The sequence below is a fragment of the Girardinichthys multiradiatus genome, chromosome 5, assembly GCF_021462225.1.
Source record: "Girardinichthys multiradiatus isolate DD_20200921_A chromosome 5, DD_fGirMul_XY1, whole genome shotgun sequence".
Lineage (NCBI taxonomy): Eukaryota > Metazoa > Chordata > Actinopteri > Cyprinodontiformes > Goodeidae > Girardinichthys > Girardinichthys multiradiatus.
In genome coordinates, this window is record NC_061798.1 from 14,250,656 (window position 1) to 14,481,690 (window position 231,035).

At 39.7% G+C, this 231,035-nt stretch overlaps 6 protein-coding genes across 9 annotated transcripts; 4 read left to right on the top strand and 2 right to left on the bottom strand.

Moving 5' to 3' along the window:
* Positions 1 to 31,290: 31,290 nt before the first annotated feature.
* On the bottom strand, positions 31,291 to 48,145 carry crmp1 (collapsin response mediator protein 1). 2 transcript variants are annotated; one of them, XM_047366820.1, is made up of 14 exons: positions 47,589 to 48,145; positions 44,234 to 44,322; positions 43,230 to 43,414; positions 42,984 to 43,148; positions 41,329 to 41,390; positions 41,098 to 41,178; positions 40,475 to 40,543; positions 40,268 to 40,388; positions 39,829 to 39,985; positions 36,198 to 36,339; positions 35,929 to 36,099; positions 34,634 to 34,813; positions 33,322 to 33,487; positions 31,291 to 32,385 (listed from the first exon to the last, which is right to left on the bottom strand). In XM_047366820.1, exons 1-14 carry the CDS (start codon positions 47,937 to 47,939, stop codon positions 32,294 to 32,296), a joined length of 2,031 nt encoding a protein of 676 aa, XP_047222776.1. In that variant the 5' UTR covers positions 47,940 to 48,145; the 3' UTR covers positions 31,291 to 32,293. The 2 variants fall into 2 exon arrangements, with proteins under 2 accessions (XP_047222776.1, XP_047222777.1); XM_047366821.1 differs by lacking the exon at positions 47,589 to 48,145 and adding an exon at positions 45,354 to 45,607.
* Positions 48,146 to 53,205: 5,060 nt separating this feature from the next.
* On the top strand, positions 53,206 to 69,437 carry wfs1a (Wolfram syndrome 1a (wolframin)). 2 transcript variants are annotated; one of them, XM_047365782.1, is made up of 12 exons: positions 53,206 to 53,299; positions 55,281 to 55,798; positions 57,472 to 57,551; positions 64,969 to 65,113; positions 65,197 to 65,370; positions 65,555 to 65,632; positions 65,715 to 65,854; positions 65,938 to 66,057; positions 66,171 to 66,416; positions 66,502 to 66,780; positions 67,870 to 68,033; positions 68,132 to 69,437. In XM_047365782.1, exons 2-12 carry the CDS (start codon positions 55,285 to 55,287, stop codon positions 69,321 to 69,323), a joined length of 3,132 nt encoding a protein of 1,043 aa, XP_047221738.1. In that variant the 5' UTR covers positions 53,206 to 53,299; positions 55,281 to 55,284; the 3' UTR covers positions 69,324 to 69,437. The 2 variants fall into 2 exon arrangements, with proteins under 2 accessions (XP_047221738.1, XP_047221739.1); XM_047365783.1 differs by having other exon boundaries at positions 57,478 to 57,551.
* Positions 69,438 to 70,352: 915 nt separating this feature from the next.
* Positions 70,353 to 82,385, bottom strand: ppp2r2ca (protein phosphatase 2, regulatory subunit B, gamma a). The gene is made up of 10 exons (XM_047365784.1): positions 82,154 to 82,385; positions 81,424 to 81,710; positions 79,730 to 79,827; positions 79,432 to 79,615; positions 78,952 to 79,064; positions 78,533 to 78,710; positions 76,589 to 76,753; positions 76,273 to 76,442; positions 73,794 to 73,885; positions 70,353 to 73,572 (listed from the first exon to the last, which is right to left on the bottom strand). The coding sequence occupies exons 2-10, from the start codon at positions 81,485 to 81,487 to the stop codon at positions 73,275 to 73,277; spliced, it is 1,362 nt and encodes a 453-aa protein (XP_047221740.1). The 5' UTR covers positions 81,488 to 81,710; positions 82,154 to 82,385; the 3' UTR covers positions 70,353 to 73,274.
* A 9,533-nt stretch (positions 82,386 to 91,918) lies between these two features.
* LOC124869224 (histone PARylation factor 1) lies at positions 91,919 to 104,316 on the top strand. The gene is made up of 8 exons (XM_047367001.1): positions 91,919 to 92,069; positions 98,896 to 99,079; positions 99,737 to 99,923; positions 100,030 to 100,128; positions 100,252 to 100,405; positions 103,427 to 103,514; positions 103,614 to 103,786; positions 103,987 to 104,316. The coding sequence occupies exons 1-8, from the start codon at positions 92,031 to 92,033 to the stop codon at positions 104,119 to 104,121; spliced, it is 1,059 nt and encodes a 352-aa protein (XP_047222957.1). The 5' UTR covers positions 91,919 to 92,030; the 3' UTR covers positions 104,122 to 104,316.
* Positions 104,317 to 108,148: 3,832 nt separating this feature from the next.
* Positions 108,149 to 230,586, top strand: ank2a (ankyrin 2a, neuronal). The gene is made up of 49 exons (XM_047366369.1): positions 108,149 to 108,733; positions 132,515 to 132,616; positions 141,775 to 141,873; positions 146,992 to 147,090; positions 147,209 to 147,307; positions 147,425 to 147,610; positions 147,888 to 147,911; positions 148,409 to 148,417; positions 148,823 to 148,921; positions 149,700 to 149,798; positions 149,910 to 150,008; positions 150,137 to 150,334; positions 150,429 to 150,527; positions 150,638 to 150,736; positions 150,825 to 150,923; positions 151,901 to 152,098; positions 152,198 to 152,296; positions 155,529 to 155,627; positions 155,814 to 156,011; positions 156,135 to 156,233; positions 157,311 to 157,409; positions 157,533 to 157,631; positions 157,738 to 157,836; positions 157,962 to 158,034; positions 159,922 to 160,048; positions 160,239 to 160,317; positions 160,406 to 160,509; positions 161,801 to 161,836; positions 163,937 to 164,161; positions 165,452 to 165,550; positions 166,031 to 166,185; positions 166,412 to 166,623; positions 167,410 to 167,614; positions 167,958 to 168,054; positions 168,171 to 168,399; positions 168,666 to 168,791; positions 168,882 to 169,004; positions 169,121 to 169,153; positions 169,244 to 169,422; positions 176,146 to 182,906; positions 183,512 to 183,589; positions 185,156 to 185,287; positions 185,955 to 186,095; positions 186,182 to 186,392; positions 190,791 to 190,869; positions 224,879 to 224,962; positions 225,081 to 225,200; positions 228,178 to 228,333; positions 228,853 to 230,586. The coding sequence occupies exons 1-49, from the start codon at positions 108,596 to 108,598 to the stop codon at positions 228,865 to 228,867; spliced, it is 12,417 nt and encodes a 4,138-aa protein (XP_047222325.1). The 5' UTR covers positions 108,149 to 108,595; the 3' UTR covers positions 228,868 to 230,586.
* LOC124868440 lies at positions 216,547 to 224,763 on the top strand. 2 transcript variants are annotated; one of them, XM_047365710.1, is made up of 4 exons: positions 216,547 to 221,305; positions 222,406 to 224,031; positions 224,416 to 224,502; positions 224,634 to 224,763. In XM_047365710.1, the coding sequence occupies exon 1, from the start codon at positions 216,631 to 216,633 to the stop codon at positions 219,757 to 219,759; it is 3,129 nt and encodes a 1,042-aa protein (XP_047221666.1). In that variant the 5' UTR covers positions 216,547 to 216,630; the 3' UTR covers positions 219,760 to 221,305; positions 222,406 to 224,031; positions 224,416 to 224,502; positions 224,634 to 224,763. The 2 variants fall into 2 exon arrangements, with proteins under 2 accessions (XP_047221666.1, XP_047221667.1); XM_047365711.1 differs by lacking the exon at positions 224,416 to 224,502 and having other exon boundaries at positions 224,634 to 224,750.
* Positions 230,587 to 231,035: the final 449 nt, after the last annotated feature.

Below are 231,035 nucleotides of genomic sequence, written 5' to 3' on the forward strand. Positions count from 1 at the left end.
TCAAGAATGCTCTAAAACTTAAATCAAAAACAAGACAAGACTTTTTTATACAGCAATCAAATGTAACTACTCACAATACAAGGTTTTCATTGCGTGTTTCTAGTGGCAGAGTATTCTGCCACTTGTGAAAACATATGTTTATGATTTCCCCTTCACACCCAGTCTGTATGTATATATCGTATGTGTGCATTCGATCTAACAGCAGCGTTCTCCTTCTGCTGCTCTCCGTAGTTTCAAAGTAGACAGAGGTGCCGACTTCATTGTGCATCTACACATACACACACATATTTATATATCTATATATATATACACATGCAAGCATGCAATTGCAAACACATAGTGTACACACATTAGCATGAACCCTCCAGCTCGTGCAGAGGATTTGCAGAGCTCACATAAGGCGAGTTTTAAGGTAAAGTCTATAATAACCTGCATTCACTTTCATGCATTAAAATCATGCGGAAGACACAAACGTAAACAGGTCTGGCATATCCGGAAGAAAAACAAAACTGAGATTTTACAAAACGCTCAGTTCGTATGTGTGTTTGTGCTTTTCTCCATGTATTTTTTTCTTATGCATTGCCTCATCGAACTAGCTGTATCGTTTTGCCTGCTCCTCTCCAGCCAGTATTTAAACATGAAACGTATTTAAATAATTACCCATCTCTCTCTCTGACAGATGCGCGAGGCAACATTAAAGAGAATTTCAACAGCATCTACTCTTAAAGTAATGATAGAAATCGTCGGAGTTAGAGATTTTCTGCATAGTGTAAGTAAGAGTCATGTAAAAGAACCACTTCTCTGTAATTTCTGTAAGGTATATTAAGGAAAGAAAAAGAAACTCTGCATGACAGAAGATGCAAATGTCAAATTTTTTTCTCTTTTTTTTTAAAAAAAAGCTTGTGCTTTTTTTGGACAGCACGACTGTTTTAATCCATCAGTACTGAATGATTATGCCTACAAGGAGGAATGGAGATAATGATGGCAGGCGGTGGGATTTAGCTGCATTTAGCTGGGGTAAATGCTTTTGGGCCTTTTCTCTCAGAGTTGACAGGAGGAGGCTGGAGCGAGCTCTTTGTGCGTCTGGAGATCAGAGTTCTGACCTAGACACGCCCATTCTGCTGTGCCGATAACAGTCTCCTTCATGTTCCGTCCTACCCATCAGCTACTGTGGCAGCCTCTCCGACACACTCGGCAGCGTAATGCAGAGGAGTGGGTGTGGATCGAGGCCAATGCGTCTTAATTCCCATCATCGGAGCGAGCGTGTGTGTGGCTCCATGTCGTGATAGGGATAATAGGGTTAGGTCGTCCCTGTGGTCTTAATGAGTTTCCTTTCTCCTCTCCTCTCCTCCCTCTATCTGCACTGATCTCATTAATGTCTGGATAGGCGAATGTAACTGTGGTGGAAACTGCCAGTAAGTTTGTCTTCTATGTTTTGTTTTATTTTAATTTTTTTAATATCTGGTTGTTTTGGACCAGAGTACACAAAGAGACAAGAAGAAAAATTAACAGCAGCAAACTCAGGTGTGCAAAGACATCTTAACTTTTTAGGAGAGTAATTGGGACTTTTCAACTACTTGTAAACCTGTACATAGTTCAAACTTTGCTGCTCTGTGCACAGCCTTGAGCTTTGAGCCCTCCAACAACCCCCCCCACTCCCGTATGGCTGTTTTACAGAGCTCTGTTCTTGACGGACTGCACTGAAGATGTACCAAAAAAATGTGAAAGCTTTGAAGACTGTAGACTTTACATTGCAAAGTTGACTCATGAAAAGGGTTGTGGTAGGAGTGGCACCACTGGAGAGGAAAACACTTGGAATACCTTTTGGAAAAAAACAAGAGACTCGTCTTATTTCTTCAGGCTGCTGTTTTATGGCAGTTACATGAGGGCACCTTTCGAATCCCATCTAATCTGGATTGCAGAGAACTTGCTGTACATGAAACTGTATGGGTGTGATCATTTTCTTTTTATACTGCACGTTTAAACATGAATATGTTTTAGACTACTGGAAAACAAAGAGGAAAAACAGGGCAGTCTTGGATCTGTCATCCACAAACAGACGTTTTTAAAAACTCTTACCCGTTCTTCTCCTCTTGCTGTTTTATCCTCGCCTTGTACATAGAAAACCTACACTGTAGAAAGACTACTGGATACCCCTAAGAGAAGATGGCATGCTTATGGTTCAAATCTGCACTGGAGAAAAAAAAAAAAAAATGAAAAAAACAGAAGAACAGTTTTTATTTTCTTTCTCTTTGTTTTCTCATCTTAAGGGACTGTCTCATTTTTTTTTAACAGCTCCCTTCCTGTAATTACATAATGAACTAATTGCATTTGCTATGTTGATTAAGAAGAGGAGGAGGAGGAGCAAATGAAGGGTTTGGTAATGAAGATGAATCATGTACAAGTTTGACTTTCGCATTAAAAACTTCAAACACTCATTTGGCTTTCAGCTCTCTTACTCTTTTTTTTTTAGATTCCACAAGTCAATCAGTTCCCTGTTTTAATTTTTCCGATGAGAGTCTCCTCAAAACAGAAATGAGGTCTTGAATCAATGACTTAGACTCGAATCTCATATAAGATGCAAAAAATAAGACCTCAGATTTGACTTATAACCCCAGTCAGGCATATCTGCCTCTTGTTTCAGTGGTGTAAGAAGACACAAAGCCATAGGAAAACAAGGCTTCGGCATCACCTTATCTCTTGACGCTGTAGTGTACACAAAGTGATCACAATGTGTTAAAGAATTGATGTAATTGTGACTGAAACATCACAAAAATAACTTAATGATAACATTACAAAATCTTAATATTCAGGTTCGTCACTCACTTTGGTATGCAAGATCCTAGAAATTGAAAGTAAAACTCATAACATGACGTACTTTCTAAATTCAGCTACTTATTTGACCTCTGGGGGAGCATTGAAAATTAATTCTTAGATAATCAGTTTACCACTGAAGTTTATTTAGTTTTTTTTATAAAGACAATCATTTTTTGCACTTAAACATGTTCTAAGATTAGTAGAGATGGTTCATTTGATCATAGAGGGTACAAGATATATAAATGTAGGCAAATTAGCCACAGTCTATGTTTTCAGACATAACCCAGACCACTACATGGAAGCAAAGTTCTTCTAGTGTGATCTGTGGTATGTGCTGAATATGCATCAACAAACATTAGCGTTGTGTGGGTGTTTGAGGTGAATTCACCATAATAGTCTACAAGGGGTTAAATATAGGGAAAAAAAATAATACAAAAGTAACATGTATTCTGATGGCAAAGCAGAATGTTCCTTAGATTTATTTTGTGTTTTTTATGCTACTATCGAGAAACAATTTACTTAGCCATGCTGCAGCTCTGACAGAGATCTGCATCTTTTCCTCTCAAAAGGTTGGTTTGATTTATTAACCAGAGGCTTTCAGGAACTGGCTGTTAATTGCTGCCCCTTTAACTGAACCTTTTATTAAATGACTTTGGGTCATTTCCAGAAGCTTAATTTTATCAGCTGCTGTTAAGCTAGCACCAATATAAAGACAGGTCTGGTTCTTCTTTGAATTAATTACATTTGGCAGTTCTGTGTTTTAGGCAGACTAGACTGCATGCATCTGATTTGAAAATGTAAAGTTCTGTCATCTGAGACTAATAACTTGGAAACATCTCTGCATCAAGAAATATATTTGAAAAATGTTTATGATTTCCCCTTATAGTTGGAAATGCCAAATACTTCAACAATATTAATGTTTATGATACAAGTAAAACAATCAGTGTGATTGTGTACTCAAGTGTTGGCAAAACCATCTTCATTCAAAGCACAAATTCATATTTTACCTGCAGCCAATTTGTGTCTGCAGATGAAGGTCATTTGAAGACTTGAGGCAGTCCTAGTGATCTCTTCCAAGGTCGTCAAGAGGCCAAGTTAAACTTCTGATCAGTTAAGAACTGATAAATTCTGCAGTGCGACTCTATTTTAATGTAGATCTGTGATGTCATTCTGCAGCAGACTGACATATCTGGGATAGAGCACTGAGATGCTGTGCTGTCCATCATCTTTAATCTTTCAAAGGTGAATATTCCTGAACCCGATCCTGCTCTGTGAAAAGTTTTCAAATGTAAAAGTAATTTGGACTTAAGACTTATCTTACAAAATGATTCACAGGTGTTAACGGCTGCAAAGATTACTGTGAAGGACTCTAAAATGTCAAAAAAAAATGGAAGGAAAATAAAATCCCGCAATGTGTATTCTGTTTTTTGGGATATGCAACACTGACACCATGTGGTCTTAACTAATATGTTTGTATTCTCCTCTTTATGTGTGTTTCACACTCCTATAGAAATCAAGACTGGTAAAGTAAGACAACTAGATTACCTGAAATGTTTTTTGGTTTTTTTAAATATGTAGTAGGATAATTGCATCTTGTTGTAAAAAAGGCAGAATATTTTGTTTTTAAAAGATATGACACAAAATATACTGAATGTGACCATAACGGTTATTTGTGAACTGTGGGGAACTTATATTTGACATTCATGGGCAAATTACAAGTTGATCTGTAAGAGCCAGAAAGTTTTATTTACTTCTTAGAACCTTGATGGGGTGGCGATCCATCAAGGTTCGTACCTGGCCTCTTATGGAGTTAAATTTGTCTCAATATTATTCAATCAAACAAAAAACTAATCTCAATCAAAAAATATTAAGTTGTGATCAAAACTTTCAAAAAAAAATTGTTTGATAAAACTTTTTTTGATTAAAATGACTAATTTTTTCTCACAAAGAGAAAAAAGTTATTTGCAAAACATAAACTTTTATTTGCGCATGTCAAAAATCTTTGGTTTGCTCAACCATTACAGGTCCTTCTCAAAATATTAGCGTATTGTGATAAAGTTCATTATTTTCCATAATGTCATGATGAAAATTTAACATTCATATATTTTAGATTCATTGCACACTAACTGAAATATATTTCAGGTATTTTATTGTCTTAATACGGATGATTGTGGCATACAGCTCATGAAAACCCAAAATTCCTATCTCACAAAATTAGCATATTTCATCCGACCAATAAAAGAAAAGTGTTTTTAATACAAAAAACGTCAACCTTCAAATAATCATGTACAGTTATGCACTCAATACTTGGTTGGGAATCCTTTTGCAGAAATGACTGCTTCAATGCAGCGTGGCATGGAGGCAATCAACCTGTGGCACTGCTGAGGTCTTATGGAGGCCCAGGATGCTTCGATAGCAGCCTTTAGCTCATCCAGAGTGTTGGGTCTTGAGTCTCTCAACGTTCTCTTCACAATATCCCACAGATTCTCTATGGGGTTCAGGTCAGGAGAGTTGGCAGGCCAATTGAGCACAGTGATACCATGGTCAGTAAACCATTTACCAGTGGTTTTGGCACTGTGAGCAGGTGCCAGGTTGTGCTGAAAAATGAAATCTTCATCTCCATAAAGCTTTTCAGCAGATGGAAGCATGAAATGCTCCAAAATCTCCTGATAGCTAGCTGCATTGACCCTGCCCTTGATAAAACACAGTGGACCAACACCAGCAGCTGACACGGCACCCCAGACCATCACTGACTGTGGGTACTTGACACTGGACTTCTGGCATTTTGGCATTTCCTTCTCCCCAGTCTTCCTCCAGATTCTGGCACCTTGATTTCCGAATGACATGCAGAATTTGCTTTCATCCGAAAAAAGTACTTTGGACCACTGAGCAACAGTCCAGTGCTGCTTCTCTGTAGCCCAGGTCAAGCGCTTCTGCCGCTGTTTCTGGTTCAAAAGTGGCTTGACCTGGGGAATGCGGCACCTGTAGCCTATTTCCTGCACACGCCTGTGCACGGTGGCTCTGGATGTTTCTACTCCAGACTAAGTCCACTGCTTCCGCAGGTCCCCCAAGGTCTGGAATCGGCCCTTCTCCACAATCTTCCTCAGGGTCCGGTCACCTCTTCTCGTTGTGCAGCGTTTTCTGCCACACTTTTTCCTTCCCACAGACTTCCCACTGAGGTGCCTTGATACAGCACTCTGGGAACAGCCTATTCGTTCAGAAATGTCTTTCTGTGTCTTACCCTCTTGCTTGAGGGTGTCAATAGTGGCCTTCTGGACAGCAGTCAGGTCGGCAGTCTTACCCATGATTGGGGTTTTGAGTGATGAACCAGGCTGGGAGTTTTAAAGGCCTCAAGAATCTTTTGCAGGTGTTTAGAGTTAACTTGTTGATTCAGATGATTAGGTTCATAGCTCGTTTAGAAACCCTTTTAATGATATGCTAATTTTGTGAGATAGGAATTTGGGGTTTTCATGAGCTGTATGCCAAAATCATCCGTATTAAGACAATAAAAGACCTGAAATATTTCAGTTAGTGTGCAATGAATTTAAAATATATGAATGTTAAATTTTCATCATGACATTATGGAAAATAATGAACTTTATCACAATATGCTAATATTTTGAGAAGGACCTGTATATGCATTTGTCCCACTTTCAGGCATTTATTTCTCCAAAACCATGAGAGGTGACAACACAATCTCTTCAGATTATATTAGAGGGTCATCTATATTATAACCAGAATTAGTATTTCATAATTTCACTGTAGGTTTCTGGAGAAATACACAACTACCCCAACAAAGTACCACAAACGATTCTTTTTGGTGAGGTCGATGAGATCTTGGGAAGTGGTCTGGACAGCTTAAAGTGCAAGAGCATCCAGATCTCCTCTGACCTCTCCTGGACCGGAAACGCCCTTCGCCTGTTGAAGAAGGTACAACAACAGCTCTTCTTCATCTCCTCAGCTGCTTACAGATGTCTACAGGGCCACGGTGGAAAGCACTCTGTGTCTCATCATGACAGTGTGGTGAGGGAACTGCACAGGAGAGGAAGTATCACGGGTTGTGAGGACAACACACAGGATTATGGGATGCCATCTGCCCGACATGGACTCTGTTTTATACTACACTTGGGGTAGTTGTGTATTTCTCCAAACCTTTACAGTAAAATTATGAAATACTAATTCTGGTTATAGCATAGATGACCCTCTGATAAAATCTGAATGATTGTGTTGTCACCTCTCATGGTTTTGGAGAAATAAATGCCTGAAAGTGGGACAAATGCATATAATGGTTGAGCATTTTGAGGTATTTTGACAAGATATTTCTCCAAAACTGTACAGTAAAATATTAAATATTTATCCTTTTACATAAAACATGAATGTGAAAGTTGTAAAAATGTAATTAATATAAATGTTCTGTAGGTTACTTTTCTGTTTTCCTCTTATTTTCTCAACCATTGCCAGGATCGGGGTCCTTTCTGCTCCATTACCGTAATGCGCCTTGTATGCGCAAAGCTAATCTTTAAGAGAGAGCTAGTGTCAGCTGGCGTCACCGCATATTTCTGACTGTCGGCTCACTTAACCGCAGTTTTCTTCTGTACAGTTGATGTCTCCTCACTGAAGCGACGCTGCAAGCACTGCAGTTCGAGCAGAAGTTCAGAGATGCGGGGGATCAGAGTCTGCTGCTTTAGTCAGCGCTAACCAATAGGGAAACGTCTTACAGCGTTCGTCTTTAGGCCCCGCCCAGGATGTTCATGTTCCCAGAACTCAAAATTCTTTGAGTTCAACCAAAAACAGAGAGCCTCAAAACCAAAAAAGCGAGACTCGTAACCAAAGATTTTTGACATGCGCAAATAAAAGTTTATGTTTTGCAAATAACTTTTTTCTCTTCGTGAGAAAAAATTTGTCATTTTAATCAAAAAAAGTTTTATCAAGCAAATGTTTTTTCTCCCCAAAATAAAATATTACATAAAAAAAAAAAAAATCGTTACAACTCTGAAAGTTTTGATCACAACTTAATATTTTTTGATTGAGATTAGTTTTTTTTTTATTGAATATTATTTTTTTTTATTGAGATTAGTTTTTTTTTTATTGAATATTATTTTTTTTTATTGAGATTAGGTTTTTTTTTATTGAGATTAGTTTTTTGTTTGATTGAATAATATTGAGACAAATTTAACTCCATAGCCTCTCACCAGATGACGGCTGAAACAGTTTCTCTTCATCTTCTCAATTCAGTACAGAACAAAAAGGTTTGAGGAATGAGTGAATGACTAATACATCTATATTAATGTTGAAATGTGATATTTCTATATGCTGTATAAATAGAACCCTTTTTTAACTGACAGACTTTAAATCAGACTAAACCTTTGCTGCTTTCGTTTTATTTGGTCAGCGCCAGTTTTATAAGAGATATTTTTTATTGGCTTCTTCAAATTCAGAAGATCACAAACACTAAGGTTGCCTTGCCTAAACCATTTGAGATGATGATGTCATGGTTTGTAAGGTTTTGAATAATTTATTAATTTACAGTGTTAGGACCCAGCCATGGATTTCAACATTAAACTCCGGTACAAACTCTTCAGGAACTTTTCAAAATAAACTGCATTAACCTTCTTCTGGCACAGCCAGGAAACGGTATAACTGCGGACTTCTTGTGACGCCACTACCCAAATAAAAGCACAGCTGTTGCTACATCCGCTCTCTTTTCACAGTGGGACCGGTCATTAGAGGCCCAGCACGCTAATGTCTTTTGCTGGCAAAAAGACATAAACTCTTCAAACTGGATCCAAGAGTGTCATAAGATCACGCGATCATATGCACAAGTTAAGTATGAGTGAAGCACTGTTTGTGTACCCGGTAATTTCATTCATAAAGAGGGGAAATTAAGGTATAAGCATTGCTTACTTTCTCTCCGAGGCCTGCCGAAACTGTGTCGCAGAGAAATCCCCAGTAGAGAAGCTGTTTCTACAAGCCGAGTCTGAAGGAAGGACAACTGCCCGCATCACCATGGTTACGGTAATGAACAGCTGGTTGACGGACAGAACGAGCTGTCTTTCAAGCCGCTATTCGGAGGTCAGGTTAGCTGAAAGCTAACCGCTTGTTGACTGTGGACGTTTCTTCAAACGTCGCCCCTTGGATAACGTTCCCTCAGCATGGTCAGAAGTTAGGTTTGGGCAGAAAAATAATAGAAAGATTTAGATTGAAATTATCTGAACGTTTTCATTTATGAAGTTTGGTTTTGTTTGTGTGAAACTCGGCTATCTTAGTGCTAGCAGGCTATCTGCAGCACACCCCTGTTTGTGTTCTTTGTATGTTTTTAAAGTTAAGACTAACTTTATTTTAAGGGTGACTTTAAACAGAACATTGCTCATAAGGCGCTGTCCGCGCTTATGCATTTTAACCCTTTTATTAACCCTGGTATTTTAAAGGTATGTGTTTGATTCTGGTGCTAAGCTATCAGTTTCTTTGTTAGCTCATTGCTAACCGGTAAGAACACGTGCTTGCTACTAAAGAGTATTTAACACAAAGGTTGTTAGTTTTAGAGCTAGTGAATAATAGTCCCTAAACATCATTTACTAGATTTGATAACTAAGTAAACATCATTAAGCCCCATTTCTCCAGAAAGATTTGGCTCTTCTCCAAAATATTCCCTTAATTATATTTTTTCAAATATTATTTCAATAAATAAAGGCAGCTAATTAGACACCGTTGAGAACTGGTCATCCAGAAGGTTGGTTTTATTCAGTAGATCATTATTTAAAACATTATTTTATTAAAATAATATTTTATCTGATCTTGCATTGTGAATGGTTGTCTAAAGGTGTACTGATTATTGCCTAAGTTGGTTCCAAGACTAACTTAACTTAATTTCCAGATTCTTCAAGATAATCCTTGGTTCTCAAACATAAATAACATTGCATGGTAATGTTTCATCACTCTTTTGGTCATGATTTCCAATCATCTTTAATCAACTTGTTTATATTGTACATAGCCCATTAGTCTTCGTTATTCTTTAATTCTGCTTGGTAGTTAGTTGGATTGTTTTAGCATTGCAAAGAGTTTGTTGATTGACATATGTTTGACTTTGAGTTGACTTATTTTTGTTAATAAATTCTTGTATTTTAAGAAATTTTGTGAATTAATTCCATGTGTGTGCAGAGTTTATGCTGTTCAATAATGTCAGAGCTCGTCTCACACCTTTCTATTTTGTCCTAATTCCATCGCCTTACTGGGCTGGTATTCACAGGACAACCCTTAACAGACCGAAATATTATTTGATAAAATATTAAATAATATTCTCAGCTTAATAATCACAACAACAGCATTTAATATAATTGGAGACACACCTATGGGTGGATTTTAAGGCAACAGTTCAAACGCACTGCTTCATTGTGAGTGTTTCCAAATAGTCAAAACATTTATTTCAACCTGGAAAGACTCACATAATGGAGAAACAACAAGAAGATGGTTAAAGAGCTGTAGAAATCCGATCCTGGTGGTGGTGTAGGCCTTGGTATGGAAGGAGTTGGGAGCCTATGGTGGAGAAGGGGTGGAGGAGGGTCGAAGCTGAGCAGAAGAGCGGTGTCTTCCATGCAAATTATCTTTAAAAGTGATGCCATGGGAGATGATTGGCCGAGGAGGAGTGCGGACCTGCCGTTGATTGGAACAGCCAGTGAGGAGTGATTGGACAAGACGGGGTGGTGAGTCTTCCATGTTGAATTTTTGTTTAAACTCCATTAGATGAATTATTTTTTTTAAATGATTTGGACTGCTGTCAGCTAAAGCTACTTTCAGCATTTGACAAACCTAAAATAAAGCACACTGCTTCCTTGTGTTACATTACACAAGATAAGTGAATTCATGATAAGTGAGGATCACCCTTTGGTTTCTAGATCCCTAAAGATCCCCCATCAATGTGTTCAAACAAATCTATGCAAGTGTAAAAATATAGTTATGTTTGTGATGGAGACTGGCTTGGTGTCCTATAAAGATTAATCTTTTTTAGTCTGAAGTGTTCGATCAACTCCAGACCTAAAGAGCTTGTGAAAATGCTGGCTGAAGCTGGTAAAATAATGTCATTATTCACAGTGTGGTCATGTACCAATTTGGGAGGCCATTCAACAACGCAGAAGCTATTCCAAAAACAATATCGAAAAGCCAGACGACAGTTTGCAAATGCATTCAGGTGCTAACTTAATGTTAGACAGTGAGGAAAAAAGGCGTTGTGTCTTTTCATGCGGTGCATGTAAATATTTTTATTTGTATTTACATGCTAATTGTCAAGCCCAAAAAATTGGGCAGAAGATTCACATTTACTCCAGCAGAATCCTAAAATGTCCATGTCTTACCTCATTTGTTACATCTGCAATTGTTTTAAATGATTTTATCGTTGACTGTAGTTATGAACATGTTTAAGTAATAAGAACTTTTCTGATAGCTATTTCCTGACCAATGTTGATTGGTGAAGACATGCCTTTAGGTCAGATTAGCCTTAGGTGAATAGCATGTTCTCTCAGCCTTTACAGTCTAAAGAGTGGCTAAAAGAAATAGGACTTAGGGACATATTGATACACAAGGAAAATAGAAAGTCATGAATTATTAATGAGAAGCTCCTTCACATTCAAACTAAAACAGCAAAGTGTACATCATAATGTTTTAGTTACATTGATTTTATAGGAATTCTTCTCTTTCGACTAAGACTGCATTTTAGTTATTTCCATCCACTAACTGATTCTGGTATCGGTAGAAAAAGATTTCTCATGACCCGATCTCACATAGGCGGAAGTCAATATTGATTGATGGATCCCGGATCATTATATTTTTTGTTGTTGTTGGTTAAGCCACCTAATTGTGACCTATAGATCATATAGACTGCTAATCACAAAACTCCTAAATTTAAGAGATACAACTGCATTGGATCCTCACATAACAGACAAAATGAAATAAAGTTGGACCTTCAGATACTTTACCGGCTGCCTCTCTTAAAAATTATGTTCCATTCGAAATTCTTTTGCTAAATCTGTAAAATAAAATGCAAAATACACAGTGTAAGATAAAATATGTATTCATCCATCCATCCATCATAGAGGACTATTGTTTTTGGTGGTAAAAAAAAAAAAAAGACGGTAAAATAAAAAACTAAACTATTACATTTTAAAAAAATACATAGGAACACCATAATTTCAATCAATGGGCAATCAGTATTCACATAATAGGTGGAACACTGTAAAGTTTTTATTATTGTTAATCTCATTAGGGTTGTCTTATAAGGTTGATGCCCTACAACAATCAACAATTTGTTTAAGGGTTTATGTGTAATGCCAGTGCCTGGATTCTAACCAAACATGTCATGTTGAATTGTGATATGAAAATGACTATTTTGCAAATGTGTTTAGATGTTTCCCATCCAAAAAATATGTTTTTAAAACAAATTTTGAATTGCTAAAAGCAGTCCAGTTATTTATGTATCTAAGACAAATTTGTTATCTGAGGCCAACAATGAAGTCATAAAAATACAAGAGAAAGAAAAAGTAATGAATTCACTCAGTAAAAAGATATTATGGGCGGTGTTGGAAATGCCAAAGCAGCAGGAAAAATCTGTCAACTTCCATTTAATAAAATGCTATAAGATAAATCACAGTGTTGCATTATGACGACACAAGGTTTTTTTTTGCACTGAGAAAAAAAGATGTCAGCTATTTTGAACCCTGAATTAAATTGAAGGGGTGTTTTCAGCAGATGGGCATTTTATTGATTTTATAATTGTGATGTTACCAAGGTTCCTGGTAAAATAAATCCAGAGCATTCATCTACACATACACTGTATATCAAATGCTCTCTGGAACTGTCAAAAGCAGTTTTGGGCATCTTTAGCAGACTTTTTTTTTTTTCTAAATGACAACAAGCACAAGTGGATTGCCTTTGAACATGAAACTGTCAGTGTTGTGGGTTTGAAGGCAGGACCGGGATGCAGAATATGGCGAGGAGGCCGCATGGTGAGTAGATGAAGTTTAATAATGAAACTGAAGCTGGACTTACAGACGGCAGGCAGGCAGAGTATAGACAGGTTATCCAAAAGCACAAGTTCAGGAGGCAAAACAGAAAACAAACCACAAGGAGAACCTTGGGAAGATAGCAAGGGTTGAAAACGTAAGGAACCAGTGGGGAACAATGAAAACTAGAGAGCGTATAAGCTGAGGGAAGTGAAGTATGGACCAATGAGACAGGGAGGCAAGTAATCAAAGGAAACATGAAACAGGTGTGGACCAGGCTGCTGGGAAGTGAGGTAATATGTTATTATGAAAATGGGTGATAGAGAACGCAGAGAAGGTAAACTAAACTAAAGACAGCTCTAGGGAAAGGAAACCTAAACACAAGGCTAAATCTGGAAGGAACACCAACTAGACAAAGCAGGGACAAGAGGAACTATACTAAAGAGCAAGGCAGGGAAAGAACAACTCACCTTAAGGGAAACAAGCAACTAGGTAAATAATAACAAAAGGGGGTCTAAGGCCAGAGGGGAAAAAGGGACTAATAAGCTAGAAGAATGCAGCAAGAATAAATAACCTAACTGTAAACAAGCACAGAAACACTAAGAACTCAAAAACAAAAAACCCATTAAGGGAAGTCCCAGAAAACACACACAAGCCACAAGGGCAGATAAAAGTCCAAACAAAAACAAAGTCCAGAAGGCCGGCGACGAAGGAGCTGATGGTCTGGAGGCCGACGGCAGAGGAGCTGGCAATGTAGGGGCAGACACTTCGGAGGTTGGCCGCGCCGAGTAGAGGACCCTCGGAGCAGGAGGTCTGGGGGTCGGCCGCGGACCATAGAGGACCCTCCAGGCGAAGGTTGGGGTGCCTGGCGGCAGCTGAGCAGAAGTCTGGGAGGCTGGCGCCTAGACCAGAAGTACCCACAAAGATGCTTATTAGGAGACCGGCATCTGGTAGGTCGGCCGAGCCGAGTAGGGGACCCTCGGTCAGGAGGCCTGGAACCTGGAGACTTGAAGTCAGGTTGAGAATCTGGAGACTTGAAGTCAGGCTGAGAGTCTGGAGACTTGAAGTCGGGCTGAGAGTCTGGAGACTTGAAGTCAGTCTTTAAATCAGAAGACATAAAGTCTGGGCCAAAGTCAAGTCTTAAGTCAGTTTTGGCTGCGGCTCAGGAAGCTTAGCTGCGGGCTGCAGCTCAGGAAGCTTGGCTAGAGGCGGTTCTTCCTTGAATCCCTCTCGGAACTCAGGAACTCGGGATGGAGGCTTAGCAGCCGGCTGAGACACTGAAGACGTGGCTGCCGGCTGAGACACTGAAGACTTAAACTCAAAGTCACTCTGGGAAGCAGTGCAGAAACCGCTAGAGTCCTGAAAAGCTGCAGGTGAGCCCAGAGAGGTTGCAGGTGGGCCCGGAGAAGCTGCTGAGGAGCCAAGAACTGGCACTGAAGCTGGAACACAGGAAATCTCTGAGAGGATGCCCCATAGAAATCCAAGGAGGTGTGCTGGTTGAGTTGATGTGAAAGGTTCCTGATCAGGAGGTAATGTAGCTGGCTCTGAGATGTCTGGTTGACCTCCAGCGCGTGACTGATGCTGGGGCGTCTTACTGAACCCCAGTGGAGACAGAAGCTGGAGTGTTTGCAGTACCCTCAGAGATTGCTGAAGCAGGGGGTGAAGTTGGTGGCAGAACGGGTAACAGAGGTGGCACTGAAGTGGGTACTGAGGTTTCTGGTTGACCTCCAGCGGAGACTGGTGCTAGGGCTTCCGACTGACCTCTCGTGGAGACCAATGCTGGAGCATCTCGCGGAACCCTCAGTGGAGTTAGGAACAGGGAGTAAGTTCAGTTTGAACAGCAGCTAAACCAGATAGAACCCAAGTAGGAGTGGATGGACGGCTCAGAGATCGGGAGGTAATGTTTTCTACAGCTTTAGATTGTAGAAGTGAGTCGGCATGAGCCATGTTCTTCCGCCGGGAACCATTAAGGGGCACTAGGTGATCGCTGGAGCAAGGCTGGGAACCAGGCAGCAAAGTCGAAGACGCCAGGCAAGAGGAAGTATTGGCCAGACCCTCCGGGAAGGATGTGGAGGCGCCTGTCCAAATCTCCACAACAGGAGGAACAGTGTCCTGACGGTGGCGGCGTCTTCGGCGGGAGGAAGAGCTGGAAGACTGCGGTGGAGGCGTGGAGCTCTCCCGTACTGGGCAGAGGAAGTGTGCGGCGCCAAAATACAGGTTCCGAAGACAAGGAGGGAGCTGTATGCCGGACTGTGGATTTATGCTGGGAGGGCGGAGATGAAGTGTAGTGTCGCGGGCCGGTGCCAGGCAGAGGGATCGCCAACCTCGAGCCCCAGAAAGGCGATCGCTGCTCCTCCTTTTTCCTGGCCTGACCGGAGCTTTTCTCCGTGGCACGCCGGATGTACTCCCAGAGGGTGATAATCTCCTCGCCCGCTGCTTGGTCCTTCTTTTGGCTGGTTCCTACTGTCACTGTTGTGGGTTTGGAGGCAGGACCGGGATGGTGAGGAGGCCGCATAGTGAGTAGATGAAGTTTAATAATGAAACTGAAGGTGGACTTACAGACGGCAGGCAGGCAGAGAACAGGCAGGTTATCCAAAAGCACAAGTTCAGGAGGCAAAACAGAAAACAAACCACAAGGAGAAACTCGGAAAGATAGCAAGGGTTGAAAATGTAAGGAACCAGCGGGAACAATGAAAACTAGAGAGCGTATAAGCTGAGGGAAGTGAAGTATGGACCAATGAGACAGGGAGGCAAGTAATCAGAGGAAACATGAAACAGGTGTGGACCAGGCTGCTGGGAACTGATGGAATATGTTATTATGGGAACGGGAGCCAGAGAACGCAGAGACGGGAGGGAAAAATTAAACTAAACTAAAGACAACTCTAGTGAAAGGAAACCTAAACACAAGGCTAAATCTGGAAGGAACACCAACTAGACAAAGTAGGGACATGAAGAACTATACTAAAGAGCAAGGCTGGGAAAGAACAACTGATCTTAAGGGAAACAAGCAACTAAGTAAATAATAACCAAAGGGGGTCTAAGGCCAGAGGGGAAAAAGGAACTAATAAACTACAAGAATGCAGCAAGAATAAATAACCTAACTGTAAACAGGCACAGAAACACAAAGCAAGAAACTAAACTAGAAAACCCAGAGAAGCAAGGACAACTTTACTAATAATAACCAGAAAAGAAAACCATTCTAAATAATAAATAAATGAGAAAGCAACCACCAAGAGAACTATAGGCGGGGGGAGAAAGAACTACTAAACTAAGGGGCAGGAGAGAGAACAAAACAATCAGGATGACAGAAGGAATAAACAAACATAACTACTAACCCCAAAGGAATAGAAACACCTAACTGAGAAAGTAAACAAACACAAAACCCAAAATGGCAGATCCTGACAGAAACCTTGCCCTGCTGACTAAAAAATAAAAAGATGTGCTCTTGTATTATATTGAAATTTCCTCATCCAGTTGTTTTTTGCTTTCTGAATAGAGAAAAATTATTGCACATCTCTGTTCAGTTAACATCTGTAGTGGCAATCCTGAAAGACCAAAGAGGGATTTGGCAGCACTGCAGCCAAGCATAAAGCCTGACGAATAAAGGATTCTGCCAGTGCTGTGTTCCTCTGTTCAGGAAAGACTCGTAGCAGAGCTGTAAACACTCTCCCTCAGAAACACGGCATGACAGATGATATGAGAGTTGATTCTTCCTGTGTTCCTCCACAGCTCTTCATTTATGTCTTTTCATCTTTTCCTGGTTATATCAGTTGGGGCTCATCAAAGCTGTGCCATCAGCACTCATGATGCAGTAGCAGAAAATAAAACATATACAACATGATGTTGCATAAAAGTACATCTAGTTGATGGGAAAGGTTTGATGTAGTTAAGAAAAGACGATCAAACTGGTCTGAATCACACTACCTGTAAATATTTGGAGTCTGTCATGTTTGTGTATGCTTTTAATTTCTCAAGACTTGATAGTCCTTGTTAAGGCTTATTTACAATTGCATTGTTGTTTACTATATTTGCAATAGCAATGATGCTCGAGTAGATCTGTGCGGATCATATTAGAAACTGCTGTCAAGATCACTGAAGAAATCTCTATAGTTCCTTGCAAAAGTATTCAATGCAAAATTTATTTCCCTTCATTTTACAGCTGTTCGAAAGAATCCGAAATTTCAAATCTGAAAAATGTGGGGTGCATTTGCTTTTGGGGCCCTTTACATTTATACCGCTAAGATCCAAAGCAGGTCACCTTACTCAAAGAGGTCAAATGATCAGTAAACTGTCCAAAACTGTATATAATGTAATCTCAGTTGCTAGAGGAAGTTGTTTTAAATCATTGTATGCACTGATTTGGCCATTTCAACACATGAATAAGCTTTTAATCCTTAACTTTGTTGCTCTGGCTGTAGGTTAAGAGTTGATGTCCTGTGAAAAGGAGAACATCTGCCTAGTATTTACCTACATCTATCTTCCCATGGTCAGTGCAGTGTTACATCACTGAAACATACTTTTGTTTTGTGTTGTTTAGCGGGATAAGTGAAATGCAGGAATTTTCCTTATTTCAGTACACTGGCTTCATTTATTGATTTATTCATATACTTTGTCTTTAAAGCATGTGCACAGCCCTAAATTGTCAGAGTTAGCACTTAGAAAACCGAAGCTAGGATTTGCTGCAGTCCATTTGTTAACTGAGACAATAATTTGCAAATTGGCATTTTAAGTTCAATCAGATATGCTGAACATGACTGCACTGAACCTAAATGGATTCTGATTTCATTGTATTTGACGAAAAGGATTTGGAGTAAATTGGAATGCATTAGACTCGATAGGATTTAATTTGACTGATGATTGTGTTTGAGTTTGGACCTGTTTACTTTTTTTGCAGAATCCTTTAGGATGACTTTTGTGTTGAATTAATTTAAACCGAAGGCTAATGAAAATAAAACAAATGAATAAACAACATTAAGTTGAAATTAAATGTGCTTTCTTCTGTAGGCGTAATTGTCCCAATAAATAGTATAAGGTCGATCCCTGAAGGAGACTTTTGTTTTTTGACAAAGCTTAATGGGGACACCAACTGGATGAGAAGTGGTGTTACAATTTGAAAGACCTGCAAAGTGTTTGTCTCCTTAGCTGTTTGCTAATTTATTTTATTTTAAATTCTCTTTGCATTAATTAACATGTCCTCAAACTAAATTTAGCAACAGACACAGACATAGTTATAACCATATTGCTCATTTTTGTGTTGGATGTCACTCAGTTTTTTAAAATCCAGAGGATAAATTATTCTGCTTATAGCATAGAATTAGAAGCTGCTCAGATGCGCACAGGATGACATTACTAAAATGAAAACAACACAGCAAGCTCTGTAAATTAGTTGTAGGCATTCATAAACCTGCTTTTTCTCAACACAGCATTTTTTTAATATTTGAAAGGATGGAAACAAATGAATTAGGGGATCTTTTCATTCTTCTCCAGGAACAATTTTTGTTCTACATAATGCTGTTTCATGACCTGCTGCAAAAGAAAACATGCAGAATTTCACCTGAAAAGCTCCATGTTGCCAATTCTGTTGGTTTGCTCTCAGAGCAGATGGCAGTGGCAGGATGCAGATCTCTGCTGGTCCCTGTGGAGGTGATGTTGATACAGTCGGTTCATCTGCACCAGAATCCAGGAAAGAGCTCTTTCTCATCTACAACGTGAAGGTCGGGAAGAAGAAAAAAACACACAGTCCTCTAAAAGGAAAATACATCTTATGCCGCACTGTAGAGTTTTAATAAAACAATTGCAAACCTGAAGAAATGTGCATGCTCACCATATCTATAAATGTGGTTTATATATGTTCAGTTTTTTAGTTTTATTTATATACCGCCAATTCACAACACATGTCCTCTCTAGGCACTTCACAAAGTCAATTCAATCGAATCATACAGATTTCAAGTCAGAATTAATTGGAATGTATGTACCTAACTATCGAACAGTGCAGTTAGATTCAGTTATTTATTCAAATTGGTTTAAAGTTTTTCTATCTAAGGAAAGGAAACCCAGCAGATTGCATCGAGTCAGTGACTTGAAGCATTCACTCCTCCTGGATGAGCATGTAGAGACAGTGGACAGTCGCTGGCGTTGACTTTGCAGCAATCCCTCATACTGAGCATGCATGTAGCGACAGTGGAGATGAAAAACTCCCTTTTAAAAGGAAGAAACCTCCAGCAGAACCAGGCTCAGTGTGAGCGGCCATCTACCACGACCGACTGGGGGTTTGAGAGAACAGCGCAGAGACAGAAAAAGAACACAGAAGCACTGATCCAGGAGTACTTTCTATGGGAAGGAAAAGTACATGTTAATGGATGTAGCTCCTTTGGTCGTTTCATCTAGGAAGAACAAATAGATAAACTCTGAGCCAGTTTTCAAGTTTAGAGTATGTAGGAGAGCACATACAGTTAGTTACAGTAAGCTCAGTCAGTAGCTATTTCTAGGAGAAATAGGGTTAAACACTGAAAGGCAGGGCCAAGTGTATCATTGGTAGAAGGTGAGCATTAAGTTGTTGGAAGCAGAAGCTCTGACAATTCCCCTTTCCAGAAAGGTGTCACAGGTAGACAGAGTCAGGCCAGGTGTAGCTTCTAGGAAGAGAAAAGAGAGAACATAAAGTTAAAAGCTGAAATAACAGCAAATAATGCAGAATTGGAGAGTAGTATGAGAATGTAGCAGAGAGAGTGAAAGTGGTCAGCAGCCTAGGCCTATGGCAGCAAAACTACAGAGATAGCTCAGGATAACCTAAGCCACTCTAACTATAAGCTTTATCAAAAAGGAAAGTTTTAAGCCTAGCTTTAAGCCTGCCTCACGGACTAAAACTGGGAGCTGGTTCCACAGGAGAGGACCTGATAACTAAAGGATCTGCCTCCCATTCTACTTCTAGAGACTCTAGGAACCACCAGTATACCTGCAGTCTGAGAACGAAGTGCTCTTTTAGGAATATATTGAATAATCAGATCTCTGATGTATGATGGAGCTAAATCATTAAGGGCTTTATATGTGAGGAGGAGAATTTTAAATTCTATTCTGGATTTAACAGGGAGCCAATGAAGAGAAGCTAAAATAGGAGAAATATGATCTATCTTTTTAATTTTCATCAGAATTCCTGCTGCAGCATTTTGAATCAGCTGAAGGCTTTTAACTGCATTTTGTGGACATCCTGATAGTAAATAATTACAATAGTCCAGCCTTGAAGTAACAAATGCATGGACTAGTTTATCAGCGTCATTCCTGGATAGGATATTTCTAATTTTGGCAATATTCCAGAGGTGAAAGAAGGAAATGCAAGAAACCTGTTTAATATGGGATTTAAATGACATGTCCTGGTCAAAAACAACTCCAAGATGTTTTACTTTATTACCAGAGGTCAATTTAATGCCATCCAGGTTAAGTGATTGACTAAGCAGCTGCTTTTTCAAAGACTCCGGACCAAAGACGACAAATTCTGTCTTGTTTGAATTTAGAAGCAGAAAATTTAAAGTCATCCAAGTTTTTATATCTTCAAGACATGCTTGTAGTCTGTCTAACTGGTTGAGCTCATCACGATTTATGGATAAGTAAAGCTGAGTATCATCAGCGTAACAGGGAAAATTTATCCTATGCTGCCTGACAATTTTACCTACTGGAAGCATAAATATAGTGAAGAGAATTGGACCAAGTACTGAACCCTGTGGTACTCCACAATTAGCCCTGGAGTTTGAAGATGATTTATCATTTACATGAACAAACTGGAGTCTGTCTGACAAATAAGATTTAAACCAGCCTAGCGCTGTTCCCCTGATCCCTACAGCATATTCCAGCCTTTCCAAGAGAATATTGTGATCAACTGTATCAAATGCAGCACTGAGATCTAAGAGGACAAGTACAGACACAAGTCCATTATCTGAGGCCATAAGAATATCATTAGTGACTTTCAGCAGAGCTCTTTCAGTGCTATGATGAGCTCTGAAACCTGACAGAAACTCCTCAAACAGGTCATTGCTGTGTAAATGCTCACACATTTGATTAGCAACTAATTTCTCAAGAATTTTATAAAAAGAAGGAAAGATTGGATTTAGGTCAGTAATTTATTAAATCATCTTGATCGAGCGAAGGTTTCTCATGTAAAGGTTTCATTACACCTACCTTAAAAGCCTGTGGTACAGTGCCTTGCAAAAGTACTCGACCCCCTTGAACTGGTCAACCTCTTGCCACATTTCAGGCTTCAAACATAAAGATATAAAAATACTAATCTTTTGTGAAAAATCAACAAGTGAGACACAATCGTGAAGTGGAATGAAATGTATTGGACGTGTCAAACTTTTTTAACAAATAAAAAACTGAAAAGTGGGGCGTGCAATATTATTCGGCCCCATTGCATTAATACTTTGTAGCGCCACCCTTTGCTGCAATTACAGCTGCAAGTCGCTTGGGGTATGTCTCTTTCAGTTTTGCACATCGAGAGACTGAAATTCTTGCCCATTCTTCCTTGCAAAACAGCTCGAGCTCAGTGAGGTTGGATGGAGAGCATTCATGAACAGCAGTCTTCAGCTCTTTCCACAGATTCTCGATTGGATTCAGGTCTGGACTTTGACTTGGCCATTCCAACATCTGGATAAATTTATTTGTCAACCATTCCATTGTAGATTTGGCTTTATGTTTTGGATCATTGTCTTGTTGGAAGATAAATCTCCGTCCCAGTCTCAGGTCTCTTGCAGACTCCAACAGGTTTTCTTCCAGAATGGTCGTGTATTTGGCCCCATCCATCTTCCCATCAATTTTGACCATCTTCCCTGTCCCTGCTGATGAAAAGAAGGCCCAAACCATGATGCTGCCACCACCATGTTTGACAGTGGGGATGGTGTGTTCAGAGTGATGAGCTGTGTTGCTTTTACGCCAAACACATCGTTTTGCATTGTGGCCACACAGTTGGATTTTGGTTTCATCTGACCAGAGCACCTTCTTCCACATGTTTGGTGTGTCTCCCAGGTGGCTTGTGGCAAACTTTAAACGAGACTTTTTATGGATATCTTTGAGAAATGGCTTTCTTCTTGCCACTTGTCCATAATGGCCAGATTTGTGCAGTGTACGACTGATTGTTGTCCTATGGACAGACTCTCCTACCTCAGCTGTAGATCTCTGCAGTTCATCCAGAGTGATCATGGGCCTCTTGGCTGTATCTCTGATCAGTCTTCTCCTTGTTCAAGATAAAAGTTTAGAGGGACGGCCGGGTCTTGGTAGATTTGCAGTGGTCTGATACTCCTTCCATTTCAATATGATTGCTTGCACAGTGATCCTTGGGATGTTTAAAGCTTGGGAAATCTTTTTGTATCCAAATCCCGCTTTAAACTTCTCCACAACAGTATCTCGGACCTGCCTGTTGTGTTCCTTGGTCTTCATGATGCTCTCTGCGCTTTGAACAGAACCCTGAGACTATCACAGAGCAGGTGCATTTATATGGAGACTTGATTACACACAGGTGGATTCTATTTATCATCATCAGTCATTTGGGACAACATTGGATCATTCAGAGATCCTCACTGAACCTCTGGAGTGAGTTTGCTGCACTGAAAGTAAAGGGGCCAAATAATATTGCACGCTCCACTTTTCAGTTTTTTATTTGTTAAAAACGTTTGACACGTCCAATAAATTTCATTCCACTTCACGATTGTGTCCCCCTTGTTGTTGATTCTTCACAAAAAAAATTTATTTTATATCTTTATGTTTTAAGCCTGAAATGTGGCAAGAGGTTGAAGAGTTTAAGGGGGCCGAGTACTTTCGCAAGGCACTGTACATATCCATTTACTAAGGATAGGTTAATCATATCTAAAATGGGGCTGGTAATCAGAGGGAACACTTCCTTAAATAATTTGGTTGGGATTGGGTCTAACATACAAGTCGAAGGTTTAGATGAAGCTAATATTTCTAATAACTCAGGAAGCTTCACAGGGACAAAACAGTCCAAACACAGATCAGGTTCTACAGTTATTTCCAATGTTGTCTCACTTGCTGAGAATGAAGTAATCATCTTTGGGAGAATGCCAATGGTTTTAATTTTAATAGAATAAATTTTATTTAAGAAGAATCCCATAAAGTCGTGGCTGCTAAGAGCCAAGGGAATGGATGGCTCAACAGAGCTGTGACTCTGTGTAAGTTTAGCAACTGTACTAAAGAGAAACCTAGGATTATTCTTGTTCTCTTCTATTAATGATGAGAAATAAGCTGTTCTAGCTTGGCGAAGTGTCTTTTTATACAACAGTAGGCTATTTTTCCAGATTAAGTAGGAATCCTCTAGGTGTGTAGAGCGCCATTTTCTCTACAATTTTCTAACATTGTGCTTTAAAGTACGCAGCTTTGAATTAAACGAGGGAGCTAGCCTCTTATGAATAATTACCTTCTTTTTCACGGGGGCTGCATTGTCTAATGCATCACGCAATGATGAAGAAACACTATGAACAAGAGAATCAATTTGTGAAGGGGAAGAAACAAAATCATTGCCCTCCACTGTGTTTTTCTTTGATAATGACGAAATTGAAAGTGGAACAGATTCTTTAAAGGTTGTTACAGCATCGCCTGATAATGATCTACTATAATGAAATTTTCTTTCAGGTGTGGAGTACTCGGTTAAATTAAACTCAAAGGTTATTAAAAAATGGTCAGACAGGACAGGGTTATGAGAAAATATTGTTATTTCTTTACACTCAATGCCATATGTCAGCACAAGGTCCAGAGAATGAAGACAAAGGTGGGTAGGTTTGCTAATGTTTTGAGCAAAGCTAATTGAGTCCAAGATAGCATTAAACGCTATATTTAGGCTTTCACTTTCAGTGTCAACATGAATGTTAAAATCCCCCACTATAATAACTTTATCTGTATTTAACACTAAATCAGATAAAAGGTCTGAAAACTGATCTAAAAATTGAGAGTAAGGGCCTGGTGGACGGTACAAAACAACAAACAGAAGTGGTTTTAGTGCTTTGCAATTTGGATGAGGAAAACTAAGGATTAAATATTCAAAAGAGTTGTAGCTATTGATTGGTCTGGGACTAATCAATAAATCGGACTGAAAGATGGTTGCTACTCCTCCTCACCCAGTATTTCAAGGTATGTGAACATTTAAATAATTAGGAGTTGACTCATTTGTAGTAACATAATCCTCTTGCTGCAGCAAGATAATTTTTTTTAAATAATTTTTTAAGCTATTCAATTTTGGTCGTGGGCAAGACACTGCCTTAAAAGGGTAATGGGTGGGTAGCAGTACATCAGCTGCAGAGAGGAGTGTTTAAACTAGTGTTTAGTGCAATAAAAACTATCTCAGGTTTATTGCACTAAAAGGTGTAAATAAACCAAACACTATCACTACCAGCATTTTCTTTTTGACATGCATAACGTTGTCTTGTCTGTCTGTTGTTAATTCTGTATACACTTTTCAACATGAATTTAAACAGCCATCATAGGAAACTTTATCAAATAAACTCTTGTTACACTGTTTATATCTATTCATGCAATTTCCTTAATTCTTTAACATAGAGTGTACTGCAAAAAGTATTCACTCCCCTTCCCCTTGCAAAATTGTTCACACTACTTTTTTTCATTTGTCACTAGACATGTATTTTATTGCCATTTATGTGACTGTTCTTACACATAAGTAGGGTATTGTTGTACCGTGGAGGCATTTGTATTCAGCCTGTTTTAATCAGATACCCTGAAAAAAGATCTGTCCAACCAGTTGCCTTCAGATGTTACCTAAATTGTAAATAGAATACAGTATTATTTACAGTATAAATGCAGTTTTTTTGTGAAGGCCTCAGAGATTTGATGTAGAACACTAATGAACAAACAGCTTTATGAGAACAAAAAAAAAAAAACAACTATTGAAGTTCTTCATGTTTTCTTTGCAGGGATATCTTTGTGTCCACTGTGACTAATATAGTACTGTCTCATTCAGACTGGGCAAAGAGTATCTGTGATCAACTACAAACTACAAAAATACAGACATGTCAACATCTAGCCTGCGTGAAGTTACAGGAGGAAGTAATAGTGAGCCAAGAACATCTAAATTCTATCAATGCTAATTATCGAAATGCTAACATGTAAAACATCCCTAAGCATCCAAATGCCGTCCAATTATTACCCTCAGGTAAAAGCAAATGTAGATTCAGCACACACAAAAATAGCAAAGCTCTTCAAGCCTTATTACTATTTTAGTGAAGGAATGATCACTGATAAAGATGCTTTATTTACACTTATTTTAAAAGGATTTCAAGGGATGCCAACAATTGTGTCACCAGTAATTTTATAAGAAGTTATTTATTAAAAGGGATTCTTTTTCACTGAGTGAAAGTAAACGTTATAAGAACATCATGCTACTGCAATAAAAGATTAATTTCCTTTACAGATTTTTTACTACAGTTGTCAATAAATGTGACCTGCTGTGAATCCTGAGGTGGTGCAGCCTCCCAGAACCTTCAGAGCCTGGAAAGTCTGGAAGACAGTTTGGCTGACAGCTGGATGAACCGTAATGCCTCAAGAATGATGTGCATTTACATAACCTCATATGATGGATGTAGACTTCTGACTTACTGAATGGGAATTCTGTAAATAGCTGAAGTAAAAGTGGCATCAAGGTCAGAAAAAAATGTAATAAAAAATGGCTAACAATAGCTGATCACAAATAAATCTTTTACTATAATCATATTAAAAATGGTTTTCACATTCTATTATTTTAGAGTAGATCCAGTTTCCTCATCAGTCTAAACATGATACAGCCAAAGCAAAAACATGTTTTAGGAGAATTTTGTTAATTTATTCAGAATTCTAATATTATTTTTTTGCAGATTTGCTCTGTTGCATTTTATTTCTGAGTTATGAAACTCATAAAACATGATTTGTCAGCCTGAACCTGACTTAATTATGTGTGTAATTATGACACACTCATGAGGCTGAGGAAAGATCATCTGAATGTTCAGAAAGCTACAAAAACCTTTAATAGTGATGAAAGATATTAAAGAGTGCAGCCACCCTCTCATGGGGAAATAAGTTGAAACCTCCAACAGAGTTCTTAGATCTGGCAGCTCAGCCAGCTTGAACAGGAGGAAATAAGTGGCTTTGGTGAGCCTATAATGGCCATCATAAATGAGGTCCAGAGGTACCTTGTTGAGATGAGAGTGCTCACACCCATCAGGCCTTCATGGTGGCCAGACAAAAGCCATTCTGCACTAAAAGGCACAAGGAAGTGGTTCAATCTAGCATTCTCCTTTACAGCCTAAATTCACCAGGCACTGAAGCATAGAAAACTCCAAATTAAAACATGTTTCCCCCCCCAGTATAACACAGTAAGCCCTATTTCCTTCCAAAAAATAGATAATTCATGTTTTGTTCTTTTGGTGGAAATATCAAACATGCATACATCTCACCAAGTTAGAATATTATTGAAAAGTTACATTTTGAATACTATGACTTAACTAATGAAACCTCAAAATGTGGTATCTCAAAAATGGTTACATACGAACAAAGAAAAAGCATTGAGAGATGCTACATTGTGGACTTTGTTATTCCTTACACAGTCATAATAAAGAGTGCTGACTTTACAGTTGTGCAACAGACAGTCACTGATAGCCTCAGCAATGAGGGTAAGTCAAGGAGGTGGTAAGAGAACTTGCTGTTAACTGAGTGCTGCATCAAAGTATATTAATGGAAAGTTGAGAGGAAGGAAAACATTAAAAAGGTACAAATGCAACAGGAATAACCACATTTTTAAAAGATTGCAAAGCAAAGCCCAGTCAAGTGTTTTTTCTAATGAAAATAACTTTTGTGTTTCATTTAGAAAATCAAGTTCCCATAGTCTGGAGGAAGAGTTAAGTGGTGCAGAGTACAATATGTAGAATAAATGCAGTGAAGTTTGGAAGAAATAGGAAGAAAAGGGTGGAATATTTGATACGCTGAACTGCAGAAATGTGTACTTTTCCTTTACTTATATGCAACGTACATTAATGCAGTAATGTTGAACCTACAGTGTCTTAAAATAACAAGTGTGGTAGTTGTCCTGAACAAAACATCTATATCTGAAGCCAAAATGTCAGGGATGTGTTCTCCTGAATATTGTAATCTGTCAGCAAGTACCAGAATAAAATGTGTGTTTATTTAATTAATTAAAATAAACTGTTTGGAATTGTTCAACAAACTCAGTCATTTCATTAAATCCAGGCCCCATCATTTGGGACTATTTGTGTAGTGTTTGGTGTTATTTCCTGGGACACCAATCTATAATTGGCTTCACAGAAAGAAGGGGACCCATTTATAGTATGAATGTTTTGCTGCTTTTGATATTTTCATACACATATTTATGCATCACTAACTGTATAATGTTCTCGCATTTCTTTGTGACCATTCCTGGTTGAGCTACAGCCTCTCTCTGTCAAGATATTATTGTAATGTGGGATTTAAATCAAAAGGATTATATAAAATGGTTTTAAAATAGCTCTGCGCAGATGTTTCCCAGCCCGCCTGCTGGAGCTTAAACGATTTTGGCAAACAGAGTCAGACAAACTTCCAAAGGAAAGGTGTGCCAAGCTTGTAGAGGAATCCCAAAAAGACTTTATACTCCCACCTGCTGCCTGGAAAAAAAATGTAGAGCTGGACCACTTAGGTTAAGGCAAATCTAACTGAGAGCGCATTAAAAATGTGTATTATACTTTTATTCTGACGTTGTGCAATAAGGAAAATACATATCTATTTTTTTTTTTTAAATTCCAAAAGCTCTGAATTGTGTAATGTCAGTCTATAGGCCCCAGGTATACAGTTTATTACTTTACTTTGAACACAAACTTGTCAGAGAACATAAAAATTGATCTCAAACACAATCTCCCTGGTTATTTCTTCAGACTGAAGGGTTGAACTGAAGCTTAGACTGACTGACTGCTGCCTTCCTCCTGGAATATGTTATGAGCTTATGTTGTGAATATCTCTGTCAGGGATATCAAACAAGAAAAAAAGCAGTGTGTCATAAAATATGAAAGTGAATCTTTAGAGAAGAATTTGATAAATGTCAAATCATTTCTAACAACTGCATGGACTGAATAAATAATAATTTGCCCTGCTACAGATTCGCATTGAGATGAGAATGTTATTAAGAATCTTTTTGAATTGATGCTAAATGTATTTCTGCCCCTGTTTATAATATTAATATGGACTACAGGACTTAATATTCTAACTGTGACATCTTTAACTGAATTTCTTACCAGCGGTTTAAGGATTCATGCAGGATTTATATAATTTCTTGTTGCAGATTTTTCTTTGTCTTTTGTGTGTTTTTCAATTCAAGTAACTTTATTTTATTTAGCACCACATGAAAACAACCCTTGTTGTCTCAAAGTCGTTTTCACAGTTGCAATATTATATCACCAAAGCACATAAAATAAATAAAAGAAAATTGCAGCAACATGTCATTGGTCATCATACTGAACAAAATAAAAAATGTCATTAATTCTGTGGTTTGAGGCTTTATATTTTTCATTTAATGATTGCTCTTTTGATTTTTTCCCCCAAGATTTAAATGACATTTTTAAATCAGTATGGCACAATCTGAAAACTACCCAATCTGATTACTCAACGAAAGGTAAGTTAGAACAAAGTGAATAATGTCTTAGGTTAAGGCTACTAAAGGGATGGGTGGGATGAAAAGAATAACCTTCAGCCTGGATTACTAAAAGCTGTGTAATATTTGGGTTAAAATGAAAAAGACCTACCTGGAGAGAAACCACTTATGCACATGTGAAAACATAGAACTAGGACACAGAAAAGGTCCAGCTAAGTTACAAACCTGTGATTAGACTGCTTTGAGGCAGAAAAAGCTAAGAACAGCTTCATTGTGCAACACAACAAATAAGGAAAACAATAGAACAACCTTGCAATGTCTATTAAGAACTATTGTCTAACTACTGAATCTAGTTAACTAACTTCATACCAATTATATAATTCATATATATGTATATATATATATATATATATACATATATATATTAAATACTTCCTGTCTGTTGGCTTTATCAGTTCGCTTAAGTAAACAAATTTGTTCTTTGTGTGAACTAAAGTCATAACTGTAACACAACCCAATGACATCACTATTATTATACAGCATCATTTTACCATCTTACCATTTCTTATTCCATCATATGTAAGATGTACAACGAAGGTTCTGATGAGGTAATTGTGTTATTCAAATGTCAGCCTGTGAAGAATAATAAGAGCTCGATTCTGAAGAAGAAAGAGTTTTGAAAATGTTGGGTGACATGGAGTAGTGAAGAGGTGCACAACTACATTTGGACACCAAAGTCGCAACAGAAACAGAAATGGGCCAACTTTGGCAAACCGGGTCCAGTGAAGCTGTGAATTTTCTCACTTTTACCGATCCCTGGACCGGACCAGTTGTGTGAATGGGCCCCTTGGTCTTATCTCTACCCTACAAACAAGCTCAGTTTTAAACAGTTTGAGACAAGCAATAGTACAGCAGGGGGTTTTAATGTTTCCAGTAACAATGATTCTCAGTTGCTCTCGAATATTCAGTTAATTTTTCATTTATGTGAAAGTTCACAGTATAAGAAGAAAGATGCGTAGATCCATTGCCTGTCAAAAAGTAGCGCTTCATAGGATTTCTGGAACAAAAGCTTCAATATTTCTAAGCTAAAGAACTGATATTAGATCAGTCTCTATGAGTTTAGAAGCAGATTTAGTGACCAGACTGGGTACACTGTGAAGATAATCAAACAAGTAAGCATACGGGATCAGAAACAGATTAATTAACTGTTGGTAGGAAATTTCACACATAAGAATTTCTATTTTGCATTCAATTTTAAGCTACTACTTTCATTTTATTTTGAGTCCTTTGTTGCTTGTTTAAAAGGTTTTAATTTAATTCATGGGAATCTTATCTTAGAATTAACTAAATGCACAGCTTTGCTGTTAATTAATGTTGGAAGATTTGTACATAAATTATCATTGCTTGGTTTAAGAAGGGTCTTTATCCTTATGATTTATCATTAAAAGACATTTTCATTTATTTAGTTTGGTGAACTTTGATAGAATACTTTTCAAATTTATCTTTGAAGTACTTTTATGAACTATGAACAGAATTATTCATCTTGTCTTAGAGTTGCATTCGGGTGGTTGCTATGCAGAGAAATAGTTGTTGTAGGAGTGGGAAAGTTGCTGAACAGGAACTTGTGTGCGTGCAAAAATGCTCTGGGAGAGGATTGTTTGCAGCCCAGCCGATCTTCGTTTCCTTGTGTGATAAGCAACTGCCAGACGTGGATGTATGTGCTGGATCAGTATCTGGATAGAACCAGATTTAATCAGTAGAACTTGTATTTGTGAAATTGTGTGTGGTCACCCCCACGATATTGTAACATAAGTGTTTTTTTTTTTTTTCAATAAAAGGCTGTGTACAGAGAGCAGTCTTTTGAGAGAAGGAAGTCACTGTTTAGCAACGGACTGTCTCTCCCTGACCAGCCAAAGATAACTTTGACTCACTTGTGTCTTCATTTCATACCTTTCTGAATTTATCAGTGTGTCTAATTCTGACAATTAATTTCCATACTTTGTTCCTTTTTGCATAGAAATAGGTTCATGTCCAGCGTCACCATGATCATCTTTGAAACTGTCAACTATGAAAAGTGCAGTGGCACTGATGAACATTATGGGACCAGAGATGTGGAACAGTTTCAGTCTCACTATTAAGTGACACAAAGAGGCTTGATTGCATGCGTGCATTTTAAAGCTGACTAACAAAAAACTAACTGTCTTGCTTTTCAGTTTCTCTTTTTTCAGAAGCTGCTTATCTTTCGCATTCTACGCACCTTGTTCCAGTGGAAGACACCCAAATGTTATCATATGCTCTGTTACATAGGAGAAGGTAAAATCCAGAAAGTCAGTTTTTCCATAATCCTGGACGATTTTGTAATAATCTCATCAAAATTTGAATTCAGAACTAGACTACTCTATATAGTGGCCTTTCATGTCTGTATCAATCACAAGAAGCCCAAGTGCAAAATAGAGCATTGAAAATGCTCTGGTTTCAGTTTTTAAAAACAGATTGAAAGCTTTTAAAATCCCACTGTGTTTTGAAAAACTTTGGATCAAATGCAGTCCAGACTGCTAAAAAAAACAAACTACGAAATAGTTATTTACCTTGGCACCAAAGTGTAAGCTTTAAATCATGTACCAGCTATAGCACCATTAGTCAGCCATGATGTAAAACCATGTTTTCTTACAGTTGTAATACTCATGCCAACATGGACATGCAGGAGTCTATGAAGTTGTTTAATCCAGTTATAAACCAGCAAAGTCTATATTCTTTGATCAATAAAATCATTGGTCATTAAACTTTTTGTTCTGGGTTGCCATATTTGATTCCAAAAGTAGTTTTTTTTATTTCCGTGAACGTATAGAATGCCCATGACAGTTTTGACAACAGTTGAGTCTTTATTATTAATAGGTGGTTCCAACGATCACATCGCAACACAACAAGAAAAATGGAGCAGTTCAGAAACTCTAAATGTAGCAAAATGAAGAAAACACCTAGAATTAATCAAATATAAATATTAACAGTTTAAAAAGATTGATTAAAAGAGCAGGGAAGGTTTCTGAAGCTCTGAGCTCAGGGTTTTATTACAACAATGATCCATTTCTGGCAAGTGATTGGCAGAAAACTCACAAACATCACAACGTCTTTTCTGTAGAAGATGTCATGTTGGTACATCAGTCTAAAGCTTAACGCAACAGCTTTCACATTTTTTAGTAAAACATGAACACATTTGCATAAAGTGTTTGGTGGAATTTCTATTTATTGCAGTTTTGGCGCTGGAAGCAGCTGAATATGTCCACAGTGAATTACATTATTAAAGCATCTACATTTGCCAGTTAAAATATGTTTGTGCTATTGGATACAAATGTGCTTCTAGTGCAGTTTTATGTGGAATGTGTTGCCACAATTAACAACAAGTAGTGCAATATTTAAAGATTTGTCCATGCAATAGCCTATGTAAATGGATCTATTTCACTTAAATTGAAAATAATAATGTAAAGGTGTTTAAACTAAGGATAAAAAGACAAAAAAAAGTTACTTCTTTCTTCTGCAGTCCACCAGGTGGTGGAAAAGTAGCACCATGTCTGAGCAGACTCGTTATTTAGAAGTGTACAGTGAGGAAGAATAAAGAGAAAGTCGTGCTCAAAAGGAAGAACATAAACAACATCATGACTACACTGGGGTTAAGTTTGTTCTGAATGAGTTTAACATGGTTCTGATTGTAAATAACACTTTGTTTTACAAGTAGCATGAATGCCCTTAATTTAAGTGCAAAGCTTTAAAAACGCTCATTATGTAGTGCACACAAAGGTATTATTATGTGGCAGTCATACTTTTACACCCAGGCACACTCAAAAGGTGAAACTCCAAAGCAAAGCCTTTAGCCGAGGCTGGTGATGTTGGAGCGACCACCAGGAGGCGCTACGATGCGGTGGCCAGACCTACGGGGGATGTTGTCATCAATCTGAGCACCTAAGGAGCAGCAGACAAATTCAAGAAATATTAGTTACAAACAGAACCTCAGAAGGTCAGTCGGGTTTCTTGAAGTGAACTTCTGTGCAGTTTTCAGTAATAGTTCATTTACCTGTAGTTGACTCGACATCACAGTGAGTTTGTCGAAAAGAGCAAACAAACAAAGCCTCAAAGGTTGGATTTTAGCACTCTAAAAAAGCTCAAACTGCAACTTACCGCTGTCGATCACAAAATTATATCTCCATTTTTATGCAATTTTGTTTTTTGTGTGTAAATACCAACTCTATTAATTACCTTTCACTCCTGTATGTGATTTCATTGATAAATATCTATTGAAAGGTATCAAAAACAGCACATGACTTTGACCAAACTGTATGAATTTCCCTTTAGAACAAATTGAAAAGGTTCCATTTTTCAGGGTTTGAGGTGTTTGTCTGACAGTGACAAAATGTTTATTCTTGCTGAAACAAAATGTTTAAATTATTTTTTCCTAAAACTAAAATAAAAAACATATGGGATACACTGATATCAATGGATATTAAACATCTACAATTTTGCCCATTTATTAAACTGAACACCCTCTGTGCTACTGACTATGGCTGTTGGCTGTGTCAGTCTGCCTCATCAACTGTGTCTCATCTATCCACAAGTCCGCCATTGGTGCAATAAACTTCAGTTTTATGTTGCACTGTCATTAGTGCAACAGCATTGAGGATGGCATATTTCTGTGCTTCCCCAAGTCACTAAGTTGTTTAGAAACCATCTAATCATTTATTAGGATTTTTCTTTACTTGCAAATCCACTGGTAGATGATATCATTGTACTGCAGGTGAAGGAACCAGTATTATTGATTATAACTTCAAAGAACCTCAATTCAAAAGAAAAATGAACTGTACCTTTAAAAATGTCAGATATAAAAAGTGCCATTTACTGAACCTGAAAGGCTGAAGTTGGACTGGTGAAGGTTGCGTATCGGGGGTGGTTGATGAGAGGTGGGTGAGGTCTTGGCTGACGGAGCAGGGGTGATGTATTTGGGTGTAGGAGCAACATCATACACAGGGCCATCATATAGCCCTCGAGTGACACCCTGCTTGTTCTTCACCTGTTGCAGAAAGATTAAAAAAGAAAACTATTGTTCAAAAACACCTACTCTATATTCGACAATTCATCAAAACACTGCAGTTATATATGCTTCTTTGTATTTCCCTTAGGGCATTTTTTTATGATATACCAAATATTCTGGTATAGTTGTTGTAAGACAATCAAAGAAAGTACGATTTCGAATTGTACTACCCACGTTATTGTTTTATTTTATGTAATATTGGTAAGGCAAAGACATTTTCAGTCTACAGTAAGCGAATAAATCCTCACATTTGATCTATTTTATCTAACACTTTATATTGCCCTGAACACACACAGCTAATGCAAAGCAGAGAGAGATCCTGGGAGAAAACCAAGGACTGCATGCGGCAAGCTGCAAAAATGAGAGCAACAACGGATTGGTTAAGTTTAAAGTTTGTGTTAGGATGGCCCAGGCTAATTCCAGACCTAAATCTAATTGAAAATCTGTGGTAAGACATGAAAATTGATGTTCACAGATGCTCTCCATCCAACTAAATTAAGCTTGAGTTACTTTGCAAAGAAGAAGGGGCAAGAATGTCCGTCAGTAGATGCGCAAAGCTGGTAGAGTCATATCTTAAAAGGCTTGCAGCTGTAATTGCAGCAAAAGATGCTTCTACAAACCACTGCCTCGGGGCTCAATAAAATGCATGTCTCATTTTTGTTGGTTTATGGCATACAATCTTGATTAAATGCATTCAAGTTCTAACCAGAGAAATGTGGGGAGGTTTAAGGGTTATAACACTGCAAAATCAACCCTTTTTTCAACCATTAAAAACCATAATGATTTGGCTCAACAGCCTGAAAGCTTTAACCTAGTCTAACCAAATCCAGTACAAAGAAATACAAATAATATTTCAGTCATGAGTTTTTCCGTACTTTTTAGCCAGTTTTGACAATGAAGTTGTTGTATTTCAGCAGATCTTTGATGATGTTAGCCGTGTCAGTGTATTGTTGCGTCTTCATTATTAACAAAAGACATCAGTAAATATTTTTGAAATATATTAGATTAAAACTAGGCTTTCTTGTTTGATATTTTGTTAAATATCAAACAATTTCCAATTGACCCTTTTTAAACACAACATTTTTAATGTTGCTGCTGAAATATTTTCAGAAATCTAGACTCTACCTGATTTCTACACTTGACCCGCTGGTAGGCATAATCAGGGAAGGGCTTGCGTGGTAGAAACCGGCCAGTGCCCTGCTGAGCCTGCAGTTTGCCGCCTTCATAAACTATCCGACCTTGACTCAACACCAGCGCCGGCCCACCACGGCACTCCTCGCCCTCAAAGATGTTGTATTCCGCAGCCTGTGTTGGAGAAACAAAAAAAAAGACAATATAAAGGAGCGATAATGTGAGGTCTCCCATTTTGCTTTAGAGCAAGCATTTTGTCAGTTGCCACAGAAGCAGAATACTGCAGCAATTAAAACAATGAGGTGGGAGGGAGTATGAAGAAGAATTTGGCTAATAAAGGGAATGCTGAGGGGTGAAGGGGGATTATAACCTCAGGCTGGCATCAGGATAGGGAGTCTTTGTGAGATCCAGCATACAGTCTGAATACATTAAAAATGCATTGTATTGCTTTGTTCAAATCAGATTTGCACATTTAAAGGTGCATAATGAAATATTTTTAGGCAGCTTGTCCAAAGTGCATTTTTCACATAACATCCTTGCTTTACATTTGCAGTGTATTGTTTGGATCAAGCTTTTATATAGTTATTGATTAAATATATATTGCTTCTCAATCTAACTAGAAACAAAATGAGCATCCATTCCTGAATCTATTACAATCACTTACCCTGTAAACTTACTATCCATCAAGTTTAAAAGTTTCTATTGCTCTTTTGTAAACAATAAAAAGGTAGAAATAGCACTAGTTACTTTGATTATTTAGATTTTTTTTTCTTAATTGTTTCAAAACTGTTCGAAAGTATTAGCGGTGCTGGGAATAAGAATGTTTTTAAGACCTGAAAAAATCTACACTCTACTCAAAACTACTGGATCTGACTTTGTTCGATTAGGAACACACACACAGACACACACACACATCCGTGTTTTACTATCTTTATGAGGACTTTTCGGTTACTTCCATTGACTTCCATTCATTTTCCATGAATTTTTTAGTGCTTAACCATGACCCTAACACTAACCCTAACCTTAACCAGTTAATACCTAACCCTGACCCTAATAATAACTCAATTCATACCCTAGTCCTAAACCTAACCTCTGTCCCAAGAACGGAATTTGAAAAAGTGAGGACCAGGAAAATGTCCTCACTTTGTCAAAATGTCCTCACTTTGCGATAAAAATACGAAAAATGGTTCTCACTCAGCAACACGTGCAAGAACACAGAACCTTGCATTGACTGTCATTGACTTCCATTCGTTTCCAACCCTGTGTGTAGTGTTCAGTTTTATTCTTACAGATTGCTGCATTTTGGCAGTGATGGTTTTAACACTGTCAGGGTCCCAGATGACGATATCAGCATCAGAGCCTGCAGCTATGCGTCCCTTACGTGGGTACAGATTGAAGGCTTTAGCAGCATTGGTTGACGTGACTGCAACAAACTGGTTCTCATCCATCTTTCCCATGGCCTTAGTAGGAAAAGAAGGGAATTTAACGATGGTTACACACAAAATAAAAACCTTACAGGTACAAAGAAAATACAAACACATAGACCGTCATTGCTCACCACAGCCTTGTCCCAGACAAAACCCATTCTCTCCTCGACTCCGTTGGTCCCCTCTGGGATCAGGGTGAAGTCATCTTTGCCGATTGCCTTCTGTGAAGTGCTGTATGTGCAGTGAGCGCTGCCCACCACCTGTAGGTCCCCACTATAATAGGGAATTAAAGGGACACTGAGTCAATATTCTAACAAAGGATAAAATCTTCACTCCAGAACGATTGCATAAAATGAGATCACTTGGTAAAATCAGAAATGTGCTATACCTTGCAAAAATATTAAACATTTGCACATTTTGTCACAGTACAGTCACAATTTTTAATGTCTTTTATTGGTATTTTGCTGTAGACAAACTACTACATAGTTATGTGGAGGGTAAATGATACATGCTTATAAACAAAAGTTTACAACTCCCCTGAGTCCTGTCATCTACAGAAGTTCTCAGCTGTGGTTGGTTGTATCAGAGACGACAATCAGGTTGAGTACAGGGCTGCTGTAGGCAAATTTGTCACATGTTGTGGGCTGAACCACCTGTAGCTCAATGTGACAAAGACTAAGGAACTGGTCATGGATCTGAGGAGGGATGCCAGTGACCCCTGTTTCCATCCAGGGGGTCAGTGTGGACATTGTGGAGGAATATAAATATCTGGGACTCCACAGTGATTAGAAACTGAACTGGGTCAAGAACACCAATGCTCTTTACAGGCAGGGCCAAATTCACCTCTATTTTCTGAGGCGGTTGAGGTCCTTCAACATCTGCCGGACCTTGCTCAGAATGTTCTATGAGTCTGTGGTTGCCAGTGCTATCCTGTATGCTGTGGTATGCTGGGGCAGTAGGCTGAGGGTGGAGGACACCATAAGACTGTACCGCAAGGCCAGCAAAGTCGTTGGAGTGGAGCTGGACTCTCTGACAGTGGTGTCAGAGAGAAGGATCCTGTCCAAGGTGAAGGTCATCTTCGACAAGTCTCATCAACTTCATGACATGCTGGCCGGCTACAGGAGCACCTTCAGCCAGAGACTCATCACACCAAAATGCACCACAGAGAGCCACAGGAAATCCTTTCTGCCTGTAGCTCTCAGACTTTACAATGCCCAACTCTGAGTGACTTAAATCAAATTTTCTCTGGACTCATTTCTAGATTTATTTACAGAGTAACATATTTCCATGTACATGCTTATTTCATTTATTTTCAGTCATATTTAAATTACTTAATTATAAATTTCTATCACTTACGATTATATTTGTATTTTTAATATTTAACACCTTGGATGGAGTAGCTTGTTAACGAATAAGCAATTTCCCTTTGGGATCAATAAAGTATATTCTATTCTATTCTATTCTATTCTATTCTAGTTAAACAATGTGTAGGGCTACCATTTTCTGCAATTACAGCTGCCAGTTTTTGTTGTTTTTCTCAATCTGGTTTGCATAGCTCCAGAGTGATAGTTTTGCCTATTTAATTTTGAAAAAAGTGCTCAATCTCAGGTAGATTGGATGGATAGTGTCTTGACAGGGTTATTCTAACACATGAATATGCTTTAAACTAAACCTTACCATTGTAGCTCTGGCTGTATGTTTATTGTTGCCCTGCTGGAAGATAAATCTGTGCCCCAGTCAGCAATCTTTTCCAGCCTCCAACAAGATATTTTTTTTAGGATTGGTCTTTATTTAGCTCTATCCATTCATCTATTAACTCTGAAAGCTGCCCTGTCCCTATTGAAGAACAATATCCCTACAGCATAATGCTGCCATGGATAGGATGTTCAGGGTGCAGTGATAGATTTCCCCCACACATAAGAGTTGTGTATGTAGGCCAAAGAGTACAATTCCGGTCTCATCTGACCACAGCACCTTCTTCCCTACATGGCTTCTAGCAAGCTGCAAACAGGACTTCTTATGGTTTTCTTTTTACAACTGCTTTGTTCTTGGGCCTCTTCCATAAAGGCCAGATTTGTGAAGTGCACTAATAGTGGTCTGTTAAGACTCTGCAGCTCCTTCAGAGTCACCAGAGCCTGTTATTTGTGTATATGACAAAGTTTTAAGTTGTTTGTATGTTTATTCTTCATTTTGATGATGAACTGAACAGGGCTCGGAGAGTGTTTTAAAGTGTGGAATATATGCTTATAACTTGCTGCTTAAACCTGCTTCAAATTTATCCACAACTTTACTCTGACCTGTCTGCTGGGTTGTTTGGTTTTCATGATGCTGTTTGTTCTTTAATGATCTCTGGGGCCCTTACAGATTTATACTGAGATTAAATTCCCCCCAGGTGGACAGGCAGTTGCTTTTGTTTAGGGGTATCAGAGTAAAGAGGCTGAATATAAAAAATGACCCGCTTTGAGATTTGCATCTTTAAAGGTTTAGAAAACCTTGTATCATTTCTTTCCATTTCACAATTATGCACTACTTTGTGCCAATGTGTGATATTACATTTCAATAAGATAACATTGAAGTCTGTGGTTGTGATAGGACAACATGTAAGAAACTTTGAGCAGTATAAATACTTTTGTAAGTTTGTATATTCAAGGGAATGCTGATTCATTACAGACTGAAGCAGTTGTTTTGTTAATTGGCCACCAGGTGTCCTCATTGAGCCTGTGATTTAAAGTCCATGTCAGGAAGAGATTTGGAACATAAAATCAGCCAACTGAACAAGTCTGAATGGTGCAACACAGCAGCAGTGAAAACACAGAGTTTTAGTTAATGCATACGTATATATTATATCAGAAGCACCAGAATATAAACACTGACTTAACCTCTTCTTTTGTACAAGATAGTAAACCCAACTGAGAAATGGCTTAGTTTAAAGCATATCTCTGATGAGAGTCATGATCATCACCCCTATGCCAAGAGAGTGATCATTACTACAATAACGAGTCTCACTGAGGAATGACAAAACGTACTTTCATTTCTAAGGAAGAAGCTAAGAATATACTCATTTAACACCAGAGTGACAGCATGGTACCACCTCTAGAAGTTGGAGACACACATGAAGGGCACAGCAGCAGTGAGGAAGAAAGAAGAAGGGGAGACAGAGGAGGAGGAGGGAGGCACTTTGTATCCAAGGCAACAATTGATGAGAGCTTCAAGGCTCTGTGCTATTTATGGTATCGAGGACAGACAAAAGTGTGCAGCTGGAAGTTGCTGGTGGGTCTGTGTGTGTCTAGGGTGACAGCAAAAGTGGATTTGGTCTCATGCACTTTTCCCCTCCGTATGGTAGGATTTTAACTTTATATCTTAACTATTGTCATATTCAGTGGTTTACTTCAGTTTAACCTATTTCTAAATTAAATGACTTTCATAACTAAGTCTTACTCACCTTGGTCTTCCCTGCCCTTTCCCTTCTCACGCATATATTTTCACCTTTCCTCCATCTGTTTAGTTTTTTCTCTGACGTTCATTTTGCTGTCAATAGTATATGTAAGAATATGCGACAATAACTGGAAATTCCTGTCACGTAGATGACGTTCAGTTGTCATCATGCAAAGGTTACAGGCAAAAAGCAATATAAAACAGCCCTATAAAATGTTTTACTAGTTTACAGAGTTGGAACATCTTTCCTGAAACATTGGAATCAGACAAACAATGAACAGCTTTTAATGAACAGCTTCGTTCATTAAAAGGCACAGAACTGCTTACCAGGCTAGCAGTGTGTGGAGATGGTCTGGAGTCGTGGGGTCAGGGCTCAATGGCGGGGAGGTCACATAAGCAGCCGCCTTGGCCCAATTCTTGCTCCAATAATGAGACCCGTCAGTTGCTAGGCTCGCTGTGATCGGCTCCCCAAAAACGACAGAACCTTCAAGAAATGTTAGAAGCAGAAATGTTAGGAAGCAAAGAAAGGTTTGCTTTATGATTACAGTGCCCTAAAAAATGTTTACATCATTTCAACTATTCCCATTAAGTCTACATTAAGTAAAACAAAATAACACAAAGAACTGTACAATTGTGTGTTACTCTATCACATCAAATTCTGAAGAAATACAATTACGGTAAGTTGGCTGTAATGTGAGAAAATGTGAAGTTTATTATTCAAAAAGGCACTGTAGGAACTTGAAAATTGATTAAGAGAAAGGTCTACCTTTCCTCCGGGCCTGAGTGATGGTGTCGGCTGCACTCTTGCTCATCACTTTGGTGATGTAGATGGGACAGTTCACACGGTTTCCAAGAGTGATGGCACGGTACACTGCTTCAGCTTCCACCTGTATGAAAAAAGAAAAGACTTTAGTTTTTGTCAGAAAGAGATGAACCACTGAACAGAAAGGGTGTAATACAAGAGGAAAATTACCTCTTCAGGGCGACTCAGTGGATGCCCTTCAGGGCCAGTAATTCCCATTCCGAGGATTTTTCTTTGTTCCTGAAGCACAAAATACTGAATTATTTAGATACTCTTCAGTCACTGTCAGCATTATACAGTGAAAATCAAGTTATTTTTAAGTGCCAGTGATGGTTTTGATTTTATTACATAAGAATGGAGTTAAAGTTGGAGAAAAAATTTTTGCTCCTGACAACAGTGTCTTCAAATTAATTGTTTGGTTTTTACTCCACATAAATTCTTATAATTTGTTATAGTATCTCTATAGGGTGATGTTGTTAAATATGCAAATAATATTCATAAATGCTATTGTATTATTATATATTACATTATTTTAAAAACGTATTTAAATTACAACGTTATCCACTGTCTTCTCTGCCACTTGCGACATCCACATCGTCACCATTACCATCTTAATCACCATTAGATCATGATCATTAGTACATTAAAAGTCAGTACTAATACCAGTCAAACATGCCATCCTCTGGAGTTATAGCAGCAGCAAAAATCCTCTAACTATCCTTTTGGAAGATGGTGACTTACATAACATGCATGTTTCTCAGCTGTGGCTGGAGCCTGGAAACTGTGGCAGTTACCTGCGCTATCAGGTCTCCATTCTCAGCATGAACCAACACCATGGCGCCAAGCTGCTTCAGGAAGGAGAAAGCCTCATACAACTGCAGATATTGGAGGATAATAATACAAAGAGGTTATTAATGTGAGAAACGTTATAGACTCAGAGACTTACACAGTAAAAATACAGTATATGTTAGTGTGCTGTGAGGAATTAGTTTGGGTTACAGTAAACCACTAATATTTAACCCTACCTGAGTGTCTGTCATCTGGTATACATCTTTGTAAGCCATGTATAACTGGAAGGAGTTGATGCCTGACAACAGAGGTCATGGTTTCATAGTGAGCAGGTGAGAATGACAGGAAGATATTTTTAAATCAAAAGTGTCAGGTCTAGGCATGGGTTGTTTACTGGTGTCACAGTACTTACAGGTATAAAAAAATCATTTCTTCTAATATTATCTATTATATAGTTCCTATGGTTTAAAGCCTTTTAGATGAGATGCCAGAGATACAGTCACAATAACTGGAGTTTTCTTCAACCAGTTGGAGCATACAGGTAGATCAATAAATCAGAATAAAAAGCTAATTTATATCAGTAATTCACTTTGAAAAGTAAAATCATATATAGTATATATAGCTATGTTACAAAAATATATTTTGAGGTTTTTCTTCCTGTTAAATTTGACGATTATGGCTCACAACTGACGAAAAGTCAAAGTTTGTCAGAATATTTGAATATTGCATATTGCTATTAAAGCTTCCCTTACATTTAAGCAAAGCCACATGCTGATCACCTACTTTTGCATTTACAACATATACTGTGCAGTACATGAACAGTAGGCCATTTTTCTATTTAGTCTTATCCATTTATCAAATTTAGCCATAATCCTAAAACAATTACAGAAATTAAATTCAGCCTGCATGTAAACAAAATCTGTATCATACAGTATATGAGTAGCATTTTTAGAATTAAATTCTAAAAATAGTTGTAGCTGTATTAGCCCCATTTGTTGCTGCATGCTGCCAGTCAGCTGACTGAAAGAAGTTACTACTATCGTTTTCTCACTAACAAGAAAGACAGTTTGGACCATTTGGAAAAATCTTAAGTCAAGAAAAACACAGACAGTTATTCTGCAGGAATTTAAAAAGCGCCACCCATCAATCCTATAAAGGTAACACTGTAAAACTCTGTAAAACTAAATTCTGCAAGCTGTCAAGCAGCTGACTACAGGTTATTTAGTTAATAATTAACCTGCTTGTATCAGCTTTATGTATACTTGTGCTGTTCTATAAAGACAGAGATGGTTAAAAAAAGTATAATGTTCTGCACTACTAATGCTAACTTTTGAGTATTTATTCTTTATTTTGCATAAGCTTATGTATCAGAATCAAAATAGCAATATAAATAAGTATAATAGATAATACTAATATTACTGTAATAATCAACATGTTACATTATTTTGGCAGTTGTCTCAGTGGTTATTTCATGTTATAAATTTTTGTTTGACATTTTTGTGTAAACACTGTGATTTCTTTTGCAATCAAGTGGTATTTTTAATCAGAGTTATCACACTAGTCCATCCTTTTCAGATTTGTGAAACATCTTTTGTGACTAACATCTGAGTCAAGAAATATACAGCATAATTTCACTAAAAAGAAACAGGACACACAAGACGCTACACTGGATGAGCTGGTTAATATACTTAGCAGCTTTACCCAAAGAAAAATGTCTGTCTTTGCAGAATAAGAAGGATTACATCTTGACTGTAAAAGGATTGACCACTGGGCTGAATAATGTCTAAATCTGTCTCTGATGTTCATGAGAAATTTGTTCAAACATGATTGTGTGAAAAATTACATCAATAAATCTTGAACAATTCACAGAACCATCTGAAAACTGTTGCACCTTTGTCCTGCACCAGCAGTTCCAGCTCATCCTTAACGCTCTCATTCCACTGGGGAATGTCAACGTGCAGAGAGTAGTCACAGCACGCCTTTTTATCTGCTGCCTCCTGCCAGCGTTCAAACGCCTCCAGCAGACTGTCGCCAGGCTGAGGGGTCACATGATCGACTGAAAGGGTGGGAAATGGTAATGGTTATGATGGGAATTAACTTGGTTGTGATATTCTGAGCTGAATATGTCCATGCTCACTGATCATGGTGGTGCCTCCAGCAAGTGCTGCCTTAGTGCCCTGGAAAAAATCATCGACAGGCTGCATGCCGAGGTGAGGCTTCATCAGGCACGTGTTGACGTCTATTCCTCCTGGTATTATCATGCGGCCTTTGGCGTCTATCACCTTGACGCCCCCTGGAACAGCCAGGTTCTCCCCCACCTGCCTGCAAAGGGTACATGTAGAAAATAAAAAGATGAGAGAGAAAGCAGACATAGGAAGGCAGATCATGAAGTAATGGGCTTTCATGAACATACACTGCCTTGCAGGAACTCATGCTTCTTGATTGTCTTCACATTTTTGAGGGTTCTTGGCTGAGATACGGCAAAAATAAATACTTTTTTTGCCTAGATGTTAAATGCTATGTGTGGTGGACCACTAATATTGCACATCTCCCTGAACACACCATTGACACAGTGACATATGGTAGTTGCAGCCTCATGATGTGGAGATCAATGGACGTGGAGCCATGGCAGAGTTAATGGGTGAGTCCCGGAGTACTGTTCAATCCATCAAGAAAGAACTAAAGGGTATAGCGGAACTGCCCAAACATGATCGTCCAACTTTCTCCAATCAGAGAAGTACCAAGAGGCCCATGGTAACTCTGCAGGATTTACAAAGATGGGGTGGGATAATCTATTGACATGACAACTATAAGTGCACATCACAAATCTCTCCTTTATGGAAGACTAACAAGAAGAAAGTAATGTTTGCAGTTTGGTTATATCCAGTAAACATGTGAAGGAAGGTCTTCTTGTCAGATGAGACCAAAGTTGGCAGCAGCATCATGCTGTGGTAAATGCCCTTTTTCAGCAGGTACAGGTAAACTAGTCCGAGTAGATGGGAAGATGAAGTCGAAGTTTGTGGTTGTAATGTGACAAAATGTGGAAAAATTAAAGAGGCATGAATACTCTTGCAAGGCACTCTAAAAGGCAGCCCAAAGCATTAGTAGTGATAACTGACACTTATGTCCCTTCATACGTACTTAATGAGCCCATCCTCAATGTAGACATCTGCGTAGAAAGACAGGTCGTCATTAACGACCCTCCCCCCTTTTATCAGCAACTTTTCATCCTGCAGGAGGAGCAGATCAGAAAGAAATGGGGGAGGGAGAGATGAGAGGGTCAAACGAGTGTTGAGATTTAAATATACTGTATTGCACAATCAGTTATGTAATACACAGCTATGTAAGAGAATTGATACAGAGCAGTGAATGACTAAACAGATATCAAGCCCTAAAAAAGGGCTGTGCATGGATGCAATTTTCAGTTTCAACCATTTAAAGCATGACATAATAGTTGTAAAATTTTATTTTGGATGCTTCAAACAAAACAAATGTTTTGTTTTTAAAATATAACCTTTTTTATTTGGTTTTTGTATCACAATTGGTATATTGTTCATGTATGATCATGTATTTATGATATTTCCTTAAAAAAAAAAGACAAGTTTCATAAGACATATGACATAATTGAACAGTTTTAGTTGTGGTGCAACCAGTACCTCAGGTATTTGAGAAAGGACTAATATGAATGTTTAAAATCATATTCAGAATATGCAACACCACATTTTTTTTCTTCTGTTAAGCTAGTGTCCACACCCTGTACCACTATGGAGGTGCCTGGCAACAGCGTATGGTAAGATGCTGGGTCTCCATGGTAACCAGTGACTGCCCTTGGTTACACATGATCACAGCCTCCTTGAATATCAGCACCTTTATCTTTATAAATGCTTTATAACAGGACCAATATATGCATTTTATCTGCATCTGTAATACCATCCAACATCTTGCTCAAATGTGCGACTGTCACAGTTAAAGGACAATGTCTCACACCAGTACTGCTTTGCTTTATTCAAACGTTTCGGCTCCCGATCCAACCGTCACGTCAAATGTTTTAATCCCACAGTGACAGGCGACAGGATTATACAACACTATCCAACCAAGAAAGAGAATACGAAGTGTACTTTATTAGGCAGGGGAAAAAAGACTGTCAGCTATCTTGGATTTGCAATGAGCCAACATACACAAAAGGGCCTGATGTACTTTGCCATTCACTAAGAATTTAATCCCCTTTCTGCCTTGCAGCAGGGATTTGCAGGTCCTTTACCGTCTGATGGGGGATACAGTTATTCCCTTGATAGCTGCTCTCAGACATGCTCCCTCCGTCTCCCTCTGCCCCCGTCAGGCGGTCCAACTCAGATGTGGATCGGGCTGAGTCTAGCAGCTCTGAGATGCGCTGGATCAGTGCCGCCTTTGTCTTTCCCTGACTCTGACTTGGTTCAGGCTTTGTAGTTGCGATTGAGGCAGAGTCGGACAGCGATGAAGCCGCCGCCGTGCGGCTGCGTCGGCTTGCGTGGCGCACGTGAGTGACAGATCGAGTGTGGCTTTGCGCGTGCGTGGAACGGAGCTGCACGCGTCACGCTGCACGGGTTCACAGCACCTCACCTGACAACAGAACCGGGCTAAGGCTGAATGAGGCCCTGAGCTGCGTTTCATTTGGGGGGTTCACTTGTAGTTCTTTCCACCATCCACCACAACGCCTGTGATGCCACGTTTCATTTAGCGATGCTTCATCTCTTTGCATTCTGCATTGTACAGTTACCTTGTAAGCCAATGGCGAGTTAATTGACAGAATTTGTTTAGCATGACAATCACTTTAATCAACGATTTATTAAATACATAGCAATTCAAATAAAGTGTTTAAGTTTAATTTCCACGACAGGGGAAGTTTATTTGAATTCAGAAGATAATAAATTAAAATGGAAAAACAATCAGCAGTTACCGACACAGTTTTTAAGTCTCCCTCTTTTAATTTAGTGGGGTTCTTTCAGGGGGGCAGGTGCCTGTCTCCAGAAGGCATTTGGGCATACACCCTAGACAGGTTGCCAGTCCATCACAAGCTTACACAGAAACACACAGGACAGACCACCCTGCACCAGGGCAATTTAGACTAACCAATTAACCTAACCTTTTTGGGCTGTAAGAGGAAGCCAGAGTATCGGGAGAAAATGGGTAGAACATGCTATCTCCATGCGGAGAGACCCTAACTTGTGACTCCAACAGGGAACCTTCTTGTTGTAAGGCAAAGTGCTACCAACTGCGCCACCATGCAGCCCTGACAGTTTTAAGTACTTAATCCTAACTACTGCAGTGAAGTGGGAGATAGAAAAGCCCAAAGATGTGAAAATTGATAACATGTGAAACTTTACCTGAACTATCTCCAGAGCCCATTTAGTAATAAATAACTGAACTGAATTAATTTACAATACTACACCATACTTCAAAAATTCAATAATTTCTGAAATCAGATTCAAGAATTAAAACCAAATATGCTTAGGCTGTTAACTAGCAGTTAAAGAGACATGGTAAGGAAAAAAGGCTACTGCTCACTCATTTATTTACAAACAGGGCAAATCCTAATGTGTGGTTTATTGTAACCCTGACCTTTCACATTGCTACTAATAACCAGGCAGTGTGTACTTCCTTTCACTTTGAGACAATAAATCCAGAAAATCTCCTGCAAATTTCCAGACTGTTCCCACTTAGAAAGTGTGTTTCAGCACAACAAAAGAAAAGCTGTATGTTTGAGCCACTAAATCCAGTCTTACATTGCATTAATAACTGTTATTGTCTAAAAAATTATGAAAAAACGTAACCATGTTATATGGCATGCTACGTAAACTAGATTTCATCGCTGCCATTTTCAGCGATGTAATTTATTTTAAAAAATAATTTAAAATTAGGTCACCGAAGTGGGAGTGTTGATTTGTAGCGAACATGTTGACGATGTTGGGGCAAAAAATAATGACGACACTGTATATTTTCTTCATTTGTGTTTTGTAATAAAGAAAACACTTCATAAACACATTTCAGAGTTCAGAGACAAGCAGGTCCGGATAAAATAACTTTAAATTGGGACTCTGTCAGCATAACTTTCAAGATATGAATGTTTTCCTTAGTACATGACGGCATATATATTTCAAGGTGGTGTGTCGCTGTCCACTTCAGCACCACATACGTTGCGCTTCGAACGGCAGCTTGCATCTTTTTGCATCTTTTAGCATCTTGGGGGGGGGGGGTTCTTGTATTCACGCAGGCGTAGACTGAAATAAACTGCAATGCAGAAAATAGCCTATTATTTATGCTGACTGAACCATGGCCTCACATTAACCGATAAAGATCGGTGTTTTTCGAAGAAAAAAAAAATTTAAGAAAATAGCGGCTCTAAATTGGTTAGACAGCAAGCGGGTCTCCGGTCGCTATAAGAGGCAGTAACTGCTGTAGGCCTATTTAGCGTTGGACATTTATATTTAATTAAAAGCAACAAAAATTATCGCCATACCTTTCCATTGTGGCTTTCCTTCTCCGATGTAAATCTTACTTCAACACCGCTCCGAGCATCATCTGGTTCCCCACTTGGACTGCTCCGCGACCCTTCTCGGGCCTCCCTGGGCGTCTTCCCCACAGGGTCACCGGTGTCCAAGACCCTCTCCTGGCTCCCGCTTCTCGGGGTGCGGCTCCCCTTCCTGCCCACCGCGTAGTTATCGAAGTCAATGGTCTTGCTGTCAAACGCCCCCTCCACGGAGCTGAACATCCCATAGGATTTCCGTTGGTTCGGCCCGGTGCTGATCGGACCCGCCAGGTAGACCGGCAGCTCATCTTCTCGGTTCCACTGCCTCCTGCAGTCAGACATGATGGTGGCTTCTACGGTCTAAAACGACGGAGACAGTTCTGCTGGCTTTACGTCTATAAGCGGGTCACAGTCCCGCCTCTTCAGGCAGGCGCACTCATTCAGGGCTGTGAGGTGTGAAATGAACTCGAATATTTTCTTTTTTTACGCACACCAGTGATTATGTAGCGCTCCAGTTTAAAAACGACTAGTGGTTTCAGAGCATGAATTGCTATGTCCACCAGAAAGGCAAATAACAGTAGTCAGGGTCTCCTGTTGTCTTTTATTTATGGGGGTTGTGCGGATTAAAGAAGCATGTGTCATCTTTAACCTACATCTGGGGGCAAAAAGGGGGATGCTAGTGGTCCACGTGTTTTCTGGATGAGTACGCAGGATGAAACCAGACTGCAAAAAACACTGGGCTTTTCTGAGTAAAGAACAGATCGGGTTCATTCAAGAGGCGATTCTATAATAACCTACAAGCTGCTCTTTGCTGATTGTTAACTCCATCTAAATATGTTTAAAAGCCCATTAGAATTTATGAAGGTTACATAATACATTTACCACATAAACAAATGTTTTAGTCTTTTTAATGTGATATATACACTCCTCAGCCAGTTTTGTAGGGTATAACTTGCTAATATCGGTTTGACACCTTTTGATTTCACAACTGCCTTAATTCATCATGTCACTGATTCAAAATGGTGTCAGAAACCTCCCTCAGAGATCATACAGGTTCTGCAGAGTTGTCAGTGACACAACCAGGATGCAAATCTCCACTTCCACTGCATCCCAAAGGTGCTCTATTGGACTCATGATTTGAACTTTGTGATGTGGTACATTATCCTGCTGATAGCTTTCAGAAAAATGGTTCATAGAGGGATATCAAAATGTCCCAAGAGAATATCCCCCATACCATGACATCAACACCACCAGCCTGAAGCACTGATAGAAGACAAGATGGGACCTTGCTTCCGTGTTGTTTACAATAAACTACAATCCTACCATTTGAATGTTTGCAGAATGAAGTGGAAATCGATGCTCATTGAATCTGAGTGTTATTCTGCAATCTTGTTGAGCTTTTATGAGTTGTATCCTCAATTTCCTTTTCTAGTGACACCCAGACTGATCTCCTGCTGCTGCCATCTGCTACTGTTGTGCATTTAATAATGGTGTTCTGAATACCTTTGGTTTAACAAGTGGTTCTTTGAGTTCTGTTGCCTTATATTATCTTGAACCCAGCCTACACATTAACAAGGCATTGTTCTGCACACAACTGCTGCTAACTGGGTATCTTCTCTGCTTTGGGTCATTCTCTGTAAACCTAAAATATGATTATGCATGAAAATCCCAGTAAATCAGTGTTTTCCTAAGTACTTAGGGTTGGACCAACTGTCCAATACCAAACAGCCACTCCACATTTAAAGTCACTTAAACCCATATTCTTCCAATTCTGATGCTTTTATTGAATTCAGAAAATATTCTTCACTATATGTAGATGCCTAACTACACTGAGTTGCTGCTATGTAATCATTTCATCTCTAAATAAAATAATCTAATGATATGAAACAACTGGGCTTTGCAAGAAAATGCTTGTAAACAAGGATTAAACAACAAAGCTGTAACGGGTAGTTCAGAAGACCCCAAATGTCAGCCAGACACAAATGATAAGATTCAAAAGATTTATTGATCCTTCTGGAAGGTGTTCGGCAGGAAACCACCAGCGGTAGGCACATGAACCTCTTTTCAGAATCCGTGAGAGGATCAGGAAACTGAATTTTGGCTCCTCAGTGTGGTCGTCAGGAGGCAGCAGGGCTATGTCACACTGACTGTCAGGTTTGCAAACCCAGTGACTGAGCAGAAGGCAGTGGTCAGAGGACAGAAACAGAGTCAGAGCCGGGGGCAGATTCAGGTATACAGATCCAAAGGTTAGGCAGAGAGGGTTGGTCAGGAGGCTGAAGCAATGTCGTTTGTCCAGAAAGCAGAAGCCATTGAACTATCCAGGCAAGGCAGAGCAGGGAAATTCGTGAATCAAAACGAGGTCAGATAAGGCAGACAGGCAAGGAAGAACTTCTGGATTTTACTCACACAAAGGTTAGCGAAAATCTGGCACTGGTTGTCTGTCAGAGAGCTGCTTATAAAGGAAGGAGGACAGGTAGAGCAGATGAGGTGAAATTAGGGAGTTGGCAGGGAAGGAGCAGGTGAAAACAATCCTCCTAAAAGTGGCAGCACAGAACAAGCAAACAGAGATTATGCAGATAACCAATACAGAATCATAACAAAAGCAAGTTAATTTAAACAGGGAACTAAATTCAACAAAATCAAGAGCCTTGGAAATCATGAAGTTGTTAATCAAGTCATCACTGTTCATCAAAATATCTTCAAACCCATCTATGCTTCACAGAGAACACAGAAGCAGAGCCAATCTGATCTTTAAACCTAGTACTGTAGGTTCATGATCCTACTGGATTACATACTACATAAAGCAGATCTCTCCTAAACTTGTATGCTTTACTTGTACTTTTTTTCTAAGGCCCCCATAAAACCTAATCCCACTTTTTCCTGCAACTATTGAGTATGTTATTTCTGCCTTGAAATAATATTAATATATTCATTTTATATTTTATACAAGATTTGCACCCTTAAAGTGGTAAAATGCATGTGACAAACCAAGTTGAAAAGCAGGAAAATATTTATTAAGATGAATGTTGACCTCCGAAAAAGTCAAATGATGAAAGCTGGACCCAAACCAATTATCGGCTCGTACCAAATGTAATTGAATAATTGTAATGAAACATGACAATTGAACTCATGAAAGTTAAAGAAACCTTAGCACCAACAGTAAGAATAATTAGTAACAAAACAAGCCAAAGTTGAGAAATGAGCTTAACTAATTCTACAAGCTCACAAATAAAACTAATACATTTAAAAAAATGTAATAAACAAATTGTAAATTAGCCCATGAATGTGCTGACATGAATAAAAAAAAATAAGTATAAATCAGCAAACTATACCAAACAAGAATGCATGAAGGTTGCCAACTTTAATGTAGTGTGGCCATGAATGTGGCCCTGACAAATGATCTGTCATGACATGACTTTATGTACAATTTTAATTAATTTATATAGGACCATTATGCTCTATTGTGCATTTGAACTACCAGTAAAAGTCCTGAAATGATTTTATTGCCTAGTAACTATTGACTGTTTCTGCCTTGACATGACTTAATTTATTAAAAATTTATATTGCATTTTTCAAAATACCATAAAAAACTGTCACATCTGTGTGTTTCATTTAACCTCCTAAAATGCATTAAATTATTTAACAACAATTATTCATGTGTGAGCATCACATCTTCCAACATCTCCGGGTCAGTTTTGCTGCCCACATGGTCCATGTGGAGCGGAGCCACACTTGATTAAATTCACTGTTTGACTTGAAACCCTGAAATCCCCTTAAATACAGGTCCTTCTCAAAATATTAGCATATTGTGATAAAGTTCATTATTTTCCATAATGTCATGATGAAAATTTAACATTCATATATTTTAGATTCATTGCACACTAACTGAAATATTTCAGGTCTTTTATTGTCTTAATACGGATGATTTTGGCATACAGCTCATGAAAACCCAAAATTCCTATCTCACAAAATTAGCATATTTCATCCGACCAATAAAAGAAAAGTGTTTTTAATACAAAAAACGTCAACCTTCAAATAATCATGTACAGTTATGCACTCAATACTTGGTCAGGAATCCTTTTGCAGAAATGACTGCTTCAATGCGGCGTGGCATGGAGGCAATCAGCCTGTGGCACTGCTGAGGTCTTATGGAGGCCCAGGATGCTTCGATAGCGGCCTTTAGCTCATCCAGAGTGTTGGGTCTTGAGTCTCTCAACGTTCTCTTCACAATATCCCACAGATTCTCTATGGGGTTCAGGTCAGGAGAGTTGGCAGGCCAATTGAGCACAGTGATACCATGATCAGTAAACCATTTACCAGTGGTTTTGGCACTGTGAGCAGGTGCCAGGTCGTGCTGAAAAATGAAATCTTCATCTCCATAAAGCTTTTCAGCAGATGGAAGCATGAAGTGCTCCAAAATCTCCTGATAGCTAGCTGCATTGACCCTGCCCTTGATAAAACACAGTGGACCAACACCAGCAGCTGACACGGCACCCCAGACCATCACTGACTGTGGGTACTTGACACTGGACTTCTGGCATTTTGGCATTTCCTTCTCCCCAGTCTTCCTCCAGACTCTGGCACCTTGATTTCCGAATGACATGCAGAATTTGCTTTCATCCGAAAAAAGTACTTTGGACCACTGAGCAACAGTCCAGTGCTGCTTCTTTGTAGCCCAGGTCAGGCGCTTCTGCCGCTGTTTCTGGTTCAAAAGTGGCTTGACCTGGGGAATGCGGCACCTGTAGCCCATTTCCTGCACACGCCTGTGCACGGTGGCTCTGGATGTTTCTACTCCAGACTCAGTCCACTGCTTTCGCAGGTCCCCCAAGGTCTGGAATCGGCCCTTCTCCACAATCTTCCTCAGGGTCCGGTCACCTCTTCTTGTTGTGCAGCGTTTTCTGCCACACTTTTTCCTTCCCACAGACTTCCCACTGAGGTGCCTTGATACAGCACTCTGGGAACAGCCTATTCGTTCAGAAATTTCTTTCTGTATCTTACCCTCTTGCTTGAGGGTGTCAATAGTTGCCTTCTGGACAGCAGTCAGGTCGGCAGTCTTACCCATGATTGGGGTTTTGATGATTAGGTTCATAGCTCGTTTAGAGACCCTTTTAATGATATGCTAATTTTGTGAGATAGGAATTTTGGGTTTTCATGAGCTGTATGCCAAAATCATCCGTATTAAGACAATAAAAGACCTGAAATATTTCAGTTAGTGTGCGATGAATCTAAAATATATGAATGTTAAATTTTCATCATGACATTATGGAAAATAATGAACTTTATCACAATATGCTAATATTTTGAGAAGGACCTGTAGTAACTATTGCAAAGCTTTAAAGCACACAGCTCTATCAGGCCTTAGCTACCAAAACTTACAAGGATTAATATGTGCTGGTCTATTTCTGCTTTGTTTCTTCCAAATAGAGGGAATTTAATGCAACTGTGGGAATCATAAGTGAAGGAAGATATTATATATTCACAAAACCTGTTACTAATCAAATAATTTACCGTTTTAATTGCACTTCATTGCACTTTCTCATGTGGGAGAGCCTATTTCAGTCGTGGGTGGGTCATACAGTTGTTGTTTATAGACCAGTCTGACAGCAGCCTGTGAGTGTCTTATTACTGGGATCCTTCTTGTGCGTACTGGGCATGGAATGAAATATATGAATCCCGGAGGGCTGATTGTGCTGATTTAGTTGGTAAGTAAGGGTTCTGTTTGATATTGTGAGTCGGTTTTGGTGCCATGGTCAGCCTTTTACATTGAGTTGTGTTTATATGTGAAGTATTGTGTAAATATTGTTAATTTATGTCATTCAGTTCACTAAGTGAAACACATTATATATATTAATTACACACAAACTGATGTTTTCAAGCCTTCATTTCTTTTAATTATGAGGATTTTCTGCTTACAGCTAATGAAAACACGACCATTATAAACCATTATCACACCATTATAAAAAAGAAAATTAAATACAGTAATGTGGGCTTAATGAAATGTATATTTTAAACCTGCTTAAAGGTTAATATTTTCAAAAGATAAGCCTAATAGGAACACATATTTTAATCTAATGGATATGACTGTATATAGTACTGTTTTCAATATAGCCCTCAAAATGTTAAATATGTACAGGGGTTGGACAATGAAACCGAAACACCTGGTTTTAGACCACAATAATTTATTAGTATGATGTAGGGCCTCCTTTTGCGGCCAATACAGCATCAATTCATCTTGGGAATGACATATACAAGTCCTGTACAGTGGTCAGAGGGATTTTAAGTCATTCTTCTGGCAGGATAGTGGCCAGGTCACTACGTGATACTGGTGGAGGAAAACGTTTCCTGACTCGCTCCTCCAAAACACCCCAAAGTAGCTCAATAATATTTAGATCTGGTGACTGTGCAGGCCATGGGAGATGTTCAACTTCACTTTCATGTTCATCAAACCAATCTTTCACCAGTCTTGCTGTGTGTATTGGTGCATTGTCATCCTGATACACGGCACCACCTTCAGGATACAATGTTTGAACCATTGGATGCACATGGTCCTCAAGAATGGTTCGGTAGTCCTTGGCAGTGACGCGCCCATCTAGCACAAGTACTGGGCCAAGGGAATGCCATGATATGGCAGCCCAAACCATCACTGATCCACCCCCAGGCTTCACTCTGGGCATGCAACAGTCTGGGTGGTACGCTTCTTTGGGGCTTCTCCACACCGTAACTCTCCCGGATGTGGGGAAAACAGTAAAGGTGGACTCATCAGAGAACAATACATGTTTCACATTATCCACAGCCCAAGATTTGCGCTCCTTGCACCATTGAAACCGACGTTTGGCATTGGCATGAGTGACCAAAAGTTTGGCTATAGCAGCCCGGCCATGTATATTATCCCTGTGGATCTCCCGACGAACAGTTCTGGTGGAAACAGGAGAGTTGAGGTGCACATTTAATTCTGCCATGATTTGGGCAGCTGTGGTTTTATGTTTTTTGGATACAATCCGGGTTAGCACTCGAATATCCCTTTCAGACAGCTTCCTCTTGCATCCACAGTTAATCCTGTTGGATGTGGTTCATCCTTTATAGTGGTATGCTGACATTACCCTGGATACCGTGGCTCTTGATACATCACAAAGACTTGCTGTCTTGGTCACAAATGCGACAGCAAGACATGCATCAACAATTTGTCCTCTTTTGAACTCTGGTATGTCACCCATAATGTTGTGTGTATTTCAATATTTTGAGTAAAACTGTGCTCTTACCCTGCTAATTGAACCTTCACACTTTGCTCTTACTGGTGCAATGTGCAATCAATGAAGACTGGCTACCAGGCTGGTCCAATTTAGCCATGAAACCTCCCACACTAAAATGACAGGTGTTTCAGTTTCATTGTCCAATCCCTGTAGTACATTTGCTTTAAGTGCATACTTTTGCAATGAGTTGATATTAAATATAGCCACAAAAAACAACTTAATGTTTCTTACCAAGCCAAAAACATCTCCATTTTCAGTCAGAAGATACTAGATTTTAAAAGAGAATTTGATTAAAAAAGCCTTCGGACTAAGAATTCCCCTATTGCATATTCTAGCTATTCTAGCTATTTTGTGACACAGACCATCTATTTGAAACAAAACTAAAAATATTACACCATTATATCATAAAACATTCTCACACTGTTTTGTGTAGGAAAATGGATAAGGATTCACCATCTCCACCCTCCTCTGTCAGCACCACTGCTTCATGCCCTGTCCTGAAGGGACCTTCTCTACTCACACAGATTCATTCTGCCCCCATGTCTAATAACCCTGCTGCATCTTCTCAGCCTGATCATTCAACATCTTCCTCAAATCACAGACAATCATCTGATTCTTCTTCATTACCGACACAACGTGTTCATCTGGATAAATCAAAGCCAGTCTCTTTAGCTGCATCTGTGTCCTTAGAACCCTCCTCTGGTGAAATAGCCGAAAAACCTCAACCTGCTTCTTTTAGCATTTCTGCCTCTGTAATGTCCAACATGTCATCTCCGAAGTTCGGTTCTGCCTCTCCATCTAGCTCTGGCTCCAATACTTTGACTGATTCCATCAATTCCCCCTCTGGAGCTGTCTCAACTAAATGCAGCTTTGCCTCTGTTGCCAAGCGGGTGATAATGCAGGAGAGACTCAGGAAAGCAGAGCAAGAGGATGCAGACGATGAAGAGGATGGTGAGAATCCATTCAAGTTAAGTTAGAGATGTATTAACTAACAAAGCTGTGCAGATTAATTCTTCAGTTTATGAAACAGAGGGATGGATAAAAAAATCCCCCCATTATAGAGAAACAATCTACCAAGTTGTTTATTTCGATCAACATGAAACAGTTTGGGCTATACTTTTTTTTATTTGTTGTTAATATTTACACATTAGAATGCTGGTATTAATCATTCCTCAACATTTGGCCAATACTTGCACACATCTAAATCAATTTCACACTGTTTTTCCTAAAGACAAAACTCACTGATGATTATATTTGTGACCCAGTAAAAATATTGAATTAAGACAGCCCTGCAGCTCACTTTCTTTGCCCATTTCCATGCATACAGACTTACCAGACTAAAATACCTGATTCATTAGGAGATGAACCATCATATGTCTACATGTTTAGGCTGGTGCGCCTATTAATTTGATTCACAAAACAACATTCTTTGAGGATGATTTAAAAACACCCTGATTGTTTCCATTAAGAGCTTTCCAATGCACACAATGTAAGTCTAAATCTGTGAAGTATATTTATGTATCATGAAATATCTGTAGAACTAGTTATCAGTGACTCAATTAGTCAATACATTTTGATTTACAGAGTGCCTTTCATATAATCAAATGTAGCACAAAGCTCTTTCCTGGAGAGCATGAAGAACAAACCACAATCTAATGAATATAATCCAGCATAGTAGTAAAAACTAGATACAAAGATAAGACATTAGGATTAAAATTAAAATGACGTGGAATAAAATGTATATGAATCATAAACAGATTACAATAAATGAAACATTAAACCACAGAAATGAAATAAAATAAAATATTAAGGCTTAAGGAAATACCAGTCTAAAGGCATTTTTTGCTTTTCGTTTGAATCCATCAATGTAAAAATGCAGACTTCTTTGCTTCCCTGTGGCTCACAGATCTGTTCTTATCCATCCATTGATGTTCTACCCATTTGATCCTTGCAGGGCGTTTCCTTCTCTTTCGATCAATGGGCGATAAACAAGTTATTCCCTAGACAGTCCTTCACAAGGCAACACAAAATCTAACACGCATGTTTTTGGATGGTGGGAGGAAGCTGGAATACCTGGAGAGAACCCATACATGCTCAGGGAGAACATGCAAACTCTGCACAAGAAGGCCTTGTCCATGATTCTAACCCAGGACAATTTTTTTATTTAGAGGTTGCGATACTTAACCTATATTATAGTTGAAGACTTCTGGAAGTGAAACCTAACTGCAGACCCTTCTAGTTGATTATGCGCTTTATACATAAGAATCTTTGACATTTGACATGAAGAGAAGAAATGTTTGTGATGGAGCTTGCTGCAGACATAGGACCAATTTATATAAATAACAAGTACAGTTATGACATTGGAGCTCTCTGGTCAATAAATTGCTCATGCCCTTAAACTTTGTCACAATATAGTTTTTAAGGCAGGCAGATGTGTTTAAAGTTTCACAGTTTCAGATCAAATCCACCTTTCAGCTTTTTTGATCTTGAGTCACAAATGTGACTTCAGAATAATCAATAGTAAGTATCTGTTAGGAGATCCTATCAACTGACTCATAAAGAAAATGTTTTGATTGAACTGAACAGATTTTTATGATTATTAACTTTGTCTGTTGTCATTTGAGATGAAGAATCAGAAGAAGACCTGAGTGTGGAGCAGATGGAGGCGAAGGCCAACACTGGTGATGCTAGAGCTCAGAGCCGGGTGAACACACACATGCACATGGACACACACACACACACACACATTGTGGCATTATTGTCAGTCCTGCTGGAGGACTCAGTCTTGGTGTGTTTCTATTTTCTGCTGCTCGCAAGATGATCCCCGGGTTCCACTCCACTACGCAACACTTTGTCCTGCAAATAAATCATTAGGAAAACAAAATCTGTGTTGCAGAATATGATGAAGTTGCATAAATGGTCAAAATCTAAAATCATAAGTCACAAACAAAATGAACAGCAGATGGTGTGTGTGTGTGTGTGTGTGTGTGTGTGTGTGTGTGTGTGTGTGTGTGTGTGTGTGTGTGTGTGTGTGTGTGTTCGTGTGTGGGTGTGTGTTCGTGTGTGTGTGTGTGTGTGTCCGTGTGTGTGTCCGTGTGTGTGTTAAGAAGCCTTTTAGACACACCAGTACATGCAGCTGCAGATTGACACCTGAGTTCCACCAAAGTCTCATGTATCACAAGGCATAACGTCCATTATAAAGCATATGCACCAATGTTTATTGTTACTTTGTAAAATTTGACCTGTTTTTTGTACATTTATGTGCAAGATTTGATAACACTCTGTGTGGAATAGTTTTTTTATCTGCTTCAGAACTCCTTTACAGGGAGCGGACACATTTGATAATAACTGTGTGTGAAGAAAGTTATGTGTAGATGGTTAAGATTAGAAAAGTGTCACTTGATATATCTTGTCTTCCGTCTTCAGCTCTCAGCTGCCCCTGTTAGTTAACCAAGACAGAGACACACACAGCAATAGGACTGCCGCATTCTGGATTTGGTTGTCATTTCTTTTCATGGTACTGACATAGGTAACAGAAACAATGCTGAGAACCAACAAAGTTCTCTTTCTATATCACCCTTTGCACTTATGGACATCCCTGAAAAGGATGTGATAAAATGTTTGAAATAAACTCATATTTTATTGCAGTAGCACAAGGTCACACTAAAAAATCACTGGAACATCCAGTTAACACCTCCACAAAATGTTACTGAAATGTTTTTGTGTAATTAGTAATCCAAGACTTCCTGTTTCTTTGAGGTATAAATATATAAAATATGACATGACAAACAGGCCACTTTTCAAAATGGAAGACTGCCATTTTTTAAAATGTTTAACGTAAAATTTGGTTCCTGCAGTAAAAAAATCACTTTGTTTTAACAAGTGATTTTTAACACATCTTCAGCAGGGGTACTAATCATTGTGCAGGGTGTAATAAATGCAGCTGACCTCAGGAGTTCTACTGGAGAATCTACTGGAGTTTCAGGAAATTGTCTATTTTCCTTTTAGAATGCTGTAAACACAACTTTTTTTGGTTCTTGATCTTGAGCTATTTATTTATCAATTTATATATTTTATTTATTTATTTACTTACTTATTTAGTTATTTATTTGTCTATTTATAACTCTCCAAATTTGCTTATACCAACCTGTGAATCCTTAAAATCATTAAAGTCAATCAAAAATGAAGTTTCTTTCACTGTTACCTTGCCATTATAAAGTTTTGTCAAACTAAATGAGTAAACCCTTTTTTAAAAAAAAGCTAGTTTTAATGAATTGTATTAACAGATTGTCTTGATTTTATAAATGCTCTAAATGTGATTAAAAACTGCACCAAATCTCAAGTTTAATAAAGCATTTTTAGTTATAGTTGCGTTTTTTTCAAAGCAGAATGCATGTGTGTGAATGGGAGGGAGCTGAAATGATTAGTTAATTGAAGTGGATACATTTAAATACCTGTGTTAAACTATTCAAAGCAGCCAGCTTTGCACAGGGGAGAGAAAGAAAAGAGTGTGGGCAAAGTGCAATAGCTCAAGATGAGCATCAGGGGTGATTTGTGATGAAAGGACGAGATCTATTATTATATATGGTTTGAGCCTTAACTAAAAGACAGCATATAGAGTTGGAGGTTGTATAATTCAGGGTATTAAAATTTTTATTTTGAGGGACCAAAATAGAGGGTTAATGTGACGGATGAGGCAACAGAAAAGAAGCAGCAGACAGGGTGAGACAGCAATCCCTTAAAAAAGTGGCTGACAGATGAGGTTTTAATTTTATTCCAAATACAAAAGTTTTTATTATTTCTGTCAGATAATTTTCTGCTGCATTGTATCCAATTTCCCTTTTATTTTTCTAAAATGAAAAATGGCTGTATGTTTCAAACTGCTTTTCGTCTGTGATCAGTCATGTTCTTTGATGTTTCATGTTCACTATCAACTTGAATCATCACTTAGCTTAACGCAGTTTAACAAAATTACAGATGTAGCCTCTTCATACTCGTACTCGTACTCATCGTCTTCCACTTTATCTGGGACCGGGTCGCAGGGGCAGCAGACTCAGCAGAGACACCCAGACGTCCCTCTCCCCAGAAACCTTCTCCAGCTCCTCCAGGTGGAGCCCAAGGTGTTCCCAGACCAGGCGAAAGACATAGTCCCTCCAGCGTGTTCTGGGCCGTCCCCTGGGCCTCCTCCTGGTGGGACGTGCCTGGAACACCTCCCAAGCAGGCATCCGGTATAGATACCAGAGCCACTTCAACTGGCTCCTCTCAATGTAGTGGAGCAGCAGCTCTACTCCTAGCCCCTCCCGGATGCTGAGCTCCTCACCCTATCTCTAAGGGAGTGCCCGGCCACCCTACGGAAGAAGCTCATTTCAGCCGCTTCTTTTCGGGATCTCATTCTTTCGGTCATGACCCAAAGTTCATGGCCATAGGTGAGGGTAGGAACATAGACCGACCGGTAAATCGAGAGCTTTCTCTCTCTTCACCACAACGGACCGGCACAGCGCCCCCATTACTGTGGCAGCCGCACCGATCCGTCTGTCGATCTCCTGCTCCATTCTTCCCTCACTCGTGAACAAGACCCCGAGATACTTAAACTCCTCCACTTGAGGCAGGAACTCCCCTCCAACCTGGAGAGGACAAGCCACCCTTTTCCGGTCGAGAATCATGGTGTCGGACTTGGAGGAGCTGATCGTCAACCCAGCCGCTTCACACTTGGCTGCAAATTGCCCCAGTGCATGCTGTAGGTCTTGGCTAGAGGGGGCCAGCAGGACCATGTCATCTGCAAAAAGAAGAGATGAAATCCACTGGTCCCCAAACCAGACCCCTTCCGGCCCTTGGCTGCGCCTAGAAATCCTGTCCATAAAAGTTATGAACAGGACCGGAGACAAAGGGCAGCCCTGCCGGAGTCTAACATGCACCGGGAACAGGTCCGACTTAGTGCCGACAATGCGGACCAAACTCCTGCTCCGCTCGTACAGGGACCGGATGGCCCCTATTAAAGGGCCCTCAATTCCATACTCCTGGAGCACCCCACACAGGGCACCACGAGGGACACAGTCGATTGCCTTCTCCAGGTCCACAAAACCCATGTGGACCGGTTGGGCAAACTCCCATGAACCCTCGTGTACCCTGAAGAGGGTATAGAGTTGGTCCAGTGTTCCACGGCTGGGACGAAAGCCACACTGCTCCTCCTAAGGCTGAGGTTCGACTATTGGCTGGACTCTCCTCTCAAATATCTTGGCGTGGGCCTTACCAGGGAGGCTGAGGAGTGTGATCCCCCTGTAGTTGGAACACACCCTCTGGTCACCCTTCTTATGACGGGGGACCACCACCCCAGTCTGCCAATCCAGAGTCACTGTCCCCAACCGCCACACAATGTTGAAGAGGCGTGTCAGCCATAACAGTCCCACCACATCCAGAGACTTGAGATACTCAGGGCGGATCTCATCCACCCCCGAAGCCCTGCTACCGCGGAGCTTTTTAATAACCTCGCTTTATTAACCTCGCTGACTTCAGCCTGGGTGATGAAAGAGTCCAACCCCGAGTCCCCAGCCTCTGCTTCCACCAGGGAATGCGTGATGGCAGGATTGAGGAGATCCTCGAAGTCCTCCTTCCACTGCCTGATAATGTCCCCAGTCAAGGTCAGCAGCTTCCCACCCCCACTGTAAACAGTGTTGGCGAAGCACTGCTTCCCCCTCATGAGGCCAACTGGTACTCCTTCTCCACGACCTCACCGAACTCCTCCCAGGCCCGAGTTTTTGCCTCTGCCACAGCCCGGGCTGCGGCACGCTTGGCCCCACGGTACCCGTCAGCCGCCTCAGCAGTCCCACAAACCAACCACAGCTGATAGGACTCCGTCTTCAGTTTGACAGCGTCCCTTACTGCCGGTGTCCACCACCGGGTTCAGGGATTGCCGCCGCGACAGGCACCGCGGACCTTACGGCCGCAGCTACAGGCAGCAGCATTGACAATAGATGTGGAGAACATGGTCCACTTGGACTCTGTTGGGATTATGAATCAGAGAATATTATTTAATATTTAAATATTTTATCAAATAATATTTAGGTCTGTTAAGGGTTGCCCTGTGAATACCAGCCCAGTAAGGCGATGGTATTAGGACAAAATAGAAAGGTGTGAGACGAGCTCTGACATTATTGAACAGCATAAACTCTGCACACACACATGGAATGAATTCACACAATTTCTTAAAATACAAGAATTTATTAACAAAAAAAGTCAAACATATTTCAATCAACAAACTCTTTACTATGCTAAAACAATCCAACTAAAGTACCAAGCAGAATTAAGGAATAACGAAGACTAATGGGCTATGTATAATATAAACAAGTTGATTAAAGATGATTGAAAATCATGACCAAAACACTGATGCAACATTACCATGAAATGTTTATGTTTGAGAACCAAGGATTATCTTGAAGAATCTGGGAATGAAGTTAAGTTAGTCTTGGAACCAACTTAGGCAACCATTCACAATGCAAGATCAGATAAAATATTATTTTAATAAAATAATGTTTTAAATAATGATCTGCTGAATAAAACCAACCTTCTGGATGATCATTTCTCAACGGTGTCTCATTAGCTGCCTTTATTTATTAAAATAATATTTGAAGAAATATAATTATGGGTATATTTTGGAAACAGCCAAATCTTTCTGGAGAAATTTAGTAAAGTGATGTTAGGGACACATTATTTACTAGCTTGAAACCTAACAACCTTTCTGGGTAAATATTATTTGGCAGCAAGCACATGTCCTTAGCTGTTAGCAGTTGAAGCTAGCAAAGAAGCTGCTAGCTTAGCACCAGATTCAAACACACACCTTTAAAAATACCGTTAATAAAAGGGTTAAAATGCATGAGCGCGGACGGCGCCTTATGATCAATCTTCTGTTTAAAATCTCCCTTTAATAAAGTTTGTCTTAACTTTAAAAACACACAAAGAACACAACTTGAGCACGTGTGCTGCAGAGAGTCTGCAAGCACTAAGATAGCTGAGTTCAACACAAACAAAACCAAACTTCATAAAATGAAAAACTTTTAGATCATTTCAATCTAAATCACTTCTATATTATTCTGCTCTGCCCAAACCTAACCTCATGAACTGTGGTGAGGAACGTTGTCCAAGCGGTGATGAAGTTTGAAGAGAGCTCTGTGAACAAAGCGTTAGCTTCCAGCTAACCTCCGTAGCTCTGGCTGGAAGACAGATAATTCTGTCTGCTGACAACACTGCACGTTAACTGCCGTAATGCGGCAAAAACCGCTTCACTTGGCTTGTAGAGACAGCGTCTCTGCAGGGATTTCTCTGGGGCATCGTTTCCTTCTGCAGGCCTCAGAGAGAAAGTCAAGCCAGGCGCGTACCTTAATTCCGGTTTTTATGAACGAATACACAAACAGTTATTCACTCATACTTAACTTGTGCATATGATCGTGTGATCTTATGACACTCTTGGATCCTGTTGAAGAGTTATGTCTTTTTGCCAGCAAAGAGACATCAGCGCGCTTGTCTCCCCTATCCGGTCCCTTTCGAAGGCTGTGTGAAAGAGGGCAACAGCTGTGCTTTTATTTGGGCAGTGGTGTCACAGGAAGTCCGCGGTTTCCAGTTTCCTGGCTGTGCCTGAAGAAGGTTAATGCACTTTATTTTGAAAAGTTCCAGAAGAGTTTGTACCGGAGTTTTAATGTTGAAATCCATGGCTGGGTCCCAACAACTCTATATCTCCAACATCCCCTGGAATCTGGTCAAAGCTCTCCCGGAGGTGGGAGTTGAATACAGCCCTGGCTGAGGGCTCTGCCAGACATTCCCAGAAGACCCTCACTATGTGCTTGGGCCTCCCAAGTCTGTCCGACTTTCTTCTCTTCCAGCGGATCCAACTTACTACCAGGTGGTGATCAGTGGACAGCTCAGCCCCTCTTGTCACCCCAGTGTCCAAAACATGCGGCCAAAGGTCTGTAGACACGACAGCAAAGTCGTTCATCGACCTCCTGCCTAGGGTGTCCTGGTGCCAAGTGCACTGATGAACAACCTTATGCTTGAACGTGGTGTTCATTATGGACAATCCGTGACTAGCACAGAAGTCCAATAACGAAACACCACTCGGATTCAGATCGGGGAGGCCATTCCTCCCAATCACGCCTCTCCAGGTGTCACTGTCATTTTCCCGCGTGGTCCCCCAGCAGAATAATGTAGCACCCCCGATAGGGACGGCAAGAAGGCTAGGTACTCTGCACTACCGCTTGGCCCGTGGGCCGAAACGACAGTCGGAGACCTGTCCCCAACCTGAATGTGCAGGGATGACCCTCTCATCCACTGGGGTAAACCCCATCTCGTTCAGGCTTGGCCCGGCCGGGTCCCGCGAGGAGCAACTAAGAGCCTCTTTATGTTTTGCATAAAAAAATCAAGAAGTTGTTCCTTAAGGATAATCAAGGTGGAAATTTGTTGTTTCACTGAGGTTTGAATGTAACATTTTCTGTTAGTCCAGTCCAGTCCAGTTGGAGGAGAATTTTATTGCCTTTGTAACCGCAGCGTCATAAGTTAATTTGTAGATATATGCTGTCACTGATCATCCTGCAAGATTGATGTATATTTGCTGGTAGTCAAAATCCTCTGAATATCTGCAAATCAGACATCTTTCCTGACAACTATGGCTAATCACAAAGCATCTAGGAAGGAAAACCGTTATAAGTTCAAACCACACAGAACAGTTGTATTTATACTGAAAAAAGTCCACAAAGATAGATTACTAATTAGGTGACCTCTGAAGGATTAAAATTGATTTTACTTTGGGTAATCAAAGTAAATGTAGCTAAACAGTAATTATTTTCCTTTTACCTCACTACACTATGTTATGTTGGGCTATTAAATAAAATCCCATTAAAATACATTAAGTCTCAGAATAGCAATGTGACAAAGGGTGGAAAAGTTTAAGGGATTAGAATACTTGTATAGCACAAGGCATTATAATGAAGTTATGGTAAGACAAGCTTTCATAGACCTGTAAAGCCATCCTTGTCTGTACATCTTAACAATTGAGTTCCTGTTGTGAAGGAAGGACCTGTAAACTTTCTCCAAAAACTGCAACCAAAGTAACCCCCGCCCCGCTTACCTTTCAGTTGGGTCAGCACTTCTTAATCCTTGCTGAAGAGAAAGACACAGATCTTAACAACCGCCTGGCAGTAAACTGGCTGATCAAAGCAGCTAAACAGGGTAAACAGTCTGCAACAAGACTTCTTCAGCGCTGTTGGATCCAGAAAAAAGGTTAACCATACTAAATTAATCATATTTGGTTTGGCGTCTTTGTGTAGGCAATTTAACTACAACTCTTCTCTATGTTCTGCCAGGAATAACTCCAGAAAATGAGGCTGATGTGCGCAAGTTGTCAAAAGAGGGCAGGTTTGAGATGGCAGTACGCAAAGCAGCCATGATGATGTACTGGAGGCTCAACCCAGACAGGAAGAAGAAGGTGGCTTTCTCTGAGCTTCTGCAAAATGTCAGCCAGGTCAATGCAGTGCCAGGTAGGTGACAGACACAGTTAGAGCCTGTTTTACATTGTGGCAGCAGTTGTGTCGGGTGTGCTTCTCAGAGTGCTCCATCATGCAATAACAAATGTTAGCTATTTCAATATTTGTTGCTGTCTGCAAGTATCCCATTGCATGTTGGCATCTATTCACTGGTATTGTGCGTATTTCTCACCATCAGGGGGCACAGCAAGCAAAATCCCTGTCCCAACCTCGGGCCAGACCCAGAAAGTATTAGAGAACATGGTCAGCAATGACAGTAGGTATACAAATAAAAAAAACTGAGAAAAACTACAAAGTGCTGTATTCGTTTGTTTAATTGTCTGTTATGGACTTTACAGCTAAACAGCTGGTGGACCTGGATGACTTTGTTGAGATGACAAAAAAGTATGCACAAGGTATTGTCCCTACTGTCTCTCAAAATGGCAGCCAAGCAACATCAAAAACTGAAAGTCCTGCACTGCCAGACAGTGGAATGAAGGTAAAGCTGCCCTTTTCCTAATAACTCCATTTATTAGTATTTGTGCGATGATGACACTGTGCTTGTCTGATTATGTATCAAAGGACAAGTCAGAGGTAGTCCCGAAAGAGCATAAGAAAACCCGGAAACATTCTTGGAGCTTCGGGTATGGTGGGATGATGCCAGATGCCAAGCAGACCAATGTCATGAAGTCACACTTGATGGTATTATGACTGAGAGAATGTGTAAAGAGTTTATTTGTTCTAGTCAATTTTACTTTCAGACTATTGTTTTGTACATGAAACTTCACGTCCTTCTGTCTGCCTGTCGGCCTCAGATGCTGCAGTACCCACTCCATGCAGTTATTGAGATGAAGGAGCACCTCTTCGACTGGGCATCGAAGGCAGGCGTCCAGTGGTTGAGCACGCTCATCCCCACACAGCATGTCAATGCCCTCATTTTCTTCTTCATCATCAGCAACCTGACTGTTGACCTCTTTGCTTTTGTCATACCCCTGCTCGTCTTTTACCTCTCCTTCATCGCCATGATTATCTGCACTCTAAGGATTTTCCAGAGCAGCAAGGTTAATTTAAGAATTTCCTCTTTCTCAAAGGTGTATGTATTTATTTCAATCAAATGACTGAACAACCTTTACTCCTTCATTCCAGACTTGGGAGAACTTTAGAGCCCTGACATCTTTGCTGACTCGTTTTGAACCCGGTCTTGACGTGGAGCAGGCAGAGACCAACTTTGGTTGGAACAACTTGGAACAATACCTTTATTTTATCTTTTCCGTCTTCTTTGTCATTTTCTCCTTCCCTGTTGCTGACAAGAAATGGATCCCCTGTTCTGAGCTCTCCACTGTGGCCATCTTCTTCACAGCTCTCGGCTACCACAGCCTCAGCCCAGCCGCAGCAGCATATGCACGCCAGGCTATATTCATAGAGGTATCTGACATCAGGATAAAAGAATTGAAATCACACTTTTCATATTAACTGCAAGTGTGTTTTATGTCTACTGGTGACCTTCAAAGTAACAATCTCAAATTCAGATTGATCTGCCATTGTTTCATCTATATCTTGAGTCAGACATTTTATTTTTACTAATTGAGAAGTTATTTGGTTAATTGGCCACTAGCTCAATATACCACTGCACTCTATCAATCCCACCTTGAACTTTTCCAAATTTGGTCGCTTTAAATTGTAATAGATGCAAGGTTCTAAGAGAAGATTAGAGAATAAAAAGCATCATAAAGCATCATTACAGATAATTGGACATCCCAAAAACGTTTTATCCATCATCAGGAAATGCAAAGCATATGAAACTGCAAACCTACTAAGACATTGCTGCCTAAACAGGCATTTCAAAGAAGCAGCCAAAAGGCCCATGTCCGCTTTGGAGGAGCTACGGAGATCCAAAGTTCAAGTGGGAGAATCTGTAAATAGGGCAATTATTATTCAAGCATTTCACAAATATGATCTTTGTAGAAGAGTGGCATGAAGAAAACCTTTGCTGAAAGCCAGATGAAGTCCAGTTTATATTTTGCCGCCAGCCATACAGAGGATGTGGCAAACTGGCGGAGGAAGGTGCTCCAGTCAGATGAGACCAAATTTAAACCAACATAGAAAACTCTATTGGTGGTAGGCTGATGCACTGAACACACCATCCTGGTGCATGTTGGAACATGGTGGTAGCAGCATCATGGTATGGAGATGCTTTTCTTCAACAGGGACAGGGAAGCTTGTCAGAGTTAATGGTAATATGGATTGAGATAAATAGTGGAAAATCCATGATGAAAACCTGTTTGAGACTGCAAACCCAGTAGATGTTTACCTTTCAGCAGAACAACAACCCTTTAACATATATCTAGATCTACAATGTAAAGGTTTAGATCAAAGCATGTTTATATGTTAGAATGGCTGAGTCATGTCCAGACCTAAATCCTGAGGCAAATCCTAAAAATCTTTGGCAAAAATTGAAATTGAGATATGTAGTGCTTTTTATTTTAGTAAGAAAATGTTCTGTATCCATTTCAGGTTGCCTCAAATCTGTGTTGCCTGACACAATTACTGCCAAAGAACATGACGGGATTTCGTTTTCTTGGACACACGTTTATGACAGTACCACTTGGGGAATCTGTGGTGCTGAAGCTCAGCATCCCTTGTCTTCTGTATGTCTACTTGTTCTACTTGTTTTTCAGGTGAGTGTAGACAAACTGAACATTTGTGCCACGGGGCTGCCCTGCCTGGTTTGCAATTACTAATTATATGCATTTATCTTTCTTTGTACTCCCCTTAGCATGGCAAGAACCCGTGGATTTCGGGGGACCTACTGCTTTTTTATTCCATACCTTGTGTGCTTCATGTGGTGTGAGTTTTCAGTGATCCTCCTTCAAAACTCCTCTGCTGTTGGATTAATCCGCACATGCGTGGCATACTTCCTCTTCCTGTTTGCACTCCCTGTTTTGGTGTTTGGCCTTGCCATCATGATGTTCATCCAGCTCTTCAAGTGGTTCATCGAGCTAGAGTTGACAAAGATGATTGTGACCCTGGTGATATGCGCGATCCCTGTCACTTTGCGGCTCTGGACACGGTTCAGCACATCTATTTTGGATGTTTTCCGCTCATTCATGCAGTGGGGTCCAGTCAAATTCATCTTACTTTGCATTTCCATGGTGATCCTGTTGTTCTCGGTTTATGTTTATCACACAGAGGGACAGAAGGTGTACAACTCCACCATGACATGGAACCAGTACAGTCAGGTCTGTGGGCCTCCAGCATGGGAAAGCAAAGGCATGGCCCAAACACAGATCTTCTGCAGCCACCTGCAAGGGCACAGAGTCACCTGGACTGGGCGCTATAGGCATGTCCGCATTGCTGAGACAGAGAATGGAGCGCAGTCTGTCATTAATATGCTGCCAGTGTTTATTGGGGACTGGATGCGCTGCTTGTATGGTGAGACATATCCCAGATGTGAGCCAAAGAATATAACACTGGCAAACCCAACAGCAGCAGAAATGGCAAACATTTCTTCACCTGCTCCAGTTTCTCTGGCCACCCTGCTTCGAATGCAAGAAGAGGAGGAGTTGTGTCAAATTAAAGCTTTGGCCAAACACTCCTGCCATGTCAAGCGTTTTGACAGCTACCGATTTGAGGTGACAGTGGGAATAATCCAGGATGGAAGTTCAGGAGCAGAGGACACAGCCAGAGATATAATCCTAATGGCCAGCAATGAGTTTAGACAAGTTCTGCTTAATCTGAGACCTGGTAACATAGTGGAGTTCAGTACTAAGTTGGATGGCCGTTTAGGAGCAAAGGCTCCAGCATTTGAGCTCAAGGCAATCCACTGCCTTGACTGTGCTTCTTCATGGCTCACTGGAGGCAGGCAGGTGAAGATTGAGAGAGACTTCAGGCGAACCACAATTAGAGCCTTGAAGTTTGCATTTGACTTTTTCTTCTCACCGTTCCTGTCAGCAAACATCCGTACCTGAGAGAAAATAGGAAACAGGAAATCTTAACTTATAATGGCTTAACTGAATCTCTTTAACCATCTTCTCTTCTAATGGGATTTTCAAATCTAATTAAAGAAATGGCTTGCAGATTGATGGAATGTGGATTAACAGACCATGCACATGTACTGTCACTTGATAACCGCACATGTGGAGCACTGCTACAGAATCACCGTAACTGAAATATCGCAGCAATGATCCAGTAATAACGTTACGTGATCTCTTGCAACACTAGACACTTCTGACACTGAAACGGCCTGACCTTATTTCTGATTAATCCAACTAATCTTTAACTGACCAATGGGGGTAACTCATAGAACAATAAAATGTAATTCCAAGATGATTAGTTGCTGCAATTAAATGAAAAAAATATATAAAACTTTAAACCTTATATTTTACACTTATTAATAACAAATAAATCAATGGATACAGTTTCACAGCTGAGGTCATTTGTACATTCAAACAAATTTAAAAGATGCAGATGATTCGCTGTATCACGGGAATCTCTGCTGGGTCCTCATTGACAGTAGAATCATGGCTAGCAAACACTGTGTTTGTTAGCCTCCGAGTATTTTTTTATAAATTGATGGTGATGAGGAATTGTATTGAGGGAGTTTCTTATGTCACAGTTTAGAGACATTTATTTTTTTGACAAATTCTGTTTTTAAGGTAAAAAAAAAAAAAACTATGTATCTAAATTTTTTACCTTTCCTGCCCTGCAATCCAGGATGATGTTAAACTAACTTCTCTGTGAACAGTGACACTAGTGTTCCAGTTGTTTCTAGCACACAATATATAAAGCAGGCTAGCATTAACTTCTCAAATAGCCTTCCCAAACACAAGGGACAGCTATAGGAGATGTAATCAAATAGTGGCGTTGGTATATAGATAAAAAGCAATTAATAGATATATGTAAGCCTTTATCTACAACTTTAACCTTTTGTCAATCTCTCTTATTCAGAGGCATATAAAATATAGCCTAATTCAGATAAACAGACAAAAATGTTGTCATAATTTCAGATAATTTTATTAATGCACATTCCTTTCATTCATCGCACATGAATAAGGTTTTGTACATTTACATCTTTTTTTAGCATGATAGTTATACAGATAAGAAGCACTGAGTAATGGTAACATGCTGCTGCTGATGCTGCTGCTGTGATCCTGAACACAAATCCTCTCCCTGCTGTATGTGGGTCGATATGATGCGTTTACAAGTCACTCAATGACACTCAAAGTTATTTTACTTGTAGTTCCTCACATTTGTGTTGAGCTGCGATAGAAACTATTGAGTGCATGTTTGTGTCCTCACTTGCAGAAACAGAACGAAGGTGTACAGACAGCAAACAAGCAAAACAAACTGAACAAAGATTCTTTTTTTAGTTTTTGTCCCAAGTTCACAGCTTTCCACAGTTAGAGATGTTTGCCCAATCAAACCCCATGTTTAAAAAGATCCAAAAATATGCCCCAGTACTGCAATAAATTTGTTTCACCTCCATTTATGGTTAACATGCGCGCCACTTAATAATCCTATCAGGACAAAGGTCACTTGAGAACAAAGTACTGAACCCTAAGCAAGAAAACAAGCCATCACTTAAACGTTGTGCACCTTTAGCTTTCATTTGTCGCAACCCAGAGCAGCACACGGCACTGTGAGGTATCAGCCATGACAACTAGATTGTGTGATATACTATGAGAAATTTACTATATAGTAATTGTTTGGACATTAAAGATCTTTTAATGATGCATATAATGAGCTATTGCACTAATGACCACCTCTGACCCCGAGCACACCATAGACAAGAACATAGTTGTTTCAGCTTGGATTTAGCTGAGTCAGTGTTTCTCTGTTATAAACAATGTGCACTATTTTGATTGTGAGATCCCTTTTCAAATGTGCTTCTGTGTTATAAAACGAACAAGGCTCATTTTGATGTCACACAATTCTAACAGTTACACCTTGTCTTATTCACAGTGGTTTGCAAAAGTATTCATACACCTTGAACTTGTTCACCAATTTGTCTTCTTACATCTACAAACGTCTATGTATTGTTTTGGGATTTTATGTGAAGAACCAACACAATGTACTACATAGTTGTAAAATGAAAATGATGCGTGGTTTTCAAAAATATTTACAGTTAAAAATAATTAAAAGTGTGCTTTGGAATTTGTATCATTCACATTTTCTCTTAAATAATAATAATAAAACCCAGACCAGCAAACTGCCTTTAGAATTTACCTAATTAGTAATTGTAGTCCACCAGCTTGAAATGTAATCTCAGTAAAAATCCATTGTTCTGTGAAGACCTCAGAGGTTTGTTAGAGAACATTTGTGAATAAACAGCATCAAAAAGACCAAGGTCAGCTGTGAAGAAGCTTAAAGCAGAGTTAGGTAATAAAACAATAACTCAAGCTTTAGATAACTGACTGAGATGAGAAGAGTGTGGTAAGACTTCAAACCCCAACAAGACATGGCCTACCAAACCATAAGAAGTCCTGCCAAAAGCAAAATGCAAACAGAGCAAATATCTGGAAAAACTTGGTCTTGTCACATGAGACCAAAAGCGAAATTTTGGCATTCATGCAAAACGCTGCTGGCATGAAGCCCATAAGAGTGATGGAAAAACAGATGGAACTAGATGCAGGGCAATCCTGGAAGAAAACCTGCTTGAGGTTGTGAAAGACTTGATACTGGAACAGGGGTCCACCTTCCACTCTTTTTACAACCTGAATAAGTTGAAGCAAAGAAGAATGGGCAAAGGTGCGTTCCTTGATGTGGAAGGGTGGTAAAGACATGCACACTTGTGCTGTAATTGAAGCAAAAATGGTTCTACAAAGTATGGACTCAGAAGGGCTGAATACAAATTTTGCAAAAACATTTTTCACACCTTCCACTTTATAGGTATCCATTTCTTTGTGCTGACTTTTCACAATAACATTGGAGTTAGTGATTGGAACATGACAAAATGTAGAAATGTTAAGGGACCTGAATGCTTTTGCAGGGCACTGTTTGAAGAGCAAGTAATAAACAGAACAAAAGACTAAGTGTTGCATTATATTCAATTCACCCAGCCCTCCATCATTAACTCTATATATATTGCTACACTATAGTAACTGTGTTAAAGAGATCATATAACTTTTCTGCAAGAGATCTAATGTTCATTTACAGTGTACACAACAAAATCTGTTTGAAGCAAAGAGTTATTTTCTCTTAAAAAAATTAACACAGATATATACAGACAACTGTAAAATGTGTATACTATGCATGTAGAAGGAAAATAATCATGTTTTATAGCAGGAATACTGCTAAATTATTGGTAATATAATCTCAACGTGAATAGATTATGCGTGAATTATGCGTACAATCTCCAAGAGCACTGCTCTAAAGGAGAGCGTCAGTAACTGTTGTCAGTAGAGAAAATAAAAATGTTGTAAGGAGACATTCGCTTACACCATTCCTAACATTCCACATTTAAAACAAAAAGCTTTGAATGCAATGTCTCATAAAGTCATCCAGTTGTCTTAGGAGCATCAGACACTTCTTCAATGAAGCACACTCTGTTCTGTGTGAAAAGAGTAGATTAGTGAGCGGTGCAACACTGAGTGATTAACAGCATTGAGTTGTTGCAGATGGAGAGGTGTCCCTGCACCTCCTTCACTGCTCCTGCAGAGGGATATTTCACAAACATCTTGGAAAAGTGGGAGTAGAGTGCAGCAAAAAAACCATCAAGTCCCATTTGCCACTAGAGATATGAGCACATCTCAAGGTTGGCAAAAGTATTACACACCATTTTTTCGTTGATTAAATTATTTTAGTTCAATGATCAGTCTGCAATTTAGCAATTAATCATTAATCCTGTCCTCGGAGGCTGCATCTCTTTCACGAATTCCTCAAACACTGAAATAGTTTCAATGTTTGTGTTTTTCTTCCTGTCACTGTGTCTGCGCATCAGGGTTGACACGATCCTGAAAGATGTACAGGTTGTTGGTGGCTGCTATGGCGATTATATTCTCTGCCGGGTGCCAGGCCATGTGCAGGATTTTCTTGGTGAAGTCCAGGCTGTCGACGCCCACATCGCCACGGCGGCGCTTTCCGCCCGTATAAACCCGGCGGGTCCGTAGCACTGCCCGAGGCTTGCTGTTCTCCCGCCACGCCTCCAGGGTTACTCCCCGGCCAGTCTCCCGGTCGAACATCCGGAAAAAGCTGTTGTATGCCCCTGTCATGATCACACTGGATCATAGGAGAGGAAGAACAAAGGTTTGTCATGGACCAGAGAAAAGGACAAGAGAAGAGTGAGGAGATTGATCTGATGTCTCCAAAGACTGTCTCCAACATTGACTGAAATGTCAGATAATATCAGAGCCAGGCAATGAGGAGAATTACAGTGACACTTTCATCTCATTACCTTTCGAATGTCACTATTCTGTAAACAGTTTCCACCAGTCACTTACCTGTCTGAGCTGTTCCAGACACATTCAAATTTATCAAAGATGCAGTCATTCTCATAGAGGGAACACAGCTTACTCCTCAGGTACTCATGGACCTGGGAAAGGTGAAGACAGTCAGCTTCAGAGTATGTGGTACGTTTTGGTACATCGCAGGCAGAAATCATAGTACTGTAAAAAAGCCTGGAGTCATTCCTACTTCATATGCTGCATCCAGGAAGTCAGGCTTTCCTTTGAATTTGTTTAAAGTCATTTTAATTCATAGGTTTGATTTCAGAAGTTTGTCACATTTTTTAGAGCGAGTACCTGACCATGACAGCAAATTGTTCTTCATCCTTTACAATGATGAAGAATGAGGGAAGAAGTGTCAGGCCTTCAGACTATGAATAGAAGATGAACAGAATCAGAAAGTCTTTAAGAAATAAAAAAAACAAGAAAATGTCTGAGAAGGAACTTCATAGAAGCATCATTCTTCAGTTGCTTTTCTATGTATGGCAAGCTTTCAGCTAATAGCTCTTTGGGAATCCCCTTGTAAGAGATAAAATGCTGCTTTACAATCACCAAACTGTTTCATCTTTGTTATTTTTAATAACTTCAAAAAAAATAAACAATAGATTGCAACAAATTCTGTGTTGGTAACCATCTGCTATGCAACAATGACTCAAAAGGTCCAATTTAAAATCAGCCCTACACTAAGTTGTCCTTTATGTGCAGACTCAACAGTGGTTCAGTCCTTGAGTTTAGGAGTCATTTTCTGTCTGAATAATTTATAAGTTATTCGTGGCTGGCTTATCAAAGAAAAAAACATTTATCTTAAAATGGTCAGAAAAGGGACTAAGTTCTAAATGAAATAAATAATCAATGAAGCATCAACCTATAGAACTGAAGGCTGATTCAAGACCTTTGCACACTCTTGTACAGTCTGCATATTTTAGGGCCATATTTTATACAAATTACCATTCAGCTTCTTCTTTCACATTTATAATTAATAAAATAAATCAGACAGCACTTCATAATACAGCCCATACTTTTCCAAAGCTTATTGGATAATTTCCCAAATTGTCACCTTTCTTGGAAACTCTCAGTGAAACTCACCAGATCCTATATTGAAACATTTTGAAACCAGGTTTTGTTAAGTAACATCTAAGGTCCATGAAAATTACCTTGAGATTGTGGGAAAGTAAAGTAAAGATTCAATTCCCCTTGAGTTATTAAAATTAATCTATTGCCAATATTTGCAATATATAGTTGTCTGTTTCTAATTCACTGGGCGCTTAGTATTCCCTAATGTTCCTGAACGCATTACTCACTCACTCCCTCCACACCCAACTGGAAAACTCAAAGGGTACAGTCTGAATATCAGGTGAGAGGCAGCATCATGGTGAAAGCAAAACAAACTAAGGAACCCGAAAAGAATAACCGAGTTTTACAGTTAGATATTTTACATTAATAGACAAACGAAGGAAAAATAACAACCGTTAAACAACCAGGACTTTTTCACTGACTTATCCTGGAGGACTAAAAAGACCCTGTAATAATTGCTTTCTGTAAACAGGATATCTGTTTAAAAGGCTGTTTTTGTTTAATCACTGCTCACTTAGGTCTGATACGTCAGCGCTTAGCTCAAACTGTGCTCTCATGCTCTGTTTAGTTGGTAATAACTTTGTGCTCTGGTCAATTGTCACTGGGCCTAGTCTATATATATATTCTATATAATGTGTTTCACTTAGTTAACTGAGTGACTAAAAAAAGTCAACCTTTTAATAATATTCTAAGTTATTAAATTTGACTGTATGCTTGCTAGGCTAATCCAGCGTTTTCATCTTCAATAAACAAACTGCAGCCTAACTTTTGCTTTGGTGTTGGACTGGCTAAAATCCAATTCTGCTGTTGGATTGTTTGGTCAGACAGCAGTAAGGTTTGTTGTTTTGATTCTGCTTTTGGAAGGAGTCACAGATCACCACTAATTACAAGGTTAGTGATTACAGTGATTAGAAACAGATTTTAAATATCAAGATATATGTCATTTATTGAGATAATGTCCAAATATACTTTAACATATACTTTAGGACATATCCGTGTAGATGTTTTATGTAGTCTAAAAATACAGATTATTCAGCCTAGCAGATGTGTAATTTTTGCATTACCCAAATCTGCCTGACGCAGAAAAGGTATTATAGACACAATTTTTCTACAGTGTGAATAAGAAAGGAATTGATATAAATAAATACCGCATTCAAACTCTTATTATAATTGCTGACCAGATGTTTGCATGTTTTCACTGGTATTTTAATTATTTATCTCTAACTCCATCACCCTAATTTCAGGGAAGTTTGGCTTTAAGCCATAAAAAACAAGTTAGTGGAATTAAAAACTTAAAACCTAAATTTGCCAAAGGTATAGCTAGTTTTTGATCTTAAGTGTATTTTCGAGGTACCAGATAATCTGACTACAACACAATGAAATGAAAGTAGTGTTGTCTTACCTGGTAGGTCTCAACTGGTCCTTTGTCCATATTCAGGTCCCACACTTTAGCAGTTAGGTAGTCTCTTGTGAGCAGGTAGCGCCCACTGTGGCTGAACTTAACATCTGACACAGAGGAAATAATCTCTGAGAAGAACGAACGGCTCCCCGGATCTTCAGGCTCCTCAAAAACTGAAGACACGCACAGTGCGAAAGTGTACACAACTAGTTAGTTACACAGAAGCACAGATTTTTTTTATTGTTTTCTGCTTGGAATTCTCTATGCCCTTTTCTATCGTTTGCTGCAGTACATTTTCTAATTTAAGAAACATGCTCACGCTTGGTATGTTTGTCACAGAGAGCTGAGGCCCTCATATCACAGAGGCGCAGGGTCCCCTTGCTGCTGCTGTACACAAACAGGTGGCAGTGGTGAGGGTGGAACTCTGCTGCCGTTATCACCTCCGTCAGGTCCTCCATGTTGGCGGGTTTGATGTCTACAATGTCTGAGAAGAAGCTCCATCAAGGAAACAAAAATAACAATAATTTTTTGTTATGATGTGCACATTATTTTACTTTTGTTCCTGACTTTTTAAGGTCGAAGTATTAACCACCAACAATAAACAAATAATGGATGCCATTCATCTCTAACATGGATGCATAATCTGTTTGTCACTTTGTTCTATTTGTGTTTCAGTGGCCCTACGAGGCTCAGCAGAAAATGGACTGCTGAGTGAATTATTCAAACTAGTCTTCCATAGATTTTCTAGGTCAGCTTCCATTTGAATGGGAAAACACCAAAGGCTGCCAATTCAACATGCTGCAACCTGCACTGAAATCCCACTGTGGGCAGCACTCAAATTAAAAACAAACACCCAAACTAATTTTTAACAGATTATTTACAGATAAACATAACATTATGATGGGTTATGCTGCTAAATGTGGTTAAATTTAGAAAGCATGGACAGTGAAAGTTATTTCTAGAATTCATTAAAATAGACTAGATTAGACTAGACTAGACTAGACTTGAATAGAATAGAATTGAAATATCCCTTATTATCCCTGTGAAAGGCAAAATGGAAACATTCAGATTACAGAATTATTACATTACACAGTTACATCATGAATGGCCAAGTCCATTCTCACTGAGCATTATTCTATACCTATAAACCTAATTTACTGTTCATGTTGCCTCAGTTGTGGTTTCTGCATAATACAGTACAATGAACAAGATTTATAGCAGGCAACACAGATTGGATGTCATATGATCATTTTGTTGCAATAGAATTAGTATTAATTGTAGAAATGTTATCATTTATATTTTATACTATATTTACGCCAGAAGTTAGTATTAATTTACTTTAAATAATCTTTATATTTTTAAGAAATTATATTTTGCACGAATAGCAACCACTTAAATACATTTTACTATTTATTATTATTATTTTATTACTATTAAATATAGTAATTCTATTTGTTATTGTGGTTTAAATACATCTGTTCCACCACTGCACAACTGATTTTGCTTGTCCATGTGTAAAAACTGATAGATTGGTCAGTTTTGAAAATTAAATTGACATATTTTGCCTCATCTGAGAAAACTCCTCCAGCAAGAGATTAAGTGACAAACAAAAATCAGGGATAATTTACAAAGTAACCCACAGCAGTTGTTTGTTACAGATTTCCCAATAGAAAGCACTCCAGGCCCACTGCTTTTCTTTTTTTCTGTGTCTGCTTGACATGCAAGTTCATGAAGGGATTGCTGCAAAGTCAACGACACAAGGCAAGCATTTTCTTTTGGGAATTGCCTGACACAACATGTGTTTTGTATTGGCGTTATTTACATACATGAGTTGAGACTGAATAGAATTGCTTCCTGTCTTCTCAACCTGCAGCTGGTTGTGTGCATATGGCTCTTCACACTGAGCCATGTTCTGATGTGGGTTTCTTCTTGCTAAAATAGAATTTCTCCTTTCTGCACACCACATAGTTGAAGAGGAAGCATTGCTGCAAAATCAGAAACTTGATTAAATCACCTGAGCTTAGATTCCTTTCTTAAATGTTTTACCAGTTAGGTTAATGTGATCAACTGAATTTGACTGTATTGTATTATGACAGCAACATGATTGAATTATATAGGAATGACATAGATTGAATTTAGTGAAATTTGGGCCAAAATGCCTTGACATGACATATAGAACTGAACTGAACTGAACTGGACTGAACTAAACTGACATTTTGAAAAGCCAATTGGGCTTTTTTCAAATCAGGGTTGCAAAGGATACTAAAACTACGATCCGTGATGTCCAGATGCCACATATTGATGCGGAGGTCATCGGCAGACAGGTAGGTCTCCCCATCGCTGTTGACGGAGATGGAGTTGATGTGGTATGTGTGTCCGTTTGCAAATACCCGCCTGGGTCGAACTTCTACCATCAGATCGGTTGGTTTCAGCACTGGCACCTTAAACAGAGAGTTAGAGTGAAGAGGGAAAATATGTGCAGGTTAGAGCAGATGCACAAGGCGCAAGAATGGTCAGAACCAAAGAACAAAAGAAACAAAAGGTCACGTCACAGGTAAACCACAAGGTTAAGAACTAATGCATGAAAGGCAAGCAAGCTGTTCAGTGTTGAATCTGAAGCTAATACAAAAATGACTGAACATAACAGTGGGTTAGTGTGTGCAAGTGTGTGTGCTTCTGTACCCTCAGAGAGGTGATGGTGGAAACATCCTTTATCCGTCCCTCTTCATCTTTCAGGTTGTATCCTTCTGGTCTCTTATCTCTCTCACTGACTTTCCACAGTTTGACGGTCTTATCTGCCACAAGAACATCACACATTAACATTAGAGATTTGGGGTTTGTTTAGACAAAACTGACAGACTTACAGTGCCTTACAAAAGTATTCAGACCCCTTCAAAAGCACAAAGTAAAATGAGCTCAGTAAGATTGCATGGGGAGCATTACTGAGCATCAATTTTAAGGCCTTGCCAGAGACTCCTGTCCTGATGGACGTTGAGTGGGACAAGTATTTCATTTAGTTTCAACAGGATTACAGATGGTTATAATATTTGCACCCACTGTGTGAAGTTTGGAACCAGTAATGTGGCCTTTTGCTACAGCATTTAAAAAGCTTCCTGGAGAAAATCAATAAGATCTCCTGTTAGAGTTTGAGCTGTTGCTTACCATTGGTGGACAGCAAGAAATGTGCGGCATTCTGCTGCGGCAGCCATCTGATCTTGTTGATCTTCTCCTCTATCTCCAGACTCTTCAGGTAGTCAAAGTCGGGCTCGTGGCTTTGGAACGTGCTGTAGACGTTGTACTCTCCCGAGTCCCCCACCTCACCTGCCTCTTCTGACTCGCCCTTGAGCTAGAGAAAGAGAAGAAAACACAAGTCAGCAACCTCTTTTTCAACATTTGTACAACTACATTATGAAGACAGTGCTGCGTACATAGAGTTGTGATTACTACAAGATGACCTGACCTCAGTCTCTCTTTGAAAGATGACCACGCGGCCACCTTTATCCCCTGTGGCCAGCAGGTCCCCTGTCTGGTTGAACTCCACTGTAGAGATGACATCGGCTGGGAGGGACACAAGAAAATTGGAGCCACTCATTCGTGATGATGGTTAAAATAAACAAGTGAAGACAAAGAAGGATAGAAAGAGAACTATATCATAAGGAGCAAATAGAGTAGGAACTAGGTATGGTACTAGACATAGGTATGAAATTATTATGGTAAGATACCCTTGAGTAAACATACCATGATATCATGAACACAATGATTTAAAACAAAATGTAAGATAAAATTGAATTGGGTGGCACTGCTTTAGTTTTCAACACAGTGAGTCTGTTGAAAACTCAGTCTGTGCTTGCAAAAACAGTCTCTGCTTTTGCAAGCAGAGATATTTCCAAACAGCAGAATTTGACTGTTTTGTGAAGGAAAAGCACAGGAACTTTCTATCAGCCAACTGACTGACTATGGTTCAGCAGCAGGAGAAAACTCTGCTCATTTCACCATTTTCTCTGGTAACCAGTACATTCTGAGTATTTATACAACAATTTTAAACAAAACTCTATGATATGATTTAACTGAGTAGTACTCCATTAGCGTGCATTCCATGATGGTCTTGTTTTTTTCTGATCGTCTGGCTACTTTACCAGCAGTGCACAGCAACAGGTGGAGGGGGGTTATATTTGTCTTTGCTCTGTACAGCTGAGAAAACTCTGGTCAGTCATGTACCTAGTTAACTGTAAAACACAACAAAACTTTGAAACTGTACGTTTTTGAAAAACATTTGGATATCTTGATACTGTTAACAATTTTAACGCAAAACATTTTTCATAATTTAATACTGAGCTGTTCTGTTTTCCATATCATGAATGTCTGTGCTATTTGCAACTGAAAATAGTTCCAGATCAACAGTCTTTGCTTTCCTCTAAGCGAGGGAAAATGTGCTAGCCACCATTCAGTTAGTGGACCAAGAGTGCACAGCAACAAGCGGATGAGAGGAAGTGCTACATTACTCGGTGCTCTATAAAGCTTAAAAATTTGGTCATTAGGACTTTTGCATGTAGCTGATTAACAGAATTTTAAACTATAGGAAGACAAGGCGGAACATGTAAGTAATTTTAAAACCCTACCTTTTAAAAGCATCGATATACTTCCACACTGATAACCCACATCTAGTTTTTACATAATGATTTCTAAACAATTAAATTTATTTTTGTTGTGAGCGAAAGAAGACATCTTTCACCTAGTTGACATGGAGCAATATGTGAGGGGTAGAGAAAAACCCTTACCTGCCATGTGCATTCTGGCAGTGTCTCTAGCATCTTATTTAAAAACCTTTAACCCATAAGAACCACATGGCAGACTATTTGAGATACTAATTTTCTCAAACCTTTGGCTGAGCTATGCTTAGTAGGTGCAGGGCAAATGAAAAACAGAAAGAAAGTAGGGTTTTAAATGTGAAGAGGAGTGCTAAAGAAAGAACAGGATGAATACAAAAGCTCAAAGCCACAAAAGAAAAATCTAATTTCTTTCACAAACCAAATCATAAATCAAAATATCCAACCTCAAAGTCTTCATGCTGACATCAAGTTTCTCTTGTCTACCCAGCAGTGCTATTATAAACCTGTTCAATCTGTGACCACCACAGAGAGAGAATTGACCCACCTTCAGTGACGTAGTCTCTCAGGAAGGTGTGGTTGATTTTGGGGCTCTCAGCGTCCTCGCCCATCTGAAGAAGAGGGAGGGTGGCCCGCCAACTCGCCCGTCCTGAGGGGAAGGGTCCAATCTGTAATCTCTCTTTCTGCCCAGGCTCCGCCCATGCTGCTGGGGCCTACTAAAGCATCCTGAACCAAGGCTTGCTGGGAGACCAGATAACAAGAAGAAGGGTGAGGAGGAAAGAAGAGGATGGAAAGAGTGGGGTTTTAAGAGGAGAGGCAAAGTAGATGGAGAGCCTGAAGAAGAAGATGGTTTTGGAAAGAAAAGAAGAAGAATGCACATGTCAAATGGTGTAAGAAATTCAGATCCCACATCAGATAAGTATAAATGTGTTGCCAAGGTCTAACGGGTGCTGGAGTAAAGCCATGAACTGTGCAGTGGAGCCAAGATAACAAACAGCTTAAGCACAGACAGAGAATTTGAGTCGTGCTGATTTGAGTGTGCATGCTGAAATATAAATGCATTCATCCACTCATTAACTACATAAGCTACTATATGTAAGGAGTAGGAAACAATCTCAGGGTGTGGTATTTCTTCCTCTTACATCCAAACACACACACTACAGACAGATAGTCCTTGACGGAGATCAGAGGAGAATGCAATATCTTGCCTGTGCTGCAGGAAGAGAGGTGGAGGATTGGGAGGAGGGTTAGGGGGGATCAGGCCCCAGTTCACCTACCAGTCTGCTCGCTGCTGCTGTTCCTGATGGTAAGTGTGTGTACAAGGCCCTCTGCTGCAAAGTGCTCCTGTCGAGGGAAGGGAGAAGGAGTGTATGGAGCAAGGATGGTGGTATGAGGAGGAGAAGCAGAGGAGGAGAAGAGATAGAAAAGACGGAGGGATGGCAAGGTGGATGGAGGAGCGCTTGCTGCTGATGCTGTGGATGTGATCCTGTGCAACATCCACCGATGTCATGGCAGCCTCCTATTGGAGCAGCCTATCACAGCACGGCTGGCCCCAGTGGTCCCGCCCACTGCAGGTGGTGAAGAGCGCAGTCAACCAGCAGAGGGAACCATTCACTGGTGAGTGCTTTGCGTGTAGTGTGTTGACAAAGATTAGCTTTATTATGGTAAGATTTCTTTAATTAGCAATCTGAATTATACAGTGTATCCATTCTGATTTTAAAGAGGAAAAACCTTTATTTGTTGATTGGTTTTTGGCTCCTCTCCTGAAACAAGTAAAGGCAGCTAAAAGCTTAATGAGAATGCCCAGAAAGTTTGAGGGGTTGTTTTTTCCAAACCATCCAAGGTCTGCGGACATTTTTTGTGTTTTTCTCTTAGTTTATTTTACACATATATACTGTACCATTGGCATTATTGGATTTGGATTTATTACACTTCCATTCTACCAAGACGCTGGTTTTTGATTAGACTGGCATCTTCAAAACGACAATCAAACACTGTAAAGACAGCATCCATTTTGAAAGAAATAATTTATCTATCATATTTACATTTTAATAAAAGTGACATGTCCAAAATTGTTTACACCTTTCTCAATAATCCATGGAAAAACCAATTTTGGTATTACCACAATCAGATTGTTCTTATACTTGCTAACCAGCTTTCTGCATGTTTCCATTGGTATTTTGATGATTTATCTTTGGTGATGAACTCCAAGTCTTTAAGGTTGGAAGGCCTCCTTGTCATTACCTTAATCTTTAGCTCCATCAACAGATTATCTGTCAGATTGAAGTCAGGACTCCACTCAGGAGAAACATGTTGGGAAAATTACTTTTTAATAAAAGTACATTTTTATTACATTTTATTACATTTTAATAAAGGTATTGCCTTGAACCTATGATATACAATTGTTTTAGGCACTAAAAAGGACAGAATATTCATCAGAAATTCAGAATGTTTCAAGACAATATCTAAAATATAATAAAATAATAATAATATAAATAAATATAAATATTTATATAAACATAAATAATAATATAATAAAATTATAATATAATAATATAATAAAATATAATAAAAATATAAAACAAAATTCCCCTTAACGTGCATACGCGTACACAAAAACATGTATTAAAGTTTTTTCTCAGATGTAAAATGTGATTTTTACAAAAACATGATTGTGTTTCTGCTGGTCAGCCAGTGACGGTTCTGCATTATTGTTTCCTGGCGAGCTCTTCCTTCTGCTGCCCAACACACGGCCAAACACACACCCCTTCACTTAATGAAACCAATTCTGCAAAAAGTAATAATAAAAAAGTTTATTATACAGCTTATCAGAAACATTAACAAATAAAGTGCATTTCTCTCCCTGCTGCACTTTCAAGCACTTTGGCAATATGTCTGCTAAAATGTTGTATAGTAATTTGTGTTGGAGAAATCTAAGGAGATATTTGGAATTGTTAAAAATGCAAGGGGCTGCACGGTGGCGCAGTTGGTAGCACTGTTGCCTTGCAGCAAGAAGGTCCTGGGTTTGACTCTTTCTGCATGGAGTTTGCATATTCTCCCCATGCATGCGTGCGTGGGTTCTCATCGGGTACTCCGGCTTTCTCCCACAGTCTGTTAGGTTAATTGGTCTCTCTAAATTGCCCTTACGTGTGTGAATGAGTGCATGGTTGTTTGTGTGTTGCCCCGCGATGGACTGGCAACCTGTCCAGGGTGTACCCCGCCTCTCGCCCATAGACCAGCTTCCCCGCGACCCACTGTGGAAGAAGCGATATAGAAAATGACTGATGACTAATTGGTATTGCAACTGTAACTAAGTTTAATTGCAGATCAGCCATTTTGGATGTTGAGGTCAGAAATTAATGAGAAATTTTAGAATATCCCCTGTTGAAAGTCAGACTTCAGGGGACCCTTCATAATTTTTTTTCAAGCACTAGTGGTCTTTATATTTGTTATTTTGTAAAGTAGGTTGATAGGAAGTGAGTGAAGAGAGGAGGAGGCCATTCCCCCCGATCACACCTCTCCAGGTGTCACTGTCGTTTCCCATGTGGACTTTGAAGTCCCCCAGCAGAATAAAGGAATTCCCAGGAAGGGCACCATGCAGCACCCCCGACAGCGATGCAACGAAGGCTGGGTTCCCCACACTACCGCTCAGCCCGTAGGCTGAGACGACAGTCAGAGACCTGTCCCCAACCAGTAGGCATCCGTTGTAGATGCCCGAGCCACCTCAACTGGCTCCTCTCCATGTGGAGGAGCAGCGGCTCTACTCCGAGCCCCTCCCGTATGGCTGAGCTCCTCATCCTATCTCTAAGGGAGTGCCTGGCCACCCTAAGGAGGAAGCTCATTTCAGCCGCTTGTAACTGGGATCTCGTTCTTTCAGTCATGACCCAACGTTCATGGCCATAGGTGAGGGTAGGAATGTAGACCGGCTTTCTCCTCTTCCAGCGGATCCAACTCACCACCAGGTGGTCATCAGTGGACAGCTCAGCCCCTGTTTTCACCCAAGTGTCCAAAACATGCGGCCGAAGGTCTGAAGACAAGACAACAAAGTTGATCATCGACCTCCTGCCTAGGGTGTCCTGGTGCCAAATGCACTGATGGACATCCTTATGTTTGAACATGGTGTTCGTTATGGACAATCCGTGACTAGCACAGAAGTCCAATAATGAAACACCACTCGGATTCAGATTGTGGAGGCCATTCCCCCCGATCACACCTCTCCAGGTGTCACTGTCGTTTCCCATGTGGACTTTGAAGTCCCCCAGCAGAATAAAGGAATTCCCAGGAAGGGCACCATGCAGCACCCCCGACAGCGATGCAACGAAGGCTGGGTTCCCCACACTACCGCTCAGCCCGTAGGCTGAGACGACAGTCAGAGACCTGTCCCCAACCCGAAGGTGCTGGGTACATTCCTAAAGGTTGTTTTGCAGATTTGGTTTACATTAGGGTTCCCGCACAGTCTGGAAAAGTCTGGAATTTTATTAGAGTATTTTTCAGGTGAAGAGAAGTTTAGAAAAATAAAATAGGAATTTTGAAAAATATTTGTATTTACAGACTTTATTTACAAACCTCTAAAAGTTCCACTCTTAATCTATCCTCTCTTCCTAGTTTTCTTTCTTCTGTCCTTTCTTTTTCTTTCCTTCCTTCCTTCCATGTGTCCTTTGTTCCATGTGTCCTTTCTTCCTTCCTTCCATGTGTCCTTCCTTCCTTCCATCCATGTGTCCAACCTTCCTTCCTTCCTTCCGTGTGTCCTTCCTTCCTTCCTTCCTCCCTTTCTTGTGTCCTTCCTTCATTTCTTCCTCTTGTTCTTCCTTCTAGTCCTTCTTTCTTCTTTCACCTTAGAGCGGCTGCTCTAAGGTGCCAAAGAATATGGAGAAAGGCCAGGAGGTCGATGATCAGAATGTCACTGATTCAGTCAAGAACGGCCAACTGGAGACGGATCCCTGCCCCTAAGTACCAGGTGGGGCAGAAAGTTTGGCTCTCCGCCAAGGACCTCCCATTAAGGGTAGAATCCCGGAAATTGGCACCCCGATTTGTTGGACCTTTCCCAAGATCATCAACCCTGTCGCTGTACGGCTGAGATTACCCAACTCCATGAGGATTCACCCCACGTTCCATGTTTCTCAGATCAAGCCCTTTGTGGAGCCCCGACTCTGACAAGCAGACGGTGCCAGATTTTTGAAAGCCATTGTGTGAGTAGATATCCAGCGTTCCTTCCTGTCTGATCATTGTTCTTGACCTTGCCTTGCCTTTTGGATTTATGCCTCTGCCTGCTCCCTTTCAGACTATTTGGATTTTGGTTGGCAACCTTGTTTCCTGCATCTGGTTTATGCCTCTGCCTGCCCCTTGCCTGACGCCTCTTGTTCCGATCGTTGACCCTGTTTCTGTCCTTGGATTATTAAACCAGCCTAGCCCTCGGATTATTCAGCCTGGAGTCACTTCTTACCTGTGCTGTGGAGATCACCGCCTGCCGCCCACTGAGGTTTTCCCCTTTGGGTTTCAAGTTCCACTCAAGACAAAAGCAGGTTAGTGGCTTTTCTGATCCCTGCAAAATCTGGAGAGACTACAAGTCACTAATCCCTCTTACTGCCTCAGTGATTCCTGGAAGCTGTGAGGAGTGTTACCTGTGTGACGTTTTCCTGTGGCTGAATAAACCTTTTAAACTTTCAGTACTGTGTCTGGCTGAATCTTGGGTCCGCCTTTTTCTGATTCATAGCACCTTTTATGTTTTCCAAGATTGTTTAAGCAAAACATTAAATCTATTTTTTCTAATAAGCAGCCCTTGAGGGAGGTATTATTATAAACCTTCGACATGCTTTAGTTCTATTAGAAACTAATAGAACTAATAGTTTTTTAATAGTGATTGATTTTAATGTTAATTTAGCAGGTTCTTGCCTACCACATTACTGCAGCAGAGGAGGATATTAAAGCACTGCAGGTGATTTCTTTTTTGTTCTACCCTATTTTTTTTTCCAAAGTAGAATCTAAATTTTTACTTTGATTACAAAAATGCATATCTGTTTGTTTGTTTGTGTGTGGCGGTGATGATGGTGTTGGGATTGCAGGAGGCCAGAATCCCCTCAGCAGAATCACTGAGTATTTTGGACCTCCATTTATCTGACTTTGGCCTCCCAAAAGACGTCACCACTCAGGCCACCGTTCGAATGTTTCTGGACCTGAATTCAGTGCAAGAATTCAACATTGATTTCAAGGTAACTGAGCTGCTTTGTTTCTATTAAAGTCAACTGCAAATTATGTTATGATTTGTGGGTGTTTTGGGGTTTTGTTGGTCTTATTTCACAGTTGATGTTCTGAATCATGTTTCTGTTTTTCTGGTCACCTGCTCCAAGCTAATCTGTCTCCTTGCTCCACCTGGTTCACACTCCATATATGCACACCTGTTCTGTTTATTCCTTGCGGAATCATTTTCAAATCATGTTCTAGTCTTGCTTTCTGGATCATGCTCATGTCCTGTTTTTCATGCCAAGCCTGTCTTGCCAGCCTGCCCATGTCTGTTTTTGCCTCTTGCCTGCCCATTTATTGCTTTGGTTCCTGCCTTCTCCTGTGAGTGAGATTTTTGTTATTAAATATTATTTCACTTACCGTCATGCTGCCTGCTCGTCTGCATTCCGGGGTCCTTCACTAGACAAGTCCTAACAAATTATAAAGCTGATTTCTTTATCTTTAAACCATATGACCAATAGGTCAGTCATCTCACCTTTTCTTCTGCACAGAGCCTTTGTCAGTGGGTCCTGACTGTGAGACGTGGCTATAGGAGCAATGTTCCTTCTCACAACTGGAGCCATGCACTGAGCACTGCTCGAAGCATGTTCACTATGCCCATGGCCACAGAGCAGCTGCAGGTGAGCGAATGTATGAGTCACTGATTAACATGATCAGTTCCGTTGAATGATGCTTTCAGGCCTGAGCCTCCAATGTCACCTGGAACAATTGTACCACATTGCAGCTTAAAAAATAATGGACTGCTTCAAATGTTACCATAGAATTGGCATGTGGGCATAGCTGATTGTGGGAACTGAATGAAATTTTAGCTCCTAATTAAGTTACTTTCTGCAACAGTTACAGTCACATCTACAGTCAGTCATTTGACAAACCATAAAGCTTGATTGTCAGAATTTACCATCAGAATAATATTGCCCCTTTTGAACATAAATCTGAGTGAAAAACAGATACCGTTGTGTGTATTTATTGCATTTTCTTTCATGGAAGATCTAAATATTCAAACGTATTTGGGATAATTTCTTTAATAATCAAAGAATTTAACCACAGGTATTAACAATGATTATCAGAGAAAAGTACGTTTAAGCAGCTGGAACCAGCGGGTAGTTTCTGGGGTAGAAAAGTCAGATGTAAAATAAATATTTAAAACAACACTGTTGCCTAGATATGTATGCTTTACCTTACCTAATTTGATATCTAATGTGGGACTAATATACAGACTAAACACACCAATTGACCGAAATATGAAATTGCAAACATGACAAAACTCAAACACGTTTTCACACAGAGAAGCCTAGATTGAGCTGATTAAATACATTTGCTGTGGTCTTCATACCTTCCTGTTAATGCCTTTGTGTCTCAGAACATTTTTTCTCACCTGGAGATCTTAGTGTTAATGATAGCCACACTGAACCATGACATTGACAGTATTTGTTGCAGAACAGATACATAAGGTCCTCGACTTTCAGCTGATCAATTTTGCATATTCGTCTTTTATTTTCTTCTCGCTGCTTTTGTAGTCCAAGCTCAAGTATGCCTAAGTTGCAAGACGATAAATTCGGTTCGGTTATTGGGTGTATTAACCCACACATTTCATCACACCCTCCCCCGGTATCAGAATCTATTTAAAGAGCCTGGTTAATTTTTTTTTTTCATGGAAATGTTCCCACATCATTGGGGAAATTCCTATTTATTTGCACGAAGCACTTCAAGGATGAAAGTCCTGGGTTCGACTCCCGGCTGGGGGCCTTTCTGCGTGGAGTTTGCATGTTCTCCCCGTGCATGCGTGGGTTCTCACCAGGTACTCTGGCTTCCTCCCAAAGTTCAAAGACATGCCTGTTGGGTTAATTGGTCTCTCTAAATTTCCCTTAGGTGTGTGAATGAGTGTGTGTATGGTTGTTTGTGTGTTGCCCTGCGATGAACTGGCGACCTGTCCAGGGTGTACCCCCCCCTCCTGCCCGTAGACTGCTGGAGATAAGCACCTGCTTCCCCGCGACCCACTATGGAAGAAGCGGTAGAAAATGACTGACTGACTGACTTCATGGACGAATTGTTCAGCAACCTCCACCAGTATCAAGAAGGATTTGCTGAAAGACTTCATCTGATTAAGGGGTCAGTTCCTTCTATCTATAGAAACAATGGACGTAGCAAAGCGGTAAGCTGCCAACAACGCTAAAACAGCAAACTTAATTTTTTACATGATTTTATTGGGTGTTGACATGATGTCTTGACCATTGTTTTGATAGCAGTAGCATTGTGCCTTATGCTTATGTTAGTGCTGTGTGCTGCTTTTAGCAGTAGTATCATTACATAAACAGTTTTGCGTTGTTTTTGCCGTTTTTGTCTTCTTTCTGCGGTGCTACATAATTATTAAACTACAAAAAGGGCCGAACGCTGTGGGCTGTGCTGTGACTCACAGCATTTAAAGAGACGGCACCAAAACGAGTTGCTCTCTGACGGACCTCACAACAGGGGTAAAAGAGGAGCCTGTGGAGCTACAATAACAAGGAATTAAGACCGAAGCATTGCAGTTCCACTTTATATAGACCACAAATGAATGATTTAAGTGTTAAAAGGAATTATGTAAAAGCATGAAATGTCCCCTTTAAGTATTCATAGCCCTTAAACTTTTTCATTTTTGGTCACATTGTAACTGCTAATTTCAATACATTTTACCAAGAACAACACAAAGTCACAAGACCAATACAAAGAAGCACATAAGTGAAATGAAAGGAAAGTGTAGCTCTGGTTGTATGTTTAGAGTTGTTGTCATAGTGGAAGGTGAACCTCTGGCCCTTGTCTCAAGTCGGTTTTAGCGTCTAACAGGTTTCACCCACAGTTACTCTGTATTTAGCTCCATCCATCATCAGCTTTCCAGCCTCTGCTGTAGAAAAGCGTCCTCACAGCATGCTGCTCCCACTGCTATGTACTACAGTAGGGACTGCATGTTCAGGGGGTTGTGTAGTGTTATGTTCCTGTAACAGAAAACATTTTGCATGCAGATCACAAAGTCAGGTCTCATTTTTTGGTTTGTAAAATATTTGAAAAAAACACTTGTCCTTCACTATTGTGTGCTACTTTGTGTTGGTCTGTCATAAAAAATCCACCGGAAAATTGTGTTTGTATCAGGACAAAATGCAGAAAAGTTCAACAGGCATGAATACTTTTGCAAGATTCTGAATGTTTGCAACATCTTCCATACTGTTGTCACTCCCATTTAATTGAATCTTTACTTACCCATCCATTCTCTCTCTGCGCTTAGAGGCTGTATCAGTTATTTGACAGCTGCTCTCCATTGCTGACTGCTTGTAAAAAGAACATAAAAAACTGGATGCATTTTGCTGAATGCATGCTGGGAGCAAAGCTTGAAGACGACTGCTGTTTACACTTTGATATCAACGAAGAACAAGAGACAAAAAGAAGAATAGAATAAATGGCGAAGGAAAAAGATTCATGACATTTTAAAGCAGAAATAAATTTTCTCTTGCAGTTTGTTCTTTTTCTGGACACCTCAGAACTGGAAATGAATCTGGAACCAAAGGCCAGTAAACTTACTTTTATTGCAGCAGAAACACAAGAATCAATTCTGGGCTAATTGTGCAGCATTCAGATCAGTCAATTTAAACATCTTTCTGAATTGATTATTTATTTTATTATATCATTAATTTAAACATTATTTCTGTACTCACAGTGCTTATTCTGTGAGATTAATAAACTGTAAAACAACAACATTTTGCTATGTAGTATTTACATTAAATTAATAATTTTGTATGTATTTATAGTGCACTATGTATGAACTTGTTTTTATGTATACAAACCTTTCCTATTTAAGTTAGGATTACCAAAACAATATCTATCTGTCTAATGCCAGAACAATGAGGGAAAGACATTTTGATTATTTCCTAAGTCAAATGTTTATATATGCATGGTTACACTAAGAATTTGGGAAATCCCAGATGATAATTTCAAGATGTCACATTCATCTGTTCAAACGGCTTTATGCAAGAATAAACACCATACGGCCACCACACGGATCAGGAGTGAGACGTTTTTTTTGTCACTAGATGAATGTTTTTTGCTGTGAAATGTGCAGATCAACACCATAATAAAAGCAAAAGACAGTGCAAAGATGGTAACTAAAGCTGCTGAAGGAGTCAATCAGTTTAAAACATGTCCTGGGGTCTGATGAAACTAAAGCCCCTTTTCCCCTATTACCTACTCGGCTCCACTTTCCAGTAGGTGCTAGTACTTGGTATGGAGTCCTTTTTAGTCTCAACTCGGCTGGGTTTCCAAGCGAGCCAAGTGGAGCGTCTAAAAAAACATTCATTGTGATGTAAAAGGGTTGCAGCATCATGTTGTGTGGGTGTTTTTCTGCAAGAGGGACTTGTGCACCTTGCAAAGTAGATGGCATGAAAAGGAAACATTAACATCTCAAAAAAGCACAGAATGTAAATCTTGGGCACAAACTGATCTTCCAAATGGACAATGATCCTACGCATACCACCAAATTAGTTACAAAGTGACATAATACAAACTGACTAAATGGTAATGACCAACCACACAATGTGATCACTGAGAGGATGTAGCCATAGATGGATTTATTAGCCTTTCTTTCTTGTAATCAAAATGGCAAGAAATAGGCTTGAAATATTTCACAATATGTGTAATGAATCTATAAATTATGAGTTTCACTTCCTCTTTCTTGGAGATGTAGCTGAAGACGCAGATATATCTTTCAATTAATCCAGCCGCCGTTATTGCAATCCTCCATCCTAAATTCCCAGTGCTGTATTTGTTTGATAAACAGTACTTCCCATCCCGGATCTAATGGGGGCGCTGCATTGACTCAACTCAGCGTAACTGCTGCTTTGGTAAATCTGCTGAAGAAGACGACGACGGAGAGACAAGAGGAAGAAAATGACAGGGCGCGCAAAAAGAAAAACCAAATCCAATCAGGTAATTTTAACCTCCTGTAAACGCATTTGACTCCTGTTTAAAATGTCGATTTAGAAAGTAGACCTTCAAGGTTAGGACATGTATCGTATATTAATATAAAGATACTGAAACTGTATTTATTATTAATCACAAAGGGCAGAAGTGTTTAATGCGCTGAGTGAGCAGCAGCGGTGGGAGCCAACATGGCAGCAGCTTCCCTGCTCGGTGCTGCTGTAACACTGGTCCAGACACTGGTCACGTTAGTTCAGCGGGGCTTAAAACCTGCTCCACACATTAATTCACATGTGGACGTGTTGAAAATTGCTAGACAGTCTTTTTCTGCGCTTGGAGTGGGTGAATGTTGCCAGTTGTTTAATGCTTTGTCTAGACAAGCCTAAGAATGGTGTGTTAGGAGCTAAAACTTAAAATAATTATATTATTAGTAGGTTTTCACTTAACTCATTCTAAGAACCCCTTACACCTGGGCACCGGCTACAGAGTTCACTCCACTGAGCACAGACAGGTTACACCTACAGAGTCTAGCAGAAGTATTCACACCCCTTTAACCTTACCGCGGTGAAGTTAGTTTGAAGTTGGATATTCAAGCTCCGCGGATTCAGCGGCGTCAGCCACCTATTTGGGCCGGCACGGGCAGGTTGATTTCGGGCAACTGTTCTCTGCCGTCTCGCTCCTCTTAAACACGGTGGTTCCCTTAGGGACCGTCAATAAATGTCCGAACCAAACACTCGGGGGATTTTTTAAATAACTTTCATGTCTTGCGAACAGTTGACAGAAAATCAATCATAAATCATCCAAATAGACTGGAAGAAGGAGGCACACTCATTGTTTTCTAATTTAAATGCATTTCCTAGTTTTTCTAAAAAATAATTATATTAAAATTCACTATGTTTCTTCAATAGCTTGCTGGTCATGTGACCAATTGACACAAAAGAAATCAGAAATCATCTAAATAGACTGGAAGAAGGAGGCACACTCTTTTTGTATTCCATTTTAAGCCTTTTTATATTTTTTAAGATTTGTTTTTTGTCCAAAATTAGCATTTTTCTTCAATAGCTTCGAGATCATGTGACCCATTGACACAAAATCGGTCTGAAATTGTTCTACTACACTGAATAGACGAGGCACACTCATTTTTATTTGATTTAATGCATTTTCTATTTTTTATAAATTTCTTTCATCACAAATCATGTTTTTTTTTCAATAGTTTTAGGGTCACGTGACCCAGTGGTACAGAACTACTGTTAAAATAATTCTATTAGACTGAATAAATGAGACACATTTCTTTTTATCTGATTTAATTGCATTTTCTATTTTTTGTCAATAGCCTTGAGGTAAACATGCCTTTCACAAAAGTAATATTAAATCATTCTACTAAACATGACAGATGAGACACAGTCTTAAAGCAATCTAACAGATCTACAGTTTTATTTCCAACATATAATTTACATAATTTCTTTCTAACATTATTGGACAAACTTCACACTTTGCATCTTACTTGCATGATGGACATTTCCATCCTTTCTTTGCATTGTCATTTTCTGTGCCGTTTGTGTTGAGGCACTGGACATGGAACCATCTATCAGTCATCACACTGGATCTGTTAATATCTTTGTAGATGCTGATCTTTTTAAGTCCCCGGCTCTGATGCTGCTTCCCCAGCAGATGATGGTAGAAGAGATCAAACTTTCCACAACAGACTTATAGAAGATATGCAGCATCTTGCTGCAAACACCAAAGGACCTAAGCTTCCTCAAGAAGTACAGTCTGCTCTGTCCCTTCTTGTAGATGGCTTCACAGTTGCATCTCCACTCCAGTCTGTTGTCCAGGTGAACCCCGAAATATTTATATTCCTCCATCACCTCCACTGCTTCTCCTATGATGGAAATAGTGTCTACAAATCTACAATAATCTCCTTTGTTTTAGTCACGTTCAAAATGAGATGATTGTTTCCACACCATGCCACAAAGCGGTCCACCACCTTCCTGTACTCAGCTTCTTGTCCATCTCTGATCCACCCCACGACTGCAGAACCATCCTAGTATTTCTGCAGATGACAGGAGTCTGTCTTGTACTGGAAGTCTGAGGTGTACAGAGTGAAAAGGAATGGTGAGAGTACAGTCCCCTGTGGTGCTCCTGTGCTGCTGACTACCTGGTTAGATTCACAACCCTTCAGTCTCACAAACCGTGGTCTGTCTGTCAGGTAGTCTTTGATCCAGGAGATTGTTGAGGCCTCCACCTGAGTCTTCTGGAGTTTCTGACAAAGCAAATCAGGTTGGATTGTATTAAATGCACTGGAGAAATCAAAGAACATGATCCTCACAGAGCTGCTGGCTTTGTCCAGATGACAGTGGGTTTGTTGAAGCAGGTGTATGATGGCATCTTCAACTCCAACTCCACAGTGATAAGCAAACTGAAAGGGGTCCTGATAGATCATTGTTTGCTTATCCAGGTGGGCTAGGTGAGTCTCTCTGGGACCTTCATGATGTGAGATGTCAGGGCAACAGGTCTATAGTCATTGGGACTGATGGGTGAGTTTTCTTTGGTACCGGAACAAGACAGGTGCTCTTCCACAACACTTGAACCTTGTTCTGGGCCAGGCTAAGGTTGAAGAGGTGCTGCAGAATCCCACAGAGCTGCTCTGCACAGGTCTTCAGGACTCTATGGCTGACATGATCTGGACCTGCAGCCTTATTCCTATTCAGTCTCTCCAGTTGCATCTTCACCTGACTTCTTGAGACACACAGGTGGAAGGTGGAGGCAAAGGGAGCATCAGTATCTTCTGATTTGATTGAAGGCAAACATGTAGAAGCAAAAGTATCCGTGGCTGAGGTGGAAGATAAAACATTTGAGGTCTGACAGGAAGCTGAACTGAACTTATTGAAGAATGTGTTTAGTTCATTGGTTCTGTCCAGACATCCATCGGTCCGATCTCAGTTCTACTTGAAGCCTGTGATCTTTTTCATCCCTGATCACACATCTCTGATATTCTTCTCCTTCTTGTACACCTCCTTGCTGTCTCTTATCTTAACTTTAAGTTGCTTCTGTATAATCCTCAATAATTCCCCATCTCCCTCTCTGAAGGCTCTTTTGCTTGTTAAGCAGGTCCTTCAGGTCAGTGGTGATCCAGGGTTTATATCAAACTATATTCATGCTTTAGTAGAAAGGACAAGTCTTTTTGTGGACAATCCATAAGATTTGTTTGAGCCATTATTATATCCTCAAACTGAAAGAAACATATTGACAAAACATTTGCATCTGTAAAGAACCCAATGGTTCTATAAGTGTTGACTGGTGGGAGCTAAACACACATGCAGGCCACACTTTTCAGGTTTTGCTTAGTTTAACAGCAGCAAACAGTGTTTTTATCGTTGAACTTTGTTTTGGTCATCATATAAAACCCCACTAAAATGTATTGTAATTTGTGGTTTCACAGCATTAAGGCAGATAAACATGTAATAAGTACAGGTCCTTCTCAAAATATTAGCATAATGTGATAAATTTCATTATTTTCCATAATGTCATGATGAAAATTTAACATTCATATATTTTAGATTCATTGCACACTAACTGAAATATTTCAGGTCTTTTATTGTCTTAATACGGATGATTTTGGCATACAGCTCATGAAAACCCAAAATTCCTATCTCACAAAATTAGCATATCATTAAAAGGGTCTCTAAACGAGCTATGAACCTAATCATCTGAATCAACAAGTTAACTCTAAACATCTGCAAAAGATTCCTGAGGCCTTTAAGACTCCCAGCCTGGTTCATCACTCAAAACCCCAATCATGGGTAAGACTGCCGACCTGACTGCTGTCCAGAAGGCCACTATTGACATCCTCAAGCAAGAGGGTAAGACACAGAAAGACATTTCTGAACGAATAGACTGTTCCCAGAGTGCTGTATCAAGGCACCTCAGTGGGAAGTCTGTGGGAAGGAAAACGTGTGGCAGAAAACGCTGCACAACGAGAAGAGGTGACCGGACCCTGAGGAAGGTTGTGGAGAAGGGCCGATTCCAGACCTTGGGGGACCTGTGGAAGCAGTGGACTGAGTCTGGAGTAGAAACATCCAGAGCCACCATGCACAGGCGTGTGCAGGAAATGGGCTACAGGTGCCGCATTCCCCAGGTCAAGCCACTTTTGAACAAGAAACAGCAGCAGAAGCGCCTGACCTGGGCTACAGAGAAGCAGCACTGGACTGTTGCTCAGTGGTCCAAAGTACTTTTTTCGGATGAAAGCAAATTCTGCATGTCATTCGGAAATCAAGGTGCCAGAGTCTGGAGGAAGACTGGGGAGAAGGAAATGCCAAAATGCCAGAAGTCCAGTGTCAAGTACCCACAGTCAGTGATGGTCTGGGGTGCCGTGTCAGCTGCTGGTGTTGGTCCACTGTGTTTTATCAAGGGCAGGGTCAATGCAGCTAGCTATCAGGAGATTTTGGAGCACTTCATGCTTCCATCTGCTGAAAAGCTTTATGGAGATGAAGATTTCATTTTTCAGCACGACCTGGCACCTGCTCACAGTGCCAAAACCACTGGTAAATGGTTTACTGACCATGGTATCACTGTGCTCAATTGGCCTGCCAACTTTCCTGACCTGAACCCCATAGAGAATCTGTGGGATATTTTGAAGAGAACGTTGAGAGACTCAAGACCCAACACTCTGGATGAGCTAAAGGCCGCTATCGAAGCATCCTGGGCCTCCATAAGACCTCAGCAGTGCCACAGGCTGATTGCCTCCATGCCACGCCGCATTGAAGCAGTTATTTCTGCCAAAGGATTCCCGACCAAGTATTGAGTGCATAACTGTACATGATTATTTGAAGGTTGACGTTTTTTGTATTAAAAACACTTTTCTTTTATTGGTCGGATGAAATATGCTAATTTTGTGAGATAGGAATTTTGGGTTTTCATGAGCTGTATGCCAAAATCATCCGTATTAAGACAATAAAAGACCTGAAATATTTCAGTTAGTGTGCAATGAATCTAAAATATATGAATGTTAAATTTTCATCATGACATTATGGAAAATAATGAACTTTATCACAATATGCTAATATTTTGAGAAGGACCTGTATGAATAGTTTTTTTTCAGTGCAAGTTGTGTTGCTTAATTAAAAGAAAATATATTGAAATATGTGGTTGTACAGCATCACTTGTGGAACAACCTATGGGGTATGAATACTTCTACCAGTGTTTTAGGAATGACAACTAGACTAAAAAATGCGGTGAAACATTCTTAAAATATGTTTTCAAACCACTTAGAGGTTTCCACATTTTAAAGATGTGTCTCCACAATTAGCAGTCTCCATCATTAGTAAATGGGAGAAGTTTGAAACCACCAGGACTCTTCCTAGAACTGGACAGTTATCTAAACTGAGCTATCAGAGGAGAAGAGTCTTAGTCAGGGAGGTGACCAAGAACCCAATGGTCACTCTGTCACCATTGCTTTTCACTCTGTACACCTCAGACTTCCAGTTCCAGACAGACTCCTGTCATCTGCAGAAATACTCAGATGATTCTGCAGTCGTAGGATGTATCGGAGATGGACAAGAAGCTGAATACAGGAAGGTGGTGGACCACTTTGTGGCATCATCTCATCTTGAACGTGAATAAAACAAAGGAGATGATTGAAGATTTTAGGAGAAACAGGAATAAGTCAGACACTGCTTCCATCATGGGAGAAGAAGTGAATGTGGTGGAGGAATATAAATACCTCGTTGTTCACCTGGGCAACAGACTGGAGTGGAGATGCAACTGTGAAGCCATCTACAAGAAGGGACACAGGAGACTGTACTTCTTGAGGAAGCTTAGAACCTTCGTTGTTTGCAGCAAAATGCTGCATATCTTCTATAAGTCTGTTGTGGAGAGTGTGATCTCTTCTCCATCATCTGCTGGGGAAGCAGCATCAGAGCCAGGGACTTAAAAAAGCTCAACAAGCTGATAAAGAAGGCTGGCTCTGTTCTGGGGACTCCTCTGGAACCTCTGGAGATCATTGTGGAAAGACGGATTCTTCATAAAATGAAGAACATTATGGAGAACCCTGAGCATCCTCTTCATGAGACTGTCCTACAACAACAGAGTGTCTTCAATCAGAGGCTTCTTCATATCTGCTGTAAGACAGACCACTACAGGAGATCCTTCCTCTCTACAGCCATCAGCATTTACAACGGCTCTTTGAAGAAACTTGCATAAGATGAGCTACAACAATATTTAATTTCCCTTTGGGATTAATAAAGTATTTTTGAATTGAATTTATTTGAAATATCAGATTCTATGTTGTCTGTGTTGCTGCCATTATAGCAGCAGTCACTTTACCTGCTGGGGTTCCCCTCTGACATATTAAAAGAGCGCAACAAAATCGCGAAGGAGTAGTCTGGATTATTTCAGTGGCATGAATTTACTTTACAGTGTTTTTTCCATGAATGTAATTGGATTTATCATGAAAATTTGATGTCACAGGCATTTTAACTTTCTCTAACGATGCTCCGAGACCATCACAGAAAAGTCATTTTTAAACTCTCCTTAAATAACATACAATTGGACTGAATAATTTGGTGATTTCTGAAGTCAGAAGATTGCACTGGACTTTATAACAGCGCATCAAATGCAAATCATTATTTTCCTTTTCATGAGAAAAGACGATCATGAAGCCTTTTCCTTCCACTTCTTAATTTTGTGCTACTTTGAGTTGATCTTTCACATAAAACCCTCCAAAGTGCATTGAATGTTATGGTTAGGGTTCTAGATATCGTATAGCAACAACACAGACCCAACTAATTTGTCAGCTGAACTTATGTCTAGGTGAACTCCTCTGCTTCTTCATTAGGAGTCACTCTCAGCCAATGGACAGGTGAAGAAATCCCGAGCTGGTAAATACGAAGCTCTACCTTCATCAAGAGTGAACATAAAGCAACAGGAAGAGCTGGCTCAGCTGTACGGTTTCCACATGCCAGAAGATCTGTACCACTTCTGGGACTTCTGCAAGGAACTCAGTCCTGACAATCCCCGTGGTATATATAGTGATTAAATGCATTAGAAGTCCCTTACAAAGTAGACACTTGCAAGTTTGATATAATATGTATGATATATTTATTTTACTCTTGCTTTGTCTCTGAATATTAAAGGCTGTCCTTCTCCTTAGGGTTTGTGGTAATAATAGCACTGCTGTATAATATAGCCGTTGTTGTTCCATGATGACTTAGACTATGAAGAAACATAATTTCTCAGTAGCTCGTCTATACTTGTTCATCACGCCTCACAATCAGCTGAACGTTTGTTACACAGAATTGGTGGGGAGGGTTAAAGTGGACCCACCCCACTGATCCTCCTTGGAATTTACTCACGAAGTTGTAATGACATTGGATGTAAAAGGAAGACCGATTTGCAGGGCAAGTTTGACATAATAATACGATATAAAACTAGCACAGTGGCTGATGACAAACTGCTCCCTAAAGAGCAGCTTTTAGTTGTGTGATTATTGTGAAGCTGATCTGAGAGGGTCTAGTCCTTTAGCATTGTTTTGAGAATATTTAGGTTATTTTCATCACATGCTGTTGAGCGATTCTAATAACTGTATGTATGTCTAAATTTAAAAAACAAAACTAGAAATCATTTTGCCTCCACCGTCCGTGATGTTATGCTGATTGTCTTAATTCAAACCTGTTCAGGTGCCCTGAAAGACACTCTGGGTCTGCAGCTGGTCGGCCCGTTTGACATTCTGGCAGGAGCTCACAGAAACGCCAAGAATCCTCAGCCCAACTTTCATCTGCATTGGAGGTATTTCTATGACCCCCCAGAGTTTCAGACTGTACTCAAAGGAAGTGAGGACACCCAACATCACATGGGCTACTACAGGTATACAGCTGCTGTCATTGAAGGCCTGTAGCCTTCCAGAAATGAATGTGTGGGCTAAAGTGGGACATATAAGTTGTGATAATTTTAATTGTTCAAAAAATGTCAGAGATACTCCAGACTCTCTTCCTTCGTTTGTTGGGGAAAATCAAGCGAAGAAGGGCTGCAGCATAACACAGATGGGAGATAATATATTTGCAGCAGTTCAGTGAGTATTAACCACCATTATTATCCCCAAGGTCAGCTGAGAGAAATTTGTGACTTCATAATATTTCTTTTCCCATCTATTTCTGTGTTTGAATGACTCTTCCTACGTGCTGTTCTTCTTTAGCCTGTATTTGCTAAGGAAGAAGAAAGAGAGGAGCAGTAAGAGAGCAGAGGAAGAAGCCTTGGAAAGCTTGGAGTTGAAGCTGAGAGACAAGGCAGAGACTTTACGCTTTTCTTTAGAGCAGAAGACCAAAGGTATAAAGGAGCGGGACCGAAAGGTGAAGCACAAACAGGGTTCCTACACAGTCTGAAAATAGGTGGAAACGAGTATAGAAAATGTGTTTTTCCAAACTTTATTCTTTATCATATTGTCTATCGCCCCTTTTCCCCTGGCTCTATTTAGGCGGCGCAGCTCCGCTCCACTCAGTCTCTCTCTGCTCCGCTCCGAATCTGTCGTGTTTCTGTCGTGTTTCCACTGACAGCTGGAGCTACGGCTTAAAGCCCCGCCTCCAGCCTTCAGTGTAGTGTGCTGTGCTGGTATTAACGTTACTGTAACATTAAAGTAATCTGCGTGAAACGATAAATAATGCAAATTTACAAATGGATAGAAAATAAAAACATAAATAAGCAAAATACAAATATTGTTTGTATTATTCTATATTCTATGCACAGATGTCTTGTATATTTTTTCTGTATACAATGAACAACTGGGATAATTATCTGGACCACATCCCAGTCTGATTTCAGGCAGCTGCTCTCTGCCTGCTCACTCCTCTTGCAGACGGTGGTTCGCTTAAGCATCGTCAATAAATTTCTGAACCAAACACCATTTCATGGTGATATTTTGTGTTTGGGGGGAAATGTTTGTGTGTCTGAACAGCTGAATTAGGATGTTATTAAATACTGTGACCCACCTGCTTGTAATTTAGAAAGCTGATGTGTCCTTTTTCAGTTAGCCTTCAGTCGTGGTTTATGGTTTGTAAATAGTAAAATTTAATTTCGGTTTGACTCACTCCAGCCATTGTGGTCCTTAATATTTATTGTTGTCACTCTTGAAGTTTTATTAACTTTTCCCTGCCCTACCTCAGCAAAATCCTTCTCATTTCTCCTGGTTCAGTAAACAGCAGTCTGTTCACGTCACATGCAGTCCTGACTCACCCCGATCGTACCTGCTCAGGGGCAGGGACCAAAATGGTAGGTGCCGGTACGGAAAAACAGTAATGCAGGTTGAGTGGAGCTGGGCTAAATGGAGCCAGGGTAAAAGGGGAAGAAATGTTGTATCCATCAGCCTTTTCTTCCACTATCCATCCTTTGAGCCATCATTCCGTATTTTTTTCCTTGCTTTATTGCTCTAAACTTTTTTTTCCTTTCTTCAGTCATCCATGTCATTTTTCCATCTATACTTCTTCCCATCTTTCCCCATTTCATTCATTGTTTTTTCCCCACTATTTCCTCCTTTTTTCCCTTTTTTTGCAGTTTCTTCCACCTTTTTTCCCCTTTGTCGCTCCTTTGCTTGCTTCCTTTTTTGGTAGGTTCTGCATTTAAAGCCCGACCTTGATACAAACATTACTGTAAATCCATTGTGAACTTTTCATTATTGGTTTTGTTGTAATTTATTGCTTAAGTGCAAATCTAAACTATATTTTAGTGCCCAGGTTTGTGATGAAATCTGTTTATTATATTTAGTTTTAAAAGATTTTGGACAGAAAAAGTTGATCATTTGACAGTTTTTATCAGTCCCGAGTTCTGACTGTAAAAAATAAAAAACAATTTAAGTAGCAGCTCTTTTTCCCCAGATTATATTTAAAGAAAGTAACAAAATGTAGATAATTGAATTGTATAACTTTTTATATTCCATAATATAGTTCATATGAAACGTTGAAATCATTGATTTGTGAACTTCATCGAGAAACGATATTCTACATCAATCAGATTTTATCTTGATGGATCAGCTCTGCAGGAAGGAGTCCTTTTATAAACAGCTTTTATTTTTCTAAATTCATTTTTAATTAGAGTGAGATGTGAACCATTTGTTTCTTTAAATTTTACAGAAATTAGTTTTTCTGCTGCTTCACTGACTTTGAATGTACCCACAGCTTTCTGGGGATATCTGAGCGAGTTTGCAGAGCAGGTAACCTCACACGGATGACCAGGGAGCTGCAGCCGGCAGTACAGTCGCTTTCACATCAGCTCTTAATGTAAAGGGTGAAAATCAGAGATTGTTTGGGAAAATTCTGATTTGTTAGATTAACAAAATAATGTGCACAGCCTATAATAAAGTTTTCCAAGCTGTTTACAGGAAGTGGGAGCGGATTTTAAGAAATGGCTACAGAAATTTAGAATCATACATAAAATCAGAGTGTTCTGGTAGCTGGTATTAGGAGTTTAGTCAGAGACTCCAATACCAATAATCTAAAATCGCCATAATCATGATAAAGGGTTATCTCTCAACCCCATCATCACTAACTTGATTCTCCAATCATTTATATTTAGGTCTGTACCAAAACAAACATGTTAATATGCTTTTTATGATCTACTGGTAATGATGGTTACCAGTAGATACAGGTTAGAGTTTCCCCTGGCTAGCCTCATTCAGTTCATGCCTAAACATAGCCTCTGCCTTCCACTGATGTTTCAGTTTTTCCTTCTGTTGTGCATGTTCTGTTTTTGATGGTATTGCTTTTCTTGTTTGCACTCTGCTTCCTTGTTGGGGAAACTACTTTTTAATTTAGTGGCAAAGCCAAACTGATTAGCAATTCAATGAATTTCATGTTTCTTCTCCCTTTTTAATTAATCAGGAAGAACATCCTTCAAGCTCTGTGCTTTTTTTATTTCTGGGCGTAAGGTTATCACAATATTTTGTGGGTTAGAGTTGATATCTTTTTTTTTTTTTTTAAGAATAGACTTTATGGCTGGGATTCATGTCATCGCAGCTAAAGCCCCACAAATACAACTACTGCTCTTTTGAAAAAAGGTAGTTAGAAAAAAACTGCAGTTTTATTGCTAAACTGCACAAAATAAGTGCATTTAATCATATAAAGTTTGCTGCTCTCATAGATCTAACAGTGGAAAAAATTAAAGTTGTCAATACCAACAACAGTTTTAGTTTTTAGGGTTTGCAAACATCAGGTAGAGTTCATCATTGTCATGAAAAATCTACATTTTTATAAAGGAAAATAAACTCACGATAATGAGAAACTGTGATAATTCTACATCCCTAATAGCCATATTTCTCCAACATTTCCATAGCTTGCATGAAAATAGGGCTAGAATATCAAACATCTTCTGTCACACTGCAGGTGGTTACCAAGACCTTCCATGGTGCTGGCATTGTTGTGCCTGTTGACAAGAACGATGTGGGATACAGAGAACTACCAGAAACAGACGGTGAGCTCAGGTGTCCGCTGGATTTTGTTTTTGTACTTTAATTGATATTTATTTTATGTGAAGTTTGAATACATATGTGTTTCCACTTCTTTCTTCTAGCTGGTCTCAAGAAGATCTGTAAAGCCATTGCTGAAGCTCGAAATGATGAGGAACGTGTCAAAGCCTTTGGACCGATCCAGGAGATGATCACGTTTGTTCAGTTTGCTAACGACGAGTGTGACTATGGAATGGGCTACGAACTTGGAATTGACCTCTTCTGTTATGGATCCCATGTGAGTCTCCAACGGTAACCCGTTACAGCCTTGTAGTCATCATTTACCTCCAGTTAGGATAATTGTTGACCTAATCAAACATTAAACTATTGAATAAAATGTAATTATGTCTCCTACACAACATTATTAACTTGGATTTTGCTGAGCCATTAGACCTGAGAGTGTAAACTGCTGGTAATGTTGCGTGTCCTTTCTTCCAGTATTTTCACAAGGTGGTCAAGCAACTTCTACCAATGGCCTACAGCTTGTTGAAAAGGAATTTGTTTGGGGAAATTTTGGAGAGCCATCTCACCAGTCGCAGCCATGACAACTTGGACCAACTCTGTGCACACTAAAATAAAGGAGTCAGCAGTCCCATTAGAAGTTCTCATTCTGGTTCTCATAAGCTTTCCCGCCATGTGTCCTTGATTACTGGTGTTTGTCATGGTTATTGCTTTGTAGTGGTTCTGTTGCTGTCGTTTATGGAATCCTTTCAGCGGTATATTGTTTGTCAGGGTTAATGTGTAATAAAGCCTTTTTATATTTTTAAAGGTTTGTTGTTTCTTGGCATCTGATATGCTCTGTGAGTACTTCATCTAATGAGACTGTATTAGGTACAGGGGTTGGACAATGAAACTGAAACATCTGGTTTTAGACCACAATAATTTATTAGTATGGTGTAGGGCCTCTTTTGCGGCCAATACAGCATCACTTCGTCTTGGGAATGACATATACAAGTTCTGCACAGTGGTCAGAGGTATTTTAAGCCATTCTTCTTGCAGGATAGTGGCCAGGTCACTACGTGATACTGGTGGAGGAAAACGTTTCCTGACTCGCTCCTCCAAAACACCCCAAAGTGGCTCAATAATATTTAGATCTGGTGACTGTGCAGGCCATGGGAGATGTTCAACTTCACTTTCATGTTAATCAAACCAATCTTTCACCAGTCTTGCTGTGTGTATTGGTACATTGTCATCCTGATACACGGCACCGCCTTCAGGATACAATGTTTGAACCATTGGATGCACATGGTCCTCAAGAATGGTTCGGTAGTCCTTGGCAGTGACGCGTCCATCTAGCACAAGTATTGGGCCAAGGGAATGCCATGATATGGCAGTCCAAACCATCACTGATCTACACCCATGCTTCACTCTGGGCATCCAACAGTCTGGGTGGTACGCTTCTTTGGGGCTTCTCCACACCGTAACTTTGAAACCTCCCACACTAAAATGACAGGTGTTTCATTGTCCAACCCCTGTAGTTTGGGAAAATCTTTCATTGCAATACCTTGTCATAGAAACAGAGGGCAGTGTGTGTGTGTGGTGCAATCTAAAATGAGCATCATAACATGTGCTGTGTCCAAATTTAGGCGCTGCTTTCTTCGAAGAACGCAGCCTATGTAGAGCGGATCCTTTGTAGGATGCAGCCCCTGAATTTGGACACAGCTCTAGTGTCAGAGTAACATTCCCATCATACTGAGACATAGTGTCCCATAGTGCCAATAAAACTAGCTGTCTTTAACAATGATTACTGTTACATTGATAAGTAAAATTTTTCCCTGTTGTATAGAGATGCACTGATTTATAGATTTCTTAAGGCAATGACAGGTTTAAGTGTTATTTCTGAAGTAATTTGGTAAAAACTGACCATAAAAGAAAAGGTGCAGGTTTTTTTGTAATCGTAGGGATTGTGAATTGAAGGGAAAATCTTGGTTTGACCTTTGCGTCAAAAAGTACAACATACCCCCCCCAAATATGTTGTATACATACAAGATTGTGAGTTTTCAGTTTTGATGCATTTAATGAACAGAAGAAAAAAAATCTGATTTTGTAGTGTTTGACCATAGAATCACCTGTGAATCATTAATTTAATTTTGCTTTTATATAAAATGTTCTTGTTCTGTTCCAAATGAACCGAATATTAAAAAGTTGGAATTCCAAGTGGGAATATCCAAGGTAAGAAAAGGTCACCTGCGCTTCTTAGAAGTTGTACCTCAAATCTTTTACACACACAGTATGCAGTCCAGATATACAGGTCCTTCTCAAAATATTAGCATATTGTGATAAAGTTCATTATTTTCCATGATGTCATGATGAAAATTTAACATTCATATATTTTAGATTCATTGCACACTAACTGAAATATTTCAGGTCTTTTATTGTCTTAATACGGATGATTTTGGCATACAGCTCATGAAAACCCAAAATTCCTATCTCACAAAATTAGCATATTTCATCCGACCAATAAAAGAAAAGTGTTTTTAATACAAAAAACGTCAACCTTCAAATAATCATGTACAGTTATGCACTCAATACTTGGTCGGGAATCCTTTTGCAGAAATGACTGCTTCAATGCGGCGTGGCATGGAGGCAATCAGCCTGTGGCACTGCTGAGGTCTTATGGAGGCCCAGGATCCTTCGATAGCGGCCTTTAGCTCGTCCAGAGTGTTGGGTCTTGAGTCTCTCAACGTTCTCTTCACAATATCCCACAGATTCTCTATGGGGTTCAGGTCAGGAGAGTTGGCAGGTTAATTGAGCACAGTGATACCATGGTCAGTAAACCATTTACCAGTGGTTTTGGCACTGTGAGCAGGTGCCAGGTTGTGCTGAAAAATGAAATCTTCATCTCCATAAAGCTTTTCAGCAGATGGAAGCATGAAGTGCTCCAAAATCTCCTGATAGCTAGCTGCATTGACCCTGCCCTTGATAAAACACAGTGGACCAACACCAGCAGCTGACACGGCACCCCAGACCATCACTGACTGTGGGTACTTGACACTGGACCTCTGGCATTTTGGCATTTCCTTCTCCCCAGTCTTCCTCCAGATTCTGGCACCTTGATTTCTGAATGACATGCAGAATTTGCTTTCATCTGAAAAAAGTACTTTGGACCACTGAGCAACAGTCCAGTGCTGCTTCTCTGTAGCCCAGGTCTGGGGAATGCGGCACCTGTAGCCCATTCCCTGCACACGCTTGTGCACGGTGGCTCTGGATGTTTCTACTCCAGACTCAGTCCACTGCTTCCGCAGGTCCCCCAAGGTCTGGAATCGGCCCTTCTCCACAATCTTCCTCAGGGTCCGGTCACCTCTTCTCGTTGTGCAGCGTTTTCTGCCACACTTTTTCCTTCCCACAGACTTCCCACTGAGGTGCCTTGATACAGCACTCTGGGAACAGCCTATTCGTTCAGAAATTTCTTTCTGTGTCTTACCCTCTTGCTTGAGGGTGTCAATAGTGGCCTTCTGGACAGCAGTCAGGTCGGCAGTCTTACCCATGATTGGGGTTTTGAGTGATGAACCAGGCTGGGAGTTTTAAAGGCCTCAGGAATCTTTTGCAGGTGTTTAGAGTTAACTTGTTGATTCAGATGATTAGGTTCATAGCTCGTTTAGAGACCCTTTTAATGATATGCTAATTTTGTGAGATAGGAATTTTGGGTTTTCATGAGCTGTATGCCAAAATCATCCGTATTAAGACAATAAAAGACCTGAAATATTTCAGTTAGTGTGCAATGAATCTAAAATATATGAATGTTAAATTTTCATCATGACATTATGGAAAATAATGAACTTTATCACAATATGCTAATATTTTGAGAAGGACCTGTAGAGCTGTTACCTCAGGTAAAAAGTGGGGTTGATGAACTGGGAATTATCTAAAATGTTTCCAAATTGCCATCAAAAAATAAATTTGTAGCTCCAAATATTAAATACATGTGGATTAATCTGATGGCCCAGAAAAAAATATTTGGGTTAAAAACACCCAAATAGCAGCTTTTTAAGATTTGCCACAAAATGTAAACTGACCCGTTCTGAAAACGAGATTACAATGGATAAGACATTTACAATAATTATTTCCTCAGCTCTGTTAATATTGTTTCCTTGTTTTTATATTCAAACATAAGTCCTATACCAGCTACCGAATGCCGGAAGAATAAAAACTATCCCCATTCTTCTTTAAAGATTTCTCTTGCCAACTGTGACGTTTTGCCATAATTGTTTTGAGGTGTCTTCATGTCTGCTAGTCACTTCTATGCTTTCAAGATGTTGGTATTGATTTTATCTTGTCAGTCTCCATTAAATATGTAGCTTAGTGAAAAAGCCCAGGCCAAGTGAGAGGCTGAAGAATACTAAGATTACACAGGCAATGCAAGTCCAACTTAAATCACAGTCCCAATGAAAAGTATTCATTCATACCCCATGAACATTTCAACATTTTGTATTGCTACAGCTACAAACTTCATTGTATTTAAAGTGGTACACTAACCTCTGAGTAGAAAAAATAGACTATACAAAAACATGGGCAATATTCCCCCTCCAGCTGAAATTAAGCAGGTATTAATATATATTTTTTTATTATTATTATTATACATATTTTTTCATGAAATGGAAAGCTCAAATGTGTGTAAAATGTTTAGTTTAAAAAAATAACGGCAAGTCAACTAAGAAAGTTCTAGGTTCCTTATCAATCGAGGGGCGTTAGCCCGATGTCCGATTGTTATGGAAGGCAGCACGGATCCTGCAGAGTTTCGGGAGAGCGCATCAGACGGAAAGCGCGTTCACGTGGCCATATTCATACATGCGCAGGCTCCAGCTGCACACCGGGAGCAACCCTGAGCTGAGAGAGCGTTCTCTTCCCCCTGACAGTCTTCAGCAATCGCTTTATTTGTTTTTGCATCACATTTTGTTATCACAGACTCACTGACGACGCAGAATGATGCGGTGTCTTTCCGAGCTCCGTGCATTCTGAGGGCCGCACACAGATCCACCTTGCACCGGCATAAAGACAGTCCGCTGTCCGCACCGATATTTTTTACTGGCAGTCAGCCCAGGACGGAATGTCAAGCAGCCCCGAAGGAAGTCGCTCCGGGGGCGGCGGCTGCGGCTCCGACCGCGACTCCAAACGGGCCTCCTCGAGCAACACGTCCCCAGAGGGCGGACCTCCACCGCCGCTGCACCAGAACCGCATACGGCAGGTGGGTGTATGTTCGTAGCCTGCTCTCTCTGCACTGACGGCCCAGTCAGGCGTGTAAACATCTCTGCTGATGCTCTGCGCCTATGCTGGGCTCTCCCGGGCGTTGCCGTGTGAGAACACACCAGGTCATCCTTTAACTCGATCACTTTGTTGCATGTAATTAGCTGCTAATAAAAGGACATTTTCTGGAGGAAATCTCAGTTGTTTTTATAAAAGACTTAAATTGAGCTAATTTAGTGTAGTATAAAAACAAACTCAAATAGGCTGTAGCATCGCGGAAATAAACATCACCACATCTGTACACATTGTTTTAGTCATGATGGCAGATTTCAGTGATCAATACAGTGTTTAAATGTAACACTGTGGCTTTAGTGTAGATTTTGAGTCAATTCACCTGTCAGTTATTCTTACAGTCAGAATTTCTGCTTGTAACCTGGAAGAATTTGGTTCATTTACCTTTCTGTCTTCACAAAACGTATTACAAGTTAATCCAGTTTTCTGGACTGGACTGCATTCATTTAATGTGATTTGTGTTTACATCATGCTGCTCTTTATCCTTTTAGTTAGGATGCACAGTCTGTTTCTGTATTATACATTATGTGTGTGTGTTTTTGCCCAATGGCAGTTCTCGGTTGGTGGCCAGGACGAGCATCTTCTGCGCCTGAACAACAATCCAAAGTGGTTCTAAGGCCAAAAAAGCATTACAAATGCTGCTTGTTTTTGTAAAAATAGAATTAAAGTTTTATAAAACTCAAATATTTTGAAGAATGTCTATGCAGAGTCAAACATTTAAGGTCAGGTTTGTCTAGTCTAAGCATTTAACATTTTCAGCTATAGCTAATCTGATGTCCCGATTTCTTTTTAAAGAGTGAAATAGCCTTTTCCTGAAATCAAATCAGAAGCTGCAAATTGGATCACATTAGCCAGCCATGGTGTACAGTCATATTTTCTCACAATGCATACATTGTACAGAACACTGGTGGGCACAACTCCACACCAATGGGACATGTAAATAAACAATAGAAAAGTTCTGTAGGTCAGAATGCAACTGAGAAATATTAAAAAGTCCTCAACAGTGGCTGTGCTGCCTTGGCCAATGAGCCATATCGCCCATATCACAAACGCCTGGTGTGTGTGTCTATAAGTTGCTGCTCCTGTTGCTGAATGTGTTATGGTCATCGTCAAGGCCCATCCTGCAAGTTAACAAGCTATAGATCAACATGCTGATTTATATTAAGAGACAGATTTTAGTCAAAAAATAACTTGAATAACTAAAAAAGTGGTGTTTCTATTAGGTATTGGCTAGTTACTGGTATCAAGATACACACAGGTCCTAAACAGTAACGGTTTCAAAACCTGTCACGTTTTCTTTCATACTGTTCTTTTAATGCGTGTTGTTCATGAGATGCCAGAAAAAGTGTTGGAGTGCTTGGAGTTTTCTCTTAATGTTTGTAGTGTAAAAGTGTTACATCAATGCCCCACCCTCACCTGTTGCTGTGGACTCCTGATGGAAAGCTGGCTGAAAAAAAAAGCTACTACAGTTTTATTTTGTTCCCAAGCAAGAAGAATATGACTGTTAGATATGAATTACAATCAAAACATAATATATATGAATGTTATAGATAGCATTAATATAACCTTAAAAAATGATATGATAATTAAAATGGCATCAGTAGGAATAGTTATTGTGTTTCTGATTTAAATAAAAGCACTTAAATCATGTTATATTTGTAATTTACTCAATTGCCACCCTTTTACATATAACTTGCTAGTACTCAGTTGGATTTCTGTTTGTCTTTACAACAGGCTTAATGTTTTGTGCCATCGATTCATTAAGATGTTAGAGACATTCCACAGACATTTTGGTCCATATCAACTTCACAGAATCACAGAGTTGCTGCAGATATGTTCTCTGCACATACAAGATGCAAATCTTCCGTTCATGTCCCAGAGGTGCTTTGTAGGATTGAGATCTGGGACTGTGGAGGCCATTAGAATACAGTGAATTTGCCAAGAAAACATTCCCCATACCATTCACTAACACCCCCAGCCAGAAGCATTTATAAAAGCATGATGGAGCCATGTTTTCTTGTTGTTTACACCCAATTCTGATCCTAACATTTGAATGTTGCAACTGAAATCTGGAGTCTTCAGACTAGTCAGTGTTTTTCACTGTTTTTTGGTATCGTCTACTGTCCAGTTCTGTCCAGTTTTGGGGAGCACTTGCTGAGTTTGAACTTCAGCAAGTCGTCTTCACCTCATCCAGACGCTTGAGCTGCTGCCATGTGATAGCTTAGTTGCTATTCGCATTATCAAGCATTTGAACAGGCGTGCATAATAAAGTAGTGGGTGAGTGTTTATGTCTAAAATCCTTGTGCAGTTACAGTAAAACTTGTCATTTTCCCCAAGGTTGGGGTACAGAAAGACCCTCCTACTGAACTATGCCTAGTTTCCATCCACGCATGATTGTGTAATCTTGTGTGTTTGGCTGGTAAATGTGAGTCAGGAGATGGTAAAGGTTTGTTTCCTCCCTCAGTGCACTCTCTGAAGCTAATATGATTTCCGTAATGGACTCTAGTGCTACACACACACACAGACTTTTGGCTCTCATTACAGGGTGGGGTTCTTAAGATCAGATACTTTGATGGATTGTTGTAACAGAAAAGAAAAAGCATAATCATCTCTACCCAGACAGGTGTTTGGTGAACTATATAGCAACTTGGGAGCCAACACTGGAAGTGTGTTATTTGGTTCTTTTCATTTCTTTCGTAGTCCCCAAACTCAACATATGAAATCTTTCATCCCGAGGTGCTTTTTTTCATGTGTTATCGTAAAATAGAAAAGCTTTTCCAGAGGCTGAATAGTTCAGAGAAGTCATATCAAGTTAAAATGTTAAAATAGTAATAGTATTAAAGTTTGAAATGGTGACGCAAGGAACAAAGTATGTCACAACATGGTAGATGTTCTCACAACTTAGGAGGCAAAAACCAATAAAACATTCACAAACATTTTAAGTTTCTATATTTAAATAAGGTTTTTGGAATGTGTTAAGATCAAATTTATGCCGTTTTTCTGGCTACCTGTCACATAACTGTTCTTCCTGCCTTTATCTTTATTTGGGACTCCCTCCTTTGAATGAATTGCACTGGATTGATATTACCGTGTTTGCCTGCAGATTGGATTTGGGAAGGGGAAGTCTTGAGAAATTAGATTTTTTTATGCAAAAATCTCATCTATGGCACCTGACACCAGGTTTGATCAGAGCAAAAAAGCTGGACTTTATGTGTGGGCATATTACAGTGCCTTACAAAACTATACACACCCATTTTCACATTTGGTGATGTGACAATGACAAACTTCAATGTGTTTCATGTCTGTAGCCTGCAGCTCCAAAGCCACATGAGGCTCTACCGTGGCTCTTATTAACTAATGCTAAAGAATTTAGCAATGTTTTAAAATGTTATTGTAATATAAAAATGCTAGCTATAGCAGTTTTCTTTTACTATTTTAATGCAATATACACATAACATCAACACAAAGAATGACACTTGTGTGTAAGGCATGTTCTTTTTTATTAAGTATTTATTTTGTCAATAGGTTACAAATTATGTGCTTTTTTTAACGTCGTTTTCTATAAAAATTGAAAGTCCCATTGAAGAAAATGTTGCTTTTGTGGCTCCAAGCAAATTTTGTTTAGCTGGATCGAAGGCAAAAATAGGTTGCTGCCCCCTGAGACTAACAGAAAATTGTTTATGATTGTAAAGTAGAAGGAAGTCAGTCGGAAATGGAAAGCCCACGACCCAACTACCAACCTAAACTGCAGAGTTTCACAGCTCAACTGGGAGAATCTACCAATAGGACAATAATTAGTTTTTTCTACTTTCCATATGCAGTTTGCCACCAGTCATGTAGGGGACACAGGGAACATGCAAAAGAAAGTGCTCTGGTCAGTGAAGACCACAATTTTGGTCTACATGCAAAATGTCTTGTGGTGAGGACAACTAAGAGTGCATCACCCTGAACACACCGTTACTATTGTGAAGCATGGTGGTAAAAACATCATGCTGTGGTGAGGTTTTGCTTCAACAGGGACAGGAATGCTGGTGCTAAAGATTTGAAACTGGGGCTGAGATTTATCTTGCCGCAGGAAAATTACCCTAAATATACAGCCAGAGCTACAAAATATAAAAAACATCTTTAGATGTGCAAAGCTGGTGCATTCCACAGTAAATGTAATTAGAGCAAAAACTTGTATTGTTTCAATCACACCACAATCAAACAATCACACCGCATTTTAAAAATTATTTTTTGCAAAAAATAGTGAAAAGCATTAGTTTCCTTCCACTTTGGTTATGCACTTTTTTGTTTTGGTCTATCATTCAAAATCTCAAAATAGTATTTTGAGATTTGTCGACAAGTGTTACAAAGTGACAGAATGTGAAAAACCTCAAAGGAGTATGAACACTTTTGCAAACTACTGTACCTGGGGAAGCTGCAGTTGAGAGGAGGTTCAAACAACCATCTTTTCTGTGGTTTATTGTGAACAGTTTATTCACTTCAGCATAAAGAGATGCACATTTTAGCCAGCTGGATTTGAATATTGTAATTCACAAATTGCAGTATTTAATAAAAATTCTTTGCAAAAGAAAACATCTTTTCTTGACTTTGAAAAAATGCTCTCAGCAGAAGTCAGTGACCTTGCTTGAAACATTTTTCACATTTTCTTTTGAAAACTTGCCCAGTAATGTCTCTATAAATTCACCTTTACACAGCTTGATAAGATTACACATACAGGTCCTTCTAAAAAAATTAGCATATTGTGATAAAGTTCATTATTTTCCATAATGTCATGATGAAAATTTAACATTCATATATTTTAGATTCATTGCACACTAACTGAAATATTTCAGGTCTTTTATTGTCTTAATACGGATGATTTTGGCATACAGCTCATGAAAACCCAAAATTCTTATCTCACAAAATTAGCATATCATTAAAAGGGTCTCTAAACGAGCTATGAACCTAATCATCTGAATCAACGAGTTAACTCTAAACACCTGCAAAAGATTCCTAAGGCCTTTAAAACTCCCAGCCTGGTTCATCACTCCAAACCCCAATCATGGGTAAGACTGCCGACCTGACTGCTGTCCAGAAGGCCACTATTGACACCCTCAAGCAAGACGGTAAGACACAGAAAGACATTTCTGAACGAATAGGCTGTTCCCAGAGTGCTGTATCAAGGCACCTCAGTGGGAAGTCTGTGGGAAGGAAAAAGTGTGGCAGAAAACGCTGCACAACGAGAAGAGGTGACCGGACCCTGAGGAAGATTGTGGAGAAGGGCCGATTCCAGACCTTGGGGGACCTGCGGAAGCAGTGGACTGAGTCTGGAGTAGAAACATCCAGAGCCACCGTGCACAGGCGTGTGCAGGAAATGGGCTATAGGTGCCGCATTCCCCAGACCGGGGCTACAGAGAAGCAGCACTGGACTGTTGCTCAGTGGTCCAAAGTACGTTTTTCGGATGAAAGCAAATTCTGCATGTCATTCGGAAATCTAGGTGCCAGAGTCTGGAGGAAGACTGGGGAGAAGGAAATGCCAGAAGTCCAGTGTCAAGTACCCACAGTCAGTGATGGTCTGGGGTGCCGTGTCAGCTGCTGGTGTTGGTCCACTGTGTTTTATCAAGGGCAGGGTCAATGCAGCTAGCTATCAGGAGATTTTGGAGCACTTCATGCTTCCATCTGCTGAAAAGCTTTATGGAGATGAAGATTTCATTTTTCAGCATGACCTGGCACCTGCTCACAGTGCCAAAACGACTGGTAAATGGTTTACTGACCATGGTATCACTGTGCTCAATTGGCCTGCCAACTCTCCTGACCTGAACCCCATAGAGAATCTGTGGGATATTGTGAAGAGAACGTTGAGAGACTCAAGACCCAACACTCTGGATGAGCTAAAGGCCGCTATCGAAGCATCCTGGGCCTCCATAAAACCTCAATGCCACAGGCTGATTGCCTCCATGCCACGCCGCATTGAAGCAGTCATTTCTGCAAAATGACTCCCGACCAAGTATTGAGTACATAACTGTACATGATTATTTGAAGGCTGACGTTTTTTGTATTAAAAACACTTTTTTTTTATTGGTCGGATGAAATATGCTAATTTTGTGAGATAGGAATTTTGGGTTTTCTTGAGCTGTATGCCAAAATCATCCGTATTAAGACAATAAAAGACCTGAAATATTTCAGTTAGTGTGCAATGAATCTAAAATATATGAATGTTAAATTTTCATCATGACATTATGGAAAATAATGAACTTTATCACAATATGCTAATTTTTTGAGAAGGACCTGTACTTCCTAAATGTTTCTTTAGATGGAAAGCTCCTGCTTTTGAATGAATTAGGTGAGACATGATTACGGTAGATGTGTTTTTGCACTTCAGAAAAAGGGAAAGGATATTAAAAATGAGAGTTCATTAAAGCATAATATTGACAGGATGTCAGCTGCAGCTATAACAGTTCTAATATAGGTGAGACAAAAAGAGAAAATGACAAAGGGACACGTGATAGGAGGATCTTGCATGCAGGTCTAAAAATACTGCCTGTCTCCAGTGTGGTATTCCTGTAGAAAAATAGCCTATTATCCAAGTGTTTCCACCTCTCTGGTCCTGTGTCATTGTGTTTTCTTTAGTTTCTCTGTTCTGGTGCAAAAGGTTTTATCTGGTCTGTTCTGTCTAAACAAATGTGTTATGATTCATCAGTTCCTCTGAATGTGTGAATGTGACAACATGCTCATTCAGAACTAACTACCCGCGCGGTTGCAGCTCATCTTACACTACATTCCCCCCACTATTTCTGGCCATTGTACCATTCATCTTTTCCCCACCAGAGCTACAGATTTTCTCTCACTGCTCAAACACATGACACTTAGCCCCGGATTTCTTCTTGTCATCCCGTCCGTCATTCCTACGCATCTCCGGTTTCCCTGCACCATATCCTCCCCAACATAGAGGTCCACGCGCACCAGCGGGTCAGCTTACTCCTGCAACCTTTGACATTTTCATCTCTCCTTTTTTTCTGCCTCTTTCTGTAAATTCTGTATTTGCCTGCCTATCTGTCTGCCCGTCTTTTTCCACTGGGAGTGGTAGCATGGGGCTGTGCAGGAAGGGAGTACTAATGGAGCCATGGCCTTCATTACATTACTTATGGACAACTACATCAATACACCCCCGCATCGGACTGCAGCTGTCTTTCTGTGCATTATGCTTTACAGAAATGTTGGACTGTAGGGTGCATCTTTAGGTGTAATTAGCCAGAGCACATCTTCATCCATGCTGCAGTGTCATGCATTATATTACACATCAGATTAATGCAGCTTTTAGAGCACTTCCCTGGGAATTAATGCATACGTAGACACCTGCAGAAGAACCACAATCAACCCCCCACTACATCTGCAGATGTTTACCAAACGCATCATAATTGCTTCCTGCAAAATCTTGCTATGGTGCTGCTTAGTCTCAGTGTAGACATGAGCTATGTGTCCATTTTCTGGTTTTAATATTACAGACCTCTGAACTCTTAACAAATGTGTCCACCCAGTATTTTTTTAATTAGTTGTGTAAATTTCTTCAAAGCAAACCTCCCAGAGATTGACTAGTCTGAGCTTTTACATCCGATTTTGGTCACATCCGTTATGTGAATATTCAACAGATCCCAAAGGCGTTTTGTTGGATTGAGATCTGGGGACTATGGAGGCCACTGGTGCACAGTGAAGTCATTGCCATGTTCAAGAAACCAGTCTGAGATGATTTGAGTTTTGTGAAATGGTACATTGTCCTGCTGGGTACAATGTGGTCACAAAGGTATGGACTGAGGGTTGTTTGATAGTTTGAAAACATGTGATATCCAATAATGTTGGTAAGTTTTGCAATTACTAAATAAGCAAATACTTAACTGTACAGTATTGTCTTTCTATGTTGGGTTCATTGCAAACATGTAGCATGTAGTTTATGAATGACCTACCTCCTTATCACTACCTTACTGTTTTTTTATGCAACATTAAGCAAAAGGCATCATCAGGTATATCACCACAGACTAATTGGTGTGGTCTTCTGCTCATCTGCTCAAGGTTTAGCTTGTTGAGTATTCAGAGATAGTATTCCGCATACTTTTGTTTTAACAAGTGGATATTTCAGCTATCGTTGCCTACTATTATCTTGAGACAGCCTGCTCATATCTGATCTCTGACATAAACAAGGCCTTTTTCATTGACACAACTTTCTTTTTTTCAGACCAATCTCTGTAAACCTGAGAGATGGTTGTGCATGAAAATCCCAGTAGATCAGTGTCTGAAATACTCGGACCAGCCCGTAGGACAGTAACAACCATGCCACGTTCAAAGCTGCCTAAATCCTTCTTCTACCCCATTCTAAAGCAGTTGGAGCCTCATCAAGTCGCCTTCACCATATCTAAACCTGCCTAAATGCAGTTGTTGCTATATGATTGGTTGATTTGCTATTTGTGTTAAGAAGGAATTGTAGAGGCGGAAGTGAGAAAGGTGCTGGTGTGTCATTATTAATTTACCAAAATCTGTTGCTCTTATCATGTTTCTTCAGTTATTGTTAACACATTTGATAAATTACCATATTTGGCTCTGAACAGCATGCCAATCTACATGCAACAGTCACATGATGTTTTTGTGAGTTTCATGTGTGTTTACATTCCATATGTAATGGTGATGCGGCGGTAAAAAAGCATTGCCATTCGTGTCCCAATTCCATATCATCATATGGTGCATAAGCAGATCTATGTTTGGAAACAGACAGCATCCCGACTCTTCCTTTTGACCTTTTGATCACTATGGTGCCTCTTAACTAGCGGGGCTGTCCTACTTTTAAAATCACTTTAAAGAATGACAGAGCATCTGAGTCAGGCAGTGCCGAAAACATTAATTGGCAACCAAGGTAAAGATGTGTAAAAAATTAAAACCAATTCATTCTTTATTAGAGTATGATTATCTCACATCTCAAATCAAAGAAAAACTTTAGAGATAATTTACCTCCTTCACCATCCTTACTGTGCGTGGTGGCTAGATAAATATAGATCCTGGTCCATCGTGGTGACCAGTGACTAGAAGGGTCTCTGTTTCATGTCATATTTGTACATCAGGAAAACAGGAGTTAATTAGAGGTTCCTGTAAATGCTGATTATTTAGGAAAGTTAAGTATATTTTTGAAAAATACAGTTAAATTTGTTTTAAAGTGATTGTTCAAGTTGTCAATAATTGTGACAGTCTGAGCGTATGCTACTAAAATATGTATTTATTTATTTATTTCCTGTTTTTCTCTTGTTTTTCAATTATTTTCATTCTATTTGTATTTATTTTAATGATGTTATACATCTTTCTTTAAAAGGGGGTCATAAATATGTATGACACTGCTTTGTTTATGATTTTTCCAATGTTGGTCAAAAAGCCTTGTTTGAAAGAGAGAAACCAATTTAGAGTCCTTTAATGCTCAGGTGATATGAGATCAAGCAGCTAGCTAATTTCATATGGCTATTTTGTAACTAGCTACTTAAGCTAGCTAGTTACATAAAGATATACGTTTTGCTGAGTTTTCCATTTTATGCAGTCTCATGCAGTATATATGCTGATTTAATAAGCCATATTAAAGAGATTACACTTAGGTTAAGCTAGAAAACAGCACTGTGAAGCTGTTTCTATCAATGGGAGCTTTATTGCAGACAGACTGCATGGCACCTGCGCCGAAACCCTAAATTGCTTTAAATCAAGATTAAAAACTTATTTGTTTAGAGTGGCCTTTGAATGTGTTATCTAAACATTATTAGTTAGGTTTTCAGTCCAATTTTCCTTTCATTTTCTTATCCATCATTCTATTCTCTTTTTTTCTTTCTTAATTACTTCTGTTTGATTTTCTGTATCATTGTAATGTTTTTCCTTATGTACAGCGCCTTGAGTGCCTTGTTGCTGAAAAGCGCTATATAAATAAACTTGACTTGACTTGTCTGTGTGTGATTGCATTTAGCTGCAATGGTAGGTCCATTCATTACTATTCAGGCCCTTGCAGATTTTTCTGCTGTATTTTTCTCAAATCCTGGTGAATAAGAGAGATGAAGCTAAGCTATAACACTTAAAAAGCTGAATGAGACACAGATTCATTTACTCTTTACCCACATGTCTGTCTGACTGAGCAGATCACACTGAGATGAAGACACTTTTCAATAAGTAGCACTTGGTGTATTATAGAATAAATCAAACTGAGGTGAACTAATCTATTTTTTATTTATTAATTTAAAAAAAACTAAATGAATTAACAGAAACTTGCAATTTTTATCAGAATACAAAGGGTGATCCAATTTCTTGGGTCAAAAATAGGGGAGCAACTAGCTTGAAGCTGGATAGTTAGCTTGCTAGCTTTATGAAATTAGCTTTATGTGTCTTTGGTCCCACAGAGGACAGCTGTTGTTGGATGGGGGCAGTGAGAGGCATTCAGAGGTTAATTATTCATCATGCCCTTATGATGCTGCTTCCAGTTAGGGAGAAACAGAAGGGGGAGAGAGAGAACTGGGTGTGGCTGGTGATCAATGCATTTCTCAGAAGCTGTGCTCAAAAACCTTCATGTAAATATCTCTCATCAGCGCCTTCCCATATTTTCTTGTCTGCTTCTGTCCTTTGGCATCAGCTTTGATATGTGAAAGTGAAGTGTTTCTCTTTTAAAGAAAATAACTTTGTTGGGTTTTGAGAGTCTGGAGCATAAATGCAAATGAACATATGGCAGCAGAACATCAGCTTGTTTTTTTTAGATCATTACATAACTGAGAACCTGGCTGTTGGAGTTTGGCTGTGCAGTGTACCCGCTCTAGATTATTCTTATCCCCATACTCTTGTTATATATAATCATTTTGATTTCAGAACAAGGTCAGTAATATAACAGGAAATAGCATCTGCTAATTGTAAAAGAGAATGCCAAATCCCTTTCTCTTTCGAAGACAGTTATATGCAGGGCATCTCCTTGTTTTATTTATTTTCTTGTCTTTTTCAAATTGACAGCATCATTCAGCAGTCCCGGTTTTACTGTGCAAATTTCAGGTCACACGCTTTGTTCTTCATAATACTTTCGACTCAGAGTGAAATCAATGTCTGCTTCAATAACCTTTGTGATGTAGCGCTGGGGAAAAGGAGCCACAAGATTGGAATACATGCTGCCAGAAAACAAGATTAGTTTTGCTGTGTTGAAAATAAAGGTTTAAAAATAATTTTGCCACATATTTTCATCAGTAACCTTTTCTCTGATATTCATTTTATTTTATGTTAAACAGTTATTTGTGTTGTGCAGTATGTATTCACTGACATCAAAAACACAACTTGGTTATGAAGAAGGAATCTTTACTGCAGGATTTTAAAAGAATTACACCCCCACCCTCGTCCCCACCTAAACTGTGACTATCATTGTCTACAGAGCTTTAACTGGAATGAATCTGGTCATATTGCTGTTTGAAATTGTTCCATCTGATTGGTTTCTGTGCATATTCAAGTCATTCAATGAGAAATGCCAAACAATACAAATAGATATGCTCAAAGCAACCCTGATCAGTTACTTTATGCCTTATGTGATGTCATTAGAGGCATGTGTTTGAAAGCTTATTTTGGGTTGTTTCAGGGTCAATTTTGCCTTTACTAAATAACTACTGAAAACCAAATAGCCAAAATAGGTGAAACTCACCATGCATGTGGTTCTGTAGGTGACAAACTATATCTAGTAAGTTTCTGGATTTTACAGAAAATTTTGATTAGTAGCTATAAAGCAACTGTCATGTCATAACTTGACCAAGGACTTCCAGAATGAAGTCAATTGTTTTCTATATGACCTGTTTCTTTACATTATTCTTGCGCTAGTTTCTGGCATATTGAGTCTTACTGCAGTGCCAGGCTTCCTTGAGTGTGGATCTTTTTCATTAAACCAGTGAATCGAAGGCCTCTCCATCCAATTACCAGGAATGGCAAGCTGACATCATATGTTCCCAGGAGACATGCTGCACTTCAAAGAGTAAAAAATAGGGAACGCCATAAATAAGTGTGAGCGGGAAATAATTCATGAATTCATGGCCTTAAGCATTTGCTTTTTGAGATCATCATCATGCTTGCATTTATCTGCATGTCTATTCCTTGCAATTAGTTAATGTAGCTAAACTTTCATGTATCTGTCTATCATCTGGTTTCTTAATATGGTTGCTGCAGTGAACAACAAATGGAGCTTGTTTTGTACCTGTTCTTTGACTGAGTCAGATATTTTCGTCTGGGTGTGTGACTTTTAGACATTGCACTTCTTCAGATGCAACTGGGTGCAGTGTCTTCTTGAACTTCTCCTCCTTCAGTCCACTTTCTCTCTCTGGGCATATTATGTTACAGCACCAAGATTATAAACCCCTCCCCAGCTATCCTGTGTCTCAGTGTCCTTACCAGCTTTGTTTGGGTGTGGCATGGTCTGGATTTTTGATTGTTGATTTGTGCACTTGCTATTGAATTTGAGTTTGTATGATTTAGTTTAGTGAGGAACCAGAAAAGAGAAGAAGTGAGAGAGACGTGCAATCCACTTTATGGCTCTGACCTTTCTAAAGCAGTAAAATGGCCAGAAGATGACTTGACATGAGCCAGCCATTACTCTCTCAATGAGTATTCGGTTCATTTAAACCTTCCAACAGCTATTTAATTTGGAAGCAACCCAATTTATTAAACTCAATGAGGCCTTAATGTCGAAAATAGGGTAAAATATGTGAATACATGCAAACATTTTCACCTTAGTGTTTTTTTTTCTCTCTTTGAGCAGAGCTGTTGAAAGATTTCTGCAGCCCACAACATTATAACCTCATGTGCTGAGGTAAGAGCTGCTGAACAATTTATTATCACTTCCTAAAGAAAAGAAAACTGCGGTGATTATTTTTGTATATTACATTCACATGACGTGGGATCTCTGCCTTCCTTTAACCCTAAAAAGAAATTGGTTGTAAGGTCAATTCAAAAAGGTAAAAACAGAACTATTTCATGTTTATATTTCACTTCCTAAACATTTTGAACTAAATACATCACTTCCTCTAATTTATTCAGCATTTATTTTTTATGAAATAAACAAAACAAAAAAAGAGAGAACATGACGTAATGCTCTAATTAGGGTATCAATTACAGTGACATAAATAATACACCTGAACAGATTTCTTTTGATTTTATTATTTTTATTATACTTATGTTTCAGATCATCAAAGAACTGTTTATATAATAAAGATAATAAAAAGTTATTGCAAAAAGCAGTTGTAAAAGAAAAACTTTCCAAACCAGAAATTAACTTTGACTCAAGTATGATTTCTGCCAGACCTGCAGAAACAGAACATTGCTTGAATGAAACCTGTCTGACAACATGAAGTAGGCTAAAAGATCTCACGTCACAGCCTGATCTAAATAAACTCAAGAAAAGATGAAAAACAGTACATCTGTCTGGAAAGGGTTACAAAGCCTAAGCCTTGATACTGCTATTACTCACAGTTTGGCCCCTTCCTGTTCCAACATAATTGTGCACCAGTGCAGAAAGCAAGGTCACATCAGAACTTGAGTGGCCTGCAATGAGTGCAGATCTCAACCCGACAGAACACATTTGGGATGAATTAGTGCTGAGACTGTTTTTGTCCAACAGTAGTGCCTGACCTCACAAATTAGCTTCTGGAAGAACCCACCCCCATACCCAGCCACATCAGCCAGGAGAGGCAGCCAGTCAGACAAGAGGGCACAGCAGTCTAAGGCCCAACCCCACATCAGTCCTGGCAGCCACAGCAACCCCACCCCACCTCCGATACTTCAACGACAGACCCACCGCCACTCCAGGGCACCACCCAAATGCTCAGTCGTCCTAGGGACAGCAACCCCCAGTCCCAGCATCCACATAATGCAATAAGGGTGTGGCATCTATTCACTTTCAGATCGACTTTTGTGATGTCACCAAGAAGGCAAAGTTATGTCATTTACTCGAAGAAAAAAGTGTACAGTCTGTTTTTCATAATTTACCGATGTAGGTACCAGCAGGGTTGATGCATCAGTTTAAATTAAATACACTTACAAATAAAAAAACAATATTTCTCAGGAAGGAGCAGTTTACACATAGCTAAAAATTATAGTCAAGCAAAATAGGCTCCAAGGATTTCAAATGACTAGTTTCAGAAAGAAAGATCATCCGTCCATTAAATGTTCAGTGCATTACATATGGCTCAACGTTATTCGCAAGGGAAACCTCTTGTCAGCACTGCAGCTCCATTAGCAGCCAGACAAATACACAGCTGCTTCCAAAACATGTACAACTCTTGGAAAGACAAACAAGATCTCATAGGAGCACACAGAAGGAATAAAACTGTTTTTTTCTTTTATTTTCTGGCTCAATTAAGGCAGATTTTGCTTTATTTTACAAAAAACCATCTTTGGGAGAACTTTCAGGTTATGCTTTGTTAATTAGTTCTTGTAATTGAGACATATAAATTAACAAGGGCAAGATGCTTGATTATGTACAATCAAAAAATCTGCAGAGTTATTTAACTGATCCAAACAAAGCTCTATATGTTTTGGAAATAATGTTAACAGACAACAGCTACAACTTTGAACCAGTAACTTAATATTTAAAATATATAATCTATATACGAAGAACGTTTTAGTTTACTACCCTTTTTTTGGTAAATAACCTGTATCTGTGGGTGTGATAAAGTCCTTGGATGCACTCTTGGCTGCACAGATTTACAGTCTGAAACAATGGTAAAAGTACAAGCTTTGTTGAACGTGCTGGTCCTTGCGTTTCTCATCTCTGTTTATCAATCGAGCCTAATGGACCACATAAAAGCCTCTGGATCTATAAATTGGACAGCAGAGCATTAACTTGCTTCCCTAAACCAAGAGAAACAGAAGCTCATCTCAGCTTTCCTTTAGAATCTCCTGTCAGTGTAATATGAATCTTAAATGAGCAAAAACACACGCAGTTATTGACCCAAGCAAGGCTTTACCTTGAATATCAAGCAAATGTCAGAAAAGCCATTGAATCAAATAAGGTTCTGATTAATAGATTGTGATCAGGATATAAAGCACTTTGTTTTGGTGCTGATTTGCCTCACTAATTATCCTTAGACAAGATTAATACATATTGACACAATATTAAGTACAGAAAGAACGCAGAAGTATTTGCACAGGTCGAACATTTTCACATCCTTTTATGTTACAACTAAGTAAGGGAGAACGTTGTGGAAAAGCCTGAAGCAGATTTAGGTTATAGAACAAAATCCTAGCCTTTAAACATCTCATAGCATTCAGTCCATTATCTGTAACTGGAAAAACTATAGCAAAATGCTAAGGTAGCTGTCCACCTATACTGAGAGACCCATGGTAACTCTGGAGGAGCTGCAGAGATCTGCAACTCAGGTGGATGAATCTATCGGCACTCAACCAATTTGACCTTTATGGAAAGTGGAAAGAATAAAGCCATTACAAAGTTCTGTTTAAAGTTTATTGTAACCCAGGCACATAGATAGACCTAGGCTTCTGGGGTGGAAGACCCGGATGTTTTCTGAATAGCCCTGGACTTCTTGATAGAAGAAATTTCAAAGTATTAAAAAGATGCAGCCACAAAATGGAATTGGACTGCACATTTTTATTTAAAAACAATCAGATTTTTTCAATTGTGTTCCATATAATCACCTCCCGCTCCACCTAACCTGACAATGAGTTAAAAGGAGAAGACAAAAAAATTGTTATTTGCTCACTCACGGCACCGCTAATGCGCAACTATGCGCACAGCCAGTGACTGACTCCATTCTGGAGAAGTCCAGAACAGCAGTTTACTCCAGGTCAACCTGCCTCCTTCATTACCTGAAAAGTTACACTGAGCGGCTCAAACAGGGATCCTTTCAGAGCAAAAAATTATCTGTCTTCAAAACATTCCTTGCTGTAGTTCACCTCATTGCTAATGTTTTAGCAGAAACTGGTCTGTCTTCCTTCCGCTATGCTCCTCCCTGTTGGAAACCTTGGATAAATGTTTAGCTATTTATTTTTCCATGTCATGTGATTAATCAATTTTCTTCAAAACCAGTGCCCTAACTATTCAACTATTGTCAAAATTTTTATTTAGTCATAATACACAAATGATTAGAAGAGGTGGGGGATTAAGGCCTTTAAGATTGCAAAGGCATGGTTTAGAATAAAGCATATGTGTTAAAATGGTCCAGTCAAAGTCTAGATCTAAATCAACCTGGGCATCTGTGGCAACACTTGAAAATTCCTGGTATCAGATTCTCTCCATCTACTTTTTTTGAGACTGAAGCAGAGTTATATTGCAATCAAAATGTGCTACAATTTCAAAGGTGGCACTTACAAAACAAAATCAGTAAAAATAAAAGTTATTAATGTATGATTCTTAATTGCAAGTGTAAGCATGTCTAAATTGTAGGTTTTGGACTAAATTGTCCAAAGTTTTATTTACCAGATCTGTATTTTTGATGGCAGAACTATTATCACTATGCTTCAGAAACCATTCAAAACGTTAGATTGGATTAATTGTTGCATCTTTAGGCTGTGAGTAAATAAAGTTGTCACAGGCTTTAGAAACAGTAGGCCTATGTTTAATCAACAACACTGTTATAGTGTTAAAGCACTTTTTCTTTCGACTTTTAAGTGCATAGCAAGAAGAAATAATATTTTTTAAGTCAGTATAAAACAAGCTTTTACTGTACTATATTTCTTGTTTTTGCTTCTGGCTGTTGGATTAAATTTCAAATGTGCATGTTGCATTAGCCCCTCTCACCAGCAGAGAGCGCCACAGGAAACACGTGCATTCTCAAAAAGTCTGCATGGCTGCAGTGTAACTCTTTTATCAGTGCACTAGCATACAACATTGCAACCAGTTGTACTAAACTGCAGGTATGATGCAGCAGGTTTGTCTCAATGGTCATGGTTGCTAGCAGGAAGAAATGTTGCTGATGCTGTTGATGCCCGAGTGTGCAAAAAATCAAGCACAATGTGTGAACAGAAACAGAGATGTTAGAAGGTGTCCCTGTCCCTTGTGCTGTAAGTTCAAACTGCTACCATCAGCTGCATTGATAGAAGAAGAACTTTGCAGAGGACCACTGTTGGTCCACACGCATGCATGAACTGCAATATTATGTTTTGTTACCTGGTACCACTAAACATGCAGAGTGGTTTAAATAAAGGACTGCCAAGAGCTCAACTGTAATACTGTGTCCTGTTTCTGCAGCCACATCAGTAAAGAAAATTCTTTCTGTTCTTCCTCTTTCAGTTTGTTTTTTAACAACAATGCTCTCTCTGAATTTTCTGCTCAAACTAAATCAAATGTTTCCTCATTATAGTATAACACTGAAATGAGAAATTCTTCAGCTGTTATGGTGGGAATGACAAAGGGGTGAGATATGTATGTTAGTAATGATGCCAGTGCTACACGTGAAAGTCCTGCTTTACCCTGCCAGCAGTCATCTCACTTATCCTCCTCATGTGTCCTTCCTTTCCTCTGGATACAGGACATTATCACAGCTGGAACTGCAGCGGTGAGCTGCCTGTTTGCATGCACATCTCCATTGACTGTAGGTCACATATTCACTAACATTCTCATTAAATGCTCAAATGTTCATGCTTGACACTCACACACACATACACACACAAACCAAACAAACACACAACAGTGGATTTAAAGCTACAGCTGTTCACACAGGCTGAGAGTTTTATGCACATCTGGTCAGGATCATTTCCCTGCGTGTGTTGTGGTATCTTTTCAGTGTGTCGGTGGGTCTTTTATTCGCATCATTTACCAGACCTTTTCAGTTCTCAATCTCATGCCTGTGCTTTTCTGAACAGATCATTTTAATTTGGTATGTTTTATTGAACTTGTTCTGATCCGAACTCCTGGACCACTAGCTGAAGATTTCAAAGTTTCTTGAGCAACAGTCTCATTCTGGAAAGAGAACTAAGAAGGAGCAGCTTAAATATTTTTTGCGATCGTTCAATCTAGAATTACATAGAATGTTTTTGTCCAACCAGAGTTACGCTTTTATGGAGTAAAGCACTATTTAACTGTAGGTTCACTGTAGTTATTTAGGAATTTTAATAATGTCTGAAAGTTAATAAAGAGAAACCTTATCAAAACAAAGTTTCTCGTAGCAAAACCCTTTTTATTTGGGACCAAAGAGGTCGTAGGGGTGAAGTCATGGCACATGCTGCTGCCCATCTGAAGAAGGCTCGTGAGCTTGAGCAACATCCAGAATATAGAGCTCTACAGAAAGCCAGGGAGAGGCGGAGAAGGAAGCGGGAAAAGGCAAAGCGTCAGGTAAAGTCTTTGCTGTTTAAAGTCTTTTATTGTTGTCGTGTGCGAGTTTAGACTGGCTAAACATTCCACTTGCCCTTGTTCTACAGGGCAGTACACACAGTAGGTGAGCTGTAGCCCTTTGACAATTTGCCTAAATTCCTGTTCATGCAATAGAGCACTCTAGTTAGGATTTCAATGGTATTATAACCTTTAGTAAAAATACCACAGATTCATGGTATTATAATATTAACAGAAAGATTTAAATTGAAGAACTATAATATCATTGAATTTCTCTTATTTAAAAGATACGTGATAATAATTTTTCTGTGTAATATGATACACATAATTATAATCGCAAAACAAGGGGTGTCCAAAGTGTAGCCGCAAGCCATTTGCAGCGCTCGTAATGACTTTGTACTGAACTGTAGAGGGTAATATTGGATTGCGGAATAAGTGTGATTCGGTACAGCGCAAAGAGAGCAGCAGCAGCACAGTATGCGGGTGTGCACGCAGTTGAGACATTGTATCATCCTCTAGCGTCCATCAAATCTGAGACATGCTGATAAGCAGAATCTGATGGAGAAAATTATCAAATCATAATCATCCTTACTGCATCTTTGATTAATATCGCAATCGAAAAGCAATGCTTTGATGCATATTTGGTGTGAGATTATACTATACTTCACCCAATTGTTAGTGCTACCCTTAATACCAACAACTACTGTATATCTGAGATATTTAAGCTTGCAGAGAATGGTGGGGACTTGTGTAATGAGCAAGTAGATGTTGATTATTCATAATCAACATTGCCCCTTGCAATTTTTAGCATGACCATCACAATTCAATACTTTTATTATATTATGCAGCCTGAATGCTTAGCATTTGCTTGAATTTAAAGCAGAAAATGTGTTTGGACAGTATGCATGAGGATAGTGACACAGAGCTCAGCCCTGGGTAAATTCGCCGCAGGTGAAGGACTGCGCGTTGTTAACCATGCCCCTGTGATTCCACAATTGCAGCAGCAGGATCTAAATGCTCATAGGGTCCATAATGTTGGCAGATCCGTAGTTGTGTCTTTATTGTGGAACTATAATGTGAAAGGGGATAATGTAACCTGTTGAGTTCTTCACCATTTTCAGCAGTGTGGACATATTTACTATCTATCATCAAGTCTACGGACAGTTATCCTGTCTACTCATACCGAAGTCTAAAAACTTTTCCTTCCCTTAGCTAATGAAAGATGTTACTTGAACAGGTCAATCATAACCATTCTTCTAGATTAGAGCTAGTTGTCAATCAGCATGATTGTAAATTGTGTAGATAGTCTGGGAATCACATGAATGAGACATGCGATTAGCCTCTAGAAAACAGAATACTAGATTTGTGTGAACTTATAATGTCAATTTAGGCTAAATTATCAAAATTAAATTGAAATAGCTCTCTTTGGGTGACAAATTCATGTCTCTCCTGCATAGTTCATGGTGTATGTAAGGAACACCATAGGCCCTGCAGTCCATGTTTCACATTTAAACACCAGCTGCTATGCCACTCCCCAAACCCCTTGACCCCAATCGCAAACACCAAGGGGCTGGGGACGCGGTAGAATTGATGATCTGAAATGATAAAAATAGCAGACGCAGGAGAGACTGTGACAGTTAAATGTTTATGTGTGCAGTTGGTAACCTGCAAAGGGACAGACGTAGAGGAAGACCAGGCAGGACACAGACTAAGACAGAGCCAAGCTATGAAATATGATTTTTGTAATATTAAAAAGATTAAATGAAGTCATTACTGAGAAGAAATAATTATTTGACTGTTTTTGAAAGTTCAAAGCAAGAAATATATAAGTTGTTTTCGACGGATTCTTGCCCGGAAGCAGTATGAAAAAGATTCTACCAAAGGTAGTGTGTATAGGTGAGCAATTTAATCGTAACAATGGGTAATTCCTCATCATGTAAAGCCTGTGGATTAGATAAAACTTTAAAGAGTATTGGGAGTGACAGTGACTCAAACCAACAATCTGAATACTACAAGTTTGCTGACTCTCAACCTGAAGAGGTTGATTTCCAGGTAAGAGAAGGAAAACCTTGGCTTGTGCTGCTTTACTATCTTTTGTTTTTTGTTTTCTGCACCAACATAGTTCTGCCTATTTTTATCTGACTGCCGGTGTTGTGTTTGTCTATATGTGTGATGACCTCGGATGTACACAGTTTGACTTGTGAACTTTCACAGGGGCGTGGCCTCATCTCTCTCATGCATTGAGAAGCTCATTGCTTCCTACTTAGCATTCAGCAGAGCTGAAGTGGCTCCATCATTCCTTAACATCTGAAATAAGTTGTAGTTGCAACAAGCAATGTTGGGGACACATGAAAACATATGGAAGATGGCGCTCCGCTCGGATTAGGTCAAAATGTAACTTTTTGGCCTGGTGGAAAAATAACAGTGCGCATTACCTAAACACCCTACTCCCCTTCACAAAATATTTCAGTGACAGCATAATGCTGTAGGAATGCTTTTCCTTAAGACTTGGGCAGACCTTCCACCACGACGACCCTAAATGTACAGCCCCACAGTGGGATGGTTTAGATTAAAACATGTTCATTTCTTACAATGGTCAAGTCAAACTCCAGACTGAAATCTAATTGAGAATCTGAGGTAAGATGCAAAAATTGATATTTATAGACATTTTCTACCCAATTTCACTGAGTTTAAGCTATTTTGAGAAGAAAAATTGGGAAAATATTCATCTATGGATCTGCAAACCTGGAAGAGACATACACCATTTGCAGCTGTTATTGTGGCAAAAGGTGGTTCTACAAAGTATTGACTCAGAGTGTCTCAAACGTATTTGTTTTTCAAATTTGTATCTTTAATAAATTTAGAACACCATCTACCCCTTTGCATCCACTTCCCAAATGGTACTGTATATAGTGGTGATTTATCATAAAATCTTAATCTAATACATTGCAGTTTGTGGTTGTTGGATGAGAGAATATTAAAAAGTTCCAAAGGTATGATGACTTATGGTATGATAACAACAGCATGACTTTTTTTAGATGCTGGAAGTAAAAATGTTATATTTCTAGGCTGTGTCGGTCCGTTCTTCATTGTGCTAAATAGGAAGTTAAGCAAATGATCTTTGGATTTTTCAGTTTTAAACAAAATTTAGAATGGCCTACTCAGACTTATCTTACAGCCGTCTGCAAAACTGCACAATGCCTCCTCATTTGAATTGATGTTGTAATGTAAATATATGTAAATAAAACAATGGAAGAGACTAACATGACAATAAAACACAATATAATTTGCAAATGATTGAAGTACAGCTGGGCAATATATCAAATCACAATCATTATTGTAATACAAATGTGTACAAAACCGCCATTTCAAAGGACTGCTTGGATCTGTTATGTTGTAGGCTTTAACATTTCAAATGCTAAGCAATCTCACTCCTAGTGTTAGGAGCAAGTTTGGCTCTCACTGCCCTTGAGGTCAAGTCCTGATATACAGGTCCTTCTCAAAATATTAGCATATTGTGATAAAGTTCATTATTTTCCATAATGTCATGATGAAAATTTAACATTCATATATTTTAGATTCATTGCACACTAACTGAAATATTTCAGGTCTTTTATTGTCTTAATACGGATGATTTTGGCATACAGCTCATGAAAACCCAAAATTCCTACCTCACAAAATTAGCATATCATTAAAAGGGTCTCTAAACGAGCTATGAACCTAATCATCTGAATCAACGAGTTAACTCTAAACACCTGCAAAAGATTCCTGAGGCCTTTAAAACTCCCAGCCTGGTTCATCACTCAAAACCCCAATCATGGGTAAGACTGCCGACCTGACTGCTGTCCAGAAGGCCACTATTGACACCCTCAAGCAAGAGGGTAAGACACAGAAAGAAATTTCTGAACGAATAGGCTGTTCCCAGAGTGCTGTATCAAGGCACCTCAGTGGGTCTGTGGGAAGGAAAAAGTGTGGCAGAAAACGCTGCACAACGAGAAGAGGTGACCGGACTCTGAGGAAGATTGTGGAGAAGGGCCGATTCCAGACCTTGGGGGACCTGCGGAAGCAGTGGACTGAGTCTGGAGTAGAAACATCCAGAGCCACCGTGCACAGGCGTGTGCAGGAAATGGGCTATAGGTGCCGCATTCCCCAGGTCAAGCCACTTTTGAACCAGAAACAGCGGCAGAAGCGCCTGACCTGGGCTACAGAGAAGCAGCACTGGACTGTTGCTCAGTGGTCCAAAGTACTTTTTTCGGATGAAAGCAAATTCTGCATGTCATTCGGAAATCAAGGTGCCAGAGTAGACTGGGGAGAAGGAAATGCCAAAATGCCAGAAGTCCAGTGTCAAGTACCCACAGTCAGTGATGGTCTGGGGTGCCGTGTCAGCTGCTGGTGTTGGTCCACTGTGTTTTATCAAGGGCAGGGTCAATGCAGCTAGCTATCAGGAGATTTTGGAGCACTTCATGCTTCCATCTGCTGAAAAGCTTTATGGAGATGAAGATTTCATTTTTCAGCACGACCTGGCACCTGCTCACAGTGCCAAAACCACTGGTGAATGGTTTACTGACCATGGTATCACTGTGCTCAATTGGCCTGCCAACTCTCCTGACCTGAACCCCATAGAGAATCTGTGGGATATTGTGAAGAGAACGTTGAGAGACTCAAGACCCAACACTCTGGATGAGCTAAAGGCTGCTATCGAAGCATCCTGGGCCTCCATAAGACCTCAGCAGTGCCACAGGATGATTGCCTCCATGCCACGCCGCATTGAAGCAGTCATTTCTGCAAAAGGATTCCCGACCAAGTATGGAGTCCATAACTGTACATGATTATTTGAAGGTTGACGTTTTGTGTCTTAAAAACACTTTTCTTTTATTGGTCGGATGAAATATGCTAATTTTGTGAGATAGGAATTTTGGGTTTTCATGAGCTGTATGCCAAAATCATCCGTATTAAGACAATAAAAGACCTGAAATATTTCAGTTAGTGTGCAATGAATCTAAAATATATGAATGTTAAATTTTCATCATGACATTATGGAAAATAATGAACTTTATCACAATATGCTAATATTTTGAGAAGGACCTGTAGATGATAGTGGCTGAGATACTAAAGCTCACAAGCAAGTGATGGTAACATTGTGAGGAGAACAGGGAACAAACTGTGGGTTAACTCGAAAATGTATTGCTTTTGGCAAAAATATTGAAAATACATTTCCCTGATATTATCCATCCCTAAATGAAAGTCAACAATTACAACAATATTCTTTATTTTACCATCAGACACATTTTTTTAGCTTTTTGCAAGTTTTATTTTTCTTTTACACAATACAATAACATATCTAAACAACAATTAAGAGAATAATTTAATTGTTAATTTCTAATATTTTCAAATTTGTATCTATCTCTACAGTCCGACAGTAACACCAGTTTCCTTCGGGCTGCCCGAGCCGGGAACACTGACAAAGTCCTTGAATTCCTCAAAAACGGAGTAGACATCTGCACCTGCAACCAGGTAAGAAAAGGAAGTATTTCAAAATATTTTATCTCTGTTGCTTTGTGTGGGGTGCATAGTTTTACTTTTTTTTCTTAGTGGAGCCAATGTGCCATTTGTATCTCTATTAACACCTCTTGATACATATTTCACACATACCAGGGATCATGTGGGAACCACTTTGTCGCCGCATAATGGTCAGTTATGCCAAATAATGCCCAATTTTGTTAAATGTTTTACTAAATTCCTAACTATTTAATGCACTATCTTCAAATGGACATTCTCTTAATTTAGCATTTGCTTCTCAGCAAAAACACAAACAGTTTATATTTGCAAATAATTCTAAATATATTCAGGCAGTAAGGGGTTGACTCAATTCTATCTTTGCCATTCAGCCTATGGCATACTGACTGAAGATTTCTCAAGATGCTGAAAACATCCAAATTAGCTAGAAGCTCACAGGCAGGTAATCTAAAACAAGCTAGCTTTAGTGCTGTAGATGTCGGACCAGGTTAAACAAGACAAAATAAATACAGTCATATCAATAAATTAGAATGTGTGTTCCAATGAGGCACATTTGTTAGATTAAAAGTATCTTTTGAAGATACCAAACTTTAAGCAGCTATTTAACATCCTTTTCATCAAGCCCACATTTCAGATTTGATATTTTGATGTAATATTCTAATCCTCAATGCTGTGTTTTCATTAGCTGTAAATGGAAAAATCACCATGATTAAGAAAAGTGAATCCTTGAAAACATCGGTCTATGTGTAATTAATATACATATAGAATGTATTTCAGTTAGTGAATTAAGTTACTAAAATAAATGAACTTTTCAATAATGTTCTAATTTATTGAATGGGTCTGTAAATCAAACCTGTGTCATGGTTGCCTGAACCAAATGCACGAAAAAAGATTTATTTAAAGACAATTATAATGAATGTCAAGGAGATCTTGGTCTGGGGGGTTTTCTGGGAACACAGGACAGCAGAGTCAGTGATGGTGAAGGAATGGAGGAGGCTTACTGGTAAATGCAGAGGATGAACGCCAGGGGAAATGATAGGAATACGGGAAAGAGGTCCATGTGGTGATTTAGCTGGTAAATATAGGGCGATGGTGTAGGGAGGAGTGGAGGTGTAGATAAGAGCGTTGGAGGGTGGACAGGTTGCATTGAGGAGAAGTATGATCAGGAATGTTTAGGTTGCCTGCCATGGATTGGAGATCAGAAGGTTATTGTCAGTAGTAGATGGTTTGTGGCTTGAGATGCATGAGCACACAGAGAAGACAGTCTGTGTCAGATTGAGGGTTGCTTTAAACGAAGAAAAATGAGAAGAGATCATTAGCATGGGAAAAAAAAACACAAGAAGGATCACTAGAAACTCAGAGGGCTTAGGTTTACCACTTAGGTTAACACTCAAGCACCAAAGGAGTGGCATCGAGCTCCTCGTATACTCCAGCTGATGACTTGATAATGAACAGGTGTGCTGAAGCACTGCAATCCACCCTCCAGGAGTCCAGCAGCTCCGGTCCAACTGTGCCCTCCAGTGGAAACCTAAATCTCCAAAAACTGAAAAAACCAACCACACAGATACAAAACCACAGATTCCTGACACATTCATTAAAAGTTATGGGAAATGCTGATGATTGCTTTTTAGGAAACTTGCGCATCATTTGTTTATGCAAATGTTGGATTTCAACAAGTTTTCTTTTACAAAATGAATGTTGTGATTGCTTTTAAATAGTTAAAACAATTTCAATCCAACTAATTTTTAAAGGCTTAGATACAAAACATATAGGGAGTATGCTCTGGGAAAAATGATAATGCAGAAATTTTGTCTCGTCAGGTAAAATTAACACCAAACTGTGTTACAACCGAATGGTTGGTTGGTCAATAAAAATTTGGTGTGAGAGCAAGATGAAGCTTTGACAATGTGTCATTGACCACTTTACTTCTGACTTTTAGTTTTATTACTTTTACTAAACAAGTGACTTCTAAATATTTTTGTAGATGGTGTGATTTTTAAAGCAACCGTAGGTTATAAAACAATATCTTAAGCTTTGAAAATCGCAAAGAGAAATTATAGTTTGCCACAAGCCATGGGAAAAAGGAGACACTGCAGATATGTGCTCAGATGAGAACAAAATTTGACTTTTTGGCCTGTATACAAAATGTGCGATAGAAAACTGACAATGTGCATCACCTTGAATTCACCATCCCAATGGTGAGTTGGATGCTATGTGGTTGCCTTGGTCACAGGGAAGCATTTTAGAGTTGACGAGGAGATGGATGAAGACAAATACATGGAAATCCTGAAAGAAAACCTATTAAGACCTGCTAAAAACTTAAGACTAGGACAAAGGCTCATTTGCTAGTAGGGCAACAACTGTAAACATGCAGCCAGAGCTATAATGGAATGGTTCAGATGTTTTCCTACCACTTTAAAGTTATGCGCTGTTTTCTATTGGTCTGTCACATAAATTTGAAATAAAATACAGGTCCTTCTCAAAACATTAGCATATTGTGATAAAGTTCATTATTTTCCATAATGTCATGATGAAAATATAACGTTCATATATTTTAGATTCATTGCACACTAACTGAAATATTTCAGGTCTTTTATTGTCTTAATACGGATGATTTTGGCATACAGCTCATGAAAACCCAAAATTCCTATCTCACAAAATTAGCATATCATTAAAAGGGTCTCTAAACGAGCTATGAACCTAATCATCTGAATCAACGAGTTAACTCTAAACACCTGCAAAAGATTCCTGAGGCCTTTAAAACTCCCAGCCTGGTTCATCACTCAAAACCCCAATCATGGGTAAGACTGCCGACCTGAGTGTTGTCCAGAAGGCCACTATTGACACCCTCAAGCAAGAGGGTAAGACACAGAAAGAAATTTCTGAACGAATAGGCTGTTCCCAGAGTGCTGTATCAAGGCACCTCAGTGGGAAGTCTGTGGGAAGGAAAAAGTGTGGCAGAAAACGCTGCACAACGAGAAGAGGTGACCGGACCCTGAGGAAGATTGTGGAGAAGGGCCGATTCCAGACCTTGGGGGACCTGCGGAAGCAGTGGACTGAGTCTGGAGTAGAAACATCCAGAGCCACCGTGCACAGGCGTGTGCAGGAAATGGGCTACAGGTGCCCCATTCCCCAGGTCAAGCCACTTTTGAACCAGAAACAGCGGCAGAAGCGCCTGACCTGGGCTACAGAGAAGCAGCACTGGACTGTTGCTCAGTGTTCCAAAGTACTTTTTTCGGATGAAAGCAAATTCTGCATGTCATTCGGAAATCAAGGTGCCAGAGTCTGGAGGAAGACTGGGGAGAAGGAAATGCCAAAATGCCAGAAGTCCAGTGTCAAGTACCCACAGTCAGTGATGGTCTGGGGTGCCGTGTCAGCTGCTGGTGTTGGTCCACTGTGTTTTATCAAGGGCAGGGTCAATGCAGCTAGCTATCAGGAGATTTTGGAGCACTTCATGCTTCCATCTGCTGAAAAGTTTTATGGAGATGAAGATTTCATTTTTCAGCACGACCTGGCACCTGCTCACAGTACCAAAACCACTGGTAAATGGTTTACTGACCATGGTATCACTGTGCTCAATTGGCCTGCCAACTCTCCTGACCCGAACCCCATAGAGAATCTGTGGGATATTGTGAAGAGAACGTTGAGAGACTCAAGACCCAACACTCTGGATGAGCTAAAGGCCGCTATTGAAGCATCCTGGGCCTCCATAAGACCTCAGCAGTGCCACAGGCTGATTGCCTCCATGCCACGCCGCATTGAAGCAGTCATTTCTGCAAAAGGATTCCCGACCAAGTATTGAGTGCATAACTGTACATGATTATTTGAAGGTTGACGTTTTTTGTATTAAAAACACTTTTCTTTTATTGGTCGGATGAAATATGCTAATTTTGTGAGATAGGAATTTTGGGTTTTCATGAGCTGTATGCCAAAATCATCCGTATTAAGACAATAAAAGACCTGAAATATTTCAGTTAGTGTGCAATGAATCTAAAATATATGAATGTTAAATTTTCATCATGACATTATGGAAAATAATGAACTTTATCACAATATGCTAATATTTTGAGAAGGACCTGTATATGGAAGTTTAAGCTCAAGGCCTTCGAAAACATTTGCAAGGGACTTTAATAGGTAAAGTATAGCATATATTTTATATTCCACCAATATGAAACAGGATATTAGAAAGTATTTGCATTTTACCAAAAACTGTACCTGGTATCTGTTTATTGACTGATCCAATGAAACAGAAAATCTGATTTAAAAAAAACCAATTACAGCTGATCTTTGCACTGCCCCTCATAATAACATCGTAGAAATGACCTTTGTTAATACGTATTCAAACAAACATAGTGCCGTTGTGCCCAGTGACATATCTAAAATTGCGTCCCTCAACACACCCATTGCTCCCACCAATCTGAGCAGCACTGACAGCTGCTGCCCCCCCTACTGCCCACCCTTTCCACATTCCACTGAGGAAGTGGAGCAATCCAACGGGGTCAAATACTTCCATAAACAGCTCCGTCAACCCCTCTGTGTCATTGTGATTTGCAGCAGTCACGAGGCAACTCACAGAGGGATGCTGACTGGGCCTACGTGAGCATGTGTATTGTGCGTGGAAGTTCCTGCCTTATCCACCCCTTTCTGTTGGCTTTTTCATAATTCTGCCACAAATTAACAGCAAATTTTTATAAACTGGATTGTAATTGGTTGGTAACTAAAATGTATAGATGGCCACCTATTGCTCTACTGCATGTTGCCATGGGCACCATAGTTTTGCTTTGAGCATCACACACACACACACACACACACACACACGCAAACAAACAAACACAAGACCCTGCAACACAAGAGTCATGCCTTTAAAAGTATTTCCTCGGGTCAGATGACCAAATGTGAGATGCTGTCAGGTGACAAAATGTGAGTGACATTATTATATAAATCCTAGTGATCTCCTTTTGTAGAATTAGTTTGTGTGTGTGTAAAGGTCAATAAACGAAGATATATAATCTTAAACAGAGCTTTATACATTATATTCTTAGTGTTTAGGATTTTTTTATATATATTTTTAGACACTAGTGGCCTTTATTTTTCAAATCTTTTTCCGAAAGTGAGCTCACAGGAAATGCTGTGGAGAGGGGGGAAGACATGTGACAAACGTCAACGGGTTCGGACTTGAACCCGTGACAGCCACATCGAGGACTAAGATCTCAGTACAAAGTCGCATGCCTAACTCCAGCGCCACCACCCCACCCTTCTTCATGTTTTTTAAAACATATTTTATTGTGATGGCAGGGACAGATGAAGGCTTTCTCTAATTGTATGAAGCAGTTATTACAAGCTGTCAGTCAGCTGTGTATTATGATTGAAAAATCTATCCATCCATCGTCTATATTTGCTTATCCATACTGGGTTGCAGGGGAGCTGGAGCCTATCTCCAGCACCCATTGGGCGAGAGGCGGGGTCGCCAGTCCATCACATGGCAACGCAGAGATACACAGAACAAACAAGCATGCACACAAACGCGCGCATGCACACACGCATAAGTGCACACACACAAACACACACACAATACATGCAGAAAGACCTCAGGCAGAGATTCTAACCCTTCTTGCTACAAACCAGCAGTTCTACCAACTGCACCACCATGCAGCCCTGATTGAAAATTCTTGCCCCTAAACCTCTCCTTTTGTTTAAAGCTGTGTAAAAGTAAGTCAGTTGAAACATTTACAGTAGCAATAGAGTCGTCACTTGCCACCATGGGAGACCCATGCATCGCTTTCTTGAGGCTGCAGAATTCTTTTTTTTTATTAAAAGATGTTTGCAAGTAGCTACAAAGGTTAGTCACTCTTTACCAGGGCAGATTCCTGGGCTAATTAGCTTGCTAACACCAGGTTATTTGACAGATAATTTAAAGAGAATCGAATTCCTATAAACAGCTCTTTGTTTTCAGTGAGGCACAATTATTTTAGAACTAAAACTCAATCAACCTAGTATTTATTCTATGGTTTTATGTTTGCCACGAATCTGTATATTTATTTATTTTATTTTTGGTTGACAATACCTTTAAATTGAATCTCATTACTTAACATTGGACTAGGACTTTAATCGCTATCCTTAAAATATCTTTAATAATGGTTAGCGATTTAAAATAATTCTCAAAATAAAATGAGAATGTCTATATCTATTTCTATTCATTTGAATCCGTCTATAGGATTAGATTGTTAGATTGATTTGATTACTTGTTTCTGGATACAAATTTAGCAAATCCTTTGAGAGGGTTCTCACAGTAGTTTGCTTTAATCATGGCCCACTCCTCCCAACAGAACCAGTGTAACTGAGTCAGGTTCACTGCCTTGCTCACACATACCTTTTCAGTTCTGTCTATTTGCAAGTAGCAAATAGAAATTGTTACAGCGATCCTTACTGACGTAAAATGGGAAACTTTTTTGCTGACTGAGAAAAAAGGCTTACGTGTCTTTCAGTGCAGTATATTTAAATATCTGGTTTCAGCTGCAGCTATACAATATTATATTAATAATCATCATTACAGCAGTGTGTAATACTATTTTAGCAGATGTTTGTGTTTTCAAATGAAATTAATTTCTTTTTGTTGCCTTCTTCAGATTTTCTGTTTAATATTAATATAGATATATATAAGATGTATAGAGATATTTATGTCATTATGATACGATTAGTTCCAAAACCTGTGGAGTCACTTGTGTAATGACAAAGACAGTCATGAATTCACAATGATTATTTTCTATGCATCCAGAAAGTTAAATTGGATGCTGTGTTAAAGATATTTTCAATAATTCTTGTTTGTTTTTATGCAGTCACCTACCCACATTCTTGGAGTAGCAGTTTAACTTTATTTGCTAGATATTCATAGAAGCTGGTACCTCAGGAATGAGTTCATTGATAATTAAAGTATCCAGTCCTAGAAAGCAGCAACCAACTCTGAGGCCAGAGCTTTGTGCCAATGGCAGGGGACCATCCAAGTTAGAGAAGGCAGGAGAGTTATTCCTAGCCTGCCAAAGCTACAGTAGGACTAGAATGCCTCTTGCACTTCTTGGATAAATGAGGTAACAAGATACAACACATTTTTCATAGGGGTGAATTTATTTCCAGCATTTAACAATTTTAGACTTTCTAGACGTCTGTTTGTGTGCAACAGAATCTGCATGAATCAGCTTCATTTGCTTGATCTCTTTTGCTCTACCTCCTTACTGTCAAATAACCAGACTTTCCCTCTAATCTACCCCAGTTAATCCTTGGGGAGTGATATTGCTCTTTAATCTGCATTTCCTCTTTTCCCAACCAAAGTGTTATCCCCATGTGACACTCAGGTCCCTAAAGTCACCCCAATTAACTGTGACCACTTATGTGTGATCATAACAAAGGTCAGCGGTCAGAAGGCAGATGAATATTAATCTATGTTGGATGGAGTTCAGCGATTTCCATCCAACCTGATGACGCTGACTGTCCATTAGCTAAATGAAGCTTTCACTAATAGCTCAGGGCAGAGGGAGAAGGGGTTTTAGATCTGTCTGTTTGAAAAAGTGTCTACATATGTGTGTTTGTTGGGTGGGTTTGCTCATTTCTCCTTGAATAAGTAATGGTTTAAATGTAATTGAAACACTATAAAAAGGTTGCAGTAAAAACTTTTTTTAGCTGTGTCATGGTCCACCATTTTATAACCGACACATGATTAAACCTTTTCTGCCTTCTCTAATATTAGCAAAGACAGGCTGATCTCACTGTTGTTTTCACTTAAAAGATATGAACCAGATAAACAAAGACAATATGAAATAAAGCTTTCTACAGGACAGGTTTTTTTTTATGATCAGTACAGCTTGAACTTTAATTAGTCTTTTTCAGTTGATAGAAAACCCTTTGCCTCTGACAAATGCCCCATTTTGTTCTCGCTGAAAGGTTGACATATTTTAGTTGCCCCTAAAAGTGGCCGCAATCTATGTTTGCATGTGTTCCACATGCTCCCTATGACTGTGCAGAAACTTTACACTCCTGCTGGCTGTTTGGCATTTGGCAGGTTGGGGAGCTAGTGTGAGACTTGTGTCTATTTTTTATTTGTCAGTGTGTATTTGCATACTCCAAAGTTGTGTAAGATATAGGTCCTTAGCAACATAGCAGCTCCTCTTCTGCATTTGATCCACAAGGAGTGACTGGGAAGCACCTCCTCTTTCTGTAATCTATCTGACTGAACCTGCAGTGGTGGGGATAGTAGGCACAGAAGAACTGAAAGAAAATGAAACTTCATCGCATTTAAATTCAATATTCCATATTAATAGAGAAGATCAAAGGACACTGGTGCAGACGGAATATTGAGCGTGAGAAGACGGCTAATTTTAAAGAGCAGGAAATCTGGCGTAAACAACTGGTTTAATATTCTGCCTCAGATGGAGGAAAAGGAGGATAAGGTGCATTTCTGCTATTGATTTACCAGTCTGAGAGAAGATATGTGTCTATATGTGTGTCCTCATTACAAAATATTTAATTAGTTCTCTTACTTACTCTGCTGCTATTATAGCACTGTTTGATGTAGATCTTTTTTTTATGTAGAATGTAGATCTTCACCTTAATTAAGGGATTTCATCTAACCAAAATCAGCAGCAGTCACCACAGGATTAATCCTGAGTAATCAGGACCTAAAACATTTTTAAACGATTAAATATTTTAAAAATTTAAAATTAAATAATGAATTAAACATTAAAAGACAAAAATGCAGTTTTTTTCTTGTTGTCATTTATTGATTTTACAGGTTTAAATTACCCTAACTTTGACCCTTCTTCACTTACAGCAACTACATGGAAGAGTGTTGTTACTGCAACTTTGTTGCACTCGATGCATTTTCTGATTTGAAAAAGATAGCTAGTTTCAGATGAGCTGGCCAGGGCAGGTAAAGCTAAAAACAGGCTTACTCCAGCCACCTTCCAATTTGTCTAACTGCCGATTTTAATAAGTGAAACGTTTCTCTTATGATGCTCGAATCAACATTTTCCTCATTTTATGTATTATTTCTGTCTGTAACTAACTGTATTTCAGACTCAGTAAGACTATAAATTAAATCAGTATTTTTTCTGGAACACAATATTTCTGTATGTAATGTACCAACATTAATATTTTTACTGCAGAATGGTCTCAATGCATTACATCTGGCAGCTAAAGAGGGACACAAAGATTTAGTAGAAGAACTCCTGCAAAGAGGAGCCTCCGTTGACTCAGCTACCAAGGTACGCTCACAAGTTAACATCATCTAAGATCTTATGTTATTCTGTGTTTATTCTATAGACATATCACAGTTTCATATTTAGCTGCTACTTAATAATCACATATTTGAAATTTTAAAAAATGGAAGGAGAGAAGGCAGCGCCCTCGCTTTTATGCATTACCTTTAAGTCTCCAACTTAAAAAAGGTTAAATGAGGCCATACTTGGATTATAGTTCGTAGTTCACCTTCAGTGAAAGTGAGTGAGGGGGATGAATGTAGCTGTGTAGTATGATGCTTGGCAATCTGCTCGCTATGAGGCACTGAACAGCCAACATGGAATCTGTCACCATGCTGCTTGTGTCCTTGGACTGGCATGTAGATGTAAGTGCGAAGTTCTCCGTAACCTTCATGTCCTAATAAATGACTGAATGATCATAAAGGTTTGATTACTGAAGTGGATACATCCAAAAGATCATGTGTCTGAAGAATCTGACCTTTACATTTAAGATATACCACATATCATTCACTCTTCTGTGCGTTAAGCATAATTTATAAACCATAATTCTGGTTTTAGACCTCAGTGCCTTTACCCAATATAAAAATCATCTCTGTCGCTCTCTGTCATTCTGTTTCCTCCATTTGGTGCTCAATTGCAACAACTGTGACTGGTTGATGCCTTGCTAATCTATCTATGGAGCTAGTCTATTTCTCATGTTAGTTATATTGTAAGTAAGAATTTAACAACGTACACAATTATATGTAAAATAAAAAAATAATACAAATACAATCTGAATATTTTTGTTATAATATTATTAGTATCATAATAAAATAGGCATACTGGTATATTATATAACTGTATATATATTTTATTAGTAGTATCATAATATAATATATATACTGTTATATCATATAGGAATAACGAAAAAGCCGATCAAGATTTTTTGGTTTCAATGTCAGTCCTATCAACCAAAATAATCATAACGGTATTAATGAATGCAAGATGTATTTGGTGGTAACTGCGGCTCCATATAGAACATCCGTGTACCTGTTAACACCTAAATCCAAATACCTATGGGTGTAAGTGTGAGCATGCTTGTGTATATAAGGTTTCTCTACAAAATTAATATAGCGAGTGTGAGGAGCCACAGACCTGCTCCCCTGGACCCAAGACAGACACAGAGGAGATCTGAGCCACAGACATCCAAAGGTCGCCCAGAGCACAGAAACCCCAGGAGTACCACCGCCAGGACTACTATCACCCCCCAGAGAAGATCAGAGGAGAGCCCCTGGGGAGCCACCCAGCAGCCACAGTGCAGAAGTCCCAGAGAGCTGCAGCGACGAGCCCACAGGCCACGCCAGCAGCCATCTAGGAGCAGATCCAGCCATGGACCCAGAGATGTTTGGTTATTTGTCCTGATACATGCTGTAGGGGAACCGTATAATATTTTAACCAGTTTATGAAAGAGTTTCCAAAAGCAAATTTACTCAAGGATGCCAACAAGAATTTCCAGTTTACTCCATTAAATACTTTTTCTGCATCTAGAGGTAATATAATAGTCTCAGTGTTTTTTCTGTAGGAATAGTCTTTTAAATTAAGTAATCTGCATGAATTTGTGGATGAATGCCTCCTTTTTATAAAACCAGTTTGGTCAGGATGTATTATGAGAGGAGTTACCTTTTCTACTCTTTTTGCAAGAGCTTTACAAATGATTTTGAGATCAATGTTAATAAGGGATATGGGACGTAGCTGGTAGGAAATACTGGGTCTTTGTCTGGTTTTAAGAGGAGAGTAATGTTGGCAGAATTTATATTTGGTGGAACTCTGTCATTTCCTCAGTTTCCTGCAACATTCTGTGGAATATTGGAGCCAAACTATTCCAGAATTCTTTGTAGAACTCTGTTGGGAATCCATCTGGACCTGGAGCCTTTTTATTAGGCATGCTTGTGAGAGCTTCTTGGATTTCGGCTGAAGTCAGTGGTACATTCAGGGCCATCATTTGGCTATCTGATCATTTAGGAAGTGTTACTTTGTCCAGAAATTGATCAGTGTCGTAATCTGACAGGTCTGTCTGTGGTGAATATAAAGCTTTGTAGAAATCTCTGAAAATGCTGTTTATTCTTTCAGGATCATAAACTGTATTCCTTGTCGATTCTTTAACAGCAAATATAGTTGTCTTTTCTTTATTTCTTTTTAGCTGGTTAGCTAAAAAGCTACCTGAGTTATTGCCATGTTCAAAGTTTTCTATTCAAAGTCTTTGTACTAAGACTGCACTGAGTCCATGTTGAGCTCAGCCTGTCTATTTCTTCATTTAGACCAAAGTTGAGATCGCCTACAAAAAGAAGTAAGCAATTCAAGTGTTTAGACAGTGCAGAAAAAAAAAAAGAATGGAAGAATGGTGGGTCATCAACATTTGGGTCATATATACTGAAAATACATAATTTTTGGCTATGTATAGATATTTTTAATATTATAAATCTACCTTCTGGATCCATAACTGTGTCTAATACTGTGTGTTAACATTTTTGTGAATTAAAATTGCTTCCCTTTTGCCTAGAATTATAGCAGTCAGAAAACAAATTAGGAAACTCAGTTGATTTAAGATCATTTGCAGCTGTGGCAGATTTATAATTCTCTTGTAATAAGACAACGTAGTCTTTTAAGCTGGTTAAAAATCTTTAACTTTTTCTCTCTGGTCAAACCTTAGTGTGACCATAGTTGTGCATGTGTAGTTAAAGCTGGACAGCACATGTCACCATGGAAACAGACAGACCCAAATGAAATCATAGTTAGTGCTTGGGGTTGCCTGATGTAATGTCCAGAAGAATGGTAAATGGACTGAACTTAGCACTTTTCCAGTCATACAGACCACTCAAAGCGCTTTACACTAGAGCCACATTCATTCAATCGCACTCACTAATGCTCACACATTCATACACCGATACACAGATCGGTAGGCAACTTGAGGTTAAGTGCCTTGCCCAGGGGCACATCGACATATGGCAGGAGGAAGCTGCAATCAAACCCACAACCTTCTGATTGCAAGACGACTACTCTTCCTAGGAAGAGTAGAGACATAGAAGAGAAAAAGACAGAAAATGAATAAGGTATATTTTTAATATTTACCAGGGTGCTCTATTTTTCTCATATCATTCCTACACAACTTGTTTTTGTTTTTACATATTTCCAATTTTATTTATGTTAGCTGTATGTTTGTCTTTGTGTAGCACCTTACCACAAAAGCTTATTCCTCAAACATGTGAAACACTACTTGGCAATAAAGTTTTTTTCTGATTCTGATATAAAAGCATTCTTGCAAAGAATATTTTCACACACTACATTGTTTGTGATTGTTTGGAGGTGAAATCACAATGAACAATTATTTTAATTAATTGCAGAGGCCTAATTAAAGATTGGGAATTTGTCAATCCTGACTCCCAGTCCAATGCTTTTTTTTAAGTCTGTGTCATGTATGTGCTTAAATCTTCAGCAGTTTTTAAAGCAACAGATATTTTTTATTAAGTGGAGGTTTTACAGATCAGTCTTATTTTTGTAAATATGTATCTGTCTCAACACATAAAGCTACAGTCGCCAGTTAACTCATTTATTTTTTCTGCCAACAAGGTTTTAATGTGGAGCCCAGGGCTGAAACTCTTACCTAATGCTAGAATGTGAACAGTCTGTTTGGATATGACTTGTTAATTCTTTTTTGTTTGTTTCTTTTCTTTTTTTTTTTCACATTCTTCCTTGTAAAATATTTAAATGTAGTTACAGATAATCATATGTGGAAAAAACTGGGAGTTGTTCTATGGCTTTATGAACTTTGTGGTTCGATTTGAATGTTGTAATATTTTATGACTAGCGTTTCAGAAGCTCTTTGCCCAACTCCCATCCATGAAAGCTCCAATGGAATATCTCACCACAGCAATACAAAGCAAGACATAGACAACACAGAACTGTAGCAACCAATACAGTTTTACTTTTACTGTGAACTTCAATGTAAAGGGTGAAAAAGACTTGGATTTTTAGGAATGCTGATTAATTGTACAATCCATTTTTGCTCACTATGCATTTGAAAACGGAGAGTAATTTTACAAAAATGATGGTGACAGCTCAAATGCTCAGGCAGGTTTTACAAAATGAAGTAAAAAAAAATTACTAAAAGACATCTTCTATTCTTTAAACAGGGATTTCTATGGTCGTCACAAATTAATTTCAAATGGTGTATGTTTTAGAGGTAGCAATTTCTGCATCTGTTTGAAATTTAAGTTTGATTTTTTTTAAAGCATCTGTACAGGATTGTCACGATAGCCTGGCCAAAGTGGCTGAAGAAGGGCAGTAGGCAGATGTTGTCCAGGTGACCACAAAGATATGTATAAAAATCCAAATAAATATTGACTAAACTGAACTAAACTAAACTGAACTGAACTAAACTTAAGTCAACCAAAATTAATGTTAAATGCACTCAGCTACACTGATCTGATCTTCTCCTCCTGAATAGCTAAATTCTTCTGCTTAAATAGTCTCTTGCTAGTCAAATAAAAGGGGCTCTAATAGAATATTCCAGATAGCAGGTATGACTAAACATCACAATAATTTACTTGGCGATGCTCCTTCATGCTAATGACAAACACGCACATTTTAGTGTTACCATTAAATCATACAAGAACAATATATTTGAACCTAAGGCAAACATAAACCTAAAAGTAACTTTTAGCAGCTTTGTTTTCCCCACTTACTTGGTTCCTTTGTGTAAAATCAGCTTTCTACAGGACGCTATAAATACAGGAAGTGAGGCAGCATTGTCTCCATTTGCTCCTGGAGCACAAATATGTCAGACAAGTTTATAACCACAAATAAAATGCACAAATCAACTGCATTAAATAAATAGAAAAATAAATTTAACAAAACTTGTTAGAGTTGATTTAAACCACGATATTATAGTAAATCTGTAAAGATGCAAAACAAACAAACCTGGGATTGTAAATATTTTACAGACTACATATGGCTAAATTAAATAACAAACAAAAATGTTTAGTGAAAATAATAAACTAAACTCTCTGGGCAAATGGTGTTCTCACCCACTTTGTCACAAGGATACACACTTGCTATCCGCTCTTTACTTTGCTTTCTCCTTTGCAGAAAGGAAACACTGCCCTCCATATTGCCTCTCTGGCTGGACAAAAAGAAGTAGTCAGGCTGTTGGTGAACAGAGGGGCAGATGTTAATGCTCAGTCACAGGTGAGAGTTATTAATAGAGCCTGAACATTATTAATTAACAACTGGGTGACATCACCACTACTGTCAGCTTGTATCATAGGTATGTTCATGTACAGATTTGATGTTTCTGTCCCTGCAGAATGGCTTCACGCCACTCTACATGGCGGCACAGGAAAATCATCTGGATGTGGTGCGATACTTGCTGGAAAATGAAGGAAACCAAAGCATTGCAACAGAAGTGCGTTTACATTTAAAATTCATCTGTATTTTTTCAGTTATTCACATCGATTTATTATTTATTTCTCCAAACTGATTGCACCAACTTTTTCTTCCCATTTTGTATGAATTACTGCAGGATGGCTTTACCCCTCTTGCGATCGCCCTCCAACAGGACCATAACTCGGTGGTCTCACTGCTTTTGGAGCATGACACGAAGGGTAAGGTTCGCCTGCCCGCCCTGCACATAGCCGCCCGCAAAGACGACACCAAGTCTGCTGCCCTCCTGCTCCAGAATGACCACAATGCTGATGTGCAGTCAAAGGTAAGTGAGAGAAAACAGGTCGATTTTGGTAAATGCAATGGTTTTTGGTGATTATAAAACAACTATTATAAGACAATTAACTGACAGAAGGAGGCAGAATAGAGTGAGCAATGATTTTCTCAAAGTATCCCAGTTTAATTCTTTAGGCCCCTTGTCTTGTTGCCTGCGTCCTTGTCCTTGAGTGTCTTGGGCTTGTGTTTTAGATTAGAATCTAAAGTCAAATCTCTAACAATCCTACACCCTATTCCTCCTTTCTTTTTCTATGCCTTCTAACCAGATGATGGTCAATAGAACAACAGAGGTATTCAGACTCGCCACCTCTTCATCCAATTTTGTTTTTTGGCACTTCTGACCATCTCTTTTAGCACTCTGATCTTTAAACTCTTCTCTAAATTAATGGGATCTTCTGTGACATCTGGAAATCTCACACATCACATTTATGTACCGTTAATACGGATGCATGAAGGTCACACACTGCATGGCTGACAGAGAAACACTTTGTGTTGGTTTACTTGATCCAAGAAAATGTTTGTTGATTAAACTCTAGGAGCTGACATCACGTTTCATTTTTTACCTTTAAAGAGGTTGATAATTCTTTACAAGTCTGCTTTTTATGTTACTTATTTTTAATTAAACACTTAGTGGTAACGGTATTTTTTTCATTGTTCATGCCTCTTTTTATCAGAAAAAAACTTATAGCATGTGTACTTTTCAGCATGTTATTATTGCTTTTATTCTCTGAAACACTTATCTTTAAGTTAACTGTGTTTTTTAATTAAATTGCACCATGTCTATCAGAATGGGAAGGTAAGGAGTTAAACTTTGTTATACTTTGTGTTCTGCAGATATGTTGGAGCCTATTAATAGGATTCATTTGTCTGTCCAAGCAAAAAAGTCGCTATTTGTTGAAATTTGTTTTTTTCATTCTCACTTGTTTTGAGTCTCTTTGAAGGTTCAAAAGCAACTGTTTTAATTGTTGATTTTTTTTAGCTTGCAAGATCCATTTGCAAGGGTTTAGCATGTACACAACATTGCATGTGATATTTTGGCATATGCTCATTTATTACACTTGTTTGACTACAGTTTGTATTTTGACAGCATGCATCTTTGCCATTACATTGCTTCAGCTCCCAGGGCTTTTTTTCTTTATCTACTTCTGATAACTGCACTCACTCTGTTCTTCTCTACTTTCTACCTATCTGTTGTGAACAGAGTGGTTTCACCCCCCTGCACATCGCTGCTCATTATGGTAACGTGAACGTCTCCACTCTGCTACTGAACAGAGGAGCTGCTGTTGACTTCACGGCCCGGGTAAAGTCTCAGTTCCTTTTCCTGAGGCTTTTGACACTTAGAGTTAAACTCTAGTGTCTAAACTCTCAGCTCTCTACTTAAAATATGTAATGTTTAGATTATTTCAGCTGTAATACTACCACACAGTAAACACACTGAATTTAATAATACTTTTTCATTGTTTGTTGTACAGAATATTATACATTTTGTTGCCGTTAAATATTAGCTAGGTAATTTTACATCTCTTGCAGTGGCCAGCCTGCAGCCCGCTGCTTAACAGACATGTTTATTTAGCTTCCCGCATCATGACTGTCTATGTTTTTAGTGGGGTATGCACCAAAGGTCATAAGCTTAGGAATCAAACCTTGGATTTACCAGAAAGAATTGTACAGAAACTTATGTTGTTATCCAGTTTGAAAGCAATGTCTAGCAATAGTAATAATAGCATCCAGAAAATAATTTACATACATGAGATCAAATAGTTTGATTAATGACTATCATTCTCAGCAATGCCAGATGACGCTAATTTACATCATACCTAAATTGATGTTTACATTTTATTTATTGTATGTTACTTATTCAACTCAACAATTTTTACTCAATTTAGCATTTGCTTGGAAGCAAAGACACAGATAATTTAGTTTTTTTATATAGTTGGATATAGATTTAGACAGTAAGGGGTTAAAAACTGTTAAATGTACTGTAGTACTTGTCCCCTAGAATGCATGAATAATGAGTAGTATTCTTGATAATATTATTGGTTACTATCTCATTTTTGTTTCCTCCTCTTCCTTGTCAGAATGAGATAACACCTCTTCATGTGGCCTCCAAGAGAGGAAACACCAACATGGTGGCTTTGCTTTTGGATCGAGGGGCTCAAATAGATGCTAAAACAAGGGTAAGGCTTCTGTTAACTAACTTGTAGGAATCATTGATTCCAGGAAACACTTTGTATATTGTATATTTGCTGATTTTACCATTCATTTGTGTATATGTGATTGTCCTGCAGGATGGTCTGACACCTCTGCACTGTGCTGCTAGGAGTGGACATGACTCGGCCCTGGAGCTTTTGCTGGAAAGAGGAGCCCCCATTTTAGCTAGAACTAAGGTAGACTACTGCTGTTCCTTCACTGTGTCCGCATGGATCTTTTTCTGTCTTTTCTTTCATTAAACAAGGACTTTTTAATATTGCTGCAAGCTGCAATTGTACATTACATCTATTCATGCGCTGTACAGAACGGATTGTCCCCACTACACATGTCAGCCCAGGGAGACCACATAGAGTGTGTGAAACTCCTGCTACAACACAAGGCACCTGTTGATGACGTTACACTAGATTACCTCACCGCGCTGCATGTCGCAGCTCACTGTGGCCACTACAGAGTCACCAAGCTCCTCCTTGACAAGAAGGCCAATCCTAACACCAGGGCGCTGGTAATGATTCTAATAAATATGGAGGAGCTATCTTAGACTTCATGTAAGCGATAATAAAATAATTGCTTTGATCTGTTAATTCTCCCTGTGTTAGAATGGATTTACTCCTCTCCATATTGCTTGCAAGAAGAATCGAGTGAAGGTGATGGAGCTGCTTATTAAATATGGCGCTTCCATCCAGGCCATCACAGAGGTAAGTTTTTGTATGATTATCTAAGGAAATGTGCATATACACAACTCTGCGCTCTGTAACCCAGTGCTTATCACCTTTGCTCTTTTACGTCTCTCTCTTTCTCACCCCAGTCCGGTTTGACGCCTATCCATGTAGCAGCTTTCATGGGTCACCTCAACATCGTTCTGCTCCTACTGCAGAACGGAGCCTCTCCTGATGTCCGCAACATTGTGAGTTATAGTTTTTGCAGCTTAGTGGTCAGATTTTCCTTCAGCTCCGTGTCTTAGTGTTGGTAAACGTTGTGATTCTGCATATCAGCGTGGGGAGACAGCACTCCACATGGCAGCACGGGCAGGTCAGATGGAAGTGGTCCGCTGTTTGTTGAGAAACGGAGCTCTGGTTGATGCTATGGCCAGGGTGAGTCATCTTTCAGCATCAACACTTTGCTATATATCTGTTACAGTGTTTCGCAGAAGTACTCATATTTCTTGATGTTTTCCACATTTTGATACATGCGCAAACCTCAGTATATTTTAATTTTTTTTGATGTGACTGACCAATACAAAGTAGATCATAATTGTGTAGACGAAGGAAAGGTATATAAGGTTGTCACATTTTTTTAGTAATAAAAATCTGAAACATTTAAGTGACCATTTGCATTTTTCCCAGCTAAAGAAAATCATGCCCAGAGCATAATGCCACCACCATGTTTTACAATGGCCATGGTAGTGGTGATGTTCAATGTTAGTTTGCTTCCATACATTGCATTTTGCATGAACCTAACCAGAGCACCTTCTTCTATGTGGTTGCTTTGTCCATACATGGCTTTTGGCAAACTGTAAATTGGACTTTCAATAGCTTTTTTTTCAATAATGGCTTTCTTCTCGCCACTCTTCCTAAAAGGCTAGATTTGTAGGGCACACCTGAGCTGCTGGCCTCTTGGTCGTTGCTCTAATTTATTAACAGTGTGCCTTTTCCTTACACTTTGCTACTTTTTATTGGTTTATCACACAAAATCCCAACAAAAAATATTTTATTGTGCCACACTTACTAATTTACTAATTTAGGTTAATTGGTCTCTCTAAATTGTCCTTAGGTGTATGAATAAGTGTGTGCATGGTTATTTGTGTGTTGCCCTGTGATGGACTGGCGACCTGTCCAGGGTGTACCCCGCCTCTCGCCCGTAGACTGCTGGAGATAGGCACCAGCTCCCCCATGACCCACTATGGAATAAGCGGTAGAAAATGACTGACTGACTTACTAAGTTATGTGCTGGTTGTCAAAGGGCAGTCTTGTCCTACTGCTTTTAGGTGAGAACAACTAAATTGTATTTGTTTCTATCATATTCTGTCTCGGCTAAAACATGTTTTTTTTTTCTCTCCACCAACCAACAGGAGGACCAGACACCCCTCCACATCGCTTCTCGTTTGGGTGAAACCGATATCGTCCAGCTGCTGCTGCAGCACATGGCCCACCCGGACGCTGCCACCACCAATGGCTACACTCCTCTCCACATTTCAGCCAGGGAGGGTCAGATGGAGACGGCGGCAGTGCTGCTGGAGGCCGGAGCCTCGCATTCACTGGCCACCAAGGTGAGAGGAGGGAGGAGAATGATGCCTACAGACTGAGAGGGGATTCAAAATAGAAAAACTATCTAAAAACAAGTGTTTTTTCTAATTGAATTTCTACAGAAAGGATTCACTCCCTTACATGTAGCAGCAAAATATGGAAGCCTTGATGTAGCAAAACTTCTCCTTCAACGCAAAGCGCTTCCTGATGATGCTGGCAAGGTGAGCAGAAGATATTTAGCCGCAGGTTCTCAAAGATTTAAGGTTATTTTAGACTCTTAGGGCCTGATCTTCAGAGATCCCAAATAGCGGGTGCTAATTTGTCCTAATTTATCCTTGCCTAGCAAAGACATAACGTTACAGTCAATATAGCAATGTGTTTTGTTTAGTGACAAGGTTAAAGCATGCACTGTCTTTATCACCACACAGGAAAGGTGCCTTAAAATGGTGATTTTTCACCTACTAAGAAGTTATTTTAGTATCCGGTTTGCGAATAAAGGATTTAATCTGCTTTATAATGTCTTTAGTTCTTTTCTATTAATTATATTATCAGCATCAAGGCACAGTGGGTCTTTTGCATGATGTGTGATTACAAGCTTGATCAGTTATGTGCGCATTTTGCCATGATCAGGTGCCTGTTCAGCAGATGATCACTGACAGCAATGTTACACTGGAATGATGTTGAATGAAGTGTTGCAAGGAGTTTTACCATAAGAGAAATATCATGGGTTTTGTTTGTGATTGGCTCCAAATCAGAGCTTAGATAATCAAACATAGAATCCTCTATTCTCTATCTATTTTTAATATTTTTTATTTTTGACGATCCAAATCTTTTGGCACATGTACAGAAGATTCTCTCCCCGTCATTCAATCTATGCCTCCTTCTGGCCAAAGTGACAGCAGACATTATTGCGTCCCAGTTAGCACCTGCATTTCAAATGTGCTAAATCCACATGCAAAAATTGCGCCTGCAAACCATTTCAGGCTTTTAAAATCGCATTGCGGGCAGTAAGGGATCACATTTGCAGTGGCAGCCACCTCTTCCCCACCCGTTTTTCTTTTTAAATGCAGACTACAACAACACGCATCAACACCACATTTGAGCGGGCGTAGGTAGGCTTGGGGTCTTTTCCCACCTTTGTTTGCTGTTTGCCGTCTGGGGTCAGAGACCGGGAGAGGGAGCGGGCCTTCTGGTCAGGATGTGGGCTGGAGTTGAGGTTCGGGTCTTGGGGGTTGTCTGGTGCTGGGACTGGCTCTTCGGCCCTCTCGGGATCGTTTGGATTGCCTTGGATCTCGGTCCCTGGCTTCGGTGCCTGGTCCGTCGGCTGTGGAGGCATCGGGCTCCGGTGAGGGGGTCTTGGCCGGGCAGTGTACAGTGTTGATTGAGATGTGGCTTCGCTTTGATGGAGGGGCTGGCCGGCTTGCTTGGTGCGGTGGGGTGTGGCGTGCGGGAGGGTGGGTTTGGCATCCTGGGGCTCCTCCGGGTTTGGGTGTGGGGTTGGCGGGTGCCCGGTCCTTGGCTTGCTGTGGTGGCCTTCCTCCAATGCTTCCTTCTGTGGCTCTTGCCCCTGGCAAGGCGCAGGGCTACGGTTGGTGGTCAGGTGGGTGGGGCGGCGGATGAGATGTGCTTGGCCTGGAGCGGTTGACCTGCCCTGCCCGGATGTGGGGTCTCCAGCATCTGGATCGGCTGAGTGGCGATGGTATAGCTGAGCTGGATAATGTTTCTACCTGGGCTAACGTTTCAGTGGCAGTGATGTGGTGTGGTTGCGGGGGCAGGGTGGAGGGCGCCAGCCTCGAGTGCTTGCTGCTGGTCGGGGACTTCTTGCCGGGTGAGTTTGTCCCATCTAGGTGTGGGGTCGGGGGCTCCGTTGTGAACTCGGTGCTCGACGGAGTTTGTCCTGTTGGACGCTATCGTGGCGCGCTGTGTGGTGGAGGTGGGACGTGGCGGGAGTGCTTTAAGCAGGGCTGTGTGCGGAGCTTGTGCTGTGTGGATGTTGCGTCGTCGGCCTGTCGGGGATGAAACTCTCCTGTGGGAGTGTGGTGTGGGGGGGTGATTCATGGCGTTTGGGTTCGGGGGCATGTGTTCGATATCTGTGTCCTGGTTGGGGGTGGCCCAGTGGGGACATTCATGTCGGGTTCATTGGGGGTGGATGGCTCATGGGTTGGAATCGGAGCTCATTGGGGGTTGGGACTATTTTATTCTGTGGCGGCTCTGGTTTGTGGGCTTGTTTGGACCATGTAGACCCCTCTTTTGTACATGGGCCCCCTACCCGGATGAGGATGGGGATGGTTGGGGACTGGGGTCGGGGCAGAGGGTCCGGGTCCGGCCCGGGGTCGCTCAGGTTCAGGCACGAGCCCAGGCTAGCCCAGACCAGGTTCAGGTGCTGAGGCGGTCTGCCTGTCTCCACCCCCGGAGGAAAGGGGACCACCTCCTGGGTCCGGGGGCTGATTGTCCCTATGGGGTAACCTGGGAGCATACCGTATGTATGGGGAGTGTGAGTGAGTGTACAATGTCCATTGTTGTTTGTCTTTACGTTGGGTGCGTGGGTGTAAAAGTGTTTTTATGTGTACGCATGAGGGTGGGAATGTGTGATTGTGTGTGCCTGTTTTTTGTGTCAGGTTGGGTCTTGGGCTGCTCCCTCTCCTGGATCAGTTTAGGCCCCCATCAAATGTGGGGCGTATTCCCTCCCCGCCACACTACCTGCCGGTGGTTGGTATCACTGCCCACCGGTGTACTTGTGGTTCTCAGTATCCGGGGCTGGGTGCTTTGGTGTGTGCTGGCTCACTCCTGGTAGCTGCTTGCCGGGGCCTGGACCCCTGTGCTCTGTTGGGCCTCTGCTTGGGGAGGGATATGTCCCGGGGTCTCGGGTCTCCGGGTCCATGGCTGGATCTGCTTGTGCGTAGACAGCTGCCGGCGTGGCCTGTGGGCTCGTCGCTGCAGCTCCCTGAGGCTTCTGCACTGTGGCTGCTGGGTGGTTCCCCTGGGAGTCTCCCCTGCTCCTCTCTGGGGGGGTTACGGTAGTCCCGGCGGTGGTTCTCCTGGGGTTCCTGTACTCTGGGGGGCCTTTGGATGTCTGTGGCTTGGATCTCCTCCGTATCTGTCCAGGGGGCGGGTCTGTGGCTCCTCACACTCACTATTGCATATTTTTATGGAGAAACCTTGGATGCACATGCGCGTTCACACTCAGACCCACAGGTGTTTAGATTTAGGTGTTAACAGATACACAAATGTTCTATATTGAGCCACATTTACCACTAAATACATCTTGCATTCATAAGTATCGTGCACAAGATACACTCAAATTAATTTGCATCTCTAAAACACTGTAGATTTTTTTTGTAAAGTATGAGTCCACTGATGAGTAATCAAAATTTAGGCAATAAAACCATAGAGATGTTTTTTATTAGTGTTTATTAGTTTGAATATAATTTACTAGAATGCTTCCTTTCACAGAATGGCTTGACCCCATTACATGTAGCAGCTCATTATGACAACCAGGAGGTGGCTCTGCTGCTGCTGGATAAGGGGGCATCACCGCATGCCACTGCAAAGGTTAGTCAGATAATTTTAATGAGGAAAATTTCTTAAAAAAGCATATTGTTTTCAAATGTAAGTGCTCTGCAGGAGTACATTTTCTGTCCTGTCTCAAACTACCAAGCTGCTGGGTTGGAATGAATAGTTTTGGCTTTGAAAAAGATAGATTGCAGCATTTAACTGCTAACCTTCCATCTTGTCCAGAATGGCTACACCCCGCTTCATATTGCAGCCAAAAAAAACCAGACCAACATTGCATTAGCACTGCTGCAGTACGGAGCAGAGACCAACGTTTTGACCAAGCAGGGAGTCAGTCCCCTGCACCTGGCAGCCCAAGAGGGACACGCCGAGATGGTCAGCCTGCTGCTGCACAAAGGAGCTCACGTCAACCGTGGAACCAAGGTCTCATACACAAAACGTTATTTTTGTTGTTTTAATTAGTTAATTAAAATTTTTGCACTCTATGTCACATCCATGTTGATTACTGTTACTAACTGTGAGAGTCCCGCGTTTTATGTGTTCCAGAGCGGACTCACTCCTTTGCATCTCATAGCCCAGGAGGACAGGGTGAATGCGGCGGAAGTTCTGGCCAAACATGATGCGAACCTGGACCAGCAAACTAAAGTACAAACACACTCTTTTATGCACTCAAAAATACACTACCAAACATGCTAGTGCACGTGATAGCACATCTGTGCATTTCCATTGCTTTTTTATAACATTAGCAGAAATTGTTAGTCACTTATGGTAACTCAGATGTGCATGGTCTTAATGCAGCTAAATTGTGCATATTTGCCATCTTCTGACTCTCTGAAGATATTTTAAACATTTTATTGATAGCCTACAGTCTCTTGCAAAAATATTTATACCCTTTCATCTTTTCACATTTACTCACTATGCAATCAAAGACGTAATGTATTTTATTTCAGCTGATATGTTAAATCAAAGTAGCACATAACTGTGAAGTAGAAAGAAAATAATAAATTATTTTCAAAATTTATTTGTCAAAAAACGATCTAAAAAGTGTTCCATGCTTTTATTTTCAGCCCCCAATTGAGTCAATGCTTTGTAAAACAGTCAATGTAAATTTTGCTACAAGTCGTCTGGTGTATGTCTCAAACAGCACATCTGGAGACTTTAATTTCCGCTCATTCTTCTTTTTAAAATAGCTCAAGCTCAGTCAGATTGTGAACATCAATTTTCAAGTCTTGCCACAGATTCACAATTGGATTTGGGTCTGATATTATTTATTCAAACCAATCTACCCCTAAATGGAAAAAGCTAAACAAATGTTTAAAGTGTAGGACACTATTTTAAGATCTAACAATGCCTTAAACGTCTCCACAACTTTATTCCTGGTCTGTCTGATGTGCTCCTTCATCTTAATGAGGCTGTTTGTTCTCTAATGTTCTAAAATAGATAATTGAGGTCTTTAGAGAGCTGTATTTACAATGGTATTACATTGCATGCAGTTCGACTCTATCTACATTAGGGGGCTTCTGAAGGCATTTGGGTGCAATGGATTTTATTCAGGGGTACCAGACTAAAACGGGCTTAAAAGAAATGAATACACTTTTAAATTTTTGTTTGTAAAAGTTGAAGAGCTTCTCCTTTTCACCTATTTCAGCAACCAATCAGAATAAACCAGTAATGTTTGGATATCAACATTTCACCCTGTTTTCATTCTCCTTCTCTTTGCAGCTCGGATACACTCCTCTAATAGTGGCGTGTCATTATGGAAATGTCAAAATGGTTAACTTCCTGCTACAGCAGGGCGCCAGCGTCAATGCGAAAACCAAGGTAGAATTAGTTTTTTTTATGTCGGAAGAATACAAACTCAACAGGAAATATACTGATTTTGTTTTGATGATTAAACCTTTTAATTAAAATGTCCTACCTTGTTTTTGTTTGTTTGTTTTACAGAATGGTTACACACCACTTCATCAGGCAGCACAACAAGGGAACACACACATAGTAAATGTTTTGCTGCAACACGGGGCCAGACCCAACACAACTACACTAGTAAGACTGAAATTATCAATTTAATTTACTCTCATGTTAAGTATTAAATTCATAATCCGATTCTCCTTTTTTATGTCCCTGTTACAAATGTCCTTTAATCTTACAGAATGGGAACACTGCTCTGTCCATCGCTAAACGCCTGGGTTACATCTCTGTGGTGGACACACTGAAAGTTGTCACAGAAGAAATCATCACCACCACAATGGTGAGTTTGTTGTACAATCACACATCTGAAGCATTCTTTACCATAGATTTCAAAAATCTTGATTGATCTCACCTTTGTTTGATGGGTTGTATCTCCTATGTGACTGTGATTGTATGTCATGCCAGACGGTGACAGAGAAACACAAACTCAACGTTCCAGAGACCATGACGGAGATCCTAGATGTATCAGATGAGGAAGGTGAGTTACTTCAGAGAGTTAGCAAAAGTCCATGTAATAAAGTAGGAAACCCTCTAGAAAGCTCCAGTTGACCAACCCTGCAAAAAATATACCATCTTTCTTAATTTGGCAAATAGTGATAAATGATGTAGCTATAGAGACATGCATCTAAAAACTGTGTGTCCCATAGTTCTAAAGGTGGAAGATGAACCATTCACTGAGATGACTGTAACACTGGAAGGTAACGGCTCTGGCAGCATGGTGTGCAGTGTTATGTCGGGTTTTTAACAAGAACAAATTATTTAGAACAGAAACAAAAGGGGTAAAAAAAGAATTGTATTTTAGATTGTTAAACTCTGTAACAGCTAGTTGTGTTTAGCTTTTACAATTTCTCTCTTAGGTTCTTTTAAAGATTCACCACCTTTCTTATCTATGTTTATGACCATAATGGTGAACCACTAACTGCATGAGGATGTACTGTAGAAAGACATTGGACTGTGGAGTTGATTATCATGGTTGATTGAACCATGCACTGATCTATAGCCATTAGATCTTGCCATAAGGTTTTTGAGATTTGGTAAAGAAAGTTTAATAACCTCTAACATTTTGGAATGCTCATAAATTAAAATAAATGTTTATTTGGCAGGTAAGTAGAGATGAGCAATAGAATGTAAAATTGCCTCATAATATTTTGTTGTGTTTATGGCAAGGATGATAAAGTAACAATAAAAAGTATTAAGAAAATGAATCACTCTGTTTGGTCATAGTGCTTTACAAACACAAACTGTTCTCAAATTTACACATTATCTAGAGTAGTGTTTCCCAAAGTCACGGTCAGGACCCCGGTTTGGATGTTAGATCAACCTGTGGGGTCTTGAGATCCTCAGAAGTCATACTAAATGGCAAAAAATGATAATGGTACATAAATATGCATGCAAAAATATTACAACAGATAAAGAATCAGTACTTCCAAATATAGTAAACAATGTTGGGTGTTTATATTGTTTGTATGGTCACAATACAGTGTGTAACTCAATTTCTAGTATTTCTTGCATATTCAGTTGATATCTGGGGCCTCAAGAGTCTTCCACTGTTCTTTTGTGGGTCATGACCAGAACACACAGTAACAGCGGAAACCCCGATGAGACGGCCTTTCTTCTCGATCAGTGCAATGCTGCCCCTGAAACAATTGAAACTGCATGACTTTGTGTGGTCCAGTCTAAAAAAATCTCTGTGTGAAAGCAAACCAGGCCAACTGAAGGTGTGAATTTTCTAACTTTTACTGATCCCAGGACTGATCCCTGGACTGAACCAGCAGTGTGAATGTGCTCTTAATTGTAACTAGGAGCTTATAGTGAGCCAGTCAGGTGTTCTCACAATGCCTACAAATTGTTGGTATCTGTCAAAGTTTCTTTGTTTTCTACTGAGTACCCAAAACGGTGCCGCACAAATTATTTAAAAGAAGCAAATGCTTCTTCAATAGTGTCATCGGACAGTCTGATAAGCAGCCTTTATTAGTCTGTAAACACGACAGGGCAATTCAAATACTAAGAGTCTCAAATATATAGATACAAAAGAGTATCAAGCTTAAAGTACACACTTTCATATTTAACACATTTAATAATAGCTTACACTTACTTCACTAGACAAATGTTGATGTGGCAACTGGTTTTTGCTTTGCGAGAAAGGCTTCACTTTAACTAGAAATAGTGTGCCCTTTGTAACATCCTGAGATCTTGGGCCACCAGATCTTGTTGCACCCCAATATCATCAAACTACACATCAGTATATAAATTTAAGCGTTTATTGATGCTCTCATGAAAACAATAATGTAAAATGTGTTCAAATTGCAAAATAATCCTAATCTTACTGTCAGTGCTTGAGATTCACAAAGATTGTGCATTGCAGGTGAGGACACGATGACGGGGGATGGAGGGGAGTACCTGAGAGCAGAGGACATATGGAAACTGCAGGACGACTCTCTGCCTGAACATTTTCTGGACAGCTTCAGCTACATAAGCCACAACCTGGACAGGTGAAAAAACCACACATGCACAATGACCACACATGTATTGTAAGACAAGTCACCTGTACCTTCAACAGCTGTTGAAGGTGTGGGGGACCTATCTTACCATGCATTTACCAAACACTCCTGTTTTTTAACCTTGCTGTCAAGCGAATAAAAACAATATAACAAACAGTCAGAAGCCGTGGCTTTCCAACAGGTCCCAGCGCACTCCTATTCACCAAAGCTTTCATCAGAGAGAAGAAGTTCTCATTGAAGACATACTGTCAAGCCACCAGGTGGGGGAACATCTAGCAACATCCTTTAGGCCTCTCCTTGAATTTCTTTTTTTAAGATCCAGTTGACCAGCTGATGTTTGCTTTCTAGATGTCAGCGTTGTCTAGAGAGCACGACAAGGAAACTTTCCGTCTGAGCTGGGGTGCTGAACACCTTGATAATGTCATGCTGTCCTCCAGTCTGCTACACTCCGGGTATACAAACACACGTTGTCGCACTTAGACATGCTTACAACTTACTGTATTTATGCCAATAGAATACAATTCTGCTTGGGTTCTTGTTAAGTTTGACCCTACTGGTCAAAGTGATTGGAGTCAGTTTAAGCTTTTGCTACTTTTGTTTGTGACAGCAGACATTGTTAAGATTAAGTGAATAGCAATTTTCTTGCAGTCATTTCCTATGAAGATCAACAATCACCTGCCTTACTTGAATGGAACCTTGTTTGTGCTAGTTATTGCAATGCTACAGAAATTGTGACTTTATAACAATCGATTATCTTTAAATAATGACTCCATGTACACTGTAGTTTCTTTATAACTAGAAATACATAAGCCCCATCAAAATCTAACAAAGGTTTTCTTTAATTTTTTTCTGTTAATCCTTCACAACTATGTTCCTGCACTCTGAAAACTGCTGGGTTAACAAAAAGCCAATTAGGGTTATTTTGATAATGCATTTCTGTATCAAATATGGGACTGATCCAAACCCTGGGTTGCTCTAACATAATTAAATTGGATCATTGATTGTGACATTTTGGGTTAGTTGGCTTAAAGTGATTAAACAAATAACCCAGATTACTGAACAAATAAAAATAAATCTATTTCATGTTTAGTTTAAATCTCCCTTAGAAATTATGATATCAAATCAAATAAAAGTAATATCCTTTTTATGTCTAATGAAACTTTTACTTAAAAACAATGAAATACTTAAAATGCAGCACTGTATATGTGTTACCATTCACCTCAGGGCATCTTTTATTACCGGACAATTAGATTATTACATCCATACAACTGAATTAAATATTAATGTTGAAAGTTATTTGCAAAACAATCTGTTAAAATGTAAATGTCAAACATAACTAGCACTACTATGCTGTAGACAAGGTTCAATCTGATCAGGTTCCTGTATAGTTTAAAATGACAAAAGAATGAAGCTCATTTCAGTCTCTTCTCTAACTCAACAAACTGCGTCTCAAGTTTTGATCCAATCTTTGGTTAAAACAGCCTAATTTCTGTCCCATCAACATAAACTCAGCATTTGGAATAATGAAATAACCCAGCAGTTTTAATTGGTGGTTGTTGTTTTTTTGGTGTGCTCTTTCTTTTTTTCTTCACATGCTTGTATGTATTCCTGTGTCTGGTTGGGTTTGTTTTCACTTTTACTTATTCTTTATTCTCTTCTTCTCTTGTTGCTTCTCTCCATTGTCTTCTCTTGGTTCTGTTTGTGATTGCGTGTCTGTGTGTCACTGCTGTGTTCTGCTTCTAGCCGTTCCTCTCCATGCCTAGACCATGACAACAGCAGGTGATTCTCTTGAATATGTGCTTGTATCTGATTACCTCAGTCCTGTATTATTAACATTCTCACTCCCATCCTATTCCGCATGGTTTAACAATGCATGACTTTATTTGACCTGGTTTTAGGTTTTTAAAAATTCTGAAAGCTCTAAACCATTGTTTTTTTATGAAGATTTAAGTTTTGTTATCTAGTGATCTATGGATATATAGTGAAAAAATACTGTTTGTATTCATTTTTAGTCTTTATAAAAATATATTGCAGCTTTATTTTTCACATAGTTCTCATGAGCCAGCAGTAATCAGTAGTGTCAAGTTTTCAAGAATTAACAGAAAACATCCAAAGTAAATAATTGTCAGTTTTTTGCTCTTATTACAAATATACAGCTTCACAAGTTTACCTGAACTATAAAAACACATACAACCTGTTTTCCTTCACTATCTGCCAATAAATTAGACTTTTTCTGTCTCTGGTCAAAATGTTTAAGTAGCAATACATTTCTGTGAGTTTTTTTTTTTATCCATTTCTTCAAAGTCAGTAGTTTATACATAGTAAGATTACTCTAGCCCAGACAATGATGTCATGGCTTTGTAGATTTCTGATAGGTTATCTGAAGGCCCACCTGTAAATGTATTTAAAAAAAAACCACATATCTTCTTCCTTGTGTAACATTATGGAACCATTCAGAAAGGAGAAGTGAAGATGCTGGTTTAACCCACTATTCCACACAGACCAACGTTTCTGGTACAATTTGGGATGCTCTAAGATTCAGTTATGACACAGGTAAAGTAGAGATAAATAAATTGTGAGATTCTGCTTGATCCGCACCAGCTAGAACATGGTCACTACAAAAGAATGAGGTTTTGGTGGAAGAAGAATGAAGAGCTGATGGTGGAAGATGAGAATGCCTTTGTTTTGTGGTCAAGATACTGCTTTAAGAATCCCCAACTGGATTAAGCATACATGCCTATGAATCAATTAGAAATCGGTTACAATACCTACGAATGACTTATGAATTTGTTAAGAATTAACTGAGATTTTTGGGATATGGGAGTTCTGCACCAAAATTATGAAAAGCTTAAAATTTTTGCCCCGAATTCCAAATGGCTCAAGAATTGCAAGAACCGAGTAAGAATAAAATGTGAATCAGCATCGAATTCAGAAATGTACTACAATTAAACTAAGAATCCTAAAAATTTGCTTTTTTTGCCAATTCGTGTCATTTGTAGACCACAAATGACACGAATTGGCAACAAAAGCAAATTTTTGCGGAATGGTGGTATTATCCACAGTAAAACAAGTCCTGTACCGAAACAGGCTGACGAGTCACTAAGAGAAGTTTAACCCATTGCTCTAGAAGCCAAATAACCGTTTACAAATACGATTACAGACAAACCTTAATTCTTGGAGACATGTCCTGTGGTCTAATGAAACTAATATTTTGACCCTGAGGACCATCAATACATTTGGAGGAATTAGGGGGAAGTTTGCAAGGCTGAGAACGCCGTCCTCTGTACAGGAATGGGATCATGACGTTTAGGTGGGTTTTACTGCAGGAGGTACTGGTGCCCTTCACGTAATAGATGGCTCCATATGGAAATAACATTATATGGAAATATTGAAGCTGCAACTTAATATATGAGCCAGAAAGTTAATGCTTAGTCATATATGTTTTTTTTAATTGACAATGACCTTAATCATCTGTGAGAAGTTTGTTGAAGAATATCCGAAATGTTTGACAAAAGCCATACAGTTTAACAAGCAATTTAGATGAAAACAAAGAAAATCTATATGTATAGAAACGTCTGACTTATAAGAAATTATAAGCATTTAGCAAACAAAAATAATTTTAGGAAACCTAGCTGACCTAAAACAGGAAACGTTTTGTCTGATTTAATTAAAGATGGTCATAAAAATGTCATGTGTTTTTATACAGTGTATGTAAATGTATGAATTTGAGCTGAAAACCTTTGTTTTCTATTTGCTGTAAATGTCTTTTGCTATTTCCTCCTCCATTCAATTTGTCTACATGGAGATTTACAAACACACTAAACAATATTTGTAACAGTATATTTAAACTCTGCCCCTTCCTGGGCCCTCTGTCTTTAGTTTCCTGGTTAGCTTTATGGTTGATGCCAGAGGCGGAGCTATGCGTGGTTGCCGTCACAACGGCCTACGGATCATTGTGCCGCCAAGGAAGTGTTCGGCACCAACGCGTGTGACATGCAGGCTGGTTAAGAGACATCGCTTGGCCTCGATGCCCCCCATGGTGGAGGGTGAGGGGCTCGCTGGTCGCATCATAGAGGTCGGACCGACCGGAGCTCAATTCCTGGGGTAGGTGAATGTTTAAGTATGTAATGGCCACAAACAACTAGATGTGACTTTTCACATACATTAAGCTCTTTTCTTTAAATAACTTCAAAATATCCTTGACAGACCTTTTAGATTCAATCAGTTAACATCCTTACCATGGTGATAGTGTCCTGAGTCTTGTATGTAACATGATTTGGTTCCATGTCTCTCAAAGTCCACTTTAAAATGGCTGATCAGGCAGCTCACGATGCTTCCTTCCCCTGAGGCTGCCAACTCCCAAAGCAGCTGAGTGCTGACTCAGAAAAAAACAAAGAAACAGAAACAGCTAGAAGCTTTTGCCCAGCCCAATTAGAATCAAGCCCAAAAAATATGCCAGATCTAGGCTGTGAAAAAATGTTTTAATGTTTGCTTTGTCACTTTTCGTCAGTTTTTTCTTCGTCAGGTTTCTGCAAAGAAATATGTTTTTTCCTAACATCTTCGGCTTGCTAAGCATCAATCAGTGACTTTCTTCAAGCACTTAAAAGGGTTCAATATCCAAATGGGCAACCTCCAGAGATGACACTGCAAGTAACAGTAACAAAGTAGCTAGCACTAAAGTAGCACAGTGAGCTGCTTCTACTATAGTGTCACACAACTCAAAATGGAAGGCTTTTGAGCGCTGGTCTGTGTAGTGGATCCCATTAAAGGTGCAGCACCTTTAAGCTCTTAGTTCCTTAATGTCTGAAAAAAAAAAAAACGCTATTTGGGAGCCGATTACCCGGTATGGGGGCAATTTAGCCTTAAAGAACTGCGCCCCTACTCATAGAATCTGGGTTTACAGTATGGAACCAATGTTCTTTCTCTTTTTCTTTCATTCTGCCAAAGGTTTTGACCTCAGAAATACCATTCGATATTAGAACTCTACATTAGGCTGCAAAACCCTTTCTTTTGACAACAGAGAGATAAAGTGATAAAGTGATTTGATAAAGTAGGACCTTTACTCAGCTAAGATGATATTTTGTACGCTTTTTTTATATTTATAAAACCTTCACTTTTCCCTTGTAGAAGTAGTGTTTTGAATTAGTGTTAAAGAATGTTCACTCGCGTTATTCATTACAAAATAGACTTTAGTATAACTGATAATTTAAAGATTATGACACCGAATGAGACTCATCACTTATGTACATCATTCTAATTTAAAACAGCCTATCAATCCACTACAAGTGTTTGTTTGAATTAATGTATTTGCCTGCATGAGTGTGTATTCTCAGTGGTATGGTGTGTTCAAACATTTCTTCTTCACTCCTTCCTCTGTGCTGCGTATGGAATCAGTAAGCTCCACCTTCCCACTGCTCCGCCCCCTCTGAATGAGGGCGAGAGCCTGGTCAGTCGCATCCTGCAGCTGGGTCCTCCAGGAACAAAGTTCCTCGGGTAGGATCATGGGCTGGGGGCACCCTGCCACCTTGGAATCCTAATTACATAGGCACTCATTTTTTTCCTTCCATGCATTTTGGATGTAGACTTTTTTACTTACAAAGTTTTTGAATTTATATTGTTTCCTGAATTTCTTTATTTTCTCATATATTTTTTTGCTTTTACTTAAAAAATTGAAGTCTTGATGTGATGGCTCCTGAATTGTGATTTTGTGTTCCTCAGTTACCTCCATGTCCTTGTTTTTTTTTTTTTCAAATAGAGTTGATGCTGCCAATAAATATTCTTTTTAATTATGTTTATGATCGTTTTTCACACTTAGCATGAAATCCTCCCAAAAAAAAATTTGTTTCATGTGATTGTACATAAATGGCTTATATAAAATATTAATTGTATCTACATCCAAACTAAGCCCCGGCAGACTTCTGTTCCTTCTAATTTTAGTCTTTTCTTTTCTTTCACCTTTTAATGCCACACCAGGCCCGTGATTGTAGAGATTCCTCATTTTGCCGCTCTACGGGGCACTGAGAGGGAACTTGTGATCTTGCGGAGTGAAACTGGAGATAACTGGAAAGAACACCACTGTGACTTCACTGAGGAGGAGCTGAACCAAATCCTCAATGGCATGGACGAAAGTAAGGGACAATGATAATAATGATGATGGCAAACGAAGACTGATGAGTTGATTCTCATCCCACAGCTTTGTAATAAAAACGTTTATGCAAACTAATTTGTAAAACAGCATAGAATATAGCGTCACATCAAGATAACTGTTGCTCTTGTGATTTGGATATATTAAATGATTAAACAAATCAATGATTGAAGAGAGTAAGGGGCAGTATTTGTCTCTAACTTTTACAGAGCTTGATTCCCCTGAAGAACTTGAAAAGAAGAGAATTTGCCGGATCATCACCAGAGACTTCCCACAGTATTTTGCTGTGGTATCAAGGATAAAGCAGGACAGCCATCTGATTGGTCCAGAGGGTGGCGTGCTCAGTAGTACTCTAGTGCCCCAAGTTCAGGCTGTCTTCCCTGAAGGTGCCCTCACTAAGAAGATCAGAGTCGGGCTACAGGTGCATACATTCGGAAAGAAATTGTCTTAATGCTAGAGATGCACTGAAGAGAGTTGTGTGGCCAATTTCTGATTTATTGTTTTTTGCAAAGCCTTTGGACACAATGATTACACAGTTGATCATTTTGTCTGTCCCAGCATCCTATATTAGCGATTAGCGAGGTTAGCATGGTTAGCATTGGTAAATGTGAACAGGAGTGTCTTTGTGTATTCACAAGAGAATGTAGAACCTTTATTTCTGAGATTTCCAGCCCACTGCCAACATTTTCAGGTCTAGCATGTTCCATGACAGACACCAATTGAAAGCTCAAATGGATAAAAAACTGCAAATCTGCAGCAAGTCTAGCTCTGATTAACAACTTCCATACTAAAGAGTTTTGTTAGCGCAGCCTATTAGTGCTAACAGGTCGGATACGTTGGTCATTGGTCAGGTCCTGATAATTGGCCCATTCTGGTCGCATTTTGTTATTTATTAGGGAGTATGGATCAGTATTTTGATATTTTTGTTTAGCAGGTTGAAATTCATTATAGATATAAAGTACAAAATACCTATCTAATGTGGTTAATGTTTGATTGCAGATAAACTTTCCTGACACTATAAAAAAAGCTTAAGTTCTTTACGATGATGCTTTGCCTCTCACATTCTCAATACTTTTTATTAATTTGCCTACTGCCTTAATATTCTTATTTACTATCAGTTTCTGGAGTTTATTTGTGGAGCAGCAGTAAAGAATTGGAAAATTCAGGTTTCCATAACACAGTTAATGTATTTTGCCTCTCATTCTAGGCTCAGCCCATTGATGTGGAGCTGGTGAAAAGGATTCTTGGCAACAAAGCCACTTTTAGCCCAATTGTTACGTTAGAGCCGAGACGGAGGAAGTTCCATAAACCAATCACCATGACAATCCCAATTCCCAAAAGCTCCAACACCGATGGGCATACTGTGTTCAGTGGGGAGACCCCCACTTTACGTTTGCTCTGCAGTATAACAGGTAATGTGGCAAATAATCAGAACTATTTTGGTAAAATTCTTAAAATAATAACATCTGTAATGCCTTCTAAAAACATCTGTTTGTCCACTAGTTTAAAAAAAACTGAAAATAATAGTTTAGATATTTTTTACTGATGTATAAATTATTTAATAATAATAAAACATAAAAAATATTGTTTGAGTTGATAATATAATGCAAAATTATTTAGAAAATTATTTTCATTAGTTTTTTAGGTTAATTTGACAGCTGTATTGTATTTTCTATTTCAGAAAATTACAAAAACGAAATAAAAAATGCACTCAGTGTAACACGTTCTGTAACATACCATTGTTCTGTGTTTCAGGTGGAACCACACCCGCCCAATGGGAGGACATCACTGGCTCCACACCGCTCACCTTTGTTAACCAATGTGTTTCCTTCACCACCAATGTGTCAGCAAGGTAAACTGGTGTTTCTTTTGAAGGTCTGCTGGTGTGGATTGTATGTGTGTTGTAAGCTCAGTGTTCTTCGTTAACTAGTCTGCTGGTTACTAATTGCTGGTCACTGGAATTCACAGGTTCTGGCTCATAGATTGCAGACAGATCCAGGAGTCTGTTAATTTTGGGACACAGCTGTACAGAGAAATCATCTGCGTACCCTACATGGCTAAGTTTGTCATCTTTGCCAAAACGCTTGACCCCATTGAGGCGCGGCTGCGGTGTTTCTGCATGACAGACGACAAGATGGACAAAACCTTGGAGCAGCAAGAGAACTTCACTGAAGTAGCACGCAGCCGCGATGTTGAGGTGCCGGTTATAAATACGTAAAATGAGGAAAATATTTTGTAGCATAATAAAATCTAGAAGCTAAAAGAAAAGAAAAAAGACATTTAAGAAGATATGCCACTTTTTTTTTACAGATAAAGCTTGGTTAAAATCTAGAATTATCATAATTTTTGTGGGGAACTGAATACACAAAAGCATTTTTTCTTACCATTGTACTTAAAAAGTGGTTATACAACTAAATGGAGCAATTATGGTTTATATCATAATCACATATTATCCAAACACAGGTGCTGGAGGGAAAACCAATATATGCAGACTGCTTCGGAAACCTTGTACCTCTTACCAAGAGTGGACAACACCACATGTTCAGTTTCTTTGCCTTCAAAGAGAACAGACTGGCACTTTTTATTAAAGTACGTCCATACCACCAATAAACATTTCTAGAGTGTCCTTTTGGTTCTCTTTAAATATGCTCTACATTCAGTCATTTATTCAATGAACAGATTCGAGATACTGCCCAGGAGCCCTGTGGTCGTTTGTCCTTCGCTAAGGAACCACGCACATACCGAAGTCTTCATCACAATGCTATCTGCAACCTTAACATCACTCTTCCGACATACTCAAAGGTGAGTTGAAATGTCTAAACTGAAACTGAAATTTTTATTGTTTTGTATTTCTACTGTAATATGCATTGTTTCTAGTTGCAGAGACTTCTATGTTGTTTTTTCTTTCTTCTCCTTAGGAGTCTGACTCAGACCAAGATGGGGAAGATGAGGTAAATTAAATTTTATGTGCCCTATTTTAAAGAAAAAAAATGATAGCGTAACTGGGTTATAACAATGAATGTTTAATCCTTTCTTTTCAGAGTGAGAAGAGTGATAAGAAATGTAAGTTTTCATTCAGTAATATTTTTTCCAACCTTTTATATTTGAAACACATAAATGTTACATTTTTAAATAATAGCATTAAGCCCAGAAAGATGGCTTTATATGAGACCAAACTGTGTTCAGTTATTTGTCATAAAGCAATCATTAAAATTCTAAAGCTTGACTTTTAAGTAACTGTTGGAAGCCAAATGTGACAGAACAATTTGTGAACCGTCCTTCTTATTTTGCTCCACTAACACAGTTTGTAGTAACATGTATGTTAATGGCAGCTATGCTATGGCTGTGTTCCTCTTAATGCATCTACTAACTAACAGATCTGAATCTGCTAACCCTCTCCACCTCCTAGCATTTTAAAATTTTCAGTAGTTTGATTTTTTTAACAGTCACTAATGGGTTATGGTCAAAATAGTACTTTTTACTTTGTTTAAAATGGTTTTGATTTGGTCACTTTAAGTACCTATCGTCCATCTATTTTGTACTAACAAAATATTGAAAGTATTAATTTTGACCTTGTTTTTCTTTGTTTACACACATCTAATGGTTTCATTAGCAGCATGTCTTAAATATTTATTAGCTCTGTGCAGAAATTCAACCCAAAATCAAAAAATGTTGGAAGGTCCGCCCAGGAAACACATAAACCAATAAAAAATAAACAAGGAATGTTACACTTACTTTAAATTAAGTTTAATTGCACACTCTTTGAATCCAAGACATTTAATGTATTCCATACTATGATGCTGCCATTTTTATTTCCTCATACGTATGCTGTGGCTTTAAGGACATTGTATTGGGAAATAGTGCAGCTATTATTTTGTATTATTTTATCTACAGACATGATTTTTAGATATGAAATATTTCTTGGTCCTCATCACATTTTCCTTTTCAAGAATTTTAACTAATTCTCTTCAATAAGCTCTCTACAGCAGCTTGCCATCCATAAAAACAGACCAAATGCTTTGATGATAGCTTATGATGCTCTAATATTTGTTATTATAAAATGACTGTTAAAGTATTTTAGTATTTTTTTTAATTTTTATCATTAGTACTGCCATTACGATTGTAACTTCAGTTTGCTAAGAGGATGTTTTTATATAACTATGCAAAAAAGTGCCTTCCTTGGAACCTGAAGTCATTGCAGTTATTTCTGAAAGTAGAAAATCCTCTACATTTTTTGAATTCTTCCAAGCATTTTGACTTTAAAGAGTGGAGTAAAGAGCAGAGAGAACACAAATGTATTACTGAGGGCTGCATTTCACTATCACACATGTGCAAAAAAAATTTAATAACTACTGCAGTCTCAAAATAAAAAATTTTCATAAGAGGATGCATTTTCAAGTCAGGCGTGGTCTCAATCGTAGTATACCTACAATTGGAAACATAGCTCACAAGTGTAAAGGTATAGGAACAGTAGCTACATCACCCAGTGGCAGCAAAAGTCTTTCAATGGTTTCAAACTTTCAATGGTTCCCACCAAATTTCTGAGGAAGCAGGTGGTCAAAAAACTGTCTGACTGCAAAAGGCGTTCAGCAAGACACCAGCCTCTGAGATTTCAGTTTGCACAGTAATGTGCATACTAAACTCTGAAGGTGGTTGTCATGAAAGAGTTTAATTATTTTGAGACTGCAGTAGTCATTCAAAGGGGCATTTTGTATTTTTATTTGGAGAAACCACTATCAGTATTACTTGTGTTGAGATATTGAAACTGTCGTTCTTTGTACATTTTGCCAATAAACCTAATTTGAACTGGTGTTGAATAATTTCTGACGTTCAATTAATACCGTCTTCAGTCTTCAATAAAATTAAAGTCAGTTTACATTAAGAAATCACCACTTATCAGTTTAAAACAACACTTGTTATCATGTTTCAACCTTCTCTGATTTTGGGTTGTATTTAACAAGCAATACCATCTTGTTTGTTCTTTATTTCCCACTATGTACAGAAATATTATTCTAGCTAACATCGCACATATGCCTAGTTTATCCTCACACTAAATATTATCTTTAATTAAATATTTTCTTTGACTCTCTTTTGTATTATTTTTATGCAAGTAGACTTTAAAAAAAGTAAATTATCAGTGACATAGGCATGCTTAGTATATACCTCCTCTCCTAAAAGCACTTTAATTCTCCTCAGTTTAATACCTAGTATAGCAAGACCTCTCAATGTCAGCTGCAATCTTGAGAATGTTTGTTATTCTGTCTTGTCAGTTCATTTCATATGTAGGTACTTTGTTACATTCTGTGCTTTTTGTATAGTTTGTGTTAGATACCAACATTTGTATTAGAGAACATCAGATTTGCATTTTTCTTGTCCCCATTCTACCTACCTTATTTTACTCCTCTTCGCTTTTGCTTATGCTGTTGCTGCTCTTTTTCTTTTCAAACTTTTCTGGACTACTTTGTCCCCTTTTTGGCCTTTTTCTTCAAGATTTCCTTATCTTCTGCCCTGTCAGTCTTCTTCTTTCACTGTGAACTGAAGATGGGTATTTGATGACATTGTCTTGATGATGGTTTTCTGATATCTCTCTTTCCCACTTGATTTGTCCCATATGTTATCTACCCTTTTTGGTTATGAAACTTTTTTTCTTTGAAGATGATGAATCTGAGTCCACTGAGACATTCTCCCTGAGAACTAACCAACTTCTTGATCCTGCAACTCTTGCAAGTCCAGACATTCTGTCAGACATATCGGACATCAGAACATATGCAGTATTTCCAACAGATGTCTATGACGAGAGAGCTAGAGGTGTAGTTTTGGTTGAAAAAGAATCCTTTGCTGCATTGGAACCCTTCAAAGATAGGTCTGAAAAGACTGGAGAGATTCAAAAAGAGGACCTAATTTGTAGCAGTCCATTAGTGAAAGAAATGACAAAAGTCAAGACGGACATGGGAGAAAATTTTGAATGGGGACTTGCTGTGAGATATAATTCTCAAGAAGATCAAAACAGATCTGATCAAGATACTATAGAGCAAATAGCCCTACATAGCAAACAACGTCCCCCAAATATTAAAAAGCCTATACGGAAAAAACTTAGAGAAAGAGAGCTGTCTAGGTGTAGCAGCTCTGAGGGAGAGCTGGAAAGGGTGAGCTCAGAGGAATCTTTGGATGGTGAAGCCATTCTTAAAGAGAGTGGCTTTCCAGCTAGCTCATTTACTGAGCCCCCAATTTCTCCGTTAGTTGTTGAGACACCTATAGGGTCCATAAAAGACAAAGTTAAAACTTTACAGACCAAAGTTGAACAGGAGGACATGCAAAAAACTAGTCAGGGTGTAGGGAATGAGGAAAGATCTTTCATCATTTTAAAGAAGCGAGAAGAAGTCATGCCAGAACTTCCTCGAGTTCCCAAGTCACCTAAATCTCCAAGATCTCAGACAGAAAGATTAGAGGAGACTATGTCAGTGAGGGAACTAATGAAAGCTTTCCAGACTGGACAGGACCCGTCAAAATGTAAATCTGGTCTCTTTGAGCATAAGGCACCACTTTCCTCTCATAGTGAAACATTGATCTACGAACCAACAGATACCGAAGAGAAACGGGGGGCAGAGCAAAGTCCAACCTATGAGAGCTCCATTATTTTCTACCGAGAAGGGGGAGTGGATAAACTGGACAAGGCAGACATAAGGGATGAGCAAGTTAGCTCAGTCAGAAATACTACTGAGAAAACACAGTTGATATCAGAAAGACCTTCCAATGGAAAGACAGTAAAGTTTGCTGAAACAGTTCAATATGATGTTGGAAATGATGGCCTACTGACAGAGTTCAGTCAGAGTAAGCTGCAAGACAAAGATACACTGTCTGTTAAGGAGCGGATGAAAATATTCCAAACTGCACAGGATTTCCCAGAAACCACTGCAGGGCTTTCACAACACAAAGCCATAGCTGCTTCTTTTGTGTCTGAATCTAAATCCCAGGACCCAGCTGAGAGCCTCACAGCTCTTTGTCCACAGGGTAATCCCATTTTATATGACAGTACAGAAGATCAACCAGCAAATCTCATTGGACATAAATCTGAGGACTCAGCAGTTTCAGATGTTTCTTCTTTTGGGGGGACAATTGCATTTCCTAATATTGCTCAAAGTGACCCAGTACGTGTTAGTTCCCCAGGTGAAGAGGAAGGTAACCACACTCTGTCTGTGAAGGAGCTGATGAAAACCTTCCAGGACCCTTTGAAAACTAAATCTGAACAATTTAAATCAGTTGGCCCTGGACACATTCAAATAGTTAAACCCAACGATGTTACATCTCCCCAAACACAAAAGGATATTCACACCTCTGCTTTAGTTGCCCAACCAGTAAGTAAAAATATAGATTATAATAATGAATTCCAACAAAGTGCTGATATAAATTATTTTAAAAAGACTGATGAAAAAACTGAGAGGATTCCTTTTGGTGATGAAAGTGTTAGCATTAAGAACGAAACATTGGAGTTGTCAGAGGAAAGCCCAGGAAAAATGCAGTTAGATAGATCACTCTTAAGCACTGCTAGGGGTTCATCTGAGGAAACTCAAATCAGCCCAGATCGCAGACCTTCTGAGGACTTCAGTGCTGACATAAAGGCTGAGCTGGAAGAAAATCCTGAGTATCAGCTGTTTAGGCACACTCAAACAGTATCAGATGTCAGTTATCAACTGTTGGTCCTTGAAGAAGACCAGCAGTTACCTGGTGATTCTGACACAAATCTAGTGTCTCAATACAGTCCTTGTTATGTGGGAGACATCAGCTCTGCCAGTCCTGAGAGTCCCAAGCATGAAGGCTTGGCTGAATCTTCAGACAAAAGTATTGACTCAACAGCCTCTCGTTCCAGTTCAGAGGAAGTACAAAATTCTGACACCCACCAAGGAAGGAATGAAATGACCTTTACTATTTCTTTAAGTGAAGACAAAAATGAAGAGAATATTTTTGAAGCTGGTGAGGCAAATACACCAGCTGATTATGAAAGCAAAATACTTTACAGACAAATTGTCACTGAAGAAAAAGAAGTCCTAATCAGGGAGCCAAGACTTCAAGAAATCCAAACAGAGACAAATATATCTTACCAGGCATCTGCAGCAGAAAAGGATGTGCAAGGGATGCAGTTCTTAATAGTGGAGGACTTGGATCAGTTTTCACAGACTAAGCCTTTAAAAGAAATAAAACACCAACAGTGTCAAGAAACAGTTTTACAAACGGAAGCAGATAAAGAACCATCTGCATCAATGCCTAATGAAAATAAAAATTCATTGATGGACAAAAGAACACAAGTTTTGACAGAGGAAAATATAGTTATGGCGGTAGATGAAAAAAGAAAAAGTGAACTGAAAATAGACAGAACATCTGAAACTTTAAAAGATATCTCAACAAACTTATCAGTCACTGATGAGAACTTCCCTCCATACAAAGAACACAAAACATGTAAAATAAAACACAGTCAAGATAGTGAAAGAGGAGCATCTGGTGACATAACAGAGGAAAATGACCCTTTGAGATTGAGGAGAGGCACAAGAGAGAAACAAGAAGGCAGTGACTTGATGGAAGGACTCCCAGTGAAGGAAGAATTGGGTAACAAGAATACCTCATTTAGTGCCTATACTGAAACAATGGGTGTGGGAGGTATGCTGTCATCAAACAGTAACTTAGATCAGAACCTCCAGGAGATGCCAATGGACAGTAGGCTTATGGGGGAACACATCACCCAGGAGAACTTTAAAGAAGTCATTAACACCAGCAAATATTTTCATGCTCATGTTGAGGTTGATCAATATGGAGAGAAACAAGAACCAACACAGTGTAATATTTGTACAGTCGAAGAACTGATATCAACTGCAGTGTCAGAAGCTCCATTCCAAGAAGTTTCCATCAAGAGGAAAGTACATCAATCTGTACCTGAGAAGGATATGTCAGAAAGTCTCAAAGAAAAGCCAGTGACAAGACAAAGCCATACCGAAGAAGATCTGGTCAATGAGAGCTGCGATAAACTTATATTGGCAAGGGGCAACTTAGGGGATGTAGTGCAGAAGGAGAAAAACCTGCAGGCAGCTGTATCTGAAGTCAAACATCCAACAAAATTTGTGGATTCAGATGAATGTATTAAAGAAGAGCTAGTGACAAGAAAAGGCCATCTGGAAGAGGATGTTGTCTATGAGGACTGCAAAGAAATAAAACTGTCTAGGGGTCGTTCAGAAGAAAAGACAGCGGAAGAGGAAAACTCACAGACTGCTGCACTAACAGCCAAAGAAGAAAGAACAAATTCTGTTTTTGAGACTCCATTCCAGCAAGTTCATATTGAGAGAATGATACATCCAGAAAAATCAGTAACTGAGAAGAATATCTCAGGGATGTTATCACATCTCAGTAGTGATCTAGAAGAATATGTTGAAGGATGCCCACTAGAGCCACAAAGACATTTAGAGATAGATTTGGTCAATGAAAGCTGCAAAGACATTATTCTGTCAAGCAAAAGTTTGACAGACACAAGAGAGGAAGAAGGAAATCTGGAGGCTAATATAGATGGTGTGAAACAGCAAAGTTCAGTTTTTGAGGCTCCAATTCAACAAGCTAATATCAAAAGAGAGGTCAAACATTCCAAATCTGTGAAGAATATGCCAGCCATATTGTCACATCTCAGTAGTGACCTGGATGACAATCTCAAAGAAAAGCCAGCGATGAGACAAAGACATTCTGAGGAAGATCTTGTCAATGAGCACTGCAAAGAAATAAAACTGGAAAGAGATTATTCAGAAGAAAAACTGAGAGAAGAGGAAAATGTACAGACTCATGTAGTTACAATCAAAGAACAAACAGTGTTGGAGACTGAAATTGAAAAATTTTATATTGAGAGAAAAGGAAGCCCACAAAAGCAAATGATTGAGAAAGATATGTCAGGCATGTTGTCACGTTTCAGTAGTGACCTGGATGAATATGTCAAAGAAATGCCAGCGACAAGACAAAGCAGTCCTGAGGAAGATCTTGTCAATGAGATCTGCAAAGAAAGAAAACTGGCAAAGGATGATTTAGAAGACGATGTGGGAGTAGAGGAAAACTTGCTGACTCATGTAGATGGAGTCAAAGAACAAACACAAACCTCAGTTTTGGAGATTCAGTTTGAACAGGTTTATGTTGTGAGAAAAGGAAGCCCACAAAAGTCAGTGACTGAGAAGGATATGTCAAGCATGTTATCACATCTGAGTACTGGCCTAGATGAATATGTCACACAAATGCCAGTGATGACAAAAAGTATTTCTGAGGAAGATTTGGTCAACGAGAGCTGTAAAGAAATAAAATTGGCAAGGGTTAATTCAGAAGACAAGATCGGAAAAGGGGAAAACATTCAACCAGATGCACCTAGAGTCAAAGAACCTGCAGTGTTGGAAACTGCATTTGAAGACGTTTATGTTGAGAGAAAAGGAAGACCTCAAAAGTCATTGACTGAAAGAGATATGTCAGGCTTGTTGTCATGTCTCAGTTGTGATCTGGATGAGTATTTCAAAGAAATGCCAGCGACAAAACGAAGACATCATGAGGAAGATCTGGTCAATGAAAGCTGCAAAGAAATAAGACTGCCAAGGGATAATTTAGCCGATCAGATTGAAGAAGAGGAAAACATGCAGACTGATGAAGCTGTAGCGAAAGAACAAACCAAAATCTCTGTTTCAGAGACTGACTTTGAACAAGTTTATTTTGTTAGAAAAGGAAGCCCGCAAAAGACAGTGACTGAGAAAGATATGTCAGGCATGGTGTCACACCTCAGTAGTGACCTGGATGAATATGTCAAAGAAATGCCAGCGACAAGACAAAGCAGTCCTGAGGAAGATCTTGTCAATGAGATCTGCAAAGAAAGAAAACTGGCAAAGGATGATTTAGAAGACGATGTGGGAGTAGAGGAAAACTTGCTGACTCATGTAGATGGAGTCAAAGAACAAACACAAACCTCAGTTTTGGAGATTCAGTTTGAACAGGTTTATGTTATGAGAAAAGGAAGTCCACAAAAGTCAGTGACTAAGAAGGATATGTCAAGCATGTTGTCACATCTGAGTACTGACCTAGATGAATACGTCACAGAAATGCCAGCGGTGACAAAAAGTATTTCTGAGGAAGATTTGGTCAATGAGAGCTGTAAAGAAATAAAATTGGCAAGGGATAATTTAGAAGACAACATCGGAAAAGGGGAAAACATTCAACCAGATGCACGTAGAGTCCAAGAACACACAGTGTTGGAAACTGAATTTGAGCAAGTTTATGTTGAGCGAAAAGGAAGTCCTCAAAAGCCATTGACTGAAAAAGATATGTCAGGCATGTTGTCATGTCTCAGTAGTGACCTGGATGAGTATTTCAAAGAAATGCCAGCGACAAAAAAAATACATCATGAGGAAGATCTGGTCAATGAGAGTTGCAAAGAAATAAGACTAGCAAGGGATAATTTAGCAGATCAGATTGAAGAAGAGGAAAACGTGCAGACTGATGAAGTTGCAGTCAAAGAACAAACCAAAATCTCCGTTTCAGAGACTGACTTTGAACAAGTTTATGTTGTGAGAAAAGGAAGCCCACAAAAGACAGTGACTGAGAAAGATATGTCAGGCATGGTGTCACACCTCAGTAGTGACCTGGATGAGTATGTCAATCAAATGCCAGTGTCTAGACAAAGCAGTCCTGAGGAAGATCTTGTCAATGAGGGCTGCAAAGAAATAAAACTGCCAAGGGATAATTTAGCAGACCAGACTGAAGAAGAGAAAAACATTCAGAATGATGCAGTTGTAGTCAATGAACAAACAAAACCTTCTGTTTCTGAGACAGATTTTGAACAAGTTTATGATGACAAAGAAGGAAGCCTACAAAAGCAAATGACTGAAAAATATATGTCAGGCATGTTGTTACATCTCAGTAGTGACCTGGATGAATATGTCAAAGAAATGCCAGCGACAAGACAAAGCAGTCCTGAGGAAGATCTTGTCAATGAGATCTGCAAAGAAAGAAAACTTGCAAAGGATGATTTAGAAGACGATGTGGGAGTAGAGGAAAACTTGCTGACTCATGTAGATGGAGTCAAAGAACAAACACAAACCTCAGTTTTGGAGATTCAGTTTGAACAGGTTTCTGTTATGAGAAAAGGAAGTCCACAAACGTCAGTGACTGAGAAGGATATGTCAAGCATGTTGTCACATCTGAGTACTGACCTAGATGAATATGTCACAGAAATGCCAGCTATGACAAAAAGTATTTCTGAGGAAGATTTGGTCAATGAGAGCTGTAAAGAAATAAAATTGGCAAGGGATAATTTAGAAGACAACATCGGAAAAGGGGAAAGCATTCAACCAGATGCACGTAGAGTCCAAGAACACACAGTGTTGGAAACTGAATTTGAGCAAGTTTATGTTGAGAGAAAAGGAAGCCCTCAAAAGCCATTGACTGAAAAAGATATGTCAGGCATGGTGTCACACATCAGTAGTGACCTGGATGAGTATGTCAAAGAAATGCCAGCGACAAGACAAAGCAGTCCTGAGGAAGATCTTGTCAATGAGATCTGCAAAGAAAGAAAACTTGCAAAGCATGATTTAGAAGACGATGTGGGAGTAGAGGAAAACTTGCTGACTCATGTAGATGGAGTCAAAGAACAAACACAAACCTCAGTTTTGGAGATTCAGTTTGAACAGGTTTCTGTTATGAGCAAAGGAAGTCCACAAAAGTCAGTGACTGAGAAGGATCTGTCAAGCATGTTGTCACATCTGAGTACTGACCTAGATGAATATGTCACAGAAATGCCAGCGGTGGCAAAAAGTATTTCTGAGGAAGATTTGGTCAATGAGAGCTGTAAAGAAATAAAATTGGCAAGGGATAATTTAGAAGACAACATCGGAAAAGGGGAAAACATTCAACCATATGCACGTAGAGTCCAAGAACACACAGTGTTGGAAACTGAATTTGAGCAAGTTTATGTTGAGAGAAAAGGAAGCCCTCAAAAGCCATTGACTGAAAAAGATATGTCAGGCATGGTGTCACACATCAGTAGTGACCTGGATGAGTATGTCAAACAAATGCCTGTGTCTAGACAAAGCAGTCCTGAGGAAAATCTGGTCAATGAGGGCTGCAAAGAAATAAAACTGCCAAGGGATAATTTAGCAGACCAGACTGAAGAAGAGAAAAACATTCAGAATGATGCAGTTGTAGTCAATGAACAAACAAAACCTTCTGTTTCTGAGACAGATTTTGAACAAGTTTATGATGACAGAGAAGGAAGCCTACAAAAGCAAATGACTGAAAATTATATGTCAGGCATGTTGTTACATCTCGGTAGTGACCTGGATGAATATGTAAAAGAAATGCCACTTGCAAGTCAAAGACAAGAGGATGATCTGGTAAATGAGAGCTGCAAAGAGACAAAACTGGCAAGAGATGATTCAGAAAACCAGGTGAAAAGAGAGGAAAACTTGCAGAAACATGTTAAAGTCAAAGAACAAACACTATCTTCAGTTATGGAGATTCAGTTTGAACAAGTTTATGTTGAGAGAAAAGATAGTCCACAAATGGCTGTGGCTGAGAAAAATATGTCAAGTTTGTTATCCCATCTCAGTAATGACCTCGATAAATATGCCACAGAAATGCAAGTGACTAGACAACGTCATCCAGAAGAGGGTCTTGTCCATGAGATTTGTAAAGAAATTAAATTGGCAAATGATAAACTAGAAGTCAGTATTGAGGAAGAAACAAACCTGCAAACTGATGTAATTAAAGTGGAAGATCCAACACAAGATTTAGTTTTGGAGACTCCTTACCAACAAGTTTACATGGAAAGACAGGCCCATCCTCAAGAGCCTACAACTGAGAGAGATTTATTAGGCATGTTGTCGCATCTCAGTACTGACCTAAAGAAACATTTGAAAGAAAAGCCAGAAACAACACAATGTCAACCAGATGAGGATATACATCATGGAAACTGCAAAGACGATACACTGACAAGGGACTCTTTAGATGACATAACTGTGGAAGAGGGAAACATGAAGACTCATTTACTTAGTGTTGAAGAACAAAGACAGATTCCGCTTCAACAGGTTTACATTGAGAAACAGAATGAAGTATCGTTGGCAAAAAAGAGCAAACAAGAAATTCCTCCATTCTCTCACGAAGGAAATAGGATGTCCACTGAAGACAGATGTTTTGACAGTGTGGATGTTGGTAAAATGAAATCTGGTGAAAGTGGATGCCAAACATGCCCTGAGGAAAACATTAGTTACAGGAGAGACTCATTGGAAGAGGCTGAAGCAAACATCTCACAAAGAGCTTCACCGGATTCTACTGACTCTGCTGAAGGGACTATGAGTATGGCAAAGTCAAAAGCAAAATTTGCTGATGGTAAAGCTGATCTTGAAAATGTGAGTAGAGCTGCTACTCTTTCAACTCTCAACAGACAGGATTGTTTTGAGGTTCCCAGTACTCGTATTACACTACAACGACCATCTGATTTAGAGGACCTTCAGACTCAAGGGTTTGATGACTCAGATCAGGAGCCATGCCATCGGGATTCATTAGAGAACAGCCCTCTTATGGAAGATAGGTCTTCAGAGAGGTCTCCCGATTCCATTGAGCCAAGCCCTACCAAAGAATCCCCATGTCAAGACTCTCTTGAAGGAAGTCCTACTCAACAAAGGGAGGAACAATTTCAGATGCCAGTACAGACAGCTGTGTATGAAGATTACGCTTCCCAGCTCAAAGCATGTTTTGCTTCTGACAAAGGTATTTCCACAGATGAATATGGCAGGAATACACAAGAAAGCATAACTGTAATCCCACAAGTGGAAAGTAAAATGAAGAATGATGAGTATCCAAATGCTACACACAAAGTAACTGGGGCCAGTATGAGCTCAAACAAGGGTGTTCACTCACTCATCAGGCAAGACTCTGTTGATAGTAAAGACAGCGAGAATGATACCACCAATAAGCAATACACTCCAGAAGAGGAGATGTTTAAAATAGCTGTAAAGATCAAAACATTTGATGAAATGGAACAGGAATCTAAAATGATGAGAGACAAATTGTTGGATGCCCCTTCACTATCCGAAAAAGGTGATTATGATGAAAGCATGATAAATTTAAAATTTGACCTAGCTATACAGACTTCCTCAAAAGATGTGCTGCACAACAGCTGTGAAAAATACATAGCAGAAAGCAGCTCTATTGAACCAGTTGATGAATCATTGTGGGTAACTGCTAGTCAGAAAGATGTAGCTGAGGGAAGTGTCTCTGTGACCCTTGAAGCAGAAATACACAAAGACACGACAGAAGGTGTGAATTCCCTAGTAGCAGAAGCACATTTTTCCTGCTCTGCCACAAGTGAGCATTCCTTACTTGATGACATAGCAACTGAGCCACCATTGACTTGTGATTCAGAGTTTTTCTGGAAACCCCAGGACTACAGAACTACTACAGAGGTAGAAGATGTCACATTTTTTTATAAAAATGTAGCCTTGAAGGAATATACTGGGGCTGAGGACCAAATGCCTCTTGGTGCTGCAGAGGACACAAAAACACCTGAAAAAATAACAGTTCAGACACCAGGTGGGGAGAAAAGCCCAAGTCCTTTTCAGTTTCAGGAAGGGAAGCTATTTGAAATGACTCGAGGCGGAGCCATTGACATGACAAGAAGAACCTTTGATGAAGAAGAGGGAGGCTATTCATTCTTTCATATTGGGGAACATTCAGTTGAGGAAGTTGTTTTGGAGGCAACTGTTTCAGACCCAACCCCTCAAGGGACCCCAAAATCACAGCTGACTCAGGATGTCTGTGATGTAATTTCTAGTCCTAAATCCGAAACTGTCACCAAATCCTCTCTTGAAAAGTCAGAGCTTGAGAAATCACTTCAAAATGTTGATCTCTGCAGCCTTACAGATGTCAAACTTGCTTCTCCAGTTACATCTAAGACTCTTACAGATATTTCAACAGAGGCTGAAAGCCTTGGGCTGTACTATCTAGACACCACAATAGCTGATCTTCAGTCAGAAACCTCAGCTGCTGACCATTTAATGGACTCTGAAAAGAATTGTTCAGACTCCTCATCATCTGATGATGAGGAGTTTGACGAAGATGAAGACCAGTGCTCAGTCATAGAAATGAAATACCATCAAAGTTCACCCCCACCCCTGGAAATCAAAGAAACACCCAAAGTTAGAAAGGAAACATCAGTGAGAGAACCACAGATTTCCGAGCTTGTTCAAGTTGATGCAAATGTAGGAGAAATCCCAACATTTAGTCGTAGAACTAGATCTGAGGGGAACACAACTAAGATCTTTGATAAAAAAGGCAGGTGCTTTTCTGAGAGCAGTCAACAGTCTAAAATATTAAATATTTTCTCCTCCAAACCAGCTTCCTTTACCCACAAGAAAGCTTTACCTGAAGGTGTTGTAGCAAGTTGTCCTCCATTGCACGGAATATCTGTGAGGTCTTCTTTAGAGACTGATGACATGAGCAGCGCTAGTCACATGAGTTCAGATTCTGTTATATTTACATACGACATCCCAGCCTCCCACAGTTCAGATTCTGATGGCAGTCAGTTGCCATTTGTGCATCCTTCTTGCGGAGCAGAGGATGTGTTTGAGTCCAGGCCTGCCTGGGATGACACAGTGGAAACTCAGATGCAGAGAATCGATGATGATCATGCTACAGAATTTACATCAGGTATGGCTCAAGACGAAATGAGCGTTTGGTCTGTCTTCTTTCTTTAGCAGCAAGGTCCTTTTTTTCTCTTTCAGAGAAGAGTCTCACCATTACTGTTATTTTCACATTGGGATTTGCTTCCTCCCATTTTAAACTGTTGCCATATTTTGTGTTTGTTCTTGTGCACTTAGGTAATAGGGCATTGCATTTGGTAAGATATGCTTTATCTGAGGACAAATGTAATCTCAAGATTGAAATTAAAACATTTTGATGCGGCACTATTGTACTGTTGGGATTATGAGTACCAATAACCCACCTGTACTAATGTTAACCAACCCAGTGCAACATTTGTATATATTAACTCGCACATTAAACGCACTGCTTACACTAATGGCCTAAAAGCATGTTCTGTTTATGTGTATGTATCATTCATGTAGACATCACATATGCTCATTGACCTTACAGGCTGTAGTGTAGCAAAGAATCCTCAAGAAATCATGTTTTGCATCCATACTGAAGGATATTTTATGCAATGTAAATATGCTGAATATCCTGTTAAAAACAGTCGGTGCCTTCAACAGCTGGACATCCACATTTATTTTTTGGCTATGATTGCATTTTTTTAGCTGACTGGCAGGATGACGCTGACAGGAAAGAAGAGACATTAGCAATCATTGCAGATCTTCTTGGCTTCAGCTGGACTGGTAAGCCATTCATTTTCTACAGCAGTTTGCTGTTGTGAAGAAAAATGCATTAATGGCAAATACAATAGATATTTTTAGTTTTTAAAATTTGTCTTTATGGATTCATTAATTGAACTGGAGAAGTATACATTAATCAGACACTTTATTCGCTACACCTTTCTAATACCAGGTTGAACCCCTTTTGCCTTCAGAGCTGCTTTAATTCTTCATGGCATTGGCATGGTGTCACAAACATTCCTCAGAGCCATTGTTCCATATTGACATCATGCATTTGCAAGGAATTGTCAGCTGCACATATATTGTGAAACTCCTGTTCCACCACATCCCAAAAATGTATCTATTGGATTAAGGGCTAGTGACTGTCAGCCTATTGGATTACTGTAAACTCATTGTCATGTTCAACAAACAGGACTGAGAAGATTTTAGCTTTGTTTAATGTTGCATTATCCGAATGGGAATAGCCTTGCTGTAGATGAATACATTATGGTCAAAAAGTAATGCACATGAATTGCACCAATACACAGTAGGCATTCAAATTATTTCCAGATGGTACTAAGAGGCCCAAAGTTTTTCAAGAAAATATTCTCACCCCTTTACTTAACTAACAGCAGCCTGAAAAGTTGACATAAGGCAAGAGGCCAGTCAAGATGAATTCCCCAGCTGAAATTGAGACTCAGGCAACATTTTTCCAATCTTTTTTAGTCAAATTTAATAATGTTTGAATTGGAGCTTCAATTTCCTGTTCTCAGTTGACAAGAGTGGTGCAGTATTTGGTCTTCTGTTGCTGTAACCTATGTGATTCTAGTTTCAACCCTTTTTTGCGCATTTAGAGATTTTATTTCACATACCTCATATTTACCAGGTAGTTGTTTTAGCTACTATAAGCAAAATAAGCAGTTTCTAGAATACAACCTTGCCAGATTTCAAGTCCCTTAAATCCCTTTTCTTATTCATTGTGATCCTTGGTTTGAACTTTACTAAGCAGCCATTAGCCAATCTAGAGACTTAAATCCATTAGGTTGCTGCCATATGATCGGTTAACTATTATTACTTATGTGTACTTAATAAACTGACCAGTGAGCACAATGTTGAAAACAGATGTTTCATATATATTATGAAAAGGCACAAACTTATTTTCCCTCACAGTTTTTGGTAATTCTAGTTTAAACTAAAACAGGAAACATTTAGTTTAATTTAAAAACAGTTTGTCACTATTTGTCTCTAAATGTCAGAGTAATGAGAGACAAGATGTTTTTAGATCAGAATATGTAAGTGAAAACAACATAAGCTATCCTAATAAATTTCATTTTATTTTCTCAATATTCTAGCAATTAGTAAGTAGAAATAATTTAGGAAAACCTAGCTGATTAAGCACAGGAAATGTTAAATGTGATTGAATGTCAAGAGAGTGAAAAAATGTATATCTTTTATGCAGCGTATCTCAACGACTGTTTTCAACACTATGTCACATTAATATCCATATTGTGAAACCAAAACTCACTGTATGGGCTACAGGTATGTTTTGGTCAGCCTTTTTATCTCTTTCTTTGTTAATACTCACTCCAGAGCTGGCAAGGGAACTGGAGTTCAATAAGGATGATATTCAGCAAGTAAGAATAGAGAATCCTAATTCCCTGCAAGAGCAGAGCCATGCCTTGCTGCAACGATGGGTTGAACGGGAAGGCAAACATGCCACAGGTATTTGCCTTTAAAAATGCTATTACGTATGTTTTAATGTGGAAATTTTTAGATTTTGTTGCTGTTCTTTTTACAAACTTTAGGCACTGCACATTAAGAAAGGCCTACTGAATGCCAGGTTTGTAAATTGGTAGGCTCTATTTGTTTTACCTTTCATCTGTCTTTCTTTCTTGCAGTTTTTTTTCTGTCAAGCAGTCTCACCATTGCATAGTTGTTAACTGATTGTGAAAGGACATGTGATATACCCATTTTCAGTAACATAATATATAAAGCTCCGCTAAAAACAATTATGTTGCAAGAGCACCGTATAAATTGTTTAATTTTCTTTACTGTGTACTGGTGCCTAATATAAGTGCCATATAGCAGCAAAAACTGGCAACTTTCTATGCTACAGCTACCTCTCAGTTTGTCAGAGTACCTGTGAAATATTATGCTGAAGACTGTATTTGGTTTGTCTTTTCATGCCTATTATTGAATCATGGGACCATAAGATGCAGAATATTCATGAAAATTAACACACTGTGCCTAGGATATAATTCACATTTTCTAAAAAGCTGAAAATATTTTCTCGTTTTATATGATTGTGTACCATTTATAACTTTACATTTTTATGCGGTTCAGCCACTTTCCATTTATGCACCCTGTATAATTTTGTATTTTTCTGCAGAGGACTGCCTGATAAAAAGGCTAACAAAGATTAACCGAATGGACATCGTACATCTTATTGAAACCCAGATGAACAAGTCAGTTCAAGAGCAAACATCAAGGACTTATGCAGAGATAGAAAAGACTCTTGATCACAGTGAAGGTAGCAGAAGCTTTTTGAGAGTCCTTTACAATAGCAAGTTTTTTATCTGTATTTGCTTGTACTCTAATCCATTGTCTATTTTTCAGTCTCAGTAGCCCTGTCTTCAGTTCAGGAGGATACATATAGCCCCAGAATTGTGAGGAGGGTAGAGTCAGATCGCAGACCACCCCCAGCTGTTTCTGAAGAAGACCTCTCAGTTGCATCCTTACTGGATATCCCTTCATGGGCAGAACCTGCAGGACAAACCCACTCCGAGAGCATGCACGGAGACTTATTGGAGGAGCTCGAAATCCCACAGTAAATCATTAATTTAAAATAATTCTTAACTCTGCAATATTGCTTGGAATTTAAATGTAAGCTGTTTCCATACATGCAAACCTTTAATATATAATTTAAGAAAATCCATACAGATCCATATATGAATAGACAATTACTCATACATAGATTTAATGGAGTGGCCTCATTGATGGGAGTGCTGTCAAACTAATTTGTTGTTCAAGTTCTGTCTGAATAACAGTTCGGCATTTATTGTAAATATGAAGAGGAACGGTGCCAACAGTTAATGGTCACATTCATTTCATTAATCCAAAAAAAATTTAGAATGACCAATGTTCTTTGTCAATTATTTTAGAATGTTAAGCTCATACATTATATAGATTCATTACACATAGAGTGAAATATTTTAAGCCTCTATTTTTTGTAATTTTGATGAATATGGCTTACAGATAGTGAAAACCCAAAACTTAGTGTCTCAAAAAAGTTGAATATTGTGAAAAAGTTATAGTTTATTTGTAGGAAGTTGAGTGGAAGGAAAAAGTGTGGTAGAAAAAGGTGAACTAGTAACAGGCACAGTCACAGTCTTGAGAGGATTGTCAAGCAAAATCCATTCAAGAATTTGGGATGGCTTCACAAAGAGTGGACTGAAGCTGGGGCCAGCGTATCAAGAGCCACTACATACATACAAATCTTACACATGGGCTACAAATGTCATATTCCTTGTGTCAAAACACTCCTGAACCAGAGACAAGGTCAGACAAGTCCATAGTCCATGATGATTTGTGGTGCCATGTTACCTGCTGCTGTTGGTCCACTGTCAAAGCAGCCATCTACCAGGACATTTTTGGACTAAAACTACTTCATACCAGTGGCTCCCAAGGATTATTATTATTTTTATGTTTTCTAAAGGATTTCGCCATGTTTTTTTATTTTTTATTTAACCCGAAATAAGGACAGTCAATGTCAGCTAATCAGCACAAGATGCCTTTCTTCACCACAGAGGACTTCACGAAACTTGAACAGAAATTGATTGTTCTGGAGATGAAACTCCATCAACTAGCAGTGAATATTGAGGTAAATATGGGGTACAGAGATAATTCAATTCTGCCTGTGATCCCAAACAGTGACAGCCAGCTTAACAGCTCAGCCAGCAAACAGAACACCGAGAACCCCACTGGCAGCCCCCCCAGCATGTTTTAGATGCAAGGCCAAAAAATCAAGGGAGACGACTCACTGGAAGATCTTTGCAATTAAATAAATCGGAATGGTCAGAATTACAGAGAAATGCCTCCGTTTCCCCTAGGAGAAGGATACTTAAAGGTTTCAGCAGCACCGTCCTTAAAGATGCATTTTCCTAACTGCAGCAGTGTCTTCACAAGTCTGTCTAAAAAGTCGATCAGACAGCTGCAGTTGATCCAGAACACTGCTGCCCACATCCTCACTGAAACTAAGAAAGTGGAGCACATCACCCCAGTTTTAAAGTCCTTACACTGGCTCCCCGTATCTTAAAGAATAGAATTTAAAATACTTCTGTTAGTCTATAAATCACTGAATGGCTTAGCAACAAAATACATTACAGACTTGTTGTCAGTGTATCAACCACCCAGACCTCTCAGGTCTTCTGGCTGAAATCTACTCTGCATACCCAGAACCAGAACCAAACATGGAGAAGCAGCTTTTAGTTCTTATGCTCCATTAACTTGGAATAAACTCCCAAAAAACTGAAACCCTAAGTTGATTTAAATCAAGATTAAAAACGTATTTGTTAGAGTGGCCTTTGAATGTGCCATCTAAACATTATTAGTAACGTTTTCAGTCCAACTTTCCTGTCATTTTCTTATCAATCATTTTATCAATAATTAAATTTTTTTTAAATCTTTTTTCTTATCATCTTACCATTTTAATTGTTAATTCTTATTCTCTTAATTATTTGTGTTCGTTAATTATTTAATTACCTTTTTGCCAATGTACTTTTCCTATTAGGTCTCTTTCTCTTTTTTTATGTACAGCATTTTGAATTGTCTTGCTACTGAAATGTGCTATAAAAATAAACTTACCATGCCTTGATTTTGTGAACAATTTTCAACATCAATGAGGACACATCAATGATGTTATGGAAGATGACCAGGGGCCAGCGTGCAGTCATCCTTCTGCAGCTGTACGTTCCAATAACTTTGTCGAGATTGTCCACGCCGCCTTTATTGCAGTTATAGTCGAGGATGATGGCTGGCTTCCTATCATCGTGATCACTGATTTCAGCCGTCTTGTGCAGTGTGCTCAGCAGGGCCACGTTCTTGTTCCTTTTTGGAAGGAATAAGAGTGGTGGTGAGAGTGAAGGGAAACTTTGATGAGAAGACCGCTCTGCCTCTTGTTGAAAGGAGTGCAAGGGGGAGTTCAGGCTTATTCTTCAGAACATTGCCAACCGTGGTCATCTTCCTTTTCAGGAGCTGCTGGCCAAGTTCATAGGAGGTAAAAAACTTTCCCCCTCAGTCCAACTGTCAATTCAAGCACAACCCGCATCCCCTGGTTCTTCTCTGGCGCTCCACTCGGCAGCTTCCCTGTGTACACTTGCATATTCCATGCATAGCTGGATTTTGCATCACAGGCCACCCCCAATTTGATACCATATTTTGCTGGCTTGTTGGACAAATACTGCCGGAAAGGACAGCGACTTGTTGATAAAGAAAAGAGATTACAATCACTCAGTGTGAGTGTCACAGAAAACTGCATGAATCAAGGATGTTACATCACAATAAAATAAGACAAATTTCAGGTAAGTAACATTGCATATATGAAAATAAAAAATAACCTTTGAATGGAACCAACTGATCATCTACTGTGACATTAGGCCCAGGGTTGTAGAGATATGGCAGACGCTCAACCCTCTTGTCCCAGGTCTCTCTGATGGCTGCACGTCTGTCTGTCACACGCCTTGCTGGTCTTGATCCACGGTTGTCAAATCTCAACATTCTTGAGAAAGTGTGAAAGATTTTCAGCGGCATTGTGGCACGAAAAATTGCCCTTTCGCTCTTTGCATCCCAGAGACTATATGTAGCCTCGCCACGGTACCTATATACACCTGCTAATATCAAAAGCCCTATGCAGCCACGCAGGTCAATCTCATCCATATTTTTCCAGTTTTCTCCATATTTCCAGAAACCCTCTGAATTTGTATTCTCCAGGATGATTTTTTTTGATGGCTGGTGTGATGAACAGGAGAAAAATGGATGAAATGTCCTGGACATGGGCAGCCGAATACCTTGTTGGCCCTGGAGTCATCTTTATGCTGTTTGGTGCTGCTGTTCTTCACTGGTTGCTGTCTGAATTTGATGAGGACCATGCAATTTTGACATTTTTTGACAAAAATGTCTGTCTGTCAGCTTGAGGGATTTCTTCTTCTTCTTCATCTGAAGACTCATCATCCTCTGGGTTGCATTCCTCCCCACCTTCCTCTTCAGATACATCTTCATCCTCTTGTTCCTCCTGAGCTCCTGAAAAAATCTCATCCAAGACTTGTTGGACAGTGAAACGTCTACATATGGCTTCAGCAAGGAACCAGCTAGGGGTACTTTGATTCAGGGTACCTTTATATCTTCTATACTGAATTTGTTTTTATTATGTCTGAGATTGTTTTGTTTTATTTGGGAGCTTGTGTAATGTGAGGGGTTAGCTGCAGACCAAGAGTGCAGGTTCAGATCAAATGCAAGTCCAATTCGTAAATCAATCCAGTTTCTTTTATTTATTTATGTGTGCGTGTGTGTGTGTGTGTGTGTGTGTCTGTGTAAAAGAGAGAGTTTGTGTGTGGCCTTTGAAGTTTTTTCTGGTGTTTAAACGCTTTTATAATTCCTGGGTCAAAAATGACCCATAAGACAATCTTTGTACCCTATTGGTGGACAGCCCACATGGAAACATAAACAAAAACAAAGTATCACTTTTTCTAATGATGAGGTCCCTTTAAGAAAAGTCTTAAAATTTCAAGTTGGAAAAAGATAGTTTAAGAAATTTGTTCTACAGCTAAACATGGTAGTGGGTCACTTTTGACCCGCAAGACAACACAAGGGTTGTCAAATGATATCTTGTAATATTGAACCACCACAAAGTTTGTAGTCAAAGTGAGGTCTTTCTTGTGAAGTGCTATCTAGTCACTGTCAATATGTGACTTTGTCTAGTGAGTAAGTCTAATCTATTATTATAAAAAGAAGTAGATTCTGAATTGCCCTTTTGTTTTGACAGTTGACCAGGAACTTTTTTGACAACACTCATTCCCCACCAGTTTTAAATCTGTTGTTTTCATAAACATAAAGTCACGCGTCATCTCTTCTCATGATCCGGATTTTTCATTACATCCCTAGTTTTACCTTTTAATGTTGTTTAAGTCATCAAAATCATATTTTGTGACCTATTTTTTTCTCCCAACAGTGAATTGAACCCTAATCTGTGGACCTTAGAAGATGTGGTTACACAAGAATCCTCTAGTCACGACAACTCAGAGGAGCAAGTAAGTACACGAGTCCATACAGAAGAAGCAGCACTGAAGAGCCAAGCAGCTCAGGTGAAACACCAGCAGGTTTCGAGCTGTAATGAATGTCAGTACGTCAGGTCTTCCCAAGCTGACCCTTCATTCAAAGGAGACTCGTGTCAAACTATACCATTGAATCAATGTGGATGTAAGAATAAACAAAGCAATTCACCAGAAGTTATGAAGGTACCATTATCCATATCTATCAGAGACTTCGGTTTGAGCTTGTCTGAGTCAGACAGAGTGGAAAGTGACTTTACTGAGCTCTCTGATTATTTCAACTGCACACCTCTGCTTGGTAATGCAAAAGCAACAAGAACTACTTTAAGAAGACTCTCTGAACCAGTATCACCAGCCATGGCACCACGGGAGAATCCACCAACTCTGGCTGTGACTGAGGATGACATAGATGTAGTGCAGAAAAGTAGGGTATCTCACAAAGAACCTGGTGACATATCGCGGATTCATTACAATATTCCACATGTTTCAAGTTTGGATTTGGACCTCAAAACTTTCAAGTCATGTAAGGACAAAAATCCTAAAGACCAAGTACAAAACAATGTGTGTCTCCAACACATACCCTTCATTGATGAGGATGACATAAAGTCAAGTGAATATGTTAGCAGTGCAGCTAAGTACAGCATGGTGAATCAGGACAAAAAGTTAAAAATTCAGACTATTCTACCAGATATTCCAAAAAAGAGTACCTACACTCATTTGACATGTGACTCAGCTGATGAATGTACTACTTTGTTTCCTTTTCCAGAATATGAAAATGCTAACATTAAATCTAACACATCCAACATTCCTAAAATGAAGATTGCTCTGTTGAGGCATTTCTCACACCTTGCTCCTCAAACTGATCAAATAACGGCTGAGACTTCACCTCCTGTGTTTTTAAATTTCCACCCTTTGACCCCTGATTCTTTGTTGTCTGAGGAACAGGATGACTCATTTTCACCTGTTAATGTAGCAGGCGTTTTCACAGCCAACACATGGATGACAAACGTCAGCGCGTCTAGGGCGTCATCTCCTGAATCTGTCATGTCAGTTAGCGATTACAGAGCAATGTCACCTGATTCTCCAATAGAAACCAAATGGTTTTTACCTACAGACTTTGCCAGCACCCCGGAAGGCCGTTGTGCACTTTCTCCAGTGTCTGACAGATGCAGTTCACCAGATATTAATCCGAATTACAATGAGAACAAATTTTACCCACATACACATGAAGATAAACAAAGGATTTGTTCAGAAGAGTTTACAATACCAGTGATTTCAACTTGCTATTATTCAGAGTCTTTTGAGTCATGGAATTTCTGTAAACCACTGTCCTCAGACTCTCAATTGTCCAAATGTTGTCAGACTGTTTCAGATGTTTCACATAAGAGGGTAGAAAGAAAAACGCTGTCACCTGTGGGTTCAAATATTGAAAGTGGTGATATTTTTATAGAGCTTCTTTCACCAGATAGAAGAGCATTTTCACCAGAATTATTAACTTCTAATCAAGAATCAGAGAGGGATTGTAGACCATTTTCCCCAGAATCTCAGTCTTCCCAGTGCAGCTTCTCATTTCTTGATCTCATATACTCAGAACCAACTCGCTCCCAACTGAGGAGCCAATACTGTGATTACTTTATACTTTATTCAGGTGGGAGCCAAACATCACCACCACTGATCAATGATGTTTATGATGTAAAGCATAGTGAAAAGGTGTATCCAGAAATCTCCTTGACAGAACAGTTAGACATTTTAGATTATCAGTCTACATCACCTCGGGTCACATCAAATGACCATCTTCCACCACATTTTTCATGTTCACAGTACGTGGTTAAAAAATGTGTTAATATGCAAGACTCTAAAAAGACTCCTATGCCATGTTTTAATGATTGGACTTGTGAAAAAACTCTGAGTACCCCAGATTCGATGATCCTTCAGATAAAAGAAGAGGACACCCAAACTGCAGTTTTACTTGCTAAATATTCTACTGCTGAGGCTCATGAAAATATCAAAAGTGACAAAGCTGCTTGTAAAACTGAAATGATAAATTCCTCTCATTTTAGCAGTGACAAAATGAAAACCCAAAAGCCAGAGGATAGTCACTCTTACCTGTATTACTGGAATTTAAATCTTGAGCCACAATCTTCTGAAAATTTATCCTTCTTAAGTCATCCAGAAAATGATTTGACAAGACAATGCCATACAGAAGATATGTATGTCCATCTGAAGGGAGAGTCCTCTGAAAAAAGCCCTAAAAAGCAAAACCCGGTAGGGGGTAAAACCTTTCATTTTTTCAAAAAAGAACCAGTATCTACACCAGTAGTCTTTGAGTTGGTGGAGAAACCAAAATATGTTTTACATTTTCAAAATGTACCCGCTCCACTATCCAATAAAAGATGGCCTTTATTACATGATAATGACACTAATGAAACTGCAACCAAATTCAAAGGTACCAGGAAGATTGAAAATGAGGTTGACTACAAACTGCATTCACCACTCGCACATTCTTTATTTTTAGAATCAAAATCCTCAGGTAAAATGGTAACTTCCTCTCCACTGCACATAACTGACAAACCTCTGACATATGCTGGTGTTGTCCGAGGTGATATATTTAAAACACAATCTGAGCCATTGTTATGTCTCAGAGAGTTGCAGTCCGGAGATGTTTGTTCTACTCTCCAGTCGGAAAACCGGTCCAGCCCTCAGTTTATAGATGATTGGACTTCTGACCCTGGTCAACATTCACCTGTCTCAGTGGGGTCTTGCAAAGATTTAAGAGCATCCTCACCACAATCAGTGGTGTCAGTTGATTATCATATTTCCTCTCATGTTCTTACATTTGGTCAGATACATGATCAACACTGCAACTATTACCTACAGTATTCAGTAAATAGGCCAGTATCACCTCTGTCAACAGTGTCAGATGCAGAGGATATTGACTTTTGTATGGAGGACATGTTTGTTGATAACCGAACAGATTCACCAGATTCTCTTCCTCCAGTTTCAAGACACTCAGTTGCTTCTCATCTGCATTCTACTGCCAGACCTCTGACATATGCAGAAGTTGTCCGAGGTATTTCCCTTAAAACACAATCTGAGCCTATACTTGGTCTAACATTGTTGGGGTCAGGAGATGTTTCACCTCCTTTCCAATCAGAGGAGCAGTCCAGCCCTCGGTTCTTGGACGACTGGCTATCTGAGTCAGGTCGGCATTCTCCTGACTCAGTTAGGTCTTGCAGTGAATTTAGGCCCATGTCACCGGACTCACCTGTTCCTCAGTTCAGATGTCCTCATATAGATTGCAGTGTGGAGTTGTCAGAAAGCAGATCATTTACCCCAGAATCTACATTGTCAGACTGGGAAGGCACTGATTTGTGTTTGGAAGGTCTTTTTGAAAACAACAGACCAGAGTCCCCTCGGTCGGTCGTGTCGGACTTTGAACCGAATAAGTTACTCAGCAGCAAGACATTGTCCCCAGACTCTATATCTGTTGATTTTGACTTTTCGCTTTTAAATGACTGGCTTGTAGGTTGTAAAGCATCCTCACCAGAATCAGTGGTGTCAGTTGATTATCATATTTCCTCTCATGTTCTTACATTTGGTCAGTTACATGATCAATACTGCAACTATTACCTACAGTATTCAGTAAATAGGCCATTATCACCTCTGTCAACAGTGTCAGATGCAGAGGACATTGACTTTTGTATGCAGGACATGTTTGTTGATAACCGAACAGATTCACCAGATTCTCTTCCTCCAGTTTCAAGACACTCAGTTGCTTCTCATCTGCATTCTACTGCCAGACCTCTGACATATGCAGAAGTTGTCCGAGGTATTTCCTTTAAAACACAATCTGAGCCTATACTTGGTCTGACATTGTTGGGGTCAGGAGATGTTTCACCTCCTTTCCAATCAGAGGAGCAGTCCAGCCCTCAGTTCTTGGACGACTGGCTATCTGAATCAGGTCGGCATTCTCCTGACTCAGTTAGGTCTTGCAATGAATTTAGGCCCATGTCACCGGACTCACCTGTTCCTCAGTTCAGATGTCCTTATATAGATTGCAGTGTCGAGTTGTCAGAAAGCAGGTCATATACCCCAGAATCTACATTGTCAGACTGGGAAGGCACTGATTTGTGTTTGGAAGGTCTTTTTGAAAACAACAGACCAGAGTCCCCTCGGTCGGTCGTGTCGGACTTTGAACCGAATAAGTTATTCAGCAGCAAGACATTGTCCCCAGACTCTATATCTGTTGATTTTGACTTTTCGCTTTTAAATGACTGGCTTGTAGGTTGTAAAGCATCCTCACCAGAATCAGTGGTGTCAGTTGATTATCAAAATTCATCTCATGTTCTTACATTTGGTCAGTTACATGATCAATACTGCAACTATTACCTACAGTATTCAGTAAATAGGCCATTATCACCTCTGTCAACAGTGGCAGATGCAGAGGACATTGACTTTTGTATGCAGGACATGTTTGTTGATAACCGAACAGATTCACCAGATTCTCTTCCTCCAGTTTCAAGACACTCAGTTGCTTCTCATCTGCATTCTACTGCCAGACCTCTGACATATGCAGAAGTTGTCCAAGGTATTTCCTTTAAAACACAATCTGAGCCTATACTTGGTCTGACATTGTTGGGGTCAGGAGATGTTTCACCTCCTTTCCAATCAGGGGAGCAGTCCAGCCCTCAGTTCTTGGACGACTGGCTATCTGAATTAGGTCGGCATTCTCCGGACTCAGTTAGGTCTTGCAATGAATTTAGGCCCATGTCACCGGACTCACCTGTTCCTCAGTTCAGATGTCCTCATATAGATTGCAGTGTGGAGTTGTCAGAAAGCAGGTCATATACCCCAGAATCTACATCGTCAGACTGGGAAGGCACTGATTTGTGTTTGGAAGGTCTTTTTGAGAACAACAGACCAGAGTCCCCTCGGTCGGTCATGTCGGACTTTGAACCGAATAAATTATTCAGCAGCAAGACATTGTCCCCAGACTCTTTATCTGTTGATTTTGACTTTTCGCTTTTAAATGACTGCCTTGGAGGTTGTAGAGCATCCTCACCAGAATCAGTGGTGTCAGTTGATTATCAAAATTCATCTCATGTTCTTACATTTGGTCAGTTACATGATCAACACTGCAACTATTACCTACAGTATTCAGTAATTAGGCCAATATCACCTCTGTCAACAGTGTCAGATGCAGAGAACATTGACTTTTGTATGCAGGACATGTTTGTTGATAACCGAACAGATTCACCAGATTCTCTTCCTCCAGTTTCAAGACACTCAGTTGCTTCTCCTCATCTGCATTCTACTGCCAGACCTCTGACATATGCAGAAGTTATTCGAGGTATTTCCTTTAAAACACAATCTGAGCCTATACTTGGTCTGACATTGTTGGGGTCAGGAGATGTTTCACCTCTTTTCCAATCAGAGGAGCAGTCCAGCCCTCAGTTCTTGGACGACTGGCTATCTGAATCAGGTCGGCATTCTCCTGACTCAGTTAGGTCTTGCAGTGAGTTTAGGCCCATTTCACCGGACTCACCTGTTCCTCAGTTCAGATGTCCTTATATAGAATGCAGTGTGGAGTTGTCAGAAAGCAGGTCATATAGCCCAGAATCTACATCGTCAGACTGGGAAGGCACTGATTTGTGTTTGGAAGGTCTTTTTGAGAACAACAGACCAGAGTCCCCTCGGTCGGTCGTGTCGGACTTTGAACCGAATAAGTTATTCAGCATCAAGACATTGTCCCCAGACTTTTATCTGTTGATTTTGACTTTTCGCTTTTAAATGACTGGCATGGAGGTTGTAAAAATCCTCACCAGAATCAGTGGTGTCAGTTGATTATCAAAATTCGTCTCATGTTCTTACATTTGGTCAGTTACATGATCAACACTGCAACTATTACCTACAGTATTCAGTAATTAGGCCAATATCACCTCTGTCAACAGTGTCAGATGCAGAGAACATTGACGTTTGTATGCAGTACATGTTTGTTGATAACCGAACAGATTCACCAGATTCTCTTCCTCCAGTTTCAAGACACTCAGTTGCTTCTCATCTGCATTCTACTGCCAGACCTCTGACATATGCAGAAGTTGTCCGAGGTATTTCCTTTAAAAAACAATCTGAACCTATACTTGGTCTGACATTGTTGGGGTCAGGAGATGTTTCACCTCCTTTCCAATCAGAGGAGCAGTCCAGCCCTCAGTTCTTGGACGACTGGCTATCTGAGTCAGGTCGGCATTCTCCTGACTCAGTTAGGTCTTGCAATGAATTTAGGCCCATGTCACCGGACTCACCTGTTCCTCAGTTCAGATGTCCTCATATAGATTGCAGTGTGGAGTTGTCAGAAAGCAGGTCATATACCCCAGAATCTACATCGTCAGACTGGGAAGGCACTGATTTGTGTTTGGAAGGTCTTTTTGAGAACAACAGACCAGAGTCCCCTCGGTCGGTCATGTCGGACTTTGAACCGAATAAATTATTCAGCAGCAAGACATTGTCCCCAGACTCTTTATCTGTTGATTTTGACTTTTCGCTTTTAAATGACTGGCTTGGAGGTTGTAGAGCATCCTCACCAGAATCAGTGGTGTCAGTTGATTATCAAAATTCATCTCATGTTCTTACATTTGGTCAGTTACATGATCAATACTGCAACTATTACCTACAGTATTCAGTAAATAGGCCATTATCACCTCTGTCAACAGTGGCAGATGCAGAGGACATTGACTTTTGTATGCAGGATATGTTTGTTGATAACCGAACAGATTCACCAGATTCTCTTCCTCCAGTTTCAAGACACTCAGTTGCTTCTCCTCATCTGCATTCTACTGCCAGACCTCTGACATATGCAGAAGTTATTCGAGGTATTTCCTTTAAAACACAATCTGAGCCTATACTTGGTCTGACATTGTTGGGGTCAGGAGATGTTTCACCTCCTTTCCAATCAGGGGAGCAGTCCAGCCCTCAGTTCTTGGACGACTGGCTATCTGAATTAGGTCGGCATTCTCCGGACTCAGTTAGGTCTTGCAATGAATTTAGGCCCATGTCACCGGACTCACCTGTTCCTCAGTTCAGATGTCCTCATATAGATTGCAGTGTGGAGTTGTCGAAAAGCAGGTCATATACCCCAGAATCTACATCGTCAGACTGGGAAGGCACTGATTTGTGTTTGGAAGGTCTTTTTGAGAACAACAGACCAGAGTCCCCTCGGTCGGTCATGTCGGACTTTGAACCGAATAAATTATTCAGCAGCAAGACATTGTCCCCAGACTCTTTATCTGTTGATTTTGACTTTTCGCTTTTAAATGACTGGCTTGGAGGTTGTAGAGCATCCTCACCAGAATCAGTGGTGTCAGTTGATTATCAAAATTCATCTCATGTTCTTACATTTGGTCAGTTACATGATCAACACTGCAACTATTACCTACAGTATTCAGTAATTAGGCCAATATCACCTCTGTCAACAGTGTCAGATGCAGAGAACATTGACTTTTGTATGCAGGACATGTTTGTTGATAACCGAACAGATTCACCAGATTCTCTTCCTCCAGTTTCAAGACACTCAGTTGCTTCTCATCTGCATTCTACTGCCAGACCTCTGACATATGCAGAAGTTATTCGAGGTATTTCCTTTAAAACACAATCTGAGCCTATACTTGGTCTGACATTGTTGGGGTCAGGAGATGTTTCACCTCCTTTCCAATCAGAGGAGCAGTCCAGCCCTCAGTTCTTGGACGACTGGCTATCTGAGTCAGGTCGGCATTCTCCTGACTCAGTTAGGTCTTGCAGTGAATTTAGGCCCATGTCAACGGACTCACCTGTTCCTCAGTTCAGATGTCCTTATATAGATTGCAGTGTGGAGTTGTCAGAAAGCAGGTCATATACCCCAGAATCTACATTGTCAGACTGGGAAGGCACTGATTTGTGTTTGGAAGGTCTTTTTGAGAACAACAGACCAGAGTCCCCTCGGTCGGTCATGTTGGACTTTGAACCGAATAAATTATTCAGCAGCAAGACATTGTCCCCAGACTCTTTATCTGTTGATTTTGACTTTTCGCTTTTAAATGACTGGCTTGGAGGTTGTAGAGCATCCTCACCAGAATCAGTGGTGTCAGTTGATTATCAAAATTCATCTCATGTTCTTACATTTGGTCAGTTACATGATCAATACTGCAACTATTACCTACAGTATTCAGTAAATAGGCCATTATCACCTCTGTCAACAGTGCCAGATGCAGAGGACATTGACTTTTGTATGCAGGACATATTTGTTGATAACCGAACAGATTCACCAGATTCTCTTCCTCCAGTTTCAAGACACTCAGTTGCTTCTCATCTGCATTCTACTGCCAGACCTCTGACATATGCAGAAGTTGTCCGAGGTATTTCCTTTAAAAAACAATCTGAACCTATACTTGGTCTGACATTGTTGGGGTCAGGAGATGTTTCACCTCCTTTCCAATCAGAGGAGCAGTCCAGCCCTCAGTTCTTGGACGACTGGCTATCTGAGTCAGGTCGGCATTCTCCTGACTCAGTTAGGTCTTGCAATGAATTTAGGCCCATGTCACCGGACTCACCTGTTCCTCAGTTCAGATGTCCTCATATAGATTGCAGTGTGGAGTTGTCAGAAAGCAGGTCATATACCCCAGAATCTACATCGTCAGACTGGGAAGGCACTGATTTGTGTTTGGAAGGTCTTTTTGAGAACAACAGACCAGAGTCCCCTCGGTCGGTCATATCGGACTTTGAACCGAATAAATTATTCAGCAGCAAGACATTGTCCCCAGACTCTTTATCTGTTGATTTTGACTTTTCGCTTTTAAATGACTGGCTTGGAGGTTGTAGAGCATCCTCACCAGAATCAGTGGTGTCAGTTGATTATCAAAATTCATCTCATGTTCTTACATTTGGTCAGTTACATGATCAATACTGCAACTATTACCTACAGTATTCAGTAAATAGGCCATTATCACCTCTGTCAACAGTGGCAGATGCAGAGAACATTGACTTTTGTATGCAGGACATGTTTGTTGATAACCGAACAGATTCACCAGATTCTCTTCCTCCAGTTTCAAGACACTCAGTTGCTTCTCATCTGCATTCTACTGCCAGACCTCTGACATATGCAGAAGTTATTCGAGGTATTTCCTTTAAAACACAATCTGAGCCTATACTTGGTCTGACATTGTTGGGGTCAGGAGATGTTTCACCTCTTTTCCAATCAGAGGAGCAGTCCAGCCCTCAGTTCTTGGACGACTGGCTATCTGAGTCAGGTCGGCATTCTCCTGACTCAGTTAGGTCTTGCAGTGAATTTAGGCCCATGTCAACGGACTCACCTGTTCCTCAGTTCAGATGTCCTTATATAGATTGCAGTGTGGAGTTGTCAGAAAGCAGGTCATATACCCCAGAATCTACATTGTCAGACTGGGAAGGCACTGATTTGTGTTTGGAAGGTCTTTTTGAGAACAACAGACCAGAGTCCCCTCGGTCGGTCATGTTGGACTTTGAACCGAATAAATTATTCAGCAGCAAGACATTGTCCCCAGACTCTTTATCTGTTGATTTTGACTTTTCGCTTTTAAATGACTGGCTTGGAGGTTGTAGAGCATCCTCACCAGAATCAGTGGTGTCAGTTGATTATCAAAATTCATCTCATGTTCTTACATTTGGTCAGTTACATGATCAATACTGCAACTATTACCTACAGTATTCAGTAAATAGGCCATTATCACCTCTGTCAACAGTGCCAGATGCAGAGGACATTGACTTTTGTATGCAGGACATATTTGTTGATAACCGAACAGATTCACCAGATTCTCTTCCTCCAGTTTCAAGACACTCAGTTGCTTCTCATCTGCATTCTACTGCCAGACCTCTGACATATGCAGAAGTTGTCCAAGGTATTTCCTTTAAAACACAATCTGAGCCTATACTTGGTCTGACATTGTTGGGGTCAGGAGATGTTTCACCTCCTTTCCAATCAGGGGAGCAGTCCAGCCCTCAGTTCTTGGACGACTGGCTATCTGAATTAGGTCGGCATTCTCCGGACTCAGTTAGGTCTTGCAGTGAGTTTAGGCCCATTTCACCGGACTCACCTGTTCCTCAGTTCAGATGTCCTTATATAGAATGCAGTGTGGAGTTGTCAGAAAGCAGGTCATATACCCCAGAATCTACATCGTCAGACTGGGAAGGCACTGATTTGTGTTTGGAAGGTCTTTTTGAGAACAACAGACCAGAGTCCCCTCGGTCGGTCGTGTCGGACTTTGAACCGAATAAGTTATTCAGCAGCAAGACATTGTCCCCAGACTCTTTATCTGTTGATTTTGACTTTTCGCTTTTAAATGACTGGCTTGGAGGTTGTAGAGCATCCTCACCAGAATCAGTGGTGTCAGTTGATTATCAAAATTCATCTCATGTTCTTACATTTGGTCAGTTACATGATCAACACTGCAACTATTACCTACAGTATTCAGTAATTAGGCCAATATCACCTCTGTCAACAGTGTCAGATGCAGAGGATATTGACTTTTGTATGCAGGACATGTTTGTTGATAACCGAACAGATTCACCAGATTCTCTTCCTCCAGTTTCAAGACACTCAGTTGCTTCTCATCTGCATTCTACTGCCAGACCTCTGACATATGCAGAAGTTGTCCGAGGTATTTCCTTTAAAACACAATCTGAGCCTATACTTGGTCTGACATTGTTGGGGTCAGGAGATGTTTCACCTCCTTTCCAATCAGAGGAGCAGTCCAGCCCTCAGTTCTTGGACGACTGGCTATCTGAGTCAGGTCGGCATTCTCCTGACTCAGTTAGGTCTTGCAATGAATTTAGGCCCATGTCACCGGACTCACCTGTTCCTCAGTTCAGATGTCCTTATATAGATTGCAGTGTGGAGTTGTCAGAAAGCAGGTCATATACCCCAGAATCTACATTGTCAGACTGGGAAGGCACCGATTTGTGTTTGGAAGGTCTTTTTGAGAACAACAGACCAGAGTCCCCTCGGTCGGTCATGTCGGACTTTGAACCGAATAAATTATTCAGCAGCAAGACATTGTCCCCAGACTCTTTATCTGTTGATTTTGACTTTTTGCTTTTAAATGACTGGCTTGGAGGTTGTAGAGCATCCTCACCAGAATCAGTGGTGTCAGTTGATTATCAAAATTCATCTCATGTTCTTACATTTGGTAAGTTACATGATCAACACTGCAACTATTACCTACAGTATTCAGTAATTAGGCCAATATCACCTCTGTCAACAGTGTCAGATGCAGAGAACATTGACTTTTGTATGCAGGACATGTTTGTTGATAACGGAACAGATTCACCAGATTCTCTTCCTCCAGTTTCAAGACACTCAGTTGCTTCTCATCTGCATTCTACTGCCAGACCTCTGACATATGCAGAAGTTGTCCAAGGTATTTCCTTTAAAACACAATCTGAGCCTATACTTGGTCTGACATTGTTGGGGTCAGGAGATGTTTCACCTCCTTTCCAATCAGGGGAGCAGTCCAGCCCTCAGTTCTTGGACGACTGGCTATCTGAATTAGGTCGGCATTCTCCGGACTCAGTTAGGTCTTGCAAGTGAATTTAGGCCCATGTCACCGGACTCACCTGTTCCTCAGTTCAGATGTCCTTATATAGATTGCAGTGTGGAGTTGTCAGAAAGCAGGTCATATACCCCAGAATCTACATCGTCAGACTGGGAAGGCACTGATTTGTGTTTGGAAGGTCTTTTTGAGAACAACAGACCAGAGTCCCCTCGGTCGGTCGTGTCGGACTTTGAACCGAATAAGTTATTCAGCATCAAGACATTGTCCCCAGGACTCTTTATCTGTTGATTTTGACTTTTCGCTTTTAAATGACTGGCATGGAGGTTGTAAAGCATCCTCACCAGAATCAGTGGTGTCAGTTGATTATCAAAATTCATCTCATGTTCTTACATTTGGTCAGTTACATGATCAACACTGCAACTATTACCTACAGTATTCAGTAATTAGGCCAATATCACCTCTGTTAACAGTGTCAGATGCAGAGAACATTGACTTTTGTATGCAGGACATGTTTGTTGATAACCGAACAGATTCACCAGATTCTCTTCCTCCAGTTTCAAGACACTCAGTTGCTTCTCCTCATCTGCATTCTACTGCCAGACCTCTGACATATGCAGAAGTTGTCCGAGGTATTTCCTTTAAAACACAATCTGAGCCTATACTTGGTCTGACATTGTTGGGGTCAGGAGATGTTTCACCTCCTTTCCAATCAGAGGAGCAGTCCAGCTCTCAGTTCTTGGACGACTGGCTATCTGAGTCAGGTCGGCATTCTCCTGACTCAGTTAGGTCTTGCAATGAATTTAGGCCCATGTCACCGGACTCACCTGTTCCTCAGTTCAGATGTCCTTATATAGATTGCAGTGTGGAGTTGTCAGAAAGCAGGTCATATACCCCAGAATCTACATTGTCAGACTGGGAAGGCACTGATTTGTGTTTGGAAGGTCTTTTTGAGAACAACAGACCAGAGTCCCCTCGGTCGGTCATGTTGGACTTTGAACCGAATAAATTATTCAGCAGCAAGACATTGTCCCCAGACTCTTTATCTGTTGATTTTGACTTTTCGCTTTTAAATGACTGGCTTGGAGGTTGTAGAGCATCCTCACCAGAATCAGTGGTGTCAGTTGATTATCAAAATTCATCTCATGTTCTTACATTTGGTCAGTTACATGATCAATACTGCAACTATTACCTACAGTATTCAGTAATAGGCCATTATCACCTCTGTCAACAGTGCCAGATGCAGAGGACATTGACTTTTGTATGCAGGACATATTTGTTGATAACCGAACAGATTCACCAGATTCTCTTCCTCCAGTTTCAAGACACTCAGTTGCTTCTCCTCATCTGCATTCTACTGCCAGACCTCTGACATATGCAGAAGTTGTCCGAGGTATTTCCTTTAAAACACAATCTGAGCCTATACTTGGTCTGACATTGTTGGGGTCAGGAGATGTTTCACCTCCTTTCCAATCAGAGGAGCAGTCCAGCCCTCAGTTCTTGGACGACTGGCTATCTGAATCAGGTCGGCATTCTCCTGACTCAGTTAGGTCTTGCAGTGAGTTTAGGCCCATTTCACCGGACTCACCTGTTCCTCAGTTCAGATGTCCTTATATAGAATGCAGTGTGGAGTTGTCAGAAAGCAGGTCATATACCCCAGAATCTACATCGTCAGACTGGGAAGGCACTGATTTGTGTTTGGAAGGTCTTTTTGAGAACAACAGACCAGAGTCCCCTCGGTCGGTCGTGTCGGACTTTGAACCGAATAAGTTATTCAGCATCAAGACATTGTCCCCAGACTTGTTATCTGTTGATTTTGACTTTTCGCTTTTAAATGACTGGCATGGAGGTTGTAAAAATCCTCACCAGAATCAGTGGTGTCAGTTGATTATCAAAATTCGTCTCATGTTCTTACATTTGGTCAGTTACATGATCAACACTGCAACTATTACCTACAGTATTCAGTAATTAGGCCAATATCACCTCTGTCAACAGTGTCAGATGCAGAGAACATTGACTTTTGTATGCAGTACATGTTTGTTGATAACCGAACAGATTCACCAGATTCTCTTCCTCCAGTTTCAAGACACTCAGTTGCTTCTCCTCATCTGCATTCTACTGCCAGACCTCTGACATATGCAGAAGTTATTCGAGGTATTTCCTTTAAAACACAATCTGAGCCTATACTTGGTCTGACATTGTTGGGGTCAGGAGATGTTTCACCTCTTTTCCAATCAGAGGAGCAGTCCAGCCCTCAGTTCTTGGACGACTGGCTATCTGAGTCAGGTCGGCATTCTCCTGACTCAGTTAGGTCTTGCAGTGAATTTAGGCCCATGTCAACGGACTCACCTGTTCCTCAGTTCAGATGTCCTTATATAGATTGCAGTGTGGAGTTGTCAGAAAGCAGGTCATATACCCCAGAATCTACATTGTCAGACTGGGAAGGCACTGATTTGTGTTTGGAAGGTCTTTTTGAGAACAACAGACCAGAGTCCCCTCGGTCGGTCATGTTGGACTTTGAACCGAATAAATTATTCAGCAGCAAGACATTGTCCCCAGACTCTTTATCTGTTGATTTTGACTTTTCGCTTTTAAATGACTGGCTTGGAGGTTGTAGAGCATCCTCACCAGAATCAGTGGTGTCAGTTGATTATCAAAATTCATCTCATGTTCTTACATTTGGTCAGTTACATGATCAACACTGCAACTATTACCTACAGTATTCAGTAAATAAGCCATTATCACCTCTGTCAACAGTGCCAGATGCAGAGGACATTGACTTTTGTATGCAGGACATATTTGTTGATAACCGAACAGATTCACCAGATTCTCTTCCTCCAGTTTCAAGACACTCAGTTGCTTCTCCTCATCTGCATTCTACTGCCAGACCTCTGACATATGCAGAAGTTGTCCGAGGTATTTCCTTTAAAACACAATCTGAGCCTATACTTGGTCTGACATTGTTGGGGTCAGGAGATGTTTCACCTCCTTTCCAATCAGAGGAGCAGTCCAGCCCTCAGTTCTTGGACGACTGGCTATCTGAATCAGGTCGGCATTCTCCTGACTCAGTTAGGTCTTGCAGTGAGTTTAGGCCCATTTCACCGGACTCACCTGTTCCTCAGTTCAGATGTCCTTATATAGAATGCAGTGTGGAGTTGTCAGAAAGCAGGTCATATACCCCAGAATCTACATCGTCAGACTGGGAAGGCACTGATTTGTGTTTGGAAGGTCTTTTTGAGAACAACAGACCAGAGTCCCCTCGGTCGGTCGTGTCGGACTTTGAACCGAATAAGTTATTCAGCATCAAGACATTGTCCCCAGACTTTTATCTGTTGATTTTGACTTTTCGCTTTTAAATGACTGGCATGGAGGTTGTAAAAATCCTCACCAGAATCAGTGGTGTCAGTTGATTATCAAAATTCGTCTCATGTTCTTACATTTGGTCAGTTACATGATCAACACTGCAACTATTACCTACAGTATTCAGTAATTAGGCCAATATCACCTCTGTCAACAGTGTCAGATGCAGAGAACATTGACTTTTGTATGCAGTACATGTTTGTTGATAACCGAACAGATTCACCAGATTCTCTTCCTCCAGTTTCAAGACACTCAGTTGCTTCTCATCTGCATTCTACTGCCAGACCTCTGACATATGCAGAAGTTGTCCAAGGTATTTCCTTTAAAACACAATCTGAGCCTATACTTGGTCTGACATTGTTGGGGTCAGGAGATGTTTCACCTCTTTTCCAATCAGAGGAGCAGTCCAGCCCTCAGTTCTTGGACGACTGGCTATCTGAGTCAGGTTGGCATTCTCCTGACTCAGTTAGGTCTTGCAATGAATTTAGGCCCATGTCACCGGACTCACCTGTTCCTCAGTTCAGATGTCCTTATATAGATTGCAGTGTGGAGTTGTCAGAAAGCAGGTCATATACCCCAGAATCTACATTGTCAGACTGGGAAGGCACTGATTTGTGTTTGGAAGGTCTTTTTGAGAACAACAGACCAGAGTCCCCTCGGTCGGTCATGTTGGACTTTGAACCGAATAAATTATTCAGCAGCAAGACATTGTCCCCAGACTCTTTATCTGTTGATTTTGACTTTTCGCTTTTGAATGACTGGCTTGGAGGTTGTAGAGCATCCTCACCAGAATCAGTGGTGTCAGTTGATTATCAAAATTCATCTCATGTTCTTACATTTGGTCAGTTACATGATCAATACTGCAACTATTACCTACAGTATTCAGTAAATAGGCCATTATCACCTCTGTCAACAGTGCCAGATGCAGAGGACATTGACTTTTGTATGCAGGACATATTTGTTGATAACCGAACAGATTCACCAGATTCTCTTCCTCCAGTTTCAAGACACTCAGTTGCTTCTCCTCATCTGCATTCTACTGCCAGACCTCTGACATATGCAGAAGTTGTCCGAGGTATTTCCTTTAAAACACAATCTGAGCCTATACTTGGTCTGACATTGTTGGGGTCAGGAGATGTTTCACCTCCTTTCCAATCAGAGGAGCAGTCCAGCCCTCAGTTCTTGGACGACTGGCTATCTGAATCAGGTCGGCATTCTCCTGACTCAGTTAGGTCTTGCAGTGAGTTTAGGCCCATTTCACCGGACTCACCTGTTCCTCAGTTCAGATGTCCTTATATAGAATGCAGTGTGGAGTTGTCAGAAAGCAGGTCATATAGCCCAGAATCTACATCGTCAGACTGGGAAGGCACTGATTTGTGTTTGGAAGGTCTTTTTGAGAACAACAGACCAGAGTCCCCTCGGTCGGTCGTGTCGGACTTTGAACCGAATAAGTTATTCAGCATCAAGACATTGTCCCCAGACTTTTTATCTGTTGATTTTGACTTTTCGCTTTTAAATGACTGGCATGGAGGTTGTAAAAAATCCTCACCAGAATCAGTGGTGTCAGTTGATTATCAAAATTCGTCTCATGTTCTTACATTTGGTCAGTTACATGATCAACACTGCAACTATTACCTACAGTATTCAGTAATTAGGCCAATATCACCTCTGTCAACAGTGTCAGATGCAGAGAACATTGACTTTTGTATGCAGTACATGTTTGTTGATAACCGAACAGATTCACCAGATTCTCTTCCTCCAGTTTCAAGACACTCAGTTGCTTCTCATCTGCATTCTACTGCCAGACCTCTGACATATGCAGAAGTTGTCCGAGGTATTTCCTTTAAAAAACAATCTGAACCTATACTTGGTCTGACATTGTTGGGGTCAGGAGATGTTTCACCTCCTTTCCAATCAGAGGAGCAGTCCAGCCCTCAGTTCTTGGACGACTGGCTATCTGAGTCAGGTCGGCATTCTCCTGACTCAGTTAGGTCTTGCAATGAATTTAGGCCCATGTCACTGGACTCACCTGTTCCTCAGTTCAGATGTCCTCATATAGATTGCAGTGTGGAGTTGTCAGAAAGCAGGTCATATACCCCAGAATCTACATCGTCAGACTGGGAAGGCACTGATTTGTGTTTGGAAGGTCTTTTTGAGAACAACAGACCAGAGTCCCCTCGGTCGGTCATGTCGGACTTTGAACCGAATAAATTATTCAGCAGCAAGACATTGTCCCCAGACTCTTTATCTGTTGATTTTGACTTTTCGCTTTTAAATGACTGGCTTGGAGGTTGTAGAGCATCCTCACCAGAATCAGTGGTGTCAGTTGATTATCAAAATTCATCTCATGTTCTTACATTTGGTCAGTTACATGATCAACACTGCAACTATTACCTACAGTATTCAGTAATTAGGCCAATATCACCTCTGTCAACAGTGTCAGATGCAGAGAACATTGACTTTTGTATGCAGGACATGTTTGTTGATAACCGAACAGATTCACCAGATTCTCTTCCTCCAGTTTCAAGACACTCAGTTGCTTCTCATCTGCATTCTACTGCCAGACCTCTGACATATGCAGAAGTTATTCGAGGTATTTCCTTTAAAACACAATCTGAGCCTATACTTGGCCTGACATTGTTGGGGTCAGGAGATGTTTCACCTCCTTTCCAATCAGGGGAGCAGTCCAGCCCTCAGTTCTTGGACGACTGGCTATCTGAATTAGGTCGGCATTCTCCGGACTCAGTTAGGTCTTGCAGTGAATTTAGGCCCATGTCACCGGACTCACCTGTTCCTCAGTTCAGATGTCCTTATATAGATTGCAGTGTGGAGTTGTCAGAAAGCAGGTTATATACCCCAGAATCTACATCGTCAGACTTGGAAGGCACTGATTTGTGTTTGGAAGGTCTTTTTGAGAACAACAGACCAGAGTCCCCTCGGTCGGTCGTGTCGGACTTTGAACCGAATAAGTTATTCAGCATCAAGACATTGTCCCCAGACTCTTTATCTGTTGATTTTGACTTTTCGCTTTTAAATGACTGGCATGGAGGTTGTAAAGCATCCTCACCAGAATCAGTGGTGTCAGTTGATTATCAAAATTCATATCATGTTCTTACATTTGGTCAGTTACATGATCAACACTGCAACTATTACCTACAGTATTCAGTAATTCGGCCAATATCACCTCTGTCAACAGTGTCAGATGCAGAGGACATTGACTTTTGTATGCAGGACATGTTTGTTGATAACCGAACAGATTCACCAGATTCTCTTCCTCCAGTTTCAAGACACTCAGTTGCTTCTCATCTGCATTCTACTGCCAGACCTCTGACATATGCAGAAGTTGTCCAAGGTATTTCCTTTAAAACACAATCTGAGCCTATACTTGGTCTGACATTGTTGGGGTCAGGAGATGTTTCACCTCTTTTCCAATCAGAGGAGCAGTCCAGCCCTCAGTTCTTGGACGACTGGCTATCTGAGTCAGGTCGGCATTCTCCTGACTCAGTTAGGTCTTGCAATGAATTTAGGCCCATGTCACCGGACTCACCTGTTCCTCAGTTCAGATGTCCTTATATAGATTGCAGTGTGGAGTTGTCAGAAAGCAGGTCATATACCCCAGAATCTACATTGTCAGACTGGGATGGCACTGATTTGTGTTTGGAAGGTCTTTTTGAAAACAACAGACCAGAGTCCCCTCGGTCGGTCGTGTCGGACTTTGAACCGAATAAGTTATTCAGCAGCAAGACATTGTCCCCAGACTCTTTATCTGTTGATTTTGACTTTTCGCTTTTAAATGACTGGCTTGTAGGTTGTAAAGCATCCTCACCAGAATCAGTGGTGTCAGTTGATTATCAATATTCATCTCATGTTTTTACATTTGGTCAGTTACATGATCAATACTGCATCTATTACCTACAGTATTCAGTAAATAGGCCATTATCACCTCTGTCAACAGTGCCAGATGCAGAGGACATTGACTTTTGTATGCAGGACATGTTTGTTGATAACCGAACAGATTCACCAGATTCTCTTCCTCCAGTTTCAAGACACTCAGTTGCTTCTCCTCATCTGCATTCTACTGCCAGACCTCTGACATATGCAGAAGTTATTCGAGGTATTTCCTTTAAAACACAATCTGAGCCTATACTTGGCCTGACATTGTTGGGGTCAGGAGATGTTTCACCTCTTTTCCAATCAGAGGAGCAGTCCAGCCCTCAGTTCTTGGACGACTGGCTATCTGAGTCGTGTCGGCATTCTCCTGACTCAGTTAGGTCTTGCAGTGAATTTAGGCCCATGTCACCGGACTCACCTGTTCCTCAGTTCAGATGTCCTTATATAGATTGCAGTGTGGAGTTGTCAGAAAGCAGGTCATATACCCCAGAATCTACATTGTCAGACTGGGAAGGCACTGATTTGTGTTTGGAAGGTCTTTTTGAGAACAACAGACCAGAGTCCCCTCGGTCGGTCATGTTGGACTTTGAACCGAATAATTTATTCAGCAGCAAGACATTGTCCCCAGACTCTTTATCTGTTGATTTTGACTTTTCGCTTTTAAATGACTGGCTTGGAGGTTGTAGAGCATCCTCACCAGAATCAGTGGTGTCAGTTGATTATCAAAATTCATCTCATGTTCTTACATTTGGTCAGTTACATGATCAACACTGCAACTATTACCTACAGTATTCAGTAATTAGGCCAATATCACCTCTGTCAACAGTGTCAGATGCAGAGAACATTGACTTTTGTATGCAGGACATATTTGTTGATAACCGAACAGATTCACCAGATTCTCTTCCTCCAGTTTCAAGACACTCAGTTGCTTCTCATCTGCATTCTACTGCCAGACCTCTGACATATGCAGAAGTTGTCCGAGGTATTTCCTTTAAAACACAATCTGAGCCTATACTTGGTCTGACATTGTTGGGGTCAGGAGATGTTTCACCTCCTTTCCAATCAGAGGAGCAGTCCAGCTCTCAGTTCTTGGACGACTGGCTATCTGAGTCAGGTCGGCATTCTCCTGACTCAGTTAGGTCTTGCAATGAATTTAGGCCCATGTCACCGGACTCACCTGTTCCTCAGTTCAGATGTCCTTATATAGAATGCAGTGTGGAGTTGTCAGAAAGCAGGTCATATACCCCAGAATCTACATCGTCAGACTGGGAAGGCACTGATTTGTGTTTGGAAGGTCTTTTTGAGAACAACAGACCAGAGTCCCCTCGGTCGGTCGTGTCGGACTTTGAACCGAATAAGTTATTCAGCATCAAGACATTGTCCCCAGACTTTTTATCTGTTGATTTTGACTTTTCGCTTTTAAATGACTGGCATGGAGGTTGTAAAAAATCCTCACCAGAATCAGTGGTGTCAGTTGATTATCAAAATTCGTCTCATGTTCTTACATTTGGTCAGTTACATGATCAACACTGCAACTATTACCTACAGTATTCAGTAATTAGGCCAATATCACCTCTGTCAACAGTGTCAGATGCAGAGAACATTGACTTTTGTATGCAGTACATGTTTGTTGATAACCGAACAGATTCACCAGATTCTCTTCCTCCAGTTTCAAGACACTCAGTTGCTTCTCATCTGCATTCTACTGCCAGACCTCTGACATATGCAGAAGTTGTCCAAGGTATTTCCTTTAAAACACAATCTGAGCCTATACTTGGTCTGACATTGTTGGGGTCAGGAGATGTTTCACCTCTTTTCCAATCAGAGGAGCAGTCCAGCCCTCAGTTCTTGGACGACTGGCTATCTGAGTCAGGTCGGCATTCTCCTGACTCAGTTAGGTCTTGCAATGAATTTAGGCCCATGTCACCGGACTCACCTGTTCCTCAGTTCAGATGTCCTTATATAGATTGCAGTGTGGAGTTGTCAGAAAGCAGGTCATATACCCCAGAATCTACATTGTCAGACTGGGAAGGCACTGATTTGTGTTTGGAAGGTCTTTTTGAGAACAACAGACCAGAGTCCCCTCGGTCGGTCATGTTGGACTTTGAACCGAATAATTTATTCAGCAGCAAGACATTGTCCCCAGACTCTTTATCTGTTGATTTTGACTTTTCGCTTTTAAATGACTGGCTTGGAGGTTGTAGAGCATCCTCACCAGAATCAGTGGTGTCAGTTGATTATCAAAATTCATCTCATGTTCTTACATTTGGTCAGTTACATGATCAATACTGCAACTATTACCTACAGTATTCAGTAAATAGGCCATTATCACCTCTGTCAACAGTGCCAGATGCAGAGGACATTGACTTTTGTATGCAGGACATGTTTGTTGATAACCGAACAGATTCACCAGATTCTCTTCCTCCAGTTTCAAGACACTCAGTTGCTTCTCCTCATCTGCATTCTACTGCCAGACCTCTGACATATGCAGAAGTTGTCCGAGGTATTTCCTTTAAAACACAATCTGAGCCTATACTTGGTCTGACATTGTTGGGGTCAGGAGATGTTTCACCTCCTTTCCAATCAGAGGAGCAGTCCAGCCCTCAGTTCTTGGACGACTGGCTATCTGAATCAGGTCGGCATTCTCCTGACTCAGTTAGGTCTTGCAGTGAGTTTAGGCCCATTTCACCGGACTCACCTGTTCCTCAGTTCAGATGTCCTTATATAGAATGCAGTGTGGAGTTGTCAGAAAGCAGGTCATATACCCCAGAATCTACATCGTCAGACTGGGAAGGCACTGATTTGTGTTTGGAAGGTCTTTTTGAGAACAACAGACCAGAGTCCCCTCGGTCGGTCGTGTCGGACTTTGAACCGAATAAGTTATTCAGCATCAAGACATTGTCCCCAGACTTTTATCTGTTGATTTTGACTTTTCGCTTTTAAATGACTGGCATGGAGGTTGTAAAAATCCTCACCAGAATCAGTGGTGTCAGTTGATTATCAAAATTCGTCTCATGTTCTTACATTTGGTCAGTTACATGATCAACACTGCAACTATTACCTACAGTATTCAGTAATTAGGCCAATATCACCTCTGTCAACAGTGTCAGATGCAGAGAACATTGACTTTTGTATGCAGGACATGTTTGTTGATAACCGAACAGATTCACCAGATTCTCTTCCTCCAGTTTCAAGACACTCAGTTGCTTCTCATCTGCATTCTACTGCCAGACCTCTGACATATGCAGAAGTTGTCCGAGGTATTTCCTTTAAAAACAATCTGAACCTATACTTGGTCTGACATTGTTGGGGTCAGGAGATGTTTCACCTCCTTTCCAATCAGAGGAGCAGTCCAGCCCTCAGTTCTTGGACGACTGGCTATCTGAGTCAGGTCGGCATTCTCCTGACTCAGTTAGGTCTTGCAATGAATTTAGGCCCATGTCACTGGACTCACCTGTTCCTCAGTTCAGATGTCCTCATATAGATTGCAGTGTGGAGTTGTCAGAAAGCAGGTCATATACCCCAGAATCTACATTGTCAGACTGGGAAGGCACTGATTTGTGTTTGGAAGGTCTTTTTGAGAACAACAGACCAGAGTCCCCTCGGTCGGTCATGTCGGACTTTGAACCGAATAAATTATTCAGCAGCAAGACATTGTCCCCAGACTCTTTATCTGTTGATTTTGACTTTTTGCTTTTAAATGACTGGCTTGGAGGTTGTAGAGCATCCTCACCAGAATCAGTGGTGTCAGTTGATTATCAAAATTCATCTCATGTTCTTACATTTGGTCAGTTACATGATCAACACTGCAACTATTACCTACAGTATTCAGTAATTAGGCCAATATCACCTCTGTCAACAGTGTCAGATGCAGAGAACATTGACTTTTGTATGCAGGACATGTTTGTTGATAACCGAACAGATTCACCAGATTCTCTTCCTCCAGTTTCAAGACACTCAGTTGCTTCTCATCTGCATTCTACTGCCAGACCTCTGACATATGCAGAAGTTATTCGAGGTATTTCCTTTAAAACACAATCTGAGCCTATACTTGGCCTGACATTGTTGGGGTCAGGAGATGTTTCACCTCCTTTCCAATCAGGGGAGCAGTCCAGCCCTCAGTTCTTGGACGACTGGCTATCTGAATTAGGTCGGCATTCTCCGGACTCAGTTAGGTCTTGCAGTGAATTTAGGCCCATGTCACCGGACTCACCTGTTCCTCAGTTCAGATGTCCTTATATAGATTGCAGTGTGGAGTTGTCAGAAAGCAGGTTATATACCCCAGAATCTACATCGTCAGACTTGGAAGGCACTGATTTGTGTTTGGAAGGTCTTTTTGAGAACAACAGACCAGAGTCCCCTCGGTCAGTCGTGTCGGACTTTGAACCGAATAAGTTATTCAGCATCAAGACATTGTCCCCAGACTCTTTATCTGTTGATTTTGACTTTTCGCTTTTAAATGACTGGCTTGGAGGTTGTAGAGCATCCTCACCAGAATCAGTGGTGTCAGTTGATTATCAAAATTCATCTCATGTTCTTACATTTGGTCAGTTACATGATCAACACTGCAACTATTACCTACAGTATTCAGTAATTAGGCCAATATCACCTCTGTCAACAGTGTCAGATGCAGAGAACATTGACTTTTGTATGCAGTACATGTTTGTTGATAACCGAACAGATTCACCAGATTCTCTTCCTCCAGTTTCAAGACACTCAGTTGCTTCTCCTCATCTGCATTCTACTGCCAGACCTCTGACATATGCAGAAGTTATTCGAGGTATTTCCTTTAAAACACAATCTGAGCCTATACTTGGTCTGACATTGTTGGGGTCAGGAGATGTTTCACCTCTTTTCCAATCAGAGGAGCAGTCCAGCCCTCAGTTCTTGGACGACTGGCTATCTGAGTCAGGTCGGCATTCTCCTGACTCAGTTAGGTCTTGCAGTGAATTTAGGCCCATGTCAACGGACTCACCTGTTCCTCAGTTCAGATGTCCTTATATAGATTGCAGTGTGGAGTTGTCAGAAAGCAGGTCATATACCCCAGAATCTACATTGTCAGACTGGGAAGGCACTGATTTGTGTTTGGAAGGTCTTTTTGAGAACAACAGACCAGAGTCCCCTCGGTCGGTCATGTTGGACTTTGAACCGAATAAATTATTCAGCAGCAAGACATTGTCCCCAGACTCTTTATCTGTTGATTTTGACTTTTCGCTTTTAAATGACTGGCTTGGAGGTTGTAGAGCATCCTCACCAGAATCAGTGGTGTCAGTTGATTATCAAAATTCATCTCATGTTCTTACATTTGGTCAGTTACATGATCAATACTGCAACTATTACCTACAGTATTCAGTAAATAGGCCATTATCACCTCTGTCAACAGTGCCAGATGCAGAGGACATTGACTTTTGTATGCAGGACATATTTGTTGATAACCGAACAGATTCACCAGATTCTCTTCCTCCAGTTTCAAGACACTCAGTTGCTTCTCCTCATCTGCATTCTACTGCCAGACCTCTGACATATGCAGAAGTTGTCCGAGGTATTTCCTTTAAAACACAATCTGAGCCTATACTTGGTCTGACATTGTTGGGGTCAGGAGATGTTTCACCTCCTTTCCAATCAGAGGAGCAGTCCAGCCCTCAGTTCTTGGACGACTGGCTATCTGAATCAGGTCGGCATTCTCCTGACTCAGTTAGGTCTTGCAGTGAGTTTAGGCCCATGTCACCGGACTCACCTGTTCCTCAGTTCAGATGTCCTTATATAGATTGCAGTGTGGAGTTGTCAGAAAGCAGGTCATATACCCCAGAATCTACATCGTCAGACTGGGAAGGCACTGATTTGTGTTTGGAAGGTCTTTTTGAGAACAACAGACCAGAGTCCCCTCGGTCGGTCGTGTCGGACTTTGAACCGAATAAGTTATTCAGCATCAAGACATTGTCCCCAGACTTGTTATCTGTTGATTTTGACTTTTCGCTTTTAAATGACTGGCATGGAGGTTGTAAAAATCCTCACCAGAATCAGTGGTGTCAGTTGATTATCAAAATTCGTCTCATGTTCTTACATTTGGTCAGTTACATGATCAACACTGCAACTATTACCTACAGTATTCAGTAATTAGGCCAATATCACCTCTGTCAACAGTGTCAGATGCAGAGAACATTGACTTTTGTATGCAGGACATGTTTGTTGATAACCGAACAGATTCACCAGATTCTCTTCCTCCAGTTTCAAGACACTCAGTTGCTTCTCCTCATCTGCATTCTACTGCCAGACCTCTGACATATGCAGAAGTTGTCCAAGGTATTTCCTTTAAAACACAATCTGAGCCTATACTTGGTCTGACATTGTTGGGGTCAGGAGATGTTTCACCTCCTTTCCAATCAGGGGAGCAGTCCAGCCCTCAGTTCTTGGACGACTGGCTATCTGAATCAGGTCGGCATTCTCCTGACTCAGTTAGGTCTTGCAGTGAATTTAGGCCCATGTCACCGGACTCACCTGTTCCTCAGTTCAGATGTCCTTATATAGATTGCAGTGTGGAGTTGTCAGAAAGCAGGTCATATACCCCAGAATCTACATTGTCAGACTGGGAAGGCACTGATTTGTGTTTGGAAGGTCTTTTTGAGAACAACAGACCAGAGTCCCCTCGGTCGGTCATGTCGGACTTTGAACCGAATAAATTATTCAGCAGCAAGACATTGTCCCCAGACTCTTTATCTGTTGATTTTGACTTTTTGCTTTTAAATGACTGGCTTGGAGGTTGTAGAGCATCCTCACCAGAATCAGTGGTGTCAGTTGATGATCATAATTCCTCTCATGTTCTTACATTTGGTCAGTACATGATCAACACTGCAACTATTACCTACAGTATTCAGTAATTAGGCCAATATCACCTCTGTCAACAGTGTCAGATGCAGAGAACATTGACTTTTGTATGCAGGACATGTTTGTTGATAACCGAACAGATTCACCAGATTCTCTTCCTCCAGTTTCAAGACACTCAGTTGCTTCTCATCTGCATTCTACTGCCAGACCTCTGACATATGCAGAAGTTGTCCAAGGTATTTCCTTTAAAACTAAATCTGAGCTTATACTTGGTCTGACATTGTTGGGGTCAGGAGATGTTTCACCTCCTTTCCAATCAGGGGAGCAGTCCAGCCCTCAGTTCTTGGACGACTGGCTATCTGAATCAGGTCGGCATTCTCCTGACTCAGTTAGGTCTTGCAGTGAATTTAGGCCCATGTCACCGGACTCACCTGTTCCTCAGTTCAGATGTCCTTATATAGATTGCAGTGTGGAGTTGTCAGAAAGCAGGTCATATACCCCAGAATCTACATCGTCAGACTGGGAAGGCACTGATTTGTGTTTGGAAGATCTTTTTGAGAACAACAGACCAGAGTCCCCTCGGTCAGTTGTGTCGGACTTTGAACCGAATAAGTTATTCAGCATCAAGACATTGTCCCCAGACTCTTTATCTGTTGATTTTGACTTTTCGCTTTTAAATGACTGGCATGGAGGTTGTAAAGCATCCTCACCAGAATCAGTGGTGTCAGTTGATGATCATAATTCCTCTCATGTTCTTACATTTGGTCAGATACATGATCAACACTGCAACTATTACCTACAGTATTCAGTAAATAGGCCTATATCATCTCTGTCAACAGTGTCAGATGCAGAGGACATTGACTTTTGTATGCAGGACATGTTTTTTGAAAACCGAACAGATTCACCAGATTCTCTTCCTCCAGTTTCAAGACACTCAGTTGCTTCTCCTCATCTGCATTCTACTGCCAGACCTCTGACATATGCAGAAGTTATTCGAGGTATTTCCTTTAAAACACAATCTGAGCCTATACTTGGTCTGACATTGTTGGGGTCAGGAGATGTTTCACCTCCTTTCCAATCAGAGGAGCAGTCCAGCCCTCAGTTCTTGGACGACTGGCTAACTGAGTCAGGTCGGCATTCTCCTGACTCAGTTAGGTCTTGCAGTGAATTTAGGCCCATGTCACCGGACTCACCTGTTCCTCAGTTCAGATGTCCTTATATAGATTGCAGTGTGGAGTTGTCAGAAAGCAGGTCATATACCCCAGAATCTACATCGTCAGACTGGGAAGGCACTGATTTGTGTTTGGAAGGTCTTTTTGAGAACAACAGACCAGAGTCCCCTCGGTCAGTCGTGTCGGACTTTGAACCGAATAAGTTATTCAGCATCAAGACATTGTCCCCAGACTCTTTATCTGTTGATTTTGACTTTTCGCTTTTAAAAGACTGGCATGGAGGTTGTAAAGCATCCTCACCAGAATCAGTGGTGTCAGTTGATTATCAAAATTCATCTCATGTTCTTACATTTGGTCAGTTACATGTTCAACACTGCAACTATTACCTACAGTATTCAGTAAGTAAGCCATTATCACCTCTGTCAACAGTGTCAAATGCAGAGGACATTGACTTTTGTATGCAGGACATGTTTGTTGATAGCCGAACAGATTCACCAGATTCTCTTCCTCCAGTTTCAAGACACTCAGTTGCTTCTCATCTGCATTCTACTGCTAGACCTCTGACAGATGCAGAAGTTGTCCAAGGTATTTCCTTTAAAACACAATCTGAGCCTATACTTGGTCTGACATTGTTGGGGTCAGGAGATGTTTCACCTCCTTTCCAATCAGAGGAGCAGTCCAGCCCTCAGTTCTTGGACGACTGGCTATCTCAATCAGGTCGGCATTCTCCTGACTCAGTTAGGTCTTGCAGTGAATTTAGGCCCATGTCACCGGACTCACCTGTTCCTCAGTTCAGATGTCCTTATATAGATTGCAGTGTGGAGTTGTCAGAAAGCAGGTCATATACCCCAGAATCTACATCGTCAGACTGGGAAGGCACTGATTTGTGTTTGGAAGGTCTTTTTGAGAACAACAGACCAGAGTCCCCTCGGTCGGTCGTGTCGGACTTTGAACCGAATAAGTTATTCAGCATCAAGACATTGTCCCCAGACTCTTTATCTGTTGATTTTGACTTTTCGCTTTTAAATGACTGGCATGGAGGTTGTAAAGCATCCTCACCAGAATCAGTGGTGTCAGTTGATTATCAAAATTCATCTCATGTTCTTACATTTGGTCAGTTACATGATCAACACTGCAACTATTACCTACAGTATTCAATAATTCGGCCAATATCACCTCTGTCAACAGTGTCAAATGCAGAGGACATTGACTTTTGTATGCAGGACATGTTTGTTGATAACCGAACAGATTCACCAAATTCTCTTCCTCCAGTTTCAAGACACTCAGTTGCTTCTCATCTGCATTCTACTGCCAGACCTCTGACATATGCAGAAGTTGTCCGAGGTATTTCCTTTAAAACACAATCTGAGCCTATACTTGGTCTGACATTGTTGGGGTCAGGAGATGTTTCACCTCTTTTCCAATCAGAGGAGCAGTCCAGCCCTCAGTTCTTGGACGACTGTCTATCTGAGTCCGGTCGGCATTCTCCTGACTCAGTTAGGTCTTGCAGTGAATTTAGGCCCATGTCACCGGACTCACCTGTTCCTCAGTTCAGATGTCCTTATATAGATTGCAGTGTGGAGTTGTCAGAAAGCAGGTCATATACCCCAGAATCTACATTGTCAGACTGGGAAGGCACTGATTTGTGTTTGGAAGGTCTTTTTGAGAACAACAGACCAGAGTCCCCTCGGTCGGTTGTGTCCGATTTTGAACCGAATAAGTCACTAAATAGCAATACATTGCTTTCTGATTTACTTCCCACACAGTTAAACCACACAGGTGTGATGAGAACTTCCTCTCCACTGCTTAATACTACCAGACCTCAGACATTTGCTATTGTTTTTCATGAAAATAATATTGAGATGCCTGCATTTTTATTTGTCAACCATGAATCATCCATGCACAATGCTCTTTCTATTGACTCAGCTTTTCTACCTTACAACAATTCTGGGTTTCTTCAGCAATCCCATATGAAAAGCAACTCTCTCCTGATTTCAAAGTTGCATGATCCTTTCTATAAGGGACAGTGTTTTAACTGTCTTTTCAGGCTTTCTAAGTCTCAGTAAAGTATTACCAGCATTTAATTAAATGTAATTAAATTTGCCTTCTGAAACGATTCATAGCTTCTAATAATCTGACATAAGCTTGTAAAACATTTATTTGTTTTTAATGTTTGCTCTTTCATCCTAAAAATTTATAATTCACCTAATGAAAAGGTCACCAGCAATTATGATGTCCCTTACTGAAGATTATGATACACGCCCTTACCCAATTTTGTTATAATTGCAATTCAGTCATCTGAACTTTTTATCATATTTTTATCCCTGCTTGAGATCCTGAAATATTTATACTCATTTTTAATAATACATTCTTAATGAAACCCATTTAAACATTAAAAAGCTGATAATCTGGCTTGTTTTGCAGAACAGATTATTATTATTACCTTAAATTTGTTTTATCAATAATAATTTAAATATTTACAATTTTTTCATTCTTGCATCTACTTAAATCCTTTTCTGAGACCCCTGAAAATTAGCCACTGAATTTTTCAGTCAAATCTCTTACTCTGGCTTCCATGGACAGAATGAAATTGGTATGTGCTCAACAGAATTACACTGTACTAAAAATTGTTAAACATGCAAGTCAAAATTATGTAATACATTTTTAGCTCACCAAGGGACAAATAAGCAAAAACATTGTTTATGGGTTTTTTTGTCCTTATGTATTTACTTGGATTTTTCTTTGGCCTAACAGCATTAGACCATTGCTAAATGTTTCAGTGTCCATGGCTGAAGTACCATGCAACTTAAACTCATTGTAAATTTAAATGTTATAAATAACTTTGACATTTACCAACATATGTGGAAAGCTATGAAAAAAATAAAATCAATAATGGTTAAATCAAATCGTCATTTTTTTAAAATTGTTATTTAGAAGCTAGCATTAGCATTGCAGTACAGCAGGCAGCAGCCGGAAGCTCAAATAACAATTCATTGAGCAGAAAGTGCCCTGAAATGGAAGCAAGACAACTAGAAGAAAAGACTTGAGAATCATTTATGGATATTTAACATGTAAACTACATGTTTATGTATTTATTATTTTTTAACATGTGGCAATCAATCCGCAATAATGATAAGCTGATAATAGTTTAAACCCAGACAGATACCAGGAATTATGTGATGGGAAGAGCCATTTGACCCCTGTCATTTCTTCCGAGAAACACAGATTGTTGGTGGTAATGACCACAAAGCCATGGAGTGGCTGTCAGCAGCTACATGCTACTGGTGTGGGTTGTAATTACACAAATTATCAAAGTCTAAGTTTTGATGTTTATGTTTACCCCTACCTTGACACAACTTATTTCATTGTCACCACTTATTCGTGGTTACTTTAGCATCAGGTTGAGTCACATGTCATCTATAAAAACAAGGGAATGGTTTCCTCATGCTGGCTTAGATGTACGTGGGCAAGAGAAAATGACCACTACTTAATATATAGGCCTTAAGTAGAGAGTGTCTGAATTTAGGGTGCTTATCAGGACAACCTCTTCCTCAAGATTTCTTCACAAAGGAAATCCAAGGTCAAGCACAACAAAAAGACTACTTGGTGTTGGTAAGAAAGCACAAGCACTTGCTTGCTCATGAGTGCAGTGTTGGTTTCAAAGTTTTAAAAAGAATGTGGCAATTTAAAAAGTCTGTCTATTGGTGCTTCGTAGGCATTTAACAAGTAAAGGCTTTATTATCTTAGTGTTGCATGTTTGCTTTTCGGCTCTCAAAGTGATTTTCCACTGTAGCAAAACTAATCAAATTCCTCATGACCCCATAATAATGACGAGTTTCTTTGTTTGTTTTGTTTAATTCTGACTATAGTTTAGTAAAATTGCTGCCTTCAGATATTTCCTGAACTGCCATAAGGGTTTTATGTGGTAACATTTCCTGACAGAAATGTGTATGTTTCTATTATATTTCTATGTATATATTTACACAGTATCATCCAGGCATACCTCTTCACTAACACAGGTGGTCATCTATCTTCTTCTATCTGAGCTCGTAAGGGGTCTTTCCTTGAGACACAAAAATAAGTTGCTTGTTCATTATTCTGGTCTCCCGTAATGCAATTTGAGTAAAATCTGTATATGTGTGTTAGTGAAGGGGGGTGAAAGTCTGGTGAAAATGAGCTCTTTTTCTCTGTTTAAGAGTATCTGATTCTTAAAGACAATCCTGGTGCTATAAAAGCTGTATTTTTATCATTGTTCATCTTTTGCGTCTTGGAAACAGCCACTTACCTTACATAAGTGTGGATGAAACACAACAGCGCTAACATTTCAAGCTGAATTGTAATTTTGAGTCAAATTTATTTGTGCCCTGCCAATACATGGAAATTTGGGATATTATACTACAATAATATCTGGCTGCTTAAATCACTCAGAGACCATCTATTATACTAGAACTGGTTACTCTAATCTGAAAAAAATGTTCTGTAAGAAATTTGCCACATCCAAGGCATAACTAAGCCACAAGATCCTTCCTCTGTTGGAGACAAGACTTAACAATCTCAATAAACATCCATGTGGGCTACAAATAAATTTTTTATTGAGACTTGACTCTTATGTTTTCAGTTACTAAAAGCATTTTTGTTTGAGTCTTCATTTTATCCCCAAAGGCAGTTAAAAACGTATTTATTTTTCTACTTCATTGTATTATTTCTTTCAGGTATCACCTTCAACTTTCAAGACAAATATTTCTCAATCCTCTAAACAGAGCAATGTTGATATGGGACAAATGCAGGGCTTTCAAGTCGAGAACCTATTACTGACACATGATTCAAACACAGCAATAATAGTATCCCCTATTGCACCTGCTTTGGACCTTGTTAAAACTGAACATGACAGATTGACCAGTCAAAGTAGCTTTCCACAGGAAACATATGAATATACTGAATCGGACTCTGTGACTCCGGAAACACAAGACAACGGTGATGAACCTACCACCATGTCCTCAAACTCCAGTCCAACACCACAGGAATCTGGATCTTCTCAGCTTGACCAGCTTCTGTCTGATTTGAAGGAAATGAAATTCAAGATCTCACCAGAAAGACTTGATTCATATGCATCAGAGTCCTCCGATGACAGCCCTGAGAAGGAAGAAGCTCACACGTATGAAGAACCTTCATCTGAAGAGGAACCCCGTCCTGATAAAAGGGATGAAGTCAGTGTGTTTACAGATGCACAACTTACAGAATATAGCACTAATGTTCGAGACTGTTCTGATGCAAAAAGAGCTTCTGAGTCAAACATTGACATTCATCAAGAATCTAATTTGTCACCAACTGATGCTTCTTTAATCTCTGAACTTCCACAAACATTTGGTGAAGAAATTGATCTATCACCAAACTCTGGTCCGTTTCAGTTCTGCGGAGGTATGGAGAGTTTTACTGATGAATTTTCTTCATTGGCTGACATACCTGAGAAAAATCCGACAGATTTTAACAAGGAAGATCTTACTATTACCACTTCTTTAAGTCATGAAGCACAATGCCTACCTATACAATCATTTGAGTCAAGGGGCATTACAGAAGAAGCATCTGCCCAGACTAATAAAGATCAGTGTTTATGGGATGGAACCTCCACTGAAACCACATCCTCCCAGTCTGCTTCAGATTTGACTCCTGACACAGTTACATCTGCAAGACACTTCAGCTTTGATGAACCGATAACTTACCCCTCCTCTAGAAGCGTAGAAATACCTTCTGTTGAGGATAGACCAATGATGTGTGAACAGCACTCTGAAGAAACCATGACTCCAGCTAACTATGAATGTTTTGCCACTGAATCTCCTTCATTTCAACGCAAAACTGATATTTCTTCATCAGCTTCAGATGAGGAGTACACCATCCCACTAGGAGATGCAGAGACCTCCTTTGCTTCAGTGACCTATACCAGCACACCTCTCAGAATTGCACATGGAGCACACTGCATTGAGGACAGTCCACACTTGGAATACTTTGACGTGGAGCCCTACTTTGACTGCAAACAAGGAATGTGTGATTTCTCAGAGACTGAACTCGATGCACCTGAGAGTACTAGTAGTTTAAATGTAGGCCAAGCTCAGCATCAGCCCGGCCATCTTGGGACACAGGAAAAGGCAAAGCAAAAATTGCTCCTGTCTTCTGGAAGTGAAGATTATGAAGATGCTCCCTTGGTTCATGAGTCTTACCATCAGGAACATGGAGAAAGTAAAGAATCACTACGCCAATCAGAGACATCAGATGAAGAATTCACACTATGCAAAACTTCACAGCCTTCTGGAACTTACTACTCTAATAAATCTCTGCAAAGGGTAAGATGGGCTGAAAAGGATCCTACAAGTTTCTTCCCCAGAGCTGAGTGTTACAGCTTATTAGATTGGCTTCATGAAGGAATGACTGCTTAAATATAATTTAGAATTTGCTATGAACCATATTTATTTTATTTCACATTTAACAAACCCAAACTCAGCATGTTACAGTGAGTAATATCTGATTAATTATTCAAATATTTTCAAGCATGACATCTCTTCCTAATGTTTTTTTTTTTTAAGTATTCTGTGGTACTTTCCAGTGTAACATCCAACACATTGAAAAGTGTGCCATTCTACTCCCTGGCCTGCTTTGCTACAAATAGAATATTTATGCAGGGGAACTGTCACAAATTAACTCTAAACAGAATTGTGTTGCTTGGTCAGGAGGTCTCTGCAGAATTTGGATCAATTTCAGAAAGTTCAGATGAGGAGTTTTTGACCACCAGAATAATACGGAGGGTTGTCATTAAGGTATTCAATTTAGCATGGCTAATGATGTTCTTATTTTGCATGAAAAACCTTGACTTTGCTGTTTTTCTCTCCCGAATAGAACAGGTTAAAATGTGTGTTTCAGGACAATAACACCCACTTTGTTTGCACAGATGGCTAAAGATCTTGGAGGTGTTTTATGCTGCTGTGAGCACGTCTTTGCGGATTTTCTTTGATGACATAACCCTTAACATTTTTTTGCTGTTTCCCTAATTTCCCAAAATTCTCTTCTGAATCTAAAATGCAAGTATTATGTTTCTTTCACATGTGTTGCCATTGAGTGCAGTGATAAACATAGGAACTTCATACTGAACCAAACTGTCATTCCTGATTATCTTTTCTTCTGTGTCCCAAACAGATTGAGCAAATGGCTGACCTTCCTACTGAGTCAGTGACTGAAGAAACGTACAGGGATGAAAATGGGCATTTAGTAATCAAACGGGTAAAATTGTTTTTTATATACACTAATTTCCATGTTTAGGACTGCTGTTTGAATGTATAGTGTTAATTACATGCCAACCTGTTGACTTTTTTGATATGCAAACAATTTTCTTACTCAGGTTACACGAAAAGTAATTAGAAAGTGTGTTTCTGTTGATGGTGTGGAGCGTGAAGAGATACCATCAGAAGAAGCTCCTCAACAGTCTTTCACTATAGCAGATGGAGATAGTTGCTCCAAGGTGGTAAAGTAGACTGTACTAAAAAATGTTGAAGACCATACAGACGTGCTTGTACTCTCAGTAACTATAAAATGCTCCAGAAAAGTATTTGTCCCCATTTAGATTTGTTGTGTTTCTGCTTTTTTCACACTTAAATATTTCAAATCTTAATACTGGACAAAGATAACCAGAGTAAAAACAAAATGTAATTTGTGCTAATGATTTCATATATTCAAACCAAGCTTGCCAGATATGAAAAAGTAATACCCCCACCTCCATAAACATTGAAATAACGCCGTTAATTAAATTTTTTTGGTAAGCTGGCTTTAATTTAACTGGCCACATCCTGGTCCAGTTACTTCCCAAATTGTAAAATCAAGGCATCACTTAAATAGAACCTTCCTGAAACATGAAGTATGTTAAAAACTCTTGAAATGCAACAAATCATTTCTCAACCTAAAGAAACTAAAAAACAGATAAGGATCAAGTAAGTCATTGATATCTATCATCCTTGAAAGAGTATTATAGCTATTACCAACACCTCGAGACTCCAGCGAAACACAATGAGAGCAATTATCCAAAAATGGAGAAAACATGGAATATCGGTGAACCTTTCCAGGAGTGGCTGATGTCCTTGAGTTATGCAGCAGGATAGTGATCCAAAGCAAACCAGCAAGATCACCTCTGAATGGGTCAGAAACAACAAAATGAAGGTTTGGCCTAGTCAAAGTCTAGACCTAAATCTAATTGAGATGATGTGACATGAACTTGATTAGACCATTTATGCTAGAAAACATTCTAAGGTGCCTGAATTAAAACAGTTCTTCAAAAAAGGGTAGGATAGGGCAGTGAAGGAGCAGACGGCCAGTATTGGGAGGCAAATGGTCTTTAAAGCAGTCGTCTAGGAATCGATTTCTGACCTTGAGACCTTGAGACTTGAGGCCACAGGTCTTTCTTCCTTCTCTCTCTGTATGTTTCTTGTTTAGCTTCCTGTAAATAAAGGCCACTGATGAAACATAAAAAGAAAAGTAAGCCAAGTAAGCCTCCAATGTAAAAGCCTAATTGCTAGTTATACAGGTCCTTCTCAAAAAATTAGCATATTGTGATAAAGTTAATTATTTTCTATAATGTAATGATGAAAATTTAACATTCATATATTTTAGATTCAATGCACACTAACTGAAATATTTCAGGTCTTTTATTGTCTTAATACAGATGATTTTGGCATACAGCTCATGAAAACCCAAAATTCCTATCTCACAAAATTAGCATATTTCATCCGACCAATAAAAGAAAAGTGTTTTTAATACAAAAAACGTCAACCTTCAAATAATCATGTACAGTTATGCACTCAATACTTGGTCGGGAATCCTTTTGCAGAAATGACTGCTTATATGCGGCGTGGCATGGAGGCAATCAGCCTGTGGCACTAAGGTCTTATGGAGGCCCAGGATGCTTCGATAGCGGCCTTTAGCTCATCCAGAGTGTTGGGTCTTGAGTCTCTCAACGTTCTCTTCACAATATCCCACAGATTCTCTATGGGGTTCAGGTCAGGAGAGTTGGCAGGCCAATTGAGCACAGTGATACCATGGTCAGTAAACCATTTACCAGTGGTTTTGGCACTGTGAGCAGGTGCCAGGTCATGCTGAAAAATGAAATCTTCATCTCCATAAAGCTTTTCAGCAGATGGAAGCATGAAGTGCTCCAAAATCTCCTGATAGCTAGCTGCATTGACCCTGCCCTTGATAAAACACAGTGGACCAACACCAGCAGCTGACACGGCAACCCAGACCATCACTGACTGTGGGTACTTGACACTGGACTTCTGGCATTTTGGCATTTCCTTCTCCCCAGTCTTCCTCCAGACTCTGGCACCTTGATTTCCGAATGACATGCAGAATTTGCTTTCATCCGAAAAAAGTACTTTGGACCACTGAGCAACAGTCCAGTGCTGCTTCTCTGTAGCCCAGGACTGGGGAATGCGGCACCTGTAGCCCATTTCCTGCACACGCCTGTGCACGGTGGCTCTGGATGTTTCTACTCCAGACTCAGTCCACTGCTTCCGCAGGTCCCCCAAGGTCTGGAATCGGCCCTTCTCCACAATCTTCCTCAGGGTTCGGTCACCTCTTCTCGTTGTGCAGCGTTTTCTGCCACACTTTTTCCTTCCCACAGACTTCCCACTTAGGTGCCTTGATACAGCACTCTGGGAACATCCTATTCGTTCAGAAATTTCTTTCTGTGTCTTACCCTCTTGCTTGAGGGTGTCAATAGTGGCCTTCTGGACAGCAGTCAGGTCAGCAGTCTTACCCATGATTGGGGTTTTGAGTGATGAACCAGGCTAGGAGTTTTAAAGGCCTCAGGAATCTTTTGCAGGTGTTTAGAGTTAACTCGTTGATTCAGATGATTAGGTTCATAGCTCATTTAGAGACCCTTTTAAGGATATGCTAATTTTGTGAGATAGGAATTTTGGGTTTTCATGAGCTGTATGCCAAAATCATCCGTATTAAGACAATAAAAGACCTGAAATATTTCAGTTAGTGTGCAATGAATCTAAAATATATGAATGTTAAATTTTCATTATGACATTATGGAAAATAATGAACTTTATCACAATATGCTAATTTTTTGAGAAGGACCTGTAGAAAATGCCTGGTTACAGTTGTCATGTGTGGGACAACCAGTTATTAGGTTTAGGGGGGAGGTAAAAGTTACTTGTTCAAATAGGGCAATGATTTCTTTTGACCAGCTTTTTGCCTTTAATAAATTAAATCATCATTTTAAAACTGCTTTTTGTGTTTATTTAGATTATCTTTGTCTGATATGAAATCAGACAACATCTAAGTGTGACAAAAAAATGCAAAAACAGAAGACATTTGTAAGGGGTCAAATACTTTTTGTCAGCACTGTATGCAATAATTGTTGCATTGATATTACAATCGCATTAATACTATTATGCAAAAGATTTTAAATATTCTGATAATGTTTTTTGCTGACCTAGGACAAATTTCCAAAAAGTGAAGGTTCCCCGTCATCAAGGCAAGAAAGAGCTGATTTAGAAAAGAAGACTGTGGTTGACGGTGAAAGAACAACAACTTCACAAGGAGATCAATCTTTGGCCTCAGACCTCCCATCAGCCCAAAACGATTTTCAACAGGTTTATAAAAAAACTCTATATTCTATAAATTTCTATACATTTAAGTGTTTTTCCTACTGTTAAAACTGAATAGACCTGTTAGCAGAGCCTGTTAGCCTTTCTGGTGCTGTGTGCTTAGTAATGAGAAAATTAAATTTTTGACTGCTGGTCACAGGTCAGAGCTAAGAAAGCTGAATATCTTCCAGTTTTGTTCACCAGAGGCTTTCTCCAGTTTTCAAAATGTTCTTTTGGATACATATATTGACATACATATAAGATATTTCTTTTTGTCAATTTAATCTGTGATAATTCTGTTTTAAGTGTTAGGAGTAAAAGAACTGGCCTGTTGTCCTATGTGTCTCAAACCATGGTATAATTGGCATACATCTTTAACATTTTTCACAACTCCAGCAACTTCAATTACTAATGCATAAAAGGATGTACTCACTTAAACCACACTGCAATTTATATGGTTAAACCACCCCCACCCCGGCACAGCAAGCTAAATCAGTACTTGGTCTCTTTTCATTCTGTTTCTAGGGCCCCCATGCGTAAACGTTCCATTGACAGACGTAGCGCGATGGAAGGGTTAAGTCCTCTTTGAGCAACCGGAGGACACCAGAAAAGGATCAGTCGTCTAAAGTAGCATCTCCAACAGATCTTTCACTGCTGCCACGAAAACAAGGACAATGATAGAGACAAAACAGAGGTGGAAGAGCAACTGAAAGACTTAGTCTCTCCCCAGGTCCTAAGCTCTGTCCACGCTAAAGTCCCTGCAAATCCTATGCATTAGCCACATGCAATCCTAGTGTGCACCTCAGAGACACCACAGTCTTCCCATTTCTGTCCTGGAAGATAAACTTTTATTCTCAATGATAATTTTTTTTTTCTGACTGATTTTATTTAATCGTGTTTTTTTTTTTAATATATATTATTTTCTGAAGTTGTTTTGCCTTTGTTATGACCAAAGAAAGCCTTCTGTTGTTTTCCTTCTTGATTTACTCTAAATGTCCAGACTGTCATAGTTTTGCTTTGAACATGTGTTAGAGCAACAAGAAAACAAATAAGAAACACAGAGAAACACTGTCCATGGTAAATAATAATTTACCTTTAAAAAACTGCTATTGCTCTCTGGATGGGGCCTCAGAATGAAAAAAAAAAACAGTAATTCACACTGCTCTGGCTCTAAAACACTTCTTTCACCAACACTTCAAGCCTTTTTCCTTGACTCAGGTGGTCAGGATCTCTCAAACAGAAAAATGGACTGTGCTGACACAAAATGTAACTGCTTCTGTTGTGTTTCGTGTTGACCATGTGTACTCTTGTCTTTGTAGTCAGAAAAATATGTTATCTATTAAATGAAAATAGCTAACATCTGTAGCCTAGGAATTAATAATCAGTCGCGTGAAGTAAAACTGGCATGGCTAATCAATGCGTGTCAGTTAGAACTGAGCTTTGACTGCTTTGCTGCTCCGTGGATTGTCTTTCAGACTTATTTTTTCCTCTGTGTGTGTCTTTTTATGTGCAACTATATTTATTCCTTGGCTTTCTCTTTTGAATTGCAGATCTTAACTCACAATGTGGGAATGATGAATGTGTGCTGTTCAAGCTGCAGCAATGATGGCTAGTTTTCATAGAGGATTGCAAGCGTCACTGTTTGAAAACGTCTTTATTCAAATTTCAGGTACCAACAGGAGAAGAAAAAAATTGGACACGTTTCTGTTCAGCATAACCAGGCATTTGCTGATGTATTTCATGTAACAGCTTTATCAGTTCACCTTTACATTGAGAAATGCTTACTGATATGTTTGAGAATGAATGAAGGTGTCCTGGTTTATTTTACACAAATCGCTTTTTGCACTCCCTGTATGTCTGGTGGGAACACCTCCACGCTTTCTGTGCTCAGGACATGAGGTACACTAGATGTTAGCCACAGGGGCAATCTCATTGTGGAGGGGGCTGGGGGGTTGTGAAACAGGTGATGGCTGAGCGTTGTTACTGTGCATACCTGCGACATGTACAGTATATCACTCTCACTGATTATGTTGTGATTTAGGGGAAAACATGCAAATTAGTGGAAGTTCACTGTGACAGGATTGCTTTTAATTTACTGAAACAGCATCCCTTTTTCTGTGATGACAGTTATGTGCATATACAACTTATTATATACATATCTACAAGGGCATGTATTATTGTATTAAATTACAAAAAACACTAAAACTAAATGGCTGCAGTGTATCTATGGCTGGTAGAAAATAAAAACCTACAAACATACCGTGTTGGAACTTGACCATACCTCTTTGTATGATCTCCCTAAATCGTCCAGAGCCCTGATTCAATGCTTCACTTCACCCCACTGGTTTTCTATAGGCTTGAGGAGAAAGGTAATTTTTGGGTTTTGTGGCACACACCCATCTGAAATGGTTGTTCCCAGAAGGCTAAGTCAAGGTTTCACCTGGTCAAAGCTCAAAGTTCCATTTAACGACACAGAAACTTTCAGCAAATTATATGTTAATTATATGTTTGCGATGTGAAAACAAAAGAGGCTTTTCCTTGGCATGTCTCCTATACAGCCAATTAGCATGAAGCATATAACTTTTGTTATAAAGACTTGGCGACACTAGGATTCCACTCTTTTCTGCAGTTCTTTAATACCAAGGTTTAGAGATTTTTTTTTTTACCTCTGTTACTCTTCCTCACAATCATCCTCACTATCTGTGCTG

Coding starts and splice junctions, on each gene's coding strand:
- wfs1a (XM_047365782.1), top strand. CDS start 55,285: ATGGATAAGGATTCACCATCTCCACCCTCCTCTGTCAGCACCACTGCT. Junction 55,799..57,471: donor TGCAGACGATGAAGAGGATG/GTGAGAATCCAT, acceptor TTGTCATTTGAG/ATGAAGAATCAGAAGAAGAC. Junction 65,855..65,937: donor TGCCAGACAGTGGAATGAAG/GTAAAGCTGCCC, acceptor TATGTATCAAAG/GACAAGTCAGAGGTAGTCCC.
- ank2a (XM_047366369.1), top strand. CDS start 108,596: ATGTCAAGCAGCCCCGAAGGAAGTCGCTCCGGGGGCGGCGGCTGCGGC. Junction 132,617..141,774: donor ACATCTGCACCTGCAACCAG/GTAAGAAAAGGA, acceptor TTTTTACTGCAG/AATGGTCTCAATGCATTACA. Junction 156,012..156,134: donor ACGTCAACCGTGGAACCAAG/GTCTCATACACA, acceptor TATGTGTTCCAG/AGCGGACTCACTCCTTTGCA.
- LOC124868440 (XM_047365710.1), top strand. CDS start 216,631: ATGCAGGACATGTTTGTTGATAACCGAACAGATTCACCAGATTCTCTT.
- ppp2r2ca (XM_047365784.1), bottom strand. CDS start 81,487: ATGGGCGAGGACGCTGAGAGCCCCAAAATCAACCACACCTTCCTGAGA. Junction 79,828..81,423: donor GAGAGACTACGTCACTGAAG/GTGGGTCAATTC, acceptor TGTCCCTCCCAG/CCGATGTCATCTCTACAGTG. Junction 76,443..76,588: donor CTGTGACAAACATACCAAGC/GTGAGCATGTTT, acceptor GCGTGTCTTCAG/TTTTTGAGGAGCCTGAAGAT.
- LOC124869224 (XM_047367001.1), top strand. CDS start 92,031: ATGACAGGGCGCGCAAAAAGAAAAACCAAATCCAATCAG. Junction 100,406..103,426: donor TAAAGGAGCGGGACCGAAAG/GTGAAGCACAAA, acceptor GTCACACTGCAG/GTGGTTACCAAGACCTTCCA. Junction 103,787..103,986: donor TCTTCTGTTATGGATCCCAT/GTGAGTCTCCAA, acceptor CCTTTCTTCCAG/TATTTTCACAAGGTGGTCAA.
- crmp1 (XM_047366820.1), bottom strand. CDS start 47,939: ATGTCTGACTGCAGGAGGCAGTGGAACCGAGAAGATGAGCTGCCGGTC. Junction 40,389..40,474: donor CACTGAGTCGCCCTGAAGAG/GTAATTTTCCTC, acceptor TTTTTCATACAG/GTGGAAGCTGAAGCAGTGTA. Junction 34,814..35,928: donor CTGCCAAAATGCAGCAATCT/GTAAGAATAAAA, acceptor TCTCCAACACAG/GCTGCGGAATACAACATCTT.